At 46.2% G+C, this 264,246-nt stretch overlaps 2 protein-coding genes across 2 annotated transcripts; both read right to left on the bottom strand.

The window, feature by feature from the left end:
- Positions 1–18,652: 18,652 nt before the first annotated feature.
- LOC119164659 (ATP-binding cassette sub-family C member 2) lies at positions 18,653–197,660 on the bottom strand. The gene is made up of 28 exons (XM_075874522.1): positions 197,587–197,660; positions 166,661–166,833; positions 147,494–147,628; positions 144,975–145,115; positions 124,636–124,770; positions 122,641–122,702; positions 121,573–121,689; positions 117,289–117,420; positions 111,536–111,698; positions 109,708–109,965; positions 106,386–106,589; positions 103,590–103,736; positions 94,471–94,567; positions 91,872–92,074; positions 87,435–87,611; positions 82,527–82,694; positions 80,102–80,280; positions 75,237–75,312; positions 73,662–73,869; positions 67,120–67,153; positions 65,397–65,739; positions 48,349–48,675; positions 46,610–46,711; positions 45,301–45,471; positions 41,346–41,504; positions 31,528–31,694; positions 30,514–30,708; positions 18,653–19,212 (listed from the first exon to the last, which is right to left on the bottom strand). Exons 2-28 carry the CDS (start codon positions 166,817–166,819, stop codon positions 19,062–19,064), a joined length of 4,410 nt encoding a protein of 1,469 aa, XP_075730637.1. The 5' UTR covers positions 166,820–166,833; positions 197,587–197,660; the 3' UTR covers positions 18,653–19,061.
- An 11,201-nt stretch (positions 197,661–208,861) lies between these two features.
- Positions 208,862–211,179, bottom strand: LOC142772088 (uncharacterized). Its single transcript, XM_075874215.1, has one exon. The coding sequence runs from the start codon at positions 211,090–211,092 to the stop codon at positions 210,205–210,207; it is 888 nt and encodes a 295-aa protein (XP_075730330.1). The 5' UTR covers positions 211,093–211,179; the 3' UTR covers positions 208,862–210,204.
- Positions 211,180–264,246: the final 53,067 nt, after the last annotated feature.

The following is a 264,246-nucleotide window of genomic DNA, read 5'->3' on the forward strand; positions in this document are numbered from 1 at the left end:
AGCTATCGTTTCGCGCACTTGACAGCGCTTACAATTCGGGCTGTCCGCACGGCGGATTAGGTGGGTGTAGTGGCGAGTGAAGGCGACGCCCAGGCGAATTCGGTGCAGTATATTAGCATGTCTTCGGCTGATTTCATCTGGAAGACGAAAAGTCATACCGGGGTCTGTTTCTCGCAGGCGCTTGTTCCGGTGATCTGGTAGCGACCAGTAGGTGGCAGCACATTCGCGCATGAGCGATCTCAACAATGTGTTGACGTCACTTAGCGAATATGGTACTTTGACATACATAGAAGCGTTGTATACTGCCGCTCTTGCTTCGTTATCGGCTGTTTCGTTGCCAACCAGGCCGCAGTGTCCAGGCATCCATTGGAGTGTAATCAAGTGACCGCTCCTGTGTGTTAGGTCAAATGCTCGGACGATTCCTAACGCTAACTCGTGAAATTGACCTCTTTTTGAGCAAGAATGGATAGCTTGAAGCGCTGATTTTGCACCAGACAGAATCGTCCATTTACGCGGTGCTTGGTCGTGCACACATTTTATGGCTTCTTGTATAGCAACAAGTTCTGCAGCTGTCGAAGATGACCGGTGGTCTAATTTGTACTGTCGGGAAATATCGAGTTGAGGGATCATGAAGGCTGCAGCTGAGGTGGATGAGGTTACGGATTAATCGGTGTAAATCTGCACAGAGTCGCTGTATTGGTCATCCAAATGTGCCAAGGTGAGTTGCTTGAGGGCAATATAAGAAACACGCGACTTATACGGAATTCCACGTATGTGAAGGCACACCAGCGGTTTAGTCAATGTCCATGGAGGCACTGCAGGGATTACGGCAGGTGCAAAGTCTGAAGGGATCATGTGCCTATGCGTATTGAGGCATCGCGAATAGGTACAGCCTGGTCAGTCCACTTGTAGCGAAGACAACGGGTGCTGTGCATGTCGGGTCAGCAGACGAAGGTGCACTCGAAGAGGCTCACAGGACGTGTAAACCTGTATAGGGTAGGTGCGGGACTGCTCTATAGTACCAGAGGTTGACGTGCACCGTGGCAGGCCAAGGCATATTCTCAGTGCTCGTGCCTGAAGGCCCTCTAAAGTACAAAGGCACGTTGCCCGCATGCTGGAAAGTACAGGTGAGCTGTACCGCATATAGCCCACAAACAATGCCTTGTATAACTGCAGAAGACTTTTCTCTAAAGGGTCCCATCTCAGTCATGCTATAACACGAAGAACATACACAAAATTGATTAGTTTGTTTTGCAGCACAGTCACATGCTTTGACCAGGACAAGTTGCGATAAGATCAACGGATATCTGGCTCAAGAGAAAAACTTCTTGACACGGGAGTTGGAGGAATAACAAATCCTTCTGGGCTCATAATTACGTCAGCGGCGATCTCGTGGAGTAACTATTAGGTTTTTGGTCGTTGTTGATCCATCTAGGCTCATAATTACGTCAGCAGCGATACCATGGAGAAACTAGGGGCTAAGTTCTTTGTCATTGTTGCAGTATGTTATGCATAATAAGCCGCGGAACACGTGGCGGCTGCGTCTAGTTATCCGTAAAAGTAGTGATAAGGCAAGTATAATCAATCGCCGTTCTTGCACCCTGCACCACACTTTCGTGTCGCCATTTAGTAGAACTGCAACTTACCGATGACTTCATCGTGTATTTCGCGCGCGTGGTTTGCTCGTAAAGGTTAATCGCGTATAAGTTAAACAATGATTTATTTATCTTGCCGTCGATGTGCAGGTCCATCACTCATACACATTCATGAAAAGGCCGCTGCGGCCCTGGTGACTGAGTAAGGCCGACGAAGCTGTGTGCGCCCATCGCAAGTGCGTGGCTGACCTCGGTTAGGCGTGCTCACACGTTCGAGCAGGCCACCCCGCAAATGTGGTAACGGGAGGCCAATTAGTCTACGTCTTCGCAGGACAACCTAGTTTGACTTTCGGCACGAAATGCAAATATACACAAAATTCTCGTTCGGTGAACTTTTTTTTTCGTGCTGCTGTAGCACCCGTAAGCCTCTCAGTAGACCAAATTTGATTTTATTCAACTCGACGTACAACAACGCGTAGGACGCTTTTACAAGTCCGCACGGCACGCAGAAGTTAGAGGTAACTTTCGCAGTATTATGAACGTAGCACACCACAATAACGATGTCCAGGAAACACTACACACCGCCCATTACGTACACACAGCACACACAGTGTACTGGGTCGTCTACTGGGCGTCATTCTCAAGTGGCCCGACCAGAGCAGTGGCAGAATCTCAGCAAGTACTCCACCCCAATATTGACGAACAACCATCCTATAATGCAAAGTTCATTGAGATAACAGGTGTAGGAGCGTCGTGCATTGACGTGTGCGGGGCAGACACCTGTACTGAGAACAGGGCCTCTCGATTTGCCACTGGAACGCGATACCGCTTTCGAAGAGTAGGGAAGAGGCTGACGAGCGGGGAGAAATACGCCATGGATGGATGGATGGATGGATGGATGGATGGATGGATGGATGGATGGATGAAAAACTTTTTTGGAGTCCTGAAGGATTCCACCCGCCGTTATATAGAGGTAGGATCGCGGGCCGCTCCCACGTTGGGACGGGGAGGCCGAACCTCTCCGCCACATCGTGGGCCTTCTGGACAGGTTTGAGTTGTTGTATGAGAACCGGACTCGTGCGCATTAAATGAAAGGAGCTTTCAGAAAATTCTTCATTTTTTCTTTGTAAAAATGGGCACCTCCAGAGCATGTGGTTAAAATCACTGCGATTCTGGCAGTCCGGACAAAGTTCTGAAATATCGGAGTAATGGCTATAGGTTAAGAGGCTAGGGTATGTTTCCGTCTGAAGCATGCGAAGAGAGATTGCCTGTGGCCTAGACAACTTTTCGTGTGGCAATGGAAAAGACCTATGGACTAATTGATAATGCTTTGTGATCCCTTTGAAGGTAGTCAAAATGTCCCTAAAATGAAGGCTGGGGGCTGGCTCTTCTGCCTGAGAAGCACAAGTCCCGGCGTGGTAAGTAAGGCCTCGCGCCTTGGAGTGGGCTAGCTCGTTGACATTGGGAAGGCCACTAACCCTCAAGCCAAAATGAGCAGGGAACCAAATAATAGTGTGGTGGGTGAGTTCCTTTTGAGCGAGAGTTCTCAAAACTTCCTTGCACACGGAACCAGAAGCGAAGGCCCTAGCAGCGGATTTAGAGTCCGTATAAATATCAGTCTTTTGTGGATCAAGGAGTGCTAGTGCAATGGCCATCTGTTCTGCTTTGTAAGAAGAAGTGGTTCGAACCGATGCCGAAGATAAAATCTGACCCTTAGTATCTACGGATGCTACTGCAAAGCGAGCGGAAACGCCGAACTGGGCGGCATCAACAAAGCATGAAACAGATGAGTGTTTGTGAGCTTGGGCTAAAAGAGAGGAGGCTCCTTGATATATGCATATATCAAGCTAAATTTGCAAATATGCAGGCTTATTATGCAAATATGCAAGCTAAATTTGCTAAATATGCATATTTCGTGGAAGGGGGAACACTTTGATTCGAGAGCGTACGTATATAATCATCGAGCGGCGTATTTTGCACTTCGAGCGTCAGGGGGTTGACTCCAGTGTCAACCAGAATCTTTCTCCCCATGAGACCAAATAATTCGAAGCCTCGATATTTTCTGCGGGGCAGCAGCAAAATATGTATGAAATTTGTCAGTCGCGTTTGTTTGCCTTTTTCGCCATTCACGGTTTCGCAGTGCGTTTGAGCAGTGGCGCATACACTTCGCACACTGCGTAGTCGTGATCTTCACCATCTTCAAACCCCAAATGGTTGCTGGGTGGCTCGACGGCTGAAAAAAAAGTTCAAATACGTACAATGTGACGTCTGAAAGTTATAACGTCACTCGTAGTACGTCGCCTCATCCGCTTTTCAGATGAGAGCACTACGAACTGCTTTTGCCTGCTCAAGAAGCGGCAAAAGCCCTCTCGCTCTACGAGTGGTTGGCCGTGCTCCTACACCTGTTCTACCCGTACAACACGCCGGCTCCGATATCTCTTCTGTCGTCGCTCGCTGTCCTTGCGCATCTCTCTCCCTCTCTCTCCCTCTCCCCCCTCCCTCCCTCTGTCCCTACCTCCCTCCCTCCCTCTCTCTCTCTCCATATATATATATATATATATATATATATATATATATATATATATATATATATATATATATATATATATATATATATATATATATATATATATATATATATACACCTTTAATCCTATCCTTTTAATTCCTCTTCACCCTCACCCCCATCCGTCGCACGCTGATGCAGACAGTTACGGGGCTCACTTTTCTCTTCTTTTCCCTCTTATAACCACATTCTCCGAGGAGAGCTCTTTCAGCGCACTTCTGAATCTTCCTGTTCTCTCAGTGAAATTCACCATGATTGGAAACGGCGAAGGAATGGAGCGAGAAGAAGTGACAAAATATACACGAGCACCTCACCTCGTGATTGTACTGCCAGTGTAACTTGTCGGTGCTATGGGGATCAATACGAGCTCAAACACGCGAGCACGTGGCAAATAGCCTCGAACACTACGCATGATTTATCGGCCTATTCGAAGCTGTAGATGTCGGAAACTTATAATAGAGAAAAGGGCGCTGAGCTAACGCCTGCTGTCCACACTTCCGCCTAGATATCGTTGCTGCAAAACGGTAGCTTGTAGCGCATCAGTAGCGGCTAGTGGTGATGTGAATTCACAGCGACGCGCACATTACACCCATTCACTTATACGGCTTTGTAGCTGCTAAGGCAGTGGCTGTGCAGCAGCCTGTCATTACGCATAGGCCTTGCTTGAATTATATTTATTATTTTTTATTTAAATGTGATAGCAAATATATGGACACTCTCGTCGCCGTCACTCACCGCGTATGTACACTTATATAACTATATATATATATATATATATATATATATATATATATATATATATATATATATATATATATATATATATATATATATATATATATATATATATATATGGAAACACAATAAAGAAAAAAAAATATTACAGGAAAAGACTCCAGCGCGCCGAATTGAACGTCCGACCTTCCGTTCGTGAGCGCGCGGCGTAAGCCACTGAGCCACGAAGGAGCACCTCCTTCCCCGTTGAAACGGCAAGCTATTCATATGTACCACATGGCAAAATAGCGTATTTTTAGCATTACCATTGAGATGGCGCGGTGCTCATCACAAGGGACGGCGCCCAGCTCTTCGCGATGTGCCGATGCGCCTTCATCTTCCATGCGTGCCTTGCTCCGCGGAGGGAAGGGGCCTTATCCGCGCACTTATCATCTGGTGGGGGAGAATCGTGTGCCTTCGGTTGATGGGAACGATTTTATTTAGTTGTCAGGCGCATAAATATCACTTCGCTCACTGGACAGGCCCTGTTTGCGAAAAGAGCACGCTTTCCAAACACAGCGAAGTGACAACTGCACACTTACTGGTTCGCACTAATATCTGTACCTGTGATTACGGTTCGCGCATTGCTTTGTTTAAACCGCGCGTTGAATGTCAAGCTGTAAACGTTGTTAGTAGGCTTTCGTCCTATGTTTGTTCTTTTTTGTGCGTCATTTGTACGTTAGCAGCGCGCTTCACGTTTCGATCTGCTTGTTGGCGAAGAAAAGCACTTTTGAAGTGAGAGTTGGGGCCATCTAAAACGAACAAGCTTTAGGTTCACTGGAAAGGGCCCGCTAAAGTAATATCGAAGCTTTCCGGTACCAACTATGAAGAGAAATTAGAAAGGCACTAGAATAAAATTTACGACAACAACTTGATGAAACCATACGTTGAACGTCCAGTGGTCCTCATTCTGCTTTCAAATGCTTCAGAGAAAGAAGGGGACGAAATTTTTACTTTTAGTGATGTAACCTAAAGAGGATCAGAGGTAATACTGGAGCAGTTGAACCTGGAGCGAAGGTTAGGTGAAGTCCAGAAAATTAGATAAGGAGGATTGTTTCCGAGTTTAAAGACGTGTTACTGGGCCGACTTGGAAAAACGAGTGTAATCAAACACGACATCGAGCTAACCCATGAGGAACCAATCTGTAGCAAGTCGTATCAATGTTCCCCTGGAGATTGATAGAATGATTAGGTTAGCAGTCATAGTACCGGGCGACAGTGTCTATACATCTCCTCTAATATTGGTTGAAGTACAGAGAAAGGATCCTAGGCCATGCATCGATTATCGGATTATGCATCCTTAATGCCATAACTCGAGACCAGACTTACCCAATACCAAATGCAGAGGAGAGGGTTGATGCTGTGTCACAAACTAATTACATTTCCACGTTAGAGCACGTGTGAGGGTATTGGCGAGTCCACCCTTACAGAACGTACTGACCGATATGCCCCGTTTGTTTCTCCCTTCAGAACGTACCGCCCAATTACGACAATTTGGGGCTTAAAATGCAACTTACTGTTTTTCAGGCTTATTAAACCGGATTCTTAATGGCCTGTCCCGAGTTCACCCTACCTTATCTCGACGATGTCGCCATCTTCTCAAACAACTGGGAAGAACATGTGGAGCATTTACGAGTCACGCTGAAAAGGTTGAAAGAAGTGGGTCTTACCGCGAAACCTGGAAATGGTCACCTAGGGTGCAGCGAGGTGTCTTACTTCGAACACGTTGTGAGCGTAGCAGGTGTAGACATTCGGAAATTAAAATAGTGGCCATCGGGAACTACACCCGACGAAGCACAAGATCGGAGATAAGGACTTTCCTCGAATTGGCTGGATACTATCCGCATTACGTGCAAAACTGCTGTACCATTGCCTGCCCTCTAACTGGCGCACATCGAAAATCTGAGGCGGTTAAAGTGGCGGAGAACTGAAAAAACAAACAAATGCGTTTTGGAAGCGGAAACAAGCCTTAAGTGAAAAGCCCATTCCTATGACACCAGACTTTATAAGAGCTTTGTCATTCAGTTCGGTGCGAGTGATCGCGGCATGGGAGCCATATTGTGCCAGGAAGACAGCGATGGTAGGGAAAGGCCACGAGTGGGCCGTTCAAAAGCTGGCCTGTTATGCCTCCGGTTCGAAGTTTGTAATCGAAACGAACCACTGTCCTCTAACCTGGTTGAATAACATGTCGTCTAAAAGTGGCTGGTTAGTGAGGTGAAGTGTGATACGCCAACAGCACAACGCTAACGCAGACGCATTGAGCCACGTGTTTCAGTCAGTCCTTTCTTTAACTATCCTTTCGGTCTTTCGCTGGTGAATCGGGGCAAAATTTTGTCAGCTGAGCGCTCCTTTGCTGAGTGATCCCCGAGTGAGCTTATTGTGTACTCTATTTTATTTTGTTTTTTGCACGTGTAAAACCTTGAGTTTTGATTTTAAGAGAATTGTGCCCCACATGTGCCTCTCGACGCAGAGGGAACGAAATTTGGATAGACACGTGCCTAGGAATATATTATGCTATACTGTATCTGGTGTTCTGTCGGATGACCGGGGGCACTTGCTTCTGTTGTTGGTCGTCAAATTGTTCTTGAGAAGTTTCAGAACAATTAGGAAGTGCTAGGACCAAAGATAATTGTCAGAAGAGACTAGGGAAGACTCCACCAATCTTGGCAACAAGCCAATAGAGCTGAGATCCTTCTTCAAAAAAGGGATCTGTTTACGGCCAGATTTTATCCATGGCACTGGAGGCGAACTTAGAGGAACCTGACAGACGAGCGGGCCCGGCATCTAAGCCAGGTAGAAGCAGCAGGTCTTTACGACTAATTGTTTGGCGTCGGGGGTGCTGTTATGCCTGGAAGTGCAACCGCAACTGCATTGCTTCGGAAAAGTATTGAAGTTGGTATCGCCTGATGCAAGTGGCGTGGACCTCGATAAACTTGCTGATGCAACGGGCGTCAATACCAGCGAGCTGTCTGATGCAACGACGTGAACCAAGGCGGCAGTCTCATGCAATTCACGGCAACAATTGTGGTGCACCTGTCGTGACCGACGGCAGATCCTCAAGGAACGTGCGGCAAGCCCCCACACAGACGGGTCCGGTTACAGCCAGCGACTGTTCCTGATTAGAGGTCTTGAACAACTGGCTGATGCAAGGGATTTCCAAGGGCTACAGAAGAACCAAGCGCGCGAAGACTAGAGAGCGACCGAAGAAGTTCCCCATCCTCGTTGCACATCGGTGCGAGCCCAACAAGGTGTCGGCCCTAGTGCCGAATATGTAACGCTTCTGTATATACTGTGCATAAGTGTTGCCTTAACTTACCTTCGCCTTGTCCGCTCTGTCTGTCAGCTCTGCGCACATGCAGCCACGAGATGAGACACCCGATACCCAACAAGGGCTAATTGGTGCTTTCATACGGAAGGTAGTCGTCGAGTTCCGCACCGGGGTGGCCAATCTTTCCCTGGTGAGGGGAGTGCATCAGAGGGCCCGGTCTCGGGCATGATGTCGCACCCTAAGTATGCTTACAAAATTCCTTCAACCCACACAATTTTCTTTTAAATCCAATGCGAAGCTTCACGACACTGTGGTTCGAACCTCGGACTTCGTGCATGTGAGGCTGCTTTATCGCTGCCTTTATTCGCATTATTAGTTAAGTGCATCCATTGCTGTAGGCCGTCCAGTGTTGTACGGAATGATGCTCCAATGAACGTTGCTCTATGACATAGTTAATTTCGGGAGGAACAAAGGAACGCCAGCGTTCGATTCGGAATCGGTGGAACTGTAACAGCAAATCGTTAGGCTGACAAAATAAAGGTGGAGAGAACGGTGTTCCCTCGTTAAGCAGGTTCACAGCTTTGAACAGATGCAGCACATTATGCAGAACAGGGTGAATAGCCGATCTCATGAAGCACAAAAATGTACCGCTTGCCTGTCCCATGGCTATGATGCATCCCGCCTTTCACTTCGAGGCGCGAGCCCTGGGCGCAGACAAGAGAAGGACGTCGAGAAGGACCGCATCCGGGAAAAAAGACGAATTTTTAAAGCAAAGGTAATACGCTCATGATTTGCCGTGTGTCGTTGAAAGAAAATTATCATCACATTGAACCCCCACACGCTCTCTTCATCCTCGTCCTCTTCTCTTTCACTCCAAGAACGCGTGCCCTGATTTGTCCGGCATGGCATGCAATAACTCATGGGCGGGATGAAGATTGCAGGGAGAGAGAAATAAATACATATGAAGAAAGAGTGAGATAGAAAGGCTTTACGAAAAAAAAAAAGAAATGGTGATGTGAGATCCAAAGCTACGATCTTAAGGCCAGCATTACTACCACTCGGCTATCCTGCTTTAGGCGCGAAGCTCCTTGAGGCGTGGGTCTGTACATCCTCTGAGGTATGTAGTAGTAGCAGGTAGACACCTCTGGTTTAGTTCTGGCAGTGTTCACTAGATGGCGGTAATCGATTCGAGATGTTTAGGAGGGCCCAGAGCTTTGAGGCCAACAGTGTAGCCGAAGACGGTTCTAAAGGGGCACAAATATTCAATCCACGTGGACTTTGTGGTTCAAGGAATCGACGTCAGCACAAGGGCCGAGCTAAGTCAGACGTAGGCTATATTAACATGCAGGGTGGCAGGAATAGGTTAAAGTGGGAAGAGATAGAAGAGCAGGTGAGGCAGGAGGAACTGATGGTATAGGGGGTTGTGGAGACACATCTTCGGGACATGAAGCAACCACCTTGCAATCCGGACTACGTATGGGAATATTGTAATAGAACAGAAGGCAGCAGAAAAAGGGGGTGGTACTGGGGCATTCATTCATAAAAGTACAGACTGGCAAAGGGTCAAGCAGAAGTGCAAGGAACATTTGTGGCTGAAAGGGAAAGTGGCAGGGCAATTGACACTCCTTGATTTGGTGTACTTGCGGACGGGAGCAAAGGCCAGAGAGGAAAACCAGGCAATGGTAGAGTGTATATCAAAAGACATTGAAGAGTTAGGAGGAGAGTGCGAGATAATTATACTAGAAGATATGAATGCGCACATAGAAGATATAGATGAATATACCGACCCAACAGGCGAAATGATCATGGATATGTGTGAAAGGCGTGATTTGAGAATTTGCAACAGTACCGAGAATTGTGAAGGGCAAATAACATAGAAGGTAGGAAGGCTGTATTTGACGATATATTACGCACTGATGTCACATAGGATGCATGATTAAACTCAGGGTAGTAATCACACATAGTAAGCACATAGATGAAGGTGGCTCCAGAAGTCTGGGTAGTAATCACAAACGTATCAAGCTAAGTTTTGGAAAAGCAGTGAAAGTGGGAAGGAGACAAGATGAGCAACTACAGGAAAATTTATTTCAGAAAGGCAAATAGAAATAGCTACTAAACAAATTGAGAAAGTAATCATTGAAGATAATAAAACAGTGTGGACGTACACGAATCTAGTTATACTGTTTGAGCTAGAGCTTGCTAAGGCACGTGACAAGTCACCCCGGAAAAGAAGACACAAGCCCAAGAGTTGGTGGGATGAGGAAGTTAAGAGAGCCATAGCAAAACTTCAGGAGGCCTCTAGGGAACACAGACATGCTAAGCAGCGGGGTGAACCGACAGACGATGTTGAAAGAAAATGGGACATCTTTCTAAGCTCTAGAAGGGAAGCATCCCTTCTGATAAATGAAAAGATTAGAAGAAAACAAGCTCAGTGGCTGGCAGAAGTACATAAAAAAGATAGAAAGGCAGCTGGGAAATTTGGGAACCAAATAAACTCCCTAAGAAATGAGACGAGCCTAGAGCACAGATTTATAACTACAGCTCAATGTGCTAGGCTAGAAGGGGACGAAGCTATTGAATATATAAGAACAAGGGTGACAGAAAAATTTCAACAAAGAAGTGCCTTATGCACCAGAATAGACAAGGATGGATGAAGTGGCACAATGGCTCCATTTTCACAACGAGAGTGGGAAAGGGCTGAGAAGAAGATTCCAAGTAGTACATCAACAGGCTCCGATGGCATTCCTATTAGGCTGATAAAGACATTGGGTCCGAAGTCTAAAGAGACTTTGAGAGAGGCAGTAAGCAGAACAATAATCGATGGTGAAGTCCCCGATGGATGGAAGCTTAGCAGGATGAGCATGATCTATAGAGGAAAGGGGGACAAAGCTGACATAAGCAACTACCGTCCTATAACAGTGACATCAGTGGTCTACAGGTTGGTGAAGCATATTATATAGGAAAGACTGCAGGCATGAATAGAGGATGAGGGGGTGCTGGTGGAACTGCAGAATGGGTTTTGGAAACACAGGTGGTTGGAAGACAATCTGTTCTCACTGACGCAGTGCATAGTAATAGCAGAAAAGGAACACAGGCACCTGGGGCTAGCATTTTTGGATATCAAGGGAGCGTACGACAGCGTGGTTCAAGAGGACTTGTGGGGAATACTGGACACACTAGGTGTGAAAGATGGAGTCACTAATCTTTAAAGGAAATCTATAAAACTAACAAGGTAGTTATAAAGTGGGAAAAAGAGGTATCCAAGCCCACAGAGGTGAAACGGGGGCTTAGGATGGGGTGTCCTTTGTTACCCTTGTTATTCATGACGTACCTACAAAGACTAGATGACAAATTAGAGGGAAGTGGACTTGGCTTCAACCTCTCTTTCGTCAAACAAGGAAAACTCATTGATCAGGCACTAGCAGCATTAATGTACGCAGATGATATAGTGCTAATGGCCGACAACAAAGATTTCCAGAGATTGATGGACATCTGCGGTAATAAGAGATACAGGTTAGGTTTCAGATTCAGTAAAGAAAACTCAGCAGTCATGATTTTTAATGATAATGAAGGTTGTGAGCTTAGGATACAGGAAGTCACGCTAGAGATAACAGATAAATACAAATATCTGGGCGTATGGATAAGCAATGGGACCGAGTACCTAAGGGAACACGAAATATACGTTAACACTAAAGGTACCAGAAATGCAGCAGGGATAAAAAATAGGACACTGTGGAATTACAATAGATATGATGTTGAGAGAGGAATATGGAAAGTGGTCATGGTTCCTTGTCTAACGTTCGGCAATGTGGTCTTGTGCATGAGATCAGAAGTTCAAGCAAGATTAGAAATTAAGCAACGTGGAATAAGTATATAGGCGTGCTTTTGAAGCTCAAGGGAATACACCAAATCAGGGAGTACAAGGTGATATGGGATGGACATGGTTTGGGGGCAGGGAAGCTAGCAGCAAGATAAAATTTGAGAAGCGATTGAGAGAAATCGGGGAGGAGCGTTGGGCTAGGAAGGTTTTCAGCTACTTGTACATGAAGAATGTCGATACAAAATGGAGGAAGCGAACCAGAAAATTGACTGGTAAATACTTGAAAAACAGCAGGGGGCCAAACCAAAAAGAATTATCGGTTAAGAAGAAGCTGAAGGAAGCTGAGACCGACATGTGGAGAATTGGCGTGATTAAGAAGTCCGCACTAGAGATCTATCGAACTTTTAAGCAGGAAATTGCCAAGGAAAGAATTTATAATAATACTCGGGATAGTTCTCTACTGTTTGGGGCCAGGACGGCAGTATTGCGAACCAAGACATATCGGGCCAAATACGAAGGGTACACACGGTATGCAGTGCGTGTGGAGAGGAGGAGGGAACTACCAAACACTTCATAATGTTCTGTAAAGGGCTTCACCCTATAGTTCAGGATGATGGCGCAGACTTTTTCAAAGCACTGGGGTTTAGGGACAGGGAGGGCAAAATAGACTTTGAACGGGTCGAATGAACTAGAAGGAGGTTATCTGATTGGTGGCTGAAGTCAAGGCACGAAAGAAAATTAAACTCTTCACTGCAAAGTACCAGTCCTCAACTTCACTATTTAAAGGAAAAAAAAGAAAAAAATCTAGCGGTTAGTTCACTTGGTATACGGCTAGGTGACGTTAGCCGCCGCCTGATCTAAAGGGTACAGCCACATCCATCCATCCATCCATGTTATAAAACTAGATGGCGGTACTTGTAGTTGATAATGAAAGATGCGAGATGTTATAATAGGAATGATGTCACATATGGCGCGTGTCATTGGTGGATGGCAATCGTTAGATTTAGCGCGGCGACGTACGCTAAGTGGAGCGTTGTAATAAAATTCTTTCACTGTTGGCTCGCCATGAAGCTGCGCGACACCGCTACCAAGATCCTGCCGTACGAGAGCAGGAGGCCCAAGCGGCATGGCATACACATCTGCACACAGTGTTTCTCACGTCTTCAAATGATGACCGACTCGGTGAATTACACGGAAGATTCATGGTGTACCCATGATTCTCTCCGGAGCTTCACCCACTCATCAGCATTCAAACGGTGTATATGCTGTGATTTCTTTCAGCGCAGAGCTTTTCTTAGTCGCACGATGTCACGCTTCGGCGTCGCCGGTGGCGCCGTTCACCCCGCCGCTGCGCATACTCCTTGCTCATGCCGGCCCAGGAATTGGATTGGATTGGAGGAACTTGCATTTGGTCCTCCAAAATGCAGATCACTGTGTTGCGGGCAGCTCCCACGCGAGGACTCAGATGCCGAGCTCCTCAGCCGCCTCGCGGGCTTGGTGGACAGCCCAGAGCTGATCTGCCAAAGACGAGCTGCGGATTGCCGCCTCCCATCTGGCGGAGATGATGTTCGATAAATGAGCGAACTTGGTACACTGCCAAAGCATATGTTCTAATGAAGCGATTTGCCCACAATGTGGGCAAAGATTACAGGAGGACACCCACAAAACTGTTGCTCCCCTTTCCCTTTCTCACCTCACAAACCGACGCTCGCAGCGCCTGCTAGTAAAAAAAAGCGACTGCTTCGTCTGCACAGCTGTTCACTGGCCGCCCCTGTATAAGTAAGCTCTGAATCGCGCATGGGGAATTCAGTCAAGGGCGCCCTTACTTGCCGTTTTTCATGTTATTTAATTTAATTTAGGCATGACACTCTCAAGCAATAAATACATACGGAGAACTAATATGTTCATTCTTCTCGTACCAAGACCCCACGACGAACGCATAGCACTAAGCAGTTCACATTGATCTCTTGAACGAATACATCAAGTAACGTTCATGTGCAATTCTACACTTTAACAACATTAAAAGTAAATACATCACCAATGCAAATACCATTGCGGCCGCGCTTCTGTTTGCTATAGACACTAGACACCTAAAGACAAGAAAAAAGAGAAATGTATGAAGACATAAAAATATAGAGTAAGAAAGGAAGAAAACAGACCCGAAGATAGCAAGAGAAAAAAAAGCAGATCCCACGTACAGTGGGAATCGATGATATGCGAAGCAAGAATGAGGAAGGTTGATATGCCATTTTAAAATCAGCGAAACGTTACGAGGGGGAGGTTAATTATGTCGTACATGACTTCCATGTCACAATTATTATGTTTGGACGTGTCGATTACTCTCGTCATTTATTCACGTCACCTGATACCAAATTCGGTGTAAGGAGAAGCAAGCCAAAGGGCCGTGGGCGTGCTATGAGCGTCGCATGTAGTCAAGTTTTACATGACACGCGTGTAACGATTATCATGTTTGCAACAGTCACATACCTTCGTCGTTCATTCACGTCCCACAATACCAAATTTGGTATATGTGGAGCTAGTGGAATGGTGGCGAGCGCATCATGAAGGGCCCAATATACTCCGACGTAACGTTGACGCGCGCGCACGCGGATCGCAGCGACGCTATCCAAGCAAACCGCAAGTACCGGCGCGACAGGCGTCTGTCGGTGCAATCCGGCGGCAACCAGTGCGAAATGCGACATGCTGCATTTCGCGGCGACTACATTACCTAGTCAGCACCGCGTCTGCCTCTCTTCTTGACAGAGGGACGCCGGACATGCTCAAACGCGCATGCGTCAAAGCAACGCAGCGCGGCGCACGCCTGCGAGTATATGACAGGCACATCGGCGCCTGGAGTGGCATCTCTGACGTGACACGACGAAACGAAATCCGGCATGCGCACGCGCCGCATCGCGTCGAAGTGTAATTGGCGCTTTGAGTGTGGCGTGTAGTCATGTTATTACAGGACACGCATCTCACGATTACCATGTTTGCACCAGTCACACACCTTCATTATGCATTCACGTGACGTAATACCAAATTTGACATATGTGAAGTTAGCGAAACAGCCGCGAGCGCATTATGAGTGTGACATGTAGTCATGTTGATAGATGACACGCATGCCATGATTATCATGCCTGGACGTGTCATTTAGCTATATCGTGTGCTCGCGCCACATAATACCGAATTCGGTACATGTGAAGCTAGTGAAATGGCCGCGAGCGTATCATGAACGTAGCCTTGTCGTCACATGACACGCATGTCATGATTATCGTGTTTGCACCAGTCACATACCTTCGTCATCCATTCACGTCCCGTAATACCAAATATGGTATATGCGAATCTAGCGAACACGCATCATGAGTGTGGCATGTAGTCATGTCGTTACATGACACGCATGATATGATTTTCATGTTAGGGTCTGTCGTTTGTGTTTGCCATGTAGTTATGTTACACCACATCAGTTTTGCAACAAGTCATGTAAACGAAACCACTGCAAGAGCAACAGGACCGTGGAAAAGAATGTAAATCACGACATTCATGACATACATGTCATGATTTTCATGTTACGACTAGTGACTTGTGCTCGTCATACGGTCATGTCATGCCATACAAAGTTTGTTATTTTATACCATCACCGGACGGCTAGGAGAGCGAGACGTCGTAAGCGGCTAGATAGATAGATAGATAGATAGATAGATAGATAGATAGATAGATAGATAGATAGATAGATAGATAGATATATAGATAGATAGAGAGATACGCTCAAAGTCGCTGATGTTCACTAAGAAATGCTTTGCATTTAATATACAGAAATTCATTCGCTTAGTGCAAACGGGCAACCTCACAAAGCTGAAAATTACCCCCGTATTCAGAAACACTGCTTGACTTGAACCTGACTTGCCACCGACTTCAATGCTACACAAACGCGTTTCAAGCTCGATGTCTTTAGGTGGTGCCAAGGCAGCACAAACGCACAGACGCGGTTCAAACGCGCTGCATTGAAGGCAGTTAAGGTCACCTACTCGCGGCATGTTAGAGTTATTTAACGTCACTGCCAGATAAGAGGGAAACGCAACGCGTGTTGTGTCTTCCGCACAATAACCAGAGGGAGCTGCATGGCTCACCCTGTCCCCATCAAAGACTTTGACGATCGCCGCTAGGGCCATGCAGAAAACGGTCGAATGCTCGCATCCCTCATGTATCACGGCCACAATCCGCCGAAATATGCAAGGCGCGAGATGCGCGCGTCGCGTTCCACTTTCATGGATGCCGTCTGAAGGTTGCTTTTTTTATCCGCCAGGCTATTTATTCTGGCGCTGCAGTGAGACTGGAAAACTCAACTGAACGGTGCACATTATGAAAGCGAATAAGCGCTTCAGTTGTTACTTCGGTGTGTCTGGAAAGCGCGCCATTTTCGCAAACAGAGACTGTGCAATGATTGCAGCAACCTTTGTGCGCCCGGCAACTACAACAGAATTGTTCCAGTGAAAGCCCAACGCCAGCCAAGACGTACGATTCTCCTCACCACGATAAGGGCGCGCGAGAGAGCGTCCACTCTGTACGTCTGCGCGGGTGAAAGTAAAAGTGGGAGATAAGAGCGCGTGCTCATGGCGCCATTTTTCTGACAATGCTGAAAACACGATATTTTCCCCCTGAGATGACCGGCAACAGCAGTGGGCGTAGACCGACGCCTCTTAAATATTGGCAGATCCCACGTAGAGTGGGAATCGAAGAAAGGCGAAGCACGAATGATGAAGGTTGATATGTCACTTCAAGATCCCTCCAACAATACGAGGTGGAAGTAAATTATGCCGTACACGACTGCCATGTCATTATTATGATATTTGGATGTGTCGCTAACCTTCTTCATCTATGCACGTCACGTGATGCCAAATTTAGTATATGTGAACCTAGCGAAACGGCCGCATGCACTCTATGAACGTGGTATGTTGTCATGTTTATACATGACACATCTGTCATGATTATCATGTTTGCACTAGTCTTATACTTTCGTCATCCATTGACGTCACGCAAGACCAAATTTCGTATATGTTAAGTTAGCGAAATGGTAATGAGTGCATCATGAAGGGCCGAATATATTCCAACGTAGCGTTGACACGCGTGCGCGCTGGGCACAGTGACGCTATACGTTAGCAAAACGTGAAAAAACTATAGTCTGACGATAGGTGCCACCGGCGCGACCAGCGTCCGTCAGCGTGGACCGACGCCAGCCGGCGAGAAATGCGATAGGCTGCATTTCTCACCCACTACGTTAATCCAACAGCACTGCGTTTGCCTCTTTTCGAGACGGAGGAACGCCGGACGCACTGAAACGCGCATGCGTCAAAGCAACGCAGCGCGGCACGCGCCTGCGAGTATATGGCAGGACCGGCGACTGGCGCGGCAACGCCGGCGTGATGCAACGAAACGAACGCCGAGCACGCGCACCATGTCACGGCGAAGTGTATTGGCGCCTTCACTGAGACATGTAGTTATGTTGTCACGTGACACGCATCTCATGATTATTATGTTTGCACCATGCACATACCTTCGTCACCCATTGACGTCACCACGTAAAACCAAATTTGGCATATGTGAAGCTAGCAAAACGGCCGCGATCACATCATGAGTATGGCGTGTAGTCATGTTCTTACATGACTTGGATGTCGTGATTATCATGTTTGGGGGTGTAATTTACCTATGTCGTCCATTCACGTAACGTAATACCAAATTTCGTATATGTCACGCTAACGAAATGCCCGCGAGCGCATAATGAGCGTGGCATGTAGTCATATTGTTACATGACACGCATGCCATGTTAATAATGTTTGCACCAGTCTTATACTTTCGTCATCCATTCACGTCCTGGAATACCAAATTTGGTATAAGTGAAGCTAGCGAAACGGCCGCCAGCACATCATTAGCGTGACATGTAGTCATGTTGTTACATGATACGCATCTCATGATTATCATGTTTGCACCAGTCACATACCTTAGTGATTCATTCACGTACCGTAATACCAAATTTAGTATATGTGACGCCAGCGAAACAGCCGCGAGCGCATCATGAGCTTCGCATGTAGTCATGTGAATACATGACACGAATGACATAATTTTCATGTTAGGGTCTGTCGCTTGTGTTCGCCAAGCAATCATGCTATACCATACATGTTTTGCAACATGTCATGTGAAAGGAACCACCACAAAAGCTGCAGGACCACAAAATGTAAATCATGACATTCATGACACACATGTCATGATTTTCATGTTATGACTGGTTAAATATGTTCTTTATGGCGCGATGCTATTAAACAAGTACCTGGCGCACCATTCGATAAACAAACTGCTGTTTAGGTTCAATTCATCTCCATGCTGAACATTTACTCGTACACTCTGCCTACGAGAGGCATAGTTTAATCAATAGGGATAAAATATAATTTGCCCTGGTGGACTTAAAATCTAGAACCTCCCAGTATGCTATGCCTAACAATGAATTCTGGCAAGTACCTTTTTCAAGAAACAAATGCGGTGAGCAAAGCACTCGATATACCCTTCCTGTTTTGTTAATTATGTTCTTTCAACATAAAATTGTGATATTACACCACAAAAAAGTATCAAAACGATTGGTTTGCGATATGATAATGACAATGATTTATTACCAACGGGTTCAACACAAACAGAACATTTTATATCATACGAGGCACAATTTTCCGAATGGTTGTGTTTCAAAGCTACATTTATATTTACTTTATTTCTTGATGTATGTATCAATGTATCTGCTAGATGCATATAATTTGTATTTCATGTGATACTGAATACGCGATATGTACATGAGTGAATTATATGTCTGTTTGCTGTATGCCCTGTACAGGGGGCCCGAATCTTCGTCAAGTTTGTGTTGCTATTTCTTGTTCAGGCCTTTCTCTATTATTACGAAATATTAATGGAAATTGATATTGTCGCATGAGATCGTTCCAAGAAGGTCCTTGTCAAAATATGGTATATAAGTATTTCTTGAATATACAACAAATGTGTATCACAAATCGACGGAGATAAGGTCCAATTGTTTTGTTGGACTACGAATACCAGCTTCTACGGCCATGTTGTAGAAGGCAGATGATGTGTCGGAGAGCAGCTTAGACACTGAGTCGAATTCCTTGACCTTTCCTTGTTCCAGCACAAGTATCCTGTGGAAAGTAAAAAAAAAAATGTGTTATGCGGTTTTTTAAGGATGAATTGGAATGAAAGAATAATTCATGTAGCATTGCAAGCTTCGATTTCGCCTTCAATAATATTACATGGTAACCTACCTGGGACGCATTAACATCAACATCTCGATGGTTAGCCTCACTCGCCTCTTTACTGGGCATCGAAATCATTCCGCGAGAAAACGGGCGTTTGTGCGCATAACGGTGGTCCCGTCTCGAACTATTCTAGAACACCCAGCGCAAGTAAAGTTGTGAAGTGATCAGTACGTGGTAATTCTCGCTTTTAGGGGCGAAGATCCTTATGCCGTGGGTCGTGCGCACGCGATGTAGGGTGTAGTAGTACAAGTAGGGGTAGTCGTCGTAGTAGTAGTAGCAGGTAGCAACCTCCACGGCCGGACTATAGAGGAGCGGCACGCGCAAACTCATTTGAATTGAGGAGGAAACGCCTGCACGTTCATCATAATTCAAAAGATAGTTGTTTCTGATAAAACAACCTACAGAAACGAGTATCGCTAACTTAATCTCCAATAAAATTTGCCTTGAATTCGATGCTTAATAAAAAGAAAGTAGTAACAGAAGGACGAACTTTGAGCACTATTATGACCGAAAAAAGTTGCTGTGCACAAAACCAGAAGCCATCGTTGTCTTGAATCACGATCAACGGGACGACCATAGTCTTATTGCAATAAGTAGACGGTGTGAATTTTTAGGGACGGTGTTAAGCTCTCCCATAGTAGAGTACCCTGTGCTCTAAATTGTTACCCCCTTTTTCTAACCCCCCCCCAACGGGACGGCTTTAAGCTCTCCCATAGTGGAGTACCTGTAGTACTCTAAATCCTTACCTAGTTTTTTAAAACACACAACGACTAGTTTTTTTCCTAAACAGCTGATCTCTCATAGTAGAGTACTAGTTCTCAAAATCATTAACCACTTTGTCTAAACACAGCTGCATGTTCTTTCCACGTCATTTCATATTCATTTGAAGTGAATGAAGTCTGTTTTGCCATCATAGTTGATATATGTCTAAGAAAAAAATGGTTTGTTGAAATGTTATTGACGCCTATGACAATAATTTTTTTCTAATCACAGGTTTAGCGATGGTTGGGCCGTAGTGCCGAGAACTAGTGGCGGTGATGCGTGGGAGCAAGACACGAAGCGCAGGCCGCAAGAGTGTGCGAGTTCTACTCCTCTAGTTCGGCCGTGCCCTCGTTTAGTCCTTGGAATGTCCCCTAGATGGCGGTAATTCTATATGATGAATACTTGATGAAAAAATTCGAAATGGTGGTACATGGAGTGTTCACTAGATGGACGGACGAATGAACAGACGCACGGAAGGCCCCGCCGCGGTGGTCTAGTGGCTAAGGTGCTCGGCTGCTAACCCGCAGGTTGCGGGATCAAATCCCGGCTGCGGCGGCTGCATTTCCGATGGAGGCGGAATGTTGTAGGCCCGTGTGCCCAGATTTGGGTGCATGTTAATGAACCCCAGCTGGTCAAAATTTCCGGAGCCCTCCACTACGGTGTCTCTCATAATCATATGGTGGTTTTGGGACGTTAAACCTCACATATCAATCAATATCATCGACGCACGGAAGGACAGACAGACAGTAGCACGGCCAAACGAATGGATGGACGCACAGGCGGACGCATAAATTGACGGGTGCACGGATGGACGGACGCTTGGACGAACACAGGGACGAACGCACGGATGAACGGACAGACGCACGAATGGATTCACGCACGGACGATTGCACAGATGGACGAACGGAAGCAAGAACGCACGAACGGACTGAGTGATGTTTCACACCACTCATCATCATTCATTTCATGGATATGCTGTGATTTCTTTTAAGCTTCGCGAAGTACCCGCTACTCTTCCATAGGACAACACGTTCCACTACACAGCTGCACACTTTGTCGATGCCGTTGCTGTCGATGACGATTACTTATGCCTGAGTGCTTTGTAATGAGTGTACGTCTAAACCAACCACTGGTTGCACAATTCACATGTTCTGACTACTGTCGCGAGTCTTGCTTCTGCCAGGTAATATTACCGGCATTATGAATACTCCTCGCTTATAGATATGTTTTTTAAGCAGTTTTGAGCACTGGCGTGTTTCTGTGGTGCAACCGTTTGCTACGCAAAAAGCCTAGATTTGATTGCTACAGGAACTGAAGATTTTTATTTGCTACGCGTCGCTCAGCGACAACGTCCTTTTGTCGCCAAGAACCAAGGGCACTGCAATTTCGGCAAAATGAGATCTTTCATGCAGTCATGTTATAACCCGCAGTAGATCTACTGTGGCTGCTTCGAATATAAATGAAGGACTGCTGGTTCCCATCTGTGTATTTTACTCAAGATGCTCACGCCACGACATGATTTTTTGAACCTTTATCTATTGATATTCTTTAACGGTGACAAGACCACAGCCATAAATGTTTTACCGGGGGATGGGAATCTGTTAATGGTCCTCAAAAACACCTCTTTGTATTATTTGTCATCAGCAAAACACTTCACCATCCAAATTTCGAGAGAGGAATGCAGCGGCCCCTCAGCCCCCCCCCCCTTCCCCACTCCTCACCTTGTTTATGGGCCTGAATGGTGGCGTATAACGTCCCCGATACCAATCATTTCTGAATCTGCAACCGGAGCTGAATCGTAATAAGGGTTGATATCGCAGTTGAATAGAGAGAGTCGAAGTCAAAACCAAATGGTACTATATATCGAAAATAAGAATCAGAACTCATTTAGCAAGGTCAACAACGCTCAGACAACCCGCCACGGTGGTTTAGTGGCTAAGGCATTCGACTGCTGGCCCGGAAGTCCGGCGCTTGATGGAAGTGAGAATGCTTGAGGCTCACGTACTTGGATTTAGGTGCACAATAAAGCACCCCAGGTTGTCTAAATTTGCGGAGTCCTCTACTATGGTGCCTCTCATAATCATATCGTCGTTTTGGGATGTTGTTAACCCCACACAATGAATATTATTAACAACACTCACATGGGCTTAAAATGAAAGTTTCACTTCAAGGCCTAGTTCACTGCGGCATCAACCTTAGCTAATGGTGAAACAAGTCATCCACTGGAAGTACGACCCTCGCGCCAACAAGCCGCCGTTTCTGTATCAGTCGGCACACTCCACATTTGTGAAGGAGGGAATGGCGAAGATTTGCTTGCTCAGCGCCCAACGCCAGTTATGTCCTGGGCGCATAAGCGAAAGTTACCACGAACAAATTGTTGACCGTCTTCGGGCCGCAGGTTACCCTATGCACGCGCTTGTCAGCGTTTCTGAGGGCGCTGTGAATGCGAACTCGCCAAATATCACTCCCGCCAGTTCACTATAGCTGACATGAGGAAGGTCGAGGTGATTCTGTATATCCATGGGTTACCAATAAAAAATATAGGAGAACGCGCGAACGTTAAAGTATTGTTTCCGACTTGCAGGAAATTGCAAAGCTGATGAATACTAACCAGACCTGCCCCATCAGAGAAGCACGGGTACGAAAGGAGGCATAAAAACAGGTTTATGAAATTTAATCATGCATGCAGCAGTGTACAAGCTTAAGTTCACACGTGAGAAAAATTCTGTAAGTCAAAGTTGTCGCTGCGTCAACGAGCGTTTAAAGGAACGCCAATACAACGTGAACGAAAAACAAAAGTAGTGGGTTTCTCGATGCTCACGGCAGGCAGAGCAGCGATTCAGGTGGAAGTGATGACGTTCGTAGCACGTGGATGCCTATTTTTCAAGAATGTTTAATTATCGGTACCAAAAGAAGTCACCTACCCTGCAAAGTTACCGAAACTGAATTGATCGACAAACTGGTATATAAGTATACCTCCAAGCTGTCGATTGAACTTTCCTCCAAGAAGTTAGCCTGTCTACGCAGATACCTGAATTCGCTGAGTGCTTATAATAACAATGGTGAAAAGTTATGTTGCCTATAAATGTGGTTCCCTATTTCCGAAAGAAACACTGTTACAAGTTAGCACTTGTGTGTCACGTATTTCTCAGTGCATGTTTTTGTACGCTATAAGCCTTCAGCAATGCTTGGATCCGTTATCTGCTGGTTTTCATTAAACTTCATGGTAAAGTTTTTCGCCCCCCTTCCCTCTTTCAGTGCGCTTTTTCCAATCGTCACTTTGAATAAGCATGATATATTTCTGCGTAACGGGGTTCCCCAGGTCCCCAGGCGATCACACATCGGTAAAAGACACCTCCATGGCATAACAGGGGCTCCGAGTTGAAATTTTTCGGTACGTGTTTATAAAGAAAAGTTTTTTTTACGATTATGGGTGCTTCTGGCCACGGTGTCGCCAGACATGCCGAAGCAGAGGTTCTGGTGCTTTAAAATACATATATTGCAAGTGTAACGAGGGCAGTGGACATGGAGCTCGAGTAGAAAAAGAAGAAGACTTGCTGTGATCACAGGCAAGATATCGAAAATCAGCAATCTCCACTGATACGATAGAAAAAGCAACTACATGGACAGAATATAACCACCTCATACTTCCATGGCAACCCCACTGGAGCCAGTCCAGAAAGCTTGAATTCTTAATTACTAAATTTCGATGTCGTGTCCCCCCCCCCCCCCCCCCCTAAACCTGTATCTACACAGAGCTGGTCAGACAACATCACCCCTCTGCGCATTCTGCGGAGAAATGGAATCACTAGATCATTATTTTTTGTATTGTCGCCGCTACGCTATACTTCGAAAAAGGTTACTAGTTATGCCATTTCTGAAAATAGGCGTTAGATTGATGGCGGAAACGGCGCTAAGCTTTGGTGCCTCAGTTTTGGGACATTGCGACAGGGATGCTTTCAATGCCGTTTGCGGTTATATTCAGGCAACCAAGCGTATACCTTTGTGATCTTCAATCAAACGATTATTATTTTTTACTCCCCAGGGCAGAGTGAAGTAAACGCAGCTGAGTAGTAATCATAACACCTCAAATATCAAAATTGCTCAACTTGATTTTTTTTCGTTTGCTCTTTTTATGTTGTTTTTTTACATTAGTCTTATTATAATACCAATTCATTACACATAGTTGAAATGATCACAGAAAAACTGCACTACACTTTCTTGGCCAATCCCCCTGAGTGGGTATGAGCCATCATCCCAGGAAAACAAACAAACAAACAAATCGCAGGCTTGCGTTCAGTTAGCCCTTGCGCTAAATAAAGCTCTCGTTCGCCGAGTCAACTCCTGCTTGTTCAACAACCCGTTTCAAGTGGTGGAAGTGCTGGGATACATTTGGTCCTCACCCTGGAAATTCACAGCCGCACACTCCAACGACCTTCTACAATGACTGATCCGGGGCCGTCTCAGGCCGCTACTCCAGAACTCGCACCTGTGCCTGTCTTCTGCGCTGGTGCTCTCCGGATGCGCAACCCCCCCATATTTGGTGGCACAGAGGACCAAGATGTGGACAACTGGATTGCCGAGTATGAACTGGTGAGCGCATACAATAAGTGGAACGCAGCCGATAAGCTCACAAATGTGAGTTTTTACCTGACCGACGTGGCAAAACTTAATCATCAAAGTGATTTCAGTACCTGGTCGGAATTGGCAAAAACCCTCTCGGAAGTCTTTGGCCGTCCTGCTGTACGCCGCCTTCGTGCTGAACAGCGCTTGCGGGGTAGAGTACAGAGAGCAGATGAAACTTTCACGAGCTACATCGAAGATGTGCTCTTTCTCTGCAAGCTCGTCAAGCCGACTCTGGATGAGGCAGGCAAGATAAAAAAAAACATCACGAAAGGAATCGACGACGGTGCATTCCAAATGCTTGCTGCGAAGAGTGCCCAGATGGTCGCCGAGGTGACTAAGCTCTGCCAAAGCTATGATGAGCTGCGTAGGCAGCGCGCTTCTGCCCGTTGCGCCGCTCAAGACACCGCGGACATCTCATCCCTCGACTATCACCATGACACCGACGACCACTCTGCGTTGATACCACTCATAAAGCAATACAAACGCGAGGTGGTCGCCTGGCAGCTATCTATAATTACAAGAACTACCGAGCCGATGGCACCCTTGTCGCCTTCGCTTCGCCAGGTCATTCAATCGCAAGTTGCCGAAGCATTGCCTCCAGCTCAGGCTCTACCAACTATTACCGCACCACTAACGTATGCAGCCGCAGTTGCTCGGCCACGTGCGCCAGCATCTCCAGCCATCCACGAAGCTGCTCGCCACGTTTATTCGCCGACGCCACCTGCCCGCTCGCTGACCGTCTCGTCTCCGGCTGTATACGAAACAGCTCAGAACGTTTATATGACGCCGCCGCCTGCACGACCATTTACGGTACCTTATTCAGCGAACAGTGCCCCTACCGTCAGCCAAAGGTGCACTCCGGATAATCGGCCGATATGTTTTTCATGTGGCATCCCAGGCCACGTAGCTCGTCACTGCCGTCGTCGCAGCTTCCCTTCTCATGACATTGCAGGGGCATCACATTACATGCCCACCATGCCGACTCAGCCGCGATATCCCGTTCCTGCCAATCCACCTCTAGACGTACGTCCCGGTCGCCGACCATCCGGCTCAAGCCGTTCACCTTCTCCTCGTCGTCGATCCATTTCTCGAATGTTACGTCGCAACAGCCCACCGCGAGGGGAAAACTGACGGGCGCAGTTTCGGAGGCAAGAACTGCATTGGTAGCGAAAATTTCAAGACCTTATCTGTTGTACCCCGAACGAAATCGAACTCTATATTGATTTCATTAAGGTGCACGGACTTGTTGACACTGGAGCTGCCGTATCTGTAATTAGCAATAAACTGTGCCGAAACTTGAAGAAAGTGACCACTCAACTTACCGACCTATCTTTGCAGACCGCTACGTCCCATCATATTCAGCCTTCAGCTTTGTGCACTGCACGAGTCGTCATTCAAGGTGCGATGTACGTCGTCGCATTTGTAGTTTAATTCCGTTCTTCGAATGACGTTATCCTTGGGTGGGACTTTCTTTCGTCCAATTCTGCTTTGGTCGACTGTGCTCGTTCCGAACTCGCGTTATCTGTGCCGTGCTATGACCCCGATGATGGCGCTTCATGTAGTGTTTGCTGCCTCTCACGTTGACATTGCACCTTACTCAGCTGTTGTTGTTTCGGTGTCGTGTGCCTCCCCTCCGAAATCACCTGTGTTGTTTATGCCATCGGTCACATCTGCGTGCCGTCGAAATTTCATGCTTCCGTTTGCCGTCGTCGTTTTTCGCAACGGTCACGCTGCCATTTATGTGTGCAATACCTCGGACAGCCCGTCATCCCTACTACGTGGAGAATGCTTGGGAAGCTATGAACCTTACGAATGCATTCTTCCGGCTACTATACCCCATTCTATGGCTTCGCTCCCAGTTTGTGCTGTCACTCCTACCAAAGCGCCTAATGATGTTCTGGACGCATTCTGGGATGCCATCGACTCTGAGCTCGCACCAACTCAGCGCCAAGAGATTATAAATCTTCTACTCCGCTTTCGCTCTTCATTCGATCGTGACCAGTCAGGCTTAGGCCGAACCTCTGCGGTCGTTCACCGTATTGACACCGGTGAACAAGTTCCGCTAAGACAGCGTCCGTACCGTGTGTCATCTGCTGAACGCCGTGTCATCGACGAACAAGTGGACGACATGTTGAAACGTGGCATCATCGAGCCCTCCAAAAGTCCCTGGGCTTCACCAGTTGTTCTCGTCAAGAAAAAAGACGGATCCATCCCGTTCTGCGTTGACTACCGCCGACTCAACAAGATAACGCGCAAAGACGTATGCCCTCTGCCGCGCATCGATGATGCTTTGGACTGCCTACAAGGAGCAAAGTTCTTTTCTTCGTTAGATTTACGCTCCGGCTACTGGCAGGTGCCCATGGCAGAGGGTGACTGCCCGAAGACAGCCTTTGTAACACCGGATGGACTATATGAATTCACCGTTATGCCCTTTGGCCTCTGCAATCCGCCTGCCACTTTCGAAAGGATGATGGATATCATCTTGCGAGGTCTGAAATGGAAGACGTGCCTTTGTTATTTGGACGACATTGTGATATTTTCAAGCGACTTTGCGACCCACCTCAGCCGCCTCGAGCAAGTTCTTACGTGCCTTTCTACGGCGGGACTTCAACTTAACTTGAAGAAATGCCACTTCGGCGCTCGCAAGCTTGTAATCCTCGGCCATGTGGTTTTTAAGGACGGCATTCTCCCGGACCCTACAAAACTTAATGCAGTTGCGGCGTTCCCAAAACCAACCACCATCAAAGAGCTTCGAAGCTTCAATGGCCTATGTTCGTACTTCCGGCGCTACGTCCGCAATTTCGCCTCCATTGTCGCCCCCCTTGACCAATCTTGTTGCCGGAAGTTCTGATTTGTCAGCGTGGTCGCAGGCGTGTGATGATGCATTTCAGGAACTCCGACGGCTCCTCACCACGCCTCCCATACTCCGACATTTTGATCCGTCTGCTCCAACGGAGCTTCATACGGACGCTAGTGGTGTCGGGCTAGGGGCCATACTGACCCAACGCAAGGATGGCTTTGACGAGTACGTCGTTGCCTATGCCAGCCGCACCCTCAGTAAAGCCGAGAAGAATTACAGTGTAACTGAAAAGGAGTGCCTCGCCATTATTTGGGCAATCGGAAAATTTCGACCTTATTTATATGAACGTCCGTTTGATATTGTAACAGACCACCATGTGCTTTGCTGGTTATCTTCACTAAAAGATCTTAATGGTTGGCTCACTCGTTGGGCATTGCGGTTACAGGAGTTCGATATTCATGTTATCTACCGTTCTGGCCGGAAGCATTCCGAAGCCGATGCCCTGTCACGTTCGCCATTGGCTTCAGAGCCTATCGGCTCGCCTATCTCCACCAGTGCTGCCTTGGCCATCAGCATTTCGGACACGCCTTCCGAGCAACGCAAAGATGCTTGGATTTCTTCTCTTTTGGACTTTCTCTCAAACCAGACGCCCACCCCAGTTTCCAGAACAATTCGCCGTCAAGCAGGACACTTCGCTATTCGGGATAACCTGCTTTACCGCCGAAACTACAGCTCGATCGGCCGTAAGTGGTTGCTCGTCATTCCCCAACATCTGCGCTCTGACATCTGCGCCACGTTCCACGATGAACCGCAATGTGGCCACGCCGGTGTGTTGAAAACATACACTCGCTTGCAGCTGCGGTACTACTGGCGCGGTATGTACCGTTTCGTTCGCCGTTTCGTAAGGTCTTGCGTTACATGCCAGCGACGCAAAATGCCTGCTCAACATGCCACAGGTCCCTTGCAGCCATTGCCATGTCCAGCACAATCTTTCGATCGTGTCGGAATCGACCTTTACGGTACGCTTTCCGATACTTCGAGTAGAAACCGCTGGGTCAGTGTCGCTATCGACCACCTAACGCGGTACGGTGAAACAGCTGCGTTACCTTCTGCTACCGCAAAAGACGTTGCATGTTTTATACTGCAAAACCTGGTTTTAAGGCATGGAGCACCTCGGGAGTTACTAAGCGACCGCAGCCGCGTTTTTCTCTCCGATGCCATCAAAGCGTTGTTGAGCGAGTGTCGCATCATACGCCGCACTACCACAGCCTATCACCCGCAAACTAATGGGATGACAGAGCATTTTAATCGTACACTTGGGATATGCTGGCCATGTACGCTTCATCCGACCAGTCAAATTGGGATAGCATACTGCCTTTCATGACATATGCGTACAACACTGCAACGCAAAGCACCACTGGATTTTCGCCTTTCTTCCTTCTTTATGGACGCGAGCCATCATCAACAATGGATACCATTCTTCCTTATCAACCGGACCCTTCAGAGATGACTACCGTCTCTCGAACAGCAGAACACGCTGAAGAATGTCGGAAGCTTGCTCGTGCGTTCACGTCACATGACCAGACGCGCCAAAAACATCGCCACGACGCGTCAATCACGCCTGTGAACTTTGCTCCGAACTCACTGGTGTGGCTATGGATTCCTTCTACTCCTCCAGGACTCTCCCACAAGCTTTCGTCCAGGTACCATGGCCCTTATCGAGTTGCACGCCAAACATCTTCTATCAACTACCTTGTCGAGCCGCTGGATGCATCTCCGGACAAGCGCCGTCGGGGACAAGAAATCGTACACATCTCTCGGCTCAAGCCATACCATGACCCTTCTGTGTACACCTGTCCTTAGGTCGCCATGATGGCTCCCTCATTGCCCGGGGGTGATTGTAACGAAAGCAGTGGACATGGAGCTAGAGTAGAAAAAGAAGAAGACTTCCTGTGATCGCAGGCTTGCGTTCAGTTAGCCCTTGCGCTAAATAAAGCTCTCGTTCGTCGAGTCAACTCCTGCTTGTTCAACAACCCGTTTCACAAGATACGAATAAAACTAATATTTTGTGCTATGTCAGCAATGTTCTATTATCTTGCTGTGAAAATCTCGCCGACACATAGCGCCAACGAAAGAGCAAGATATTGCGAAAAGGACACTTACGTTTTGTTATATTTGTTTTGCTATGTTTTTCTTTCTACATATATCTCAAGAATACCTGGAGAAACAATTTGAAGGGGTGATGCCATAAAATTTCGAGCCTATATGAAGCCTGTTCTTCTGCATGCAAGGATCCTCCTCACGAATGGTCAAACACAGTAAACGTTTACAATATATTTTCATTCACTCCCAAAGCGTACCTAGATGCTCATTCTCTCGATTAAGACCCATAGCTAGCGCGTCCAACATGGCCGTAGCTCTACATTAAGGGAGGCGAATGTTGTAGGGACGTCACACCAGATCTGCTGTGACGTGAGTAACTTCAGGACCTCCGCCACCAAAGCAACGGCGAAGCATCGCGGCTGAAGCAGCTAGCCATGACAACTGTCAGCGCGCTTGTTTTGCAGGTGCTTGCGTGGCACGTGTGTGCAAGAGCAGGTGATACTCAGCACAATGTGCGTCACAGGTTTGTGTGGTCACGTAACCACCTACACTACTACATTACCCCCAACTCGCCGCCCAGTAACCGAAACCCAAAATTGTATACGTATAGGAGGCTTATTAAGCGAGAACAAATGAATTTTAGTGTGTGTGACATGCTTCCTGGACCTATAAGACACCCTTTCAGCAATGAACGTGCAAGCCACAAATATGGTGGCACCACCCCTTAATGTTTTTACGCTTATCATTCACAGCAACAACAGCAACAAACCCATGAAAACGCGGTTCTGTTAGATGCACAAGCAAGAGGCACAGAGTTTTTTTTTTATAGAACAGCCATGTATTTCCGCATATCGAACGTAATCACGCCGGTGGTTACCACCTCCTCAACTTACCTGTCGTAGTCCAAGACAGTGTGAATACGATGCGCAATGGTGAAGAGTGTGCAGTTGGCGAAGGCGTCTCTCAGTGTGGCCTGGATCAGGCGGTCAGTGTCACCGTCCATTTGTGACGTTGCCTCGTCCAGCAGGAGGATCTTGGATTTCCGCAGCAGAGCTCGTGCCAAGCAAACCAGCTGCCGTTGCCCAACACTGTGCAACATGACATTTGTGCCACCCGTATCAGTTCCTGTCTGTGATCGCGCAGCCGCAGGATTTAAATGTGTCACCTAACGTGCAGAAGGCGGTGTTCCTTCTTATCTCATCAGTACGAGCATGACGAGGCAAGCCAAACGAAAGTGAATGTTGTGCATAGTGCATGTGGGGAGTTCGGGCTATTTACGCAGCCTACTCTCCAGAGCTGTTACTAGGGCCAAAGCCCCAGACTTCTCTGTGACCCTAGCCCCATAAAGGTTTATGGCTGGAGGTCTAGGGCCATAGACGCCAATGAACACGTAAATGGGCTCTAGTCGTGAACATCGAAGCTTTAAAACTTTTTCGGTCTTATATTTTTGGTTCGTGTCTTCTGTATCACTCTCCTCAATCAGTAAATACGTTCTTCATTGTTCCCTTTTTCTTGTACGCGGGTATATTGCATTGCATATCACTTTGTTTGGGACGTTGAATTTCACAAAGTGGAATAACCAGTCAAGAAGGACAGGGCACTTTTTATTATATTATCGCACTAGTAAGCATACACAATCGTTACTGATAAAATACATTTGTAACAACCAGAATGAGTATTGTTGCTGTATTGGCAAGAAAAAGAGTGTTAGTGCTTCCACTGATTATTCGAAACTAATACTAGAATATTTCATCCCCCAACTGAATGCTACGAGATTGTTCACAAAATATATTACTCGTTATTCACAAGTAATACCGGAAATCTATCTCAAGTTTTCCTACCGGAGTCAGCCAATCGTGCACCTGATTTTTTCAAATCAAAGCCTCTTTCTCAAGTGCTTTACTCACCTGAGATTTGTGCCGCCATCGGTAGTCTCCAGAAGGAGCCCCTTTGCATCTGACGACACGACCTTGGACAGGTGTGAACGTTCCAATGCTTGCCAGATCTCCTCGTCATTGTGGCTGTCTGTAGGATCTAGGTTTCTTCGCAGAGTCCCTCTCACAAGGCTTGGGTCCTGCGGTGTCAGTATAAACACTTTGTAAACCACGCGGAAGACTAACTTAAAGCAGCATCCTCAACTTTATCAATAGAGTTGAATGATTTCTTGACACAAGTCAATCACGGGTAAGCACTGAGTCATCATTAAAGTTTGTGTGACTGTGGCATCGCAATTACGCTACTCGTATATGTTTTGAATGGGGGAAGTTCGCAGCTATATCGCTTTACTTTGAAATCAGTTATATATGTATTACTATGGATGAGAGACGTGCCGTGGCTTATATTTCCCGCACACTTCTTTCTTCTCGACTTCTCCTGCCATGGATTAATGCGTGACACAGTATAGAGGAACCCAAGAAGTTTGCCGTTGGTGCGGTGATCCATATAAAGTGGAAGTGCGATAACATCTCATACCAGCATGCACGTGGAACGTTGCTGTATGAACGAAAACACACACACACACACACACACACACACACACACACACACACACACACACACACACACACACACACACACACACACACACACACACACACACACACACACACACACACACACACACACACACACACACACACACACACCACACACACACACCACACACACACACACACACACACACACACACACACACACACATATATATATATATATATATATATATATATATATATATATATATATATATATATATATATATATATATATATATATATATATATACACGCTACGTCTAAACGGCCATGCCTCTCACCGCGATGACATCGGCAGCCCGAGTCACCACCATTAAGATGCAACGCCGGGTTCCCAGGCTAGAGCAAGACCTCCCAAATTTCCCAGCTTGAAATGGCAGGCTGTCCCTGCGGAGAAGGATCAGCACGGCTGCCGGAAAGAATGTGGGAAATGGTGGCATGAAGTTCGCCACATAGAGAGCATTCAGGGGAAGTGTCACAGCTGTGGGACAACACCTGAAGGGAAGAGATAGTACGAATCTGCGAGCGTTTCCCTCAGATTTATTGGGAGTGGGTAAGAGAGAAATCTCGAGGAGAGTAAGTCCGACTCTTCAAACGGGGTATTTCTGTGAGCTCTGCAAAAGTGTGAGCCCGATACTTCCAGAAGCCTGAATCGATGCTGCCCTGAGGCCTAGAAATCAACACTCGTGTTGATTTATGAGCCCCTGATTTCCGAGGTTCCTTGAATGAGCGCTTTACCATGCTCGGTAAAATATGCGTAGGGGTGTTCAACTGCCAGACAGGGGAGCGATGCCTGCCCCTGGTACACAGCAGCTTTTGAATGAGTGAGTATTGCGCGTCGAATCGAGAAAGGGTTAGGGCGGCGATGTTCTGCCTCCTCAGAGAGCCTGATGGGATACGGCGAATCAAGGGATGGGGCAGAGTAGGTTGGCAGGAAATTACAGCTTCTTGTGATACACAAAAAGTGCCTAGCCAAATGGAATTCGAAGCTCGTCCGTAACAATCGTGAAGGGCATATGCGTCAGCTACGTGGCGAGCAATTTGATGACGAGGATGCACATGGGGAGGTAGGTGTTTGATGGCTTGAGAGGCATGAATGTGTCGAGGCAGGGCCGTAATGCTTTGCTGATTAGTGGATGTGTTTATCCGAAAGGAGGTGGTAATATGGTTAGTAAAAAGGTAGCAACTGCAAGCGAATAGGTAGTAACTGCAGCAGTTACTACCTTTCTTTGAAGATTACTACCCTTTTGCTACCTATTTACTACCTACGTTAGTAAACAGTTACTAGCTGCTACCGTTACTAACATTTTGCGACATCTTTACTACCTACGTTAGTATGCAGTCAGAAACTGAAATGCAAGAGGTAGTAACTGCAGCCGTTACTACCTTTCTTGCCCCATTAATACCTCTTTGCTACCTGACTTTGGACTATCTAATCCAAAATAGCGTGTGAATGCGATTCTTATTATTTATGAGAAGAATCGTCTCAACGTATTATCAATAAACGGAAAAATGACGCAGAAGGTATACATAGATCAAGAAAATACATTTCGTTCTAAGTTACTCAACCGTGATATGTAAACTTCATTCTTATACTGTCTAAACGGAGGAGTACAAGTTAACGAACCATAATCAAGTGCTACACGTGCCGTAATAGACAATTACAACAAACTAAGTAAATTACAGAAAACATTAACAAGACCGGCAAATCAAAATAACCAGATGGTCATAATGAGCCTCGAGGACAGAACAGTTACTCCACTGCGGCGTGTCTCCAAATATCATCATTGTTTCAGTGCGTCAAACCCCAAAACTATTATTACCTTTTAAACGCTGATATATTAGTTGTTTGAAGCATTCAAACGCACTGACAATGAGTTCGGTACCTTGTTCCGGCCACTGTACACAATGCCTTTTTGTGGCCATTTTATAATAGATAAATATAACATATAATGTTGTATAAGTAAGGCTGATTCAAGGTCTTGTGCTACGTCACCAAACACACATAACCAAGTAGTACAGTGCTATAGGTTTGTATTTCTTATAATTTCTCCTGAAATACAAGTGCTCCTCTGTGCCAGACATGCCCTTGTGAAGTAGGGGCTATATATACCCCACGCTTACTTCTTACTGCATGTATACGTGAAAAAATAGCTTTTTTTGCTTTATTGTCTGTTTATAGGTGCGTACATCCAACCACAAGCACAACAAAAACGCAGTAACAGTCCAACAAATTAAAATTCCCTAAAAAATACGTGAAAAATAGTGAATCTGTTTGGTCTATATTCATGGCACACCACGCTTCTTATCCGACTTTGTCTGGTAATAGGGCATTGATTAGCGAACATTAGCAGCGGAGAAATATGCCCAAAGTAATGAATTAGGTAGCATCGGTTACTACTTTTTTTGAAACCTCTAAAAGTTACTACCCAGGGGTAGTAACGGCTAGTGTAGTAACAGTTACTAACTGCTGGTAGTAACAGCAGAGGTAGTAACTGTCACCACCCTTGCCGTTACTAACTGCGCTTACTACCAGGGTTGTAACATATGTGACAAACCATTACTACCCCAAAGTTAGCAAGTACTACCACTTTTTTTCTAAGAGTATAGTGGCACTTGCGGAGAGATAAATACTGCGTTTGAAGGTGTGCGTCCACTATTCAGTAAGGGTGTTGCGCATGCCCAGTTGAAAAACTTTTGCTGTGCTTAGGCTACAAGGAAGGTTCAGGGCTGCCTTAGTTTCGAGGCAGGTCATGACGTTCACGAGTTCAGTTTATGTGTATACTTCAGCTTGATATATGAGGTGGCAGATAGCATAGGCGGAAAAGCATTTACACCTTTCACGTCCGCTTCGTGTGAACCCTTGTACACGGTGTGTACCCGACGCAAAACTGCAGCACAGATTGCGTCAAGCCTTGAGTGTTTTGAGGACGTGGTCATTTCGTCCGGAATCTTTCAACTAGAAGCCAAGAATGCTTCTTGAAAAAGCGACATGCCGACAATTCGCGAAAGTAGGATCAACACGAGACATTGACCTCTGGTCTAAGGCCGATAAAGCAGTCTTCATGAAATGACGCGGAAAATAAATAGCCATTTAGTTATGTTACAGCACGGTGCAGAACATGCATGTTAGCGCACTGACAAACCAATGACGTGGTTAGAACGAGTGACCGCCTGGATTTGCACTGTAGGCAGTGCGGGCGTACGCCGAACCCAAGGGATAGACTAATCGAAGTATAAAGAAGAAATGGAAAGCGAGGTAGTGGAGGCCTACTTCATTGATTGAAGTGACAAATGCGTAAGATGACTTCGCTGACTTTACTGCCTAAGCAGCTGCAATTTTAGATGGTTTTGTGTGATCAAACCTAGTGGTTTTGTTGAACAGTTCATTTTTTACAGTTTGCAGCGTGTGCGCACGCCTTTGACGATCATTGTTAGATTTCATATTACTGTGAACTGTTTATTTGGCGTTTTCACTGTAGCTTTAAATACGACGGTATCTTTTTTGTACATTTTTGTTGTGATATATGAGCACGTAGCAAGCTGATGCCTATTCATGTTGAGCTGCTTTGGCTTTCCACTTTGCCGGTGAAGCTTGAGCTCGTACTGTGTACCCTCCTTCGCACGTGTTTTTTCGCGCAACCGAAACATATATTCTACGACCGAGGAGCAAGCTCCAGTGATGAAGCAAGAGAGCGAGGCCAGTGGCTTGTGAAATGGTGAAATGAAGAGACTCCGCATTCGCTCTCTTTCGTCTTCGTTTGCTCTACGAGTTATGCCAACGTCGATGACGCCGCTGGACGCAGAAACTGGCGCCAATGAGCTGTGCCGCGATGAATTGGACGTGACTCTATATTCCTCGACTTTTCTGGTAGTAGCACTCGTACGTGGGCATTCATTTGTCGTCGTGTATAATTTGCTTTAACTTGGTGTTTCATCACGCTGCCGAAACGTTTCTCAGAGCTATCCATATATTTATTGTTGCGCTAATGTTGTTCACAGCGGATAGGAAAACAGAGAATATGCGACGTTTTTTTTTTGCTTGTGTTTGGTGGCACTGAGAGTGCTAGACATCCAACATTATGTTCCTAGTTGGAGGATTAAAATTTAGATGTAATAAACTGCTTATGTGAATATTACGTCAACAATACGAAGCAAGTGTTTTCTCGTTCCCCAAGAATATACAACTTTCACGGCCTAATTAGGTAAGCATATTAATGACGCGATAAAGAGCCTTTGATCTTTCGTGCGTAATTTTGAGAGATATTTTAGTTCATTGGATGGTTCTTTCGGTCGACGCCCACGAACGAGGAGCTGCAGGAGTCATATGCAACTCTTCTGTTAAATATGCAATGGTTTAAATGTACCGGACTAGACAAGAGTGGTAAGGATATCATGTGATGGTGTCAGCCTGTCACGTCACGTTACGCGCCATCATAGTGACGTCATGTTGGCGTCATGATGAGCTTATATGGTTACGTCCTCCCATTAACATTTTTTACACCACTAGTGTACGCACCGCTAACGGAGACACCAGACGACTTCCGCATCTGATGAGACCATGTAAGGCTTTAGCCATAATAAGTGATGATGGTGAGTTTCGAAGCGGGTATATAAAAACTACTGGTTGGGTGCAGTAGAAAAAAATTACAGCATATCGACGGAGTGAATGATGATTAGTGGGGCGAAGCGTCCGTCCGTCCGTCCGTCCGTCCGTCCATCCATCCATCCATCCATCCATCCATCCATCCATCCATCCATCCATCCATCCATCCGCCCGCCCGCCCGCCCGCCCACTTGTCCGTCCGTCCGTCCGTCCGTCCGTCCGTCCGTCCGTCCGTCCGTCTGTCTGTCTGTCTGTCTGTCTGTCTGTCTGTCTGTCTGTCTGTCTGTCTGTCTGTCTGTCTGTCTGTCTGTCTGTCTGTCTGTATGGGACAGCGCCGTCTGTTGTATGAAATGGGAGACGCTACTGGTTACGCCGGAGAAACGAGAGATTGCCCTAAACCATAAAGAGAGGTTCGCCCCTAAACTACTGGCCTTTCCATTGGAAATCCCTCCACATACGATCTCCTTTTGTCCTGTCCTAAAGCTCGTCATAGCTACGCCATGCAGTAATGGTCCTTTTTTTAGGTGCGAACAGCGCTTCCAGGGGAGATCGCTGAAATCGGAACGGGGGTCAGTGGCCTCCGAAGTTGTCAGTAAGAAAAATCGGGGGCCATGTATTTTTCGTGATCATTTGAAATTGTGCTGGCCAGTGATCCTTAAAAATCATGGCGCGCGTGACGTCCCCACCGCTGCGCATGCGCAGGCTAGTCTCCTGAATAGAGCCCATTCCGGTCCTACCAGTATTTTTGTCGGTGCCGTCATCACACGATTCTCGGTACATGACCGAAGAGGAATGGAGCTCTGCGCTCAGGAGCTCAGAACTTGCACATCAACTCTGGGCTGTTCGGAGGCCCCACGACGCGGCGGTGAGGCTCGGCCTATCCGTTCCGACGTGGCAGCGGCCCGCTACTCTACCTCCTTGAGGTAGTGTTCCTCAGGACCTCAATAAAGTTCTGTGTCTGTCTGTGGTGCATGTTCGTAGATTGCAAGAAAAAAAGTGAATATACATATCGAGGTGAAAGTGAAACATTTCAATTTCAATTTTTTGAATACATTGCAATATTGAGATGGTGAAACTTGTGACTAGAAAAAGACAACGTCGATAAAATGGTAGAGAGCTTAAAAAGGTCGTCCACCACTTTTGAAGCACCAATTTATTGGGTGCTTTGCGTTAAGTCACCACTGGGATGAACTTTAGCTTAGGTCTAAGCGCCTATACCATATGATTTATACTTTAATCAAGCAATACGTTCACTACATCTCGGCCGACAGCATCAGCACGTAGCTGCGCTTGTCAGAACTATATGTGGGCGAAAATGACGGAGGATAGGGGCAAGCCTATGATCAATCGGATAAATGTAGCGTTAGAAGAGATTGTGGCGTGCCATCAGAACTACGATTACTAACGTGTTACATTTTTATTTCTAGTGCTTTTCATTAACTTCAGATAAACGCGGCCGCAAGAAAAAAGATCACTACGACTACGAAGCACCTAGGGGCGCTGGCTAACCTCCTGCCTTCGGAATGTTTGGTTGCGTTGCTTGTGTGCCCCCACAAAAGGCCTCTCTCACGCTTCCAATTTTTCGCTTATGTGCGGTTCTGAGCTGCCTCTTTCGCACGTCTGACACCTTTATGATTATTGTTGAAGGTGTGCTATCAAGGTGCGCAAGCATCGTGGAACAAGTACGTCGCTGTACCCTCGTAGTTCGTCGGGCGATTCACTGAACAACTCGTGAAGAGTCCACAATACCTCACCACCCTGGTAGTTCCACAAATTATTCTCCCAAGAATAAAAGGGAGGCGTGACATGGAACGTTGTAAACAGCAGAAAATACCTCGATTGGGAACAGTAACGCCTGCTCGTGTTCTGATGAATCAGGTGTCAGGCACGACGTTTGTTTATTATGCCAACGAGGTCTACAATATATTGAAAAGGGCCAGCAACATTGGTGTGCGAGGTTACCCGACGTAAGCGTTTACAGCTCGTTCCATTGGTGTGAGCTCGCCAACCATACCGGGTTATTCAGGGAGGGTGAAAACATGGACAGGTTATCGCGCGAAAATCAAGTTTAGGGTAGGCATTTTCTCCTTGTATTTTAAATTTTCTACATCAAATAACTTCGCACTGCGTCTCGTTATCGCCGCCATTATTGCTGCGATAATGTATCGGTACTTTAGTCTGCGCCAACCCCGAGTAGGGGCTAAATAGTGTAAGAGGGCCCTTTTAACGAGGTTTTACTCGGTATGCTAATCTACACGTGGAGAGAAGGGAATAGAAAGGTTGAAGCTACGTTGTCGACACTCACCATGCCGAAAGAGCTTTTGCGTGAAACATTTTGATCTGATGTTTGTGAAGCACTGGGAAGCATGAACCAACTGGGCGATGAGATGCGAAGTTCTAATTCTCTCTAGCTAGAAATGGCAACAATAGGGAGAATCACTTTGTGCTTAGTTGAGGGTATGTACGAAATTGATCATGATTTCCGAAAAAAATGTAAGCGCCTAGCCTCGCTTTCATGAAAAATGAGTTGTTCTTAGATGCGTTGAAATTTTAAGGGCGCATCGGTTTGGTGACCCGTGTTGTCATGTGCTGTCATCGCTTGGCCTAACGCGCGCCAGACCACGCATAGCGTAGTGATCTGTAGCATATTGGTTGGTTTGTTGTTCATTAATGTCCTGGCCCAACCCACCACGGGGGATCAGCCACGAAACGCACGCTGCCTTATCTTTTAAATGAAATTGTTTATACAGAAGAATATGTTTGATTGATATGCGGGGTTTGGCGACCAGAAACCGCCGTATAATTATGATAGACGCCGTTGTGGAGGGCTCCGGAATCGCGAATCAGCTGAATACGTTTAAATAGGGATGTTTGAAAGAACATATGGGTGAAACATGGATTAAAAATAGAATAAAAGAAGAAAAGGAAGAAAAAAACCCTAAAATCTAATTGGGTTAGAAACAAAGTGAATTTACGCTACGGCTTGACGTTGTATTCGTTTTGTTCCACTTAGAAAATCGCCCACGGCTTCGCAAACAAACCTGTAACTGATTATCTTTCCAGTTACTTCAAACGAAAGGACCTCTGGAAGAGACAAATTTAAAGCCAACCCACTGAATGGTTTTTCGGTCTTTTTCCTTGATTCGCAAGTACGCCCTGCACGTTAAGAGGAAGTAATACAGAGATTCACTCTCGTTGCAGTGGATGCATATAAGGATAATAAAGGGTGCTTACCAGCGCAACCGACAAGGCAGGAGGGGACAGGAGAAGAAACGAGACAGAGCGCTGACTTAGTTGAGAAACTAGACAGCGCTCTGTCTCGTTTCTTCTCCTGTCCCCTCCTGCCCTGTCGGTTGCGCTGGTAAGCAACCTTTATTATGTTATACCAACACGCCCAATCCCACTGTATCTTCATATAAGGATGGCTGTACGAGACCAAACCTGTGTAGGCAAAAATTCAATGGGGTCTCGGCATTGTAGTCTCGTAATAGATATTTCCGCCCTCCTAGAGGAGCACTATCAATTTCGCCAAAGGTACTGAAGATAAAACGCTTCAGATGTTGAGTGCGTGCTCGCTTCGAAGAGAAATCTCCCTGGTGTTCTTAGAGCGCCTTAGTGATGATACGAAGTGCGCAGCATTCCATGGACCAGAGCCGTCGTGTGCGGTCGTATGCCGTTGTCGCTTGGCCTAACGCAGCGAAACTCTATAGAAGAATGTGATATGGCACGTATGACAGATGTTTTATAATCTCGTATGATAATACGACAGCACAGCCGATTCATACGTTTTCATTCAAGACTATTGAATACGAGGCGTATGTGTCATATGAGAACCTTAAAAAAGGGAAAGTCAGAGAGAAATAAAAAAGGAAAGCAAGAAAAAAAATTGAAAACAAAATAAAACATTAAAAGTAAGGAAAAAAACAAAAAACTAGAGAATGAACAAGAAAACAGAAAATGAAAAAAAAAAATGCCAGGCGCGCACGTAACGCGCAGTATAGTCACAGCGAAAGCTGGAAGAGTGGCCTTTCCAAACATTTTTACGACATTCTTTAGGTAACTGCTACAGGCATGCTTGCACACCTACTGCACCATAAATCATAAAAAAGTGTTCTGTAGTTGGCAGAAATCCACTATGCCAGTATTCAGAGAAGCGTGGTACCCGCTACACACCCCAAGAAGTTATGTGCATTTTGTTAACGCTGTGGGTGACGACGATGAGTAATTATGCCTGAGGCTTTTGTCCGCGGCTGGAGAGTTGCACCACCCGCTTGATACACAATTATATTGTGTGACGCTCGCAATTCTAAAACGCTGTATTACACATAATAAAGCGATTCCTTAGCCGACACGAAGCCTGATATACAGGGTCACTTTGCAATTGTGTTTCAAGCATCAGTGTGATGGAATTCAGGTTTGGCGCGCAGACAACCCCGGGTTCGAATCCCAATCTATGCTCAATGCTTTTTTACTTATTTATTTAGGTTTGTTTCGTGCGATAGCGCTTACGGACTCCGGCGACGGCGACAAAAGCGACCCCTGTATCTTATAACCGCTTTTGTATATACAAATTTGATGTGGTTACCTGCGGGATAACTGTGATGCTTCTGCGCAGCTTCCGAAGTGGCACTTTGGCAATGTCGACGCCATCAATGAGGATCTGTCCTTCGGATGACCTGAGCATGCGCAGCAGGGCGAGAACCAGCGAAGATTTGCCAGCACCGGTGCGTCCCACCACTCCTACCTGGAACATTAGTTGTGAAAACTTCGGCTAGCTGTTCGTGTGTGAATGAGGTGCTGTGCATTGCACTTTCCTTTTAACGTGCCGTTGGTGAAAATGGGAGTAAGAATGGTCGAAGCTACCGTTTATTGAATTGAGGACGCGCCGTCGATAGTGCACCTCCGATTTTATTCGTAATAAATGATACCTCTATGTAATCGCGTTGTTTCTCCAGCCGTAACAATCAGCTCTGCTTTCTTCAGGTCAATTCATTATCGCAATTCAAGGCCGAACTAAACAAAACGCTATGAGGTGTTTAAAGAAAATGTCTATCACTAGGAAAAATTTTTCTGCTTGTGGCGCAAATGAAAAGATCGTTCATCACATTAGTGGCAAGGAGCATGCTATCGGGCCAGAAACAAGGAATTATATTTTTTACTTGATTTTGAAAGTCGATAAAAAGTGAATGCTAGCGTCACCCAACAGCGAATGTGGTCAACCTTAACGATCTATTGGTAGGACAAGAAATTCTTGCAGGTCAAGTTATTTCGCTTAAAAAGAAACAAATTTAACTTGAAATTGTATTTTATGCACTTGAGGCAGCGTTAGATTGCAACAAAGACCAATTTTTTTTTTTTCACGTGCTCAAATAGGCGCTCGGTGACGCTACCAGCAGTCGCGCCAAATACGAAGGGGTAGACACGATATGCAGTGCGTGTGGAGAGGAGGAGAAAACTGCCGAACGCTTGATAAAGGGCTTCACCTTGTAATTCAGGATGATGGCACGAAGTTTTTCAAAGCACTGGGGTTTAGGGACAGGCAGGGCAAAATAGACTTTAAGCGCGTAGAATTAACTGGATGGAGGTTATCTGATTGGTGGATAAAAGGAAGGCATGAGTGAAAATTAAGCCTTTCACTGCAAAGTACCAGTCCTCATCCTCGCTATTTAAAGGAGAAAAAAATAATCTAGTTTTTCGTTCACTAAGTATCATGGCTTGGGGGCGGGAGCCACCGCCCGATCTAAAGGGTACAGCCATATCAATCCATCAATCCATCCATCCAATCTTCTGCTTTACATTCGGATGCAAACAAGATTGGAGAAGTTGCCCAGTCAATATGGCCAACTTCCCCCTTCACCACGACTTCACAACGAGTGACGTCAGGGCCTCTCCTAAGTTTTTTCCTTCCTCCAAGACTTTAAGATGATTTGATGATAGTAAAGCGCGAGAACAGAACGATGAAAAAGAGACAAGAATGACATTCTCGTGCTATAACTATCGTCATGTCATACCAACTAGCCCAAACTGCCACTCTTCTAAGAAATACGACCACGGTAGCGTGCACTAGCCCCGGCGTCCGCCACTGCTCATGAGAACAACAAAAAAGTGTGTGTGACTAAAACGACCACTAAGATATTAGTTTTAATAATAACCAAACTTGATGAAGCCAGCAGAAACCACACCTGGTTTCAGTTTTTGACTTTCACCGGCACCGACCAGTGTTATGGGCATTCATCCCACCTCTGGAAGGAGACATAAACACAGAAAAATTCCGTTTTAAAAATTTTCGCGCGCTTTCCAGAGAAACCGCTTGAAGGTTAGACACTTCACATGGTACGCTTTTTATTGCGACAAAAAACAGGAGATCAATAAAGGACGGTAGACAGTCCCTTTAAAAGTACCAATAACCCACCCCCCACTAGAAGGGCTAACTTAGGGGCTAGTTGGTTGTACATAGTTTACACTTGAGACGTGCTGTTTGAACGCGAAGAAGAACACGGAAATGACAGGAAGGAAACCAGCGAGTTCTGTCTGTGCTCGTGTGTGTCCTTCCTGTCATTTTCGTGTTCTTCGTGTTCAAACAGCTCATCGCATTTTATAGTGTCAATAACCCCACCATGCACGTCAATGTTAAGTAGCCATGCATGTGAGGCATTTATAGAAGATTATGTTTTTTTGCACTGTTTTCTAACCCATCACCTTATATTAGTTTCTCGTCGCCCAATCTGCTTTCTTCATATACTGCGCATGACTCAAGCCGTCTTTCTTTGTAAGCTTTATGCACATTAGTTTGACGCCCTTTAGGCGAATATTCGCCACGTAGGTGGCCGAAATATGGTCGCAGTGCTAAAGCTTCGCCGAGCAATGTTGTCGCTAGTCTAGGCAAATTAAGCCCAAACTCCATAAGCGCGAAAATGCACGCGACAGCGACGAGCGACGCTATGAGCGACAAAACAGGGCGTTCGCACGACGTGTCGCGTGCTCGTTTTCGCGCGATCGCTCGGTTCTCCAGATTTGGAAACCGTCGCTCATCGCCCGGAAGTGCTGGGCTCAAGCAGCCAATAGCGAAAAACCGGAAAAGACGAAGACTACATAGGTGCACGTGACCCTGCCCGAGTCACGTATGCGCAACAAGAAATAACGCAATGTTTATTACGCATGCGCATATAAAAAATGCTGCAAGGCAATAATAAACACTTTCCGTTCCATTACACAACAATATATCTTATTTTTAAATTGGAAACCGCTCGCTACGCGGTTTTCTTGGTGCGAGTTGACGGCCTCATGCCAGCAACAGTGAAATTCGCTCGCCGAAGCCGTCGCGTGAATGAGGTTTGCCTGCGCTAGCGACTGATCGCGCGAAGCCGATCTACGTCGCGTCGCTCGTCGCTGTCGCGTGCATTTTCGCGCTTATGGAGTTTGGGCTTTAAACGTCAAGCGCGCGTCTCGCCCCTTTGATCCAGTCGGCAATGAAATTATACTCGCAGGCCGAATCGTCGAGCAGAATGGCAAAAAAAATATTGCCCCGCATCTGCATGTAATCTGCAAATGTCGTCGACAGACGATAGTCTTATGTGTGGAGAGAGTGAACAAGACATTTATTTGATGTTCTGCGCAAGAAAATCCGTTAATGGTATTCTGGAGGCGCTGCGTTAGAGTGCCTCGAGCGTGCAGCGGAGGTGAACGAGCGCATCAAGTCACGTCACACGTGAGACATAAGCGCCATCTGGCAGTCTTTTAGAAAACAAAGCGCGTGGCTCTGAGGTGGGTGTGCGCACCCACCTCAGAGGTGATAAGGTGCAGAACGCAAGGCGACGGATAGGTGCCACCACCGTCTTGTTTTAGCAAAGCGTTTGAAAGACTCGTCTTTCCGTGCAAGCGTTACATGGTCAGCGCAACGTGATAAGCGCTACGGTCCTTAAAGTTACTTATGTATGCCTTCTCTAGTAAAAGGCTCACACACAATATATACGTGTTGTTATGGTGCCCCAGACATGCGCAATGATTGGTTTTTAATTGACAATTGCACAAGCATGAACGCTCAAGCTTGAGCAACATAGGTGGGCGCTGTGGATGGGGTCGGCCGTTTCAAGTAGCCGATGCTGTTCAGAGTGGACAAACAGACAAATGTACAGACAGACAGACAGACAGACAGACAGACAGACAGACAGACAGACAGACAGACAGACAGACAGACAGACAGACAGACAGACAGACAGGCAGGCAGGCCAAAATTTTTGCGTCGAAGGTCCCCAAGAAAGACTATCGTCTTTATAAAGAGTCGAATAGAAGGTAGGGAGTTAATCGAGGTTGATAGAACAGCGGGAACAAGCGAATATTTTGGCCATAAATGATGTTTTGATAGAGTCAGTGTTGTTGCAAGTAAATTTAAGTTGTGAACTAATTACGTTTCTGCGCAGAACTGCTTGTGCGAAGCTTTTGTACAATACGCTAGTCTTATCGCAAACAACATGCGTTGAAGCAAACGACGAGATTACGCGGGGACACACAAAGGGAGCGTGTCTACGAGGTATACGCACCTTTTCCATCGGTTTGACGACGAGTGTGACGTCCTTGAGTACGTCGGGAAGCACACCTGGACGATAAGAAGCCGAGTAATTTTGGAACTCGATCATTCCCGAGCTGGGCCAGCCAGGTGGTAATTCGAGTGTTGGTACACCGCTGCCGTTGTCGTTTTCTGGGACGTCCACCTGACATAGAGAATATACAAGTAGCACTAGCTCTTACTAAGTTTTGGTGAATTCTGATTCCGGAACACTCGAAATGATGTGATAATATTTAAAATTTTTGAAGCGTTGCATAATATTACCAGTTTACTTCAATGAACGACAATGCAGTATTTCTCAAGATGTTAAACATGCAAACTAACCAGAACTAAGGAGAATACAATACGTTACTTGTAACGGACCAGACAGGTCGCAGATGGCCGACAATTTTAAACCTGTATATAATTGATAGAATACAAATGCTAACCATACGTTTTGTTTATGTTCAACATTAGGCCGGAATGACTTTAGAACTCTATATCTTTGTAATGATTTTATAATGACCCTGTTAGCACGCACGGTGCATATGTGTCTTCGACTTACCGTACGCAGCAGCTGTGCAACCATGCTCTAAAGTCGTTAATAATGCTGCTAGTAGAGCGTACGATTTGAGAAACATACTATTGAAGGAAACTTCAGTAGTAATAAACTGCTGTTGGAATATGAGCTAAAAGGTGTATAAACTTCTTGTCGTTTTCGGGAAGTACTGTTGAACAATGTTCTATATGTAGCAGACGTGACCCCTTGTCATTGCCGAAATTTTGGCACTGTCCAACAGTTTGCTTGAGCTTTGCATGTCAATTCTCTTAGCAAATAATTTAGTCTTTTTCGGAGTTATTGAAGTGGGACACTATATAAGCCAAATGGGAAAACTAATACAATTGTTTTTGTGGTGTAATGATTGAAATGATACTGGAGTCTTCTCTAAATCTTGTTTCTTCCAAGTTCGCAAGTTATTTATTGCGTGGCAGATTATACTTACGATGTCGTGTAAAATTAGCAAAGTTATTGTATAAAACTTGGAGGGTGCTTACGTGAGATGCGATAGAGACAAGTTAATTTTCTTTCTAAGTGATATAATGCTCGGTGAACCTGTGTTGCACTGAGCTTTAAATGTTTATTGAAAAAGAACAGACTTGATTCGCCATTAAGAAGTGCTAACGCATGCTTTGTTGAATTGCTAATAAAGCAAAGAGAGTGCTGGAAACTCCACACTGATACACACATGAACGGAACCAGTAACACATATTTTCAAGAGCCCCTCACGATCCGATTCACTTACCTCAGGAGGAAGTTCAGTGTACTCCACACAGCGTTCGAACGAAACAATCATTTGAAGAACGTTGAACAGCATGACGCACAGCGACATCAGTGACAGAGGAATCTGTTAAGGATTGAAAGTGAGGGATATCGGTCACCATAATGGCGGAGTGAAATGCTAATGCCTTTCTCGTTATTCCAGTATCAGCAAGCCTGCGTGTTTTATTAAGGGCTGTCTTTATCTAGAGCTACATAGGAAGCAACGCCTTCGCATAGCAATGGCTTTTTATTACAAGATTCAGTTACATATAAATCGTTATATGGCAACAGCCTCACACGACAGGAAAAGTCTGTAAAGTCCGAACCTACAGATACTGAGGATACAACCTTTGTATCTTGCGGATTCAAAGATTCAAGTCATATATTTTGCTCAATGATGGAATTGTGCATTTCATCGCATGTTCATGTCCCAATTCTAACACGAGCGTGCCGCAGTCAGTCGCCCGCAACCTGTATTAAAAACACGAGTCGTATATTTTGAATCCATGGCCGCTGCCATGGAGTCCAACATCGCCGCTGATCTCGGAGGCCACGGTGCAGCCCTCGAGTCAACCAGTGACATATTGAGGGACATTGTTAATATTAGTAAATATATCGTGAAACACTTCATCACCTTCGGTGCGCATTGCAGGTACGAACATGACTCCGCATCCACTGTTCATTCACCATGGGCCACTTTGTGTGACAAAAGGGTGCGTACCGTAGATGCCACAAATTTGAAGCAGCAATATAAGGTTATTTCTGTGTGCACAATTACCTACAAAGATTTCGCCTCAAATACCCGGTTTAATAAACGTACTCAAAACACAAATTCATTATCTTCCAGCCAAAACGGGAAATACTACTAATTGTACCTGGTGTTAACCCCGCATACAGCAAGCACACGTGGCGCAGTGATGTGAATACATCTGGTTATACTACATAAACACGCCCTTTGAGAAAGGCAAGTAAATGACAAATATATTTTGGCCTTAACAGAAGTGATAATTCGTCAACTATCCACAAACAGAAATTATGTCCAAGCTCACAGACATGTACCTCTACGATACGCATTACTTTTTTACTGTTTGAAAGAGAGCATCGAAAATTCATGTTCTAATTCTGCATTAGACTAGGTTTATTTCTTCTTGATGTCGAACGTACTTTTAAATTGAGCATACGTACCCACCAACATGGTTATTGTCATCGCTAACCAGAGCTGCGCGTTTCGCTACGTTACAGCTAATGACGAGCGAATGGTGATGCCAAACGAGATATAAGAACAGGCTACGGCGGCCCACAGCCCCCAGAAAAAGATGCGTGCCCCCTACAAGCGATGCAAATTAAGGTCTGTGCGATGCTTCAGAAATTGCATGGTCAAAAATAGAATATTTAGGAGATGCTCTTGATACTTTATGCATTGAAACCTCCGATGCAGATGGAACTTCATAAATTTTCGTTCTCTTCCTTCTCACATTTATGCGCACGAGTGTTTTTAGAAGTGGCAGTTTCCACCTCAAACTTTTTTTTTGCGATTGTACTGCACGTGTTCATCTGCAGAATGCGTTGTGTTGCTTTATCATATTTTCACACCTCCTCTGCTTGTTAATTTATGCCTGCCTTAATCAATAAAGAAGTGTTACATTCCATTTTCCAAAGAACGTAACGTGTCATTCGCTTTGGCAGGTGTTTCAACAGATGCAGTAATCAACGCTGACGCACCGAGGTAGCCGCACTGAGGGCGAGGCCCAAGCTGGCCGGGTCAGGCACACCGGCAAAGACGACGGTCGTCAGAAGAGTGCACACGACCACAACGAACCCGGCCGCCGACGTCAGCATGCGCACGAAGCCGTAGGTGGCGCCGAAGCAAATATAGCCCCGCATCACCGCGTCCGTCAGCCGGTAGAAGTGGCGGGCGAAGCGGTCCACCACGCCGTACGTTCTCACGCTGCTCAGCGCATCCACGGTCTCGGTGACGTGCTGCAGCAGCCGGGACAGGGCCAGGCTCTCGAAGTAGCGACAGCGGTGCGATGCTTTCACCGCAGCAAACTGTGCACGTGTTTAATACAAGGAATGTAAGGGCGAGATTCATTCAACGCTGGAATACTGTGTCACCAATGGACTGAATGATATTTACGTTTGACCTCCCTAAACCCCCATATGATTATGAGAGACGCCGTAGTGAGCGGCTCCGGAAGTTTCGACCACCTGGGGTTATTTAACGTGCACCCAAATCTCAGCACACAGGCCTCCATCACTTCCGCCTCAATTGAAAATACAGCTGCCGCAGCCGGGATTCGATCCCGCGTTCTGCGGGTCAGCAGCCGAGAACCTTAGCCACTTGACCAACGCGGCGGTACTACTGTGTCACCCACTACAAAGTGCTCGTAAGCATCGGCGTGAGGTTTGCTTCTTGATAGCAAAAAAAAAAAAAAGGCAGATCCCACGTACAGTAGGAATCGATGATATGCCAAGCACGAATGAGGAAAGGTTTATATGTCAGTTTAAAATTAGCACAACGTTACGAGGCCGAAGTAAATTATGCCATACATGAATTCCATGTCATACTTATCATGTCTTGGTGTGTCATTTACCTTCATCAACTATTCGCGCCACCTGATACCAAATTTGGTATAGGTTAAACTAGCGAAATTGTTGCGAGCGCGCTATGAGCATAGCATGTAGTCCAGTTTTACATGACACGCATTTCCTGATTATCATGTTTGGACGTGTTTTTTAGATTCGTCATTCATTCACATCCCGTAATACCAAAATCGGTAATGAGGAACTAGTGAAACGGCCGCGAGCAGGCTATGAGCGTAGCATGTAGTCATGATGATGGATATGTGGGGTTTAACGTCCCAAAACCACCATTTTAGCATGTAGTCATGTTTTACCTGACACGAACATCATGATTATCATGTTCAGACGTGTCACTTAACTTCGTCGCCTATTGACGTCATGCAATACTGCATTTAGTATACGTGAAGATAGAGAAACGACTACGAGCACATCATGAGCGTGGCATGTGGTCGTGTTGTTGTCATGTGGTCGTGTTGTCGGCGCGGCCCGGCGGCAACCGGCGCGAATCGTGACATGCTGCATTTCATGCCGACGACGTTACCCAGAATGCACGGCGTCTGCCTAGCTTCGTGACGGAGGGACGCGGGCGTGCTCAAACGCGCATGCGTCAAAGCAACGCAGTGCGGCGCGTGCCTGCGAATATCGCAGGAATATCGGCCCCTTGCGTGGCAACACCGGCATGACGCGACGAAACGAACGTTCGAGCACACGCGCGCCGGGTCACGTCTAATTGAATTCGCGCCTCGAGTGGGGCATGTAGTCATGCTCTTACATGACACGCATCTCATAAATATTATTTTCACACCAGTCACATACTTTCGTCATCCATTCACGTGACGTAATACCAAAGTTGGCATATGTGAATCTACGGAAACCGCCCAGAGCCCATCATGAGTGCAACATGTAGCGATGTTGTTACATGACACGGATGTCATGATTATCATGTTTGGACCTTCCATTTACATATGTCGTCCGTTCGCTTCACGTAATACTGAATTTGCTACATGTGATGCTAGCGAAACGGCCATGAGGGCATCATGAGTGTGGCATGTAGTCATGTTTTACATGACATGCATCTCATGATTATCATGTTTGCACCTGTCACATATCTTCATCATCCATTCGCGTCACGTAATGCCGAATTCGGTATATGTGAAGCTAGCGAGACGGCTGCAAGCGCATCAAGAGCGTGGCGTGTAGTCATTAAACATGATTTACATGTCAAGATTTCCACGTCTGTCACTTGTGTTCGCCATGCATTCATGTCATAGCATACTAGTTTTACAAGATATCATGTGAACGAAACCACCGCAAGAGCAACAAGACCATCAAATGTAAATCATGATATTAATGATACACATGCCCTGATATTCATGTTATGACTAGTCGGTTATGCTCGTCATACATTCGATTTTTTCCACACCAAATTTGGTATTGATAACATTAACAAAATGGCCGGGAAAACTAAAGGTTGTAGGCGACTAGATAGATAGATAGATAGATAGATAGATAGATAGATAGATAGATAGATAGACAGACAGACAGACAGACAGACAGACAGACAGACAGACAGACAGACAGACAGATAGATAGATAGATAGATAGATAGATAGGTAGATAGATAGATGGATAGATAGATAGATAGATAGATAGATAGATAGATAGATAGATAGATAGATAGATAGATAGATAGATACGCTCAAAGTTGATGATGCTGATATTTGATGTTTTGTGGCGCAAGGGTCATTTCACGGCCAAAGAGTGCCAGTTCATTTTACTAAAAATATGGACAATGATTGTGATAGGCGGCTGTATAAGGGCCATTAAATTCCTCGTGGTAAGGCGGGTAAAAACATACAAGTAATAAAATCATGAACATGCCGTGAAAGGTGTGTGTGCTGCGAATAGATGACAAAAGTTGGTGATAATAAAAACAATGGTGGACATGTATGGCATTAGCACAAGTGCCTCACTCGTTCCTACCCTTGCGTCCAAGGGCCGTGAGGCAAGTGCTTTGTTGTGTAGCCACCGCAGCGAAAATCTCTCTGGAGAGGTCGTGCTACGGAATGCCCGGGTATATGATATTGTCGCGAGCAAAAACAAGACCTGCAGCCAGGAGTTCACCCGAACCAGAGCAACGAAAACGTTCTCTTCTTCTTCGTAGCCCAGAACGGGTATGAGCCACAGCGGCTCGTTCATCAATGGTGGCATTACCCCCTCTCCCAAGAAGCATCGTCTCGATGCTGTACATGAAGGCAAAAAAAAAGAAAATGAGATGAAAATTACCATGCAAGCAAAATGAATGGCGTAAGGCGGAATAACATAGTTGGTTGTGGAGCCAAGAGTTAAATGAGAAATAAGAAAAATAGGAAAGAATGTAAGGGAGAGGCAAATAAAGTCAGTCACTCACTGGCGATTCACAACGCGAAAAGTATGGTTTCAGCCGTGAAACGTGAATGACTTCAGTTCGCGGGGTGAATCGGGAACGTCTCGAAGTGCCTTCTGGGAGAACCTCGTATGTGACGTCGCTGAGACGTCGTACGACCTTGTAAGGGCCGAAGTAGCGGCGAAGAAGCTTTTCCGAACGGCCACGTTGTCGGATAGGGGTCCACACCCAGACTTCATCACCGGGCTCGAAAATAACTTCACGGTGACGAAGATTGTAGCGGCGTGCGTCTGCGGTTTGGTGATGTTGAATACTGTGACGAGCAATCTGACGGGCTTCTTCTGCACACTGCGCGAATTTGGCGGCATCGGTGTGGTATATTCCTAAGTTGTTGGGCAGGAGCATGGCGCCGAGCATCGTCGTGACCTCGCGACCGTGGACTAAGCGAAAAGGTGTGAAACCGGTACTTTCTTGAACAGCAGTATTATACGCAAAAGTTACGTAGGAAAGTATGGCGTCCCAGTTCTTGTGATTGATGTCCACATACGTTGACAGCATGTCTGCAATTGTCTTATTGAGTCGTTCAGTCAGCCCGTTTGCTTGCGGGTGGTAAGCCGTTGTTTTACGATGTTCCGTGCCACTTAATCACAAGACTTCCTGCAGCATCTCTGCGGTGAAAGCTGTCCCACGATCAGTTATGACGACAGCTGGAGCACCGTGACGTAAGACGATGCTGTTCACGAAAAATTGGGCGACATCTGCGGCGGTTGCTTTTGGAAGCGCCTTCGTTTCACAGTAGCGTGTTAAGTAGTCGGTAGCGACCACAATCCACCGGTTTCCAGACGAAGACGTGGGGAATGACCCCAGCAAGTCCATGCCAATCTGATGAAAGGGCGCTTTTGGTGGGCCTATTGGTTGCAGTAGTCCCGCTGGTCGTAAAGGTGGAACCTTACGTCGCTGGCAGTCGCGACATGTGCGAACGTAATGCTTCACAGTCTTTGCGAGACGTGGCCAGTAGTAGGAACGTTGAATCCGTTGCAGCGTGCGCGTATAGCCGAGGTGTCCGGACGATGGCTCATCATGACACGCACGTAAAATGTCACCACGAAGCGTAGTTGGCGCAACAAGCAGATACATAGCTGGTGTAGAATGAAAGTTCTTTTTGTAAAGCACTCCATCGCGGAAACAAAAGGAGGATAGCGAGCGTGCAAAGCTTCGAGGAGGGTGGGAATTGCGTCCTTCCAGGTAGTCAATGAGCGGAGTGAGCTCCGAGTCGTGACGCTGTTGCTCAGCCAAGCGGGTTGCTGATACGGCAGAAAGAAAAGTGTCGTCGTCTTCAAGGTCACTGTTGGCATTTTCGACCGGTGCACGTGAGAGACAGTCGGCATCGGTGTGTTTCCGCCCAGATTTGTGGACGATGGTGACAATGAAATCTTGTAGCCGAAGGCTCCATCGTGCTAGACGACCTGAGGGATCTTTGAGATTTGCGAGCCAACAAAGGTGGTCGCTAACTACCCTGAATGGGCGGCCATACAAGTATGGACGGAACTTTGTTATGGACCAGACAACAGCGAGGCATTCCTTCTCGGTTGCAGAATAGTTTTTCTCCGCTGGGGATAACGTTCTGCTCGCATAAGCGATCACGCGCTCTACGCCATTATGCCACTGAACTAATACCGCTCCTAGTCCAACGTTGCTGGCGTCAGTGTGTAATTCCGTGTCAGCGCTTTCGTCAAAATGACCCAGTACAGGCGGAGCCTGGAGGAGGTTTCGGAGGGTGTCAAACGCATGACACTGATCGGGACCCCAAACAAACGAGACACCGTCTTTTGTAAGCTTGTTGAGGGGTTCAGCAATCTTCGAAAAGTTTTTGACAAAGCGCCTGTAATACGCACAGAGCCCCAGAAATCGGCGTAGGTCGCGCTTATTTGTGGGCACGGGAAAGGCGGCAACAGCACGGGTTTTCTTCGGATCTGGGCGGATGCCGGCATGGCTCACGACGTGACCAACGAACTTCAATTCTTCATATCCAAAATGACATTTCTCGGGTTTGAGAGAAAGCCCCGCTGTTCTGATTGCCTGAAGTACTGCATGAAGGCGTTGGACGTGTTGTTCAAACGTGTCTGCAAAGACCACGACGTCATCAAGGTAAACAAGACATGATTGCCATTTGAGCCCTGTGAGAACCGTATCCATCATTCTTTGGAAAGTAGCTGGCGCTGAGCATAGACTGAAAGGCAACACTTTAAACTCGTACAGGCCGTCGGGAGTAATAAACGCCGTCTTTTCGCGGTCGTGCTCATCCACTGCGATTTGCCAGTAGCCGCTACGTAAATTCATGGAAGAAAAATATTTAGCGTTGCGTATACGGTCCAACGAGTCATCTATCCGGGGTAGAGGATAAACGTCCTTTTTGGTGACCTTGTTCAGTTTACGGTAATCAACGCCAAAACGCAACAAACCATCCTTCTCCTTTACTAGCACAACTGGCGAAGCCCAGGGACTGGTTGATGGCTGGATGACGTCGTCCTGAAGCATCTGCAGAACTTGGTCACGTATAGCGTCTTGCTCTTTTTGCGACACCCTATAGGCGTGTTGTCGGATGGGTCTCTTGGTGGGTTCCGTGAGGATACGGTGCTGAGCAAGTGGTGTCTGTTTAACCTTTGACGTAGTGGCAAAGCAGTCTTGAAATGAGCCGAGTAAACGCAAAAGGCTTTCTCGTTGAGACGATGGTAGTCTCTCATTTACGTCGAGAGTGCTCGCGAAGGCCTCGTCAGGGTGGCCATTCGATGAAAATAAAGCTAACGTGGGCGAACCATCGCATCGGCAAGTTCTTCACAATATTCAATGACAGTGTGTCTCGTTAGGTGGCGATATTCGTCGCTGAAGTTCGTGACCAGCAGGTGAACATGCCTATTGCTAGGCTGAATGATTCCTCGGGCAACACAGATTTGTCGTGAAATAAGGAGAGACAAATTGGCCTCTGCAATTACCGCGTCAGACATGTCCTGTCCCAATTCTACTTCGACAAAGAGGCTGCTTCGAGGTGGGAGAGTCAGAGAATCGTCGGTAACACGAAGCGCTCTTTTCCGGAATAGTGTACTGTCAGTTGCAGCGCAAAAAGGACCTTCGAACGACACAAGTAATTCACGGAGGTCGATGACGGCACCGTATTCACGAAGGAAGTCCATTCCTAGACTGACTGGCCGAGAGCACACGCGCAATACGAGGAAAGAGCGCGCACATGTCGACGTACGTATACAAATGCGTGCCGTGCACATACCGGTGGGCATCACTAGATGGCCCCCTGCCGTGCGCAATTGGGGTCCTTGCCATGGTGTGGTAACCTTCCTCAGTTCAGATGCCAGTGCGGCGCTCATTATGGAATAGTCGGCGCCGGTGTCGACGAGGGCGTTGACAGCATGATTGTCGACGAAGACGGCGATTTCGGCAGAAACGATCTGTCTGCTGTCAGAGAACACTGCAAAACCGGAAAGGTCCTCGTGTGGTCGTTGCGTCGAATGAGGGTCTTTTACAGTTCGCCGGGCCGCGACTTCCCCCCCAGAAGTCGCCGTTCCTAGTTTCCCCTGCGGGGACTTGGTGACCGGCTTCTGAAAGGAGCGGAAGTCCATGAGGGCAAACTGGGTGACGTAGACCGGCGAGGCCATGGTGATCTCGACTGATGGTGCTGAATAGCCAAAGGAGTACGTTGGCCCGTGAGATAGGCTTCGATTTCGCGGGGGCGCTCACCGTAGCGCGGGCATCGAGCATCAGGATGGAAGCCGCGGAGACCTAGTTGCCGGTATTGACAGTTCCTGTATACATGACCCGCTTCACCGCAGTGATAGCAGAGCGGACAGTTATCCGAGGTGCGCCACGTGCTTGCCTTGCTACCACTTTGTCTTGAGGTAGACTGCAGATAGGTGGGTGTGCTCGGGAACCTTGAGCCGAGAGGCGGGCTCGAAGCAGTGGCGCGGAATGACTGCATAGCCTGGTACCTGGGCCGCATAGCAGGATCTGTAGCTGGTGGCGCAGGGGATCGCAATGCCGCTGCGTTTGTCAGGACTGGCGCCTCGGGAATCGGTGGTGTGATTGGGGTCAGGGGTGCGACGGCCTGGCGGACTTCTTGTCTGATTACATCCGCGAGGGCAGACACAGGTTGATGGGATCCCACGGCCTGAAGCTGTCGCAGTTCGTCCCGAACAATACTTCGAATGAAGTCGGAGGGGGCCTGTTTCTCGCTGTCAGAGCCGATAGAGCATGCGGTGGCCGGGATCTGGCGTTCGTATTGTGATGACCACTGCTGCAGCGTACGTTCCATATTGGTAACTTCACTGATGAACTGGGAGACTGTCGTTGGTGGATTGCGCACGAGTCCAGCGCAAAGCTGTTCTTTTACTCCACGCATCAAATGCCGCACCTTCTTTTCTTCGGGCATGGCAGGGTCCACGCGCTTGAAGAGCTGAAGCATGTCCTCGACAAACATGGATACTCGTTCGTTCGGCCGCTGGTTTCTGCAGAATATGGCTTGTTCAGCCCTCTCCTTCCTCTCGGTGTTCCGAAAGGCGTCACGGAGCTGACGGCTAAACTCTTGCCGGGTCGCAAAGAAGCCCTCGTGGTTCTCGTACCACGTCTTCGCAGAATTCTGCAGTAGAAGTTTGCGAACATCGTCCCATTCGTTGATACTGGCAACCCGATCAAAGTGGTCGAGCCAGTCATCAACATCCTCGAAGATATCTCCATGGAACGGCTTCGGTGTCTGTGGCGCATGAAAAACATGGGCGAAAAGAGAAGCATGGTCATCGCTGGTTTGGACCGCCTGGCTTGTCATCCGAGTTGCCATCTTTCTGGGTGTCGATGTCAAGGGACCAAATTCAGGGGGTAACCCACGCAGGCGGCGGCTGCTTCTTGCTCTGGGAGATGTAGCTGTCTCCACGATGGCCGACACAGTCGAAGTACACGTACCCAGCGTCTCCACCAGTAATGTCGCGAGCAAAAACAAGACCTGCAGCCAGGAGTTCACCCGAACCAGAGCAACGAAAATGTTCTCTTCTTCTTCGTAGCCCAAAACGGGTATGAGCCACAGCGGCTAGTTCATCAATGGTGGCAATATGAAAACTATGAATTTCTTTTAAAAACGCTAACAATGATTTATGACTAAAAAGCGGTTCCTACCGACGAACATTGCACGGTGTGAGGGTATATGTTGTCGGTAGGGTAATGGAAAGTGTTGTTTTCTTAGAGTGTCCAATTGTTTGCACTGAATTAAAATGTGAAGAACTGTTAGTGCTTCACCACATCTGTCACACAATGGTGGATCGCCACCAGACAAAAGATATGAGTGTGTCGTGTATGTGTGTCCTATCCTGTGCCTCGTTAATGTTACCTCTGTATGACGTGATTTTGATACTGGTGGCCAATGGCCAAGGTGTGGCTTGATAACGTGTAGTTTGTTTTGTATATGTCTACCCCACTTGCTCTGCCAGTAGTCCCTTTAGCTTTCGTTTGAGAGACGTCTTAAGATCAAGGGCCGGGATTGATATGGGTGTAGTGGCGGTGCTTTCGTGGACGGATGCAGCAAGCTGATCCGCCATCACGTTGCCTTGAATCTCACGGGGCCCTGGCACCCAGCACATTACATGTTTGTTGAGTGTGTAGAGTGTGCATAAAATGGAGTAAAGTGGGACGAGGACAGGGTTTTTTGTTTTTTAAGACTCTGCAGAGCCGTTACCACACTGAGGGATTCTGTATAAATTACTGCTTTTTGTATTTGTAATTGGTTGATGTGTTTAGCTGCCACAAGTATCGCGTAAGCTTCCGCTGTGAAGATACTTGTGCCTGGATGTAGAGGGCCAACATCCGAAAAGGAAGAGCCAACAGCAGCGTAGGACACAGAGGAGTTAGACTTGGAGGCATCTGTAAAGAACTCAGGAAGTGTGTATTTGTGTTGAAGTTCCAGGAAGTATGTTCGGATATGGGCAATTGGCGCATGTTTAGTAACTTCTAGGAAAGACACATCGCAATCTATAGTCTGCCACTGCCACAATGGCGGGTATGCTACAGGAGCCATTAAACTGTGTTCAAGTGATACTCCAGTGTCCTCAGCTAGACCCTTCAGGCGAACTGAGAAGGGCTGCCTCATCGAAGGCCTGTTTTGAAACAGAGTGGAGCTCGACAAATCTTTAATAGTAGAGTATGAGGGGTGCTTGTTGTCTGCTTTCACCTTAAGGAAATATACAAAGGACATGTAAGTTCTTTGCAGATGAAGCGACCACTCATTTGACTCAACGTAAAGGCTTTCTACAGGGCTGGTGCGAAAAGCATCCGTAGAAAGGCGGATGTGCAAATGGTGAACGGGATCCAGCATTTTCAAAGCACTTTGAGTCGCAGACTGATAAACAACGGCCCCATAATCTAAGCGGGTGCGAATGAGGCTTCTATACAGGTTTATGAGACATTGCCTGTCACTACCTCACGTAGTACGTGACAACACATTTATAACATTCATGGCTTTTAAACATTTTGTTTTTAAATACTTGATGTGTGGTACGAAGGTCAACTTGTTGTCCAAGATTAAGCCTAAGAATTCATGCTCCGCATTGACAGACAGACGTTGACCGTTCAGTTGAATGCCAGGTTCTGAGTGCCCGCCTGTCTTTCGGGAGAACAAGACACGCGCCTTTTCTGGGTTCAGCCGGAATCCGTTTTCCTCTGCCCATTTGGAGACCTTGTTTAAACCTAACTGAACCTGCCGCTCACACATCGCTAGGTTGTATGACTTAAAGCCAAGCTGGACGTCGTCGACATATGTGGAATAGAACATGTTGCGCGGGATGGATAGGTGCAAGGAATTCATTTTGATAATAAAAAGTGTACAACTTAGTACACCACCTTGCGGTACTCCCGTTTCTTGCACAAATGTTTGGGAGAGAATACTGCCCACACGGACACAGAATTTCCGATTGGACAAGTAACTCTCGATTATAAAAAGCATTCTACCGAACACACCCAGGTGAGACAAGTCCCTCATTATGCCAAAACGCCATGTTGTGTCGTAAACCTTCTCGATATCGAGAAACACTGAGAGGAATTATTGTTTGTGGATGAAAGCGTCTCGGATCTGTGGCTCGATACGCACCAGATGGCCGGTGGTGGATCTACCCTCTCGAAACCCACACTGGAACTGGTCAAGCAGATTGTGTGTTTCAAGGAAATGTAAAAGTCGGCGGTTTACCATTTTTTCAAAAAGTTTACAAAGGCAGCTGGTTAGTGCAATGGGCCTATAACTTGAAACTGAGGAAGGGTCCTTGCCCTGTTTCAAAATAGCGATAACAATAGCCTCTTTCCAGGAAGCAGGGATGGTGCCAGAAAGCCAGATAACATTGTATAGAGAGATCAAAAGTTTTTCGCGTTTTGAGCGGCAGCTTTTTCAACATTTCATACGTGACACGGTCGTAGCCTGGGGCAGAATTACTGCAAGAGTTTAGTGATGTTTGTAGCTCAGCTAAGTTGAAAGGTTGGTTGTATGCCTCAAGATTTGTGCACTTGTATTCTAGTTTCTGCTTTTCTATCCTTGGTTTATATCTTTGGAAAGCTTCAGTATAGTGTGACGAGCTAGACACCTGCTCGTAGTGTGCACCGAGGAAGTTCGCCTGATCTTCCAGGCTGTCACCCTGTGTGTTTACGAGTGGGAGTGAGTGTACTTGTCTTCCTGCTACCCTACCAACCATGTTCCAGACTTTAGCCTCTTGTGTATATGAATTTATTCCTGATAAAAACTTGTGCCAGCTTTCTCTTCTGGCCTGCCGACGCGTTCTCCTGCCTTGCGACTTCATTTTCTTAAAGCTGTCAAGATTTTCGGCTGTCGGTGAGTTCCGAAGCAACCTCCATGCCCGGTTCTGCTCCTCTCGCGCATTCTGACACTCAGTGTTCCACCATGGGACACGTCGCTTGCAAGGCATTCCAGATCTTTGTGGTATGCACTTGGCCGCTGCGTCAGTAAGAAAGGCTGTGAAGTACTGCACAGCTTCATCTATACTTAACCTTCACATGTCAGTCCAATCTGAACGAGTAGTGTTGCGAAACTGTTCCCAGTCCGCTTTGTCTATCAGCCATTTGGGAACATGTGGAGAACATTCATATGTTGTTGAACTCAACACAACAGGAAAATGGTGACTTCCTTATAGATTATTTATCACTTTCCATTTCAGTAGGGGTAGAAGTGAAGGTGATACGATGCTGATGTCAATAGACGAGTAAGTTTTGTTGGCGACATTATAGTATGTTGGCTCTTTCCTATTCCACCAACAGACACCGGAAGAGAAGAGAAATTGTTCAATGAGACGACCTCGTGCATCACAGCGAGAATCGCCCCACAGACCGCTATGTGCATTTAGGTCACCAAGGAGCAGATAAGGTTCAGGTAGTTCATCTATCAAAGACTGGAATTCACGTCTTTCAAGACGGTGGTGCGGAGGTATGTACAGAGAAAAGACGGTGACAAGTTTGTTTAGAAGTACTGCTCGAACAGCCACTGCCTCAAGGGATGTCTGGAGTAGTAAATGTGTACACGCTACTCCTTGATTAACCATAATGGCCACGCCACCGGATGACGCCACCGCATCATCTCAGTCCTTTCTGAATATGACGTAATCACGTAGAAAATTTGTATTCGAGGGTTTTAGGTGTGTTTCCTGCACACACAGCACTTTTGGAGAGTGTTTGTGTAAGAGTTCGTGGATGTCATCGAGGTTTTTAAGCAGTCCTCTGACGTTCCAATGTATAACGTGTGTTTCCATATTAGAAGTAAAGTAGTGCTGTGTGTACAAAATGGATGTGTGTGCTTTTTGAGCTGAACGTTAATACTCAGGTAACAGGGCCGTCATTGGGCCCCGTTATCGGCTTTTTATTTTTCTTGGCGCGCTCCAGAGAGCTACGCCGATCTTTTGGCACTAGGGGTACCGTGGTGTCCATAGCCTTCTTAGAGGCTCTGCGTGCCCGAATTAGCGAGCTGGTTTTTCTAGCTTAAGGCCTCGCCTGGGGAGCAGAGGCCTTTATATCTGCCGACCCTAGGGTGTGCTCCACCTTGGGAGGCGTAACTTTTCGTCCCATCGGGCCAGAGGTTGAGGGGACCTCCTTTGCTACTGGGTTACCCTGGCTGCTGCAAGAGCTTGCAGCAGCCGCTGGTGTGGCTGTGGGGATGAGCGGCAGGGCAGCTTTGGCTGTTCCGACCGTGCAAGGGGGCAACCGCCTGGGCACACTGTGCATGACATGGGCAGTTGCCGCAGGCCGTTTTAGTGCTGCCCCCTGTTGCACTACATCGGCGAAAGCTGGTTTGTTTGTGAAAAGATCAGATACTTGTTGTCGGGCTTCTCGGAAAGTGATGTTTTGTGTGATTTTGATTATCAAAATTTCTTTTTCCTTTTTCCATGTTGGACAGGTTCGGGGGGTATGCGGGATAGGCACCATCGCAGTTTGCGCAGCGGGCCCCATCCTCCACCTTACACTCGTCTGTGGCGTGTCTTGTGGCGGCACACTTTCCGCAGGTGAGTTGGCCGCGGCAACTCTGAGAGCCTTGACCAAAGCGCTGGCAGTTGAAGCAACGTCGTGGGTTGGGAATGTAGGGTCACACATTCAACTTCAAGTATCCTGTTTCGAGATGTTCAGGCAGGGTACTGGTGCAAAACGTCACAATTATGCGTTTTGTTGGGACTTCCTTCTTATCACGCCTAATTTTCATTCTTTGTACTTGTGTCACCTGCTGGTCCTTCCAGCGCTCGAGGAGCTCACCTTCAGTCAGGCCAAGCAAGTCTTGATCGAATACAACGCCTCGGGAAGTGTTGAGTGAGCGCTGTGGTGTAATTGAGATAGGAATGTTTCCAAACGATTCTAGTTTCGAGAGGTTTTCATACCGGCTCTCACTTTTTACCTCGAGGAGGAGATCCCCACTTGCCGTTCTTGTAGCCTGGTAACCTGGGCCAAGTGTAGTGGTGAGGCATTTGGAAACAACAAAAGGCGAAATTGTTCTGGCGTTCTTTTCAGCAGTTTCACAGTGGATGACATATTAGCGGGGAAAGGTTTCTTTCGGTTGTCTGAAATAGTTGCAAATGTCTTCGATGCGCCCTCTCTTCGAGAGAGGACGATCGTGCAATGAAGGGATAGAAGTAAAAGCCATAAAATAAATATGAGTTCGGCAGCCATGCCAGCCGCCCACCATGGAGCCCAACAAGGGGACGTGACAAGTCCTAAATTTATATGAGGCATGTCAACGTCAGCTGTACACAGCTGCTATAACCAAATATATTGTGCCCAAGACAGAGCACATACACAAGGTTAACCCTTGCCGTCAGGAAAATCGGAAGTAAATGGAAGAGAGAAGAAGAGAGGATAGATTTAAAGAGGAGAAAAGACTAAGATGTAGAGAGAGAGAGAGAAATAGGAAAAGGCGACAACCGATTTCCCCCTGGGTGGGTCAGGCCAGGGGTGCCGTCTACGTGAAGCCGGGGCCAAAGGGGTGTGTTGCCGCCGCTGGGGGGCCTTAAAGGTCCAATCACCCAGTATTGGCGCAACCCCCAGGATCCCCTTTTCCCCGGACACGGCAAAGCCACGCACGGCTAGGCGTGGGAGGGAGTCAGAACTCCTCCGTTAGCTCGGGTCCATGGTGTCGCTACACACCAAACGCCTATTTGCGCAGGCGCCCCTGCGGGGACGCTCAAAGTCGCCAAAGTTCGCCAAGAAATGCTTCGCATTTAAAACGAGGAGACACGTGTGTTAGTTCAGAGAAGCAACTGCTTAGTTGACTCGCTCTGTGTGTCTCCCCCTGAACAATGCATCAGATGAGTCAATCCACACAAGACAAGAATGTTCAAAATACGCCATTTCAACGTCTCGAGCTAATGTATTGTATTGTAGGAGTAGTTTGCCCATGTAGCGGTACATAGTGAACAGAGCCAACCCCCGGTACATCTCATGTGAATATGAAGCTGGGGCTATAAGTATAAGCTGTGCCTTGTCAGGGAGATGAGGGATACGAAGCCGTCTCTTCATGGCTTTTATTTCATCCTAGTATATTGCACATTCGAAAATTAAAATTCATTCATTCTTTAGTTCGTTCGTGGCCGGTTCATTACGTGAGTCCTGTCTAATGTGGACTATTCGGAGAGATTCCAAACGCACCCACGCTCAGCAAATTTTGCGAGTCCTTAACAAAGAGTATTTATTCCTGCAACACGCCTGCAGCTTCTCGAAAAAAGATTATTGTTAATTTGTACCACAAACAATAAATCACAAAGTAACCACGTGCTGGACGTATACATTCGATGCTAAAATAAGCTATGAGAAAAGAAGAAAATATTCCATTGATGCTGTGACATTTACACTATGACTACAGTCTCGTACTCATCTCGGCCGGCGGGCCGCCGTGACGCAATTCATCCCCAGAAGGGCCCAAAAAGCGGCGGACGGGGAAAAATGACACATAACTTTGCTTAATATTAAATGCGAAGCATTTCTTCGCGCAGTTCGGTGACATTGAGCGTATCTATCTATCTATCTATCTATCTATCTATCTATCTATCTATCTATCTATCTATCTATCTATCTATCTATCTATCTATCTATCTATCTATCTATCTATCTATCTATCTATCTATCTATCTATCTATCTATCTATCTATCTATCTATCTATCTATCTATCTATCTATCTATCTATCTATCTATCTATCTATCTATCTATCTATCTATCTATCTATCTATCTATCTATCTATCTATCTATCTATCTATCTATCTATCTATCTATCTATCTATCTATCTATCTATCTATCTATCTATCTATCTATCTATCTATCTATCTATCTATCTATCTATCTATCTATCTATCTATCTATCTATCTATCTATCTATCTATCTATCTATCTATCTATCTATCTATCTATCTATCTGGCCACCTACGACGTTTAGCTCTCCTGGCCATTTATTTAATGGTATTAATGCCAAAAGTGGTATGGTAAGACTCGACGGTATGTCGAACATAAGTGACTAATCTTAACATGAAAATCATGACATGTATTTCCTGATTTATATTTCATGGTCTTGCTCTTATTCTGCTGGTTTAGTTCACACGACATGTTGCAAAACTGGTATGGTATGACATGACTACATGTCGAACGCAAGCGAGAGACCCTAACATGAAAATCATGACATACGTGTCATGTAACAACATGACTACATGCCACATTCATGATGCGCTCGCGGCCGTTTCGCTAGCTTCGCATATACCAAACTTGGTATTACGGGACGTGAATAGATAACAAACGTATGTGACTGGTGCAAACATGATAATCGTGTATGAGATGCGTGTCATGTAACAACATGACTACATGCCATGCTCATGAGACATGGGCGGCCGTTTCAATAGCTTCACCTATACCAAATTTGGTATTACGGGTCATGAATGGATGACGCAGGTATGTGAGTGGTGCAAACATGATAAACATAGGATACGTGTCATGCAACAACATTACTATGTGCCACGCTCATGATGCGCTCGCGGCCGTTTCGCTAAGTCCACATACACAAACTTTTGTGACACGTGACGTGAATAGACGACGAAGGTAAATGACACGTCCAAACATGATAATCATGATATGGGTGTCATGTAAAACATAACTACATGCTACGCTCATAGCACACTCGCGGCCGTTTTACTAAGTAAACATATACTAAATTTCGTATTAGTTGACGCGAATGAATGACGAAGGTAAATGGCACCTCTAAACATGATAATCATGACATGGAAGACATGTACAGCTAATTTACCTCCGCCTCATAACGTTCTAGGTGATTTTAAAGTGACATCTTAACCTTCTTTATTCGGGCTTCACATACCACCGTTTCCACTGACGTGGGATCTGCCAATTTTTTGAAGGAGCGCCTTACCCGTGTCCCGTATATGGGACATTTCTGCGGCTGATTTGACGTAACGTTTCCAAAGACATATCCATACTGGTTTCTACCACTAAAACAAGCGTACATGAATGAAACACTTGTGTACAAATTTTGCTTGCTTCACTGCTTTTCAAAGCAGTGATTTTTGTTCTTAAATGTTAAGACCACCGCAGCGGGGCTGCACTGACAAAAATTAAGAACAGTTATAGTCTGAAAGCGCCCCTTTGAGGACACCAGACGTTACACGGACGCCATAGAACAATTTATTACATGTTGAGGGGTATATTTTGTTATATTTTATTGTAGCGCCATATTCGGCGTGATACAATGATATATCTGCCGTAGTTGTAGATCTTCTGATATATGCTACAATAAATACCTCTTTGTAGCCGTAATTACCTGCTATACTGAGCACGGCCCTCGAGAAGTTCTACCTAATAGAAATGCTCAAGGTGGGGTGGGCAACAGGGCTGACAACTTAAAAGAAATTTACAAAGATAACTTTGGAGTCGGCGTTAGAAAAATGGAGGTTTTGCCATTGACACACACAAAGTGTATGGTAGACTGGTAATGCATCACGAGCACAACACAGGCACAAAAAGGAACAGAAGGTAGGCCGAAACTAGAAAGAAAGAAAGAAAGAAAGAAAGAAAGAAAGAAAGAAAGAAAGAAAGAAAGAAAGAAAGAAAGAAAGAAAGAAAGAAAGAAAGAAAGAAAGAAAGACGATGTCTTGCTTTCCCTTGTTGTCATGCTCACAATGGGCAGTTTTTCCAGACGTGCCAAGCACTCACGACTATTGAGACATTAAGGGACATGGTGCCCTAACGATGCTTTCAAAAACATTTCCGGCTCACCAGTCCGTAGCACACTACGACGGCCAACACGAGCGTGACGCCGACGACAAGTGGCGCCTCCGTGCCGACGACGGCGATCTTGGCGAAGGTGAGGAGCGTGTACTGGACGCTCTGCTTGCCGCTGAGGAACGAGCGCGAGTCGGCGTAGTCGATGTCGCTCGAGAAGCGGTTCAGGATGCGGCCCCGCGGTTGCTCGTCGAAGAATGTCACGGGACTCCGCAGCACGTGACTCAGCATGTCGTTGCGCAGTGACCTCGAAAGACGCTGCGCCGACATGGCCAAAAGCACGCTTCCAGCAGCACGGAGCGCCACTGCAAAAGCGAAGTTCTCAATCCCGTGCTGTCTGTATTCGGCCCAAAAAATTGCACTAAGAGCACCTAAATGAGCCTCAAGTGACAATATCAAGCAGAGCTTGACTAACCAACCATATTGGAGGATATTAACGGGTCCAATGGCGCCTTAAAGAAATTGGGGGACCCTTAAGCTTCGCCTTTAAGAGTTGAACGTGATAGCTAAATCCCGCCCCTAGTGCACCCTTCAACCGCTAAGTGCATACTTGTTCATATGTTTTGTTACATACATACGCACGCACACAAATACGCACACTAGATTGGACCAGTGCGCGCTATTATGACCGAATGGGCTCGCTTTTGTCATGACACCTGTCGAACAAAATGCGTTAGAGGGGCCCTGAAACACTTTTTCAAGTAACCATGGAACGAATTCACTAGAAGAGCTTATTGCCTCACGAATTAAATGCCACATAAATTTTAAGAACCCGTCCAGTGCGAGTGGACGAGTGGAGTTACAAAGGTTTGTCCAATGCTGCAATTGCATTATCTCTTATCTCGTCCCGACAAAAGCGCTGGAAGCTAAGCAGAGAGGGGTGGCAGGGCAAAGAAAACACCGTGCCTCGTGACCTTGAGCTTTTTTTTTCCCTTCGAATGCACGGCTTTTGCAGTGTCACCGCGCGCGCACGCGAGGACATGTAGCGGCCTGCCATGGCTATCTCGGTAACTTGATTTTTCGGTCCCGGACGCACAGATGATTTTTCGCTCACAACCGACGGGGCCGATGCCGGCGGCAGGTTTTCTGCGACATGAGCTCGTTAACCCTATCGCGTTAATACCTTAAAGGCAGAGCAAAGCGAGACTGGAGCTTATGTATGCATGTCAAGTCTTTTGTGCTCTCTTTCTTTGATATCAGTTTGTTACTAATCTAGCCAGTGGTGATGTGGTACTTCAGCGTATTTGTGCAACTTCCAATCAAAGGAATTCGATCGCTCAATCGCACGCAGACAGCTTGGCTCAACAGGCGCAGCAGATCATTGCTAAGCCCGATTTCATGTAGCATGCTCATGCTACAAACATCGTACATATATGGCAGTGTTTCACGGGAATATGCAAGCTTGAACATACGAAAAAATCTTGGACGGGGATGTGACTGGAGTGAATATATCAAATAGCAGGCTTCTCGTCATTTTCCAGTGCCGCAAAACAAGATTGCTTGTCGAGAGGCCGGCACCAGCGACAACGCTGTTAATAAATCTTCAAACATCACAGATAAGTGAATATCCTGGTCAGATGGGAATAAATGCTCCGGCGAATTTTAGTGTTAAAAGCAGCTCTTGTGAGCTAGGAGGCTCTGATCCGCGCCGACCGTGCTCGACAAACACGTTGCAGCAGCCACGGTGGTACGATGACTGTAGTCATCGGCTGCTTACCCGAAGTAGTGGAATAGATTTGGGCAGACGCATTCTGCGAAGACGAAGGGCTAGAGGCTCGTGCACATAGATTCAGGTTTACATTAAACGGGCTTTTCAACTTTTTATAGTAACCTTCCAACGGTTTCACTGGCAGGGCTTACCCTCACGAACACAGCGTCGCAAACATTTTTACACTCCAAGGCAAAATTATCCGAAAAGGAGTAACGGAGCCCAAAAGGCGCGCGTGATCAACGGATAGACCGTTGAGGAGCAACCACAGAGGGAAGCGTGGCGCTTGAAACCAAGGGATGAACCGCCCAGGCATTGCAGCTAGCGCGAAAAGCAGATTTGGGTGCACGTTAAAAAACCCCAGGTGGTCAAAATTTCCGGAGCCCTCCTCTACGGCGTCTCTCATAATCATATGGTGGTTTTGGGACGTTAAACCCCACAAATCAATCAATTAGCGCGAAAAGCGTTGCCAAGGTGACCAGGCCTCCATCTCCTCCTCTGCTGGCTCAGTCTTTCCCCGTATTTTGCCGGCGACGGTTGGCGGGTTGCGTCGCGTTCGGAGTGCTCGACCACGGCCGCCTGGATTCGACGATCTAAGAATTACGACGTGGTGCTTGTGTGTACGCTTGGATGAGCGTGGGCGGCTGCTTTTGCGTTTCGCTGCACCCACGAAGTCTGGAGCAAGTCTCGACACGTCACCACGCCGCGCTGTATATCTCTGGCTTCAAGATAGTCACGACCAACACACGACAGCAACAGTTGGGAAGGCCAATGTGGTGGCCGAGAAAACAGGAAGCCTATCGGATATATACTTCAGTCCCGACTCAGGGCAGAAAGCAGTGCTAGATTCCAAGGCAAGTAGGTTATGGAATGGAATGAAAAAACTTTATTTGAATGAAAAAACTTTATTTAAGTAGGTTATCATTCTTTATTTTACTGTACTTGTCGCGTGTGCGATACGGATCGTGCTTGCCGGCAACGGTCTCGGTCGTCTTGTATATCGCACGCACGAAATGCATCGCGAAGGTCAGCTTCGGCGTCTGCAGTTCGTCTGTGCTTTGCGACTGCCGGGAAATCGGCCGCCATTGCCGTCGGCCTCCCGTACGCTCGCTCATCGAGTTCTCGCCTGTCTTCGCCGCCACGATGAACTCCGTGCTGACGATATTGGGCTGAGACCTCGTCGCTGTGTTGGGAGTCATCGAAAACACGTTGCGGGTTCTCGTAAAGAGCTTGGTTGTAGTATATCGCGCGCTGTAAGTGCACCAGCACAGGCGGGCGGGGCTTTCGCTAGCGTCGGAACTCACTGAAAATTGGTCGCCATTACAGTTGGCTTTCCATTCAGTCGGTCGCAAGCAGCTCGGCGCCATCCGTTGGCCGTGGTGGCGGACTTGCGTTTGCGCGATGCACTCGCTCGAGTTTGTGGAAAATGGTCGCATTACCGTAGATTTCTTCGGCGCTAGCTCCAAACCAGCTCGGCGCTGTTCGTGGCGGTGCCCAAGCGTACGCTCGCTCTCCTGTTCGAAGTTCGCTGGCTGCAGACACTTCGCGTGCAGCGGCGTGTTTGGTCTCGCGTTCGTTTGCTCGAGCTGAACGACGTCGCTTAGGACTCGCCGACTTGTTGGCGGCACGATGGTTCGCGTAGTTGTGGCTGCGGCCGCCGCTCCTAAGCTGTTGCGCTACGGGGATCGAAATGAGTCTTGAGTCTTTGACGATGTGTGACATCACGGTGAAATTATTAGCATGTCATATCTCACGTATGTTTTCATTTCACCTTGCACGTATTTCTCACATGCATTTGTAGTCATCCTCTGTCACGTGTGACTTACTATTTTACATACTTGTGGTGCAGCCGTGGGCACACACCGTGCTGAACACTGTGTCGCTGGCGTCTGCGATGACTGTCATCCATCTCTTTCGTCAGAGCAGCTTCAGAAGGACTGTGCGAGACGTGAAGGTAAAGTTATTGTGTGTCATATTTTAACACTTGTTTTGAGAAATGTTGTACGCCCGTGTGCTCAGATTTGGGTGCACGTTAAAGAACCCCAGGTGGTCAAAATTTCCGGAGCCCTCCACTACGGCGTCTCTCATAATCATATGGTGGTTTTGGGACGTTAAACACCACATATCAATAAACATTTGTTTTGATATTAACGTGCACGTCCTTGTCATATGCGCGTATCTTCATCTTCTGTCACGTGTGTTTAACTCTTTTTAATATATTCTACCTGTAGCCGTGAGAACACAACAGGCAGAAGGCTGCGCGCGCTGGCGTCTGCGATGCCTATCATCTATCGCTTCCGTCGGAGGAGCTCTTCAAGGAGTGAACAAGATTTGACAATGAGACTGGACTTGTACACTTCATAATGAATCCACTTAAAATAATGGAGAAACTTCATGTGTCTGTAAAAGTAAAAGATTTCGATGTCTCACTTTTGTCTTTCGTTGTTGCCGTGACTACAAAAGCAGTTACACACAAGTGGCTTACTTTTCGCATGTTCTTTTCTGCGTAATTTCTTGCTCACTGCGCAGAAAAACAGGCGAAAAAATTATTAGGTCTGACGGAAAATAAACAAAAACAGTGTGAACTGGGGACAAAAAGTTCATTCGATTGGAGTATTTGAGTGGATCAACCATTCATCCAACAAGGTGCAACTGTGAGGACTAACGATTGCCCGGTAAGGTGTAAATGTGGGGGTTAAGTTGCTCTATAATGTGCAAATGTGAGGACTAAATGTTAGTCCTTTGAGGTGAATTGTGGCACTATTGGTTACTCACTAAGGTGTAAATGTGAGGACTAAATGTTAGCCCCTTGAGTTTGTCTGTGTGGACTAACTGTCGGACCCGGTGCCGTAAGTCCTTAAAGGTATTAATGGTTTTGGCAGCCCCATTAATCCCCAAAGGGACGGACCACACACCCTTTTAACACCATTTTGCCTTAGAGTGTAGAATCCGTTCAGTATACGAATAGAATTACAAATATTCGTCGCAAGCTGCAATTGCATGTTCGGTTCTGTCTTCCAGATGAAAGCGCTAGAAGATAAGCATAAAGGTATTGAGCGAGGAAAGAAATACGTCACGCGCACGTCGTGACCTTGAGCATCCTCTTTTTTTACGAACGCGCGGCTTACCTTCAGTGTGATCGCGAGCACGCGATGGCTTTCAGTGGCGGCGGCAACTATGCAGCCCAGGATTCACATATCAGCTGATGGTATCAGCTAAATTTGGCTATATGGCGCCGTCATTTAGCTGTATGACATCCTTTAGAGAAAGAAGAGGGAAGGATCGCTAGCGGATTTGGAGAATTAATTGTGGATGCCTGGCCACGGGCTGCGCTATAAAATTCGGCTGGCATCTTTTCATGATCCGTAAGATGTTGGTCGGGTTGAATTGGTCCAAATAAATAGGAAGGCGCAGCCCGACTGAGACAATGGATGAAGAACACGCAACACATGCGAGCGGTTCTTGCCTTCTTGGTGCGAAATAAATCCGCTTGCTAGTCAGCACTCGGCCGCGTTTCATGTCCTCTGTCGTCTCAGTCGTGCTGTGCCTTTTAAAAGACGATAGTCTTTCTTGGGGACCTTCAACGCCGAAATTGCGGTCTGTCTGTACATTGATTGATGATTGATTGATTGATTTGCTGGGTTTAACGTCCCAAAACCACCTTTGATTATGAGAGACGCCGTAGTGGAGGGCTCCGGAAATTTTGACCACCTGGGGTTCTTTAATGTGCACCCAAATCTGAGTACACGGGACTACAACATTTCCGCCTCCATCGGAAATGCAGCAGCCACAGCCGGGAATCGAGCCCGCGACCTGCGGGTGTCTGTCTGTACATTGGTCTGTCCGCAGTAACGATACCCCAAATGGCACCAAACGATACCTCAAATGGCGAACGCCATCCGCAGCGCCCACCAATATTGCTCAAAATTCAGCGTTCACACTTGTGCGATTGTCAATTGAAAAGCAATTATTGCACATATCTGAGGCACCATAGCAACACGTTGATGTTTTGAATGTGTGTCTTTACACTAGAGAAGCTACACACAAGTGTAAGGACCGTAGCGTTTATTACGCTGTGCTGACAGTGCAACGCTATGCTCAAAAAGGCAAGTGTTTCCAACGCTTTCTAAGACGACACGGTGGTGGCACCTGCCCGTCGCTTTGCGTTCTACACCTTATTGCCCCTGAGACGGGCGTGCATCTTTCTCCGCGGGCGCGCACGCCTTCCTTCGTTTGCAAAGATAACTGCCAGATGGTGCTTGGGTCTAACGTGCCTCGATGCGCTCGTTCGCCTTCGCTGCAGGGATCAAGACTCTCTGACGCAGCGCTTCCAGAATACAATTCACCAATTTTTTCGCCAGAACACCAAATAACCGTTTTGTTCTTTATCTCCACACGCAAGACTATCTTCTTTCGACGATATTTGCAGTGAAACATGCAGATACGGGGCCAATATTTATTTCCCTGGTGCTTCGATATGGATCGGCGGCGTTTCCTTCCTGTGCTAAAGAAGTGTTACAGAGCCGCTTTAAAGAACCCCAGATGGTCGACGATTTCCGGAGCCCTACACTAAAGCATCATACTGTCATATCACCGCTTTGGCAAGCAAAATTCCAGAAATTATCTTTATTTTGAGCACGCACCGCATATAATGCTGCAATTCAAACCACAATAATGAAGCTCACTCCTCGCAATCCTGAAAAGCAGTGTTGGCCTCACCAACGGTGTTCGAATATGACAGTGCTCATACTGCTGACATGTGCTGGTAGACAGTGTGACCACTGCGGGACAGCGATTAAGCGCTTAAAAGAAAATCCGGGTGTATGAAATGGAATCGCTAAAAATAAATGCCAAACATAGGCTCGTAGCTTCCGCGTCGTTCAGAGTTATGACATGGAACGAGAAGGTTTTACTTGATACAAGGTGGATTTTCAAGCAAAACTCCTCCTGTGTGTAATATCCATAGAATCATATTGTTCTCAGAAAATGAATCTTGACTTGAAGCCTCATATAAGGTTTTAAGTTGGGAATAACTGCGTTGAAGTATAAGCAAAAGAATGACTTTCACTCAGTTCCAACAGTCCTAAATATTTCACTGATATGAGTATTTCAAACAAAGAAGCGTAGTCTCAGTTATATTTTACGCAAGAGAAGAAAAAAAGGTGGAGTTAAATAAAAGTAAGAGATGTTTAGCATACTGCTCCTATTTGGCAACTTCTCACTGGTATGTATTCTAAAAGGAATTGATGCGTGGCGAAAAATCTTACATTATGCACACACAAACTATACAGGCGCTCAATGTTGAATCATTTACATCCGTTGTAACAAAATAGGGCTAGTTGTAGTGAAAGTAACTAACCTATCTTCCAAGGCTCATATCCTTGAACATAGCCCTTGCTTACACATCAGGCGACATTCGCGGAGTTCCAGCAAAGTCGGAACGTTCCCACGGTCTTGCACACAATGACGTTGATATTTTCACAAGATTTGCCAGTGTTTTTGACCTTGCGACGACCTATTGAAAGAGGGTGTTCTAGCTAACCTGCACCAATTACAGCACTACGCATGTCAAAATTATATCCCAGTAATGTTGCTAGCCATATGAGGAAAATATGTTCTGATTTACGAACTTTAGTATTAAACCGAGATTAGGTAATTGCTTTTACTATAGTAACAGTAGTCGAAAATTTTCAGTGCGAAAGTTTTGTTTGCTTGTTCAGAAATATAGGTTTATTTATTGTATGCTGACAGCCCTGTGCAATCTTTTTCGCGGCTTTTCGTTAAATGTGCTTGAAATCAACAGACACTTGAAGCAAATTAGATGTGACACTGCACATATGTCATAAAGTGGTGTATAATTCCGCAAACTTACTTGATTCAGGCATCATATAAGGTGCAGTTTCTAGTTGTTTTTATTACACGGTCTTAGCTATAGATGCCTCAGCGCTTACCATTTTTTCTGTCTTTTCACAATTTGTGAAAAATCTTGATGCAGTGAAAATATACTCTCATTGAGCAGTACATCTGAGTTATTTCTCCTGCTAATTTTCTGAGTTGGCTTAATACACCAGGTCGATGGTGGCTCTTACAATGTTCGTCTTATTTAACCTGCGGTTGTAGATTAAATTTTTTTTCACGGGTATTCTAAGCCAAAGTGAATTGCGTCGACGTTTACGTGAGAAGCAGCGCATGGAGACAAGGCATAAAAGGAGCCAAATGTCAGAAGAATCGCTGCGTTTCATTCTTTTTGTGTTTAAATCCATGCGCTGCTTCTCACATCAATATAGACGATCATTACCTCACCCAACTTTCAACGTTACGGAGTGAAATATGTTTTAGCACGATAGGTTCCTTAAGAAGTTCGAGGAGTGTGCATCCCCTGAGACTGAGTAGGGCAGGCCAGCATCAAAGTAAGATGCAACGAAAGAAGCAAGATGCGCAAAAGCTGTTGAAGTAAACTAGAGACCACAAGTGCTGAACGAGTCGCGTGTGCTTCGAGTAAAGTCGGTAAGTGTATCTCGACAATACGGAACGTCATATTATGTTCTCACCGTCTGCTAAGCAGAGCACCACGAGGACTTCCACCCAGCTTAGCTGCTTGGTGGGATCACTGGTCGCGCCTTCGGCTAAATCCGTTCCTTTCTTGATCCACACTTGTAGTGTGCCGAAAGCACAGGCCGCTGCTAGAAACATGAGGACTCCTGCTATCGCCGGCCACCGTGTAAAGCATATGAGTTTGCAGAGCAGCTGCCATCCTGTCTGGCCAAAGGAAATGAAAAATGGTTGAAAGCGAGAGGTCTCACAGTTGTTACTGCTATTCGGGTAGTGTGTACGACTACTACACGCTTGAGAACAATATTGTTATATTGCGTCGTTGTGCAACATAGTTTCGTTTCTTACGCAATAATATGGCCACTGTGCTCTTACACTTCATGGGGCTCGATCACTTTCACTAGCAGCCAATTGACACGCGTGTAAACTACCTCTGATATGTTTTTGAATTGAAGTCAACACTTGCATTGGTTCAGGAAACACTCACGATCAACAATGGCCAAACGAACTAAGACTGCATTACTTAGCGCAGGCACGCCAAGAAAAAAAAGGACACACACGCACGCACACATTCACATACACAAACACAAACAAGCACATAAACACGCACACAAACTCGCGCATACACAAACACACATACGCACGCACATACAAACACGCACGCATGCAAACAAACACGCAACACACACAGACAAACATACGCACACGCACTATTCTGGGTTCTTCTCCGGGGGTTTCGATGACGCTGGAGTTGCTTGTGACGTGGCCAAAAAATCTTATCGTGCCAGCAATAGTGGAAAAGTCCTATAGTTTCGCCGCGAGCACGAAGCAATGAATGCAATAACAACAGAGTGGAATGTCACGCCAAGAGGGGCAACCACATTGAAACGTGCCGCGCACTATCAAACAAGAAAGATCGCACAGAAAGAACCCATACACGACGAGCGCGAGCTAAGAACGTTCGCAGCTGAGCACTCGATGCGCTGCTCAAACGCAAAGGACGTACGAAAAGTATACGGACAGGTATATAGACACCATGAGCGTGAACTAGTGTCACAGTTGCTACTTATCCTGCTTGAAAAGCGCGCTATTCACGGAAACGGTGAGGCTGCAACGAGTGAAGTGACCAACACAATCATTACGGTGAAAGTCCAAGATGTATGCGCTTCTGCGCCACCACGAGATAAGCTAACGCGCGCGACGCACGGGGGACCATGCACCATAAGGAAAAGTATCATAGCGGGCTGCCGAGCGCGTCCTTGACGCCATCTCACTGAAAAAGCTGATATCATAGTGATATGCTAGTTCACTATGCTACTATGCTAGTTAGGTATTCATAATGACGATAAATCATGAAAGGAAGAAAAAAGGATAAAGTATTTCTGAACTCGTAATACCATCAACATTCCGAAGGTACTTATACCCTATAAGTTTTAGTAACAAGGCCTAGAACTGATGATAACAATTACTGAGGTATCAAAAAAGAGAGAGATAGAGAGATAATGGGCGACACAGGAACATGAAACCTTTTAGGCAACTATTATCATGCAGGTGCGTGGGTCACAATCTCTCACCTTATTGGATTGCCCCAACTCTTCCTGGGTTATTCTTCCAGCTACTTCGTTGCCCTCAATTTGTTCACCACAAGTTCTGAAAAAAAAAGTAAGAAGCAAGCGTTTCACCAGACAGGCGAGGTATTAATAGAGGTTGCCAGTCGCTTCACATCGACAGAGGGCAAGCTTGTAAGTATAAAAGGAATTGGAGGAAATGTTCTCTTTGTGTATAATTTGAGACGCAGGTCGGTCGCTCAAACAGACCAACGTAGACACGGCCCTCCTGAGTGCGCAAATCGAGAACAACAAACGTTTCGCGTTTCAGTTTTCTGTCAAGGGTCTATGATAACGTGACCTCAGCGCTAGGCGCGCGTGTAAAAAGCGAGCAGCAAAACATAAGCCATCTCGGCTAGAATAGCCCTCAGTTCGGTGAGAGATTGGTTAATGGCGGGGTAAGCAAGCCACATCTCCACAGAAACATGATAACAGCAGAGCTGTTCCAGGGCCGCCGTACGGTAGACGAGGGACCGCGTCGAATCTCGCTCTCCGGTTTCCAGTTACAGTGATATGCTAGTTCACTATGCTACTATGCTAGTTAGCTTTAACGACGATAAATGATAAAAGTAAGAAAAAAAGGATAAGGGGTTTCTGAACTAGTAATACCACAACCATCAACATTCCGAAACCACTTATACCCTATAAACTTTAGTAACCACGCCTAGAACTGTTACACCTATATTTACACCTATAGTTACGCCCATGGCGGCACTATTGCCTCCGTGGCTGGAACGGGGAAAGTACCGCGTTTGTTTTCTCTCGCCGTCACGCGCTCTCGGTGCGCTGCGCCCCCTAAATAGTCCAGCTCGCTCACCTCGCTAGTGCCTCGGCGAACTCGCGGCCGTTTGATTAAATGGACATATATGCCAGAAGTTCTATGGCGAGATACATATCTGCATGACGGGTCTGAAGGAGTGGTGGTAACATGAAAATCATGTACTGCATTTTATGTCAAGCATGATTTACATGCTGCGCTCATAGTGGGCTCGTGGCTGGCTAGCTTGCTTGAATTTCACAAAAACTGGCACTTTGTGAAGTGACTGTATGACGAACATGAAGTAAAGGGGCAAACATGAAAATCAAAAGGCGATCTTTATGTACATTATTTACATGCCGTGATCATGGTGTGCTCGCCACCGGTTGGCTTGCTTGATGTTCACCAGAATTTGTCATGCGTGATGTGATTGATTGATGAACACAAAGGACGAGTGCAAGCATGAGAATGGTGACATGCGTGCCAGTGTTGGCGAGATTTACATGCCACAATCATGGAGGGCTTGCGGCCGGTTAGCTTGCTTGACATACACCTACATTGGTAATGCGTGGCGTAACTGTATGACGAGCATAAATAACATGTTGTAACGGGAAAATGTGGCATGCTTGTTATGCACGCCATCATTTACATACCATGCTTATGATGCACTCGTGGCCGGATCGCTTCCTTGACATCCACAATATTAGTAATGTAGGACTTTACTGAATGAAGAACATAAATGATAGGTTGTAAAAAGAGAATATGACGTTGCATGTGCCCACCTCTCATTCATGTACATTGTACAGCTACCTCCCGCAATACCAATCATTGTAATGCCAAGCTAGCGAAACGGCTGCGACAGTACCATGAGTGTGGCATGTAGGCCATGCAATAGATACCATTATTTTTGTGTTACCGCCGATCCTTCATGTTCGTCTTAAAGTGACGTGACACAATAATATTTTTGGTGTGTATCCCGATACCAAACAAGCAGCGAGCACGCCGTGAGCGTGGCATTTAAATCATACAGTACATGACATGCATGTTATAATTTTCATGTTCACGTCTGTTATTTGTTTCTGCCACACAGTCACGTCATGCATTATGAATTTTAGTGTATATCAAAAAAAAAAAAAGAAAAACGAACCTGCCACCAGCACTTCATGACCGTGGTGATTAGTAAGTCGATCACGCCAAACATGGCATGAAAGCCACGAATTTCATGTTACCACCTGTAATTTACAATTGTATACGTAATAACATTTTCGACATACATTCATTTTAATAAGCGGCCCTGACAAACTCAAGACCACGTCATATGAATTCTGTTGTACGTGACATGCGTGACATCATTTGCACGTTATGATCAGTCATTCAGGTTCGTCATGCACTCTTGTCACATCATACTAACTGTGTTATATGTAAAGTTAACGAAGCAGCCACAACAGAACCAAGACAATGACGTGGAATTGTTTGGTTCATCATATTAATGTTACTATTTTCATGTTATGACCTGCAGTTTATATTGGTCATTCAGTCATGTTGTGCGATACCAAGCTTGGTACAGATTCTATTAACCAAACCACCAGGAAAGCACGAACACGTAGGTGGCTAGATAGATAGATAGATAGATAGATAGATAGATAGATAGATAGATAGATAGATAGATAGATAGATAGATACGTAGGTAGGTAGGTAGGTAGGTAGGTAGGTAGGTAGGTAGGTAGGTAGGCAGCGTCGGTAGGTAGGTAGGTAAATCCTTCAAAGGCGCAGAAGTTCACGTTTAATATACTTCTCAATTGATCAATGCTGGCAGCCGAGCCCCTAAATGCTCGCAGTTAGCATTTCTTTATCTTGTTAATGTGTGCGCGTCCGTGTATGCAATTAAAATTGCTGCTATTTCTTTCTTAGTAAAACAGTGAACAATGACCTGCTTCATTTTAGTCTGCAGAAGCACACGCTATGTATAAAACATGCGTTACTCCGGGTGAAATCAACGCTTTTACACCGCAGCTTCGGCCACGCAGGACCATATATGGCGGCGAGCTGAAGGGTCGCGGTGCTTTCCCTGTTCCAGTGACTTCAGCTGGCTGTAAGTACCGTGAATTCATGGCCTGCCACCATATACGAAACGGCCGCGTCTTGAACGCCGAAACTGTCATCGCGATGCAGGTTTTCTGCCTGACCCATGTGGATGGTTTAGTCTTTGTTCGTTGAACGACAGGCTTTTCAACTTTTCCTCAATCCGAGCCAAGGTCTTATGCTGACCAATGTTACTATGCTTATGTTTTACCAGTCAGTAAACATCAACACATATTAAAAGCGAAGCATTTCTCAGCGAACTTCGGCGACATTGAGCGTATCTATCTATCTATCTATCTATCTATCTATCTATCTATCTATCTATCTATCTATCTATCTATCTATCTATCTATCTATCTATCTATCTATCTATCTATCTATCTATCTATCTATCTATCTATCTATCTATCTATCTATCTATCTATCTATCTATCTATCTATCTATCTATCTATCTATCTCTATCTATCTATCTATCTATCTATCTATCTATCTATCTATCTATCTATCTATCTATCTATCTATCTATCTATCTATCTATCTATCTATCTATCTATCTATCTATCTATCTATCTATCCGTCCACGACTTTTAGCTCTCCTGGCTCTTTCAATAATGGTATCGAGACCAAAATTGGTATGGCATAACATGACTGTATGAAGAACATATCTGTGTAGTAATTACATGTAAATTATGACAAGTATGTCATGAATGTCATGATTGACATCTCATTGTCCTGCAGGTCTTGCGGTGGTTTCATTCACATGGCATGTTGCAAAACTGGTATGGTATGACATGATTGCATGGCGAACAAAAGCGACAGACCGTAACATGAAAATCATGACATGCGTGTCATGTAACAACATGACTACATGTCATGCTCATGGCGTGCTCGTGGCCATTTCGCTAGGTTCACATGTACCGAACTCTGTATTGCGCGATGCGAACGGACGACATAGGTAAATGACACATCCAGCCATGATAATCACAGCATGCGTGTCATGTAACGACATGACTACATGAAACACTCATGATGCGCTCGCGGCCATATTGTTTTGGTGTTACGTGAGGTCAATGGATGACGAAGGTATGTGACTGTTGCAAACATGATAATCATGAGATGCGTGTCATGTGAGAACATCACTACTAGCCACAGTCAAGATGCCAATGCGTTTTGACGTGACGTGTTGCGCGTGCTCACCGGCGTTAATTTCGTCGCGTCACGCCGGCGTTGCCACGCCAGGCACCAGTCTTGTCATATACTCGCAGGCGCGCGCCGCGTTGCGTTGCTTTGACGCATGCGCGTTACAGTGCGTCCAGCGTATCTCCTTCACGAAAAGAGGGAGACGCAGTATTGTCTTGGTAACGCTTCAGCGCGAAATGTAGCATGTCACATTTCGTGCTGGTTGCCGTCAGGCCGCGCCTACGGACGCTGGTCGTGCCGGTCGCACCTGGCGTCAGACTATAGAGTGCTCGCGTTTTGCTAACGTATCGTCGCTGTGCCCAGTGTGCGCGCGCGTCAACGCTACATCGGAGTATATTGGGCCCTTCTTGATTCGCTCGCAGCCATTTTACTAGTTCCTCATACACCTAATTGGTGTTACGTGACGTCAATTGATGAGGAAAGATATGAGTGATGCGAACATGATAATGTTGACAGGCGTGAGATGTGAGAACATTTCTGAACAACATACCACGCTCATAGCATGGTCACGGCCGTTTCGCTATCTCCACATATACTAAATCTGGTATCACGTGACGTGAATAAATGATGAATGTAAACGACACATCCAAACATGATAATCATGACACGGAAGTCATGTACGGCATCGTTTGCCTCCATCCCGTAATGTTGTGCTGATTTTAGAGTGCCATATCAAGCTTTCCCATTCGTGCTTTGCATATCATCAGTTCCCACTGTACGTGGGATCTGCCCATTTTTATTGTGAATGTAGTTGATGTCGGACATGTGAAATGATTGAAAATATTTACGTACTCATTTTTTGTGGCAGGCCGCGTTTCATCTTGAAGAGCTTCACGAAAGTTTTGAGGTGACTTGGGGTCGTTCAATAGGTCTTGCAGCGTTTCGTACACCTTGATCCGCCTTTTGTCCACCAAGATGAGCTTGTCCATGTTGTGTAAAAACTTTGCTTGATTGCATACCATGATTCGCGTCTGAATGAAGGAGTGGCAAAGGAATCGTTATTAGGTTGATAGGGTGAACTCTTACTACTACAGACAAAATCACACTCGTCTGAATCACCCAGTCGGCCACTGCAGTCACTGTTTTCTGCAGAAATATGCAAAGGCCGATGGCGTAATGATACCAAAAATAGTCGTACGGCAACCAAGGCCCTAGTGCTATAACTAAAGCATGAACGGAAAATTGTAGCTAGCTTGAGGTGGAAGCTGCGGCCGGCAATAATTTATACAGCCGCATGCTCGTCAGTTTAACGAACGTTTAAAAAGTGTTTCAGAAAAACAAACTTACGAAAATCCCCTGTGGTATCTTTAGACGTTTTATCCAAAATATTTCAACTAAAGGAAATTTTGAGTAGTGATTATCATAGTAAAACGAATTTGATTGGCCTATCTTGACCATATCTGGGCTTATTTTCGAGACGCATTCAATGCAGTTTCGCGCTCTGCCGCAGTGGGGTAGCCGATGCGTGCCGCCTCCAAATCGCTCCTTCATCGGACCTCTGCCACATCGCTCGTGCTTACAGCACTGTCGAGACAGAGCGGCCGTGCGGAAGAGGAAAACAACGAACGTGCGCTTCAGTATACCTACGCGAAGCTATTGGAATAGAAAATAAACCTTTGGAGTGTTCATCCGAAACAGGGGGGGGGGGGGAGTGTTCATCCAACAATTGTATGCGTTCAAATGAACGGATGGGTGAAAGCACAGACGGACAGACAGAAGCACAGACGGATGGACGGAAGCATGAACAGACGGATGCACGCATAGACGGATGGACAGAAAGCATGTACGCACGCATAGACGGATGGACAAACGAATGAAAGCACGGATAGACGGACGGACAGACGGATGAAAGCACGGATAGACGGAAGCACAGACGGATAGGTGGACGCACGGACGGACGGATGTATGGTTGGGCAGACGGACGAACGGAAGCACGGGCGGAGAGACCGACAGACAGACACGCACGGAGAGACGGATGGACAGAAGCATGGACGCACGCACGGACGAATGAACGGATGGGCAAACGGACGGACGGACGCTTCGCTCCATTCGTCATTATTCAGTGCGTGGGTATGCTGTGAAAACCACTAACGCCATCTAGTTATATTATTCCCAAAGATATTTACACAAATAGCCGTCTATTGAGCAATTCATAAACTAAAGGTGGTACGTACTATACCACAGTGGAGGGAACGACCCACGGCATAAGGAGCTTCGCTGCCAAAAATAAGACTCTCTCGGTAGCTATGTCTCTTCTTGCGATTTAAGGGCGCCAATCCAAATAAGGATTGCAGAATTATTTTCTAAATGAATTCCATTTGACACGTTTGACTTGATTTCTGCTGTGCCCAATACTGTTCCATATCCTAGTGAATACTCAGTTTAGCGAACTTTCAGATAAGTAAGCTACTTCTTGGGTAACTTCTAGTTCACTGAAGTAAATATTCACTGTAGTTATGAAATAGGGGCAAAAACCCTACTTGTCGTGCTGTTAGTACGACAGCGAACGCATTGGCCCAATTTAGGAGGCATCGGATAATTCATGCTTACCATTACCTATTAGAGCATGTTAAAAACAAGCACGAACAGATGCCCGCACATTTAATTTCTCTTTATCTTTGTCCGATTATTTGTCTCTTTTGGGCTTGTCAGCTTGGGTCCCTATCAAAGCATCCAGTGCTTCCTCACCAAAACAGGTGTCCATTCAAATAAAGTCATGGTATGTACATTCCTCTTGTTTGGTTGTGTTAAACGGCCTGACTACTTTAACAAGGAAGCAGTTTTTTTTTGTGTTGCTTACAAAAAGTCTATTTAAACAAAAATATTCCCAAGCTGGATGTTAATTTCTGTTCAGCTGTGTTTTCGTGTGCCTTGCCATGCGAAATGGGTGTGTGGAGGTCCGTTTTGTTTGATCTTGAAAAGCTTTACGAAACTTTTGTGGCAAATTGGGGTCCTTCAATAAGTCTTCCAGTTTCTCGTACATTTGAATCCACTTTTTGCCAACCAAGATGAGATGGCGGACAAAAAGCGCACCACTAAGCGTATGTACAGTAAGTTTCCGGCTGTGCTTTCACCGGACACTACTAAATCGCTTACTTTGGATAACGCTACAGTTCTCACCTTCAACACCAATGCCACACTTTTTAACTCATTAAAAAAAAAGCTTTCGCCTCAGTAATTCACAGAGTGCAGGTGTATGCCTTTCTACGCTGCTTGCCTTATGCCTGAGTAGGCCTCTTTTGCCGATAACATCCCTGAAGACGTGGCTAGCCACGATGGGGTCCAAAGCACTGAGTGGGTCGTCCAGGAGGTACACGTCACTGTCGCTGTACACTGCTCTGGCGATGGATATGCGCTGCTTTTGGCCACCACTGAGATTGGTTCCCTGCGATGCAAGACGAATGACAATAAATATTTCATTATTTCACAACTCTTTGCAATAGACCATATAGAGAAGGAGGGTCATAGTTTTTCCCCCTTTAGAACCTTCTGCCATAATATTTCATCAGTGATTAATTTAGTGACCACCTATTCAAAAAATAAAATTCTTTTCAAGGGCACAATATTTGAAAATACTGTACCAGAACGTGCATGTTACACTATTGTTTCATAAATCTGCGCAAGGGTCTAGCCTGCAGTTAATATTTACCCCTTACAAACTCCACCAGAAATGTTACGGCTTACACTCGTGTTGTTGAGCAACAACGCATTATTTTTTCAGGCATTGTAAACCAATCTAATGTACTCCCGCCACTGACAAGCTATAGCACTTCTCAATTTTTATCCTTGTCATCGCATAGCGACATATGTCACAAGTAGAACTCTTTAGTGTCGCTTACATCTTTCTGTACATCGGCCACCTTGCTGCCCCCCTCTCTAAAGTTTACGAAACATCCGTGTTGCCAACTTGAATAGCAGGTGAGTACATGGGCCGGGAGCCCTATTAACGGTCTTCCCAAGTGACGAAAGGCCGCGGCCATGTTTGATCCCACGACCGTAACTGGCCTTTCCAGAGCCAGTTTGCGAAGGCAAGGAATTGGGACAGCGAAGCGGCCCAGGTCATGTAATACCAGCTGATTATAACATGGTGTAAGTATTGAACGAGCGAAAAAACGAACGAACAAATAAACGAACGAACGAACGAACGAACGAACGAACGAATCATTTATTCTGTAAGTGCTTCGTAAACTGGAAATTTCGCTAGAAGGCGTATTCAGATAATATCGGGCGCTCAGTCCAGGTTATAATTTCCGATTTTGATTAATTTTACTGTGGGTCTCAGCATTGGAGCCAGTACCATGGTTTTGAGGGTGGTTTTTGTGAGAAAAAGTGTGCCATAAAAACAAATATACATGCCAGCATACCCTTTGCCACTAATTTCGCTATTTATGAGTTTGAGCACACCTAAGTAAAAAGTTGTGGACTTCTTAATCACGGAATTTATTCCCATCAAAGAACAAGTGACATCTGATGCAATACTTTTTTGCAGACTATAGTTGGTTCATACTTGAAAAATTTTATTGCTGCACAAGCTTGAAGGAAAACAAAGGAAACAGGTAAGAGCGCTGACTACCAACTGTTTATTGTCGTTTCTTGAAGCCAGTATATACGCATGCTACGCTGCGCTTCCACGTTTCACACAAAACCAAAGATGCCGCAAACAAAGCCGTCCCAAAACAAATCAATTCAAAAGTGACTGCCACCACAATGACAAATGCGAAAAATGGCAAAATACAAGTGATACCCACCACAATCTAAACTGCGTATTCCCAAGGTGTGCGCTTTTATTTAACCTAAATCTTATCTTTTATTATTTATTGCACCAAGCGTCAACAAAGGCGTGAAAATATGAAAGTCAGCTTGTGCGGCAGCCCTCGACAAGTCTTGCCCTCATCTGATATTTGAAAGCTTCGAGAATCAGGTAGCTCGTCTGGGCGTGGCTGGATACCCGGCACAGATTTCAGCTAGTGCTTGCGAAAGCCTTCTTAAAAAATACAAGGGCGGGGGTCCAAGCGTCGAAGGAAGGGAGAGGAGGCCTATTTATGTTATGCCGCACTTACATAGCGTTTCCCACAATGTAAAAAAAAGGTGGCTAATAGGTACGCTGTTGATGTAGTGTTTTCAGTGCCTACAAAGTTAGGTCAGATCTGTTAAATAATGACTCAACAAAAGAAGGCAAAATGCACAAAAAGCATGCGAACGTGTTCATTAGGTGTGTATTTGCTGTTGTATATCTGATCAATTTCTCGTGTGGGAGGGTGTACATAGGGCAGACGGGGCGTTGCCTCAACGAACGCTTGCGGGAGTAGTCTGGCCGTAAAAGGAAAAAATGGTGGTCATTTAGATTTCCACTGTAGGACATGCGGTTACACCCCCCAGTTTGAGAATGTGTCAGTCATGACTAGGGCACGTGAAAAGACCGAAAGGGAAATTATCGAAGCATACTTTATCAGGCAATTTAACGACAAGTGCATAAGCATGCCTTCTATTTCACTTTCGGACAGGGAAATGGTCTTCCTACATGGTCATGTGTAATGTTGTGGGTAACGTGTTGCATTGTGTTCTCTTCCATTTTTCTTTTGTTTTGTTCATGAGTGTTCCTGTTTTATTTCCCATGTGACGCTACGTAATGTTCTGTAAGGTTTTATGTTTGTTATATTTTTTGGGCTCTCTCGGCGTACTGCTTCTTCGGGTTTGCTCACTTGGGGCTGCTTGGAGTAAATATAAAATTGTTATTTTATTGTTTTATTCGGTGCTAAGCGCTATTTGAAGGGTTTTTAAACAAAAGTCTCTAGAGTACGTTTTCGTATTTTCACGCCTTTGTTGATGCTTGGTGCAAGAAATAATAAAAGATAAGTTTTAGTATAAATAAAAGCGCACACCTTGGGAATGCGCAGTTTAGATTGTGGTGGGTATCACTTTTGTATTTTGCCATTTTTCGCATTTGTCGTTGTGGTTGCACATTTTTGAATTCATTTGTTTTGGGACGGCTTTGTTTGCGGCATCTTTGGTTTTGAGCGCATCGTGGAAGCGCAGCGTAGCAGGCGTATATATTGGCTTCGACAATAAACAGTCGGTAGTCTGCGCTCTTTCCTGTCCCCCTTGTTTTCCTTCAAGCTTGTGCAGCAAATCAATTTTTCAAGAATGACATCTGATCTTATGAAGAAATTCCTTCTCTCCCCTATTTAGAGAATGTGAAGGAAAATATTCCAACCACGGCGAACCGCACAAAATACCTGTACTTCAGGAATTTGTTGCTACAAGTACCTTCAAGTGAGAATAATGAAAATCGATACGCACAAATTTTCGCTTTCTCCTCAAATAACATTACCGGTTTTATACCACCGGCGGTCCTCAGAGCTCGGTGATTTCTGCGCGTTTTCTTGTCACCACTAGCAAGATGGCGCGAAAGTGGCACGGAGGACGCGCTCTAAAGGTCGTCGCCCCGCCCACTGCGATTCGCGCGCACCGTGCACCTCCACAGGGCGGGTTCGCTCCTTCACGCGCTTATCTCTTGACGGCGGCGCTTTGTACGTCTTGTGCTCTCACCGCAAGTTTGCTTTGAAGCTACAGTGGTTAAGGAGTGCTTCGCTCTTTGCAGAGGCCACGGTTACGAAAGGAGCGCACTGGTTACACACGAAGCGACTATTGCAACAGTTGTTCGCGCTCGTCCCGTGTGTACTTGTGCGTTCGTTTCGTGCGTCCTTCTGTTTGAGCAACGTGGTTTAAGTGCCAACCTGTGACAGTTGTTAGTTCGTGCTCGTCCTCTGTATGCTTATTTTATGCGTTATTCCAGCTTGAGCTGCGCGCTGCAAGTTTTGAGCTTCTTGCCACTTTTCACGTGGCATTACAGTTTTTTTGCTGTATCATTCATTATTTCGCTCTTGTGGCGAAACAATGCGCAATAAACGTCTAACTGCCTCTGTGAGGACACATTTCACTTTCGTGTTGCACAAATTATTGTGAGAGAGGGATTCCTTATGTTTTTTATACGTTTCGCCATCACAAAAACAAGATATGCAGGCAAACTTAGAACTACAAGCTGATGAAAAGAACTAATTTATCTACGCCCCCCCAAACTCCCAAAAGAAGACAGTGTTATTCCGGAAGCTTTCGACAGGCACACTCCCTCGCTATGCCCTTTCGCGTGCTATGTGCCCCGCATGTCACCGAAACGACGGTAAATTCTCACTGCACCGAATGAACTCTACTATATCATAGGGAATAGGTGTGCAAACAACCCTGCACTGCCATGTGTCACTGGACCAAACATCGAACAGTCCAGCTGACGACGTCAAGCCTTGTATACCAGCGACGTCTGGTGAACAGGACCAAACTGTCAGCTCAGAACTATGGCATCCTGGACTAGGAAAACCACTCGCCTTGGTCTACTAAATTTAGCATATTCGTGTGGCAAAACGCCAAGACAATATTCACATTAAAGGGCACCCAAACATGGACAAAAAAACGACAAGTCTATAGACCAGCAGTGTCCGGGCTTCTCTCCTACCTCTTCCACATGAAGTAAATTTCTACTCCTTCTTTCTGCGAGCTGGCTGCCACGCAGTAACACATAGCACAGAAACTCCTGTCATTAGGGAGCTCGTTTTTCAGGTTTAGTACCCTAAAATCAGTATGTATCAGCTTTGGAATTACTGTATTCAAGTTGAAGTGTTGAACTGTTGAACTTAAGAACTGTATTGAAGTTGCAGGCATGAGAAGGACGTGCAGTATTATAAAAGAAGGGGGAAATTAAAATAACTTTTATCGCCAGTAATGACACCTTCTTTGCGAAAAACTGCATGAACGAAGCAACAGCTGCTTCTGTGAGGCTGTAAAGTTGGGCGCGTAGGTTAGTGCGCCCCAAAACACACGGGAAAAAACTCCAACCACCTAATCAAAAAAGGGTAGAAAATGCTTGTTCAGAGAATAAAATTTCATAAATTTGGGCAAGCTGCGAATAAAACCTCCCTGAAATATATTGTGGACACGTTTGTCAAGTAATACTTGCTTACCAGCACTCAAAGGTATTGAATATATTCACTGAGCCCACGATCTATTTCCCAACTCTTCTGCTTTATCAGCTTCTATAAAACACAGGTATGATTAAACAGCCAAAGTGTACCTTTTCGCCAACTTCAGTCATATCCGCAGCAGCCAGGCTGTTGAAGTCATTTGTGAGCTGGCAGCTTCGGATAACACGGTGGTAGAAGTCCATGTCTAATGCGTTGCCGTAGAGAATATTGTCCCTGACGGTCATGTTGTGAATGGCAGGCAGCTGTGGAGCATATGCTATGCGGCCCTGAAGAGAAGAAAACGAAGTATTGTGAAGCGTGCTATTGTAAAGGTATAGCAAATATTGGTTAAGTGCTACAACAAGAACTTGGTAAAATTTAGATAATTTTCTGCAGATACATTTTATGCAAAATAAACTGTATGATAGTACGAAAGAACATGGTTATTTGTTAAATTAGCGTACGATACATGCTGCTGGACTTTACACAATGCTGCCGCAGGCGAGATATTGGAAGCATTCTTTCAGAAAATGCAAAGCGAAAAATTGCGCCAGTGTCAATTTACATGAGTCAGTCAATGAATATCAACCATTAACTTGTTAGGACGCGTGCATTGTGCTGTCTAAAGCTAAGTCAGCATACTTACTCCATGAACGTCATGCTTCATCTCTGTAGTTGAAATAAATAGTTGTACGAATCGGCCTCGTTTATGAGGCATTCTCTGCATTTGTTACCTTTTGCACTGAATAGCGTTCTTTATAAGCGAAGCACGTTATTGACATCGTAGTATATAAGATTTATGGCACACCGACCGTCATATACATATTTTACGGCCCATAGTGGAACAATTACTGCAACTACTTCACTTAGATCGGTGAATGCAGCAAATTTTACGAAGTATTTGGCAGACTGGTTGCATTTTAATTGCTGTCAGCAATCCACGCTTCTGGACTGAAACAAAGCCTGCAACACCATGCGACGATAATGGGCATAAGCAGATGGATCAGAACAATCTGCTAATAAGCATGGCTCTAACTTCCTTTTTATTAGGTAGTGTTAAAGGAGTGTGAGCGACCGTCCGTGTAAACCACAGTATTACCTACAATAAATATAAAATGTAATAGAATAGAAAAACGTCTATTAAAGGCAAAAATACAGAGCAGGAAGAAGGGTTAAAAGCTGGTGGGCGGGACCCAGTTTCCCACTGGCCTCAGCAGCCCACCACGCCTAGGGCTAGGAACTCCACTCCTTTTTTTTTTCGCTGACACTGTCCTACTGCTCCGTCTTGAATTTTCGAGCTGGAATCAGAGGCGTGTCGATTTTCGGTGGCCTAAATTCACATTCCCATGTAATGTGAGCAAGTGTTGGCAATCCTCTACACTACGGGCAAAAACCTCGTATATGGTTGGGTGGATGGCACGTTTTAAACGGAGGTGCGGATATGTATTCGTATGCAGGTGGTGCCACTAATAGGCTTCTTTTACACATTGCCGAGAGTGGGGCGGGAAGTATCCCCATCATTGTCGACGTTCGCGCTCCAAGATATCTCGAGGATTTTAGAGAGCCTATATGTAGCACAGTAGGGTTGAAAGCTGGGCTAGTTGGTGAGACATCATTTAACCATATGGTGTAGTAGCGCAATTTTCACGAGGACGAAGAGGACAAGAACACACGACACTCGCTACACTCGCAACTAATTTTATTTCAGAAGCAGCACATCATATATAACCCATAACCCTAGCGACACAGAAAAGAACTACGAACATTGAATCATTGCCAACAGAAGCTTTTGCGCAGACTCAAGCGATAGTACATGGCAGTTACGCTTACACTTTAAGATGACGTAACTAAAAACAGCCCTGGGTAACATCAAAAAAAAAATGCGGGAATTCACACGTGTTTGAAACAAAATTTTGAAACGACAAAAAGGAGAGTATGACACATGCAAACACTGATCTCAATTAAGTCCTTCGAGGTAGCTGGCTTCTCGGTCACTTAACGAAACCGATGACTGACTAATGCATCCTTCTTTTCTTTTTTTAATGTGGAAAGCTTCGACAATTTCTCTGGTTAGTTGGTTTCCATGACGGAAGACTACGGTCGTGTCACTGAACAGTGGTGAGCAGCCACACTGGGAACAGTGTCTCTTTATGTGAGAATGAATGTCAGTTCTTAATGATCGCTTGTGTTCTAAAAGTCGGGTGTTCAAACATCGACCCGTCTGGCCGATGTATACCTTTCCACACGTTAGCGGCAAGCAATACACGACTGATAGGCAACACTTAACAAACTTTGTTGTGTGATTTACCGTACAACTACCAGCATTAGTGTTTACTGCTATGGAAACTTTACGGTCTAGTTTGGAACTTATTTTACTAAGCTTGTTGGGTGCCGAAAAAACTAATTCTAGGCCAAAGCGATTACCTACGTTTTTTAAGTTATGAACAATCTTGTGCGCATAAGTGTAGCTTATCAGTCGTGTATTGCTTGCCGCTAACGTGTGGAAAGGTATACATCGGCGAGACGGGTCGTTGTTTGAACACCCGAGTTTTAGAACACAAGCGATCATTAGGAACTGACATTCATTCTCACATAAAGAGACACTGTTCCCAGTGTGGCTGCTCACCACTGTACAGTGACACAACCGTAGTCTTCCGTCATGAAAACCAACTAACCAGAGAAATTGTCGAAGCCTTTCACATTAAAAAAAGAAAAAAAGGATGCATTAGTCAGTCATCGGTTTCGTTAAATAACCGAGAAGCCAGCTACCTCGAAGGACTTAATTGAGATCAGTGTTTGCACGTGTCATACTCTCCTTCTTGTCATTTCAAAATTTTGTTTCAAACACGTGTGAATTCCCGCAAAATTTTTTTGTTTTTTGATGTTACCCAGGGCTGTTTTTAGTTACGTCATCTTAAAGTGTAAGCGTAACTGCCATGTACTATCGCTTGAGTCTGCGCAAAAGCTTCTGTTGGCAATGATTCAATGTTCGTAGTTCTTTTCTGTGTCGCTAGGGTTATGGGTTATATATGATGTGCTGCTTCTGAAATAAAATTAGTTGCGAGTGTAGCGAGTGTCGTGTGTTCTTGTCCTCTTCGTCCCTGTGAAAATTGCGCTACTACACCATATGGTTAAACTATATGTAGCAAACAGGTATCTGGACGAAGGACAGCCGCTCGGTGAGTAATAGCTCGAGCTGCACTGTTCGCTCTATCATTATCTCGTTCCTGCAGTACATCCGGCGCACAACATGAAGCAATGTTCCAGATCTAGTGCTGCAGTTAAGAGGCGGAATGGACACGCAGATACACGGCTGTTATTGAAATAATGACACTTTATTTGAGAGTCCGTGAGGTTGTGAGACCTCTTCTCAGCTTCATACGTTTTCGCGAATTGGGCAAGTTGGTAGAAGTTCATGGTAGAATAGTTAACAGCGCAACGGGTTAGATGCGGTCAGGGCTGTGTTCCTCCTTTGTCTGTATCTAACCCATCACGCTTGTTAAAGCCTATTGCGCTTATATGTTCTACGATGTTCATTGGTTATAATGGTGAGTGCAACCGTGAGGGCTTCCGCCATGTTCGACGAGCTCGTTGATTGTCCTGAAGAAAAGGACGTGTTCCAACCATGGCAATACAAGCCACATTATATAGTGTGCTCCTGACAACATTACTGCGTGGTCAGATATTTTCCGCAGACAACATCGGTTGCTCCGCAGGTAAAGTATAAGTTTTAATGGTGGTTGCACGCGTGCCCTTCAATTAAAAAAAATCGCCATAAAAACCACATTGTGTTGCCTTTCGTTACTCGCGTGCGGCAAAGATGATTGGGTGGCAACGTTTTTTCGTTTCTCAGCCCCTTTATGGCTGATTTGACCACAGGCGCGTGTTCGCAAATTGGCAGCACCTAATAAATGCACGCATTTCTTCGTCATTACACTTTATCTATTTTACTGATAAGACCTCAATACAAAGCGTATCGCGCCAGCTTCCTCGGCTGGGTGAGTAGTGTTTCCCTCTTCCTCTGTTACTTCTCTATCCTTAACACGGATGATGCCAGACATAAAAGGTAAACTCCGCCTTTCGGAACCACGCAATGTTCATGCTAACAGGCGGTGTTTCTGTGCCATGGTCATCTACATGCCCTAGAACGAGAGTTCATCTATGTATTCAAAGAAAAAGTACTTTGGCACATCAAACAATGATGATACGCACCAAACTGATAACGTCGTGCAATTAGAGCTTCATACTTCAATACCACCTAAGACAGGCTCCTTCCATGTAAGGCGCTACGCAGAGGTGCCCAGGGGTTGGGATTGAGTGCATTGTATAAAACCCTGGGTGGCAAAATTATTTCACAGTGTCTCGCTAAGGCATGTCTTAAAATGAGGTTGCTTCCATAACAAAGTCGCCTCACACTTCAGTCAGCAAAGTTTATTCAATTAAATGTCTCTATTGGTCTCTGCTAAGCTCATACACCTGCTCGAATTTCGTGCGACGGATTAGAATAGACTGGAGGAGGCCCCTCGCTGCACTACTTGCCGACTTACCGTGGATGTGACTCTGCCTTCTATGACGTGCATATCACCCAGTATAGCAGAGAGCAGCGAGGATTTGCCGCTACCTACGAATCCGACAACGCCGACCAAAGACCCGGGTTTTACTTCCAGGCTGACGTCTTCAAGTTGGGCTTCAGATGTACCACCGTCCGGAAGGGACCAAGAAAAGGAACATTTCTCCACGTTGACTGCCCCTGAATGCCATAACAAGTAAATATGAATGCTATGTTACGCATATCAACTGTATTTACATTTAGGGATTACACCATCAAGTGTATGGCGGGAATTGTTTGACGACGTGCGTGACAGGACTGTGACATTGTTCATGTCGTGACCACCAAATCTTATTCGTTAAACCATCTTACTCTCGTATACTAGTTTTGGTTTACCCCAAGTTGAGGTGTGATCACGAGAGCACTCAGACGTAGGTGGCTAGATAGATGAATACACGAAACGACGCCAATAGTGCATGCATGGAATGGAAAAGCTTTATTTTTGTCCTGCAGGACGCGCCTATAGCGCGTAGCAGGCGTGTCCCACGTAAGAACCGACAGGGAGTAAGTACGCCAGGAAATGAAGGAGGGGGAGGATTGAAAGAGGAAGGAAACAAAGGTTAGCCAGTTCTCAGACCGGCCAGGAAATGGTTCGCATCTAAAAACGCATCAAGCATAGTGCAAAAGCATGTCTCTCAGCGCAGGCCAGCAGCTGATTTATTGGCAGATTACGTTTAACTGACAAGTAATAGGCATTTTTTACTGTCTTCATGCATTATTGTAGAAATAACGAGCTTATATATCACCAGGAGGCTGGAGTCAATGCACTTCATTCGACAACAATCGACTCAAACCGCTCACAGCGAAGCGTCGCTTTGTAAAGCACTCGCAGATTCAAACGACGCATTTTTATTTAGTATGAAGACTGGGATGGGCAATGTCTCGAAATAATCGTGTCATTTAGCGAATCTGATCTACGCGTTGGAGTCAAAATTGCACCGGTATAGCTCAAACTGAAGGCGGTGGCAACTAAAGTGTGTGCGTTACTTAGCCCTACACTGCCCTGCTTATATCCGTGAATACTTTACTACTGCATACGTGCCGCCAGCCACCTACCCACAAAATGCGTCGATGGTGCGGCCACTTGTGGGCCTACTTCGCGGCAAAGAAAAAAATTTTATATTTGAGCATGTCAGGGTGAAAAGTTGAAACGTTAAGGTCGATCCTCGTAAATAAAAGTCAGGGAACTTCAGATATCTGTCTTGTGTGTAAGGCAGGAAAAATTGATTAGATTGCAAAGAACTTGCAGGCATCTCTTTTTCTTTTTAATTAAAACAGATGCGGTGCCCCTTTCTGCGCACAGCATCGGGGTGCCTCGCCCGTCTTCCCCGAAAACATGATTGATTGATATGTGTGGTTTCACGTCCCAAAACCACCATATGATTATGAGAGACGCCTTAGTGCAGGGCTTCAAAATGTTCGACCATTTGGGGTTCTTTAACGTGCACCTAAATCTGAGGACACGGGCCTACAGCATTTCTGCCTCCATCGGAAATTCAACGGTGCAGCCACGCCCGACTTCGCCTGATTGCAATGTACCACACGAGACATTATACACGATAGGTAACAGGTTGCGAAATCATGTACAGATCTGTGCTCAAATTTCACATTGAGGAACAAGAGAATCATTGGTTAATTTTAATTTGGTGCCTGTTTCTGAGTTCTGCCGCAGGCTCTTTCCAGTTGATGTACCCGATACGGTCTCTTGAGCCGTTGTCACAGAAATATTAAGCGGAAAGTCAATATTTCTTGGGCCGGCATATTTCAGTCAGGGTAAGTGCACACACAGTGTCATGCCGTGTGTAGGCAAAGGATGTGAAGTAGATGCCTTCAAAGCACCCCGCTTGCATATTCCGTGCATTGGATCTACTGTTCCACGGAAGTCTGTGCCGGAGTTTAGGCAATGCCTCAATATGTACTTTATTGCAGAACTTCGTGGAAGGCGTGCAGCAGCCTCGGTGACCGAAACTATCGAGCATTATTTCTGTTTTCACCACTATAGTTTAACCTCTGCAAGAACCTCACTGGCGTCACTACCATGTGTTCTAGGCCAACCTTCCATATCTATCTTCAATGCTGCTATCTGACCGGTTCTAGAATATGCATTTCTTTTTCGGATGCCTTATATCTCAAGCTAAATCAGTTCAGATGACTTGTAAATATCCCTGGCTGATGCTCAGAATTTGGCTAATATTAGTCCGATTCATTATTGAGCGTGCTGGTAACATGTGAGTCGATTTTGCGTTGGGAAACCTAGACGAGATGAAGGAGAATACACACCGAGGCACATATGCAACTCTCGACTAATGCACACGTAAGCAGTACAAGTGGCACTTGCAAGAAGCTTATCACAATGATTTGGCAACAGCTGAACAAATGGGGTTTTCGAGAGCTTACTGGCTAATAGATAATGTAAACTATTGAACACAAACGCGTGCTTGTGACTTACGAAAAGTGGCGCGACGTACCAGAGCACACTAGCAAGCTATTGCTTACAGTGAACCACCAGTCAATTCAATATCAGTCAAGAACATTACCTTTCTTGGCTGATACTGATATCTTGCCATCACGGGTTGAGTTGTCCTGTTCTTCGGCAGTACAAAACTCGGCAATTCTCTTGAGTGCTAGCGTTGCCTGAAAATGAAATACAGTGGCTAGCAGAGGCAGGTAAGCATATCGATACATTTGAATATCTTTTAGACCAGGTATTGCAAAAATACAACAACCGTAGCGAGGTACATACATACGTACATGTATGTACCTCGTGTGTGGTTCGTGTACCTCATGTATGTACCTCGTGTGTGACACGTGTGGTTCTTTTGGTTTACGAAGAAAGCCGCTATCACTTTCCAGTGAGACGCGCGCTCGTTGTGATTGTTTGCGGGGAGCATTGTTATCACATTCTGTTAAGCGCAACGCAGGCCGCGTTTATCTTGCATGCCACTCTGGAACCGTGTGGATCATTCTTGAAACTTTGCATGCTTGACGCGCACATTTTAGTAACTTCTGGAGCTCCAGAAATAAATCGAGAACGCGATATGACGCGTGTATAAAAAGCCGGCGCAGTGCGTCACTAGTCAGTCTTTTTCCGTCGACCGACGACTGTTCACGCCGCTGTTGCTGTGAGTTGTGTTTGGCCTTGTTTTGCTGGGCACAAGTTCGCCCAATAAACAGTTCGCCCGACATCGCCCTGACTCCTGTGTGCTTGCTCTCAAGTGCTGCGTGTGTCACAACCGCGTGACATCTGGTGGAGGTGCTTCTCGGTCCATGTACCGTACGCCCCCGTCCAGCCGTGAGCCAAGCCCAAGCCGCCAAGAGGACGACGCCGACCCGGTAGTTCGAGTGAGCCGAAGACAACAAGGACTACCGCCCAAATACCTGCCGCTTCCCGACAAGGACAAGAAAACAAAGGCTGCTACGAAGCCGGCATCCACGATGACGGAAGCAAGGTCTTCGGCAACCGTGGTCGTCAACCAGCCCAGAGAGCCGCCTACCTTCCGCGGATCGACCTACGAAGACCCGGAAAGCTGGCTTGACATTTACGACCGCGTCGCAGCCCTCAATAAGTGGGACCCGGACGACAAGCTGCGTCATGTGTATTTTTACGTGAAAGACGCCGCAGGGACTTGGTTCGAGAACCGCGAGTCAACGCTTCGAACCTGGGACGACTTCCGCGTTGCTTTCCTGCGCACCTTTGCAAGCGTCGTGCGGAAGGAAAGAGCCGCATCACTGCTTGAAACTCGGGTGCAGCTCCCCAACGAAAACGTAACGATCTTCACGGAGGAGATGACGCGACTTTTCCGCCACGCCGACGCCGACATGTCTGAGGACAAGAAGGTTCGCCTGCTTATGCGAGGAGTGAAGCAGGAGCTCTTCGCCGGACTGATTAGAAACCCGCCAAAGACAGTACAAGAATTCCTCTCCGAGGCTACCACCATCGAGAAGACTCTTGAAATGCGGACCCCCCAATACGATCGGCGCATGTCGCCAGACGTCGCAGAAGTCCGAGGACTCTGCCCCGACGACCTGCGCGAGACCATACGCGCAATTGTTCGTGAAGAACTGCGCCGCACGTTGCCATCGTCTCAGCCCCAAGTCGCCTCTCTCGAAGACGTAGTCCGCGAGGAACTACAGCGCTCCCTGAGCGTTCCTGAACGGCCACAGCCCCAACCAGAGGCGATGACCTACGCCGCTACTGCACCTGTCGCCGCTCCTCGCCAACGCCAGGACCCAACGTCTCCGCAGTTTCGTCGCCAACCACCGCCGCCACCCCCGACGCCTTCCCGCTCGCCAGTAATCCAGCGCTCGCCGAGGAAAACTGACGTTTGGCGCACCCCGAACCACCGCCCACTATGCTACCACTGCGGCGAAGCCGGGCACACCTACCGCTACTGCCAGTACCGTGAGATGGGACTGCGTGGCTTCGACGTGAACGCGCCGCGTCCGCGCCCAGGTGAGCGACCTCGCGACATCGCCGACTACATCGCCGGATCGCAGTGGCAACGACGACGACCATCCCGTTCACCTTCGCCTGGCCGCTACGCCTCTCCGGATCGCCGCCAGTACACCGGCCCTAACCGGGGCCGATCCCCAAGCCCCTACCCGGGAAACTAAAGGCAGCAACCGATGGAGGTACGGTTGCTGCACGACGCAATGCCGAAGATCCTCCTTCACCGCCGCCGCCGCTGCCGATGACGACGACCACGACGCACGAACTTTCCCGACGTAGTCGCAGTACGCCGCCTGAGCAGAGTCTTCACGACAGAGCCTCGCCGCCGACGCGACATAGCAGCGCCGGACCAAGCCGACGCAGCCGTGATCCAACGCCCCGACCTAACCGGAACGCCAGACGACGAACCACCGACCTCGACGTGATCATCGACGGCCACAGCGTCACCGCCCTAGTCGATACCGGCGCCGACTACTCTGTTATCAGTGGTCTCTTCGCCGCTAAGCTCAAGAAGGTAAAGACTGCATGGGAAGGACCGGATATCCGAACAGCAGAGGGCCACCTTATAACACCGACTGGAACCTGCACGGCAAGAGTCACGATTCACAGCCAGACGTATTCTGTGAGTTTTGTGGTCCTGCAGCAATGCTCGCGAGACGTCATTTTAGGCATGGATTTCCTGGACCAGCAAGGCGCAGTCATCGACCTAAGTTCCAGGTCAATCACGCTGTCCACGGATAATGCAACGGCGTCAGACTGCAACGTCGCTCACAATGCCTTGAATGTAACAGAAGAGCAGGTAACCATCCCGCCACTGTCGAGCGTCATCATTTCCGTCGGCACCAAAGCGTCTACCAACTTACAAGGTGTCATCGAAGGCGACCAGCACCTGCTCCTAGACCGTCAGATGTGCGTCGCAAGAGGCATAGCCAAGCTTCATAACGGCGAAGCCAAGGTAATGGTGACGAACTTCAGCAACGAATATAGGCACTTGAATAGGGGAACGACAGTGGCACATCTAAGCGAATTTGTGGAAACGAGCAATGCCTTCACCCTCACCGATTCTCAGGGAGCCGCAACGTCGACAGCAGTTTCCGCGCCCGCCTTCGACGTAAGTCAAGGCCTTTCCAGGCAGCAACAAAAGGAGCTCAAAGCCTTACTCCACCAATACAAGGACTGCTTCTCGTCGTCATCGAGGCTTCGTCAGACCCCTCTCGCGAAACATCGCATCACAACCGACGTATATGCCCGTCCGCTCCGTCAGAGCCCCTACCGAGTTTCTGCACGGGAACGCGAGGCCATCAAGCAACAAGTCGACGAAATGCTGCGTGACGACATCATTCAGCCGTCTACGAGCCCGTGGGCATCACCCGTGGTGTTAGTGAGGAAGAAGGACGGAACCCTACGTTTTTGCGTCGATTATCGTCGCCTGAACAAGATCACGAAGAAAGACGTGTATCCCCTCCCACGGGTAGACGATGCTCTGGACAGACTCTACAACGCCAAGTATTTTTCGTCGATGGACCTCAAAACCGGCTACTGGCAAATCGAAGTAGACGAGAGAGACCAAGAGAAGACTGCCTTCATAACACCAGACGGCCTGTTCGAGTTTAAGGTCATGCCCTTTGGTCTTTGCTCGGCGCCCGCGACGTTCCAACGGGTTATGGACACAGTACTCGCAGGCTTGAAGTGGCAGACTTGCCTCGTCTACTTGGACGACGTAGTCGTATTTTCTTCCAACTTCGACGAGCACCTCCGGCGCCTTGAAGCTGTTCTTCGGGTAATCAAAGCCTCGGGACTTACCCTGAAGCCAGAAAAGTGCCGCTTCGCCTACGAGGAGCTATTGTTCCTTGGCCACGTTATCAGCAAGTCGGGAGTGCTCCCTGATCCACAGAAAACAGCTGCGATCGCCGACTTTCCTGCACCCACCGACAAGAAAGCAATACGCCGATTTCTTGGCCTCTGCGCTTATTACAGGCGCTTCGTGAAGAACTTTTCGCGGATCGCCGAGCCGCTGACGTACCTCACGAAGGCCGACGTCGACTTCAAATGGGAAACGCCGCAAGTCGAGGCATTTCAAGAATTAAAGCGACGCCTGCAAACGCCGCCAATACTGGCGCACTTCGACGAAGAAGCCGACACCGAAATTCACACGGACGCAAGCAGCACAGGGCTCGGCGCCGTGCTCGTGCAGAGGACCGACGGACTTGAAAGGGTCATCAGTTACGCTAGCCGGTCACTTTCGAAGGCAGAAGCCAATTATTCCACGACAGAAAAGGAATGCCTTGCCATCATCTGGGCTACATCAAAGTTCCGCCCCTACCTGTACGGCAGGCCTTTCAAAGTCGTGAGTGACCACCACGCCTTGTGTTGGCTAGCTAACTTGAAGGATCCATCAGGGCGCCTCGCACGGTGGAGTCTCAGACTACAAGAATTTGACATCACCGTCGTCTACAAGAGCGGACGAAAGCACTCCGACGCCGACTGCTTGTCTCGCGCCCCTGTCGATCCGCCGCCCCAGGATGACCGGGACGACGACTCTTTCCTGGGACCCATAAGTACCGACGACTTCGCGGAACGCCAACGAGCTGACCCAGAGCTCAAGATCCTCATGGACTACCTGCAAGGCAAGACCGCCGACGTGCCGAAAGTATTCCGCCGAGGACTGGCTTCGTTTTTCCTGCGGAACAACGTCCTCCTGAAGAAGAACTTCTCGCCGCTCCGCGCCGACCACCTCCTCGTGGTGCCTTCAGCGTTACGTCCAGAGGTTCTGGAAGCATTACATGACGACCTGACAGCCGGACATCTTGGTGTTTCCCGCACGCTGTCACGAATACAAGAGAAGTACTATTGGCCTCGCCTCACTGCCGACGTCTCCCACTACGTAAAGACATGCAGAGACTGTCAGCGACGCAAGACGCCGACAACTAGGCCAGCCGGACTTCTGCAACCCATCGAACCACCTCGACGGCCATTCCAACAAATCGGCATGGACTTACTGGGGCCGTTCCCGACGTCAACTTCTGGCAACAAATGAATTGTCGTAGCGACTGACTACCTCACCCGCTATGCCGAAACAAGGGCCTTGCCCAAGGGCACTGCTGCCGAGGTCGCCAAGTTTTTCATTGAGAACATCGTCCTCCGCCACGGAGCCCCCGAGGTCCTCATCACCGACAGAGGTACGGCCTTTACGACTGACCTAACGGAGGCGATCTTGAGGTACAGTCAGACAAGCCACCGCAGAACCACCGCGTACCACCCACAGACGAATGGCCTCACCGAGCGTCTAAATAAGACCATTGCCGACATGCTGGCCATGTACGTGGATGTCGAACACAAGACGTGGGACGCCATACTCCCGTATGTAACTTTCGCGTACAACACGGCCGTGCAGGAAACGACGCAGTTTGCTCCATACAAGCTCGTCTACGGACGGAGCCCAACAACGACGCTCGACGCCATGCTACCGGTCGGCACCGACGAAGAAGACCTCGACGTCGCCAGCTACCTGGATCGCGCTGAAGAAGCTCGACAGCTAGCCCGCCTGCATATCAATAGCCAACAGACGGTCGACAGGCGCCACTACAACCTTCGACGACGCCACACCGAATACCAACCCGGCGACCTTGTCTGGGTCTGGACGCCGATACGACGACGGGGATTGTCTGAGAAGCTCTTGCGACGCTACTTTGGACCCTACAAGGTAGTCCGACGTCGTGGTGAACTGGACTATGAGGTCGTGCCCGATGGCTTAACGTCATCCCAACGACGCCGTGCACGACCCGAAGTCGTACACGTGGTGCGACGTAAACCTTATTATGCGCGTTGATTAGCTGTGACGCATTGTTAATGTAATTTATTGCATGTACTCTCTCTTATGTTCTGTCTTTAGCATCGGGACGATGTTTTTTTTTCAGGGGGGGTAGTGACACGTGTGGTTCTTTTGGTTTACGAAGAAAGCCGCTATCACTTTCCAGTGACACGCGCGCTCGTTGTGATTGTTTGCGGGGAGCATTGTTATCACATTCTGTTAAGCGCAACGCAGGCCGCGTTTATCTTGCATGCCACTCTGGAACCGTGTGGATCATTCTTGAAACTTTGCATGCTTGACGCGCACATTTTAGTAACTTCTGGAGCTCCAGAAATAAATCGAGAACGCGATATGACGCGTGTATAAAAAGCCGGCGCAGTGCGTCACTAGTCAGTCTTTTTCCGTCGACCGACGACTGTTCACGCCGCTGTTGCTGTGAGTTGTGTTTGGCCTTGTTTTGCTGGGCACAAGTTCGCCCAATAAACAGTTCGCCCGACATCGCCCTGACTCCTGTGTGCTTCCTCTCAAGTGCTGCGTGTGTCACAACCGCGTGACAATACATACATACATACATACATACATACATACATACATACATACATACATACATACGAGACTATAGCGTTGACTTCAACCTAAGTTTGATTATGGGAATCTATGCCTACTTAATAAACAACAAATACCAAGCACCGTATCATCATATAGAAAGAACGCATGTATACCGCACATCTGTCGCCAATCTGATCGCGTCAAAAAGGTGGGATCGCGTTATGATGGTAACAATGCTTTCACCGCGAAAAGCAACATGGGCTCCATCTGTGCAACACTACAGAGGTGCATGTGCAGTAATAAAGACCACACAAAGGCTAAGTATATTTTTAGGCATGGTATGTAAAGAAAGGAGGCATTGCATTACCTAGAAATTGCACGTGTCTTGCTTCTTGCTCCTGCAATGTTATTCGCAAGCCTTTTTCGTGCGGACGTGACTATATCGGCCCGGCGGGTAGATGTTTGAACAACAGGCTTAGAAGGCGTTTCAGCTCTCTCAAAGGTTCAGGATACCTACATCTTGTGATAGATTGTTGGCAGTGTGGTTGTGAACCGCTTTTAACTGAAACAACAGTGTTGTACCGGTAGCACAGTAAGCTGTCCTGAGACACCATCGAAGCTTTTTTTATTATTCAAAGGAACCGTCTCGTGTGTGGCAGACAGCCTTCCATGAGGCTATACCTCGGCGAGTTAGCTTCCGGCGTATCATGTGCATGTTCCGTGTGAATGACCACAATACTGCTCGCAGTGACAGTCGTTCCGCAACGGACTCGATCAACTGGACAACCAGATTTTTTCGGACAAAATAATCCTGCGCCACCAACAGGATATTACGAAGAAGGCTGTGCAGGTGCTCCTGTGCCTTCTGTGTTCAACCAGCCTCCGCAAGTGACTCTGATCAGAACGCCCTGTATGTGTGTGCATAGACACTATTTTTATTTTCCTTTGTCTCTCTCTCTCTCTCTCTCTCTCTATCCTCATTTCGACTCTTTTTCCCCACCCCCGTACAGAGTATCGAACCAGTTTTTCAACCAGGTAAACCTCCCTTTATCTTCATTTTATTTATTTCTCTATCTTCCTTACAGCTCTGAGGAACTGCTGAAGATATTTAAAAAAAAACGAACGTGGACAAGTGGCTGGGACAGTGATGTCACTTTCCACGCCAGGTTGATGAACTGGTACCGACTGTGTTCTTGTGTATGTGCTGTGTGATGTACTTTTTTCCTTTCTTTCCTCTCCGTCTTTCCATCTCCCCGTATGATTTCCACATGTAGGGTAGCAAACCGGTTATCCTGGGCTGGTTTACCTCCATACAATTTATTCTCACTTTATTCTTTTACAGCTAACTTGGTTACTTCGATTTCCGCGTTAATAAGTCTCGAGCTTTGGAATATGTTTTCTGTATATCTCTTGCTTTCAGTTTCTGGCATGTTTTGACTGCCTGTTGCATGTATCATTTTTTTTTGCAAGGGCTGATCAAGATGTTGTGACATGATACACTTCAAATTTGGACGAGTTGTTCGTGCTTAGATGACAATTTCGTTTTTTGATCTTTGCTGGTCGATAAATAGGCGTGAATTCTGATAATAAACTTGGAAATTAGCGCTCGCCTTGTGTTTGAATGTTTGTACTTGGCTACCGTCTTCGTATTTTTGCGCTGCCTGATGTCATATGAATTCTTAAAAGCTCACCCTGATTACAGTTTTGGTAAGCACTTGAATTAATCGCGCCTTCTTCAAGAGCGTGTTCAGCAAATGATATTTTCACAGAAATAATCCTACCCGAAAAAGGTAATAGCCGACCTGTTTCTTGGACGTCATATTTCTCTGTTACTACAGGTGATTATCCGATGTTACTGAGTGCTGCCTTTTGCTGCTTGACGAAAACTGCATTATATTGAAGCATGTTGCAGAAACACCTGGATTGGAGTTTACTGGAGCTTTTAGGTAAAACTGCGGTAACTAAGTAACGCATCATTTATGCGAGATACTTTTGCATCAAAAGAACAACGGGCAATTACGGGGTACTCATGCCTGTAGCCGTGTTTTGTTTCTCAACTTGTTCGCCGAGCCATGGGGGCTACGTGATGCCTTTCGTGATCGATCTCCGTCACGTCGCATACTGTGAGGTTATTTCGGCCACAACAAGGGCCTCCACAAACCGGACAGCTTCTATTTGCATCTACACTACAAACGCTCAGCCAATAAGATGAGTCGGACTCATGGCGTCCCAAAACAGTACACCGCTTCGAAACAAAGACAGGTGAAAACATGACGCCGCGCCACGCTGCAACCCGTAGCCACGGTATGATTTGACGTGTGTGTGATCTTTTTCTTATTGAAAGCGTCATGCACTGAAGTCAAAGTAATGTCGTTTCCATCTACATCGTTTGATTATGGATGGGTCATCTTATTTTTTAGCCTATACTTATCATTACTTCAGGACGAAGGCCTCTGTCAGGTATACCTATTTTACCCATCTTTTACATAATTATTTCAGACGCGACCAATAAAAAGATAAATAGGGCAATCTCCTACCTATGGCTTTCGCCTTTGTGTCTTAGGAGAATGCATAGGAGACACTAAAATTATTTTGTGTGAAAACACAAATATATTTTGACCCCTGGTCAGATGAGCCCATGGATATATGCGTGCGCAGACTTCTCCTTGAGGGGAGGCGAATGTTCTTCGCAGCGCCCCTCCTCCCTATTCTGTTAATGTATAAGGTAGATGTTGCCTCCCTTCATGTTGGGCGACCGGTGGCGGGAAGGGGGGGTGTCGCCACCCCTTTGCCACACTGCCATCCACACGCATGCATATGGGTGTGATATTATTCACTTTACTTACTTGACTGAGATTTCTCAGGGCCTGTCCGCAGGTGCTCATGGCGAGGTCTGTTGTGTACAGCAACGAGACACAAGTAAAAACCAATGCTGGTGTGAGAACGATGCCCGGTTCCAGTATCGGTAGAGTGGAGAACAAGATGATCATAAGCTGTCAAGTAAATTGTCATGACACAGCAGAAGGTTAATAATTAGTGTATTATTGTGTGAGAAAGCATACTCTCTACAACTTTTCTTATGTATGTACGTATTTATACAGAACTATTGCAACCAAAATAAAGCGGAAACATCATTGTTATTGAATGTTTATAGTTTAGGGGCGGTTGTGTGGATTTATGTTACATGCCGTCTGAAACAAGATATTCCCTCTGCTGAATTGTTAAAAGGAGCTTTCTACTGTAGTTGTGATCTCTATAAGTGATTTCGCCAAAGTAATATAGCTCACACAAAGCGACTTCATAATTCAAATCATATTGAGCTTTTGTTTTATTGCCAAATCTTTCAAAAATAGGAGATACAAAAACGACATACAATCCAATCGGCATCTACTAAAACAAAAGAATTACTAATGAACATTTTTTATGGTTTGGTTTGGTTTGCTTTATTCAAGGCAAAATTGAACAAGCTTGCCTTGGGGGACATGACTAAAGGCTAAGTAAATGCCTGACTTGGCAGGCATTTACTTAATGCCTGACTTGGCAGGAATTCGCCATATTAATGGCAAATTGTCGAAGAAAACAGAGAGCTAAAACTTCACGCACATATTTATTACCTGACGACCACGAAATGATAAGAAAACAACAAAATATGTTTTCATAAGATTTACATTGCTAATAAATTACGTATTTACTATTTACCATGTGTTGATTTTGAGAACCCCCAGAAGTGTTATCAGGGAATCATCCAAACTTCCCAAACGAAATAAACAATTGGTCATTTCACTCAATTCACAGGAAAGGAAAGTAATCTTAGTCCTTTTTTTCTTGCTCTTCTTCTGATTAGAATACATTGATCCTCCCTACAAAGTATTCCTGCACATCACTTAGTTTTTGCAGCGCTGCCTCAGAGAATGGCTTGCATTTCACTAAGTCGTGTGATTGCTCGTGTTAGGTGACGTTAACTGACGCCATAGTGACGTAAAGATGACGTCGTTGGAGCTAGAAAGCAGTCCCCCCCCCCCCCCCCCCCCCTGAAAAAAAATTAGAATCTTCAATTTAGCATGAAGGTATACTCGAACACATACACACACGCACACAAAAATGCGTGACGCACAAAATTTAGAGACAAGGGACGCCATATTTACGTCATGTACGTCATACAATGAATATTTTTCTCATCACGGCACAAGATACCGAAGGCTGATTTTCCTATCTAAGGCTTTCGCTTTGATAACGTTGATACTACGAAGACCTATTAAGGCGAAAGCGTGCGATGTTTTCGCCTTGCCTTTCTCGGCTTGTATAAAGGTGTCAGCTGAGAGTGCTGGCCTTTCCGTCATCAAATTGTGGGGTAAGTGGGCGCTGCAGCTCTTTTAAACAGAACGCCATTCATAAAGAGATAAAGGGCTCGTGTGTTGGTGAAAAACATTGCAACAGTGTCACTTTCGTTGATGTTAGTATGCCACGTTTTACACGAATCACGAAGAGATATTACGGATGTTGGAAGAGAGCGATTTTCATAAATAGAAATAATACTTTCATGTGGTCTACATCTACCCAAGAAAAATATGATTCTAAACGAACTGCTACGAGACGTCCTTGCTAGAATTATTAAAATTTGAATGTTTGGCAGCAGGTTACAATCTAAGACACTTGAATGAGAAAGCCTTACTGTGTCCTTGGTTGCTATTTTGCATCTCACACCAATTTTACTTTGAAGTATAGTATAACCATGATAAACGCCATGATATCACATGGCATTAATAACGCCATGTGATGTCTTTTGAAGGCATGATAATATCCCTTGACAGTGATGTCACGCTGATGCCACAGGTGTATGAAATTATTTGTGACTTGTTTGTCGACACTGCGACTTGACGTTATCGATGGCACGTATTTTTCGTATCGACTTCACTAGCCTGCGTATATCACTCACGGGACTGCCCAACAAGACAGTAAGGATTGTGCTTTAAATATGATCTATTCCACAACCCCGAGGAACATCGGACGGGAAATCAACAGGAGACGATTACAGTTCGTTGATGAAAGCTAACTGACAATGCAGACGAATACCTAACTTAGAAGAGGTTATTTGACTTGATGTTCTGTTATACCAGTAGGTCGCAAACCAGAGGAAAGCCAGAAACTTCAGAAGAATCGATGAACGCGACATTTCCTCGACACATCAGCTATGCAGTTAATGCGACATTGCGAACATGTTATAAACATGATTAACTAGAGAGCAGCAGAGGTTGTTCCACATTGTAGGGAAGCAAGCATGTGTATTCGCTTTTGTATCATGCCCTTCATGCGGCTGGACCATTTCAAATGTGGTAGAATAACTCCCCTAGTTGCTGATTTGTTCTTAAACGCTATGAGCTTGCGAAACAATAAACGCCAACACTTGAAAAGTAGATGCGACGGTAGTCTGCATTCAGCAATTTTTCTGTATTACAAAAGGTATTATTCACGTATGATTAAGCTTTCATCTGCGAGAGGACATTGTCATAGCACGTACTTTCGGCATGCATCAAATTCACCCTACTGACTCAGAGGAAGAATCGCCATTTTAGCCCTTTGTAAACCTATGACACAAGTAGCTAAAAAGAGAGAAGGTTATCTCTGCATCAGTCGACACACACCACAGAGCTTGTGGATGAGTAGATGCAGTCTAACACGGCGTCCAAGAGGTTGACTCGGAAAAGCCACTTCAGCTCCCTTTCGTTGAAGCCCGTGACATTCTCCTGGAGGGCGTCTTCCCAGGCGTACATCTTGACGACTCGGATTGTTGCCAGCATGTCCGAGATGACCTTCAGTCGCTCATCGCGAGCAGATACTACTTTTCCCTGCAGCAAGTGAACCCGAAAAGAGTTTTGACAGACGAGGTGTTATTATATTCATCAGTCCTTTTCGTGCAAAGAGAAAACTCAGCCAGGCTATGTCATCGGAGCATAAAGACGAAGTCAAGCTTTGTTGGGGCCTAGTCAAGTATATTTAAGCATGGTGGAGTATAATAAGCGAACTTGAGCATTATCCCTAAAAAATTAGCTATTTTCAGGCTAGGTAAGGCGAGTCTAATTAAGCCAATATGAGGATGGCCAAGTTAACCTTTGTTTAGAATGGTCGACAAGCTAAGCGTTATCAAGCCTAAATAAACGACACCTAATTGCGTTGTCCCTATTAGGACTAAATAATCAAACCGAATTACCAAGCTAATTCAGACAAGCAAATACGGGCCAAGCTTATCTGCATTGAGCCAAATTTTTCGAGGCACGCCAGGCTTAAAGCCTGTTGGGTTAGGCTATACCTTGGCTTAATTGGAAAATAAAACCTGACGATGCAGACCACCCGGCAAATTCTATTGGATATGTTTGGAGACATACTAATCCGGATAATATTATTTGAATGAAGCCAGACATGGTTTAAGAACTGAGGGAGCTCATTAAGCTTGTCTCGGTGACTCTGTGCTGAATTAAGCCTCGCTTGGTCTGGCCATGTCGGATTAAACTAATCCAAACTCTTAGCGAACTTCGGCGGCCTTAAGCGTATCTACGATCTATGCATAACATACTACGACTTTGGCGAAGTATGTGATGCAAAATCCGAAACATTTCTTTGAGAACTGCTGGTACTTCTATCTATCTATCTATCTATCTATCTATCTATCTATCTATCTATCTATCTATCTATCTATCTATCTATCTATCTATCTATCTATCTATCTATCTATCTATCTATCTATCTATCTATCTATCTATCTATCTATCTATCTATCTATCTATCTATCTATCTATCTATCTATCTATCTATCTATCTATCTGTCTGTCTGTCTGTCTGTCTGTCTGTCTGTCTGTCTGTCTGTCTGTCTGTCTGTCTGTCTGTCTGTCTGTCTGTCTGTCTGTCTGTCTGTCTGTCTGTCTGTCTGTCTGTCTGTCTGTCTGTCTGTCTGTCTGTCTGTCTGTCTGTCTGTCTGTCTGTCTGTCTGTCTGTCTAGCCACCTACGGCTTTTAAGTCTCCTGGCCGTTTCAATAATGGTATCGATACCAAATTTGATATGGCATAACATGACTGTATGAAGAAAATATTTGACTAGTCATAGCATGAAAATCATGACATGTATGTCATGAATGTCATGATTTACATTTCATGGTGCTGCAGCTCTTGCGACGGTTTCGTTCACATGGCATGTTGCAAAATTGGTAGGGTATGGCGTGATTGTATGGCGAACACAAGTGACAAACCCTAACATAAAAATCCCGACATTCGTGTCATGTAACAACATGTCTACATGCCACGCTCATTATACACTCACGTCCGTTTCGCCAGCATCACATATACCAAATTTAGTATTGCGGGACGTGAATGGATAACGAAGGTATGGTACTGGTGGAAACATGATAAACATGACATGCGTGCCATGTAACAACATGACTACATGCTACGCTCATGATGCGCTCGCGGCCGTTTTGCTAGCTTCGCTTGTACCAAACTCGGTATTAAGTGGCGCGAACGGACAACATATGTAAATGGCACATATAAATAAATATGATAATCACGACATGCGTGTCATGTAACAACATGACTATATGCCACACTGATAATGTGCTCGCGGCCGTTTCGTTAGGTTCACATATGCCAAATTCGGTATTACGTGACGCCAATGGATGACGAAGGTATGTGACTGATGCATTCATGATAATCACGAGATGCGTGCCATATGAGAACATGACTACATGCTACAGTCAAGGCGCCAATAGATTTCGACTTGACGCAGTGCGCGTGCTCGCCGGCGTTTGTTTTGTCGCGTCACGCCGGCTTAGCCACGCCAGGCACCGGTCCTGCTATATACTCACAGGCATGCGTCACGAAGAGAGGGAGAGGCAATGTCCAGGTAACGCACTGGCGCGAAATGCAGCATGTCACATTTCGCGCCGGTTGCCGTCGAGCCGCGTCGACGGAGGCTGGTCGCACCTGGCGTTAGACTATAGGGTGCTCGTGTTTTGCTAACGTAGCGTCGCTGTGCCAGCGTGCGCGCGCGTCAACGCTAACATTGGAGTATATTCTATACATTGGCTACATTGGAGTATATATATAGCTCCACATATACCAAATTGGGTGTTACGTGACGTTTATGGATGACAAAATATATGACTGGTCCAAACACGATAATCCTGACACGCGTGTCATGTAATAAAATTACAACATACCACGCTCATAGCGTGCTCGGGGCCGTTTCGCTAGCTCCACATATACTAAATTTTGTATCACGTGACATGAATAGATGACGAAGGTAAACGACACATTCAAACTTGATGATCATGAGGCGGAAGTCATGTACGGCATCATTTACGTCCACCTCGTAACTTTGTGCTGATTTTAAAGTGACATAAGATTTCTCATTCGTGCTTCGCATATCATCGATTCACACTGTACGTGGGATTTGCCATTTTAGGCGGTTACTTGGTCACGTAGTTTATTACTAGTTATGTCTGCGTGCCGATAATGATTCGTTTCTCTATTGCATGGTTTGGAAATCCTCCGGAAGGGTTAGCGTTATTTTTCAAATTTTTCAAATTATTTTTCGATGTCCGCTTAAATGTCTGAATTAGCATACAGCTTCTCACTGCTTGGTTTAATCTGAATTTCCATCGGTTGTTTTTTTTTCTCCAGACAAGGATGCTTGTTCCCCGCTCCTGATCTGTGTTACTTTGGGCTTGTTCCAATCTCGCATCTACTCATGAAAACTGACCGTGAATATTTGGCCATGAATGCTTACATAGCCGGTGTTGTACCGCAAGTCACCGCACACGAGAAGCCAAGTAATTGTGGACAGGGACCCGTAAGCTTACGGATGGTTCAGATGAATTCTGCACTGTGCAAGACGTTCACTACATAAGCGCAGTGAACAAAATGATTGGAAGTAGGCTAACAGAGGTTCACCTACATAAACGCACCTGAACTCACCCATATGAACTTCTGGTAGGAAGAGCAGAACAAGGGAAGGCAGAGCACAATGATGGTCCACGCAGCGCAGCAGAGAGAAGGGCCGACACCGGCACGCGTTGCGAGCATCCAGAAGACCAAAGGCAGCGACAAGGCTCCGAAAAGGGGCAGGGCAACAGTAAAGCAGCAGGTGCCGATCTGCCAACAGTCGACTGAAAGGATCGAACTGATGCGGCCGGCCGTGTAGCGTGCTCTGGTCAGAGTGGACATTGTTGTTACCTAAAATTACAAGACTGTTTCAGTGCTGGTGTCTGCACGTGCAGATACACTTGCTGAATGTTCCAAAGCGTTTCAAAAGCCCAATCAACACGGTCATGAGTTAACCAACCAAAAAACACATCCCGGTAAAACAGAAATGAATCGAAGAATGAATTAAATCCCTATTTCCAACATTTTTTTTTACAATTTGTTAATGAATCATTCAGGCTAAAAGCTGCAGCAATCAATTTGAGAGGGCGTGAATGCCATCTAAAGCAGCTATGCAAAGCGTACAACAAAATAAAGTAAATAAGTGTACATGAGTTGTATTATAACTTAATAATAAGAACATATAAACATGAGTTCGTGTAAAACAGTTGTCATTTCACACAGTTATTGAAAAGCGAAAAGCGGTGAAACAATGCAACTTCATGTGATAAATAAATCTACAGGTAAATAGCTTAAATATAAATACCACAGAAATGAATACCATAAAATGAAGAGAGCGATACTTTTAGCAAAGTCGTGTCAAAAGGTGCATTCAGATGGCGGACTGAATTCTGATTTGTTGCAGACGTGGACGGCGAATCCGCCTGCAGGGCGTTGCACATAATGGACGGGGTGCTTGTGGACGAGGGCAGAGCGAGATTACTCTTGACCGCAGTTAGAGGCTGACTACCAGCAGACCGGTTAGAGTCGATAGCATGGGTGGAGGCATACAGAAAACGACGCCGCATTCTGGTGCACTGTGACGACACTCACTTTGCCAAGCGCCGAGCACTAACGATGACTGTAATTTGTTTCGCTAAAAACAGCGTTACTGGTGGAAGCGCTATATGACAAGAACAAAACTGCGTACAGAGAGCAACTGAAGAGTAACCTCACTGCGGTCGCTTGTGGGGTCGTGTCCCGCATATGACAGAAGGGTAGAGTGATGACACTGATGAGACAACCTATACCGGTAGTCTTTTTTCTGCACACACCAGGTACCGGCCATGCACACTGCATTACTGCTCATCGTGTTTTCATCTCTTGGTTCGCAGCAGCGTTGAAACGAGGGCAGTGTTTTGATGCAACTGCTCTCCACCACCGCACCACTTTTCCTGTCGTAGGATTTTTGCATGTGCAATAGTAAATTCAGAAATTTCCCCGCTGTTGGCCAACCGGCCAATCACCACGCGTTCCAATTGATACATCTTTCGGAGGTGATAGAATTGTAATACCGCCGGCGAGATTAACTGAACCATGCAGCAGCATGGGATGAACTAACGTCGAGGTGAGGACAGCCGTACGGCTACAACAGACGAAAAGCGCGATAGTTGCCGTGGACACTGTTGGTTTTCCCACTGAAGCTACAGCTTCCAGCCTCCAGAATCCCGATGCGAAAAGGATGCTAGGGTTATTCGTCCGCGAGCTGTGTAGATCATACGCGGAGAAGAATCGCTATTGCAAGGTCACGTGACGAACAGTCCGCACTTCTAAATCCGGATTCAGGTGGCTGTCTCAGTGCACCATAAATGACTGTGTTTGTTTTATTCATGTGTATCTATTCAAGACCTAGGTGCGATTAACAGTACCAAAAACCACTGACCTTCTTGAATACGTAGCCAGTAAGCATGGTACGTCCTCGGCAGCCGAACATGTTCATTATATCCATTTGAAGGCTCGTCATGAGAAATTCACAGGCAGTGGTAACAGCAAACAGTAGTGTTGCAGTCGCCGTGCCAATAGCGGTGCTGCTGCTGATAAGTAATCTAGATATAATAGAACATAAATTGGGAGCGCAAAGTTTAGATCAATCATTTCGACATAGTTGCCAGTAAAGGATGCTCGCAATACTTTGCTGCACGATAACACAAGTAGTGATGCGCTCTACGCTCTAATCGATTTGCATAGACAAAGAAGACAAACAATATGAACTGATAGGCACTACGAATGATTAAGAGATGCCAGATGACGGCATGGGAGAAAACTTTAGTGAGCGAGCTTCGATCACTTGATTCCCCCTGCCCTCCTCCAAGGCCCTCTCATTTCACCGTGCATGTGGCCAGGTAATGGTGGTGGTGGTTGTGATGTTGCAACTGGCCGAATCAGCTTGTGGTATGTGTCGTTGCGCATACAATCGGACGAGCACAGGAAGTGAAGAAGCGCAAACGGAAAGAGCTTAGCTTAAACGACCGACAATTATTCCGCCTGAGAAGCTCCTGAACAATGGAGTTCTGTCACTACGATTTCAACAGCTCAGAGTATTGCAGAAAAGCAATGAAAAATCGTTACATTCACGTGTTAGTTGCTGCGGGCCCATGAAAAAAACGGAAATATTCAAATACCAGGTGCCTATGACCACCTATTTGTGGGCTACGGAGATCTCTGTTATTAACACATGAAACGGCAGGCAAAACCGAAAAAAATGTTGAATGTTACTGATGTAAACACAGGAGATACAATACGGGAAGCACATCACCCACTTTTGAATGCCTAAGCTGAGGTAGAGTGTATTAGAACTAGTACCTTCAAGGCAAGGTGAGTGCGAAGTCACATCTTAGGCGGTACAACGGCGCCGCTTTTTTTTTTTCGAGAAAATGTGTGGCCTCTACATTCTTAATGTGGATACTTGTTGGTCATTCTGAAGTGATGGCGTGTTACCTCGCTGTCATTCTCGTAACTATTAGGAGCTCTTACGTTTAGAACACCAGACCACGCTACATGTTCAAGGGCATCAGCCTTATTATTGCCTTCAATTCAAGAGTGGAATGAGATCCACTGAAGATTCATATTAAAGCTCTTGCCGACGAGGTATTTAACGACCACCCAGTGAGATTTTTTTAAAGGTAAGCCTCGATGTAGTCATTGTAACACCAAAATATGTCAGCACGTTCTTCAGCAGTACAGCTCAGGAAGAAAAGGAAGACAATTTTCGCAAAACCATGCTAATTGGAGTGATTTCTACGATTTGGGGGAACAACATTATCTAGGTGGCTAGACCATGGCACACTGAGACAGCGTATGAATAAAGCGGCCGCATATTTCGGGTAGGCCATGGTGTAGTCGTTGTGACGCCAAATTTGAGTCAGCGCTGTACTCAATATCGAGGAGAAAACACAGGCAGAGCAATTACTCTGGAATTCTTGTAAATGTTGCGAACTCACTTGTCTGGACTCCACGAAGCAAGGAGTGCATCTTATCATTTTTTGTCTGTCTACATGACAGGCTGCCTTGCAATGCGGGGGAGAAAGGGGGACTTCCAGTGTATCCGAAGACAATGTGGTAAAAAGGGACTCCACTTGGAGGGCACTTTGACGAGGCGGGCAGAAAATAAATATGAGCTAGGGAATGGGAAAACCATTGGATCTGCAGTCACCTCTCGGTAAGTGGGATATATTATTAGAATATAATGTTGGAATATATTTTTAGTGTTTTCGAGGCCCAAAATCACTATTCGAGAAAGACTGGAGCATGTCTACTAGGGACTTTTCAACGGGCATCCAAATTTAAGTGTAGAGCTTTCTAGCATGTTCCTTTAATCGAAATTCAACAAGCGCGCCCGGGATTCAATTGCGCGACCATTGGATCAGCAGTCGCACCCTTTGAACACTAACACCCAGCCTACATGAGTAAAGTCTTGAATTATCTTGTAAAGAAGTAGCCTTCAACGCATTTTTGTTAAGCTGCTTGCTTTCAACACGATTTCATAGCAATCTCAATGCACCATCTGGTCATACTAAGCCATGGTGTGTGCCAAATGTAATTCCGGGGTTGCAGGATACCCAAGCGTGGCCTGTGACATGTCAGAATGGTGACATGTCCACCCGCGATATACTGTGCTCACCGTACACGATGGTAACTGTCTTGCGATCGAGCTGGACATAACTATGGCATATGGATGATAATGGTGTGGAAAGTAGATATCAATGGTTCATTGGCACAATGATTGTCGAATAATAAAAAAAAAGCATCCACACTTTTGTGCCATATCAGATGCAAGAATTATGTTCCTTGCAAGGCCTAACGAGTATACTTTTATGGAACAGCTCCAACAGGTCTTGAAGAGCTTTCTGGTGGTAGAATGACCAAAATCAGCGATTATCATTTCACGGCAGTATATGAAGGCCGCTGGCCACAGTTTTGGAGCATTTTATAGGTGCATATTGTGAATGTTAGGAATCCCAGAAAGAATTGCCACTTCATGCTTGTCAGTTGAAGGACACGCACTTGTAGGGACACGTACCTTGTCACCGGCGGAAATTCCTTCGGCTTCTATCGGACCACCTGCAGGCTTCACTTGTTGAACCAACAAGCCACACTTATGAATACTAATGCGTAGTTGAACTTAAGCACATATTTTCAGCTAAGCTCTACAGGTGAGGTGAATGTTTCTCACTGAAAACTTCAGTGTCCCCACAGATGAGTGTGTCAGCATTTCCTTGAAGCGGAGGCTGTAGGTGCTTTCGAAATGTCTAATGTGCTACCAGTTCTTCAAACGGTCATCCAATGGCACTGTATATTCATCCAGTGCTATTAAAGTGATCCCTTCTGAAGTTATCAATCTCGATTCAGCCGAGTAGCTTGGTTAGGTCAAAGCTTCTGCCCAACTGTCCTCCACGTATTCCTCTCAGGCCCACCTCGAGGGGTGATTGAGAGTACGAGCACAATTTAGTCGCCAAGTTCATGGTGAACGGTACTTTCCGCGAATGAAGAGGCTTTGATTTATCTTTTTCTTTTTACTACGAAGAGCGGCGGGGCCCTGCAGGTAGATAGTGTGTGTGCCAAATGACACGACAATAATGTTTATTGAGGTTCCTCTTGGCATGCTGCAGGGCAAGCTGCGTAGCCAACGGAAACTCATAAGCCACGTGTTGACCTCTTTCGGCGTTCGCGCCGAGGTCCGCTAGTCGTTTGTAATGTACATAAATTTCATTTGAGATCACCTCGTACTCATGCAGCTGCTGAATCAGCTTGTGTAGCACGATCCAGCTTTGATTCGCTACCTGATTGATGGCTCAGATTGCAATTTCGCAAGCTTCGAACCAATTTTTTTGACGAAAGGCTGGATTTAGTGCCTTCCACACTCGCGAGAGACAGATTAGCTATACTGTCGTTGTATGCAACTTCTGATATATGAAGGTGTTCTCGCCGAAAAGGGCTCAGTCATTTTTTTCCACCAGTTGTCGTAGTTCCTTGTAGATAAGCAGGTTGGGGGTGCATAGGTGAGTTGACCGTGGTCTTCGGTTCCGTGCGTGCGCTGACGGCACTGTGTAAGTGGCGCGTCACGGTCAGTGCTGGTGTAATGTTCTGCGTGTCTACTTCAGCTTTTTTTCGGCGTAGTTGCGCATTATTGTCGCAAAGGTAGAAATTTTATCCGTTCCTTCGTGATACGGGCCTTCTTAAAGTGGCGCCCGTTTGTCATAAATTAGACGCGTCTGCTTCACGCTTGTGTCACTGGTGACTAACGGCTGACCGTGATGCCAGCAATGTTATCACTGCTATCTGTTTGCTGCGACAGAGTTGCGGCGATCTTGATAAGTCGCCGGTTCATCCGATTCCATGGTTTTGTTTCTTTCTCACTCTTTTTAGGCGATGCTGTACGCACGAAGAACAATGCATTAGGCTTTTGTGAGCGTCAGCTTATTTTCAAAAACAATGTGTTGCCAGTGGTTATTCCTTAGTCCATGCATGAATCGGTCGCAGAACGTAACATCAAAAAGAGGCGTTGCGTCAACAAGGAATGCTGTTTGAGTTTTTCACTGCACGGGGGCTGTTGGCGTCTATTAAACGCTTCTTTATTAAAACCAATATCGCTCGCCTTGAGAACAAGCCGATCACGCTAGTAACTATTTTCCAATGCCATCCCAAAAGTCATCGAGAGTTCAAGCAATCAAGCCATGACTGAAGTTTCCAAGGACAACAAAGTTACACGAGCAGCTATAGAATGAAGATCATGCCGTATATCGCACAATATACCGTACATCATGAGTGTGTATGTGTGTGTGGGGGGGGGCTGTGTGCGTGTGTGTGTGTTTGCGTGCGTATGTGTTTCTTAAGGTAGGCCACAATGCAGTCGTTGTAACGCCAAAATATGCAAGCAGGTTTGTCAGCACTACTACCTCCCTTCCTCTTTCTTTCCCTTTCCTTCCCCTTCTTTCAATCTCTCTCATCTTGTTCCCCTGTGCAGGGTAGCATACCGATTATGCTCAACAGGTTAACATTCCTACCTTTCCTGTCTCTCTTGTTCCTTTTTCTTTTGCCTGCATGCTTTTATAGGTTTGCGAAACCACTTGAAAAAGCCTTGGCAACCACCTTGAAAATAGTACAAGGTCGCGTAAAGCTAACATGCAACCAACACTATTTAAAGCGTTAAGCGTTTTTTTTGGGGAACCTGCAAACCATCAAATGACATTGGACGCCAGGGTTGCTGAGTTGTATAGACAAAAATATCCAAGCAAAGTGAAGGAAAAGCATTCAGAAGTAGCCAGGTAACTTAAAACGAGTGTGAGGTTTTTGTTTAAATGAGAAAACGCAAAAGGTATTTTCAGAAAAATGTGAATAAGTAGCATGCACTCCTCCTTCAAATGCATATTTGCTGAGATTCAAGCATAGGTTGTTCGCCTTATCAAGCGTGACATGTGATATGGCGAAGTTTCTTAAAATGAGTAAATGTAATGGCCGTGTGGCAATAAAACTGAGTATCCCGTAAGTGTGCTCAAAATCACGGTTGCTGAGATTGACGCATATATTGTATTCAACTTTATCGTCATTTCTTGTTTGGTGATGAAGTCTCAGAGCTTAATATTCTTCAGTCGCAGTTCGTTTTTTATGCTAAGAAATGACACAGGAATTTGGTCGTGCATCAAACCACTAATGCCAATAAGTGCAGGACTCCATGGTTAAGGAGTGATTTTTATTGTGCCGTTAAATCCTAACTATGATTTAAAATGGCATTCTGGTATGTGAAGTGAGGTGCAATGCAAATGTTTTGCCTGAGATACAGCCACGAATCTCGAAGCCATTGCTTTTTTGTAATGCAGGTTCCAAAGTCAATTTTGAGAGTTTTAAGCACGCACAGGAACGCCAGAGGCAGTGATACCACGAGGTGTTTATTATTTGGTTAAAATCGAGGAAACAAGAAACCAGCCAAAAACTAGCTACGTCACGAAGTCACTTTTTTTGTCGCCACCAGCCTAGAAAAGTTGCCAAATTGGCGCAAAGTAGAAAAACAAGGCAACCCTGTGCGTGGCCGTCCTTATTTTCAGCTGTCGTTATGCTACGCGACTCGTGTGTGTACATAGTAGTCTCATATTGAAGAAATTGTTGCCGCCTTTTATAGTAAAACAAAAAAAAACTTACTCCAAAGCTGGGATTCTTGCAAATATGCAGGCATAGTAGCCGACGGTTGCCAAGAGAACTCGAAGAACGTCCACCCATAATACCTTGAAAAGGTTGATATAAAATTCACATCTCTGCTCAGGCGCCTTATTGCTGAAAAAGATTAGATGCAATACAGTCATTTGACACACACATGGCAATCACAGCAGGGCTTGATAAACCGTAGCTGTCATGAGTAACCAGTCTAAATGGCCGGACGATTGATCTTAGATATAAGACTCAACACATGGGAGTTCTTGCAACTAATGTTCCTCCCCACTGCAATCTTTTCGCTTTCCGGCGTCGACGCCTGAAAGCTCTAAGTAAGCTCGGACGTAGTGAGTACGCATTCCTACATCGATCCTTTTAGCAAACCACGGTAGGCTTCATTATCATTATACTGTTCGGTGAAATGGCGCACTTTGGACGTAGAAGAAAGGAGACAGGATGGAGACGACACTCGCTCATTTCCTTTGTCTCCTTTTAAATTGCGCTATGTCGCCGTACGTTATAATGATCAATCACCAACTAGCTCAGCTCTCAACCTTAATGAACACGGTAGGCTTCGTTGTATACAAGATTATAAGTCTCCGGCACTTCCCCTCAAAGCAAGTCTTCCCCAAGGCTGCAACTATGAAAGCGTGCACCAGAGTGACGTCATAAACAGTACGGCCGGTGACCCCGCCTTTGGAGAACGTTGCCTAGAGGAACAGCGGGATTATTTCTTTAGTCGTGGAGCCCATCAATCGCCGTGCTTTGGCCGTCCGGGTGGAAACTTTTGAAACTTTTAAAGACGATAGTCTTTCTTGGGGACCTTCGACGCAAAAACTTTTGTCTGTCTGTCTGTCTGTCTGTCTGTCTGTCTGTCTGTCTGTCTGTCTGTCTGTCTGTCTGTCTGTCTGTCTGTACGTTTGTCTGTTTGTCCATTGGTACCATGAACCGGGTACTCTAAACAGCACCAGCTAATACCCCGAATGGCCGACCCCATCCGCAGGGCCCACCATGTTGCTCAAGGATCAGCGTTCATACGTGTGTGATTGTCTATTAAAAAGCAATTGCGCATATCTAAGGCACCATAACAACACGTACATATTCTGCAAGTTCGTCTTTTACTAGAAAGGCATACATAAGTAATTCTAAGGACCGTAGCGCTTATCACGCTGCGCTGACCATGCAACGCTTGCACGGAAAGGCGAGTGTTTCCAACTCTTTGCTAAGAAGACACGGTGGTGGCCCCTACCCGTCGCCTTGCGTTTTACACTTTATCACGTCTGATTCAGGCGCACACGCCTGTCTCAGGGCCACGCGCTTTGCTTTCCAAAAAAATACTGCCAGATGGCACTCATGTCTCACGTGTGACGTGACTTGATGCGCTCGTTCGCCTCCGCTGCACGCTCGAGGCACTCTTACGCAGCGCCCCCGGAATACCATTCACCGATTTTCTTGCGCAGAACATGAAATAAATGTTTTGTTCACTCTCTCCACACGCAAGACTATCGTCTTTCGACGACATTTGCAGATTACATGCAGACACGGGGCCAATTTTTAAAAAGGTATCCAATTGTACGTGTATATCGAGAGGCGAGGTCATAACGGGCCGACCAAAAAGGGTGGGTACTTTTAACAGTTGAGAAGATGACAACGCAAGCATCGCATTCTGCGTCAAAGACACAACAAACGAGATGATAGACTTACGAGTTATGAAATTAAGGAGAATGGCTCGTTCACAGAACTGAAAGGAGGGGGCTGCTCACAAGAGTGTGAACTTCTCGAGCAGAGCTTTATAATGAAACTAGGGGCGTTTTCTCACGGGACTCCTTTCTTCGTTTCTTTCCGCTAATTGAATCGAACAGGCTCTTCACAAGAGCAAAATATGGAGGCATCATTGGTTTTTTGGCGTAGTGTCATAACTATGAAGTAATTTAATAGAATTTAGGTGACCAAAAAATTACCCTTCTTTTGGTGGCATGCGAACCCAAAAACTTCGAAGTGTATTGACCTTCATTTCTGCAGACATTTTGCGAAACATAGCTTGTGATCTATTGACGTTCATTTCTGCAGACCTTTTGAAAAAAACAATTGTTATAGAAAAATTCGAGCATCTTAACCACGACCAAGAGCATGGCATATCAGAGGAACGTTGTCAGCCGCCAAATCAGAGGACTTCACACAGTGGAAGCGCGCTCCAAAATACGTGTTTGTCGGGCGCCTAACACTGAAAATATGCAGTCTTGACACTGTGTTCCCCTTTTATGAAGGTAATATAGCTCGTGTGAATGTGCTGAACTCGTTTGGAATTTCGTTAGATCGCTGCGCAGTGCAGGGCCCACGCGCACTTGACCTACGGCGGGTGGATGGACGAGCAGCCAGCTCTTAAAAGTAGATCGGGACAAAGCAAAAGTAACAGAACGAGAAGCGGACTCCTCCTCTCAGCTGCATCTTGGATCTATCACAGTCCAGACGACGGCGCGCAGTCAATAGAACTGGTGCAAACTTCCCTCACATGTAGTACACACGTTGCTGGCGCCACATTTTAAAACATACGCGACCATCCACTGATTTTGCATTTGTGAACAGTACTCTGAGACGAGTGCCTAAATGTCTTGCGTTTTGCTTTTAAAGTGGTTAGCGTCTTGTTTCAATTGCTTTCATGCCTGTTGCGGACGATGTGGGTTTTCGTTCAACTGTTGATTTCGGCAAATGCCTCTCCCATGTTTCACCAATTAAACCAGTCCTGTGCTTGCTGCTGCCACGTTGTACCCGCAACCTTCTTAAAATCACATGCCCACCTAATTTCTCGTCTCCCCCTGACGCGTTTGGCTTCTCTCGCAAATCAAATATGTTACTCTGAAAGACCAGCTGTAATCCTGCCTACGAGCTACGTGCCCTGCCCATGTTCATTAATAGAGCGATTGTCTTTGTCTGCTTGCCGTGCATGTTTTCTACCGCGCAATATACATCGATCAGAAATGAATAGCAGGCCCTATAGTCCACATGTCCATTTCATCTGCATGATTTCAACTATGATGTCCTTAACACCCACCTGTTCCCTGACTTACGTTGCTCTCTTCCTGTCTTTAAGGTTACACCTATAATTTTCCTTTCAGTCCCTCACTGCGTTGTCTTCAGTTTATGAATAATAATAATATCTGAGATTTGACACCCCCAAAATCACGATGTGATTATTAGAGTTTATTTCAAACATCTCGTGATCTTTGACGTAGACTGACATCGTACAGCACACATGCTTTTAGTTTTTTGCCTCCATTGAAATGCAACCGCTTCGGCCAGAATCGAACCCACGACCTTCACAACAGCAGACGAGCAGCGCGCAGCCGCTACATTTCTGCGGCGGAGTTCCGTCTTGTCAAAGAAATATGCGAGAGCCTCAAAGCTTTCTGCACAGCATCGTGTGACATGCCCTAAATTTGAAGGGACCCGAGAGAGCGAAACAATTTTTATAACGTATTAGTAACGTACAATTTCATCACCCCAAAAAACACTATACTATCCGAGACACAACACCTAGTAAGTGACAAAACGCGCGAGAAGAAAAGACGTGTGAAGACGCCACCTTGAAACTCTTGCACCGAACTCCATGACTTCGTAGATTTTGAAAGCGTCTACGCGGTGCTACGTAGCTTCTAGTCAATAAAAATGAGATACATTGTCAGTTGTGGGCGTCATAGGCCTAGAATACGAAGTTTCAGAAAGAGCGACAGTGAAATGGAGAGCAAAGACAGGGAGGTTAACCAACAAAGCTTCCGAAAATTTATTAGAGCCAATGTCGCGAAAATACGAAATATACACTTTGAAATTTTTGACGTGAAGTGTGTAGATTTCAGGCAAAGTATGAAAATGAAGCTTCAAGCTTGAATTAGTAGGCTAATAATGAACCCATGATAGCGAAACATGTGGGGTTTGAGTTCGCAGGGTACATTTTGTCCATTCAAATCGAATTGTTTTTCTCTTGAGAGCCTTTCTAACGAAAACCGAAATGGTATAACAAAGCGGCACAAGTGCTGGAGCTATGTAGGAAAATGTGCAAGGAAAAGTAAGGAACACTGTTTCCGTGTTAGGCGTCAGCGCTAGTGGTCGAAATAATACATATAATTTTCTCAAAAAACTGCAATATTCTCAACTTATTTTGGTGTCGCATTCACAAGCTTCCAACTCGAGTAGGGAAGAAGTAAGCATGCTGCAATTGTTACTGATCACGTCAACCCGTGAAGTTGCTATACCAATTTTCGTCCACAATGTCCTCACCTGGCTCTCATTCGGGACGCAAAGGCGCCTACAAGCGTTTCGCAAACCAGCCCTCTCCGGAGCATTGGAATTTCCTTCATCGCTGTTTTTCCTTTCTGTAACATGTCCTTGAAGATACTGCAGTTAGAAAAGGAGAAAAATAGATGTAGTTTTTAAGACATCTGATTCGGAATACGAAGATTGACGCTTATCGGCTACAGCATCGCGACAAATATGAAGAGACAAGCGTTCGGTTAGTAACACACGCATCAAGCTTCTTTTGTCCACCTTCCCTCGGTAGGAAAAACAGTCCGGAATTTTCCGGTATGAGCCAGAGGCCCTTTAGATAACTCATGCTTCAATGCATATCGCCTTGCCGTTGTAATTGTTACTATTCTGTTGTAATAGTTCATGTAGTTGTGTTATGGCAGGAAATGTTATTTTTCTGGTAATTTATTGCGACAAAGTGGGGCCTTTTACGCATTGTCTTCTACGCACTCTTTCACGTGAACTCAAAGAGCACCCTATGGTTTCATCACACTGCTCTATCACCGTCGCTTTTGAATACCTGCCGCCATAAATTATACAAGTGGCTACAGGGTTTAGGTAAGATAGGGGACATAGGCCGATTCTTTATTGATCTGGGTTCTTGTCCTATGTAATAAAACTACAACTCCGCCCCTAACTGATGCTAAACAAATTCTAAATAATAATGTATCAATAGATAAGAGGAAGTTGCTTCTATAAGACAATAAAAAATGAGGAAAATTTGCGCTAAGTCACACGAAGCTTGGCCCCGAAAAGCGAGGGCCCGTCACCTCTTGTCCTCCCCTTCGACCAACGCGTCCAACTTCAACATGTGTGGCATGCTTCTTGGCTGTAAGCACTTTCTTAGGACACCCCCAAAAGAGGGATACAGACAGCGTCTTCTCTTTCCTATATCTCTTTATTCGTTATTTCAGCCATCGGGTTTATTACAGGGTGGGATTTGGCAAGACTCGGAGGACGTTCACCGTTTGTGATGATGATAATTTTTTCGCGTGTTTTACCATCTTTACTGCCAAAAATATCTTGTACACTTATTCTCACCTGTACAAAACTGTACACGTCTGTCGTCCAAATACAGACTGCGTATCTTGGTCAATTCGTTTCTGGAAGTGAAAGTCACAACATTTAACGTTATAGGCGCAGTCTGTTCGACTTCTCCAGCAGACGGTTTCCGTCACAGTACGAGAGAAATTCTGCATGGACATTTTAGAACAGCTGGTAATCATGCATGCGGTGTCACTGCCGTGAGGATAAAAAGCAACCATATACTTGTGACCACTTGCCTCTTCGTTGACGTACTGGTCTCTTTGCTGCAAAACTGCCCGTAAATACATACAAAACGTCTCTTCGCACACTGCCGACAGACGGCGTATGCTTACCTACAATGGCCGGTATTGAGTAGTGAATGCTTGATTTTGAACTTATATTTTTGTAGCTCTGGTAACTATACCATTTCGATACGTACACCTTATTGGAAGCGGTCTTGACTCAAGAGAAAAGTTGCGCGATCATTACACAATATTGTAGATTTCCATCTGGTTCAGGTACGTGGGTACACGCAATGTTTGGCGGGGTGGTCAATGCCATCATCCAATGCAGATTTGGCTCCCACCTTCTTTACTGACAAAGAAATGCGGGCGCAGTTTCATTGTGCTATATGGCAGCAGGCCGTGCTATCACCGGGACGACGATATTCAAGTTGCTTGTAATAAAACACTTGTAATATATATATATATATATATATATATATATATATATATATATATATATATATATATATATATATATATATATATATATATATATATATATATATATATATATATATTAGGAAGAACAGTACTAAAATAACCAGTAAAATTTATTTTCACATTTTGTATAAAGCAGCATGCCACTTAGTGGGAATTTATCAATATTCACAGCGGAGGCCCATCTACATGTTCATCTTATGTACTAAATACACACAAAACACACATCGTCAGAAAAAAAAACTGGTGCTGTTTCCGGTTTTCCTGTTTTTGTCTCACTACGTTATTCTCAAGATAACGTATCTGTTCTAACTATGCCCGTGACTGTAGGCCTGTGTCGAGATTCCGAACGAAAAATAATCAGTTAAAGTAGTTCTTGCCAATATGTAAGAAGGTTAATTTCAGAACTAGTGATGGCCAGCGCATGAGAAGGCAGGACAAAAGAAAGAATGAATGGTACAGGCGATGTTGTCTATATTTTGTATTGATTGCGCTGGCCTTCACGAGCATACTCCAAGCAGTGCACTTTCCTACATGAATGTATGTCCCAAAACAGTTTTTATTGAACATTGAAGTAGCGTCATGGCATTCTCATGTGATGTGTCATTTTCTGCTGATTACAAAGCGAACGCAGAGGGGAAGCCACCAAACTAGTGTCCCATGAAACATTTTTGAATGGACCCGTATCAAGCCGTATTTCTCCGGCGTCCATATGACGTGCACCATTTAGCAAAGTACGATAGCATGGTAACTTTGGCTCACTCGTCAGACAGGCTGGAGGTGACCAAGTTGGTTGTTAGGGTAGTGATGTGTTCGCGTGGTATACCTAATGTTTGACTGGTTCTGATTGCATCGAACAATCTCAAGCCTCAATTTTCATTATTCGGGTGCTTCTATATGCATTCACCTTTTCTTTTTGTACATGCTTGTGATCTGAGACGAGTGTATATGTGCTCTAATTTCTTGTAATATTCAAGCGAGCTCTGGTTGTTTCTCTTTCGCATTTCTTAAGAACAGCTCGTCACTGTTTCTCTTTTATTAACGTTTTCTTCTTCTTTCAGGCTCCAGCAAAGTTGCTTCATGTAACTATGAAATTTAAATCTGCTTTCACATAAAGCTTCGTGTGAACTCACGTTCAAATAAACGAATGCGACAACTATTATTATTAGGCAGGTTAACTTACAGTAACCTTTCAGGAGCGCCATTATTTCTTACGTGCTTATAGAAAAACCACTGAAAAAAACATTTTCTTTGCATGCCTAATAGTGGTACAGTGGCTGATACATACCCCTGAATATTTTCGTCTAGAAATTACTAAGTCTTGCACCTCTGAGAGTACGAAATTCCCAGCCATTGCGGCTGCCATGACGAACAGAACAATAACAGGCTTGTCTCTTAGGTCATACGTGGACAGCGTAATTTCCTGCAACAAAATAAACGAAATACATAAACTGAACAATCATTTCTCGCTTCGGCACTTAAACAACCAAGCAAATAACACATCTGAATCTACATCCAACACCAATATTAAGCTGGAGCGCAGGGGCGTCTGCGTAAGCAGGTGTTTGGTGTGTAGCGACACCACGGACCCGAGCTAACGGGGGGGGGGGGGTTCTCACCGGAGAAGGATTGGCCCCCCTGGTGCAGTATCTGGCCACTATCTCCCTCACTGCCCTCAGTCCCCAGCAGCTGCGAAGCAACTGACAACGGCGGCGGTCAGACCTGCAACGCAGCAGAGGGTGCTAAGAATCTCTGTATCCGGACAGGCCGTCTTTGGAACCTGAACTTGGCAACATTTAACGCTAGAACCTTATCTGGTGAGGCAAGTCTAGCTGTACTATTCGAGGAGCTAGAGGGTGTTAAATGGGATATAATAGGGCTCAGTGTGGTTATGAGGACAGATGGGGCCTATACGGTGCTACAGAAGGGGCACGTCCTTTGCTATCGGGGCTTGGCTGACAGAAGAGAAGTGAGAGTGGGGTTCCTAATTCACAGAAACACAGCTGGCAACATGCAGGACTACTAAAGCATTAGCTAAAAGGTGGTAGGTATTGTAATTAAACTCAATAAGAGATACAAGATGAAGGTGGTACAGGCTTACGCACCCACATCCAGACATGATGATGCGTCAGTTGAAAGCTTCCATGAAGAAGTGAAATCGGCAATGAATAAGGTAAAATCACAGTATACTATACTGATGAGAGACTTCAATGCAAATGTAGGACAAAAGGAGGCTGGAGACCAGGCAGTATGAAATTACGGCATCGGTACTAGAAATGCCAGAGGAGAGCTACTTGTAGAATTTGCAGAACGCATCATTTACGGATTTTGAATACCTTCTACCGAAAACGAGGAAACCCTAAGTGGACATGGAGGAGCCCTAATGGCGAAAATAAGAACAAAATAGGCTTTATAATGAGTGCACACCCAGGCGTCGTGCAGGATGTAGAAGTGGTTGGCAAGGTACGATGCAGTGACCATAGAATGGCACGTTGTCAAATTCGCCTAGACTTGAAGAAGGAACGACAGAAACTGATACGCAAAAAGCCAATCAATGAGCTAGCACTGAGATGGAAAGTACTGGAATTCAGAGTCTCACTTCAGAACAGGTACTCGGCTCTTAGTGAGGAAACCAACCTTAGCGTAGATAAAATGATTGATAATCTGACGAGTATTATTACGGAGTGTGCAGTGGAAGTTGGAGGCAGGGTAGCTAGACAGGACACTGGCAAACATTCCCAGGAAACGAACAATCTCATTAAGAAGCGTCAAAGCGTGAAAGTCTCAAGTACGACAGACAAAATAGAACTGCCAGAGCTTTCAAAATTGATTAATAAGCTTAAAATATACGATGTTGGAAGGTATAACATGGAGAGAATTGAACACGCTCTGAAAAACGGATGAAGCGTCAAAGCAGAGAAGAGAAAACTTGGGATAGGCAAAAATTGGATGTATGCACTAAGAGACAAAGAAGGCAAAATAACTACCAATATGGATAGGATAGTTAAAATAGCAGAGGAGTTTTACAGAGATCTGTACAGTAGCCGTGACAACCACGGCCTTAATACTATAAGAACTAGCAGTAACCCAGATTACACCCCACCAGTAATGATAGAAGAAGTCAGGAGAGCTTTGGAGAGCATGCAAAGGGGCAAAACTGCTGGTGAGGATCAGGTAACATCAGATCTGCTGAAAGATGGAGGACAGATTGTGTTAGAAAAACTAGCCACCCTGTTTACGAGGTGTCTCCTGACGGGAAGAGTACCAGAGTCTCGGAAGGACGCTAACATCATCTTAATACATAAGAAAGGAGATGACAAGGACTTGAAGAATTACAGGCCAATCAGCTTGCTCTCTGTAGTATACAAGCTATTTACAAAGGTAATTGCTAACAGAGTAAAGAAAACATTAGAATTCAATCAACCAAAGGAACAAGCAGGATTTCGAACAGGCTACTCAACAATTGACCACATTCATACTATCAATCAGGTAATAGAGAAATGCTCCAAATATAACCGACCACTATACATAGATTTCATATATTACGAGAAGACGTTTGATTTTGTAGAAATATCAGCTGTCATGCAGACACTGCGGAATGAGGATGTCGATAAAGCATATATAAACATCCTAGAAGAAATCTACAAGGGATCAACTGCTACTAAAGTGCTTCATAAAGAAAGCAACAGAATACCAATCAAGAAGGGTGTAAGGCAAGGCAGGGGGATACAAGCTCCCCAATGCTGTTTAGCGCGTGCTTACAGGAGGTTTTCAGAGACCTAGAATGGGAACAGTTAGGGATAAGAGTGAATGAACAGTACCTTAGTAGCCTGCGCTTCGCTGGTGACAATGCATTGCTGAATAACTCAGGTGACGAATCGCAAATCATAATTACGGAGTTAGACAAGCAGAACAGAAATGTGGGTCTTAAAATTATTCTGCAGAAAACGAAAGTAATGTACAACAACCTCGGAAGAGAGCAGCACTTTGAGATAGGTAATAGTTCACTTGAAGTTGTAAAAGACTATGTCTACTTAGGGTAGGTAATAACCGCGGAGGCGAACCACGAGATTGAAGTAGCTAGAAAAGTAAGAATGGGGTGGAGTACATTTGACAAGCACTCTCCAATTATGACCGGTAGATTGCCACTATCCCTCAAGAGGAAGGTATATAACAGCTGTATCTTGCCGGTACTTAGCTGCGGAGCACAAGCATGGAGACTTACAAAGAGGGTTCAGCTTAAACTTAGGACGATGCAGCGAGCAATGGAAAAAAATGGTAGGTGTAACCTTAAATGACAAGAAGAGAGCAGAGTGGATTAGCGAACGAATTGAGGTTAAGGATATAATAGTTGAAATCAAGAAGAGGAAATGGACATGAGCCGGGCCTGTAGCGCGTAGACTGGACAATCACTGGTCATTAAGGGTAACTAATTGGATTCCCAAAGAAGGCAAGAGGGTTAGGGGGATACAGAAGGTTAGGTGGGCAGATAAGATTAAGAAGTTTGCGGGTATAAATTATCAGCAGCAGGCACAGGACCAAGTTCACTGGCGGAACATGGAAGAGGCCTTTATCCTACAGTGGACATAGTCAGGCTGATGATGAGGATGATCATGACGATGACGATGATGATGATGATGTTAACTGAGTTCTTCCGAAATTCACTAACCAGGGTCACTAGTGCCATTTATCTGAATGTCTCACAGCAGGATGGATAAAATAGGTTGAACCATTCTAGAGGTAGATTTCCTTGTTAGACAGAACCAATTGAATCTTGTAGACAAGTAAGCCAGAAAAAAAATGCAGTAGACATTTTTGTTGCTATTAGCTGTGCTGTATTGATTACGACCTAGACTGAAAAAAACCAATGCGAAAGAAAAAAGCCACCTCCATCACTGTGGTCAGAATCTACAACTTTCGAAAAACGCTTCTCATGATCTGCCAATTCATATGGGTCGACAGAGGTTATCCGCGCATAAAGTGTTTTTATGTAGCTTTAACAGTGCTTATCCTCCGATGTGGATCAGTGGCTAATGTGCTCGACTGCCATTCCGAAGGTCGCGGGTTTGACTCCAGCCGTGGTGGTCGCATTTTTATGGAAACGAAGTGGCAGAGGTCCGCGTCCTGTGTGATATCCGTGCACATGAAAAAAATACCAGAGGGTCAAAAGTTCTGGAGCGTTCTACTACGGCACCTCTCATAATTTTACCCTGGTTTTAGGACGTAAAACCCGAGATAATATTATTTTCGGTGGTGACATTTCACTACGTTTTGCACTATCAGCAATTACGCCGCGAGAAATCGCAGCGCACGTAAATGTAGTTTGTGCAACAAATATTCAGCAGTAGGAAACAACGAAGTTCACGGAGAAAGTGGAATGAGGTGATGCTTTCGCGCATTTTTAATACAAATGGGCTTCATGCCATGGTTCACCACAGCTCCGCTAACGTATTTCCGTCATGAATATGACGTATTAAAATACATATACTAAGAGATTGTAAAGAAACACAATCAGAAGAAAATTTTCATCACCGGGCGTCGATCCTACGATCTCTCGTTTCGCAGTGCCTGGCACGAAACCACCAATGCACAGTGCGTACTTTGTTCAGCTTGCTAACGGCGAGCTATTTATTTGCATTATATGCAGTTGGTGGTCCTCAAAACTCGGCGACTGCAGCGGGTTTCTGTCATCGGTAGCGAGATGGTGCGAGAGACGTGCGTTGGACACGCTCCAAAGGGCGGCGCCCCACGCGCTGTGATGCACGCACGCTTCCACAGCGCGTTCTTCTTCTTGATTCGGGCATTTTGTACCTCATGTGCTTCCACCACCTACCGACAGAAAGACAGAGAGGAAAGCTTTATTAGAAAGTGTGTTCGGACCCCGCGGGGTCCCTGGACCAACGCGCAGTCCCACACCACGTCAACAACGGCCATGCCTCTCACCGCGACGACATTAATTGCACCGCATTTGTTTTGAAGCAACAGTTTTTAAAAAGAGCCCGATGGTCATTTCGCTCGCAGCCGCGGCAAAGTTCACGAAGGGAGCGGGCTACTCACATGAGAACAAGTAAGAATTGTGACCGTTGTTCACACTCGTCTTGGGTATACTTGTGCGTTTGTTTCGTACGTCTTGCTTCATGTTTAAGCAGCACGCTTTTAGTGTCGAGCTGTGACAGTTATTAGGATGCGCTCGTTCTGTGTGTGCTCATTTCATATAAGTTTTCTACTTGAGATGCACCCTGCAAGTTTCCAGGTGCTTGTAATGCTTTTCATGTGTTTACAATTTGTTGCTGAAGTATTTATGCCTTTGGCTTTGTGGCGGAACAATACACAATAAACACTCAATTGTGTCTGTGACGACCTGTTTCAATTACGTGTTATACAAATTCCTAGAGAAAAATATCAGCCACGTTTCCTTCCCCTCGGTCCTGACTGCAATCAGTATATGTGTATACGTTATTCAATGCTTTTTTTTTTGCTCATATAAACAACAGATAGGCGACTTCAAGTCAATATTCCTTTTAGTAGAGCGAAATTTCCTTCGTTTTAGATGCAGCTTAAGGTGGAGGCTTTGTCCATCCCTCCCACGGTGTTCACACCCCCGCTGCGTCCCCTTTCTCTCTTGTCCTACTCTCCCCTTTTCTCTCCTCTATGACTCCTCTACTCTGCAGCTGCATACTCCGCTGGAAGTGCCACAACAGTTCCACGGTATGAAATGACGAAGCGCGCCAACCTCATTCTCTTCTGCGTAACACCGCAGTGAGCCATTAGTGTCAGCGATAGCTTAGCACAATCGTCAGCGCAAGTGAACCATCTCCACGCTGCTTCGCATCCACACATTGTTCCCTTTAGCGGAAGGTGGTGTAATTGTTTACTCCCAGACTGTGTACGTAAGTGCAACGTCACTTTCATGCTGAGAAGGGGGAACTGACTGTAAATAGAAAGTACAGAGCTAAAAATTAAAAAGTATATATACTGCGGCTCCCACAGTCCTCTTCCAGGTGCAAAACTACTCATTAACCTAAAACGTCTTGGGTTGACTATCCTACGGTCGAATAATGGTCGTGTTGAATATTTATTCAAGAATTAGGAGAAAGAAGTGTGGACCCCAGAAAAGAGCTCATGCATGATGAGCCGGAACGAAAGTTGCCTGACATGAATGCGCTTTTTCTTTCTTTGAGCCAATAAACCTTCGTTTTGTTGTACCCAACCGGCGAATGCACCTTTATTCTACATTCTATGGTGCCGAGAAACTTGTGACTCTGTGATCCAAGCAACCGACGAAAGGACTTCGTCCGCCACGAAAGTGAAGTGCAGAAAAGGCGAGTGACCGATTCAGCGAGCCATGCATGCGCTTTTTCGAAATGAAGCACGGCAACTCATTGACTACAAGTATTTAATTATTCAACCTCATCAGTCCTTCGTGTGGTGCACGACAGTCTAAATGCGTGCAATGAAGGCCTGCGGGCACTCAACTTCGAGGTTTAACCATACCTCACGGATGATCAAGTTGCAGAAGATTACGCCTCCGAAGGAGAATATGAAGACAACGCTGCAGCTGTGCTGTCGTTGCTTTGTCAAAACATGGAGCTCAACACATCAGCGATAGGGTCCCCGATAGTGCTGGAACCAACAACACCGCAAATGAAGGTATCGAGACTGCAGAAAGTCATGCCCTTGGAAATCGGATGAGACACAGGCTCATCGGCTCTACTCTCTCTAAACTTGAGATCATTCACTTAAACGGAATCCCAATGCTCTGGCAGCCTTTCCGGGACATGTTCAAGCACGCTGTTCACGAACTCTGGAGTCTGACAAATATCGAACATTTCCACTATTTGAAGAACTTAGTAATTGAACAGCATCAAAGGCCGTGCATCGATGTCATTGAAGCCACGGAGGGGTGCTACGCAGACGTAATCACCCTTCTGAGAAACCGAATGGGGAACAAGAAAATAATCTCACCGCAATACTGGGCGAACCGGCTAATGCTCAAGCCTTTAAAGTCATCCAGCGACGTGGCATCGTTTTGCGACGTTGGACACCATCTACACCAACATTGTTGAAGTCGGACGAGAGAGTAAGCAGGAGACTGAGTTACGTGGACGCAAGTTTATTCCAGAACCGCGTTCTAGCCTAGGAGCCCAGCCACGGACCACGTCCACCTACAGCACACGCGGTCACCGGCTTCGCCTGGCTTGTCCTAGATGGCACCATCTACAACATCTCCCAGCGCATTCGAGCGATGTTCGCTGCAGCAGGCGGCTTCACGCACCTGCCACTTTTGTTATGCCCGTGGGAAGTGTCCTGGCAATGCGAGCGAGTGTCTATAGCACAATTACAGGTACTGGAGTTATCTGCGTTGTTGTCACTTCAGGAATATGGGACTAGCTCCGTCTGGTTTCTATGCACAGCACCAGTGTCGGTGTTGACCCAATAAGATCGAGGCTCATCGGCTGGGGCTTGTACTGTCCCTTAGCTTTTGAGGTCTGTCAGCCACACGGCATCTCCATAAGGAAGTTCCGGCAGGTCGCGGACTCCGTGACGTCGGTCGAAGTCTTTCCTTTGACGTTGTCTCTATCTTTCCTCGAAATTCCGAAGAGTGTCTTGATCTGGCAATTGGTGTGTCAGCTTGGTGAAACACAGAGGAATCCTGGATCTCAGCCGACGACCCATGAGCAGTTCGGCAAGGCTATATTCATTTTTCAAAGGAGTCGACCTGTAAGCTGCAAGTGTCAGGTGTGGGTCCTTGGTCTTCGTCATGGATGTCTTGATAATTTTCACTGAAGCCTCTTACTCTGCTGATAGTGAGGGCTAGATGTAATGTGTATAAAACCATAGTCTTGGGCGAAAAGTGAAAACTCAGTCGACGAAAACTGCGGGCCATTGTCGAAAACCACGTTCTCGGGAACACCATGGCGTGCAAAAAGTGGCTTGCGGTGGTTTCTTACGGCTGCGGAAGCGCGCTTTTCAAGTGGAACCAGTTCGGAGTGTCTTGAATAATAGTCGGTAGCTATCAACCACCACTAGTTCTTGAAGTAAAACAAATCCATCGCAATGCGTTTCCAAGGCCTCTTAGGAAATTCAGAGCTTATTAGTGGTATTTCCCTGTTTACTCTTGTTTCAATGCATTGCTGACATCGCTTCACCAAGGACGAGACGTCAGATGCTATTGCCACGTTCCATTTCCCAAGTTTTTGTTATCGTCCCAAAACACCACACGATTCTCAGCGCAAACCGCGCCTGCAGTTTTCGAGAAGGTTCCGGACTGTAGTAGATCATTTCGATATGATCACGCCCACTGTGCGAACGGTACAGATTGTTCTGGAACCTACGCCACCGCCAGCAATAACGCTAGAACATTCGACGGCAAGAGTACAAATGCCGACGAATGGTGGGCCGCCAGACACAGTCTCTGGCATGAGCCAATGTCTTTGTTATGCCAAAGTGTCCTTCGTGCCAGAGTCGTAGGATTTCTTTTCCGCATGAGCCGGGGACGACAACTCGCGATGCGTAGAGGAGTAAATCATTCTCGACACTGACATAGCGTCGGTGGTCGTAGAATAGATTTAGCTTAAGTACCAAGTATTTCCTGGATGGCCATTCTTTCTCGCACAGCAGACGAAGTTGTGTGCAAATAGGGTCTGCTTGTTGGGATGTCTTTAACCATTGTAAACAATGTTGCTTTATCGGAATAGAGGTTGTCAGGAAAACTTCAACGCTTTCTTCGAGCTCGCTGTCTCCTGTCTCTCGCAGAGGCGCTCTCGAAAGTGTATCTGCGGCTTGAAGTTCCTTGACTGGTATGTATGCAACATCATATCAATATCGCATCATTCTCGTCTTTTGCCACTGTAATCTAGGCGTCAAGTCGTCAAGACTCTTCGAAAAGAAGATTGGAACCAACGGCTTGTGATCCGTCTCTAGCTTGAACAGCTTGCCAACGTGGTAATCGTTGAATTAATTGCACGCCCAGACTAAAGCAAGAGCTTTTTCAATCTGAGCATAGCGCTTCTCAATTTCTTAGAGTAACGTCGAGGCGTAAGCGATGACAGAAAACTTTCCATTAGTTTGCTTCTGGCGCAATTATGCTCCCAGTCCCAATGACGATGCGTCGGTGGTGACAACTGTTTTTTTTTTGATGGGTCGTACACTCCAAGGACAGGACGAAATGAGAGCACCACCTTCCACTTGTTGTATGCCTGCTCTTGTGGAGAACCCCAAACAAATTCTTGCTTTTTTGACAGCAGAAGTGTGAGTGGCTGCAGAATATCTGAGAGATGGGGAAAGAATCTCGCGAGGTATGTTGCCATTGCGAGAAATCTCTGCAGCTCGGTCCTCTTTTTGGGACTATCCATTTTCATTATGGCTTGAACCTTCTTTTCGTCGGGTCTTATTTCGTCTTCATCGAGCCAGTGTCCTAGGAATGTAAGGCGCTGAACATTAATCGCGCACTTGCTGTCGTCACGCACTTGAAGCAATTTCGGAGTGTCGAATTGCGCTCCTGGCTGTTGGAATCCCAGATGAGGATGTCGTCTATGTGACAGACAACTCGACCGATGCGTTATAATATGCAGGCCATCTGCTTCTGGAAGTGTTCAGGAACTGATGCAATGCCAAATGGTAGTCGGTTGAAGTAGAAGCGCCCAAATGGAGAGATGAAGGTGGTGGGTTTCCTTGATTCTTCACAAAGTGGAATTCGCCAAAATCTAGAGTTGGCATCGAGTTTGGAGTACTTCTTAGCTTCACGAAGAAGTACGACAGTGTGCTCTATGGAAGGAATAGGATGCCATTCTTTGAGAACGCGGTGGTTCAGCTCTGTAAAGTTGACGCATATTCTCACGTCTCCGGAGCACTTTGGGACGACTACTATTGGTGTACACCACTCAGTCGGCTCTTCAACAATATGACTCCGCGTTTCTGCATCCTTTGAAGTTCCAACTTTGTTTTCTCGTACAATGGAACTAGAATGCGCTTCGGGGAGCTCAGTGCGAAAGGTTTTGCTCCTGGTTGAAGCTGAATCCCGTGTAATTTGAGCTGCTTGCCGAGTCCTTCGCAAGGATGATGACTAGAAGCCATTGTCCACTGGTAGCACCTGTTCTTCTGATACCATGTTGAAGTCGTCAGGAGCGAGCGAGAAGGCAGGAGGCTGGGTTACGTGGACACATGTTTATTCCAGAACCGCGTTCTAGCCTAGAAGACCAGCCACGCACCATGCGCACCTAGAGCACACCCGGTCACCGGCTTCGCCTGGCTTGTCCTAGATGGCAGCATCTACAATAAACATCAAAGGACTAAAAGAGCTCGGATGCCCGAAGCTCTCCTATGCCACCATGCTCTAAGAGCAACAGAGCTGCCAAACGAACGCTGAGGCACCCACATCATCGGATACGGAATTGCAGGAGCTACTCGATTACGACCGAGTAGAGGTGGACGCTCGTGAGATAATTGTCTTTTGTGGACGCGTGGTCGTGGTGCCCGAGATCACCGACAAGGCACGCTTAATGAGGCTCAACCTGCAGCTTCTACTTTGAACAGCTACGTAAGGACTGAAAAAGATGCTTGCTTTTCTTGCCTTTCTTTAGCACACACTGCAAAGCTATGCACATCTGGCATTAGCTTGCATGAAAAGAAGAACTACGTATCAAAGGCCGGTAGGTGCTTCAAGTGCACAGTCGAAGGGCATTGCTCTGAAGACTGCCATCGTCGTGCAACTTATTCGAACTGTAAAGGAAGGCACACAACCATCGTTTTCAACGCAGACTGCATTCCGAAGCAGCAATCAAGCCAAGCAGAGAGCCCTAGAATAGGTATTGCTGTGATGGATTTAACCCATAATTTTGAAACCATGGTTTTAGTGCACACATTACGGCCATGGTCAATAAACGAAAGTTACTCATGCTCTATGAGAGGTGTAATTGATAGTGTCAGCCAAAGAAACTTCGTTAGAAAGGATATATTTATTAGATTGAGCTTGTCCGCAGTGCACGCCATCAAAATGAATGAAACTGCATTTGGAGAAGCGAGTGGAGCACCGGAAAGACGACGAAACATCGTCAACGCGACGTTGATGACTCAGTTCGACCATGCCAAGCATGGTGTAGAAGCTACGGGAGTACCATTAATCTGTTGGGAACTCATTGAGACGGCAGCAACAAACATGTTCTTATGCAAACTCTCAGACGAAAAAAAATTCATTGCTGATACGGTGTACATCCCAGGACTAGAAACTGAAGACGGCATATGCTTGCTCGTTAGAGCGGACCGAATGTGGTAATTTTCATCGTACAATATTTTCCCGCGTGAGAGTGGTCAGGTTAAGCCTGACCGTCCCCAAGTGGGCCTAACCAGGTGACGCTGAGTTAATTCGCGTCTATTGTGGACTTGAAGTTACTTCACTCACTCACGAGAACCAGCAAGGCCTTATTGCTATCGACATGAAGCTTGGATGGACGTTTCAAGCATCTATACAGTTTGAAGGACAGCATTTTAAGCGTGCTGCTACTGCTACCATCTGTGTACTTCGCACGAGCTGCGTCGACCTAGACATGTCTATCTCTCTGCAACAGTTTTCGCATCTCAACAGCATTGATATCTGTGATCTGTGTATCAACAAAGACTACGAGAACGAGATAGCCTCGCCATTCAACTAGGAATTGCAGAATTTCGGCACCATGAAATGTAGAAGAAAGGAAGCCTCCTCGTGGAAAGGTAGGACACCTTGGACATGATGCAGGGCAGCAGCGCACCCACTCGCTCCTGCATGTAGAAGAGACAGCGTTGAGCCCCTACTTCTGGATATCTTCAATCGCACTTTTCGACGACTGGAGCCCCCCCCCCCCCCCCAGCACCCTACACAACCAGGCACCGACCGCAGTACACAGAAGATTTTTGGTGATATAGCTTTTCCCGACCAAGGTGATAGAGACGCTAATCCTAACGATGAGCTCGCACTGCTCGTGCCACCCGACGCTGGCGCGGTGGCTACGACAACAGTCGTTCCTCGCCACGACGCCTGTGCCACCCAACTCCATCTGACTCACCCACGTTGAGCCATACCTTCAGAAATTGCTGCCGTCTTAACAATGAACGTGTTTGCAGTCGAATGTCGAAGGAACTAAGATCACACCTGAAGACCGGATGGATCCGGATAGATCTCTAGCCACCGAAACAAGAAACGAAAGTGCTTCGGCATCGCCAACTGGCCAGGGAAGCGCATCCCATATCCCAATGCCGGACGGATCTGCTCAGCGTCTCTCTCGCAAACCCAGGCAATTGCTTCTGCAAGATGATCACGTCAGAGTTGTGAGTCGCCAGAAGAAACGACCTCAACATCTAGAAAGTGGGGGAAGCACAACTGCGAGGTGCTATTCTATGCGATGTGGATCTGCATGAAACGCTGCAGATCCACATCAAAATTTACCCCACATGCGTTGAAGCAAATCTCATGGTAGTAAGCACACCTCATCTCTCCAAGGCGGAAATCTACAGTCATGTCTCTAAACTACAGGTGGAAACTGAAACGTATGGCATTCGAGCCCACGTTACTTCCCCTAAGAATACAGCAAAGGGAGTGATCCACAATATTTCCCCCTACGGCTCTCCTGAAGACATCTCGGCAAGGCTTGTTAATGACCCCAATCGCACGATACTACAAGTTCGCCGAATGGGAAAGATAAACACGGTACTCATTCCAATCGATGGTGACTAAGTCCCTTTCCATGTCTATTGTCGAGGAGTCGAATACGAATGTTACCTACATAAGAAGCGCACCGAAGTATGCGGCAAAATTGAGGCAGTCCGCCACCGTTCGGATATCTGCCCCAAACCAAATGCCATAGTCTGCACGCTGTGCAGCACAGCCAACCCTGCTACCGCTCATCCAAGCACATTAAGTGTCTTCTGTGCGGTGAAGCCCACCAGACAAGTGACAAATCTTGTTCTCAACGCTACATGACACCTCACCTTCTCATTTATCGTCTTCCAACAACAACAGTACCTCTCAACCACGATCTCAACGCATGCAAGATGCTCATACGGAATGCCAGGAGATGAAGCCTAGCGACCCACGCTCCCGAAGTCCTAGTCCAACCTGGAAACGTCATCGCTCACGCAGCCGATCAAAGCAGTGGTGCAAGAATCAACCCCAGGTGGGTGCTCCTATTCGTATCTACGGCGTCCAAGGCTTCGGATGGTTCTCCCTTCAGCAGCGGCACCCGGTCTCACCCTCGTCACCCCTATGGTAAGCTGGGATAGCATTGCCTCTCAACGTGCTCCTATACATAATACAGCGCCCACAGCACACTCACGACCACACCTAATATGAAAACCATGTTAAGTACTGTGACACAGGAGAGCTGCGTTCACTCCGTACGTTCGCACAAGAAGTCCGCGTTGAAAACACCGCTCTTCGAAAATAACTTGCCCAACAACCTCCGTCCTCTTCTGCGCTTCACTCTGCTGACCTCCGCACCAATTCCGCCCCCCTCCCCTGAACGAAAGGCTCCAGACACAGAATAACCAGCCACACCATCGTCGCAACCGTCTACCACTTCGGCGCCCATTTTGCGAGTAGAGTCTGTACCGCAGCAACAACTCCGCGAGACGATTCAAGCCGTACTTATACGGCAGTTACCGCTAACGCTTGAAGAAACCATCGCAAAAACACTAGAGCGATCTCTCGATTCAATCCTAACAGCATAGTTAGAGACCCACCTCACCTTAATGCTCGATGGGAAGCTGGAAGCCCGAGTGGCAATTATCGAAAACAACCTTGAAGCCACACTTTCGAGTCTTCTCGCCAACTATAGCAGCAGAGTTACGGAGCTTGAGCGGTGTACACATCACTCTCGCTCACACTCGTATCAGAAGCCTTATGGTCGCATTAACTAAGATGGCCATGAGTGATCCGCACACTCCGTACTGCATCTGGCAGTGAAACTGCCATGGCTACCACCATAGGAGGGGCGTGCTGCAACAATTTCTATCGACACTCGATGAAACAGACACGCCCGGTATTATCACTTTACAGGAATCGGGCAGGCAGGCTAAGCTGGTCGGATACGCCTCTTTTATGGTTTCTCAAGCCCCCGACAGTCGCAAAGTCCTTATCACTCCCGTGAAACGAAATATCCTTGTTCTTCAACACCCCTCGCTCTCTGATACAGCATCGCACATTATATCGAAAATCCTCACTTCATCTCGACGAACGACCACTGTTCTGCTTTTGGTCAATATTTACAGCAGCCCACGACAACGAAATTGCTTCCACAAGCTCCTCTCTTATGTCAAGAAGTTGGCAATAATTCCCCCCCCCCTCCTCGTGATAGGAGATTTTAACGCTCCCTCAGCCCCTTGGGGTACATCCACGACACCAGAAAATGACGACTGCTGTGGCAAGACACCCACAATCTCGGCCACACCCTTATCACAGAAAACGACCTATCATACGCGGTTGGTCCACAGCGTTGTCAGAGACATCACTCCTGACCTCACTTTCACTACAAACATTACGCATGCAGAGTGATCTAACCTTCATGAACATATGGGCAGTGACCACTATATAATACCAACGATCGTCAAGGCTGGCCCGCAGCGCAGGAAAGCCAAACAGCCTGAACTAGTTTACTGGGATGTGTTCCGCGAATTGCAGGCATCGGCTTCTCCAGAATATGCAACCTCGATCGACCAATGGGCAGCTTCCTTACTACGAGACGTTAAGCTTGCCACCAAGCCTCCCCCAGAAGAAGCCGTAGGTGACACGGTAGACACCATGCTGCTGCACATGTGGGAGGCTCTCTCTGGTCTGCGCAAGCGCTATAACTCCAACAAATGGAACCACTCATTACGCAAACGCATTGCTACATTAACGCGTAAAATTGAAGATTACGGTCTTCAACTCTCCCGCCAGAACTGGCTTCAGCATTGAAATGTTATAAAACGCTTACCTAACGTGCCCAAAACGTGGAATATTCTTCGTCATATGATAGAACCAACATCGACGATAACTGCTCAGTGCCACTCCCTAATCACTGCTCTGCACACTATCGAGGTACCAATGAAGACCTTATCCAGGACCTATCTAGTCGATACAATTTCTTTGCTACTTCGGTTGATCTCCCATGCTACACGGGGGTGGATAATCTAGCCCGCGACTCCCAGATTACAAAAGCGGGAGTAAGATCCGCAGTTTTACGACACCACTCAGCGCCTGGCCCGGATAATATTACAAATAAAATCTTACGAAACCTTGACGAAAAGTCACTTGATATGCTCACATCTTATCTGCAAGTGGTTTGGGAGTCGAGAGAAATACTAACACTATGGAAAACTGCCACAGCCATTCTGATACCTGAACCAGCAAAACCACTCACTATCGAGAATCATCGGCCGATATCTCGGACATCTTGAGTCGGCAAGGTACTCGAGCACGTTATTCACATTCGAATATAGAGGTACATGGAAGAGCATGCCCTCTACCCACACACAATGTTCGGATTACACCCTAAACTTTCGACACAAGACGTAATGCTGGAAATGAAGAGTCACATTATCGACGGTAAAGACGGCTCTCAGTACGGGACACGTGCTATTCTGGGGCTAGACCTCACCAAGGCATTTGACAATGTGCTACATACATACATCATTGACGCCCTCGCCACGCTCAACGTAGGCTCCCATACCTACCGCTACATCCGCAACTTTTTGACGGACAGTATAGCCACACTCTCGGTCAACGATCTACCTGCACCTTCCGTCAATCTAGGTGGGAAAGCGACACCACAGGGGTCAGTCCTTTCTCCATTTCTTTCAACCGGGGCATGCTTCACCTTCCACCACTTCCAGAAGATATCCCCGACCTCTACCGTAGAATATACGCGGACGATATCACATGGTGGATTTCCAGGTGTAGCGACGGAGAGATACAGGATGCACTTCAATTGGCTATTGATAGAATCACAACTCAAGCAGAACAACGAGGACGGTCCTGCTCGCCCCAAAAGTCAGAGTTACTCCTGTATCGACCTAGATCTCCCTGCAACAGAGACTTTCTCACGATAAATCTGCATCTGCAACATCACCCTATACAAACAGTCTCTACCATTCGCGTATTGGGTTTCCGCATTCAGCAGAGCGGTGGCAATTCTGAAACAATGCGACTAATACACCTTCGTGCCTATCAGACTACTAGGCTCATCTCCCGCATCGCCAATAAACAGGATGACATGAAAGAGGCCAATCTTATACGACTGGTGACCGCCTTCTTCATAAGCAGAATCTTTTACGTTGCTTCATTTATAAAACTTACGCTTACCGAAAAGAAGAAACTAAACCTAATGATCAGGCGCTGCCACAACTGCATGCTGCATCTTTCCATGCCTACGCCTAATACGAAACTCAATGACCTAGGAGACAAATTCATTGAAGCCGAACGTATATCGCACTACGAACGATTAGGCCAAACTCCCACAGGACGTGGTCTCATGTGCACACTCGGCATACCTTACGTCTCCCAGTTCCGCTGAAAACTCCCAATTCCGCCGGACATTAGCGATACCTTCGCGATTCCCCCAATGCCATGCAAAATGCATCCTAAATATGACCCAAAAAGAAGAGTTGACCACGCCAAGCAACTAGGTAAGCGCTACGCACAAGCCACGCACGTGGCGTATGTAGACGCAACGAAATATCCTACGTATCGGGCCATGGCCCTCACTGTCGCCGCTGGGCCGCAGCACATAATTACCGCAACTGGCACCATTCGACCACACAAACCCGAAGAAGGTGAAGAAGCAGTGATTGCTCTAGCCTACGCCTCAACCCAAGCATCGTGCATCACCATCGACTCCAAGACTGCCATCCGCCACTTTACCAAAGGTTTGATCTCCCAACCAGCGCTCCGCATTTTCACAAATACACCTCAGTTACATCACCGCCGCGTTGAGATCATCTGGACTCCGGGTCACTCGGGGTTCGCGGAAAACGAACACGCTCATGACGCCGCCCGAGCTCTCGCCGACCGAGCGCGTCATCCAACAGAGCACCACCCCTCGCGACTTGACGCGGCTGAGCGAGAGATGATGGTCTTTCTGTTCGCGACAATTCGAAAGACAGAATGGTTTACTTTGGAGAAATTCTAATGTATTACCGCAAGGCCAGACTTAAATACCCACCACCAGACAGGTGCCTTAGTAAGCAGCAGTTCACTACCTGGCGTCTATTACAGTCACGCACTTTCCCCTGTCCGTCAATGTACAGAAGTATTTACCGCGCTATTCACACACCACAATGCGAAACGTGCGGTGCACCTAACGCTGAGCTCGACCATATTATATGGGCCTGCCCCGAAGCTACTCACTCAGTTAAACACAGCACGAACCCTACATTTACAATCACCATGGCCGAGCAGTGGGAGGTTATGCTGCTCAGCACGTGCACGGAGTACCAGCTCTGGGCTGTCCGGCTGGCCGAGGACGCCACGAGGATTCAAGGCCTGGCCATTACCTGAAAAAAGTGGTTACAGAGGGGACCATCTCCCAGCCCGCCGCCACCTTTGACCCCAGCAGGGGCAGTTTATTAAAGTTTCTTCTCTCTCTTTCGTGGGAAAGACAAAACTCAGGCGACTTTATTGCCCACAGCACCGTTGGAACGCGTTCATTGCTGGCCGTTCTAAATCAGCCCAGTTCGAGACACGCGCTGTACGATCCGCGCGCTATTCCCATCATCGTTGCCCCGTTGCTGTGGTCTTGTGGCTAAGGTACTCGACTGCTGACCCGCAGGTCGCGGGACCGAATCCCGGCTGCGCCGGCTGCTTTTTCGATGGAGGCGGGAATGTTGTAGGCCCGTGTGCTCAGACTTTGGTGCACATTAAAGAACACCAGGTGGTCGAAATTTCCGTAGACCTTCACTACAGCGTCTCTCATAATCATATGGTGGTTTTGGGACGTTAAATCCCACATATTATCAATATCCCGTCATCGTTCTTTTCTTCTAATATTTACCAGTTTGCTCGAATGAAACAATCAAAGAGAGAGTGGTGAGATAAAACTTGTTGTAGCTCCGCGGCTGATGCCCAAAAGAAGGTGAAAGCCGCGTGGCTCGTTAGGCGCGAGCCACGTGGTGGAGAGAACGCTCTGGCTCTTGGTCCCGCTGAACACGTCAGCCGCAACCGCGTCGGTCTTCCTCTTTGCCCACGCCCCAATACAAAGCTGCGACCATGACATGGCGCCGTTGAATGATGACATGGCCCCATCCGCCGCTGACTCGTCTTCTTCCTCTACATTGTTATTTATGCCCGAGCGTAAGGGAGAAGGCCGTATAAGCAAACGCGTTCGCACGTGTCAGTCGTTCTCAAAAAGCAATAAGTTGCCTTATCGGCCGACTAGCGGCGAGAAAAGCGTTCTGGCTGCACCTAAGAGATGAGCGTCCAATCACCCAGTCGTCGTATAGCGTTATACGTCTTTCTAAACAAAATTGAAGACAGTCGAGGAACAGGTGCTCAATTTTTCCTTTGTTTCGCAAGTATTGTATGTAGTACAGTCCATCACTTCTACTAGCGCAGTTCAAGTACGAGTGGTTGCAAATGATTCAGCAGGTGTATTCCGATGCGAACCGTAAAAGTGGGACGTTACACGAGGTAGCGTTTGTTCATTACTCAAGGAGCAGTTCTTGAATGGCGTAACAAGCTGTAAATCACAATCTTCTATCATGTACACTGCATGTTGGCATCTTTACTATGTTGTTTCTAGATTCATGCCCACTCCTGCAATAACTCCACAATTAGGCTTCAGCTTGTAAAAAAAAACTAAATATACATTTGGGATGTTTCATTTCACCACAAAGATGTTTTTCGAAAGATGATGACGCTGTTTTGCAGCATCTATCACAAAAAAGGAAATGCAATGCTGTACTCTTCTAATCTACCATATTTATCTGCGTATAATTGATACAGTTCCTGCAATGACTGCGCAACCGCTGTAAGTGAACATCGTAGCTTTTTTAGTCGTGATGGGGAAGTTTAAGCCCACAATACGTCAGGTATTCGTAAGAATATGCTTGAGCAATCCAGGAGCTTACTTGTGAAAGCATAAGAGAATCATTTGGAGTAAATTATGCGATTAAGATGAGCCATTTGCTAAAAATGTGATAATTGCACAAAGACGACTCAGAAGCTATGCAAGGTAATGAAGGAAGGTGAAAGTATTATTTCTGTGCGTCACAGAACTCACAGTAGAGCCACTCTTCTTTGGCAGTTAAGGAAAAAGACTAGGATCATATCACTCACCCCAAAACATAAATTTTTATGGTCTCTTCACATACCAAGGTGTTCCATGTTCCTACCGTAAAGGGAAGTGAATGAATGAATGAATGAAGGAATGCAGGTCTGTTTCAAATAAATATTTCTGGCGAAGGTGCAGCCCTTAGTATAGGACTTCTACATGAGGGCTTTGCCATCTTGCAAGCCCTGTTGATCAGCTCGACTTGTTCTTCTGGCTTCCAGCAGAACAGCGCAGCCTCCCACTACCCCGTTATTGGTGTGCAGTTTCTTGACACCACCTGTGAGTGGTGGCGGGCCCATGCCACGTGATATAATATTGGCTGTTCTCCGCATAGCACCAATTTGTTGGTATATATTGCCGGATAGATTTTGCTGCATATATTGAGATTGGGGTACGTACTAGTATGCAGCTGTCTCCAGGCAACCGACTGCTCTCTGCTGAGGTCTTTGTGAGGAGGGGGTATATCCTCCTCTGGGCTCTCTGATGTTCTGAAATCGCTCCATAGCGTCTAGAAACTGTGGCTGGTTCCTCGTCACTGTGCGCCCCCCGGTCGGCGTATTCTCGAGCAATGGCGTCGGCACGCTGGTTCCCTGTCACAGTTTCATGGCCTGGTGTCCACGTAGTGGAGCAGCCCGAGAAGGGGATTTTTCTTCCCCTGTGTACGCGGATGGCAGTGGATATACGGCTGCTGATGTACTGTCTACACGCTTTTTGCTAGTCAGTGACTGTTTCTGCAATAGACTCGCAGCTCTGGTGCCTGATGGCGAGAGCGATAGCTACTTCGTCAGCCTCGAGGATGTTGTTACTTCTAATCGAAGCGCTGTTGAATTGGCTAAGCTCCACAACGCTTACAACTGCCCCGGAGTGTTCTCGTTATGTGATCGCGTATACATACAATACATCGGTTCTCGCCTTAAAATTTTTTTCCGTGTTCTTTTTGTCTGGCTTTTTTTTGGGGCCTTATGTAATTTCGGATGCACGTTTATAGGTATTCGTCTGATTTCAATTATCGGGCGAATCTCCTTCGGTATGCGTTCCTTACTGTTGATTTCTCCGCAAGCATCCCTCATGCCCAAATTCTGCAACGTGTGCCTGTCCGTTGATGTCAGCATTAGTCCATTTTCTGGGAAAAAGATGCGTCTTGATATGTTTTTTCACTGTGTGGTTTATCCCCACTTTCTGAATTGTCTCTTCCATGTTTGAAAAACCGTCCATGGGTTCTGAAAAACCCGTCCCTGTTTTAGCCACGGTCTAAAAAACATGGACGGGTTGACAACGAAAGGCTCTTTTTGACATGTTTGTCTTTTTACGCAAACAATACGAAAAAGTACATTGGCATGGGAGAACCAACCTGGTCACTGAATGCAGTGTTGAACTTGAGGAAGGCGTCAAGCGCGCAGCCCGTGAACATCACTCCCAACAAAGTGACTGCGAACGCCGATGGCGGAAGACATCGCCGATGCCGCTTCCATAAAATCCACACGAGAACAACCTGTCGAGTCAATCAAAGACAGAAAAAAGACCACAACCTATTGTATATTTTAAAAGAACGGTTTTATCTACTATATGATTAATTTTTTTCCTACAGCACATGGCGTAAAACGAAGAACGCACGACGAAAAAGACGAGTGGATCTTTAGCTGATCCGCCACAGTATTGTAAAGGCTATTGTGCTCGATTGGTGACACGATAGTCACACAATTGAATCATGGCCCCGGGTGCCGCATTTTTGCGAAAATGGGATGCTAGAGGTCTGTGCGTTTAGATTTAGGTGCATGGCAAACAACCCAAGCTATAAATAGTCGCAATTTTGGAAGCCCTCCTCTACAGCATCTCTCATAATCATATGTGGTTTTTGAGGTGTAAAGCCCGAAGAACTATGATTAAACCTGTGTTACAGTCGTGAGTAAGTGTAAAAATGATAAATCATCAGGCTACTCTAATGCGGACCACCTGATCCCTAATTGCAATTACGGTATGATTCATCTGCGACAATCGCTTTTATTAAACCAAGGAAAGCTCTATAAAAATAAAAGGAGTTCCGCTATCTTTCAAGAGTAGCATAAACAAACAATTCTCCGTGACGATAATATTCTCAACTCCCGTCCTGTTCACATTGTTGGCCATATTAAATGCCTCAGTTTTGTATACAATGCATACGCGCTTAGGTCTAAGAATGTCATACGAAATGACTATTAACAAAGCTAGCTGGAATAACTCGGATACTCGGTCATCCCTGATACGTCCTCTTTAGGAGAATAAAAATAAATTTATAAGCATCTCTGTCGCTCACTTTTTACTCCTTCCAGCTTGTCTGGAGCACACGTGCATTAACTTATCTATAACTATGAAAGTTGACGCTTTGTCGAAGCGACAATTACACTCTATAAAAATAACGACTAGAAAGGAAGTTTTTTTCTGCAAAGATAATCCTACAGTGTATTGAAAGACTTTCCTTGAAATATCCCCGCAAGCCTGGAATCGTCTTGTTACAAAGAATGGAGTTTCCTGTGAAATTTTCTGCATGAAACTGTGGTACTGCGATCGATAAGCCATTCTGGGGATGGTGGTAGTTCATGAATTTGGTTATTTTCGTGACTGCCACTTCGAAGGCACTTGTGGCATTGTATATTACTGTGTGCTTGTTTTGTTTCAGATACAAGAATGATTGTTGAACCTAAAAAGACAAAAGGTGAAGGTTTCGAAGTGAAGCTGATGAACGTTTGCTGCAGTTCGTACTGCGACAAATCAGTTGCAGATTACATGGAGCTAAAGGGAGACGAAAAAAGGAAGCTCAGGTGAATCCATGTATTACCTATCATTCCCAAGATGAAGGAAGCACCACGCCTTAGTGCTCCCATAAACACTATCGTTGTATTTGCCTAGAGCGCATTGTTAGGAAACCCTATGTACTGAATGGCAAGCGCGTTATCAGTGTATAACGTAGCACTCCTGAGAGAAAAGTGGCGAGTGCCAGTTTTCAAGATAAGGAAACGCAAGTATCGCCTATTATACTCGACCTTCTTCTCAAATGAATGTAGTAAGAGCTTTTTAAGAAGTCTCTGCAGTTCAAAAAACAAATTTGCGATCCTAGAACTAAAAGCCACAAGACATAATTGCTACCACGATGGTACACAACTTAAGGCAAATAATCACACATGTTAAAAAATATTCAAAAAAGCCCAAGAAATGCTGCGTCAGTTTTATTGATAATGACAAAGGGGGAAGTAAAAGTTTCGCCGCAAAGGTGATGCAATCAATATAACAGCAAAAGAATAGAATGTTGTATGAAGCAAGGCCAACAACTAACTTTTTTTTTTCTTCAATCCCATCTCTCAAACTGTGCGGGACGCTAGTTTAAGTGAGTTTGGTCGCTCCAGAGAGCGAAGTGGGTGTCGTGCTGTCTGTCACATCGGTTAGAAGCGCTGAGAGCACTTTGAGAGCCATCAACTTTAGGCCTCGAACGAGGGTGATCTAATCGCATGAGCTCATCGTGTGACGGAGATGACCGACTAGATTTATTTCTGCTTCAGCCATACTCACCTCCAGCGCTTGCCTCTTTTTACTCTAATGAAGAGCACACGTTGTTTCGGGGAAATGTTATGAATTTGGCTTTCATAAGAAGCATGATGGCTATGCAGTCAGTACAAATGCGCCTAAAGTGTCCGTAAAATTGCAATCGAAAAAAAATTGCGGATTTTGAAGTCCTGCTGGCTCTGTCATAATGTGGTAGTATGCGTCATCGTAATGACGCGCCCATTTTTGCTATCGATGTTAAAAGAGCGAATTTCTCAATTGTAAAGAAGTCTGCGCGGATATATACCAAAACGTTCACGCTCAAGATACACGCTGCTACACTCTGCGACTTACCAGTGACAGCGCCATAGCGTAATCTGGCACCGCTTTGCGGAGGGCGTAAATGGTTACGCACTGGCTCTCCCTGAAGTTTCCCAACGCATAGTAGCCTTTGGTGAGGCAAAGACCCGTAGAAATCAAAAGCAGCACCTGCATAACAAAGTCGAGATCTTTTATGAAAGAGAGCCTTTCGCTATTGTGGACACGTCAGTTCAAACGATACTGCACGTTCAGATCGAATTAAGCGTAAAATCGGCTTTGCCGAATCTTCTTTATGCAGAGAAGTTCTCGCTTTATATGTTCACTCAACTTGGTGGAAATCTGAAAAAAAATTTAAAGAACTAGTACTTAAATGACCACAGACCATAACTGCCTTGTAAGCATTTATTTATTTATTTATTCATTTATAAACGTATGTAAATATTGGATTTATTCATGAATGCTACAACCCTCACTAAAGGTTTCAACATGGCTAATGTACATTAGCTGAATTTACAAAATGGCAAACAAAGAGGAATAAATTAGGTAAAGTATGTGCATGCTTTCATAAGAAAGAACAAAAACAGTGCGTCAAAATAAACATGTAAAGGCCATATAATGAAATCCGCACTACATTCAAGATTACCAATAATGGAGAAGAGGTGCTACAGTGACCGAAAGAAACATGCACAAGCACATGTAATGAAAGTCACACAGAGAGAGAGAGAAAAAAAAAAACTTCATTGAATTATCCGGTGGATGACTATTCTAGCCCTACGACTCACTGCGGGAATCTATTCATTATCTAAGACTAAAACATTACTTAAGATTAAAACAAATTTTTAGATGCAATGCTAGAGGCACTTCTCTTGTGATCTCATAACAGTTTCGCTGTAGAACACCTCAATCCACTTCACTATGAGTGTATCGAAAGGACAATATTTACGGGCTTGTTTGTCTTTATTATACACTGTATTTTTACAACTAACAAACAAGAACACTAAGGAAAGTATCAGGGATGTTATTTGTGATATTTGTGGTGTAAATGGGACCAAAGTAAACTGATATTGCTTTAGTGCAGCTCAGTTTAAGCGCGAAGAAAAGATACTATGCAGTCAAGAAGGGGAAAAAACAGACGACAGTGTGAGTGCTAACTTCCAACTTTTGTTTATTGCGTTCCTTTACAACACATTATATAGCTCATTCCACGCGACATCATACACATGACAAAACCGTACACGTGTGGCACAACACACTATCAAAAACATAGTTGTGATCTGATTACAAATTGACAATTTTATACGAATGCTTCACAGCACGCGCTCCAGAAAAATTGAGCTATTTTGGAGATAAGGCCACAGACGGCGTACTCACTCAGAGACTCGCACATTTTGTGATAGCGTTCGCCTCAATAATTTTTCTTGTCAACTTGTTACGACCGCGGCCCGAAATGACACACTGATCAAAGAATGGAGTGCATCCACACGTCTTACAATGCATAGCCAGGAAACCACTGCAGGAAAGGTTGTTTTTTACATTACAAGAGTGCTCGCGCAAGCGGTCATTAACACACCTACCAGTCTCTCCTATGTAAACCGCGCCACACGACAGCAAGAACATGCACACAACAGATATAGGGCGCATTCAACAAACTTAGTTACATGCTTCTTTGCACAGGTGGGTTGCACCTCCTTCTTGGGGTTCGTAAGCTTACATAGACGGCTTAGTTTGTCTGGAGCGCAGAACACCACGCAGACATTTCCTCTCAGGGCTATTTTTTTTTCAAATGATGTGAAATCTGATGTACGTACGGAATCACACTGGTTTTCTCAGAATCGGGCTCACCATTGGTCGGCGGTCGTCCCCGCATACGTGGACCATTCAACAGGCAATCAGCTACCGACACCTGCACGAACCCTTGGTAGCCTGCCAAGGATAGTCGCTTGCTTTGTCTTGCAAAACTAGCGGCCATTGTGTGACGGCATGAATTCAACAGGGCATTTCTAAAACATAACCTGACAATCTTTCGCTTTATTAGCTTTAAATGCGCTGAATTGTACTGCAGAAAAGGATTTTTAGACCGCGGTTCATAGCACCAGCAAGTGTGTTCAAACGAACAACAGAGACGAAGGTCAAGAAAGCGGATGGTGCCTTCTTGCGACATTTCGTACTTTACTTCAAGTAGCACAAGACACTTCTTAATTATTGGCAAAATTTCTGCAGCCTGTGGCTCAATCTCAACTGAAGAACACTCAAGAAAGAACAAAAAATCGTCCACACACCGAAAAACCTTTCGCAACTTCTTCTGAGCGAGCTTATCAGGCAGCAAAATATCAAGATGGGTTAGAAAAAGATCGCTCAGTATGGGTGCAATGCACGATTCTATGCATACCCCCGTTTTCTATAGATAAACAGCGTAATCCTGTTTGATAAAAGTTGGCACGAGATAAAGATGTAAAAGCGGTAAAAATGACCACTAGATATCAAGGCGTCATTCTGGAACCTTATGGTACCATATTTATTATTCAATGAACTGTTCCCCTACTTCGAGCAGTTCTCTATAAGCAATCGTGTAAAAAAAGATCTTTGATGCCAATGGAAAATGCTTGGTAACCATTGCCAGCATTAGTTAAAAAAATATTATTTCCTCCTAGTTTCTTATCAGGAAGGGGTCTTTTATTCACAAACAGTTAAGCTTGGCTTGTAAAAACAGTGCTACTGGCTTCTGCCAGGAGTTGTATTCTGACACAATAACCCGTAGGGTAACGTCAACTTGATGGGTTTTTGCGTTAAATTGAACTAACAGGTGGTTCCTTTTGCTGTTTGACAATGACTTCTCTGATTTACCAAGGCTGAAGTTCTTGCATAGCTTAATAGCTGAGGACTTTACCCTGCTTAGTGATCGCACCGCTTGAAGACTGTGGCAACGGCACTGCTAGCTTTTTCATAAAACACCCCAGTAGGAAGCACACAGAAGCCACATTCCTTATTGGCTGGTAGCACACTCAGAGAATTGTGCGTCAGGTAGTCAGCGACGCACTTAACCGAGAGTTTCAGACCTGATACCTTAAGGTGGGCCACCATGTGAACACCCTCAGAAATAAAAAGTGGAACTGCTTCCTCTGCTGCATACCTTGGCACCTGCCTCACGAAAGTGAACAGTTCTTCGGGTCTTCTCTTGGTTTCCACAGCGAACTTGGGACCCAATGAAAAAGCGTCATGAATGTAGCCCGGAAGATTAACCTGCTCCGTCACGTGCACATGGTCTCGGCATTCGAGAACGTTTTAGAAAGACGGCTCCTGAGCTGTCTCAAGCAGACCTGCCACTCAACTTCTGTCTTCTGGGCGATCAGGCGTGAAAATGTGCGCAGGTTTATGTCCAACGATGAGGGATTCGTTTCTATGCGTAACCACGTGAAGAGAAGTTGCCGATATAGTCTCGCGTGTCTGCGAAGCTTCGATTTCAGGATTTTGCACACCTTTGCGATGTGCTCCGCAGCAGGTGCAAAGCCACAAAAGAGCACGCCCACTTCGTAACGAACAATTTTTCACAAAAGCCCAGTGAACGAGCTCTGCAAACTAAAGCGGCGATGAGCAACACGATGCAGTAAGGGTCTTGACGGTAGGTAGGAAAAGGGCCCGTTGAACTGGAAATGAAATAGACAAGTATTGTTGACTGGAAGAATTGGTGAATGATAACATATTGCTTTAGCGCAGCTCAGTTTGAGCGTGAAGGAAAGACACTATGCAGTAAAAAAGGGGTAAAACAGACGACAGTGCTCTAAGAACACCACAACATGACAAAATCGTTAATTTGTAATCAGATCACAACTAGGTTTTCTTGATGGTGTGCTGTGTTACACGTGTAGGGGGTTCGTCAAGCTATATAATGTGCTGTAAGGGCACGCAACAAACAAAAGTTGGAAGTTAGCGCTTACACTGTCGTCTTTTTTTCCCTTCTTTACTGCATAGCATCTTTCCTTCACGCTCAGACTGACCTGCGCTAAAACAATATCACCTTATCATGCACCAAGTCACCCAGTCAGCAGTACTTGTGGAAAGTAAACTGTGCGAAAAAACTTTTTGCCGCAACTTGGAAACGACCCAGCGATTTTCGATCTATGCGTCCAAGCTACAGTTGCGGTCACGTCACAATCCACTTTATAGGGTATACCATCATCGTTTTCACCATCATCAGTATCATCAGCATGACTACGCCCAATGCAGTACAAAGGCCTCTCTCATGTTCCACCAGTGAACTCGGTCGTGTGCTTGGTGCTGCCACTTTCTACTCGCGGTCTTCCTAATCTCATTTTCCCACCTAACTTTATGTCTCCCTTTCACCCGCTTACCTTCTCTTGGAATCCAATCTGTAATTTTTAATGGCCAGCGGTTATCTTACCTTCATGCTACGTGCCTTGCCCATGACAATTTCTTCATCTTGATGTCGATTATAACGTCCTTACCACCAGTTTGTTCCCTGACCTACTGTGCTCTCTTTTCTCTTAGGGTTACATGCATCATTCATAAATGCCGGTTGTTATGAAGAGCCAAATGACATTGACCGTGATACTAATATCCCGGATACACCTATGATAGAACACACAATATTCTTACAACCAACATCTCCTGCTGAAGTGGAGGCATCAATAAGGCTACTGAAAAGTAATGTCGCACCAGGCATTGATGAGATTGGTGCGAAAGAATTAAAACAAGTATCCCACCTTATTTCGGAGGCAGTTGCTCATATTGTTAATCTCATGTTGTCAACTGGTGTTTTTCCACAAAAACTCAAAGTAGCACGGGTGACAGCTATATTTAAAGGTGGCCTTAGAAATAATTTATCAAATTACCGACCGATATCGGTCCTCCCCATTATGTCGAAAATATTTGAAAGTGTGATTAACCAAAGACTGGTTTCTTTCTTTGACAAACACAAAATTCTTTCTAATAGCCAATATGGTTTTCGGAAAAACAGATCAACTGAAAAAGCATTGTGCTACATCAAAGATAGTATACTTACGAACATAGATAGCAAAAATTTCACACTTGGTTTATTTCTAGATTTGAAGAAAGCTTTCGATTCCATAAAATATAATATTTTATACGACAAACTATCTAGGTATGGGGTGCGGGGAGTAGCATTAGAGCTCATTAAAAACTATCTGAGTCACCGTTCTCAAATTGTGCAAATACAAAACGCAAAATCATCGAAACTAAAGCTAACACAAGGAGTTCCTCAGGGGTCCATACTGGGGCCATTTTTATTTCTTGTTTATATTAACGATATTGTAACTATAGCAAACTCTCCTGAAATTATTATGTATGCCGATGACACTAATGTTTTTTTTAAATCCACAGACTTAACTGATTTGGAAACTAAGGCCAACGAGTACCTTGCGTTGCTCTCGACTTGGCTAGGCCAAAATAGACTGCAGCTTAATATAGCAAAGACAAACTATGTCATATTTCGTGCTCTGAACAAACAACTTAGCCGGGAAATAGTTCTAACTTTCCAAGGGCATGAGTTAACCAGGGTTAAAGAGCAAAAGTTTCTTGGTGTCTGGTTCCAAGAGCATCTTTCGTGGAACGTTCATGTTAATAATTTAGTCGTTGAACTCTCCCGAGCTGTTGGCTGCTTGTATAAAATTGCACCCTTGATACCTATCTGGTTGAAGCAAAACCTATATAATTCATTGTTCTACTCTAGACTATGCTACGGAATACTGGTCTGGGGTACCACTACAAAAACCAACTACAATAGGATTATTCGTCTACAAAAAATGATACTGCGCATTTATGAAAGTTATCAGGGGCCATGGTACCAATTAAGCACGTCACCGTTATTTTTAAAATATCAAATGCTTCAAGCAAACAAAGTTTATGACTTCAAACTACTGCAGTATATACATTCCAATGCACTATATCTAGACGACAGCAGCAGTAATGAAGTCCCATACGACATGAGACTGAAGAGAAGACGAACATTAAAAACCAGGACTAACTATGGTACACAAACAACCAGCCACCAAGTACTAATGATCCTGAATAAGCTAGAAGGTCATATTGAATTCTTCACGACTAGAAATGCATTTAAAAATAAGGTGAAGGAACTGTTACTTGCACAGGCTTTGAGAGAATGACTATTGCAACACATGTGTGTGTGGGTATATGTGTGTGTATGTGTGTATATATGTGTATGTGTATATATGTGTATGTATATGTGTGTATATATATGTGTGTATATATGTGTATGTAGGTGTATATATGTGTGTATATATGTGTGTGTATGTGTGTGTGTATGTATATATATGTGTGTATGTATATATGTGTGTATGTGTATATATATGTGTACGTATATATGTATGTATATATATATATATGTATATATATATGGATCTATGTGTATGTATCTATGTATACTATTGCATTCCATGCGTTTGATTGAGCTTGATTGTGTGCTGATATCAATACTCCTTTTGTTATCTTATGCCTCTGTCTATTAAAAAAAAAAAAAAAAAAATAGCACAGTAACTATGTGGACGTACGAATGCGAAAGACTTTGTATTCCTAACGCATTGTATATCAAATGTGTAACGATTTTTTTATATTTTTGTTTACTGCCAATGAACTACTATTATGCCATGTAATATGATGTTGTAACATGTTACGGGTACCGGGGCCCCTGTCAGGCGTTGTTCGCCTTTAGCTCCTGTACCTTTCTTGAAGTTGTCAAGATCAAATAAATCTTATTCTTATTCTTATTCTTATTTTCCTTTACATTGCTCTCTGCGTCGTCCTCAGCTTACTTTCAACCCTCTTTGTAATCATATACGTTTCTGCTCCGTAGGTAAGTACCGGTAAGATGCAGCAGTTATATGCTTTCCTCTTGAGGAATAGTGGCAATCTAGCAGTCAAGAACTAAGAAAGCTTGCCAAATGTGCTCCACCTCATTTTTCTAGTTACTTCAATCTCATGAATCAACTCCGCGGCGGCCACTTGTTCTAAGTAGACGTACTCTTTTGCAACTTCAAGTGCACTGCTACCTATCTTGAAGCGCTGTTCTCTCTCGAGGTTGTCGTACATTACTTTTGTTTTCGGTTGACTAATTTTAGGACCTACCTTTCTGCTCTCCTTGTCTAACTCTGTAATCATGAGTTGCAATTCGTCCCCTGAGTTACTCAGCAATGCAATGTCATCGGCGAAGCGCAGGTTACTAAGGTATTCTCCATTAACTCTTATCCCTAACTGTTCCCATTCTAGGCTTCTGAAAACCTCCTGTAAGCACGCGGTAAATAGCATTGGGGAGATTGCGTCCCCCTGCCTTACACCCTTTTTTATTGATATTCTGTCGCTTTCTTTATGGAGCACTACAGTGGCATTGATCCAGCGTAGATTTCTTCCAGGATGTTCACATGTGCTTCGTCGACGCCCTGATTCTGCATGTCTGCATGACTGCTGATATCTCTGTTGAATCAAATGCCTTTTCCTAATCTATGAAGGCAATAGTGGTTGGGTGTATTCTGAGGATTTCTTTATTACCCGATTGATAGGATGAATGTGGTCGATTGTTCAGCAGCCTGTACGAAATCCAATAGGAAGGTATATAACGTCTGCATCATTCAAGAGGAAGGTATAAAACATCTGCATCTTGCCGGTACTTACCCACAGAGCAGAAACCTGGAGGCTTACAAAGAGGGCTTCGGTTAAAGTGAGGACGACGCAGAGAGTGGTGGAAAGGAACATGATAGGTGTAACCTTAAGATACAAGAAGAGAGCAGAGTGGATCAGGGAATAAAGTGGTCTTAGGGATATCATACTTGAAATTACGAAAAATAAATGGGCATGAGCCGAGCGTGTACCGCGTTGGCACGATAACAACTGGTCATAAGGGTAACTGAGTGGATTCCCAGAGAGGGCAAGCGGATTAGGGGGAGACAGAAAGTTAGCTGAGCAGATGAGATGAGGAAGTTGGGTGCAAAGTGGCAGCAGCACGCACAGGACAGAGTTGACTGGCGAAACATGGGCGTGGCCTTTTTCCTGCAATGAACGTAGTCAGGCTCATAATGATCTACACCTTCAAGAAGAGAACGTAATGCCATAATTCGGTTTTCTGTGCGTTTCTCAACCATGCCATAAGAAACTGAATGATTGTGCTCCAAAAATTTTCCGCCTCATTTTATCATAGAATTCCTCTTGCAAGTTGGTCGGTTGGTTGGGCCTCAGGACATTCAAGTACTCACTACGCCATAATTGTTCCTTCTGCGATTCCACGCGGGGCCCTTTGCACATCCGTAAAGCAACAAGCAAAGTTACGCAGCTGCTCACTTTGTTCATCCTTTCTCACCCGATGTCTCAGTGCTTTGTAATGGGTGAGCCTTTAAAACATCCACTCATTGCGCGATTCCCGTTTTGACGCCTGACGCCATTGTATATGCTTCTGCCACACAATATTACACGGGTTGAGACAAATCCTTCCATGACATGACATTCATATACTGTTTTGTTTTCCGAAGCATCGTCGGTGCTAGTGCGGTGACCTATTGAAGTAATTAGAGCCATTATGGGGGCTAAAAGACTCCCACAAATTGCACACTTTGCATGTGTATTTGCACGAACACGCTAAAAACGCACGGGAAAACATGAAATAGGTGTGATCAATCCCCTCTCTCCCTAAAAAAATATGTCTGGCGACACCCCTGTCGCCTACTTACCATAGTAACGACAAAACTACGCGACGAAAATATTTTGTCTTCTCGCTTCACAGTGAAGTTGAATTCAATGACAGATGGTCGCCTGTAAAGCATGGCACGCCCGGCCAGCTGTGAAAGCACGCGCTTTCGCAACATTGCACCGGGTATCAGTCGAATGGCTTCGTTAAAATTCCTTATTGAATCTGAAGCAATTTTTTTTTTTGCGTACTGCAAACACTTTTGATTTCTTATGTATATATCTGTCATCTAGCCTGCTACGCCTGAATGCTGTCGTGATCACCCCTTTAACTTAGGGTAAAAGAAAATTAGTACAGAAGATTGAGGTGTTCTGACAAATACGACACGCTGGTCATGACAGGAATAATGTTGCAGTACCATCGCATACGTCGTCAAATATTTTCAGCCAGACAGTGCCACATATCCGCAGATGGGTATGTGCCACATGTTTTTTATACTACATATCTACCCAGGAACTGCGAGAACACACGCGCGTAATTTGAACGCGTTAGCGTTAAAAAAAAAAGCTGAGATCGGCATTGTTGACCCGACTAATGTAGAAAAAAAATTCGGCAGATCCCAACGTACATGAGAATCGACGTTATGCGAAGCATGCGGAGGGAAGGTGACCGTGTTGCATTTTTTTATTGAGCGACACGTCATGAAATGACGCTAAATATATGCACAAGTGTTGCACGCACGGACATATGCTCAAGAGTTGCAGATGTTTATATTGCCCCGCCGTGGTGGTCTAGTGGCTAAGGTACTCGGCTGCTGACCCGCAGGTCGCGGGATCGAATCCCCGCTGCGGCGGCTGAATTTCCGATGGAGGCGGAAATGTCGTAGGCCCGTGTGCTCAGATTTGGGTGCACGTTAAAGAACCCCAGGTGTCCAAACTTCCGGAGCCCTGCACTACGGCGTCTCTCATAATCATATGGTGGTTTTGGGACGTTAAATCCCACATATCAATCAATCAAATCAGCAGATGTTTATATGACCAGTTGTTTGCACTTGCGCGACGATGTCAACTGGAAGATGCATGTTAGCAACACCAGAAGCTGACATGAAGCGCTGATTCTCGCGAAGATGGTGGCCCTGGACAGTGCTACCTAAAACAACCTCAGCGCATGGCACCTAACCACAATGGACGTTAATCCGATGTGATGGCTGTATCAAATGAGTACATATGTAATGTTTATGAAATCGGGTAGGCAACTCTGTAACCACTATCACGTTTCACGAAGATTAACATCTATATGAAAATCAGTTCTGAGACTTAGCGCAGCTCTGTGGTAAAATGCTTCATTGCCACGCAAATTGTTTGGGTTCAATTCCAGCCGGGACCCTGACATTTATTCTTTGCATTCGTCGGGGGCTCAACGCTGCCTAGGTCAGATTTTTCAGAACACTGACATTTATTCTATGCCTTCGTTGGGTCGACGCTATTGATGTTCGGGTATTGCTTAGCGCTCACGCGTTAAACTTGGCCATGTGTGTTATCGTCGTTCCTGGGTAGATACTAAGTGTCAATCAGCTGTGGCATATACCCGCATACCAGCAGCACATACCCGCCCGTGGGTATGTGCTACTGTCTGGCGAAAAGTGTTTGACGACGTACGCAACGGGATTGTGACATTATTCATGTCTTGACCAGCGCGTCATATTTGTCAAACTATCGTACCCTCCCTTGCTTATTATGGATCACGCCAAGTTAAGGGGGTAATCACGAAAGCACCCTAATGCAAGCGAATAGATAGATAGATAGATAGATAGATAGATAGATAGATAGATAGATAGATAGATAGATAGATAGATAGATAGATAGATAGATAGATAGATAGATAGATAGATAGATACGCCCAAAGTCGCTGAAGTTTGCTAAGAAATGCTTCGCATTTAAAACGTCAGGGTGCCAGTAGAAATCAAACCCAACCATTCTATGTGGCAATGGAGTAAACTACCGCAGAGCTACGCCAGGTCTCGCAACTTCTTTTTAAATGGACCGTATTCGTGAAGCTTCGATTGGGGGTGCAGTGGTGGCTATCCAGTTTTATAAACATCATAAATGAACTCGCACGATCCAGCCGTTACGTCGGGTTAAGTTCAGCTCTACTTAAGCGCATTGCAGTAAAGCTGAGTCACAGTTTATACCAATCAAGGAACGGCATGAACTGACATTCGTAATTTTAATTCGAAGGCGTTATGAAAAATCCGTGCACCTCTACAAGATGAATGATGACGAGTGGGCGGAGCTATAGGCCCTAAGGTCCACAATTTTTACGTTGAAGTCGCCGACTAGTATAAAGCCAGACAGATGAACGGATAGACGCATGGATAGGTGAATATATGCACGGACGGACGAACAGGTGGAGGTATGCATGAATGCACAGACGGTAGAACGGACGGACTGATGGGTGGATGTACAGATGCATGGTTGTATATATAGACGTGTGGATGGATAGACAGATGACCACATGAATTGGTGGACGAACAGACATACGGCGCGGGAGGTATGCACGGATGGACGGACAGGTGGATGAACGAACGAAAGGATGGACGGACAGATGCGATAGCGGACGGACAGACGGATTGGTGTGGGACTCATGCACAAACGGACGGACAGATGGACGCATGCATGGAAGGACGCACGAATAAACGGACAGACAGCGATGACGGACGGACATGTGGACGCGTGCATTGAAGGACAGACAGACGCACGTATAGACGGACGCACAAATTCAAGAATGGATGGATGGATAGATGGATGGATGGATGAATAGACGCATGGCGCGGTTGATCACGTATTATGCCATGGTATCGTATAGTTTATTGCGCATCAAGTCGGTTGCTTACACACACGTTTTCATTGTTTGTATGGCAGGTGTGCAGTTTTGATTGGTTTTTTTAGGGCATGATGGACGCCAACTAGGTCAGCCCTGATGATATTCGCCTCTAGAAGCTAGCTTCGGCAACGTATACCCGATGAACGCGTAGAAAAATTCTTTTAATGTGTATGCACAGCGATACCATGGTCCCAGCAGGAATTGAACCCCAGCATTCTGCGTGTGAGTCAAACCTTCTACCTCAAGGCCATGCCAGGTCTGAGAAGTTCTCTTCAAGAAGACCCTAATATTCGTGAAATGTGCATTGCGGTTGCAGTGCTGGCTATCCAATCTTATAAGCAGTACATGCGTACTGTCATACGGCCGTGACGTCGGGTTAATGACAATAGTAGTGAAGCGCCACCCATGAAGCTCATTTATGTAGCAGAATCCAAGGCCACCATCATCACTGGCACAAGCGCTACAAATGAGTCTACCGCTTCTCGCGTTGCTAATACCCATGCTGCTGTTGGCAGCGTCGCACAGCAGTTAACATGCGACTGTTTAACATATGCTGTGCGTACACCATTTGTTCATATCTTTAGCACATTTTGTAACGTTTTTCTCAATGAAAGGTTACAGCGCAGTCACCTTCCCTCCGAATTCTTCGCATAACATCGAATCTCGAGGCACGGGAGATCTACCGAGTTTTTTATTCATGAAACAACTGCCTCGATTTTTTTTTATGATCTGTCAAGTATGATCTGTGCTACAGGCATTTCTCGCATCATTCAAGCGCTTTCTACCTTTTTTTTTATCAGCGAGTGCGAACAAATTTACGCTGGAACGCAATGACAAAGCAGCAAAAGGATGCATTCATTATCCAGCGTGTGCCATGAGCACGAGCGTTTTCTTTTCTTTCGAACGCGTGGCTTCTTCCATAGAGTTGAATACAGACTCTTCTCAGTGTGCTTGTCAGCGCTAAGGTGCCTTGATGCCCGTGCGCTCCGCTCATGACGTGGACAGCCGCATCGTCTGCTTTGACGGCCGCCATTGTGCCTCCTGGCACTGCTGGCTAGCATGTTACAGAACACGCTTGCGCTGCGCCGATACGTTCGGTAACAAGTGTACGCTAGCGAGCTTTTCTATTTTTTCAAGCTTGGACAGCTCCTAGTGCTGTTGTTGCCTAAATTCTTATCAAGAAAATCATGTACGTCAATAAAACTAATGTGTGTGCATGTGTTAATTTAAAACGAATCTTTTTCATCGGTCACAACCGTGGGTTTCAATAAACCGAAACACTTTTTTTTCTTCTTGAATTCTGCTCTCTACCTATGCCAAGAGTTCTTCAAGCAGTGATATACAAGTCAGCAGCAGCGGTATACGTATACCAACGCGCGAAGTTTTTGTGTGTGTGTGTGAAGCTACCCAAGCGTGGTGGTAGGTTTCCCTACCAATCATAATAGATACATTTTGTGCTTTTTAAAAATTACAGGGATTACCGAATGTTTGCTTGGAGTCATATATATATATATATATATATATATATATATATATATATATATATATATATATATATATATATATATATATATATATATATATATATATATATATATATATATAAGGGAAGTAGTGTATATATAAGGGCTCGTTTTTCCGTGTTCTCACACAATTTTGATAAGATCTAACAGACACAAATGCCAAGGAATGTATAGGGGAAGTTATTAGACCACATTGTAAAGTAAATATGAAGAAAGAAAAGAGGGTGAAAAGACAACTTGCCGTTTTGTCATGGGTAGAGCCCCAACCTGCGACCTTCGAATATATATATATATATATATATAGAAGAACTTGAAGGGAAGGCACGACAGGTCCGGGTATTTTCTATATTGAATTAACTTGAAGATAGCACATAAGAAAAGGATCGTATTTACTAACGTTTCGGCCGTGCCACGGCCGAAACGTTAGTAAATACGATCCTTTTCTTATGTGCTATCTTCAAGTTAATTCAATATATATATATATATATATATATATATATATATATATATATATATATATATTTACTTATTTATTTATTTATTTGTTGTACCCTCAGGGCATACAGCATTATAGAGGGGAGTGGGTTTAGAAGACAAAAAATACAATTGAAACGTGGAAAACAAATCACATTCAGTACATGCGTACAACACTCGATAACAACGTGTAAATGACAACGGTTACACAATATCTAATATATATATATATATATATATATATATATATATATATATATATATATATATATATATTATTTTTTCACCAACTTCCCTTTCTTCTTATTTACTTTACATTGTTTCTAATAACTTCCCCTATACATTCATTGGCATTATTGTCTGTTAGATTTCATTGTGTAATATATATATATATATATATATATATATATATATATATATATATATATATATAACGAAAAATATTACGCGGACTCCAATTGAATAAAAGCAGGGAATAAATAAAAACTTTGGTTTGTTTGGCCCACCACATGAAACGTTAGTGAAAATATACAGTGTACCAATACCAAATATGACAAGAGAAGAAAACAATTCATGGCGGACTTTTCTGGGGACCGCCACTGGTTGCTTCACGGTGATCGTGAACCAGAAAAAAGAAAACCAACTGCGTAATGTATTGAAAGTGGATGGGAAAGCAACGACGAAACACCGAAACAGTGAAAGATATCACAGTATTTACTAACTGCTAACGTGCATACATGAACATCAGATAATCAAAGAAAGCAAACTTTGCTGTAAGTTGAGGGCACGAAGTTTCACTGTGCTCATTTCTCACGAAAGGTTGACGCCGGCACAAGTTTTGCTAGCTTTTCCATTCAAACTTTTACCTGGACACTGTCGAAGGTGTATGCGCAGCCTTATACTTGCGTACATCTGAATGAACATTCTGTATATATCGTCCTTGTGCTCCATTCATACGCACAGGCTTTGTCGTTGTACCTTGCTTAGGTATGCCGATAGTGAACGAAGTGGTGACTTTATTGCGAGTGTTTTATCCGAGCACTAAGCGTTCATAGCCGCAAAATGTTCTTCATAATCTTCCAGGGGTTTCATCACCCCGCTGCTAGGATAGATGTTTTTTCCGTCCAAGACATACCGTTTCAGTGCTGTGAGTGACGTATGCTCATCGCTCGCAGTGCCAAGGAGAGCATCTTTGCATTTCGTACACTTCGCGGATGTAATTATTCCTTTCAATATAAATACTCTAAACTAGAACAGAGCACTGCATTCTCTTCGCGATAATTCTTCAATTAACATAACCTCAGTTTAGTTGATCTCTTCAAGATCATTTCCGACACACGCCTTCTTCAATTGAGATAAAAGGTTCACAAGGTAATCTTGGTCATCAAGTTCGTAACTTTCCATTTGCGGCGAATGTAAAAATTTACTCACTTACTCACGCTCACGAGTCTCAAAGCGCACTTCATATCGTTAGCACTGGAAACCTGCTTTATAAGCCGCACCACGGAAAAAAGGTTCTCCAAGCAGTCTTGCAGCAGCCTACTTCTGAAAAGAAACTCATATTCTTCGTCATTCAAGAGCAGTTTCTGGAGGCGAAGAACAGCCATGATATGAGCAAGCCTGATTGAAACGGTTTTCAATGCGATGTTTATTTTCGTAGTTCTGATTGTTTCCATTGCAATGTGCATAGTATATTGGGCTTCGAAATACGTCGCTTTGTTTCTGCGACTTTAGGCCATTGCTGGATGCCGCGAGGAGATCAGTGCATACCACTTTTAAATGAGCGCCATGAACGAAGCTGTTGTTTCCGCTTCCCGTTTCAAAAGTCCTTCCTTTACAAGGAAGTGAATAGCTGGGGGAGTTTCCCGAAAAAGCTGTACAGCTACACAAACCTTAATTTTAGCGAGGTGGCCTGTGTTGATGTGAACTTCAGACAAGTTTGGCACTACCTTCAACTCTCTCGTGGAATCGTGTTCAAGTACCGCCTCAACATAATCTATGGTAAACTCCGAAGATGGCAGGCCATTTTCTTTCACTATGGCCTCACTCACTGTGAAAACTTTAGAGTTTAATAGTTGACCACTGAGGTTTTTCAGCACGTGAGCTGGATCAGCCATTAAAAATAATTCTTTGCCGTTCATGCAAGGGTTACGTAAGGAACATACCATGGAAGAATCTCTGTGACTTGAAAAGCCAAATTCATTCCACATTTCGTGGTTTGCAGGGCCCATGTCACAGATGACTATGCGAACATTCAGAGATATTTCGCTACACAGCTGCACAAGCTTTAGTACGTAGTTTTTCAGCAAACAACTGTCGATTACTCTTACAGTCAATCCGTGCGCGATGACTTGCTTCCACCTTTTATTCAGGCCGCCTAACATAAATACAAGAGCGTGATTCGCAGGCTCTTGAGGCTTCGGGGGAAATTTACTCCACCAAGAAGTGTGTCTTCAGCACGCTCCAGCTCGAACCCCGGCACTATTTCCATTTCGTCCAAAACAAGAACACAGTCCTTTTCGACATGCTCCATAGTCCCAGCTTTGAATTTCATAACATTGATGACTTCTTGAAGAATGCCTGAGAAGAGCTTCAAATTTTGAATCCTTCACGCAAAAGCCTGGTTGGATAGGAGAGGATATCGTATTTTTCTTAGCATCTCATTTCCCGTTGTTCCGCAAGCGAACTTAATTTGAAGGCCTCGCTTAATAGTTTGTCGACACCAAGAGTTTCTCAAGCTGCTGCTTCTTGATAGAGCGCTAACTTGATCGTCGTTACGAAATTTCCACTTTTTTGAAAGATTCATCGCGTCACTTTTGAGTTTTTCGCACTTTTCTCTTGAGACCATGAACTGTGGTTTTGGCAGTGGTATGATTTTGCTAAGGTTCTGTATACTTTAGTGTAAAATCTTTCGTGTCAGGTCTGTACTTTAGAATCAGTGCTGCTGATTTTATAGTACCGTTTGATGTTTCACCAGCCGAAACTTTGGCTTCTCTTGCATCTGCATTCATAGAGTTTGCTGACAGTTTGCAAACTGCGACGCCGACTTCCATGGTGTCGTGTTCGTAAAGCATCGTTTCTTGCCGTGAAGATTCAATAACTGCACGACTTTGTAGGGCCTCTCGGGGTGTTTCAACTGTAGCTGGAGATTGACGCATCCCCAAACCAGTCTTGACGGCCTCTTTAATGGAGGGCGCGGACACCATTCTTTTTCTTTGGTGGTCTTCGTTCTTTAGGCAGTGCTGCAAGAAGAAGCGTATGCCTTTATCAACTTATTCAAGTGATGGCAATTTATGTCAAGCCTGTGATTAGTTTTATAATGTGACAAATGCAGCTGGTAGCGACATCGTCATTATCGGTAAGGTACAGCTCGTGTGGCTGGTCAGAAATGCCTACGAACGTTGAAATGAGCTTGTAAATTTTGGATTTTGCAAAATTTCATTTGTTTTAACTTTATAGAAGTTTCAGATTCATACATTGCCTGCAATGGATACTGATTTATGACATCCAAAAAAAAATAAGTTCAATACTTACGTCTGAAGGTGAACAAAATTGCGACTGCATTCGGTTTGAACTTTTTCCGGCCGCCTGCACGGTTTTGCTCCCAGTTGTTTGGTTTAAAATGAGCCTGCAAAGAACATTAGAATGGTATGTTGACAGTCTGGTATGACAAAAACGACTACCTCTCATTGTGACTAAACCTGCACTATAGTGTGCGCAGTATGGTTCATGGCAAGAGCTAGCAGTGGCTTGGACTACAGGTATGGAAGGAGCTGAGCTCGCGTCAGGCCGAAAGTTAGGAATTTTTTCAAGCGGGAGGGGGCTTTTGCTGAAGGCAGTCACTATTTTAGAAAGAACACCTTTCTTGTTATTTATTTTTGGTAAAACGCCCCTCCATCAAAATATCGGTTGAGGGACAAAGAACCAAGGCTTTTAGCACGTCCCCCCTTTCCCGTTTGCGGGCTTGGCTCCTGTGTGCTTTTACGAGGTAATAGACCTTACCTGCTGCTAGAGTAACACCTCAAAGTTTTGCAATAAAAATTTGTACAAATCAAATATATCATACGAAGGACTTCGCTTATCAAAGGGGAATATAAAGTGGCAGTTGCAGATTTTTTCCATCTAAAGCTTCGTAGCCAAGCTCCAAAATTTTAGTTAGGTAGACTTTATAGGTCGTGTAAGAACATGGCATAGCGCTTCCTTTGTTAGCCAGGTAAAAGCCCTTGCTGCACAAGTGTTCTGACGGCGACACACTAACAGCGGGCGTGGTCTCACAATATTAAGCATTTCTCATTTTTCAAAGGAACAAATAAATTTTGTATCATATCGCAGTGATTTCGGTAGAGACTTCCAAATGTCAGCCCATTCGGGGAACATGTGCACGAATAAGTAATCCCAGCAGCCAGGGTAAAACATTTCCACCCAACGACACTGCTCTGTAACACGTAGCAGTACATCGTAATGTATAACTCTACTTAAACTCTTTGACTAACCCGAAATGTCGTTGTTGGTGCTCTATATTCTATATATACACCAGCCTTATATGTTCCATAATTTCTTTCGGCGGAGTTACTCCAACGAATGGCTCATGTACTCTAAAAAGGCTGTGGACAGTACGCTGTATGATGTTTGGCTACCCGAATTTTACCTACGCTCACAACAAAGAAAAAATAAGGCGCCAGATAATGTTGGCTCACCGAATTATCATGCATTCTTACGAAAAACAGCAACAAATATTTACTTACGCTGCAAATGTATGAGGCGTTTGTCGGATGCAACTTTCCTCGCTTGACTTGTACCGTCCAAAGAAGTCGTGTTGTAGGGTCTCTTGGAAATCAGTACAATTTCCAGCCGTTCCTAGAATGGTTGCTGCGCTGCTGCACGCAACACCCGGGCATGGTGACGGCAGCGAGCGCATATAACTGAAGAAACACGAGCACTGACAGAAAAAAACCGCACATGCGTCACGCAGGAGTGACCGGTCTGAGGAGTCAACATGACGGCCACGCTGTCTCCAAGCCAGGAAAGGCGGCACCTGCTCTTTTAAAATGTGACACCACTCTAGCGGGGGCACGTGCATCGATGCACTGTAGTCAGCGCGAGAATGGGGCGGCATCCAGCGGCGGCCGCAATGGCTAGTTATGCAGCTCGCAGTGCTCAAGTTAGCCGCTCTTTGTGGACTTGGGGTTTATCTCGTGTCCATGTGGGTTTATAGCGTACCAGTAGGGAGAACAGGGAACAATTCCTGGCTGATTTTGGCGATCGGTTTAGAATAGGGGTGTGGGAATATTCGAAAGCTCGAAGAAGGAATAGATGCGACACGTGATTGATGACCTGAAAGCCGCGTGTTGGAACCCGGCTTCGGCAGTCACATTTCGATTAAGGCGAAGGGATAAAGGCCCATATAGTTATATTCGGCGTGCGTTAAGGAAGCTCAGACTGCCGAAATTATCGGAGCCTTTCACGACGGTGTGCTTTGTTGTCACATGATGATTTGTGCATGTGAAAATTCCAGGTAATGTTGTTAGCAAAAAAATAGGTCTACCTTCTATTCAGGTATATGCTACGTTAAATATAGAAATAATGAATTTCGGTTTATGTCTCACAAAGGCTTTTAAAAGGGTAGAAAGGGGCTTGAATGCATAGACTCACCGTTTGAGTGGCGTCAAGTAGCGTCCAGTACGGCCCATCTGGTACAGGCGGATAATTGTTGCGTGCTGTTTGCGCCGCCCCGAAGAAAACGAGCACTCCAAGGGGAAAACACTTGAGAAGGATGGCCGCTGTCTCGGCAGACCTCAGTTCGTCTTCCATTTCCACGAGACGTTCTAAAGTAAAACAAATTATGCCATGAATTCACTGATGCTTGTTATTATTGTCCATGCGCATAGCAAAACATTATATGTGTGGTTCTCTATAAGCGGAGAGGAGGAGGGGGCAAGGAAAGTCACCGCAGCGCCACCCATTCGCGGCTACTCGCATTGGTAGAGTCTGAAGTGGTACGTGCTCCGCAACGGATGGGACAATTTAAGTGAAGTGGTGACGTGGTTCTCACGAATAGAGCCCTGCCCAGGCCCGGTCCTGCCCAAAAGCCTGGTCGGGCAGTCTGAAGCGCTTTCCGGTGGGCCCGGGCCGGGATACGGCTTCAAATTTCGAGTCTAGGGCAGTCCCAGGCTTGATGCTACGGGCCTGGGCCAGGCTCGCGCTTGAGTCTGCGGGCCGGGCCGGACCCAGGGCCGCTTATTTAGAGGCCAAAGCTGAACCTTTGAGCCCACTTGAACGGGATGTACTGCATCTTTTAAGGAATTATATGTCATGCTGCAGTGACACGTGCTAAGATTTGGTGCAATTCGAAACTCTCTATTATGTAGTCCGTGCTAACTCAGTATGATACAATAGAGAACCTCCTGGATTCAAGGGAAAATCTACTTTTGGAAGACGTCAATACGGCCATCTTGATAAAGATCGTCGAGTTCTCGAAGCCCTTCAACGAGGCCAGCGAAAAGCTTGCGCAGGACAAAGTAGTACGCTGCCCCTTCTATTGATGTACTACGCGAAACTGAATAAGCACGTTAGTGCTGCTTCGAGACACACCAGCAGTATTCAAGCTCATTTCGAAGACGCTAGAGCTTCCTCAAATGAAACGATCTACCGAAGAGCTTCATAATGGCAACGTTCTTTTGGCAGCCTTTCCGCCATCGCGTTCTTGATGAGCAGGAGAGGAAAACTGTTCACGACGGTGTACGCCAATTGTCAATTGACGTATACTTGCGTTTACCACAGACATAAACGAGCACAGACAAGCCGGATAATTAATCCCCAGCGAAGCAAAAGTTCCTGGATGAATTTAGGGAGTGATGCGATGCTGCTAAATCAACCAGCTGACAGTGAGATGAACGGTTACCTTCGGAACAGTGACTGGTGTGAGGACATTGAGAAATTGCTTTAATGTTGGGAAGTTCATTGAAGTAAATGCCACGGGCTTTTGTTTCTTGCAAAACAAAGTACTTTGCATCCCATGTACAAGCGCAAGCAGCGAACAATATTTTAGTGCAGCTGCGTATGTAGTCCAAGACAAGGCTACCTTTTCTTCTATACTAGATCATGAAGATTTTTGCCTCTCACTGGGCTTTTCACATTCCTATTTCTGTAGTATCATTTTCGGGTGTGGTCTTTTATGTGCCTTTTGATGTTACTTCAAGCGCATTCTATGCGTTTTATTTATGAAGAATGACGAAACCTTTTATCTGGAATAGCATCATGTCTGATTTGTAGCAGCTTGGTTATACAAATACATTTTACAGGACTACTACGTTTGCGTGATGACTTTAAAATATGAAATATTTATATTTCATCTGCATTTGGTGGCTGTTCACAATATAAAACGGTAGCGTTTCTTATATTGCCGCAGCAAATATATAACCAGGAGCCTCCTCAAAAAAATTGTGTAATGATTCTTTTCAAAGTGAGTGTGGAAAAGAAAATTAGCGAAAATGGCTCGGGTTTGCTTCTATTTGCTTTTTAGCGGTAGTTGTACACCTCTCTTGAATAAATGGTTTGCTATGTTTTGTCTTTTTCCTAATGTTATTGTAATCAATTGCCATGTGCCATATAGGTGACATTTGATTTACATTCCTTGATATTACTTGCGAAAACCACCATATATTATGAGGCACGTAGTAGTGGCGACCGCATTAATATATACCATTTGGAGCTCTTTAACGTGCACCCAAAGATAAGTACACGGGTGTTCTTGCGTGAAAGAAATGAGAGATCATTACGTCACACAAGTGAAACCTACCATGCCACGCAAGTGAAGCCCACCGTGTCGCCTCAGGGCGTGATGAAAATGTTAGAGGGTGTGGTAGGTTTTAGTAATCTCGACCATGTGTCGTTTTTGAACCTCTTACGTGAGCCATTGCCGCCTGTCTGCGCTGAACTAGCGCGTTTTTACTAAAAGCTACCGGACGCCATATGCTCCGAAGTATCGGCAAGTCTCGTTGCTGACGTGATATTGCGCAAAACGTGACGTGTTGGACCAACACTGCTTGCTTTAAAACGTCTTGGCTTACCAAGGCTGGCTGCATGACGTCATGCCCCCTCTTTTTTTTTCTCCATGTTTCACCCCCATCAAAATGAGGCCGCCGTGTCCGCAGCAGTCGCACCACGTCCTAAGACTTAACAACGAAGCAGCTCAATCGCTGAGCTACCCCCGCGACCAAAGCAACGTTTCGACGCATGTAGACACCGGATTTTCCGGCCTATCACCCGCTACAAAGCGCAGACCATCATTGATAACAATCATCAACTAATAACCCTTAGTAGGCAATGGCCGGGCCTGGTAATAAACCCGCGTGCCCTGGAAAAGTTTAGCAATGAACGCCCGGGCCGTCCTCGGGCTTGGAACCACTGGCCCGGGCCAGGCTCGGACTACGTTTGGTCATGTACGTTCGGGCTTGAAACCGTGGGCCAGCGCCTGGCTCGGGCTTCATAATGCGAACCCGGGCCAGGCACGAGACGAAAAAAAATCGCGTCATATCTACGGAGTGAATGATGATGAGTGGGGTGAAGTGTCCGTCGGTCTGTGCGTGCTTCCGTCCGTCCGTGCGTCCATCCATCCGTGCGTCCGTCCATGCGTCTGTCACTCTGTCTGTCTGTCTGTCTGTCTGTCTGTCTGTCTGTCTGTCTGTCTGTCTGTCTGTCTGTCTGTCTGTCTGTCTGTCTGTCTGTCTGTCTGTCTGTCTGTCTGTCTGTCTGTGCGTCCACTAATGCATACGTCCGTCTATGTCTCCATCCATCCATCCATGCGTCTGTCTGTCCATCTGTCTTTCTGTGCGTCCATGTGTCCGTCCATCTAGCGAACACTCCAAGTACCGCCATCGCGCATCTGTTCATCATATATTCATGATATACAAGTACCGCCATCCAGCGGACATTCCAAGGACTAAACGAGAGGTAGCAACCAACTACTACTACTGCTACTGCAACTTATACTACTACTGCTGCTACTACTACTACGGGTACTACTATTACTGCTACTACTACCCTATTGAAAATCCTGGGTTAGTGGATGCTGGAATCGTTAGTGAATATGGTGGAAAGAATAGTGGATAACGTGGAAATATTATACGATATAGTGGAAACCGTAGTGGGAATAATGGCTGACGATGGCGAGAGTGAAAAAAAACTATGGCAGATAGTGGTGGTGGTGGGAAGCCAATGGTAGTGACGAAGAAAAATGACGGCTGATGACGGTTAGAGTGGTAAAAATTATGGCAGATGGTGGTTGTGGTGGTGAGTCACGGTGGTGACGGTGGAAAATGTCGGCTGATGGAGGCGAGGCAAAACGTGTTTGGTGGAAGGCTTGGTGACCAAGGTGGGTGACGGTGGCGTGATGGAAGCTTGGCGGATGATTGTGGCATGATGAAAAAGCGCATGGCAGTAAGTTAAATCACTTATTCGTAGTGTTTCATTATTTAATGCACTGAGATACATGTTTACTCTAAAAAAAAAACCAACGCTGTTCATCACGATATTTAGCACGTTAATTTTTTTTCCTGTGGTGTCAACAACGCTTTAAATTTTTTTGAAGCGTAGAATATGCAGCCGGGTATATGTTTACATTTCGCACACGTACTTACATCAGTTTGACATCCACAATGTGTTGCTTCGTTGTGATGTTTAGAAGACTATAGGTGTCAATGTGAACAGTGACAATAGATGTTTGACATCGGCGCGCAGTTATCGACAAATAAATGATCTCTGATTCGCAATGGCCTCTTTAAATGCTAGAGCAGAACACAGCGGTCACTTGATGTCGCCACGCTAGAAACGCCACTCTGGTAATTCTTGCACGCTCTATTGCTTGAGACGTACTTTTAAGTTAACAAAGTGCGTGTGAACATGCATAAACTTTCACTTTCGGCATGCGTCAAGACGAGCCCCAGCGAATTGGACTTTCACCCTTCTGTTCTACCACCATGATATCCACGAAAGGTTAGTCATACCGACCGAGCCCGTACAAGTGTTATCGGCGCTTCTGGGTTTCACAATACAAAATTTTGACGAGTAAAAATGGCAATACAGCACAGCTGTGGCATCATTTAACCTGAATGAAACCTTTTTTATTGTGTGTGGTGTCCGCACAAGAAGCGAAAAACATCGATGCGACGCACTTGCAGCACTTCCACCAAAGTTTCTCCTCGCCTCACCGACAGCCGCCGGTGGCACTCACCGGCACGTTACTGGCTCTTATGCGAGAACATAGACTCGTCTATTCATATGCTTACGGAACCAATATAATAGCATAATGTTTCTGGCGCACTGCATTCGTTTTGGTCAAGCCGTTATGTAGTTGTTATTAACGATAGAGCCACAATGGTGCACTGGCACGACTGCGCTGTGCGTTGCGCGAAAAACATCACAATCAATTGTGTGGGCGCATCTATCAAAGTAGCATAGAAGCATCATAAAGCCTGAACAGATATCGCCCTTTGGAAAGAACGAGAAACGGATATTAAACTTGGCAGTAACCACCGATAAACTCTACCTGCTGCTTGCCCCGCCGTGGTGGTCTAGGGGCTAAGGTACTCGGCTGCTGACCCACAGGTCGCGGGATCGAATCCCGGCTGCGGCGGCTGCATTTCCGATGGAGGCGGAAATGTAGTAGGCCCGTGTATTCAGACTTGGGTGCACGTTAAAGAACGCCAGGTGGTCAAAATTTTCGGAGCCCTCTGCTACGGCGTCTCTCATAATTTTATCATGGTTTCGGGACGTTAAACCCTACAAATCAAACTCTACCTGCTCCTCAGTCCACTGTGTTGTGGACTGAGGAGCAGGTAGAGTTTGATTTAGCGGTGGGATGGCCACCGCTATTGCAAAAGAGTTCTGCGGAACACCGCAAGGTGTCGAAGGAGATAAGAAAGGAAAAGAAGACAAACACCCACTTGTAGCACGAATCCACAAGGAAATTCATACGGATTTCTCAGAAAGAAAAGCCAATTAGTTTCCCAAAAATTCGTGATGGTCCGGGGTTCAAACCCTGAACCAAGGCCTTCCCGGGGTAGTCGCTCTGCCAATGAAGCTAACCAGGAAGCTAGCAATTGACAGCGTGAGGGCGAATTCATCGACAACTCGTAGCACATGAGTTCTGCGGAAACCCGTGAAGGATATATCTCAGTTGGCAGAGCATCGGCCGCATTATTTAAATGTCGCAGCTGTGGTCCCCGCCAGAGGCAAGTTACCTTTTTGTCGATTCAGCTACATCATATAACTACAAATAGCGCCCCCGATACTTTCCTTCGTTTTCTTGTCTGTTAGTTCTAATTGAGGTAGCAGTAGGGTACTGTTACGGGTTCATTTGTTTGTTTGACGCAACCTTAAAGCCAACAGAAAATAAATCCAAGCGAAGAATAGACTTCCGTGTCTGTAGTTTTCCAGCGAACGCTATAAAACCATCCAGCAGTGGTGTCATGAGTGGTCTTCCTTGGCCATGTTATTAGTTACGTCATTCTCAGCGTCGTACCCTAGCAGCGCGCCATTGGCTGCGTTGTGAGTTAGCTCGCGATCGTTTGCGGCGTCAATGTGATGAGCGTGGCAGCGCGTTTGCCGGGCGAACGGTTCTTTGAGCTATATAGCGGTTCCAGCGGTTCTTTGAGCTATATAGGGTGTGTTGTTTTTGTTGTCTACCTTTTATTATTCTTTTTCTTTTTTCACCTCCCTTATAAACTTTGACATTTTGAATAAACGTTTAGTTGAACTTAAGCGCTTGTGTTGTGTGTTCTTTGTAATAGTGGCAGCGCTTCCTAGCAAGATGGATCCTTACCAACTGGCCCGATACAATTGTTTATTGTGTTCTAATACACACCGTAGACGGCTAAATAGACAGCTTAATGAATGGCGGCCATCTTAAGTCTCATTTCAACTCTCACGTAGCCGGCAACATAGACAGCTCCGAGAAGACCGTATCGTAAACAAATTGCGATACAGGCTAATTTGATGTCTAAACAAGATGGCAGCTCAGTGATTCGCTCAGATAGATCAGATTTCGCCGGAATGGTCGTCTGCCCACAAGCAGACGCTTGTCCAGACGCTCAATGTACGTAACGTTTATTTTTTTTTAGATTTTAACACGAAATAAGCCAGAAAATACAGCTTTTACGTTTGTTTATTTTGGCTTTTTCTTTTCGATGCGAGGTACCGCATGATCGCGTAAAAGCCGGTTAGATGTGTTCCAATACTCGGGCAGCATGCATGGGCTCTGTGCTGTCTTTTAAGCACTCTGCTTAGACTGTTTACGTGCTGTTTAAGAATTTGGACACAGCTACAGATTAACACGCGAGAGCAAAATCCCGCTGCTCCGCGGACCGAATAGTGACGTGATTAGTTTAATCCGGCGCAGCAGTAGACACGTCGCATGCACACAGCCAGAGCTACGATCACGCAATCCTCGGGCATACTTTCGACTTCGGTGCTTATTCAGCGCGCTTGTTCCGCCTTTATTTTCTACGTGGAGCTATTTGAGGCAGGATGCAGCTGACACTAGTAAGATATTCGTAGTTCTTTTAATTTATTTGTTGTGACTCCACGTTCTTGAACGCGTGAGAAAGTCCCGCTTTTTTACGTGCACCTCAAACACTAAGCGGTGTCTGCGTATACATGAAACACTGATGGTGCGACCCCGTCAGTTTCCACATCGTTACGAGACGCGCGCCGAAATCGACTACTTCGCGTAGGCTGCCCGCTTTCAAGACACGGACCAATGTTGACAAATTTTACGTTGAATCCTCTCGATCGAGAGCAGACGACCGCCAAATGGAGGGACCGAAACAGCGGTGACACATTTCCATCCGTGCCGCGAGCGGAGAGGAGCGGATGAAGCGAGGGCGGCACGTTTCGATGACGCGCATGTCACGTGATACGCCGTCCGCTGCGAAAATTCTACCTCCGTTACCTCGTGTGAATCGTGCACCTTTAGCTTCGGCTGCGACGTCTGTGACCGCCAGTGGTTGGCGAGCAATCACTGTGATTAATGCATTGCGAAACATATTTAACCACTCATCACACTCTTCCATACCGTGATCATGCGAGGCACAATGCGCCGCATGTGAAGTAAACACTGTGGTAAATCCAAGCGAAACGTATGTCTAACATCATTGAGAAGCACGAACATGCAAGCGATAATTGTAAAAGGCTATAGTTAAGCGTTGGGTCGAACTCGTTCATGAACACCGGGGCTGACGGCTTGAGCTAAGGCTGTTTAATCGTTTGTACGGAGTGCTTAGGCGGTTGTTTTATTTTCATTAAAAATGACTGGTCGTAACATGAGAATCATGATATGCGTGTTATGTACGACATATGATTTAGTAGTCGTAGAGCGAGTGCTTTCGCGGGCGTTTTGGTAATATAGCATGCGTAGAAACTGGTATGGCGTGACAAGAGTGTATGACGAACATAGAAGGGTGGTAGATTGGGCTAGTTGGTACTCTGACTCTGTGATATAAGACGTTATAGCACACTACAAAGCCACAAGAAACTCACGTGAGAATTAAGGACGAGGACAAGCGCTTGCTTCTCTTGTGTGCTTCTTGTGGTTTTGCAGAGTGCTATACCGTCTTATAATGAACATAAATTACATGTCGAAACAATAAGGGCCACACCATGACGCTGTCATGGTTGTGGTCGCGTCGGTTTTATGAACGTAATACGTGTCGAAATTCACTTGCACTAACATGAGCGAATGACGAACATTAACGATCAGTCATGCATTGCGTATACCAGTACTTTCGATAGTAAATCATACATCATGACAAGAAGGCCGAATTTGCGCCAGACCCATACAATGCGGTGTATGCAGCGTTGTAGCTGAGTGCTTCGAACTATAATGACTCGCCTTTCACGCACTGAATCGGCTAGATATTTCAATGAACGATCTAGAGTGGTTACCCAAATCTTAAATGTGCATCTGTGTGCCAAATATGTTGCCGTTTGATGTTTTAATGTTTTCTAGTTTTCTTTTTCTTTTCTACCCCGGTGAAACACTTGTTCGTTTATTGCTTTTGTTCCATTATTGTTGCTGCGGTTGCTTTGTATTGTACATTTTTCTCTTTCTTTTTCTATTCCGTATATAAAGTCTTATTTCCTTTGTACGCTCTCTGTCTAAACCTGTAAAGGCCCACAGTATTGAATAAATATAATAATAAATTATTACCAATAAGCACTTGGATTGCACCAAGTTCTAATCGCCAGCAACACGGCAAAGCAGCGCCTGAGACAGCCCTAGGAGTTCTTCATAGCCCATTATCATGCAGTTAATCTGGATTTAACCGTATCACCCCTTGACATGTGTAACATGTTGAAATGTAACAAGTTTGAACTGAACAATATTGTATTATATTACTTTTCATTCTATTTCGAATGGAAACTGTTCATTCCTTAAACATTTTTATGGCGGTGAGAAAGCGACTGTTATTCGGCGTGGAGCGAGTTGTTCGGAAACGACCTATGGGCGAATCCAGTTTAGAATCTCGCTTAAGTTTGGTTGAAGGACTATACTGAACTATAATTTGGACTGGACTATAATTTGGTTGAAGGACTATACTGAACCACCTAGTGTTCCGAAGAGTCAAGGCTGCTGCCCAGCAACATGAATACCAGTCTCTGTCAACACTATAGAGTGAAATTTCAGCGCAAATAGCGTTGATATAGGTACATATTTTATTATAGGCATTTATAACTACTCTTAGGCATTTAAGCCCAACCGCCAAAATTTGGCATGTATATAAAAACACTATGAAACCCGTCTTATGTCCTAACTTAGGTTCACATATTGATAGAAACGAAAGGAACAAAATAAGTATTTGCCTAAAAATCGGTTCATACTATTAACTTATACCTTAGTATCTGTCCCTTATGTCTGTAATGCCCAACTGACATGCCGTAACAAGTTATTAAAGCGGCCACAAAAGCACGAAGACCGTGGCATGTATATTGTTACGGGAAGAAACCAGGCCCACGGTTGCAGAGTTGGTGTATTCACAGTAATCGTAGAGGTTTTTCAGGTGGAGAAAATCCTGTCGTCTTCCTCTAATAGGAGTGAACTTCCTCGTTCTCTTTACCGCAACATCACCCTCCTGGCTGGCGTAGCTCCGTCCCGGTGCACATTATGGAGCACCAGTTGAGGCGGAGATATACGGCCTGAGCCTGTTGACGTGAGGTAGCAAATACGCGTCAGCTGCATGGTGTAATCCCGTACGTCACGTCAGACAATGAGCGTAAAATCTTGTACGGACCAGAGTAGCGACGGAGGAGTTTTTCAGCCAAGCCAACACGGCGTGAGGCCGTCCAAAGGAGGGCAAGAGAACCTGGAGGAAACTGTGTGCCTCGGTGCTGGCGACCATAGCGTTGCTTTTGAGAAGCTTGCGATGTTGTGAGGCGTTGACGAGCAACCTCTCGGGCATGGGTGATTGCATCGCGGGCGTAATTGGTCGTGGAGAATTAGACACCACATTGTAGAAACGTGTCGAACGAAAAGACACGGTCACGGCCATACATAAGGTAAAATAGCGAAAATCCAGTGGTTTCGTGACGGGACGAATTGTAAGCAAAAGGTATGTATAGTAAAGCGGCGTACAAGTCATGGTGATCGTCGGAAACGTGCATGGCAATCATGTCAGTTAGAGTGCGATTCCGTCGCTCGGTGAGCCCATTCGTTTGAGGATGGTACGCGGTTGCGATCTTATGTTCGGCATCACAGGAGCGGAGCAGGTCATCGACGACCTTCGACAAAAAGTAACGGCCCCGATCCGTTAGTAACTGTCAAAGGGTGCCGTGGTGCGGGATGACATCGTGGAGTAGAATGTCTGCAACATTTGTAGCGCAGCTAGTCGGTATCACACGTGCAATGACGTATTTTGTGCCATAATCTGTCGCGACGACAATCCACTTGTTCCTTTTGGTAGAAATGAGAAATGAGCCAAGTAGATCGAGGCCCACACGAGAAAATGGCTCTCTTGGGACCTCGATTCGCTGAAGCAAACCAGCAGGAGGCAAGCAGGCGTTTTCCGCCACTGGCACAGGTCACAAAAAGCAATAGAGACTAGGCCAGAAGAAGCGGTGCCTTACGTGGTCGTAAGTCCGACTGACGCCCATTAGTCCAGCAGCAGGAGCGTCATGGAACTCTTGGAGCACGGTGAGCCGAAGGTGCTTGGGAACGACTAGTAAGAGCTCAGGACCGTAAGACTGAATGTTGCAGCGGCACAAAATGCCATCACGCAATGTGAACATCCGGAAAGAGGCGCTTTGCTTGTCGTCACTCGCTGCCTATGTGGAGAAAGCCGGATGTGGAAAGAGCGTAGATGTTCATGTCACTTTCAGTGTTGTCTGGTTGATCCACAGATTTGAGAGAAAGGCCACCAGCATCGTTGTGCATGCGTCCATATTTGTGCAGTATTGTGAAGTTATACTCTTGTAGACATAATGCCCAACGCGCAAGTCGGTTAGTTGGGTCCTTCGAAGAGGAGAGCCAACAGAGGGCGTGGTGATCCGTGACGACGCGGAAAGGACGACCGAACAAGTACGGTCGAAATTTTGCGACAGTCCAAACGAGTGCAAGGCATTCTCACTCAGTTATCGAGTAATTGCGTTCGGGCGTGGAGAGAGGCAACTCGCATAGGCGATGACAGGGTCGTGGTCCTCTTGATGCTGAGCGAGAACAGCGCCAATACCATGAGCACTCACGTCACTGAGGTCTTCAGTGGGCGCGGAAGGGTCGAAGTGCGAGAAAATCAGTGGACTGGTAAGCCGCTCAATAAGGGTACAGAATTCTCGCCCTTGATGCGGTCCCCAAAGAAAAAAAGATATCCTTTTTAAGAAGGTCAGTTCGATGACGAGTGATGTCAACAATTTTTTTCTACAAAGCGACGGAAGTATAAGCCTAAACCCATAAAACTGCGGACATCTCTCATTGATGAAGAAATAGAAAAATTTCACACGGCGCGAACTATTTCTGTGTCAGGTTGAATTCCTGCTGCATCTACGAGATGCCTGAGAACGATGTTATCGTGGCGACTGATGTGGAACTTAGAGGAATTCAGCTGAGGGCCAGCAGAGCGAAACACTAAAATGATAGTTCTGGGCCGCTGCAGGTGACTTTCGAAAGTCTCCGCAAACACGATAACGTCGTCTAGGTTACAGAGGCACGTTGACCACTTTAAGCCACACAAGAGGAAGTCCATCATGCACTCGAATGTTGCTGGCGCATTGTACAGTCCAAAAGGCGTGACTTTGAACTGGTATAAGCCATAAGCTGTTACGAAGGTGGTTTTTCCGCGGTTCATCTCATCAACGCTGATCTGCCGAAAGCCTGAACGGAGATCGATTGAAGAAAATTGGTTCGATCCGTGAAGGCAGTCAAGGGCGTCATCTATTATGGGCAGTGGGTACACATCTTTTTTGGTTATGCGGTTCGGGTGACAGCAATCGACGCAGAAGCGCCACGAGTTGTGCTTTTTCTTTACCAGAACCACTCGGGATGTCCATGGGCTACTCGATGGTTCAATGATGTGCTTGTCCACCTCTCTTTGTATGATGGTCTCTGCAGCGGATACGCGATATGGCCTCCTAAGATTGGGGCTCTTGCCACCGGTGTTGATTCGATGGATGACAGCAGACGTCAGTCCCAGAGGCCGCTAGTTCAAGTCAAAGACGTCCCGATAAGACGACAGCATGTGACGAAGAGATGTTGTGTGTTCCTCCGGAAGGTCACGGGCAATCATCTTAAAAATGTTGTCCGCAGTTGACGATTACGATGCAATCGGCGACAAAGGTGTGTGGCTATCGGAGAGAGATGCAGTGACCAACCAAGTAATATTCTATTCTTCCAGAGGAGAGAGATGCGCCATGGGATACCCTGGGGATGCACGTGCATGTATAATCCAAAATTGACGACTGGTATGCAAGCCTGATTCTCCTGTATTTGGACTACGGTGCTTGGCAGGGCCATATTTCTCGTCAGCACCACGTCAGCGAGCGGCGACACGAGATAGTCGCCGTCTGGGATGGGAGAAAAGGGCGTCAGGATCACAGCTGTCGCAACCTGTGGGGACAGACGAGCGAACTCCGCGGAACATTAACAGGATGGGGCACAAGTCGGCGTTAGCAGGGAAGGAACAATCAAGCTGTACAACTGCATCGGAGCAATCAATCTGGGCTGCGTGCTGTGCAAGAAAGTCTATGCTCAGAATGAGGTCGTGTCAACACGGTTAGAGTACAATAAATATAACTATAGCATAGCAGTTGGCGACGGTGACACGAGCTGTACAATTTCTCACCACAGATGCAGAGCTACCATCAGCGACTCGTACTGTACTCGTTGAGGCGGGTGTGAGGACCTTTCGGAGCTTTCGGCGGGGAGCAGTGCTCATAACCATAGCTGCGCCCCCGTGTCCACAAGAGATCGGACATAAACACCTTCGACTTCCAAAAGGACTTGTTTTTGGGCTAGCTGGTGTATACTGCAGAAGACTCAGGCGCAAAAAAGATATCGTGAAGCAGGAAGCGCAGAAGGCGCTGTTCTGTTTTCTCCCCTGCTCTTCCTGCTTCACGATATGTTTTTTGCGCCTCAGTCTTCTGCACCTACAACTTCCACGCCCAGTAGGTTTCCACATGATGGCAGGGTCGATAGATGGTTTGAAGGCCAGGTCGAAGTTGCAGCGTCACCTCCGAGAGCTGCGGCGCCTAGCTTCCCGGAGGGAAGTGGCCGGTTTGAGGTGGGGACGACGAGTGGTGCATGATCGGTGAACGTGCCCGACAACCTTGTGGTGACGGGGAGCGGCTATATCTTGGCTGGAAATTTTCGGTGAGGGGGCTCTGGTTCGGCGTGTAGGGCAAGAAGGGAGGACCATCCGGCAGCTGTTGGTTGTGACTTGGAGACGACTACCGGGAAGGTGGCGCAAAGCGACTGTGGTTATGACGGGCAATGTGTCCAATACGAGAGCAATCGAAGCATATTAAACGATCGTCTACGGTGCGTCACTCGGCTGAATTGCAGCGGGGCAAAAGATAGTTCTGCGTCTGGCTACGAGGTGTTTAGGGGACCCGATAAGTGTTCGTTTGCCGGACCGAGCTGAGTGATGGCATGCCCAAACTTGTGATTTCTTCCCGAACGACTGCTTAAATGAGAAAAATGGATGGCCTGTTATCCCTGAAGTCGGAACGAATAGGTGGAACTGGAGACATGGCCTTAAGCTCACGGCGGATAAGGCGCATGATGTCTTCAGTTGCCGTGGGTCGGATAGGCCGTGGTGGATCTTCACATGACGAAGTCGCGACAGTATTTGCTGGATTCCTGTTGTGTTGACCGGTTGCTCCCTCGTGATCTCCGACGACAGCGCTGCTCTGGCCGACTGGATTGGTCCTACGCCACCTCCTGCCACCGGTCCCCTACGATGACGATTGCGCAGCTCTGGCCGACTGGATTAGCCCTACGCCATCTCCTATCGCCGACAAGAGCTCTCGCAAGTAGTGCCCCGTCCTCGGGCTCCTGTGACCGTGTTTCATCTTTCCTATCTCTCTTATGTCGTCGCTCGCTGTCCTAGCGCATCTCTCTCTCTATACCTTTTATCCTATCCTCTTTATCCCTCCTCACCCCCATCCCTTGTGAGCTACTGTTGAGGTGTCGCACGCTGATGCAGACAGTTACGTGGCTCATTTTTTTCTCTGTGACCGTGTTTCATCTTTCCTATATCTCTTATGTCGTCGCTCGCTGTCCTAGCGCATCTCTCTCTCTATACCTTTTATCCTATCCTTTTTATCCCTCCTCACCCCCATCCCTTGTGAGCTACTGTTGAGGTGTCGCACGCTGATGCAGACAGTTACGTGGCTCATTTTTTTCTTCTTTTCTCTCTTATAACCACAATCTTTGGCAATCTGTCATACGCTTGAGCGACTCGGCGGCATTTTGCCTGTCCGAAACACCGACACTCTTTGATGATTTCATCCACCGTAGTACTATTCCTGCACATAACGAGGTTGAAGGTATCATTGGCAATTCCTTTTAAAATGTTCCCAATCTTGTCAGCCTCGGTTATGCTGTCGTCAGCTTTACGACAGAGAGATAGCAGATCTTGTTTGTAGACGACATATGACTCTGTTGACGTATGAGCGCGGCCCACAAGTTTTTTTTTTTGCGTCCAGCCTACGACCGGCCAGTATGCAAAAAAAGATTTCGCATTTCCTGTTTACAGGCGTCGCAGCTCGTGAGGTCAGCTCCATGTGTCTCGTACCATTAACGTGCAGTTCTTTTAAGATGGAAGAGGAGGTTCGCTATAAGGGTCGGGTCTAACCTGTAGCTTTGGCTCCCTCTCTCGTACAGTTTTAGCCACTCCTTGACGGCAGTCTTATCTGTCACCCGTGCCACAATAGGGCCCAAAGTCCCGCGGATGAGTCAGGAAGACCGCTGGCATGGCCGTTGACGTTTGGTTTACCACCGTTGCTGGCTCAGACATTGGCTGTTGGTTTTTACTTGTGGCGGCAGGCAGATGACGTCCGCTGCGAAGTTCCACCCTGGTACCCAGCACCTCCACCACATGTTACGGGAAGAAATCAGACTCACGGTTGCGGAGTTAGTGTGTTCACGGCGATCGTAGAGGTTTTCAGGGCGGAAATAAGTCCCGTCGTCTTCCTGCAATCCTAGTGAACTACCTCGTTCTCTTTACCGCAACAATATTATGTCTTTTATTACCTGTGTATAGTGATTTCCACGTTATTAACTGTTATTTACGTTCTTCATAACGTCATGTCACAGAAATTTTAGTATACATTTCCTTAATGAAACAACCAGGGGCACACAGTCATTCGAAGTTAGATGGATCCAAATTGATAGAACTGTGGTGTTGCTTCACTAAGAAATAATTGTCATTTAAAAAGAAAGGGTTCATGACCATGCTACGCGTTGAGGAATGACCGTAGCTTCTTCCCTCTTTTCAACCCCTTTATTGTGCAGCTATCAGCACTCTCGCTTGTACCAAACAAGAGAGAAAGCGCTTTGAAAGTGCGTCAAATCTCTGAAACTCCACTCTGACTTGACGGATTTTTTCTTCTTTATTTTTTGTGGCTGTCGATTTGTGATGCAATGAACTCCTTTAATGAAGTTTAACACGGCCTGTGTAATGGGTTTCTCTGCTGTGCCAAAATCTGTTCGGCATCCTCCCGCTCTCTACACAGTCTCCCCCTCTGAGCGAGCCTTCTATCACCGCAACGAGTGAGGTGCGTTCCATTCCCTCCCTCTCCGCCGCCACCGAGCGTCACTATTGCTTCGCGTGACCAGTGAACGTGAACGCCGGCACAGGGTTGAGTAAGGCAGTTTCGTTGTTTTGATCAACATTTGCGATGAAGCCCAGTTGTTACAAGATAAACATGATGAAACTGCGTGTCGACCTTTTTGCGTGTAATTCGCGCAGCTGGCGACCCAAACCGGCTGCAGCAAAATACAAAGGGCCGAATGACACATCGGTAAAAGCAATCAGGCTCTGCTGTACTTGTGCCAGACAGCCCGCACAAGCGAGATATATATATATATATATATGGGGGCTTCACAAAAGAGTCGTCATGCGACATTTGCACGCGTGCCCTTTGTAACCGACAGACTCCAAATAAAAAAACACCCGTGTACTTAAATTTACGGGCACGTTAGCCCTTTCAGCCCCAGATCCCTATAGAAGAGGACACGAACAAACGTGCTGCAGAGAGTTACACAAGTAACAAAGAAATAGAAGCGATTCTGATATACCTTCTGTACAGCTGTACACGCAATCATGATAAAGACGATGATGTAGATGACATACATTAGAGACTCTCATTAAAAGCCCTAGCGAAATGATTTAGAAACGAACACATTTCTTCAAAAAGATGCATCATCAGAATGGTATGGCTATTCAGGAAGTGTTGATGGTCGGGCAAGTTAGTGGGGGTTGATTTCGAAATGTTAACAGCGCAAAGGACGATTAGAAAAAAAAACGCCTCTTTGCCTCAGTTGTCTCGTTTTTTCTTAATAGCTCTATGCGCTGTTATCATTTTGAATTACTATTGAGAAAATTTGGAATATTCAATATGAATTCACAAAGAAACTTTGTGCGTTTCGATTCGAACCGCACTGAATCAACTAAGCATACAACCAGGAATGACGTTGTGGGAGACCGCTTGATGTAACGTAGGGAAACCTTCAGGCAAGATTCGGATATATTAGCATGGCCTTCTTTGTTTTTCTTTTAATTTATGAGATGTAAGGAGACGTTGGCGCACCAATAGGGCGCCGGCTATTTCTTATCCCTTAGAAGTGTCTAATAACAAAGTTCACACAAGGTCCAAGTATCTAAGCGAAGCAAGACCAAAGAGCATACAAAATACCATTTAACATAACAACGTATTCAACAATTGCATATATGTGTATATACAGTTATGTTCACAAATTGAAGAAAAACCACTGCATATAGTCGAATAGTAACATTATTATCAACATAACAGTCGCATATTTGTCCACATAACACTTAACAGTCCCATAAATATTCGCTGTCACGTAAAAAAAAGACAGAAAGCCCTATTTGCACTAATACCAGCCAAGAATGTCACTGTCTTTATGAAAAACTTTCAAATCTTTTATAGCACACATCAGTAAACCTCTTGTTGGCCACGGGCCCAAATCTTTCTTAAACTGAAGGGTCTGCGATCTAAAGTCATTAAGTATGGTCTAATTCGGCGTCTTTGTGTTTCGTGTTGTGGGCACTCTAGAATGAGGTGATATAGGTCTTAATTAACAAATTCACAATCGCATTCTGAGGTTTCAGCGTGGCCAATATTGTGTAAAAAATGCTTGGTGAACGCAGCGCCTAATCTTAATCGATGGTTAAGGGTTTCCACACTTTGGTCTAGGGATAACAAAATTTCAAATTCATTTAGTACATCTAAATTATATAAATCAGAGTTTTAGGAGTTTTGGTCATACAACGTATTTTTAAACATATTGTAGATTGTGTCTATAAATGGCAGCGCAATTCCTTTTTCGATATTGGAATAGAAACCAAAGCATCTTTGTGATGAGCTTGCCGTGTTGCTTCATCAGCTGATGTGTTTTCAGCCATGTTGCAGCATTCCGGTATCCAATGAAACATTTCGTGTCGCTTTCGATTTGCCTTTGTGGGCTCTTTAAGTGTCTCGTAAATCACGCTGTCATTTAATGTTTTCTTTTTTGGGCTGCGGTGTGACGTTCGTGTCGCTTGTGAATCACTAAAAACTACCCATTTTCCGACATCTCTTAAAGATTTCATAAATTTTAAAGCACTTAGGATAGCGAATACTTAAACCGTCGCATACGATGTCACGCGAGATAACTGAAATGAATCTTGTACATTCAGGTGTGGTATGCAATGAAGGCTGAAGTTGAAGGTGTTGATACACTGTACCCATCTGTATATTGTAACGGGGTCGTGACGTGGACGAAGGGAGCCGGCTGCAGGTCGAATAATAAACTGCTTGTTTGGGCCGAACTTTTTGCCACGTAAAATGATAAGTCAGATCACACCAAGGCACTTGCACTGATAGCGGTGAGCAGAACGTGAGCCGGAACGTGAGTGGCGAAAAGTCTGCATCTCACGTGCCGCTCATGCGAACGCGACGAAATAAGTTTTGAATTTTTTCGTAAAAAAACAATAGATTTTACGCTTGCGCAGCTTATACCTAATACTGTGTTCTCAACTGTCTCAATTTTTTCACTCGTAATCCTCGATTCACTTCACCCAACCACTTGCACACGTGAAATACGGGTTCGCAGCCACCTCCCCCGCGCCCTTCCCGTGCTGTAGTGCGAGACAATAAGTTGGCAACGTGTTTCCGCCAACCACATTTACAGAAATAACTAAGGACCCTCTGATTGCAACGCGTAGAGAGGCTGCGGAGCGCTAACCTATTACTTAATCATTTCCTAGTGGTCGCATGAAGCGCATCCTAGATTACTGCGCGATATGAGTGAGGCCGTAGAGATTACGAAGGTACGCTTATATGGTCTAGGCGTACATCCTATTTCTTTGTCTGAAAAAGAAAGTCTCGTTTCTTTTTTCCTGGTGTAGTATCGACACTTGTCGTGTAGACTCTTACATTGCGTATTGCTTTTTTGCTATATTCGTTGCTCTCGAATTTCACCGTTCTCTTACATTCTGCAGTGTTGTTGCGATGCCCTTCAGTTGTTATGGTGCACGAGGTAGACAATGTGTATTTTAATTTATTGTTTATTGTAAACGAATTGATTGATTGATCGATTGATCGATTGATTGATTGATTGATTGATCGATTGTGCTGACTTTTCTCTGTGCTGTCCTGCGCCATTGCCAACTTTTTTACCGCGATACGTCATAGGTGATTAATTTTTAAACTCTGAATGCTGCATAAAAGACGAAGTTCAGTCAAATTTCAAGGCTCCCTATTATCCTCACGCTGAATGGTCGGGCTGCTGTACTCGAAGCTCCCGCAAACGCCATCATTCCAGGGTTATCTCAGTTAATGTCTCTGTTTATTGCTGTGGTAGCTTGGTACGTAAGGTGCAGTGCGTTGCTATGTTAGCAGGCTAGTGATTGATTCTTCACGGAAAAACAAAATCAGCTGTCCAGCCAGTTCTAGTACAAAGTTTCTAATGTCAAAGTTAAAAACTAAAAACTGACTTCACGTTTCGGGACCAATTTGGTTCCTTCTTTAGGTGTGACTGTTCGGACGACTCTAGAGCTAGCGACTTTTTTTAGCGGTGTCCTCCTCTCCATCGTCCTTCTTTCCGCCATTCTTGTTGCTGCGGTGTTTTCTTCCCTGGTTTAGCAGAACATCGACGTATTCACCCGGCAAGATCCAAGTTGAGCGGTTAATGTTTCCAAGTATTAAGATATGTCACTCCTCACTGCTACCGCCAAACACGCACGTGTACAATCTGCAAGTCCCCAGTTGAGCAGTTAGTGTTTCTTAGAGTTGTTTGGATAGCATATTCAAACACCTGGAAACATTAGCCACTCAACCGGGACCTTGCCGAGTTATCCAGTCCGGTCTCCACTAAGAAGTGTGCAAGGGAGGCGTTCGCGTTTTTTCTGACGTTGGTTGTGTACCTCTTCATAGAGAGCTTTTCTTTCGTCTACAGTGTGTACCAAGAAGCACAAATTTCAAATGTTGCTACACTCCATGGGGTCCACATTCGCCACAATATGAACGCCAACATTGGCTGCAGATGTTACGAATGGCTGCGCTCCAAAGCAAAAGCTGCAAGAATACCTATATAATGATCTATATGTAATTTTGCAGGCGATTATCTATGTGATACTTGGAGTAAGACGGTAAGTTGGGCCAGTTGGCTAGGATCCATCGTGAACTTATTTACAGCGCAACACCAGAAAAAAAAAAACACAGGACAGGGAAGAAGCAAAACAGAAAGAAAAGACGGCGCGATGTGATACTTGGTTGACATAGTAGTGAAAGACACCGCTAGACAGAGTTCAAGATGCACCAAATAATTTCAGATAATCATATCTGAAACTATTTGGCGAATATATGACACCTAGTCTTCAAGACTTCGCGTCAGATAACAGAAAATTTTGAAGTACGTTGCGCGCGTTTGTCTCACGCTTCCTCTGGGTTTTGTTAATTTTATATGATAAGCCGCGTTTTTATAGAATTATGTCCGCAATCCCCCAAGATCTTGAAAATTAGATATATTCTCACTGCTTTCAGAACGACATTTTCTGTAGGGGCAGGTATCTTAAGGTGGTTAAATATATCATCACCAAGTGCAAGCACAATGGACAACTTTCACCTTTTTAATTTGCATAGATTTCATTGTGCCACAGTATTTACTAGGTGTCATTTTTTTGTATCTCAAAGCTGTGATGGGTTCTTCGCATGAGGAACTTGAATTCTGCAATTTGAATAACTGCCTAACTCCACTTATTAAAACGTTCACCTATATAATCTATAACAGAAAAGGCAATTTGAAGACAGCTAGCACATATAGCATTTCTCCTGATTTTAATGAAGGCGGACACAAAGGTTTGAGTTACCCGGTATATGTCTCGCCTTGAATGGAATTGTAATTCTGAGGTTAGTGTCTGTTCAGGCATGTTTCACCTTTCCGTCACAACGTTTTGTGCTTGACAGCGTTCAGGTATAGAATGCCAACTAGCTTTTATCCACACGTTGTTGGACAATCGCATGAAAGAAGTGAATCACAAAATCATACAGACCGGGAGTAGCTGCGCAGTTTTTGTAACAGCGTTATAAAGGTAAACAAGGTACAGGTATGCCGTGCACAAACAGCTAGAGATAAAATTGCAGTAGATGAGACCCCACAATGACAAAGTTTATCTAACTATGCCACATCATGCATAATGTCGAAAACGAGGGGACCGCCTACACATTGATCTTGACCATGCTTTCGTATTTTATAAGCTTCTATTCCTTCTGTTCTATAATTTATGGTTAGCCCCCTACTTACCTACCCACTACTGTGGTCGTAACATGTAACGTGTAAACGTGTAATAATTTTCTACCATGGCTTTCAATTTTTTTGCTTTGATTGTGTATCTTTATGTATGTAGCGTACATTTACCTGTACTCGCGGTTTTTTATTCTATGTTTGTTTTATTTTTCTCCAGCTTAGTATTCTCAGCGACGCTCATAATCAATTTATCATTATCGCTTTTTTTGTGACTATTTATTCGCTGCTGCCTGTAAGGCCACTCAGGTCCATTCGAAAGGTTTTGACAGCTTTTTGCCTGAGGGCACCCCCAACACTGTGTGTTGGAAAACAAAGTTCAAAGTTCAAAGTCTAGTGGTTACGATGCCCTATTTATCAGCACGTTAAAAAACCCCTGGCGGTCAAGGTGTCCGAAGCCTTCGTAATAACATAGTGGTTTTGCAACGTGACACTCGCCTATTTTTTTTTTCTACTCACAATGTGAATGCCGTTAAAAATAGATCACTCGTCAATTGGCAGTCACATTTGCCCCTCCTGCTGACGTCGTAGACGTTTAATGTCCCTGTAAAGCAATATTAGCACAACATAGACGGCTGGTATTCCATATTCCAGAAACTTGTGCGAAAAACGTGAACGGGGAGAAAAGAACAACTCGAATGGATACTAACAACTGAACTTTTTATTGAGAACACGAAGAACGTAAAAGAAGTGAAAACACAAAACCACATGCCCTGTGGGCTTTTCAAATGCAAGAAAACCCTTATATTTGCGCATCAAGATAACAAATCTCTTCTTGGTGTGATGCCACAGACTCTCACAACAGGGGCCGAACCTTTCGGTTCGTATTTAAAGCTGCACACAATGATTTCCCGATAAAAAGAGATCCCGATGAGAAGGCACTCGTCAGTCAGCATTCCCTACGAGTATGGTGTGTCGAAGCATGCCAATGAGGTTGGCGCAAAGTATGGTATTCGCGTGGCCTTTCCTGTGAGGGACAAGTTAATCCGAATAGGCGGGGCTGTCCAAATGAAGAGAATTGCACGGATGCAGTTTGAGTGAGAAGTGAAACATATGGATGGCCTATCATGTTACGGTAAAAAATTGCATACGATGTTCCTCTTTTTTTGTGACAAACACTATATCTGCCAGAAAGACTTCCGTCTCAACAAAACGTAGAACGCTCATAGATAATCTAAGATAGGACAACCTTCGAATAACTTGGCATAGCATTCTCATCGGTGTAATCCCATCTTTGATTTTCTTGGAGGCAGAGGCATTGCGTGGCACAGAGAACGTTTGACTCGTCAGTTTGTCAAAGCTTATATTATTTTAAAAGACAGAGATAGTTGTGTCGCGAAGTCCTCTGTGGCATTACACCAAGCAGAGATCTGTTATCTCTATGCGCAAAAGTAACGGCTTTCTGCTCTTCAAGCGCTTTGTGTTTTTGCTTTTCTCGTACTATTAGTGTTCTCAATAAAAATTTCAACTGGTAGTATACGCTCCTTTCGTTCACATTTTTCACGCAAGTTCCTTAATTATGTTGTGCCAGCAGTCCACGTTGTGTAATATTTGTATGCAGAAACATGAAACATGTGCGACGTCAGGAGAAGGACCGATTGGGACTATACTCATGGCGGGGTGGGTGGAGGTTGACCTGTTTTTAATGATACTGACGTTTGAAGTAGGAACAAATATTTATCAGGGTTTTCGGGTTCCAAAACCAGGATGTGATTAGCAGGGCTTCAGAAACCTTGACCACCTGGGGTTCTTTGACGTGCCCTTAAATGTAACCGCGCGGGCCTCAAGCGTTGTTGCTTTCATCTCAGAGAGAATGTGGCCATCAAGACAGGGATTCAATCCTGTGAGCTGTGTGTCAGTAGCAGAGCACCATGACTACGAGTCAAACGTGTCGGGTTGGTTTGAGGTAGAGGAACCGTAAATTATGGCGAGAGAAAGGATCGAAACTTATAGGACAACTGGGTCATGAACGCTGTGTAAGCAGCCCTCCCTTTTGCAATCACCCAAGAGATGGCCTAGTTATATAAACTTTGCTATTAGAGTGTATCATGCTCTGCAGATTTATATGTATACCTGTTCATGTGTACACCATACGTGTATTTCGTTTTTCTATATCACGCTGTGGTTTCATAAAACTGCGCAGCCTGTCCCAGTGTGTGTGTTTTTGCAATTCATTCTTTTTGTGTAGACGTCATTCAACTACGTGAGGGTAAGAGACAGCTGGAATTCCAAACCTGAAAGCTGTAAAGCGCAGAATGTCCTAACCAGTGTCCGAAGATACATGAACAGGCACTACTTTCGAAATTCAAATTTATTTCGAGGCGAGGCATATACCAGGTGTTTCAACAATTTTGTTTCAACTCATTGAAATTAGGATTATGCGGTAATTTTTAGCTGCTTCTCGAAGTGCTTTTTTCTGTAGCGGTACGCATTTCAAAATGGTCAAGGACATTGTCCATGACAGTAACAGATAAAGTTAAATAATCAACTTTTCAATAAGTTAAGTTAGGTGATTATGTCTAATGAAAGAATTGAAGTCATTGCTCTGCACAAAGAACGTACGACTCGTGAGCTTCTTAAAGCTTTTTTTTTTCAAGGCCAAAGATAGTTGAGTCGCTGAGCCCTCTGGGACATTAGATCAAGCAAAGATTCGTTATCTTGATGCGCAAATGAAGTGCTTTCTGGTTTTCAGCACTTATATGGTAATTTTGTGTTTTTACTCGCTTCATTGTCCTCAGGCACGTAGCGCGTAGGCAAGATGTGCTCAGTAAGGGGGCTTACTCAACGGGCCCAGGTCATCGGGGATGCACTCAACACAACCTGATAACACGAAGACATTCTTTATATCAGACGAGGACAAGAACACACACAAAGAAATCTCAAAATGATACAAAAAAGTTTTTAATAATGTTCCTTCCACGAGAGAAGAAAGTCTACGTCGTCACGGTCAGCGTGTTTCACTACCACGACTTCAAGCCTACATGACCACATTCACGCGCACCGTCGTTGCGGTGACCGTAGCACCGAGCAACGTGGTGTCGAGTAAGATAAGTTCTATAGGGAGAGTTTCGCAGAGAGTAGCCGCAAGACAGAACACGCAAACCGGCCACTGAAAGGTCAACCCCAATTATTATCATGTAATAAGACGGGGCACCGTGCATCTCAGTGCTGGTCGCGAAAAAGAGCATCTTTCCCCGCGCATGGTCATAACATTGGGAAGTTTCTGCCCATGGAGGGGAGAAATGCGAAGCATCTTGTGTTGTATTAGGAGAAAGAAATGATACGAAGTTTGTAGAAAAAGTAGAGGACGTTATTCTACAAGAGGGAAAAAACATACCCGTTGTCAACACCGCGGTCAGCCAAAGTTCTTTATTGGGAAACAATGAGAATATGCCCATTGTGAAAGGGTTCATGAATAAACTCCCTGTTAGCGTACTACGCGATGCTGGCTGCGATACGGTCGTTGTGCGAGAGGCATTTGTGCCAAAAGAAAGATTGGTTGGAAAGTATCAGCCGGTACTCTTCCTCGACCGTATACGGTGTGATACGAGCCAGAAGCGGCAATCTTAGACACGCCAATTCTTAAAGGAGAAGTTCGTGTTCACTGCTTGCGAGGCTTACTTCATGATGTGGTCCTGGGAAATATCAAAGGAGTCATATCACTGGATGCCACAGCAGTGATGCAAAACCGGTTTATCAAACCAATTGGCACCTTGGTCATCGAGGAAGTGATGCCAATGACGTCTACTATTCATCATGGTAAGCAACACCGGGTCGGTGTCAGTCGCGTCGTCAACCAACCCCTGTATATTGACGCACACCAAGTGACAGCAGTTCATCTGCAACAAGCTATAATACCCAGAAGGCATATGTACACAGGGAGAAAACAACATCACATCCTTCTGGACCTGCAGGACTATCGACAACGTCACGGCCCAATTCACGACAAGACGCGCCACCTTCCAGCTATACGCACATCTCTTAAGATGAGACATGGTTGCCTTTGGACGCGACGACCAGAGTACCACCGCGTTGAGGAGCCAGGCAAAACTAATACTCCGAGAGACGCAATACCAGTGGCTTCATTGAATCACGTGCGGGGCTTCTTAAGTTTCATTGTGATGGCGCGGACAGCGTGGGAGTACCGATGCACAAGGTGCCATTGTCGCCTCAGCCGTCGTTTCAGCCACCACGTTTTTTAATGTCACTTTACCTCCACAGTGCATGGACGTACAAACAACGTGCCCAAGGAATCCCTAACTGACGACGACTACATGGAACATGATGTGGTGTTGTCACTCCGCAAAACACCGAGTGACAACGAGGCATCTGTGTTATTAGTGCATTGCGTGTGCTGCGTATCGGCTTGTGTTCAATCACGAAAGCCGAGAGTGTGCGCGCGCCTCATCGTGACGTATACGCGGCATGCGAGGGTGTGAGACCGTATGTGCCACCGCTGACCAAAACGTGTGATGAATGTGTTGTAGTCTTGTGTCAAAGTGTGTATCGAATGGGCTGTACAGCGTTTGTATAGTGACAAGGCAATTCCATTATATTCAGTCATTACATTTGCTCGCGCCTTGTCTTTGTTATTACTGTGTTGCGTTGTTTCGCGTCTAGTTTATTGCTATTCGTGGCACGACGTACTGGAAGTTGGGGTGGGGGGGGGGGGTAAGAGACTATTTACCACAACCAAAAAAGCCGACTGGGAAAAGACGATGGTGCGCGAGGGGATCGAGCGAAACTCTCGAGCGACGGAGATCTTTTGGCGAGCGGCAGAGAAACGAATCGGGCGGTCGAGCAGCAGGCCACGTCCCGACGTCTCGATCCGACAGTGCTGGTCCGGGGCCCATCCTGGCTTCCACAATTCCGAGGACTACTAGGCTGGGCATCGCCCATCCTGTTCCCGGCTGCGGTTCCCCAGCGACGTTCCTGGCGAGCGGCTGGCGTTGTCCCTCGCACTGGTCTGTCGATGTCTGATGTGCCGTTTTTGGCTAGTACCATTGCCCCGCCGCGGTGGTCTAGTGGCTAAGGCACTCGGTTGCTGACCCGTCGGTCGCGGGATCAAATCCCCGCTGCGGCGGCTGCATTTTCGATAAAGGCGAAAATGCTGTAGGCCCGTATGCTCAGATTTGGGTGCACGTTAAAGAACCCCAAGTGATCGAAATTTCCGGAGTCCTCCACTATGGCGTCTCTCATAATCATATGTTGGTTTTGGAACGTTAAACGTCACATATCATCTGGTACCGTTCAAGCCACCCTTCGTGGCACTGTTCCTGTTGACGTCCCCGGTGCTGTACTAGGCGCTGACACTGCTGTGCTGGGTTTCTCCTTGGCCTTTATCAGCTGAATCGGGCCATGCACCGGTCCTGACCCAGAGGAGGCAACTTACCCACGTCCGGGCACCGAGTCCTCGAGGCCCTCTTCCGGTCCTTTGAGATCTCGGCCACATGGCGTGCACCGTCGACTTAGCTGCGTGCACCATTGCAACCCGCCCCTTGTTCGGGGTACGCCGGACGAGAGCTCGGAGCTTCGCTCTTCAACAACTCCACGACTGAAGCACTGAGATTAACTGCAGAGGTTTCAGTGTGGAACCTGTTCATGTTAGTTACTTGTGTGTGCATGTGTATATGTCGTGTAGTGTAGCCCCGTGTCTGTGGCGATATGTATATAAAGTGGTGCCTCTTCGTTTATGGGTGTTTCCTGTGCCCGTCTGACTAGCCTGCGCCCACATTTGCCCACACAGAATGACTGCTGGTCCCTAATGGTAACTGACTGCATTTCAAGAGCCGAGTGAGAAGGAGACATAAAATATGTGGGCAGATGAAAATAAGAAGTTAGCGGGTATAACGTGGAAGTAGAAAGCACAAGACCGGTTTGATTGGCGGAACAGGAGAGTGGCCTTTCCTCTGGGCGGGGGGGGGGGGGGGGGGCATAGTCATGCTGTTGAGGATTATGATATTTTCATGATTTCAGTAAAAATTTTAGTTAATAGCATGCGCTTGTGCTTTTTTTTACTTTAGTCCACGTTCTTGGTGCATTTTTCTTGATGTTATCACAACGCCCCATCGATACCATGTGCATTCTACCACAAGACAATGGCACGCAATATACAATACTTGAGATGGAACCGAGGAATTCAGTGGCATACCGTGTGATAGACATGCTTCGAGATTTCCGGTTTTCGGTCCATGCGCAAAAGTTTGACAACCAGCAAGGCGCTGGCAACTCGACTCATGCGCCATGTCTAGTGATAACTATTTCCATATTTTGGGAAACGTCGCGTATACATGGAACGACTTCCACTCGCCTGTGGTCATAATTTTCCCGGGTGTGTGACATGCCATCTGTTTTTTTCATCAACTTCTTCAATTTTGTTGCGGCTCACACATTTAGAGCATTGTCAGGGAAGTCAGCCGCCGTTGGACGCTTCATCTGCTCATTAAAGCTTTGCTCAGTGAAATGTTGGCAGCTTTTTTTGAAGACGTTCCTACTACACCAGTCCACAATTGCGCACATCACTATTTTTGAGTGCGACCGCTCTATTGAAAAAAGGTGTTTTTTTTTTTATTTTGGGGCGCGTCCATCTAGCAAACGTGACCAGTTTGAGAAGTGCTTGTTTGAACTCTTAAGACTTTATTGCAATACTTTGATGCAATAAAAGCACCTTAAAGATTTTCTACAACAATAGAATCAGCAAATATGTAACATGGTCTAGGTTCGCTGCGTTATTCCGGCTCAATAAAAGGAAAATATCATCGACATTACCTAAGCACCTTGACTTTCTTATTTTGAACCAATGAGTAACAAATTGCACTGTGAAACTCTAAAAGAGAAATATGTCGCACAATCGATGTCATCTTGGCTTAATAAAGAACACTGCTGTTTCGTGAAACTTTGTTGCCAGTGCCTGCATGTGTTCGTTCAATTCCTTCTCCTTGCGTGAACGCCCTTCAAGGCTGGATGTTATCGTTGTTTTAAACAATGCACCAACAGGCCGAGCACCAGACCCGTCTACCGTAAAAGAATCCAGTAATTTGCAGCGGTACAAAATTATTGCTTGTTTCCTTTAGACTAAGTAAGAGCTTAAACAGACAGGAGTTCCAAAATACATAAAGCCTGACTGATCAATGCCAGTGTTCCCCTGAGGTCAAGTAAGATCTTAGAGGAAGAGTAGTTCCAAAAGACATCAAGCCTGACTGAACAATGCCAGTTTTGACCCAATAAAATCCAGAGGTTTAAACAACTCCGGTGGCATAGTGATATATTTGAGCTCATTGTGAAAGCATCTGAGCGAGATTGTAGTGCTGCGGGTACCAAGCTCTATAATGTTAAGACAGGGACTTACGTAAAGTACTATGAGAATCAATACAGCAATTTGAACCATTTGGCGTAAAATGGTTATGAATTGCTCACATTTACTTCAATATTATAACCTCTTCGTTCAAGCAATGTTCACAAGGCCTGCAGCTGTGAACGGGCAGCTAGAGTAGGCGAGATTGGAGTCTTGAATCCGAGAATGGCACACACCCGCACTGAAAGATTGGCCAACAACCGGGTAGGCAGAGCGCGCGCACACACGATGGTGATGACACTCGGCGATAAAGAGGACGGATAGACGAATCAATCATGACGATTTGAGTACTGCACAGATGAAAGAGAAGCGCACATCAACGTTCAAACTGTTTTCTCCTCGCAGAAGCTGCCATTTTGGCCACTGCACGTCAGTGACGAGGAACTTCGCGTGCAGGGCTTCATGCCAGCAACGTGCACAAGCTGGGTGCTGCGGTAACGATGGTCTGTTGGGACGAAAAGTAGTGTCGCAGAATAAATGAAGGGTGAAGTCTGCTCCATAACTATGTGAGGTGGGATGGAGCGTAGCTGGAGTTTGTCGCAGAGACGAGGTGTGTGAATAGATGCCAAAATCAGCACCTCGTACACACATTGGAAGAATGAGACACGTTGGGGCCTGTCGTAAATAATCAACAAGAGCTTAATTTGGGCGGGTCGGTTCATCGTGATTGTGTTCTAGTTTAGCGCGACAACTTCAAGAAGAGACAAAAAAGACAGGAAAGAGCGCTGACTGTCTGCTTAATTTTATTGAAGTTGCTACGACCGCTTTTATACAGAGTAGAATGAACACAGTGCTCATGCGTGATGAATAATGTGTGACCATGATAATATAATCTTAACTGAGAAACGAATACTCTCTTTCGGAAAGTGAAGGTCTACTGATGTATTGATCATTGGCCTTTTTGATAAAAAATGCTTCTAAAATCTCTCTTTCGTTAGCTGTTCTTGCTTTTTTTTCAAAAAACGTTTTTTTATGAAACATAGGACTGCACTTAGGTTATTTACAGTGTGCGGCCATCAGACTACCATAGCCATTCCTAACATTTAACGCATGCTGTCTTGCTCAATCATTGAAGCATTGCCCCATTTCTCCTATGTGTACTTGTGGCATTCAGTAAACCTATTCATTTAGTAAACCTATTCTCGTGATGGATGGTGCAAGATTGACTATTCCTGTTGCTGTTGAGTACACACACTTTTGAAAGCTTGCAAGGGGTGAAAAACAACAAGTTACTTTCATATCTGCTCGCTATTTCCTTTAAATTGTGAGACGCCTTATGTACGTGCGGTACAACAACCAAATCTCTTTGGTCATTCTATTTTTTTCTTGGTCATGTTTTTTATCCTAACGTTTTGCCGGAGGGTTTCGCAAACGGGTGTGATGATGCTGTTGGGGTACCCAGCACCTTTTTGTCTTTTAATATGGTTTTTATGGCTGACCTTACCCTTGTGCTCACATGACTTCTGAAGGGTGACCTGAATACACGTCGTGGCGATTCTTCTTTTTACTTATTCTGAATGCGCAGTATCAAAAGGCAAAACATTCTTAGCATTCCTGGGTTGATAGCACCAGCAAGTATGGACATTATCAGAAAAAAAAAAGGTGAATGTCTAAGAACTGGATGTCATTGTCTTTTGGCAATTCAAATGTGAATTTGAGCCTCCAGGAGAAGACGTTGAGCACGGCTTCAACGTTGTCTGTAAAACACATTTGTGCAGTGCTGAGAATGCCCTGCCTTTTGATGTAAAAGCCACGCAGCAGGAGCGGCGGGGCTTAATCGATGTTCAGACTGTCTAAATTGAGGTAATTCAGTCCAACGTTGAAAAGTAAGCATCAGGAGTCCATGCGTGCTTCTTTTTCTTTCTTTTTTCACGTGGCAAGCAGCTGTTGCGTCAGTGAAGCTTTCAAGTCATTGTGGATCAAAGTGGAGGAATGAGCATGCTCACAAGTGGGGGTTAGAGAGAGGGGGGCTTCGGAGGTGACAGCTTGAAGTCTTACTGTAGCACTCCACGACACGCTGTATATCACGATATATTCACACCAGGAGTGAAGCCTGTATAGCACGCACACTTGCTAACCTGGCATATACGCACACCACGTGTCCACTTCGAGAAATTCACTACAAAGAGAAACTGCAAGTTCTATATTCCAGCCTAACGACAGCCTTCCTCCCAGCAAACATTGCATTGAATCCCGCCAATGAGTGGCGACCGAAAATGCACATCTGAGAGAGCAGGTATTCACGAGAGTAAAATATTCTTGAAGCCTTCGTTCATAGAGGCTTCCAAGATAAAGTGGGGCTTTCTTGGTCAATAAATGCATTCCCTTGTCACGTCCGGAATGACCGACAGCATCGATAAGTATGTTAAACTGTATGACGACCCAAAAAATGCCAGGTGGTTCTTCACACAGTGCCCTGTATATGACAAATAGACGACAGAAGTGAACGTCTGTGCCGGTGTATTTTATTTTCCGGCAAAATGTCCTCTGATGCGGCTGCGTCCGATTGTCAAATTACTTAGCTTTCCCTAATAACTTGTGCAGCTGTGACGGTTACTATTAGGACTGTGCAATTTGAAATACGGGAGTCCTAACCATTTGGCCATTACCAACTAGGGCAGGATCATCACGTCGTGTGTAGAGTACTTGATTGTTTCGTGATGCAGTGGAGAAGTTTAAGAACTAGAAAATTAGCGCATGGTTTTCTCTTACCTGTACAGCAGATATCCCCACAGCTTCTGAGCGGCCAGTGTCGGAATCGGCGTTTCACTTAACTGCATGACACTGCGGCAGATACCGGCAACCTTGAGGCCAGCGAAAAAACAGCTGCTGAAAGTTTAAATGAAACGAACCTGTGGGGGGCCGGACATGAAACACTTGGCGGAAACGATGTCACTAGGTAATGCATACGAATCACCATTTATCGATAGTGTTCTTTGTTCTCTGTAATGCCGCCAGTTTTGGATGGATAGCAAAGCTCTAATTAGGTCCATTAGGTCACGTTAGTTTCCCTGCCCAAAGTGTGCCCCTCACTATGTACACATTTTTTGAGCCGTCGCATATGAAAAGTAGACTACTAAATGATCGTTAAAGTAGTTACTCAAATCAATATAATCAAGCCGCCCGAGACTTCAAATTACGCAACGTCAGACTAGCCCACGTCACGAAGTTGAATTACTGTTATGAAGTTACGCTTTGGTGAGTAAAATCGAATGCACAGTTTGTGGAGGCCACTGGGATAAAAATTGTTGAAGCTAGACAGTTTTGTAAAACTTGCTAAAGCATTCGGTTGCTGGCCCATAGGTCGTGGGTTCGAATGACAAGGCGCGACAGCAGCATTCCCGATGGAGGCGAGAAATGTTTGATGCCTGTGCGTTTATATTTAGGTGGACGACAAAGAACCCCAGTTGGTTTAAATTTCAGAAACCCTCCACTGCGGCGTCTTTCATAATTATAGGGTGCTCTTGGGACGTTAAACCCCAATCATTATTATTATTTAGTTTAGTAAAAAATGATGCATATGCGTTTTGAGAGGCAGGAGTGCCACTAATTAGCGTGTGTAAGATCCAGCACTGTGAAACCGGAGAATGTGCGTAGCAAGGACACGCTGCCATTTCCGTTCCTGGAGTTCCTACTGTACCGTTTACCATAGCGTACATGACACCAATGTTTCAGATAAGCGTGCGGGGTTACCACGGCATGAGTATAGAACCTTGTTAGGGAGATTCGCAAGCGTGGTGTGCGACATGTGCTGTATTTTCGCTGCGATAGTTGTTATATGGAAACTCTCGGCTGGTTTTGTTGTCGGTGTGTTAGCCTCACTCACCGTATATATATATATATATATATATATATATATATATATATATATATATATATATATATATATATATATGAAAATGCAAGAAATAAAAACAAAAAAACACTCTGACGCGCGGAGTCGAACGTGGGACCTCTGAGTCGTGATAGCAAGGCGTTAATCATTTAGCTACGCCAGAGCACATACTTCACGGTTCAAATGGCAAGCTATTTATATCTACCACTTACCGCTGCTCACGAGCATCTCGGAGGGAATTATGTTTTCAGCATTACTAGCAACATGGTGCAATGAGCGCGCATCGCCATCGCGCTGCGGCACCCGCTCTAATGTACGCACACTTTGCCCGGCTTAGAGAACGGGAGCGACGCTCCCTCGCGCCCCCTAATCTCGCGGTGGTGAGGAGGAGGGGTGTACGCCCTGGTCAGCCTCGGGATTTACCTGGAACGATTCTGCTGTAGTTACCGGGTGCACAAAGGTCACTGCAACCAAATGCAGTCTCTGTTTGCGAAAAACACGCGCTTTTCATACACAGTAAAGTAATACATGCGATGCTTATTCGCGTGCATCCGTACCTGTGAGCACGTTTCATGCGTCATTTGTGCGTAAGAAAGACGGGGCATGTTTCGATCTGCTTCCCATTCTGCGCCTGACCTATCAATTTTTTTGCTATCGAGTTCAGTGCTTCGCCTTTGCGGCAAAGCTGTGACTTTTTTACTTTGCTTTATCCACTTTCCCGTTATTACGGCAGAGGAGACACGCGTCGCCTGCAGAGAGTAGTCTCGCCATGTTGCAGTGCTATCCAAACGTAAAGAAAGGAACATTCACTCGCGCGTGGAGGCGTGGCTCCCTCTCTTGCATCACCCCGGAGACATACGCAGGTTTGCCAAGCACTTTTAGTGGCTTCTAGTAATATTTGCGATTACTCCTTTGTTGTTTGTGTTAATTATAATATGATAGATATTCTTCGTTCACTTTCATCCGGTTTTGAGCACTGCTAGCCTCGTAATGACCTGAATTGGCTGCTTTACTTTAATCAGAATCATGCTGCATCAGATGCACGAATGAACGACTAGTGGGGTCCCTAAAGCGTCCCGAACTTAGAGCTCTTCTAATGAGTCGACACCTAAGCATCTCCTTTTTTCACAAGATTAAGCTCTGCGGCGGAACGAAGCGTCATCCACCACGCATGTGGACAACACAGTCGTGGTCGGCCGTCTTGGTATATTGCGTATAAGCTGTTTCCGTGGTATGGTGAGGGCTCATACTGATCTATTACGGCAGTGTGATAACGAATACAAAGGGCAAAATCAAGGTAGGATAGTGCATATGTCTTTTCTTCATCAGCCACGTCCCTACGTGCACTGTGTGCGGGGCATATGAAACCATCGAGCAGCTGTTGTGTGCTTGCCCATTGAGCACCTCAGTTCAGTTTATTTACCTCAAGGGTCTTCCGAGAGAGACATTACGTAAGGGGTGGGTTGATTGATAAACCTTTCACGTGATTTATACATTAAAAAGTTTCATATTGATTAGTTACACGTTGTTGGAACAAGGACGGGCAGGTAATGGCGGCAATGTCAGCAGGAAGGCCGTTCCAGTCTTTGGCAGTTGTGTGTTTGCCCAGTAGGTGGCTGGCAGGCATAATCTGCAAGACTATCACCCCTTTCTAGATCACTTTAGAGTCAATGAAAGCTTCTTTCGTTTTTTTAGTGGTGAAGCTCCAGAGGAGATAGCCTTGTGCGGTGATGTACCGGCGTCCACGCTCATATCACAACACCTGCTACACAGCTGTGAAATAAGCCCCTGCGCCCCCTCCCCCTCCGTCCGTCCACCTATTCATTCATTCGTCCATCCGTTTGTCCGCCCTTTATATTAGTCAGTGACTTCAACGTACACACCATGGACGTTAGAGACTAGCTTCGCTGTAACAAGTTTTGCTTTTTACTCCGTAAATGCGCAGATAAGTTTTATGAACATCTTGCCTTCACCGAACATGTAAAACGTTGTACATTTCGGAAGAATATTTCAATGAAGAATGATTGAATTATGGAGGGTTGAGAAAGATTACTGGAAAGGCCGGGAGGCTAACTATGGAAGGTTTATATATACCTGCCTTGCTTGCCCTGTTAACTAGTGAAAGATCCTCTGGGGGGCGGTGATTATGCAGTGAGACGTAAGTACCTTCTTAATCAGCAAAAGAGGTGTTTGAAGTTCAGCCTTATAGAAATCTTTCACTATAGTAAAAACTTAGCGACGACCAACGCGAGTGCATTGCCACACAATGAGCTTGCGGTGCCTCTGATTGTAGTGCCACCGCCACGGGGTCGCTAGTGGGGACCAGGTTTGGGACGCCGCTCGTTAAACGTCCAATCTATATCCGCCCAAGCCGTACTACGGATTGCCTCGATATTCTCCATGCAGAAAAGTAAAAGAACATCCTTTGAAAATTCTCGCCTTGTGCAGTCATATCTAAAATTTTCTGATTTTCCTTGCTTTTTTTTAAAGCCTCGACATCAACTGAAGCGCCACCAGCGAATCTCAAAGGACAACGCTCGTTTGCGGTAGCCATGGTCTTGCAAACATTTTTCCAGCAGCTGCTGAAACGCGTTTCCAGCGCGCTAACGACGGCGGACTGGCGGGAGTGGAAAGGCGCATCACGTAAGTATATTCTTTACTGAAACATTTGCCGCTAATGTTCTTGAACGTACGTGACTTTGTAAACATTTCAAGTTAGGCAGAAAATGGCGGTGGATTCCGGCTACGCGTAAGAAAGGGCCGTGAGAGAAGCAAGTTATCAGTACTTAAGTGAAAGTGAAAAATCTAGTGATTTCAGTCGAATAATGCTTGCAACGCACAACCATTCCAAAGCCAAGACTCGACTGACGTGGCGAAACTAGCACGAAATACGAATCAAGTCATTGAAACTGTCTGCGGCTGACTTGGTGTTGCGCTGTCTGAGAGATCACCCTACGTTCAACCGAAATCGATAGATATCTACCTGTCTGAAAAGAATGTGGCGTCACTGTGAGTGTCCCGATCACAAGCCCCGCCCTTGCAGAAAGTGCTGGTTTGAAAAAAGTTCTGCCGGTAGGATCACTGTGCGCAGCAGAGCTGTGCATCTCTGCATTCCTTTGGTTGAATTTTCTGTAAATTGTGGTTTTATGAATTCACAGCTTCTAAAAAAAGAGCCCCTTGCTATGTACGATTATTTTAGGTCAACATATCAATCGACATATGGTTCATCGTACATGGTAGCCATAAAAAGATTAACGTTTTCTCCGAAAGCGAGCGTAGTACTTTTCCGCGATGGCTGGAGTTCATTTATTTGCATGACACAGATGTGAACGTACTGAATTTCCGTCGCGGCATCTGCGCTGCATTCTTACAGCTTTGGCAAGAGCTACTGTGCTTAGGTCATCTGTTATATTATACCCCCTGGCAGAAAATTCTGATTGAATATGAATTAAAACAAATTAAAAGAAAATTCTTGCTGCCATACGTCTGGTTAATAATGAACAAATCCCCGAAAAACTAAAGTGAAGCTCTCCACTACGGATTTCCTCATAACCCGTTTAGCACTCAAAAAAGACGAGGACAGAGGGAGGTGCGATGACAGGGTCATGCCTCCCTCTGTCTTAGACTTTGTTTGTGTGGTCAAAACTCGAACAGTAAGCACCAACTAGGCCAAACTCCCGTTCTCCGGCCCCAATGAACTGTCTTTCAACGTTAGACACGATAATATAATTACACACATGGTCTATGAGTGATTATTTCGCGTACCTGATGACACATTGAGTTTTCATACTTTGCTGTTTTAGAATTTGATGCACAAACTTGGAACAGGTACTGTCACTTCACAAAGATCTAGCTGTGAAGGTAAGGTATGAAGGATATTACGAACAAAAACCTTCACTGTTTCCAATAAGCAATTAGGGATCCCCGATGGAACGCAATACTTTTAATGGAGTTTGCAAATTTGACGTAGGGAAGCGTATACGCAGCTTCGGCAATGCTGAAACATTATGGCGACTTATGCGTTGTCATGCCTGTTAGACATGACGCGACCTGCTAGACGTAAACTGCCTTGTCAGGGTAGGTATGATCACTCTAGAGGCAAAAACGAGCGCGACACGTCGATCACGGCAGGCGCGCTTGCGGCAACCGCGTCCGCTTCTATTCCAACTCGTATTTCACGTGACGCGGCCGCGTTGCTTCGAGCCTTAGACAACTCGACACAACAATAGCGAGTTTTAGAATAGCGCACCGTGAGCCCTTGCGGTGCGGTCGCTGCCACTGCGCATGCATCGTAACGTGAGCCGCCGTTCACGTTCACGGCCCACACAGAGAAAATCCGAAATTGCGTGTGGCGATCGCGGCCCGCATGTGGCCTGCAAGCGCTGGTTTCGAGGTTATACGGTGTCGCTGCGACCGTGTGTTGCGGTTTTTTTTTCATTTCACTTTATTTTCAATTCCAACATGATAGATCAAAAAACTGTTTGGACCCATAGCTAAAGGCTAGAATAGGGTCCAATGATGCGATACAAAATGGCACAGTATCCAAACGAAAGCACAAGGCAGCAATAGCACATGTAGCAAAACAATAGAACAAGGCATTGAACCAGGATACAAGAAGCTAAACATTGCGGATATAGCAACGAAGGTTAGGCATTGTACAGACATATATATTCAGCTACTCGAACTTGGGTAAGATAACAGAAACCTGTAATTTTTATACACAAACAAAAGAAAGGCAATGAGTAATACCAACTACGCAGTAAACTTTCACTCGATTTAGTGATACTCATATACAAGGATTGAACGATTTTGTTACTATTAAGGGGGTTACGGAGACACATTAAGGATTGCATGGAAGTGTTTTTTTTTTATTTTCAGAGGAAGGTTAACGGCCGATTTTATATCCTGGGGCAATATATTCCAGATTTTTGTACCGACGAACTGCAGCGCTTCTGTAGTTTTCGTAAAGGCTCCAGGTATGTAGTGTAAGTCCAACCCCATGAATCAATGCAGTAGGACAGATGACAGTGGATGTGAGAAAAGTACAAGATCCGTAATATTGCAAGGTCGAAATAATTTCTCGCTTGCAACAATGCATGACAGCCCGAAGATAACCTCGAGCACACTGATTTTGTATTGAGTTGCCAGTGGAAATGGTTGTCGATAACTACACCTAGGTATTTAAATGAATTGATGCGTTCAAGTGCATAATTATTTATCTTTATTTGAATGCTGTAGCAGTGCAAACGCAATTCTAAAACTCATATGGCGCCCGCAACGCTCACAGCACTTGCAAACGGCATTCTAAAACTCACTAATAATGCCTGTTTCACGTGAAACGCTAATGGGAACACGAACGCACGCGCGTGTCACGCGAGGCGTGTAGCCCGCGTTTTTGCCGCTAGTGATCATACCCTTAGACACAACACGCGCTTATATTTTGACATAGACAAACTCATCGTTATCACACAGTACACCTCATAAAATTTTGCCAGTTTCATAGTCTGTCAAGGAAGACGCTATTATTGCTGCCTTTCAACGAGCACAATTCGCCACGACAAACGAGCCAACATTTCGAAAACAATCCCACTGTTCTTCGCACAAAACGCAAATGGGTTTCATTTTTCCGAGTTGAATGGGTGGCGCACCAAATTTCTGGCTTGCGTGGTCTTTGCTGCAAGCGTTTGTCATGCTCATGCTCCAAGAAGCATGATACACGCACCAAGCAGGATTCATGTATTTTCCATATATATTTTAGTATCACCTAACTTAGGTGGACAACTTTCGGTTTCGGTTTCTAGGCGACGAGTTTGGCAGTATGGTAGCAGCGTACGTGGCTTGGTCACGTAACCACACAAGGCTGTGACGCACGTCGTGCTGAGTACCGCCTGCCTTCGCACACACGTGCCATGCAAGCACCAACAAAACAAATGTGCCGGCAGTTACCAGGGCTAGCTGCCGCAGCCGGAAGCGATGCAGGGACTGATGCTATGCCGGTACGTACGTTGTGGAGGTGGCGGAGGTCCGGAGCTCCCTCACGTCCCTACAAATCTGGTGTGACATCACTGCAACTTTCATTGCCCCTCCTATAGAGCTATACGTCAGGGCTGGTGCGCTAACGTTGGGTCTCGATCAGGAGAATGGGCATTCAGGTACATTTTGTAGGTGAAATAAAATATGCTCTCATTGTTTGTGGTGTCCGACCCTCCGTGTGTAGTTCCCTTAAATACAGAGGAAACTCCTCATGGGCTTTTATATAGCCTCGAAATTTGATAGCACCTTTTCTTTAAACACACTACCAGCGTGGCTAGTTTTTCTACACGCATTTTACCACTCGCACACCTTGACACATACGACAACTAATTTGCCACGGTAAGATGACGTTAGAGACTCAAAAAATAAAAACAGTAAAACATCGGCCAAGAGGCGTGCTTTTGGGTGACGCTCTTCTAGCAGCGAGGGTGTTTTGCGGATTGTCAGCGCGTTGGGGTTGAGCGCGTTCGCGTGGGACGTTCCCTAAAGGCCTGACCACACGCACCCATTGCAGCGCGTTAGCCCTGGGCTTTTCGACGCGACGTCATGCCCTTTACCTATAGAGAGAGAGAGAGAGGCTGCGTGGGCAGGTGAAATTGCGCACCGACTCTCTCCATAGGGTATGATGACGCGTCATAAAACCCCGCGCTGACGCTCTGCACAGGGTGCGTGTGGTGAGGCCTTGGGCTCGACTGCAGCTTTGCAGTTGCTTTATCAATTGTCATGTGATCATAGAAGGCAGTGGCAAGTTTTGAGCTTAGCGGAGCCTACGCGCCGCCACGTTCCTACAAGCGCCCCAGTACGTCGACGGCGCTTGCCCCTCTTTACAAACATGCAATATGTTAATATTAAAACCACTGTCGATCAGTGGTAAAGGCTCGCTAGAACACATGTGCTAAGTATCATCACAACATACACCTCAAGTAATATACCATTTCAAGTTTTCTGGGTGTTTTTGCTTCTGGGTTCACGTTAAAGAACCCCAGGTGGTCAAAATTTCCGGAGCCCACCACTATGGCGTCTCTCATAATCATATGGTGGTTTTAGGACGTTAAACCCCACATATTAATCAATGGGTATTTTTGTTTTTGTTTTGAATAGAAGGCGTCCTTTCGGGCATACACAGGAAAATGATGAGAGCTTCATACGAGAAAAAGAAAAAAAGAAGAAAAAGCTGAAGTAAAAAGTAACCATAACAGCGACAGCAACAAAAGAGCAATAAGCAAACTCGGCAATTAAATATTTCAATGAATGTGTGTATAGCTGGCATACATAACCAACACGAATAACAATGCAGCAATAAAAAGGTTGTGCCCTATGAACCAGATAAAATGAAAGGCACATTAAAGAAAAACGCTTGAACACATGTAACAATATGCAAGCATACATGCCCGATACATTACTTTTGCTATTAGTTGCGAACCGGTACCAATAAACCTGTTGCACTGCTTTCAAATGAGATTCCAGCAGCTACAAAAATGAATGAACTGACGAGACACCGATGACGCCATCTCACGTGTCATTCTTTATCTCTATAACTGTGGCAGAGAGAGAGTGCGTAGACATGTTACGACGTTGCCAGAATGAGCGTATGTGAACTAATAAGCGTCATTCAAATGAGCGTTTATTCTGCTGGCGCGACGGCTCGAGGTTATTAGATATTCATCTATGACTATGTTGGCTAAATTGCACGAAAGAAGGAAAATACACTACCGACAATTGGGAGAGCTCCCATTGATTCATGACTTTTTGCCCAACACACTCACTCACACACACACACACACACACACACACACACACACACACGCACACGCACACACACACACACACACACACACACACACACACACACACACACACACACACACACACACACACACACACACACACACACACACTACGTGGCTTGCTAGAAAGGTCTCAACTCCGACATCGCTTCACCTTTACCGAATTTCATTCGCTTCAAAATGCGCTATCTATTTCAATCTGCTATCTGCTAGCAACGCTGACGCACGAAAAAGCAAAGGCGCACCAGGTACTCGGGGAACTACGGAGCGTTCAGATACACTGGGACGCGCGCTGGTTGCCTCATTGGAGGTGTGCAAGCATTCTCGCTTTAAAAAATGGCAGCATATCCACGGGGTGAATGATGCAGAGTGGGGCGAAGCATCCGTCCGTCCATTCGTTCTTGCTTCCACCTGTGCATGCGTCCGTCTGTGACCGTCCACGCGTGTGTCTGCTCGTGCGTCCACACGTCCATCCATGCGTCCGTCCCTGCGTTCGTCCATGCTTCCGCCCCTGCGTCCTCCATGCGTCCATCCAACCAGGCTGCCATCCGTGCATGCATCTGTCTGTGTGTCCGTTCGTCCATCTAAACACTCCAAGTACCCCCATCTCGCATCTTTTCATCATATATTCGGCATGTAGAAGCACCACCATTCAGCGGACATTCCAAGGGCTAAACGAGAGGTGGCACTCGCACACTTCAGTTCAGTTCAGTTCAGTTCAGTTTTATTTCCTTAAAGGCCCCCATTCAGGGGGTGTTACATAAGGGGTGGGATTACAATTCAAAACAGCGGAGATTCAATTAACATTGCAAACAAAAAATTGAATTAACATGGCAGATGATCGGTGAGGCGTTCCAGGAAGGTAGATGATGAGGCAATTGTGACAATGTCGTAGGGCAGGCCGTTCCAGTCTGAAGCTGCTCTGAGGAAAAACGATGCAGCAAACGTAGTGGTGCGTGATGGCGGGCGGGCAACTTGAAGTGAATGACTGGTGCGGTGGGAAATGCGTGAGGCGGCTGTTATATAAGGAGCTTGATTGAGTGAAGAATAAAAAAACTTATGATAAAGAGTTAGGCTAGCAATGCGGCGACGATAAGAAAGGAGTGATAGGCCAGATTCATGTTTCAATGGTGAAATGCTGATGTCATATGAATATGAGGAATGGATGAAACGGGTGGCCCGATTTTGAACACCTTCCAAGGCAGTGATTAGGTATGCTTGATGGGGGCTCCAGATGGCAGATGCGTATTCTAATTTTGGTCTTATAAGCGATTTATACGCGAGTAATCTAACATGTGGTGGGGAAAGGCGAAGGTGGCGTTTAAGAAAACCCAGTGTTTTGTTCGATGCTGAAATGATGTTTGTAATATGGGCGCGCCATGATAAATTAGAACAAAGGGTGACTCCTAGATATTTATACGATTCTACTAATTCGATACATGATTTAGAAATAGAATACTGAAAGCGAGAGGGATTGTGACGACGAGAGAAGGACAAGAGTTTGCATTTAGTGGGGTTGAGAGTCATTAGCCAAATATTACACCAGTTTATTATATTGTTAAGGTTGCTCTGAAGGATGTGATGGTCATGACAATTAGTAATAGTATGATAGATTACGCAATCGTCAGCGAACATGCGAATGTTACAGGAAACATGCAATGGTAAGTCATTAATATATATTAGGAATAGGAGAGGACCGAGAACAGACCCTTGTGGCACGCCTGAGGTGACTGGGAGTAATTTAGACAGGTGGCCGTTAAGATAGACAGATTGCGAGCGGTTAGTTAGAAACTCCTCAAGCCACCTGAAGATGTTAGGATGCAAGTTTAGTTTTGAAAGTTTCAGTAACAGACGCTGGTGAGGAACCTTGTCGAAAGCTTTTGCAAAATCAAGGAATATTGAGTCGGTTTGGATATTACAGTCGAGATTAGTCTGTAGGTCATGAACGAATTGTGCTAATTGGGTTTCGCAAGAAAGGCCCTTTCGAAATCCGTGCTGGGAAGGATGAAAAAATTCGTTGGAGTCCAAAAAATTGAAGATTTGTGAGTAGATGACGTGTTTCATGATCTTACAAGGCACGCTGGTTAATGAAATGGGGCGGTAGTTCAAGGGTGAGTTTCTGTTACCTGATTTGTAGACTGGAACGACCTTGCCCGTTTTCCAATCATCCGGCATGATTCCTGAGGTGAGTGACTGTGAGAAGATAAGACATAAGTATGCTGCGCAAGTCGATTTCACATTCTTGAGGAGTTTCGAGTTGATGGAATCCATACCAGCTGATGAAGAAAGTTTTAATTTGTGGATTATAGATGAAATGCCTTCTTCGAAGAAGGTGACAGCAGGCATGAAAGTTTCTACGCTAAATGATGGCGACTGTGAGGGCATGTCAAGTTCAGTAGTGAAGACAGATGCAAATGCTTCGTTGAATATTTCTGCGCAATCATGGTCAGTCACTGTCTCGTGTGAATCATTCGTTAGTTTAATATCGGAAGGATGTGTGGGGTTTAGAACTTGCCAGAATTGCTTGGGGTTCCTGATTAAGAGATTAGGTAAGTCTATATGGTAAAACGTGTATTTAGCTTTACGAACAGATAGCAAATATGATTTTTCAGCTTCGATGTATTTTTGCCATGCAGTAGGCTTGCCGTTGCGTTTGGCGGTACGAAAAAGTCGTTTCTTTTTGTTTTCAAGTTTTTTTAAATGCCGAGAAAACCATGGTTTATTGCGGTTAGTTTGAAAAGTAATCTTCGGGATAAACATATCAGAGAGGTGATTTACTTTGTCCTTAAAGATCAACCAGTTGTCATGAACTGAGCGCGTGTGAAATGTAGATTCATACTGATTAAAAGAGTTACTGAGATCTTCAGATATTGCACTATAGTTACCCTTATCATAAAGAACAATTGTTTTATTAGTCGTCTGTTTTTTGGTCGAGGTAAATGAAAATAAAGCATGTATGACCTTGTGGTTGCTGATCTCAGGAAGGTAAGTAATAGATAATAGGTTCTCGGGGCTATTGGTTAATATCAGGTCGAGAATATTTGCTGATCCTCGTGTGACACGGGTTGGTTGGGCGACTAATTGTGTAAGGTTAAAGTTGAGACATACATCGAGGAAGTTTTTCGCCTCTGCGTGACATGATAATGTAGAAGTAACTATGTTTTGCCAGTCAATATTAGGGTAGTTAAAATCACCGAACAGAAGAATGCGAGCCTTTGGGTAAGCGGAAGTAAGTTTTTGAATGGAATTGTTCAGATGACATGGAAAATTTGGATCCGTTTGCGGGGGCCTGTAGCAGACGCCAAGTAGGACAGTTACGGTGTTAGTACGACAAATTAGCCACAGGGATTCGGTATCGGAATCGACGTTAACAACGGAGCAAGATATGCCCCGATGAACTGCGATAAGTACTCCGCCCCCCCGTGAGCCATTTCGGTCATTTCGGTACACGTGGAAGTCCTGTAAGTCAGTTAATATTTCCGCATCCGTTATATCGCTGGTAAGCCACGTTTCTGTTAATACGAGTATGTTGCTTTTTGATGACGAGATAATGTTGGATATGAGTTCACGTTTTGGAAGAAGGCTACGTATGTTAGTGAATATTACGGAAAACGAGAGAACATGACATGGGGAAGCCGTTTGGCGTTTTATTGCTCTTTGTTGGCGGGGTAACCGCTATGCAATTTCCTTAACCATGTGTGATGATGCGTCAAATATATAGCGCTTCGACCCGACGTGCAGTGTTTTGAACCGCAAGGAGAACTTGTCCGAACGTGCTTTTGCAAATGCAAGTAATTGCTTGCGCGCATATTGAACGGGGCGGCAAAAGTCCTCCCCGATGCTGTAGTTAGTGTTCTTCAGTTTCCTGCCGTTTGATAAAAGTGCATCTCTGGTTTTGTATGATAAAAATTTCACAATTATGGGACGATTTCGGTTTAGTGAATGAATACCGAGACGATGTGCGCGTTCTATGTCGTTAGGCTGCACTGTTAGTCCAAGGTTATTGTTGCAGATATCGATTATCATTTTTTCAGATTCAGCCCACGTTTCATTCCTAGTGGGGTCAGGGATGCCGTAGAATAGAAGGTTATTCCGGCGCGACCTGTTTTCAGCGTCATCCAGGGAAGTTTCTAGCTCTTGAATTTTTTTAGTCATGTTGATTACGTTAGCCTGTGTTTTTTCGATATCATTTCTGAGGGGAAGAAGAGTTTGGTAATGTGTTTCGAGATCGCCCATTCGTTTGTTTAAGTCTGTTATTCTTTTATCCGTTGTGCTTAGTTGAGATTTCAAACTCTGAACTTCGGCAATCAGCTGGGCCTGGCCGGCACTTAGCTTTTGTAGCTCAGTAAGAATAGCAGCGTTTCCGTTAGGGCCAGGATTAGTTTCGACGTCACCCGATAAGATCAGCAACGAGTGAATCATATGAGCACACTCAACAGCAATAGCAATACAGCAGTGGGGGCTCGGGAACTGCACCAGGAAGTAATTACTCGACTTTTTAGCGAAGAGGACATACGATTTACTAACCTGCATTGCAAAGGTAAGTGGATTAGATGGCTGCATTGTGGTGCAGTCACCGAGCCCACGAAGTGGCGTCAGCGGGTGATGTTCCTTTATACTTGATGATGCTGTGGTTGATGACGATGCGGCCTTCCATAGTACGGTGATTTCCGGTGATAGTAGTTCCTCCGACGTAATATCCGGTGGGGACGAGCAGTTGGTGAGTAGTAGGCGGCAGGAGCCTGGCTCGCTTTCTTACGGCTTGCGCTTCGTGTCTACTTCCCACCTTTAACCATTCGAGTTCATGGTATATACTAGTTCACTGTATTCATGGCACTGCGGCCCAACACTCGCTAAACCTTTCTAAAACCAAGGAGGTTACGTCCAGCGAGTAGCAACCCTTTCTTGTCAGATAGTGCCCAATGTACATGCCAATGGCTGCTAATTGGGAATGAGCGACACGAGAATTCGGCTTTTAGTTAACGCGCACGCAGCGATTTTTTTATTGTTCAACAACGCACAGGAGAAATCTCCCACCGGCACCACCTTGCAGGTCAAAGCGTAAGACTGGTTACGCACTAGGACTACAACGAAAGACGAACGGGTGCCGCTTTAAGGAGCTTCGCCCCTAAAAGGATTGACATTGCTGAGCGTTGTGACACGCTGACATGCCTTTTGAGCCTTTCCAATGCCCCAATTTATAACGCGTCTCTCTGCGTTGGAGCAAAAAAATTGCCCTCAGCTTCCCTCGGGGGAACACTGAGGAGGATGCGGAGCATATAATTGGTTAACGGGGTGTTAAAGTGCGACTTACTTGGGTCGATGGCTAAATTGGTTAACGTGGTTGTGAAATGGGGTGTTAAATTGCGACTTACTTGGGTCGATGGCTAAATTGGTTAACGTGGTTGTAGGAGGGGGTGTTAAATGAGTGAACACGTACACACGTATGCGAAAGGGCGGCGCTGGTCGAAGGGACGTCGATCATTGTGTTTGTGGATTCGTTGGAATTCATTTCACCGCGACCTTGGACGTCGACGCGCCGTACAAACCAACCGACGAGCGGCAACTGAGCGAGCGAGCGCCGACCTTGAGTATATATACAGCACGACGGCGCATGCACTGTCAGCTGTTGAATGTTCTCGAAGCGCGACGCCACATGCGCGTCCACTGGAGAATCAGGAGAATTGTAGATGTCGAACGCGGTGTGTAGAGGAGGAAGGGTGCACAGATGGTGGAGGAGTGAAGCGCGCGCGGTGTGTAGAGGAGGAAGGGATGCACAGATGGTGGAAGAGTGGGCGACGGCGCGACGGCGCATGCGCGCGCGTCAGCTGTCGAATGTTCGAGAAGCGGTGCGGACGGCGCACTACAAGGCGCGAGTATAAGATGCTTCCGCATCTAAAATGAAGTTTGAGCAATCTGAGTAATTGAGATGCTGGCAAGCACCAGCACTACCCCCTGGCGAACACAGATTAAGTTTGTTTTTCATAGTCTTTTTTATTTCTCTCACACTTCTTTTTATTTCTTTCTATGCCTAAGATCGAAATGAAAAAAAAAACTTCATTTTAGTCCTGCAGGACTCGCTTAGCGCGTAGCGGGCGTCTCCCACGTAGGGACCAACAGGGAGTACCTGGCGGTCGCTTCGTGGGCCTGCTGGACGGCCCATTGCTGGTCAACGAGAAGTGAGCTCCTGAGGGACCTCTTCCGCTTGTTTGAGGTAGAGTAAGAAGGAATGTTTATACACTCCCAGAGCATGTGTACGAGTGTCGCCGTGCGTCCACACGAGGGGCATATGTCGCTTGGGTATGCATTGGGATAATAAACGTGAAGCGTGGCAAGGTTTGGGTATATGTGTCTCTAACAGGTGTAGGGTTAATGCCTGCGGTCTGTTAAGTTTCGAATGTGGGGTGGAAAATGCGGCGGGGTAAAAGTGCTTTGTTATGTCATTGTACGTAATTGGTGCTATGATTGGTCTCTAACTCAGCAAGATGGGGTTGCCCTGTGGCGGTGGAGTCGGTAAGTGCGTGCCTGCATCATGGGCAATCTCGTTGCGGTTGGATGGAGCATCCTGCACCTGACCGAGATAGGCGGAGAACCAGATGACAGTGTGGTGCTTCAGGGCACTCGGGTCCGCTCTGCGCAGGATACGAAACGCCTGGTCGGAGATGACTCTACGTTCAAAGGCCTTGATGGTCGGTCTGGAGTCGTTAGACGACTCCAGACCGACCATCAAAGCCGGCTAAAGATACTTCTTCCCGAAGTCAAGGCATTGTTTGGTGGCCTCACTCCCTCGGTTGGCCATGGTTTAAGAGTATCCAAGATTCTACGCTCAGAATGGCTTCGGCAGGCTAGACTGTACCGTCAAGCCCTGCAACTACAAATTCTAGGAAACGAACGCACAGCAGCTAAACAGAAGAAGTGTCGTGAACTCTCAAGCCTCGTAGACCGAAACGTCGAGTTCATGTGGCGTCAGTCGCTCAGTTACCTGCGGGCCATCACACCAAGGAAGTCTCCAGCTGCTAAGGACTGTGTGCATGTTCTCGGGGATGCTTCTCTTCCCGACAACGTTAAGCACACCCTATGCCTCGGACCAAAGTACGCGGTGGCACCTTCAAGAACACCGCACGAGCTCCTCACTCTGGTCAGGCAAGTCGCCCGTCGTGCTCCTGACTCTGAATGTGATAGATGTGTTGCTCAAGGCGTGCAGGTGCTCTCGAGATGTAAGCCTTCGAACAAAGTTGTCAATACAGGAAGCACTGTCGCGTACCTAAAGGCACATTCCTTGTCACTTCTGCCGGCTGACAAGGAAGGTGGTTTTGCGGTTCTTCCTCGTTCAATGTTTAAGGTGAAAGCTATGCAAGCAATGCAGTCTCTTTTCAACGAGAATGATGAGATAGGTCTGGATAAGCTTAAGAAGCGTGCAAAAACTCTTACCGGGGCCCTGGGGTTTCAAAAGCTTGCGAAGGCGATAGATAGTTGCAAAAAGCTTAGCCTTGACCTGTTCTTTTCTGCGAAAACTCACAAAATTGACTGCCCATTGAGGGTCATTGTAACAGAAAGGGGGACCTGGCAAAAGTCTGTAGCGCTTTTCTTGCAGGAAAAGCTAAAACATATAACAATAGACGATCCTTTTTTGGTCAAGAACTCTGACGCTGTTATTGACATCATTGGACGAACTAACACAGGACTCCAGGCAATGTCTGTGGATATTAAGGACTTGTATTACTCTTTGCCACATGACCAACTACTTAAATGTGTAGAGGAATCCATAGACAGGTTAGGATCATCAGCGTTTCAAACGCGTACTGGAATTCACAACAGCAACTTATTAGAATTACTCAGTTTTTATTTGAAGGCCACTTTTGTATCATGGGAGGACAAAAACTACTTACAAAAAAGTGGAACATGCATTGGTTCATGTTTGGCACCCATTCTTAGTGACATACTTCTAGCACATCATGATCGTGTCTTGTCAAACAAGCTTGACGACTCTGTAGTTTTTAAAGTTTGCCGTTTTGTTGATGATTACTTAGTGTTGTTGAAATGTGATAGTCAAAATTTTCAGACCATTTCCTCTGACGTGTTGACTGTTTTCCGAGAGTGCCTGAAACCACTAGTTCTAACCCATGAATCACCCACTGATAACAACCTGAAGTTTCTAGATTTGAAGCTTTTGTTAGACTCCCGACATGTTTGCTGGATGTATGAACCAAGAAGCGGCAAGCCTCTTCTGCCTTTCAGCTCGGCTCACTCTAAATTGGTCAAACGGGGCATCGCTAACCTCTGCCTTGTCAATGCCTTAAAGAAGTCATGCCCCCACATGGTACACCACAGCTTTGCTCTACAAGTAGAGCGGCTCACCAAAGCTGGGTACCCCGCGCATGTTCTCGTTTCGGTGGCGGAAAAGCTGGTCACTGTCTTGAAGCGAGGCGACAAACCGGATAAGCGAAACAGTGTCCGAAAGAGCCGGCCTGTCGTACTGCCTTACGTGCACGACGTATCACACAGGCTAAAAAAGATTGCTCGAGACGCCAACGTTTTTGTGGTTTTTTCTGCCCCGGAAAAATTGCAGAGGCTTTGCAAACGGGTCAATGCACCTCGTGCAAATTCTGCCTCGTGCTCTGTCGCGCACAGGACACGCTACATCCCATGCGCAGTGGGAGTCGTTTACTTGATTTCACTCACGTGTGGGTGCATCTATGTCGGGCAAACCGGCAGGTGCATAAATGACCGCCTCCGAGAACACCGAAACAATGTGCACAATGTGGTACAAGGGCACCTTGGCATTCATTGCCGAGATTGTGGGTGCACCCCTCTCTTTGATCTGTGCTCAATATTGGCAAGGCACAGGGATCAGCTTACCCGAGAAATTATTGAAGCCGAAAAAATACACTTGCTAGGAGATAAATGTGTAAGCACATCATCGATTGCTTTATCACAGGCTGAACGTGATTACCTAGCTGGGCTTTGAGGCAATAGAGGACCTGTCACACGTGTTTGTTACTGATGTGTAGATTAGGCGTGCCTTTACCTTCATGCTCTGTTATCATCCTTTTTAGCAGTATATATTCTTGGCACTCTGTCAAATAAAGTTAGTTGGAAGTCAGCGCTCTTTCTGTCTACCCTGTCCTTTTTCCTTTGTTCGCGCGCTGAAACATCTTGCAATATGACTACGCACCAACTAGCCCAAGTTTCCACTCTTGTCGTTAGACGAGTTCCCGTTTGCTGTCAAGCATAGCTGTAGCTATAGCTACTTGCTCCACTACTTCAGGGTTTCGGGTGAAGATTGTGGCCGAGTTAAGAATCGGCTACGCGGATACCGCGACCGCGGCGAAGGCTCGGTTGTCGTGATAGACAGCGCCGTCCACGAACAAGACCTTGCCCGCTTCCATGTCTATGGGCTTGAGGGTGGTGGTCGCCCGCGCAAGTGCCTGCCTCTGTTGTATTCGGAGTGTATATTTCGCGGAATAGGAGTGATCGTGATAAGGTCGTGGATTTCACGGGGAATGATAGTCAACTCTGGGGGGTCCCTGGCCGTCGAGGAGAAGAAGCTGAGCTCGCGCCGAATATGGCGGCCCGCCTCGGTGGTGGTGAGTCGGGTCAATTGCACGCGTTGCTGCGCTTCGACGATCTCTTCTAGCATGTTATGTACGCCAATCTCGAGGAGTTTGTGCGTAGGAGTGGTGATAGGGAGGCCAAGGGCTCTTTGTACCACCTTGTAAATAACCGCATTGAGTTGATCGCGCTCAGCACGTAGCCATTTGTGCATAGCGGCAACGTAGGTAAAATGGCACAAAACAAACGCGTGTACAAGACGCAGCAGGTCGTCTTCTTTGAGGCCATGGTACCGGTTGCATTGTATACGTACGAGTCGTATGACACTCTGAGTGTTAGTCCTGAGCGTGTGCACTGTTTGGGTGTTGGTTCCACGGGACTCAATCATCATGCCGAGGACCTTGACTGTGTCTACCCTGGGTACTGTACGACCATCTATGGTGTGGAGGGTGATATTGCGTTTCGCCAGAGGTTTCCACCCTTTGGACTTGGCCCCCGGCGTTTGGGCAAATATATCAACAGCTCCGACTTCGCGGGTGAGCACCTGAGACCGGTGTGCTCGAGGTAGGACTCGGCGGTGTCGAAGCCTCTTGCAGGGCGGACTCATGAAGCCATCCGGCCCTGTGATGCACCATATGGTTACATCGTCCGCATAGATATTGTGGTTCAGCCTGTCGATTTTCGAAAGTCCATCGGAAAGCCTGATCATCACAAGGTTGAAGAGCATGGGCGAGAGGAGGGATCCCTGAGGAGTGCCCAAATGTCTCAGCTACACTTCTTCTGACACTAGGTCTCCTACACGGAGGACGGCTCTGCGTCGGGAGAAGAAAAAAGTGGATGAAGTAGTAAAATCGATGACCTAGGCCGAAGGCTGCAATCGCTTTCAATATTGACGAGTGCATTATGGTATCGAATGCCTTTTCTAAATCGAGACCGAGTATTGCACGAGTGTACAGAGTGCTTCCGCCATCTAGAATTTGATGCTTTAGAAGTAACGTGGCGTGTCGAGTGGATAACTCTGGTCGGAAGCCAATCATGTGGCGCGGGAGGGCGTCGTTATCTTCGAGGTGTCGACCAACCCTGTTGAGAACGACGTGCTCAGCCACCTTGCCCACGCAGGACGTGAGAGATATGGGACGTAGGTGGTCTACGCTTGGCGCCTTTCTCGGTTTGGGTATGAGAACCGTGTGAGCTAGTTTCCAGGCATCGGGTACCTCACCCTTTTTCCATATTTCGTTGATAGTGTCGGTGAGGTGAGTGACGGAGGGATCGTCCAGGTTGCGTAGGAGCTTGTTGTTGATGCCGTCGGGGTCAGGGGCTGAGCGACCATTGAGCTCATAGAGAGCTCGGCACACATCTACAATAGAAAAGTCGGCGTCTAAGTTGGTGTTGTCGCTACCAGAGTAATTGGGTTGAGGGTTCACCGGGCTTGCGGGAAGCGGTAGATATTTCTCCACGAGGTTCTTGACAAAATCCTGTGGTGATACTGGCCGTTTAGCTTGATGAAGTATCTTCACGATCGAATGACGCTGATTTGTGCGGGTGTTAGTTTCATTAAGGAGACGTTTGAGTAAAGTCTACGTTTTACCATTACGAACCTGACCATCAATCGAGTAACAAACTTCGTCCCACTGCTGTTTTGAAAGAATGCAATAGTAATCCGTTATGGTCTTGTTCAGCTGAGATATGTGCAAGGGTAACCACCGAATAAGGCGCTGGCCCTTTCACCGGGCCAATAGAGACTGCTTGGCCTCGACTAGGTGGGCGAGATGATTGTCCATCTTTTCTGTTGGAAGGTCCGTACAGGTAGTTTTGGTGTCCCTGTTGACGTCAGCTTTGAGCTGGGCAGCCCACGTCTCGAGGCTCGGTGGGGCATCGGGAGGAAGTCCTTCTGTGCGGGTGTTACGAAGGAGGTACCAGTCGACCCACGTGTACGATGTTTCAAAGACGCTTCGTCGACGAGGTAACGAAGGGCGTTACGAAACTCGCCGCTTCAAAGGACACCGGGCACGCCGACTGCGAAGGAGCTCGAAGCAACGAGAGGCTACTCTGACACATAGGTCTACTGCTGGCGACGCGCCTCAGGGCTTTTTTATAGGCACCGGTGGGTCCTTTGAGTAACCAAATGTCCAACCAGAAGCGCCGCTGGCCGTAATGTCGGAATCCTCCAATGGGGCCCGCCGCTGCACGTGGTTGCACCAAGGACGAGGGATGTTGCCACGCATTGCTTAAGACTCACCAGACTGGAAGGCGCCGATTGCTGCGCGTTGTTGCAGCCAATGACGAGTGACGTTCCCATGCATTGCGTAAGACTCGCCAGACTGGAAGGCGCTGATTGCTTCAACGGGCTCGCGGGCTGAGGGAGCTCACCGTGCGTTGCATGACAGAATGGCGCCGCCGCTTGGTGACGTCGTTGCGTTTATCGCGTCAGGTGGACTCGCGCACTGGCTTTGACGCAGATTGCCTTTGCAAAGGCATTGAAGTTCGGTGTGGACTCGCAGGCGTAATGGCACCCCCGCCGCCAGACAATGCACCGGAAAGACGAGCTGCTTCCGCGTGGCTGGGATGTCGGGCGCGCTCGTTCGCCAGGTCCCTCTAGGTTCGCCTCCAGGGCCATGGGGAGAATGCAGCTCCAGACTCCGTTCCGTGAACACATCCCATTCTTGAGGACGGATCCCAGCTCTACTGGCTTGTCGCCATAACTTGCCGGCCAGCTTCGCTCGTCTCTTCTGACGATTTTTAGTCTCAGCACTTGCCGTGGTTCTGCAACTCGCAAGAACGGTTCGACAACACAACACACACGACACACGCAAGTGCCCTCGGTCAACCGACAGAACACCAGACAAAGTATGGTACAACATATACCTAGATACGTGTCTCGGAATTTCGTTCCCTCTACAAAATCAAGATGCACATGTTGGACACAAGACTTTTAAAATGAGAACTCATATTTTGACACGTACAACAACATATCGAAATACAATACAACATAAAGTTGGCCCCTTGAGATCACTCTGGACGACAGCGCTCAGCTAAGGCCGTGATGAGGACAAAATTTTGCCCCGAATCGCCAGCGAGAAACCGAAAGGTGGAGAAGGTACCAACTAAAACGCATGGGTCAATGCGTCTGCATTAGCGCTTAGTTTTCCTTTTTTGTAGCGAATGTCAGAGTTGTGCTGTTGGAGTATCATGCTCCACCTCAGTAACCGGCCACTTTTAGGCGACATGTTATTTACCCAGGTTAGAGGACAGTGGTCCGTTTCGACCACAAACCTCGAACCGGAGACATAACAAGCTAGCTTTTGAACGGCCCACACGAGGCAAGCGCATTCCTTTTCAGAGGCATTATATGTCACGAGGTTGTGATACACGCAGCACTTGAGAGGAAGCACGCAGGAGTCAGGGCGGTGTCAGACGAACTGTTTATTGGGTGAACTTGTGCCCAGCAAAACAAGGTTAAACACAACTCACAGCAACAGCGGCGTGAACAGTCGTCGGCCGACGGAAAAAGACTGACCAGTGGCGCACTGCGCCGGCTTTTATACACGCGTCGTAACGCCTTCCAGAGTGGCATACAAGATAAACGCGGCCTGCGTTGCGCTTAACAGAAAGTGATAGCGGCTTCCTTCGTAAACCAAAAGAACCGCACGTGTCAGTCTTTTATACACGCGTCATAACGCGTTCCAGAGTGGCATACAAGATAAACGCGGCCTGCGTTGCGCTTAACAGAAAGTGATAGCGGCTTTCTTCGTAGACCAAAAGAACCGCACGTGTCACTACCCCCCTCTGAAAAAGCATCGTCCCGATGCTAAAGACAGAACATAAGAGAGAGTACATGCAATAGATTACATTAACAATGCGTCACAGCTAATCAGCGCGCGTAATAAGGTTTAAGTCGCACCACGTGTACGACTTCGGGTCGTGCACGGCGTCGTTGGGATGACGTTAAGCCATCGGGCACGACCTCATAGTCCAGTTCACCACGACGTCGGACTACCTTGTAGGGTCCAAAGTAGCGTCGCAGGAGCTTCTCAGACAATCCCCGTCGTCGTATCGGCGTCCAGACCCAGACAAGGTCGCCGGGTTGGTATTCGGTGTGGTGTCGTCGAAGGTTGTAGTGGCGCCTGTCGACCGTCTGTTGGCTATTGATATGCAGGCGGGCTAGCTGTCGAGCTTCTTCAGCGCGATCCAGGTAGCTGGCGACGTCGAGGTCTTCTTCGTCGGTGCCGACCGGTAGCATGGCGTCAAGCGTCGTTGTTGGGCTCCGTCCGTAGACGAGCTTGTATGGAGCAAACTGCGTCGTTTCCTGCACGGCCGTGTTGTACGCGAAGGTTACATACGGGAGTATGGCGTCCCACGTCTTGTGTTCGACGTCCACGTACATGGCCAGCATGTCGGCGATGGTCTTATTTAGACGCTCGGTGAGGCCATTCGTCTGTGGGTGGTACGCGGTGGTTCGGCGGTGGCTTGTCTGACTGTACCTCAAGATCGCCTGCGTTAGGTCAGCCGTAAAGGCCGTACCTCTGTCGGTGATGAGGACCTCGGGGGCTCCGTGGCGGAGGACGATGTTCTCCGCCACGGAGAACATCGGAGGACGATGAAGAACTTGGCGACCTCGGCGGCAGTGCCCTTGGGGAAGGCCCTTGTTTCGGCATAGCGGGTGAGGTAGTCAGTCGCTACGACAATCCATTTGTTGCCAGACGTTGACGTCGGGAACGGCCCCAGTAAGTCCATGCCGATTTGTTGGAATGGCCGTTGAGGTGGTTCGACGGGTTGCAGAAGTCCGGCTGGCCTAGTTGTCGGCGTCTTGCGTCGCTGACAGTCTCTGCATGTTTTTTACGTAGTGGGCGACGTCGGCAGTGAGGGGAGGCCAATAGTAGTTCTCTTGTATTCGTGACAGTGTGCGGGAAACACCAAGATGTCCGGCTGTCGGGTCGTCGTGTAATGCTTCCAGAACCTCTGGACGTAACGCTGAAGGCACCACGAGGAGGTGGTCGGCGCGGAGCGGCGAGAAGTTCTTCTTCAGGAGGACGTTGTTTCGCAGGAAAAACGAAGCCAGTCCTCGGCGGAATACTTTCGGCACGTCGGCGGTCTTGCCTTGCAGGTAGTCCATGAGGATCTTGAGCTCTGGGTCAGCTCGTTGGCGTTCCGCGAAGTCGTCGGTACTTATGGGTCCCAGGAAAGAGTCGTCGTCCTGGTAATCCTGGGGCGGCGGATCGACAGGGGCGCGAGACAAGCAGTCGGCGTCGGAGTGCTTTCGTCCGCTCTTGTAGACGACGGTGATGTCAAATTCTTGTAGTCTGAGACTCCACCGTGCGAGGCGCCCTGATGGATCCTTCAGGTTAGCTAGCCAACACAAGGCGTGGTGGTCACTCACGACTTTGAAAGGCCTGCCGTACAGGTAGGGGCGGAACTTTGATGTAGCCCAGATGATGGCAAGGCATTCCTTTTCTGTCGTGGAATAATTGGCTTCTGCCTTCGAAAGTGACCGGCTAGCGTAACTGATGACCCTTTCAAGTCCGTCGGTCCTCTGCACGATCACGGCACCGAGCCCTGTGCTGCTTGCGTCCGTGTGAATTTCGGTGTCAGCTTCTTCGTCAAAGTGCGCCAGTATTGGCGGCGTTTGCAGGCGTATAATGCCTCTAAGAACAGCTTCAAGGCACCGGAGGTGCTCGTCGAAGTTGGAAGAAAATACGACTACGTCGTCCAAGTAGACGAGGCAAGTCTGCCACTTCAAGCCTGCGAGTACTGTGTCCATAACCCGTTGGAACGTCGCAGGCGCCGAGCAAAGACCAAAGGGCATGACCTTAAACTCGAATAGGCCGTCTGGTGTTATGAAGGCAGTCTTCTCTCGGTCTCTCTCGTCTACTTCGATTTGCCAGTAGCCGGTTTTGAGATCCATCGACGAAAAATACTTGGCGTTGTAGAGTCTGTCCAGAGCATCGTCTATCCGTGGGAGGGGATACACGTCTTTCTTCGTGATCTTGTTCAGGCGACGATAATCGACGCAAAAACGTAGGGTTCCGTCCTTCTTCTTCACCAACACCACGGGTGATGCCCACGGACTCGTAGACGGCTGAATGATGTCGTCACGCAGCATTTCGTCGACTTGTTGCTTGATGGCCTCGCGTTCCCGTGCAGAAACTCGGTAGGGGCTCTGACGGAGCGGACGGGCATATTCGTCGGTTATGATGCGATGTTTCGCGAGAGGGGTCTGACGAAGCCTCGATGACGACGAGAAGCAGTCCTTGTACTTGTGTAGTAAGGCTTTGAGCTCCTTTTGTTGCTGCCTGGAAAGGCTTTGATTGACGTCGAAGGCGGGCGCGGACACTGCTGTCGACGTTGCGGCTCCCTGAGAATCGGTGAGGGCGAAGGCATTGCTCGCTTCCACAAATTCGCTTAGATGTGCTACCGTCGTGCCCCTATTCAAGTGCCTATATTCGTTGCTGAAGTTCGTCACCATTACCTTGGCTTCGCCGTTATGAAGCTTGGCTGTGCCTCTTGCGACGCACATCTGACGGTCTAGGAGCAGGTGCTGGTCGCCTTCGATGACACCTTGTAAGTTGGTAGACGCTTTGGTGCCGACGGAAATGATGACGCTCGACAGTGGCGGGATGGTTACCTGCTCTTCTGTCACATTCAAGGCATTGTGAGCGACGTTGCAGTCTGACGCCGTTGCATTATCCGTGGACAGCGTGATTGACCTGGATCTTAGGTCGATGACTGTGCCTTGCTGGTCCAGGAAATCCATGCCTAAAATGACGTCTCGCGAGCATTGCTGCAGGACCACAAAATTCACAGAATACGTCTGGCTGTGAATCGTGACTCTTGCCGTGCAGGTTCCAGTCGGTGTTATAAGGTGGCCCCCTGCTGTTCGGATATCCGGTCCTTCCCATGCAGTCTTTACCTTCTTGAGCTTAGCGGCGAAGAGACCACTGATGATAGAGTAGTCGGCGCCGGTATCGACTAGGGCGGTGACGCTGTGGCCGTCGATGATCACGTCGAGGTCGGTGGTTCGTCGTCTGGCGTTCCGGTTAGGTCGGGGCGTCGGATCACGGCTGCGTCGGCTTGGTCCGGTGCTGCTATGTCGCGTCGGCGGCGAGGCTTTGTCGTAAAGACTCTGCTCAGGCGGCGTACTGCGACTACGTCGGGAAAGTTAATGCGTCGTGGTCGTCGTCATCGGCAGCGGCGGCGGCGGCGGAGGAGGATCTTCGGCATTGCGTCGTGCAGCAACCGCACCTCCATCGGTTGCTGCCTTTAGTTTCCCGGGTAGGGGCTTGGGGATCGGCCCCGGTTAGGGCCGGTGTACTGGCGGCGATCCGGGGAGAGGTAGCGGCCAGGCGAAGGTGAACGGGATGGTCGTCGTTGTTGCCACTGCGATCCGGCGATGTAGTCGGCGATGTCGCGAGGTCGCTCACCTGGGCGCGGACGCGGCGCGTTCACGTCGAAGCCACGCAGTCCCATCTCACGGTACTGGCAGTAGCGGTAGGTGTGCCCGGCTTCGCCGCAGTGGTAGCATAGTGGGCGGTGGTTCGGGGTGCGCCAAACGTCAGTTTTCCTCGGCGAGCGCTGGATTACTGGCGAGCGGGAAGGCATCGGGGGTGGCGGCGGTGGCTGGCGACGAAACTGCGGAGACGTTGGGTCCTGGTGTTGGCGAGGAGCGGCGACAGGTCGTCGTGCAGTAGCGGCGTAGGTCATCGCCTCCGGTTGGGGCTGTGGCTGTTCAGGAACGCTCAGTGAGCGCTGTAGCTCCTCGCGGACTACGTCTTCGAGAGAGGCGACTTGGGGCTGAGACGATGGCAACATGCGGCGCAGTTCTTCACGAACAATAGCGCGTATGGTCTCGCGCAGGTCGTCGGGGCAGAGTCCTCGGACTTCTGCGACGTCTGGCGACATGCGCCGATCGTATTGGCGGGTCCGCATTTCAAGAGTCTTCTCGATGGTGGTAGCCTCGGAGAGGAACTCTTGTACCGTCTTTGGCGGGTTTCTGATCAGTCCGGCGAAGAGCTCCTGCTTCACTCCTCGCATAAGCAGGCGAACCTTCTTGTCCTCAGACATGTCGGCGTCGGCGTGGCGGAAAAGTCGCGTCATCTCCTCCGTGAAGATCGTTAGGTTTTCGTTGGGGAGCTGCACCCGAGTTTCAAGCAGTGATGCGGCTCTTTCCTTCCGCACGACGCTTGCAAAGGTGCGCAGGAAAGCAACGCGGAAGTCGTCCCAGGTTCGAAGCGTTGACTCGCGGTTCTCGAACCAAGTCCTTGCGGCGTCTTCCAGGTAAAAATACACATGACGCAGCTTGTCGTCCGGGTCCCACTTATTGAGGGCTGCGACGCGGTCGTAAATGTCAAGCCAGCTTTCCGGGTCTTCGTAGGTCGATCCGCGGAAGGTAGGCGGCTCTTTGGGCTGGTTGACGACCACGGTTGCCGAAGACCTTGCTTCCGTCATCGTGGATGCCGGCTTCGTAGCAGCCTTTGTTTTCTTGTCCTTGTCGGGGAGCGGCAGGTATTCGGGCGGTAGTCCTTGTTGTCTTCGGCTCACTCGAACGACCGGGTCGGCGTCGTCCTCTTGGCGGCTTGGGCTTGGCTCACGGCTGGACGGGGGCGTACGGTACATGGACCGAGAAGCACCTCCACCAGATGTCACGAGGTTGTGATACACGCAGCACTTGAGAGGAAGCACGCAGGAGTCAGGGCGGTGTCAGGTGAACTGTTTATTGGGTGAACTTGTGCCAAGCAAAACAAGGTTAAACACAACTCACAGCAACAGCGGCGTGAACAGTCGTCGGCCGACGGAAAAAGACTGACCAGTGGCGCACTGCGCCGGCTTTTATACACGCGTCGTAACGCCTTCCAGAGTGGCATACAAGATAAACGCGGCCTGCGTTGCGCTTAACAGAAAGTGACAGCGGCTTCCTTCGTAAACCAAAAGAACCACACGTGTCAGTCTTTTATACACGCGTCATAACGCGTTCCAGAGTGGCATACAAGATAAACGCGGCCTGCGTTTCGCTTAACAGAAAGTGATAGCGGCTTTCTTCGTAAACCAAAAGAACCGCTCGTGTCAATATGTCTCTTCCCTGCCACTGAGTTTTCGACCTAAATACAAAACTGGCCTTCCGTTACCAGCAGTGTCTTCCTAGCACAATATAGCTACCATGCCACGATCACTCGCGTCGCATTGAATCACAAATCTCTTAGAGAAATCGGGTGTCATGAGAACGGGCTTTCCGCTTAAAGCCTGTTCCAGCTGGCAAAGCGCATCCTCCTTTTCTGAGTCCCATACTACTTTAACCAGCTCGGACTTTCGAAGTGCGGAAGTTAGAGGGCTGGCAATGCTAAAGTAGTTTTGCACGTAATGCTGATGGTATCCAGCTAGGCCCAAGAATGCCCTTATGTCTGATTTTGTGGTTGGTCGTGGATAGTTCACGATGGCGGCTACCTTAATTTCTGAATGTCTACGCCGGCCACGCCCCACAACGTGTCCCAATTAAGACACCTCGCCGCACCCAAGGTGACATTTAGTAGGTTTCACGGTAAGGCCAGCTTCTTTCAACCTGTTCAAGACGACGCGTAAATGCTCGACATGTTCTTCCCAGTTGTTTGAGAAGATTGCGACATCGTCAAGATATGGCAGAGCGAACTAAGACAGGCCTTTGAGAACGCGGTCAATTAAGCCTGAAAAACAAAGGGCGCATTTTTCAATCCAAAGCTCAGCTTAAGTGGACGATGCGTTCCAAATGGAGAAACGAATGCGGCATAGCGGCTAGCACGCTTTGTAAGGGGGACTACCCAAAATCCTCGCACGAGGTCTAACGTGAAAATATAGCTGGACTGTGACACAGTTTCTACCCTCTATTCTTGGTTTCGTATCGGGTAAGTTTGGTCCCGAGTTATGGCGTTAAGACGCCGATAATCGATGCATGGCCTCGGATCTTTTCTCGGTACATGAACCAATATTAGAGGCGATGTATAGTCACTCTCGCCCGGTACTATGACTCTCAACTCCAGCATTTTATCGCTCTCCTCTTTCATGATCTGCTTTTACACAGGGGAACAACGATACGGCTTGCTACGAATTGGCTCCTCACAAGTTAGCTTGATATCGTCTCCTATCACCGTCGTGTTTCCGGGACGGTCTGAAAACACGTCTTCAAACTCGGAAACAATCCTTTTCAGGTCCCCCTTCTGGGCTTCACTTAACCTAGACTCTAGGTTCAACTGCTCTAAGATTACCTCTGATCCCCTTTCTATTACATCACTAGAACTCAAAATTTCTGCTCCCTCTTCCTCTGAAGCATTCAACGGCAGATTTACGACCGCTTGACGTTGAACGTATGGTTTCATCAAGTTACTGTGGTAAATTTTGTTCGGCTGCCTTCCTAATTTCACTTCATAATTGGTATCAGAAAGCTTCGATATTACTTTGGCGGGTCCTTCCCAATGAACCTCAAGCTTGCTCTATTTGGACGGCCGCAGCAGGATTACCTGACTACCTACTTCAAAAGCGTGCTTCTTCGCCGATTTGTCGTAGTATCCCTTCGACAACAGTTGTGCAGCCTTCATGTGGCTTTCCACAAGATCTTCCGTTTTTCCGAGCCTCTGAAGGAGGTCTAGAACATGCGCAACTACATTAGGGTCCTCATCAAATCCCTCCCAGGACTCACGTAGCATTCGCAATGGTGTTCTCAAACCGCTGCTGTAGGACCGCGGTAAGAATTGGTAGCGCGGCAATTTTTGTTTGCTTTTATTTGCTTTGCGGCGTAAGCTTGGGAAGGCATGTCAGCCGCGGGCAGCTAGCGTTGCTTGAGTGACAAGCGGTTGAAGCGCGACCGACCGGTTTTGCCGTGAGCGCAGACACACGGCGCCAGCCTAGTACCCTGCTTTGTTCAACGCTAGAGACGGTCGAGCGTTTCGAGTTACTATGAACTCAAGGAAAAGGGAACCAACCGGGGCAACAAAACGGGCGAGATTATAAACGTCATTGTGACGGCCCCCTAATTGCCTCTCGCACTGGCAGTCGGCGCATCAACGGGCCTCTTCCGAGACGCCGCGCACCGCGGCGACTCCTCGCATCGGTTCTGAACCGAGCTTGCGGTGTTAGGCACCATCGGCTCCGCCGAACCCCGTAGGGTCGCCCTACAGAAGTCGGTTCATTTCCAAGTTGTTTTTCTTTTCTCTTTTTTTTTGTAACATTGATGTCCATTGTTTTGTAAAATCTGTAGATACAAGTTTTTCTCAGCCATCTAGAACTTCTTCAGCGTTGCTTCTGCTTCATCGTCAAACGACCAGCAGGCCAATAGCCGCTATTGGGATAGCGGCGTACGTTTCTTCTCCCACTTTGCTATACCACCGCGGGTGGCGCGCCTCGGGTGCCGAGTGGGGAGAAGTGGTTTCTTCTACATCGAGAAGAAAACCTGGTTTTACTTCTGCCATACACAAACTCTGCAGGGCTAAAAACAGTGCTTTCATGAGGAGCTGATCTCAAAGTGAACATAGCGGGAGGAATACACGCTTCCCAGTCGCATTTGTGCTCGTAGCAAAGAGCTCTCAGTATCCGTTTCAGAACGGAATGCATGCGCTCTACCGGATTAGATTGCGGGTGATGGATCGAGCTGTGCGCTACTTTTATTCCAAATCTATCCAAAAAGGTAGAAATAAAGCAGCTGGTGAAGACACTACCATTGGCGCATTGGACTTCGAAGGAAATTCGACACGTGCAAATATAGATAGCAGTGCATCCACGACATTAGGGGAATCGAGCTCCTTAAGTGGTATCGCTTCCGGAAATTTTGTGGATACACAGAGGGCCGTTAGGATGTACCGACAACCTTGCCTTGACTCTGGAAATGGCCCGACTATATCAATTACTAGGCGCCGAAAAGGTTCTAAGATAATTGGCACAACTTTCATAGGTGCCTTCCACTTGTCCGTAGATTTGCCCGCTCTCTGACAAGTGTCGCACGAGCGTACAAAGTTTTCAATATCCTTCCAGCATTTCGGCCAATAAAACTCAAGGGAAACTCTAGCCTTGGTCTTTTTTATGCCGAGATGCCCTGCCCACGCGTTTTCATGCGCCAGTTACAATAGTTGGCGACGATACTTTTGTGCCACCAAGAGCTGCTCATACTTGCAACCTTGCGCATTCTTGTAGCTCCGATACAGAAGCCCTGCTTTCTCAAAAAAGGTAACATTCTTTTTCCGTTTCCCAAGTTTACGCTTTCCATTAGCGCTTTAATCGAGAGGTGCTCACGCTGCTTTCGAATGAGCGTTTCTCGATCAACCCTCTACAGCTTACTCCAACTTTCCGCTACAGGCCAGAGTGTTGCACCCCTCTCGCTCTGACTCAATTGCGCCATGTCATCTCCTCCGCCGACACAGACCGCGCCAGTCGCTTCGGCGACGGGCCACTCGAGTGACTGCTCTAATGACTCCCACGGAGAATTTCCTGTCTGAGGTCCCATCGACTCGCCGCCAAGGTCACACAGATGAGCAGCTTTTGAACTTGGTGCTTCACCACATTGAACAAGATAAAGCTTCTGCGAAAGCTTCCACGCTTGCGATCGCGTGAGGGCCATGTACGCTAAGTTGGAGAAGAACTATTTCCCTGCTTTTTGAGACGCTGCTCTGAGTTATTAGAAAATACATAAGGAAAACGATCGGGAAGCGCGGCAGACACAGCCGCTTCGGTGCGAAGCTTACCGAACGGGCCTTCAATGACGACCGCAGCGATTGGTGAGCAAGCACTCTGCTCCTCGGCGACTTGTCTGATCCACGCACATTCTCCTGTAAAGTCATCCGGAGACACCAACGAAGGATGAACAACGTCCATGGTTGCCGCTGAGTCTCGAAGTGCTCGACACGTTTTCCCATTCACACTAATTTCTTAGAGATACGGCTCTAACAACCGCATGTTCTTGTGTCCGTGTGGCCTAATGGATAAGGCGTCTGACTTCGGATCAGAAGACCGCATGTTCTTTTCCGATTCTCGGATTGTTACGAAAGCAAACTTTTGCTTACAGTTTATCGCGATGTGCCCTTCCTTCTTGCAGTTGGAGCAGATTAGCGGCATCCGTGATTCAAACACCCGCGTGGTATCAGTGCGTTGTTTAGGAACCGCACTCGATTTCTCCGCTTCCGTTTGCCCTTCCCCTACAGTGTCCTTCATAAGAGACGGGTCCTTCCTGAAATAACGGTGCGGAGTGGGTTTCCGGTGTTCAGATTTTTTTGAAAAGCCCTCTTTCCTTTCAGTCTTTTCAACATGCACTGCCCTGCTATGCAACTTTCGGCAAGTGTAATACTCTTCAGCTAACTGTGCCGCCTTGTTTAGCTGTACTTCACCAAGTTTGTTCTGTAGCCAAAGCTTGACATCCTCCTCGTTGCAGCGGCAGAATTGCTCCAACGCAATGCATTCTACCACTTTGTTGCGATCGTCATAAATGCCTTTTACCTTGAGCCATTCAATTAAATCGGCTTTAAGATGAAAGGCGAAGTCAACGTGTGACTCATTCCCCTTTTCAGCATACCGGAACATTTGCCTGAAAGCCTCGGGTGACAACTTATAACGTCTCAAGAGCACTTCCTTCACCTCGTCACAGCTCTCAAACGCTTCCCTCGAGAAGCACGTTATCGCGTCGGACACTTCGCCGGGAAGAATAGCTAACAGGTTCTGTGCCCAAAGAGACCACTCCAAAGCATTTCGCTCACAGACGTGTTCAAACTTGACGAGATACTTTGCCATGTCCTAGCCTACTACAAACGGTGGCAGTTAGTTGCGAATTCTCTGACCGCTGACCTGAACTGTCGCAGAAGCTACGCTAGGCGCCTGCGAACACTGTAGGATTACCAATTCTATTCGTTTCAACTCAAGGTGCTCCTGTCTCTCAGCCTTCTCACGGCGTTTTCGCCTTTCAGCTTCTTCACGTTCGCGAAGTTCTCGCCTCTGAGCTTCTTCACGTTCGCGAGCTTCTCGCCTTTCAGCTTTTTCGCTTTCACGAGCTTCTCACCTTTCAGCTTCTTCGCGTTCGCGAACTTCTACTTCTCGTCTTTCAGCCTCCTCGCGGCGTGCTTTGATATCCGCCCAGGCCTCATCGACTTCCTCAGTCTTCACTCCTGCATCTTTCATGATCTCAAGTATCGCTTGCTTTTGTTTTACATGGCCCAAAATAAGGCCAAGTTCCCCACAAATTTCGATGAGTTCCTTCACTTTAAGGTTCTCCATCGATCACACTAGCCTCTTGCTGTTTGCCCCTGTTAAAAATCATACTGCCGCACCCACTATAAGTCTAATAGCAAGAGGCGCAAGCAATTTTTAATACCACCGTGTTTACACCCTCCGCATTAGCTTTGGATTCAAAGCACTTCAACTTTGCTTGAAACGATCAAAGCTCACTCGTATGCTTCACACAGCCCTTCTCTAAACTACTATAACCTGAGCTAGAGTAGTCTGATGAACTGAGGGGAAAACATCAGGCACTCTCCGCATCGATGTCCCTGACGCCGGCCGATCCCGCAGCTGCCAACCACTGTTACGAGCGCACACCGTCGACGAGGTTACGAAGGGCGCTACGAAACTCGCCGGTTCTAAGGACACCGGGCGCGCCGACTGCGAAGGGGCTCGAAGCAACGAGAGGCTGCTCTGACACATAGGTTAACTGCTGGCGACGCACCCCGGGGCTTTTTTTATAGGCACCGGGTGGATTCTTCAAGTAACCAAATGTCCAACCAGAAGCGCCGCTGGTCGTGATGTCAGAGTCCTCCAATGGGGTCCGCCGCTGCACGTGGCTGCACCAAGGACGAGGGATGTTGCCACGCATTGCGTAAGACTCACCAGACTGGAAGGCGTCGATTGCTGCGCGTAGTTGCAGCCAAGGACGAGTGACGTTCCCACGCATTGCGTAAGACTCAACAGACTGGAATGCGCCGACTGCTTCAACGGGCTCGCAGGCTGAGGGAGCTCGCGGTGCGTTGTGTGACAGAGCGGCGCCGCCACTTGATCTTCCTGCTGCCTCAGTCTTCCTGCTGACTGTGGGGAGGTGTACAGCCAACATGAAGTGGTCGCTACCGAGATCTACCGCGAGGTTGGACCAGCGGGCGTCGGCGATATTCTTGAGGAAGCAGAGATCCAGCTGTGAGGATTCGAGAAAAAACGACAACGACGAAGGTGTAAGACAAGGCACGTGCGATTTCGAGGCAACTGTGCGCCAATCAGCTGATGTCTTGCGGTGGCCCATAGAAGTGGCATGCCACGATTGGGCAACGTGTGATCATTACGTGTTGGTAGACTTTGTGGCTGGGGACGAGCCGAAGCAGCTGCAGACGGGAGACAGCGGGCCGAAGCGTCGGACGCAGGCGATCCAGGTTCCGGCCAGGGAACGCGGCTGTCCACGCTACTGCCGTCCAACTACCAGCTGGAGTGACGTTGCCGGCACGAGTACTGCATCTCGGGGCGCGGCCTGGCCTGCTGTTCTCTTTCTTGCCGAGGGCATCGCGGATCTCGGCGAGGCGTTTCCGACGTACGTGGCCTGGCTAATGGTCACGGTTGTGCCGAGAATCGCGTCTCGACGCAAGCTGTTCGCTGGACGGGCTGGCCATTTACACACATGGAGCATCGCGCCTCCGATGCGGGTTGACTGCTCTGTAGTCGCACCCATGCCATCAAGCGCCGGTGTCACCAGAGCGTCGCACATTGGCAAGGGACGAGCGAGACGTTCTGCCGGGTGAGACGCGGGCGTGTGCACGGAGGACCACGGAGCCGGGCGAGGTCCAGGGTGGCCGAGGATCCAGGTGACAGGGGAGTTGCTGGCTGCATCGAGAATCGCCGAGCGGTGCCGAGCCGTACCGAGCGACGCGCCAGACTCGGACGTGGGCCACGAGCTCATGAGCTGCAGTGTGCACCCGAGGGTACCTGGCAGTGCCCTGGCGAAGGCAGACGAAGCGGTGCGCCGCTCGAGAGGACAAGTTCCTGGCAGCGTTCCTGGGCCGGACGTGGGACCCGTACGTGTCGGTCAGGTCGAGCTCCGGTGTGTCTGTTCGGGGTCGAGTCCGTCGGCCTGTACAAGGTCCAAAGACGGGGCCTGCTGAACGGCTCCTGCCTGGATGCAGTGACCGGGAGCAGGTTCGTGGGCGAGACCTACCGGGTGTGGTCCTCGTGAGCCGTGGCCTGAACCTGGACCTTAGGAGTTGCGACCCTGACTGCTGGGTTGGCCGCGACGTCCGACTCAACAGCACTGCACACGGTAGCGCATCCGTGTGCCGTCAGCCGTTCCAGCCGTGCCACCTTTGCCCTCGCGCACGTCGACGACCGCATCATGTCGGGACGACGGGGACCCAAACTGTGAGACAGCGGTTTCTTCTTACGAACCGAGAACTATACGCGCTGGACACTGAGTTAGCGTAGCCGCGAACTCTGCGCCTATTAATGGCGGTCTGACTCTTGTGCATGTTGCGTGATGCTTGGCGTATAGGGTTGGACATATAGTTTTATTTCCTCCTGTCACTTCCTTCTCTAGTGTACAATATAAAGCTTCTTTTATTCGCTTAAATTGTTCATGTTAATCCTTTCTCGTCCGCTATAGGCAAACATAGTGATGAACGTTCTTAACCATTACACCAGCGTAGTGTGTCTTTGCGTGGACGTACCGGTGCGAGTGGGGAACGTCCCTTCCGTTATGAGAGTAAGGTCTATGTCATTCGCATTTTCCAAAGCTCGTTACCATTCGGTGTGTCGTACACGTAGCCCCAAGCGCTATGCGCGCGCGGCAGTAAAGTCACCCGCAATCACTAGCGAGTTAGTCCCCGCGCGATGGACGGCTTTCTGGAACAAGCGTGTGAAGCTTTGTCTATGATGGTGGGGACTACTGTATACATTGAAGATGTACACGGTTTGTTGTGATGTGTTGCCAGGGAGAATTTTGATCATAACATGTTCAATGTCGGGCACATTGAGACTGTGTGCTGTGCAGGTAATCTTGTTCGCGACCAGGGTAGCGGTACCGCGTCCTCCTGCGGGGCTGGCCACCATTGGTATCCGGAAAACGGGGCGGTTGGTACTACCGTCTCTTGTAACAGCATGATGTGAGGTTTGACTTCATGGCTACGGAGGTACTGCTGCAGGAAGGCTTTCTTGCGGGCGAAGCTCCTGCAGTTCCATTGCTGGATTCGCAACTCGTCATTTGGCCTGGCCATCTTGAAGCACGTAGGAGTCGGCCTGAGCACCCGACAGGTGCATAAGGGCCGCGTGAAGTGGTGGACTGGGCACGGCTGTACGTTGCGACAATAGCTTACCCGCGGCAACGGCAAGGGCGACGACGTGATCGAGGTATTACTCCACTTGACCCAACCGATTACCATGGGCCACAAGGATAGACAGCACGAGAGCCATGCTTTCGCCAAGAAAGCGAAGGCTTTCCTTATTCGCCGATAGCGTGCTCTTGATGTCATCTAAATCTGCCTTTGAAGCTGGCTGGTCGTGGGCGACCGCGCGTTTCTTGAGTGTGCTCTCGCCGTCGTCGTTACAGGCACCTACACGTTGCGTCTGCGACGAGGGGACTGCATTGTCGTCGTTGTTGGTGGTGGGCGTAGCAGAGCGTGTGTTTCTGTCAGTCAGTTCGGCAATTGCGACTGTGAGTTGGCGTATTGTTTCTTTCATCAACGTATTTTAGTGCTTTAAAATCGCTATCTCAGATGTGGTGTGTGTATCATGTTCTGGGAGTGAACCCTATCTTACCTGTGATGTAGTGTTTCCTTTTCCCCTGACGGCGTCCGCCCAAGTGAGAGTTCCCCGCTTATTCTAGCGCCAAGTTAGCGCCAAGTTCAAGGAACCGTGGGCCTCGTCAAGCCGTTTTGTGGCTTTCAGCTCACAGCCTTCAACATCTGTATTCTTCCTGAGTCTTACGTTGAAATACAAGCTTTTTCTGATTCTGATACTCTTGTTGGCATTGCCTGGCTATGGTGTTGCCGATCGGCTCAGCGATCGTTGACAGGAAACCCCGGTGAGACTGGGGTGAGGCCTGGAACCAGCGTGAGGCTCGAAACAGGAGTGGGAGCCGGAGCGGGATCCGGGCCGAAAACCTCGATGGGAACCGTGACAGGAACCGGAATGGGACATAGATCCGCGATATAGATCTGGTTGGGGTCCCACTTCGCGCGTTGAGGGAATGGGTCCGAGGGTGGCTCCGGGACCTCGATGTACGCATGGTGCGACTCTTGGGACGACTCCGGGATCGGCTGCCATCGGATCGAGCATCTGTAGAAAGCTTCGAGGCTTGGTCGTCGTCAGCGGTTGCGTTGAACTCGTTCATTGCTTCGTGACCATTGTTGTATCACGTCGAGTGTGCTCGCTCCCATCGTCGTCGTCGCACCACGTATGGAACGTGGTAGCGTTCTTTACATTCCTTGTCTGCAATGAGGTGGGCTCCTCCGCAAAGCTTGCATGTTGATGTGCAGCGGTGTATTTTTCGGGGTTCGGCACGCTGCAGCCCCGGCACATAACGTCTCCAGGGTTCCGGCAAACAGCCGCTCGATGGCCGAGCCAACCTTAGGCGTAGCAAATATCTATCGGTTTATGGTATAGTGTACATTGAAGTAGCACCGATCCGTATCACACAAAATTAGGCACGTGATGTCCATCGAAGGCCACGATCACTGCGGTGGTACTTCCAATGCGCTTGGCAGCCAGGGCTAGTGAATTGCGGTCGTTAACAATCTTCGCATTAATGTCCGCCGAACCGTCTTGCACGGCAATCCCTCCATTGACGTCTTTGCATGTAGAATTTGGTGCAGCTTCGTAGGCACTAACTTCATAGGTCTTGTCAGCGATTTGGATTTCTTTAACGCGCACGTAGCGATTAGCATTTTCTCTCTTCGACGTGCTTGCCACTAAGATGATCTGTTTAATGTTGGGGCAGAGCGTGTCTGCTTGCTGTTCCATTGGGCTGATACCTGTCGAAGTCGAAATGGCTTCAGCGATTGTCGTTAGGCCAACCCTAGCGATGTTAAGACCCCCTCTAGCTGAGTCTAATGATGATGATGTCGTCCTTTGGTAGTTGAGGCGTTCGGCTTGCTCAAATAATTCCGTTCTTCGCATTTTCTCTGTTGCGGGGCTTGTGCTCGTTGCGTTTCGAAGCGCTTTATGACGGCGCACGTTTAGAGCTTTCATTTTGGGCTAGCGCTCAGCGACACGGGTGCATACTTGCGATGGTAAAGAGAGGCGCATACTTGCGATCGTAAAGTGCGTGGAATGACCAGTAGCCACCAGCAGCCATCGGGAGCTAAGTTGCGTCGATGAAGAAGTTGATCGCAGGTGGCAAAATGAAAAGCTTGACGTCGGAGGGATCGAGATATCGGAAGGTTGGGCGTTTCGGTTAGATATTCGAGAAGAGATGCGATCCACGGGTCACGACGTTGTTCAGTGGCAATCGAGTCAAGATTTAGCGATCACAAGGTCTTGAGGCAAGTGTTTCCGCACGTCGGATCTGGTGGCAAAGGTGAGCGGGACAGGGCGTCAGCGTCAGAGTGTTTGCGTTCGCAGCGGTATACGACGCGAATGTCGTGCTCCTGGATGCGCAGTGCCCATCGCACAAGGCGGCCAGAAGGGTCTTTCAGCGTGGAGAGCCAGCAAAGCGCGTGGTGATCAGTTACTAGATCGAACGGGCGGCCGTATAAGTATGGCCGGAACTTTCCAAGCGCCCACACCAGAGCCAAACACTCTTTTTCTGTCACGCAGTAATTAGCTCCGGCTTTCGTCAGAGTGCGGCTAGAGTAAGCTACAACGTATTCTGAATAGCCGGGCTTTTGTTGAACGAGGACAGCGCCTAGCCCAACGCCACTGGCGTCGGTGTGCACTTCGGTAGGAGCCGTCGGGTCGAAGTGGCGAATAATAGGTAGGCAGGCGAGCAGACGGCGCAGAGTAGTAAAGGCAACGTCACACGCAGGGGATCCGGAAGAGAGGTTCACGCCACCACGAAGAAGCTGGGTTAATGGTGACAATGGTGATGGATGCAAAATTTCGAACAAAGCGCCGGAAATAAGAGCATTGGTCTACAAAACTGTGAAGTTCCTTCATGGTCGTTCGCTTGGGAAATTCTGCGACTGCTCGAAGTTTTGCTGGGTCAGGTAATACGCCATGCTTGGACACGATGTGGCCTAGGATGACGAGCTCACGTGCAGCGAAGCGGCATTTTTTCAGGTTAAGCTGCAGGCTAGCGTTGGTCAGACAAGTCAAAACGTGCCTGAGGCGAAGGAGGTGCGTGGGAAAGTCGTGCGAGAAAACCACGACATCGTCAAGGTAGCAGAGGCACATATTCCACTTGAGGCCACGTAGCGTATTATCCATAAGTCGTTCAAACGTGGCAGGCGCGTTACAAAGCCCAAAGGGCATGACAGTAAACTTGTATAGTCCGTCAGGTGTAATAAATGCAATTTTTTGGCGATCGACTTCAGCCATTGGAACTTGCCAGTAGCCAGACCGCAAATCTAGCGACGAGAAGAATTCCGCTCCGTGAAGGGTGTCAATAGCGTCATCAATGCGCGGCTAAGGCTATACGTCCTTGCAGGTTATCTTATTCAAACAACGATAGTCCACGCAAAATCAGGTATATCCGTCTTTCTTACGCACCAGGACGACAGGAGACGCCCAGGGACTGTAAGATGGTCGAATGACATCTCTACGGAGCATATCTTCGACTTGATCGTTGATGACGCGGCGCTCTTCAGTGGAGACACTGTATGGTCTTTGACGCAGTGGCTGGTGTAGGCCGGTGTCAACATGGTGTTTGACTTGCGACGTGCGGCCTAGTTGAGGTTGCGACACATCGAAAGAATTCTGGAACTCATGCAGAAGATCAAGCAGGTCGGCATGTTCGGTGGGAGTGAGGTTGTCGGCGATGGCGCTGGAAAGCATATCCTTGGACGACTTCTCGAGTGCCGACAGTGATTTTGGGTTGTCGCAGTAGTCATCCGGGACATCAACCAAAGACGAAGGGTAGAGATCCTGCACGCGGCTGAGACATTCCCCTGCAAGCAAAGTGACAGGTGTGAAAAGCGGATTCAGTATGAACATATTGCTTCTTCCGGCGGCAAGGTCAATCGTTGTGAAAGGCCTGCAGCGGCAGAGCTCGACGACTCGTGAAGATATCGGAAGGCATAAAAAAGACCGTAGTGTCAGTGTAGGCGTTGCATGAGACGGGAACAAGTGCGAAATTTTCAGGTGGAATATCGGTATCTTCATGCACGAACAACTTCGGTGGATGATGAAGAGCGTCAAGTTATGGCACATAACAAAAGGGTGAAAACTCAACTTCAGCGCGTGTGCAGTCGATGACGGCATTATGGCGGGATAGGAAGCCCCACCCAAGGATGACGTGATGCGAACAGACAGCGAGGACTATAAACTCCACGATGTAAAGAATGCCTTCGATGGACACTTGCAGTGCAGGCCGCGAGAGGCATTACTTGCTGTGCGCTTGCGGTGTGGAGCGACAGTCCCGAAAGTGGCGTCGTGAGTTTACGTAATAAACTGCAGACATTAGCGGCAACAACAGAAACAGAGGCGCCGGTGTCCACAAGGGCGAAAGTACAATAACCTTCAACAGTTATTGCGACCACGTTAGCAGGAGAGGGGCGAGGGCTTAAGACAGTTCGAAAATGGCGCAGTTCTTGCCTCTTGACTGCGGTGCTTAGTTTTCCTGGTCAGAGGGTCCGGGCCGGCGACGCATGGGGAGGGCGATCGCCGACGAGGAGAGGATGCGCGTGGCGTCACGAAGCTGGGGTCGTTAGGAGGCGCATAGCGAGGTGGCGAGACCGGCCCGTATTGGGCGAAGGGTTGGCTGCCGGGTTGCGACGATCGGGCATAGTTGCCGAACGTCTGAGATCGACGGCGGTAGTAGCGGGCAACGTGTCCGGGAGTGAAGCAGGCGTAGCATATCGGTCGGTTATCGGGCGTCCTCCAAGGATTGGCGACTGGTGCTGCCGCCCAAGGTGCAGTATAAGCAGCCGGGTGTGCGGGCTGTGAGCACGTGGTGTAGGGTGGTTGCGGAAGCCTACGCACAGCGTCTGCATATGTGAACGGTGCTGCTACAGGCTGCATCTGTTGCGAAAAGGCGACAGGAGGAGCCACAGGCTGCGCTGCATACGTTAGGGGCGCGGCCGCAGGCTGGCGGATAAGCGACAGGAGCGCCTACCGGCTGCGCGACACGCTGGTAGTTAATACGGCTAGATAGAGACGGCTCGTGGTGCGAAAGGGGAACAGCTTGGGCAACCTCTTCCGAAATAGCAGTGCGAAGCGGGGCAGGTAGACGGGTGGTGGTCTCGTGAGTGAAGGGCACTAGAGAAAGTTGGCGGGTGACTTCCTCACGGACGAAGGCTCGGAGTTGCTGAAGCAACGGTGAATTGTCAGGCAGGGTGTCGAAACTGGACAGTGACTCACCACCACGCTGAGGCTGCCGAGTCAGAGTGCGTTGCTTCTTCAACACGTCGTAGCTCTGACACAAGCTGACGACTTCGGAAACTGTGCTCGGATTCCTAGCCAGGAGCATTTGAAATGCGCCGTCGTCGATGCCCTTGAGGATGTGTTTGACCTTGTCAGATTCGGGCATGGTCCCAAGTAGCACAAATACCTTATAATAATGTTACTTTTACGTTCAGCTTTAATGATGAAACAATATTGTTAATGTCATCGAAACTAAATGTTCTGCTAACGTTCTGAATAAACGTTGAAATAACGTTATCTTAAACATAATGCAAACATTAATAAAACGTTATGATAACGTTTGCATAACGTTAAGCAAAACGTAAGAGTGACGTTACAAGTTACACTCCCGTAACATTTATAAAACATTAAAAATTATTGTAAATTATGCTCATGCAACGCTGAAAACAGGCCCAATGTCAGAAGTCTTTTTAACTGAAAAGACAAACTTGCGAATCATAGCTGGAGCACATGTTCAACATGCAGTAGGGTATTCTAAAGTATACTAAATTATTCATGGAACGCATGTGTGTTAGCGGCTTGTATATATATACGCATGGACCAAACCAGACTGATTCGAAGCACTCTAATCAGCAGTTTCAACGACTTTCTACATTTTGCAGCTGTTTGGCAGCATTAACTCATCTCAACTGCATGTCTTGATTGCAAATATACTTTATTGCATGATGCCCTTATATACTTTATTCCTCGATGCTCACACGAGGCTTGGCTGTAGCCACGGCACTTTCTTCTGCAAAAACAAGAAATATTCTTGAATTACTGCAGATAATAAACAAACAAAATAGCTTTAGTAGCAGCATAAACATTACAGATGCTTTTTATAGGACAATGAAAACCATTCACCCCCACTGCACAATTAATGCACGTAGATAGATAGATATGTAGGGCTTGACGTCCCAAAACCACTATATGATTATGAGAGACGCCGTAGTGGAAGGCTTCGGAAATTTCGACCACCTGGGGTTTTTCAACGTGCACGCAAATCTGAGCACACGGGTCTACAACATTTCCGCCTCCACCGGAAATGCAGCCGCTGCAGCCGGGATGCGAACCCCCGACCTGCGGGTCAGCAGCCGAGTACCTTAGTCACTTGACCACCGCGGTGGGGCAAAATAATTGCACGTAGCCTTGTAAGTGCTCTGTAAAGTACTTGTTCGCAGCAGCTGTTTAAAAACTCGAATTTCGTCCAACCGCCAATAATGTTCACTGTCAGCACTGCCTTGCAATAGTGCTACCTTCCTGGTCTACATCACCCCTCACATTTGATAGTGCCATGGTGGTCCCTCGATGGTATATGCTGTCACTTGCTGCCTGCTTGCACTTGACCGCACTTCCAAATTTAAAGCTTTTGACTTATTTATACTGAATCACTGAATGAAAGCAGATACCTTGCAGCGCTGCCGGAGCTACGCGGAATACACTGGCAGTAGACTTGTGCAGTATATACAATATAGTTCCGGGCAAAGCTGTTTCATTAAGAATATACAAGGGTTTTAGCTGTGCTTCTTGCATGAGATGCTACAGCTATAAGAAGTACGTTTGGCATGTACTTGGCAAACCCTGAATTACTGTAGCCATTACCAGCTGGTAATCGCAATAGCCTCCCTAACCAAGATGACCTACAGCAGCATGGCAGCCCCCATACAACCCAGACCATCTGCTTTAATCCAAATTTGTGCTTTTTACGGGCACTCTACCCAGACAGAAAAAAATAACCGGTATAACCTGTCATCACTTAGTGTAATCTAAACCTGAAGACAAGACATCAGGTATCTTTGGCGGGGGAAAAATACTGTAATCTCACAACCCAGAGATACAGCTGTACGCAATAAATAAAGCTGGTGTAGCCAACGTGCTTAGTAAGAACCTATGTGCACATAACTACTGCACTGACCAAAACACATGTATCAACCTTGTATGTTTAACTTAAAGCAAAAAATTGCAGCACAACCACTCGTAGACTGCTTCCCATAAAACTGATTACCACAAGCTGTTGTTATGTGCTGCGTTTTTTCTTCTTTTGATTCAGAAATAGAACATAACTGAGCTTGTAATATATATATATATATATATATATATATATATATATATATATATATATATATATATATATATATATATATATATATATATATATATATATATATATATTACATTGTAAGTAAGATTAACTATAAAACAAACGTAGGTATAAACATTACCACTTTCTCTTTCTTACAAAAGAACACAGGAAGGCCTGTAAAAAAGTTATGCCATAAACCTAAAGGTGGCAAGGACAAAAAAGAGTGATAGCTCGGCTGAATGATAAAATAATAAACGTTAAGTTTTTGCTTGCCTTGGACGCAGTAAGCCTTGCATTGGCAAAGCGTAACCAATCACCAATCACGTGGCTGATCTCAGCATCTGTTGCCTTGCATGTTGTACGTACAGCAGCTGGAAATAATATGCATAGCAACCAGGACCATCATTTTTTTTTTCGCGAACAGTAATAAGTACACGAGGACATAAAAAATTTGCGTCCCCTTACCAAATACAAGACGAACAATGTTGAGCTTCGCTGCCCGTCGTTTGCCTTTTCTTCCAGTATAGCTGTACAGTACCGCTACACTGTCATGAAGAAGCCTCTTCATTACTCTTTTTGTGGTCGTGCTTATGTCACAACCTCCAATTTGGCCCAGTTCTCTCACCTTGAATGAAAACATGTTGAAAAAGATTCACACAACACTCTTGTAGTCCTGGAATTTTGAAGCAACACATTATGTTATTGTTGAACCAGCTTGCAGCACCTGCAATGAACAGCAACACTTACCAGTGCAGCAAAAATGACGCTGTTTCCGAGACTAGCTTCAAGTGTCCTCAATTCTTCCTCAGTTGTAGCAGGGTAGAGGGGTATTTCATTTAAATCCATGGCGTTTTCAACTGTGGTGTCTTTATTTAGGCGATGCTCAATTCTTGTCAAAACTGCACTTTGTGCAGCTAGCTGCATTTTTAAATGCTCAACCTGCGTGAGCACTTTTCCAAGAACTGATGGAAAGAAAAAAAATGTACCATATGATTGCACTGTCATGTCGATTTTTGAACAAAAGAAAGGCACAGCATATTACCACAGAAAAAGAAAGAAAATAAAGTTTGACAGATCGGCTGTTGATGCTTGCACTTGAATAAACGGCGAATTATACAATTGGCTCTTGATAAGACTGGATTAATGCAAACTATTACACAAAACAAAAGAATGAGTGAAATTAACTGCTATACTAAGCAACAACTTTTCTTGGCACTGCACGGAAAGCTACGGAGGTGGAGTTTCTGCACATGTAGCACTACGCGAAGTAGTCCGTTTTGGTGTGCGTCTCTTAACGCTATAAAAAGTGACGGGGGCGCACCATCAGTGGTTCATGTATAGACACAAATGTCGCTTAGCGTTTGAGGTGCACGTAAATAGGTGGGACGTACAGGGTTGGTCAAAAGTTCTTAGGCCCCTATCTCATGTATTTCTATGGCAGCGGGGCCTGGGAACTGTTGACCGCTCCTGTACTTTTGTGTCAGCCACGGCGCGGTTCCGCGTGACGATGGTATTACATGCATGCAGTAGTTTCACTTCATCGAGAGCAGCAGCTTTAAAGTGCAATGAAGTCATTTATGCTTACCGTCATATACTATTTTCACAAGCGTGAACGAAAAGCGCGCCGGTCTCGTCGTCACGATCGTCTACGCTCGCCAAGAAAACAGAAAGACGCCTTCATGGTTTCCAACTTGAGCCAAAACATAGAAAAATTAAGCGCTGCACCTGATCAAACCTGCTAGTGCTGCAACAAAAAACATTTTTGCAAAACAAAGCAGATTGTAATTCAATATAGGAAGTTTTTGTTAACTAAATAAAATATGTGTTTTAAACATCAGTAAAATTTCACTAGCGCTACCTTCTCAGTTGAGCAAAAACAGAGGTAAAAACGGGGCTGCACCCTTAAAGTGGCTTAAATTGTAAAAAACTAGGTTCTGTGGTTAAGTGGTTACAGTCAACACCTTGTTACACTAAGTAGAGCCGTAAAGCAAGCTGCGCTAGAGCTGCAATGACCCATTGGTGAAATTAGCGTCGTAAAAGATCGTAATGGTAACAAATTTTGATGTGGGGCATCGTCTCGAAACGTGTGGAGTGTGTGTGCATCATCTGCAAAACTGTAGGGTTCGTTCGTGATTTGTTCGTGTTGCGACATGTATATACACTGGACGCTGACATTCGGCGCACAGTTTGGCCTTCACAAATCTTGAGACTCTCAGCGCTCGCCTACTGTGCTTTTGATTTGATCGTGGAAGGTGGTTGGTGCGTTGATCAGTGCCAACCTGTCCCACCTTACGGCATGTTGCCTGGAATGTGCTTACTGTGTTCAGCGTGTTACCAATTAGGTTCAGTTCGTGGTGCGGCCCAGCAAGGGTAGCTAGCCCAGCTGCACACTGTCTTTGCGCGCTGTCTTCACGCCTTGCATTCATGATTCACCGAAGCGGCGAAGACGAGAATGTGCCCGTTGACCATATTTTGTTGGTTGCGATGTCATGTCTGTGCACGGATTGACTTTCGGCAGGACATTTTCTGACTAGTGTTCAGCTATTTTGACCGAGTGGCCGACTGCATGCAGTTGTACAGCCTACGAGGTGTGTTACTGGCACACTTTCGTTACGTCTCATATATGTAGCTTCCCTGTTGCTGTTCTTGATAAGGAGTTACGTTAGCGTAATTCTTTTCATGGGACGTCTCATTTTCGGCCAGTTTCATTCGGGCTGTGCTCCAGATGAAATGTAGAAACTAACCTCATCCTATTAACGCAGTGCCTACAATCCTGACCGAGTTGCCATATCTCCATTAATTTAACACAATTTCAAGGTGCACATGACAGCAACGGTGTGAAATCTAGTATTGGCTCTTGTTGAAATATTTTTGCACAAGAGAAGACTGCACACAGAGAATGTATAACATGACTGCTCATGTTAAATGTTCCTACTGCTCTGTTTTCTTTTATGCACTGAAATTTAAACAGCCAGACTACTTTCACTGTCATGTCCTTATGTCTGGCTTTTTATAGTTTTAATAATAATATTATGGGGGCGTTTACATGCCAAAACCACAATATGAATATGAGCGCACTGTAGCAGAGAGCTTTAGGAATTTCAACTATTTGGTGTTCTTAAACGACATTGCACCGTACAATTGTCGGAAAGCTTAACTCGAACGCTCTGCAGCGTGTCTTGTACTGGCTTGACTGGGGCGATCCGCGAAACACTGGGCACTGTTGCCTAGATAATAGCTCGGTAAGCTTGGATTGTATGTTGGCATGCATGCGTAACACCTCGGCAACAAAACTGAAAGCTGCGTGGCGCTGGTGTCAACCAAACTGCTTCAAGACATGTTGTGGAGCATTCGAGCTAAGCTTACTGACGACTGTAGATGGGCCTCTGGCATGTTGCCTGTAGCTTTGGCTGCTGATTGTTAGACAGTGAATGAAAACAAGCCAGAATGAGGAGCATTCTTTACATGCTCACGCTACCATACTTGTTAGGAACAGTAATTCTTACTGAGGTGAGAATGTTTTAACATGTTATTTATAAAAGCCCCTTAAATTATCTCAGATTCTGGTGGATGCGGAAACTATACACAATATTTATATCGCTTCTAATGCAGTGACGTACAAGAATTGGCAAAACTTGTACTAGGCCGCTCAAGGCTTGAAACAGCAAAACTGGACGATTGTGAAGACTTATATGGTTGCTTCTAGGCTTTAGCTAGGAGATGCTAGGTTGTTTTTACGTTGATTCTTAGATCAAAGAAGTTCATAGACAGTCACAGGCACGACACGGTTATTCAAATTCCAGAGACAAAAACTCGCCCTGAAACTGAGCGTCCACACCTCTTATAGATTGATAGGCACGTCTTTAGCACAGGCCTTCCATTGCTTCGGGGTCTTCTCGCCGCTGCTGTTGCCTTTCTCATTTCCCAGTATTTTCTTATAGGGGCTCAGGGGTCTTCGGTTCGCTGTTGCTTTAAAGCGATTTGTTGGGCTAACTGTTGCCTTCATCATTATTAGTGAACCAGGGGCGAGTAGTGAGATTTTTCCAATTTCTGTCACACATACCCATTTATGATGATGATAGTTTTCTGGTAGGCTGCATAGAGTCACATACCTCTTACAATGATAGTTTTTTCCACCGACTCGCGATTTCCTAAACAGCTTCGCTGATAGAAGTCTAAAGGATCGCAAAAGCCCTGGTGAGGTCACGCTACGATGTAGTCTTTCGCTACAGATTCCGTAATCGAATTGTCTTCATAGCGATCACCGCCCGCTTCCAGGCCTCACCATAAACCTGCTCAGCCTCTTCTAAGTTCACCTAGTAAACCATCTTATCATATTATGGCACTCATGCTAACAAACATTCGCAGCTACTTACCAAAAAAGGATGCCATAGAAGCCATCCTTAAAGATAACTGCTCCGACATTTCGATCTTCACCGAATCATGGCTTACCGCAGACATTCACGACAACGCACTCATCGAGAACAGTAGACTGTTTACTGTCTATAGATTTAACAGAGATGGCTGAAGAGGCGGCGGTGTCCTTGTTCTCGTTAAAGCTACAGTAGCCTCACATTCAGTACCCATGAATTGTATAGCCTTGAACTAGTGTGCATTAATCTGTCCCTTCCTTTCGGCAAAGCTATACTTGTCGCATACCGCCCGCCAGATTCCGATAGTTCTTTTGTTGATGAGTTGTATTCCGTCCTTTTAAATCTACAGTCCCGATATCGCCGTGCCAAGTTCGTGCTTTGTGGAGATTTTAATTATCCTGACATCGATTGGGAGGAGCTGTCAGCAGGCTCTCGTCAGTCAAAACGATTTCTTGATCTAATCCTTACCTTCAATTTGATTCAGTGTGTTAAAACTCCAACGCGTGGTAGCAGCATTCTCGATTTCGTATTTGTCTCACAACCAGAGTTATGTCAGTCTTTATCGTGTACCAGTGGCCTTAGCGATCATCACTTGCTTTTCTTTAATCTGGCCATCCCGATTCCTACCCGTAGGCAATCATTAAAATATATTCGCGACTACAACAAAGCCGACTATGAGAAAATCCACCAGGCTCTGGAACAGTTTCTTCATCAATTCATAATGAGTGTTCATACTCAAACAGTTAACACTAACTGCAGCTGCTTTACAAAAAAAAAATACTGTCGCTTATGAAATCATATGTGCCACTTATCTGTATTCGTGGTGATGCTGATAAGCACTGGTTTTCAAATGCCCTACGACGGCTGTTAAATAGGAAAAAACGTCTTTTTCGAGTCGCCAAAAAATCAGACTGTCAATCCAAATGGGACAGGTACTTTGAATGTCTCCGTGCTTACACATATCTTTTAAAGCGCTCAAAAAACAAATTCTTCCATACGGACTTGCAAAATATGATTCGAAATAACCCGAAAAAATTCTGGAAGGTTCTGTTACCCAACCATAACTCTTCACAAAATATAAGTTTGCATGACCAAGATGGCACAAACATTCCTCCTGATTGTTGTGCTGATGTTATTAATGACTACTTTACCTCTGTATTTACTCGCGAGACTGTGGGCAATATACCCCACTTTCCCAGCCTTAATTTTAGCCAGATGCCTCCAATTTTCATATCTGCTGAAGGCATAGCTAAATTTAGCAACAGCTTGAAGCCATCCAGTGCTCAGGGCCTGACGACATAACTACAAAGATCCTAAAAAGTACTAGGGAAATTTCATGCCAGATATTAGAAACAATTTTCAGTCAGTCAGTATGCACTTCTTCAATTCCAGATGATTGGAAATTAGGCAAAGTCACTCCAGTTTTCAAAGCAGGCGATCGTTCTGATCCATCGAACTATAGACCAATCTCATTAACGTGTATTGTTTGTAAAATGCTAGAACATATCATTTACTCACAAGTCGCTTCTCACCTGGACAAAAATTCTTTCTTTTTTTTTTCAAGCAACATGGATTCCGCTCTGGATTTTCTTGCGATACCCAGCTTTATGAGTTCACGACTGACCTTAACTTAAATTTAGATTCTTTATTGCAGACTGATATTATCTACTTAGATTTTTCTAAAGCATTTGACCGAGTCCCACATCAACGCCTGTTGACTAAACTTTCCTTCCTATCTATAGATCCCTTAGTACTGTCCTGGATTTCATCGTTCCTTTCAGACCACACTCAGTTTACTGTTATTGGTAAACACCGCTCCAATATATCTCAAGTTATTTCAGGCGTGCCTCAAGGCTCTGTCCTCGGACCACTTTTATTTTTAGTCTTCATTAATGACCTTCCTAGTGGTATTTCGTCCACGATTCGTCTGTTTGCGGACGATTGCGTTCTTTATCGTCGCATAACTTCCACCACTGATCAGCAACTTCTGCAAAGAGACCTTGATGTAATAGAAACCTGGTGCGCCCACTGGCTGATGAAGCTCAATGTATCAAAATGCAAGAGCATGCAAGTGTCACGGAAGCATTCCACCCTAGATTATTCATACGCATTAAACTCTACGGCTCTTTCATGTGTAAATTTGTATCGTTATCTAGGTGTCCTTATCACTGACAAGCTCAATTGGACCGAACACATCACGAAATTAGTTGCAGATACATCGAAAACTCTTGGCTTCATTAAACGCTCCCTTTCTTTGTCTCCGAGTAACATCCGAAAACTTGCCTATGAGGTATACGTCAGACCTAAACTCGAGTATGCCTGCGCTTAATGGAGTCCACATCAAAACTACTTAATTGAATTATTAGAAAGCGTCCAGAATAGGGCCGCTCGCTTCATCAGTTCTGAGTGTAGTAGCTGGGTCAGCATTAGTGACATCAAATCATCCATCAGTCGCGACTCCTTAGCCCAACGAAGAAAGACACTGAGTCTGGCACTGTTTCACAACCTGTATCATAATCTTCCTGACCTTCGAACCTCCACTTTAATAGCACCTGTGCGAACATCATGTCGACTTTTCAATTCCATGAGTGTGCAGCGTATAACTGGCTCTACAACCGCATTCAACAAGTCTTTCTTGCTGTCACGGACGGCTATTTTCGGCGACACCGCGTCACGGCAATTAACGGGCGCCGTACTCCCGACTGACCGTGAGAAACGGCGGCACATGAAAGAGAACCGATAAGTGCAAAAGGGGGTGCTCTCCTTAGAACGTCGCCGCCGACAGTTAATCCTTTTGTAACTGTGGCGGCATCTGCAAGGTCGTAGAAGGCCGCGGTATACCCCGAAAAAGGATTAGACTACGAGACACACCGGCTGCGAGCTAAATGGTTTGACCGTTCCCACGGAGAAAAGCGTGGGAAACGCTCTGGTGGCCAAGCCGTATGACAACAACCCGACAGGTTGTCACTCTCGCTAGTTGCGGGCCCTCTCCCAATTAAAAAGGGGTGGGGTCAAAATATTTTTGGGGCGGAGTTTCCCATCAATTAAACGCGCATGATTGGACCCAGGTAGAGGTCTCTTGTCCCCAAGGAAGAGAGCGAGGAGACACGAGGGGGATTTAAGCGCAGGATTTTGCCCTGCTAGGCAGACTAGTCGCTGACCAAGATGGTGTAGAAATAGACCAACAAGCATCTCTTCTAGAAGTTTTTAGTGTGGCTCTGTATCGGCTGGCCACCTAAACTTGGCCGTTCGTCTAGTTGTGACGCGATATTAACGTCTGCAACGTAGACATCGGGACTTCGCCTCGAGTTAGCTCAACCTGCTCGAAGTCACCTGCAAGCACTAGCCTCCCGGAGCCACCAGCGTTGCAACACCGCCGACATCGCAGTCGTGCCAGAACTCTCTTCGACTTCTCGCATCCGATCGTCGGGGACACAACGCTGCCGGTCATCACACGTATGCCTTCACCTGTTTATATCTTGGAACTTTCTCCTCTGTAGTTCTGTTGTGTTAGTTGTGTAGTTTGTAATAGTTCTCTCTCGTAAGCTGATTTATTGTTTCTGTTATATATTTCTTTAGTTGTATCAAGTGTCGATGTATTTTGTTAGTTGTATTGAAGTGTTGTATTAGTTCCCGTGTGCTGCAATATCACTAGAGTAAAGTTGTTTTGTTTCTCACGTCTCTGATCTCTTCACTGTCTCTGCTTGCGTGCGGAACGAACCAACCTGCTGTCATTCCCGTCGCCGACTTCGCGCTGGCGACGCTTGAGTGGCAGCTTGTAACACTTGCCTTTGGCCATAGAGGAATGGAACTCGCTTCCGAATCAATAGTACATCAACGTGACAATTCGAAATTCAGGCAGTTGGTATCAGCCCATTTAGCAAAATGAATTTGACCGACAACAGACACCTGTACTCCACCGACTCACACAAGAAAGTGGAAGCTTACTTCTTTCAAGTGTATATTAAACATTTTGTACTGTACCTTTTTTATTCTTTATTCTTTCGTAAATATTGTACCGCTAAAGTTCTATAATACCACTGTTCCCGACTCCGTAACAATGTATAACGAAACCACTCCTTATTGTAGATTCTGCTTACAAAATCAGTCCATCTATCATTTTGTAAACACGTACTATGATGTTTGTTTGTTTATTTGTTTCCTATTAGTTTTCTTTTTTTTTTCCTTTGTTTTGTGCATGTCAAACCGCAATGCAAATACTTTGCAAACGCATGCGGAAACGCGTAGCATCTGTCATTTTTGTTTTTATTTTCAGTTTCGTAGCAGTGCACAGAGCTAACATGCCTTTTTCCTTTGTAAATGTGACCTTGTATGCATATTTCGATGCTCCCCTCCCCCCTTATGTAATGCCCAACACAGGGCCCTTAAGGGACAATAAATAATGATGAATTATCTTAAGTGTCTTGTCTTTTAAAAATTACCAGAATCTAAACGTCTTCTGTAGTAAGATAGTTAACAATACTTACAAATCTTCTGGCTATTTTCATTACAACTTGCATTTTGCCCCTCCATGAGCTTACAAAACATGAATTGGCCAAAAATTAATCATCTGCAGTTTGAACGCAGCCCAAATGAAGTCTATGGAGCTTGACCTAAACCATGAAGTTATATTAATCTGTTCCAATTACCCTAATGTTACTCGTACTGTTCCAGCTAGTGTTGCTTAGATAAGGACAAACCCAGGCGTACATAATGTATACATGCAATGCACAATCACTAGCATGTACTTGTAGTACCGAATGCATACATTTCAATATAACTTCCAAACTGCTCATCATACTTCAGCCCACACACATTACCACAAGGCTGTCGACCTACTTCTTGTTTGCACCGTGACCCACTGTCGTTCCTTTGCTAGACCACCCAAGACTGGAACGGTCTTTCTAAGAGCATCACCATCATTCAAACTTGGATAGCCTTAGCGAAGCCTTAGAATCTTTGTTTTATTTACAATAATTGTTTGGCTCACTCCCGCATGTAAAGCATTGGGGCCTCAATAAAAAAATTGCATTACTGTTTTGCCAACCTTTTGTGAGTCACCAGCGTTCTTGGGTATCAGCAGGGGCATGCACATTTAAAGCATCATTTGCCCAAGCCAGACCAGCACTCCCCCACCGCAATGCAACCCCCCCCCCCCCCCACCAAGACTTAACTCATTCATGCCAACGTCCATGGTAGTTTGGTACATATGTACATATGTACTTTAAAGTACATATGTACATATCTTTCTCACACATCACTGTAATATATACCACAGTGATGTGTGAGAAACTTGAAAGCTACTAGAAATACATGACCAAATTACAGCTGTGCATGACATTTCAAGCAGTAAAAACAGTTCATAAGCGTGCATAGAATAGTTGCAATATCAATTGAAGAATAGCCACAGATTGACTGCACTACATGTTATTGTAACTAATATTATCTGGTGTCACTTAGCAAAAACCAATTTCATTTCTTAAATGAAATTTAATGTTTTCCCTGTACATCATGAAGTATTTCCCTGCAGCTATAAGTTAATAAATTCCTTGCTTAATGGGCATTTTCGGCAAATAATGATGGTAAAATATTACATGAACATTACTGTAATCTTTACCTGTTATGTTAATTCTTTGTGCAATTTCAAATTTTTTTAATGTTTGAAATATCAGATTCAACGTTCAATGTTTTATTTGGATGTTGCACTAATGTTCCACATTCAACGTTGTTTTAACAGTGTATTTCTAATATATATGTAACGTTTTACATACAACAAAAAACGTTACATGTTTCATGTAAAAGGTTTAGACAACGTTGTTGGAAAACATAAAACGTTTCTTCAACATTTGCAACAAAAATACAACGTTACTTTAATGTTTTGTGCTACCTGGGGTGTCATTTGCACGTCGACAAAGGTCGACGACGTCCTCAATGTAGCTGGTAAAGTTTTCGCCAGTCTGCTGAGAGCGGACGCGCAAGCGCTGTTCTGCCCGCTGCTTGCGGACAGCCGGCCGACCAAACCCTTCGGCACATGACGTCTTGAAGACGCTCCATGTGGGGATGTTGTGTATGTGGTTGTTAAACCACAATTCGGTGACGCCAGTGAGATAGAATATGACGTGACCCAGCTTGTCGGCTTCATCCCATTTATTATTGGCGCTCACAAGTTCGTAGTGCTCGAGCCAGTCTTCGACGTCGGTCCCATCCGCACCACTGAAGACTGGGTCTCGTAGCCTAGGATGGCCAGGGCAGTTGAACTGGGGCGAAGGCGCCGATGGAGTGGCGTTGTCTGTCATGACGGGCGGTAGCGTGCGGCTTTGCAGCTCCAGGGTGTAGCGACGGAGATAAACAGCACCTCCACCAAATGTGAAGATATTTGTTAGCCGTTAAGGCCAACGACCAGATAGCGTGAAGAACCGTCCAGCGATCGGCACAGCAACGAACCGAAGCACGAGCCGATATATATATATATATATATATATATATATATATATATAATGAGATCTAACAGACAGTAATGCCAAGGAATGTACAGGGAAGTTATTAGAACCAATGAAATGTAAATAAGAAGAAAGAAAAGTGTATGAAAAAATAACCAGCCGGGGGCAGGAATCGAACCTGCTCAGTGGTTAGAGCATCGAACGCGTTATTCGAAGGTCATAGGTTCGATTCCTGCCCATGGCTGGTTATTTTTTCATCCACTTTTCTTTCTTCTTATTTACATTCCATTGGTTCTAATAACTACTCCTATACATTCCTTGGCATTACTGTCTGTTAGATCTCATTACTATTCTGTTAAAACACGGAAAAACGAGCCCTTAGGTATACACTTCTTTCCCCTATTTCATTGAACGAGGGTCTCGTACTGGCAGACTTGGTGTGTTTAGGTTGTATAAGAGGGACAATTAATCAGCTGCCCGCTCATAATAAGTTCACGTCCTACGTGACGCCAAACATGCGCATAAGAGTGTTTTCACACTCGTCGTTTGGCTTATAGATTGCGCTGACTGTCACTCCTACTTCTAAACTCACATATAAACCAAAAAAGTGGATGGAGGGAAGGCCGCTGTGGTAGCTCAGTGGTTAGAGCATCGAACGCGTTATTCGAAGATCGTAGGTTCGATTCCTGCCCACGGCTGGTTATTTTTCCTCCACTTTTCTTTCTTCTTATTTACATTCCATTGGTTCTAATAACTTCCCCTGTACATTCCTTGGCATTACTGCCTGTTAGATCTCATTACTATTGTGTTAAAACACGGAAAAACGAGCCCTTAGGTATACACTTCTTTCCCTTATATATATATATATATATATATATATATATATATATATATATATATATATATATATATATCTTAACTCATACCAACCAATTTATGCAACTAGTGACATGATGCACGACAAGTAATGCACAGAATGAAGAAACATGAGTGGGCATGTTATTTCGTAAAATTACGAGCAATATACATAGTAACCATAATTTTTTACAAGAAATGAAAGAAACTCTGTGCAAGCAATGTCTCACATCGCAAACAGACACATTACATAGTGGAATACCGTTGATTATCTTTTTTTTTCATTTGACACGAAGGTTATCCTGCGCATTGCATGTCACATTATATGCCCCATATGTTGCCCGAAATTTGCTAGAATTGCCACATGCAAATTAAATTTGGGTTGCTGCATTGTCGTTCACACCTTTCGTATCCGCTAACCATGCACGTCTGCAAGTAAAAGGTGTTACTGAAAACCAAGAAGTAGGCAACGAGAGGGAACGGAATCACTCTGCCACGCTGTCAAAGTGATTTTCAGGTGTCTCATACAGTTGAACTTGCTTCCTTACTTACAGCTGGACGAAAAGTAGCGCATATTTATTTTAACAAAACCATCTTTTATACTACCAGCCAGGTGATCCACTGGTTTTGGTGCTCTGTTGCTGACAAGCAGGGCCTCAAGCGCATGCTTGAGGCCCATGCACTTTGATTGAGGAGCGTGTTAAAGAACCAACGTGGCGAAATTTCTGGAGCGCCCCACTACGGCGTCTCTCGTAATCATATCGTGGTTTTAGGATGTTACATCCCATCAATTGATCATTAACAACTATGTTCGTATTCTTGTTTAGAAAACCTTAATCCATGAATAATTTCAGTTAACTTCCTTCTTTGATTTTTAGCAGGTGCCTATGTCGATATTACACACACATTCAGCTGAAGCCTCCTAAGTTCCCGGTAAAGAACAGAGAGAATGTCTACCAGGCCGACTTGCATTTCACGGTGGATGTTCAGAGAGCGATGCCAAACAATCTTTCATTTGTTGTTATATACCTCTCAGGTACAACTTTATGCGTCGCAGCGATGAAAAAGAGCGTTCTGCTTCAGCTGTGCTCACTGGCAGAGTTGCCAAAATCTTTAGAAGATAGTGCTCGTTTAGGAAGAATACCTCTGGGCAATTAGAAAGCACTTGCATCGCAGACATGCTCAGCGTTTCTCGCTTCTCTCCCTTTCATTTCACAGCCTATACTGCTAACAACCCTTGCAGTGCTGAAGTAGAGATAATGTTCGAGTACACCTCAATAAACTTCTCGGCAGTGGGAAGAGTGGCAGAAGCGAATAAAGTATCTTCACGGTGTGCCAATGCCTTTTAAAGCACTCAATGAAGTGGTCTAATAAATAGTCCTGAAAAGGCCAGAAATACCGGAAGCCTAAAGTGCTCTTCGACGCCAGCCACTGGTATGTAATTCGATGAAGCTGCCTGCATTCATCATGTGACAAGTGGCATTCTCATTTTCGCCAGTTGTCAAGTGTGTACCGGGAGTAGTGTTGCCTTTCAGGAAATAATCATCAAGCGTTATACCGCACGGCGTTTCAGCGCAACCATCAAGTCTCATAGAAGGGCCCTGATCGACCCAGGACACGAACTACCAAGCCATACATGCGGACAGTGTATTTCAAGGGGGTGACTTCGCATTGCTAGGAAGCAAAGATTCGAAAGTGACCCTGAATGCGAGAATAAACGAGAACTGTAGCGACGATACATGTCGGCTGGTAAAGTTCCGCCTTAAACACTAGCACTCGCTTCTGGCCTGGCGGAAAGATTCACGGGTATACATTTCACCCGCTTCCCTTGAGGTGCCGGTGAGGTCGCGCTCGCCCAGTATCTTACTCTGCGCGAGATGACTCACGTTTGTGATTGCGCCCATACGGAAGGCTGGTACTTTCTGTCGCGTTGTGATGAAATACCAGAAACGTGAAAGAATGCGAAGGAGGAGATGGCAATAGTGAAACTTCAACGACTCGCATCAGAATGCCCGAAACAGACAACCAACAGGCATGGATGGTGGACAGTAGAGCGTAAGTAAACTCGGGTTGCATGCGCTGGCTGCTCTCATCGGAATTCACGCGTCCTGAGAAATGGATTAAGGTGTACTGTGCTCTGAGCAACTCTGGAGCTCATTCCTTATCTCTAGTGAACCGATCACTGAAGATTTTGTGTGGTTGGAGGCTGGTGCTGTTCACGCTGGTGTAAGTGCTGGAAACCTGAATACACGTATGCTGCGCGGTGACATATTTTGTACAGTTTTAAATCTGTTGAGAAAAGAGATATATCGGCTGCACGCTTGCAAACAACGGAAGACACCTTGCCGCAACGCTATCGTTTCAGGGAGCCGAGTGATGTAAGGTACGAAAAAAAAAAAACGAGAAAATTCTGCATTTTTCGCACGTATTTAGGGGTTTTAGCGCATATACGCAACGGATAAAATAGTTTATGTGAGTAAGTATAGTCCGGTCGCACGTGCACCTTCAATTGATACCAATTGAAAATTTCTCATCAATGATTGCCTTGTCCTCGCAGATTGCACGGCAAAACCTCTACAATTGGAGTACTTTATTTTCATCAAAAGTGACAGTGCAACTGAAAGTCTGCCCGAAAAATAACGTGTGCAAAATTGTGTTGCCAAAGTGCAGCGTATCTTACAAACAAAAATTTCCTATTGCGTTTCATAGCACGCTTGGATGCACGAGGTAAAGTAAAAAAAAAAAGTTCACCTAAAGCAACCCCCGCATATAGAGGCATGTAGAGACATATAGAGATTAACATAAAGATAATTCCCATATACATGCAGTCACAGACATCGACTGTAAGAAATTCGCTCAGCAGAGCAAGACCAAAATCTAATTATGAATGAACAAAAACATGCTGCCGCATACCCCTCAATCCTCGTCTTAGGCCAAACCGCCCTTGACGTGTGAAAACCACTTCGCCCCGAAGAGGATTATGCCATCTACGCCTAACAGAAGTTAACGATATCTTCTTCGATTGGGTGGGTCATCGCAATAATGAGTTTTCGAAGACTAGTCCATTCAATGGTGCGACGAGGCGCCGTTGCTCCAAACGATCTCTGTAACTCTCGTTTACTGTTTTTTACAGTACTTAGTTTTAAAGTACTGCCCCATGGCTGTGGTCTAGTGGCTATAGTTACCCGGCTGCTGACCTGCAGGTCTCTGGATAGAATCCCGGCTGTGGCTGCTGCACTTTCGATGGAGGCGAAAACGCTGCAGGCCACTGTTCTCAGATTTGGGTGCACGTTCAAGAACCCCTGGTGGCCTAAATTTCCGGAGCCCTCCACTACGGCGTCTCCCATAATCATGTGGTGGTTTCGGGAACTTCAACCTCACATATAAATCAAACATTCTTACAGTACCTTTACTTATTTTCTTCACAAGCATACGCATGGAGAGAGGGGGGGGGGGGAATCTCATTACTTGGTATACATGTGCACTATCTGTTTAAACTACAGCCGATGGTGTAGTCACAAAGGAAAGCTAGTGCCCCCCCCCCCCCCCACCCCATCGGGTCGGTGTGAAACCCTCCTCGAAAAATATCTGGCTACACCCTTGCTCTCGTGTCATGTTACTCTATGCCCGTGTTCCAATTGACAGTGTACAAAGACTATCCAGGGGTGCTTAGCAGGATGGCCCGAGCTTGACGGAACTTGTGATCTTTCCGAGCTCTGGCCACACCTCCGTTTGAGTGAGCCAACAGTACGAAAAGGCCAAATACACCACTCGGTGCGCTGCGTTTTATTGGTTACAACGGAAGTTGGCATCGCGTCAAGGACGATCAATGAAGTTGGGCAGTGTTTTCAAACCAGAGGCAGCTTCTTTCAATTGTCGTTCCACAGAGTGCAGAAGTGCACCAATGCAACGAAAGTTTCAAATCTGATGATTTAAAAGTGCGGGTTGTTTCAATTCATTTTAAACACTTAAACGTTTCCTGTATTTGACCCTCAATAGAGAGTTGACAGTATATCTAAATAATTAAATAAATAATAAATAAATATGATAAATAAATAAATAATTGAACAATTCATCGGAACAGAGAAAAACATTGACTCATTCTTACCCACAGCGGTGGTCTAGTGGCTAAGGTACTCGGCTGCTGACCCGCAGGTCGCGGGATCGAGTCCCGGCTGCAGCGGCTGTATTTCCGATGGAGGCGAAAATAGGCCCGTGTGCTTATATTTAGGTACAGATTAAACAACCCCAGGTGGTCGAAGTTTCTGGAACCCTCCAATACGGTGTCCCTCATAATCATATGGCGATTTTTGGGACGTTACACCCCAACAATTATTACATTATATTAGTCTGGCTCACTCCAGGCCACCAACATTCATTTGGCCGCATCGTCATTGAGTGTGTCAGTATATTTCAAAAGTCCGGCTAGAAATAGCCGGGGCACCCTGTATACACGTGGCACATGCGCGCAAACATTATAGAAGCCGACAGCACAAACTATCGAGACATACTTTTTTTTGTCTTTCGTTGTTTGATCTTACAGGCCTGAGCCGATAACATAAATTCAACCAGGAAACAAAGAAAGCGAAGGTGCGCCTACAAAGCAGCGCGCATTCTTTTATATAAAAAACGCATCTAACACTTCCCGTGCTGTCTTTCTTATGCTTCTGCTTAGAACCTTTGTCTTGGAGAATCATGCGTCGCAGCCACACAATATAGCCCACGCCACAAGGTGCGCATACTTATCGTCCCTTTCAGTTAATTTTTGGGCATGTTGCCTTAACCGGTCAATGCATCTTTCGGTTTCACTGATCAACAGCCACCCATTTTTTTTTTAACCTGAACGCGCGAGCGCATTGATCGGTCCGTAACTTTCCACCGAGCTGCGCGGCATGGTGAGATCGAGTCCAGATGAAGTAGGCCCCCCAATGACATAACGCACTACAGCTAGACGCACTAAGCATCCCCCCCCCCCCCCCACCGTTCTCGCGAAAGGAAGATGTGGCACTCGATGACTGTTGGCACTACCGCATGATTGCTCCTTTGAAACGGCAGCTGATCGCGTGTCATGGGCCGCCAGCAATAATAACACTAAAAGAAAATGCTCTGAAAACAAAAGTAAAGGATGCGCATCCAAATGCTCAGCAAATTAACACCATCTGGATGCAATAAAAACATGACCTGTGCTCCACGGCAGGCTATATCTTTGTAGCTGCATAGCCTGATTGGTTGTGGCTGTGCGCGTCGATGTGAGGTTATGTCACCGCTAGTAGCGAGAAACATGCTATAAGCTACATTTTTCAGCAACAATATCGAGGCGAGTGTCAACAGCAAAGGGAAGTGCGCCGCCCTTTTCACTTTGTTTCTGAAAGCAAACGCTGCGAATCGGCCGATGTAGGCTTCGTGCTTCGCGCGCGTGTTCGAGATCATATTGCTCACGCAAGTACGTACTGTTGCGCCGCGTTTTGTCAAACATTCTTCGCGAGGAATTACATGCACATCGAACATGGTTTCTGCCGCAATTTTTATTGTAATGCATCACATGCCAAAGCCACGTGATTGAGCATGCCGTGGTGGTTTTCTTGCACTGATTATTAATTGTATCGGCGTAGCCAAGAAAGCTGCTACCCCCGCCCCCCCTTCTCAGGAATTTTCCAGTATGCTTGTAAACGGATTGATGAAATGTGGAGCATGTAAACTGATGCACGAACATAAAGTATGGTAGAACTAAAGCGAAATAAATTTCTCGCTACGTTCCTGGTTCTTTAGGTAGTTCCAGAATAAGTTGCACGAAGCTTTGCGTTAACGTTTGCTGTTGCGGTGCATACATCGTACGCTATCCACATCGATACGCTAAGTGACATACGGAACAAAATGCTACATTTTGAGTACCCTGTTCTAAACTGCATATTTGACGTTCGAAGTTACGCCGGGTATGGAACGCGAAGCCGCCGTAATAAAATGGGCAATAAAGACGAAAATGAACGCATAAGGAATATCTTACGCTTTATTTAGCAAACAACTGCAGCTTGTTGTTACCCGAGGAAAGAAAAAAAAAAAGCAGGGACGCCGAACGCGCCTATAGGCTTTCACTTGCCTAGACGTCCAACGTCGGACTCAAATGCCACGCTGTACCCGTAGCCAGTTGGTGTTGAATCCTGGTGAACTGCTCGCGTACCATAGTGACCATGTCCCGTAGCTTGGCGCCCTCTTCCGGTCCAGCCGATGCCACAGCCGTCTCGAACTTCTCGCACGCGGTGCTCAAATTGTCAAGCGCGGAACGAGCGTCCGTGGAGCGAAGAAACACTCCCTGTCTACCAGCGCACGTGGGATAATGAATCCGCATGTCCTTGTGGGCAAGCGTGTCTCCGCACTTATGGCACACCGTCGAGTACAGGGCGCAGCTCTCCCGCAGGTGTTCGTCCAACTGTTTCAGAGGTCCAAGAAAGTCGCAGCCACTGTCAGCGTACACGCAACGTACGCGCTTGTCGCCAGGGCCACGTGCTCCTATAGGAGTGAAGTGTCGTAGAAGTTCGCAACATTTAACATATTCTCCACACTTATTACAAATTAAATACCGGAATCTGCACACGTCACATAAAATGTGCCGACAAGACAGTCGATACATTTGTGAATTCACTAGGCCACACCTGCAGCACACCTGCCAGCACTCGAGCTTGTCCACAAATTCCACCACCTTCATTTGAACATGGCTTCCGAATCCACGTACCATGTGCGTCCACCGCTCTATCGAACCAGCCATCTTTGCCGAACAGCAAGCCGCTTCGCCGGGATTGAGCTGAACGCGTACACTGCTCCAAAGGTCCAACACGCGCGCGGCAGCCCGCAACAACTGTTTTACGATATTTTTGACTCACAATAATCCAACGAATTCAACTGGTTCGGTCTGCGCTGAGGTGATGCAGGGCTGGTATACCACAGAACACCTGTATCGGAGACAATGGCGGCGGGCACCGACTACAACACGACTGCCTACACCACTATAGCTAGCACGGCGCATGCGCCATCCCTTGGCTTTAGCTGTGACTCAGTGGATTCCAAAAGATGGCCCCCTCGCATGCAGAAACGAGGCGATACTTAGCTCGGCTGCCGTCAATGTTGACAGCAGTTATGTACGAAAAATCGAGGCGCCGGCCGCAGGTGAAGGCGATGACAGATAAATCAGCCCTGACGCGCCGATCGAACGCTGATATCTTCAAAAAAAGAACCACTCGTCGGGCTTTTCTTTCTGGTAAAGGCTTTTTTGTAACACTTGCTGCTCATCGCGACTCCCTCCGAATCACGCTTTGGATCCAGCTCAAAACCACGTGAATCCATGGCGCAGCGGGAAACGGACGACAAGTGCTAGAGATTCATGTACCGTGTGTGTTGCTTCGGCGCGCACACGGAGTGGAAGACTGTCGAGTTTCTTGAGAAACTCGACGCTGTGCAAGTGTGCAGCTGGTGCGGCGTGGCTTCAGCAAGGACAGGTGTTCTGTCGTGCTCACACATGGTCTGCGAGGAGTGCCATTTTATTGCTTGCAAAGAAGCCGTTCCTGTGTGCTTGATTGACAAAAAAACTCTTAATTCTCAAACAATCTTTGACACCGGATTGAACGAAGCGTTGCAACACTGGAAAGTTCGCTGTGTGAACGTCGACAGCGGCTGTGACTTCACCGGACGAATCGGCCAACTTGACGGCCACTTAAGCATGAGCTGTGCTTTCTACCTCAAGGAGTGTTCAAAATGCAAAGAGGCTGTAGTCTATAAGGACTTACTCAGCCACTATGAAGGGTGTGCAGGCGTGGCTGTAGTCTTTGTTGATGCCAAGGACAGCCAGTCACTCCTGGACGACATTGAAAACGTCCGTCGAGAGCTTGAACAGGCGTTGGACCTGACAAGTTCGGACGTTCGGGACGCCGTCGGTTTGCTCACGGATCAGCTTGAAATGCTTCGAAGTCAGCTGACTACGCGTTCAGAACGTCGAGAAGACAGCGTGATATTGGCCGACAGCAAGCAGTCACGTGTAAAGCCTACCCGCTTCAAACCGATGCCCGCTGCTTCCTTGTGTTTCTTTCCAGAGAAGTTAAGAACATTCACATCCTACTTTTGTTTTTTTCTTTATGTACCTACGTGTCGAAGAAAGACAGCCGAATTGCTGTACATTCTCAGTTACAAATTCCGTGTCTTCTGATAGGAATTGCGTGTTGTCGAGCTGTTCATGATATGTGGGATTCACAATTGAAATAAAGAATGTTACGAGCCTACCCACCATGGTGATCGAGTGCCAGCCCGAAGGTCGCGGGGTCGAATCGCGGCCGCGGCGACCTCATTTCGATGGAGGCGCAGTGCTGTCCGGCGACCTCAGTGCGATGGAGGCACGTACACTGTCTCTCATATCCGGTATTGGGGCATAATACACCAACAATTATTTTAAAATATTGTTGCGAGCCATTTGACGTTTCTACAGTAGCAATTCAGCACTTTTCTCATGTGGCCAGGACAGCCAGACGTGTCGAGCTCATTCACCCGCTCACAGTGTCCATTGCAATGAAGTGTCACTTTGGTTAAATTATTTATGATATCCAAGCAATTTTGGCAAAGCTCTACAGTGTTGATGATTAATATGCATACACTGAAACATGTACGCCCCATAAAGTTGGCAAAACTTGCAACTAAGCCGCATGCAACTTCAAACAGCTAAACTGGATGGTTCTGAAGACTAATTTGCTCCAAGGCTTTATTTATTCATTTATTCACAAAGCCCCCCCAGACTCCGGCTGGAGTATTGTGTTAGAGGAGGGATTATACGGTGCATAATCACATTAGTTGAAGCATCAAAACACAATTATATGTGTTACAATTAGATTGTTTCTAGGTTGATTCTCAGCACAGAGAAGTTTGAGTTAAACCACAGGCAGTCGCAGACACGACACAGTTGTCGAAACTTTAGAGACTGCCACTCGCGCTGATACTGCATGCACACCTCTCATACAGATCTACGAGCTCATTGTTGTTCGTGTGGCCTTACCATTGGAAGCAGTATTCATGCAGCCCCAGTTGCCTTTTATGTTCCCTAGTATTCTCTTGTTGCACTACAGACTTGGTGTCTTCAACTTGCCGATATTCCTTCACAACTATTTCTTGGACTGACTGTTGCCTTTTTCATTTCTAGTGGACAAGGGGTGACAGTGGGATTTTCCCCATTTTAGTGGCGCACATACATTTATGATGATTATATTTTCTCACACCTGTCATTGCCTTTCTTGTTTTCTAGTGTTGGGCTAACTGTGTGATCTATGAGATCCTGTAAATCTCTGGGAGGTACGAATGCTTGGTTTCAGCGTGATTTCGTCTCTGATTGGACACTAATGTTGTGTGTCTGACTCTATGACAGGGGTAAAAGCTTGGTTTCAGCGCAAGTTTCTGTCTCTGGAGTTCGGACATCTGTGCTGTGCATGTGACTGTTAGTGGTTTCACTCGAACCTCTCTGCCGTGATAATCAACATAAACAAAAATTTATGTCAAGTAACTAAAGCCGAGGAATGACCTGGAAACAACCTAAAAGCAACCACATTAGTCTTCAGAGTCATCCAGTTTTGCTATTTCAATGTTTGCACAGCGTAGTGAGAGCTTCAATTTTTTCTCACTACATTTGAGTGGGCTGATATAGCGTTAAGAATCTGTTTCACAGACAGCACCAGTAAGTATGGGAAACCTTCAACTGAAGGTTAAGGTCGAGAAGTTGCGGGACGTTGTGCTTTGTAACCTCGCTTCTAAACACCGCCAACAGATTGAAAACAGTTTCAGGCAATGCAACATATTTCACAACCATTACATAGTCATCCACATGTTCGAATTCACAGTTCCATTGAGGATTCTATCCACAATGAAATCAATTTCAGCTATAAATATTTGATACAAGACAGGTGCCACGCACGAGCCTACACAAACTTGTGATTGCTGGAATAGACTCTGTCCTTGTCAACCGGCAAAGATGCAGTGTAGGTAAAAAGCCCGTGATCCAGTAAATGATTCCACAGTAATGTCACTACGACTCCTGAAACCAGGCTTACCATTACATTCCTTCATACATTCTCAGACGCACTCAAGAAACTTTCCATTAGAAATAGAAAAAAAGAAACATTAATACTGAACATCAGAGAGGAGCTTCGGTCACACTTTCTAAGAAATTGAAACATCAAGTATGTTTTTTACTCTAAAGGGATCATCCATGGACCGCTGCTTCAAGTGGCTTCCTAAATGGCTGGAAATATTTTTTGCCACGTATCTCTTTCTGCAATATCTTTATGTTCACACAGCGCATGGAACGAGGACGACAATGAAGGGCACACACAGCACTGAACTTGCGACTGGCTTTATTTTTCTGCTTAGAGCAATATAAGTGCACTTTTTACAGGAAGAAAGGCAAAAACACAGTAGACGAAGCATACGAAATTGCGGTCAAAGGAAACAGCAATTGATCATCAATATCCCATATTTAGCGATAAAAATTCACTTTCCTTGCTCAGAAGAACAATCGAAGCTACACTGATGCACTTTTTCCAATGTTTCGAAATTTCTCGGGCTTCTCTAATTTTGCGGGCTATCCCATCTTTGTTTCTTGAGAGTACATGAGTGTGATTAAAAAGCAACAATTGTCTGACGAGGCATTTCGAGCTCGTGGGTCTCCATTGCGAAGAATGGGGTCAGCTTCAAAACCTGGCTCTAAGCAACAGAAAATGACTATTGTTGAAGGTTTAAGTCCAGCAAAAGTGTAACTGCCTGATCAGTGACCTTGGACAATGTCATAAAGGCAGATTCAAAATATTTTTTTTATTGCTTTACATGCCTTGCATGTGTTGCTTCGCACATATTTCAGAAAATTTTCATTAATATTATTGGGCATCGAACACCTTACACAAACATCCTTTCTAATTATGGACACAAAATTGGGTACTGAAACAACAAACAGCACTCTCAGAATATATTTGCAAACATTACATGTTACTTTACGAAATTTATAATGCTTCTGAATATTACAAAAATATTTTATCTCCAAATTAGTACAGTAATTGAGTTTTTTTCATTTCTCAGATGAGTAATGACATGGTTGCCAAAACGACTGGGGTGTCTGTCATGGAAAGGCTGCACTCTTATCTTTAGCCTTCCAAGGAAAACACCATGAAGAGGATAGCACAAGTCGCAGAAATTACTACTACAATATCAACTTGTTGATACCCTAATTTTGCCTTTCCCTAGAATGCTTGCCTTACCTTGGAATCCAGTCTGTCACTCGTAGTCAACAGTGTCTAATGACACGACCACTTTATATCAACAGAAGACATGGCCTCCATAATTGTAAAGGATGAGAATACTGATGCTGTTTGTGATTTATGCATAAGTGAGCCATCCCCCGTGTTGACGCCTGAAGTGTTAGATTTTATTTGCAAGCGGTGATAATGCATTATGTCCCGGAATTCCGACCTGATGAATGCGGGTTCGATCCCACGTCCTTTGAGTCAGCAATCCTGCATTACAATGGAAGTGACATATAGTGCGAGGCCTGTGTATTCAGAGCTAGATAACTCTGAAAAATCTCCAGGTTGTCAAAATTTCAAGGGCCATCCACTGCTGCGTGTCTTATAACCATATTGTGGTTTAGGTACGGAAGACGCCACTAATAATTGCTATATTGCATTACAATTGTGGCTAGTATTTCTGTTTTCTAACTCATATTTATTGTTATATCATTTACATAGCCACTCAGTGTGCATTTTTGTAGACAAGGTCATATTCCTTAAATAAAGCCTAAATCAATAACATTATTTCGCTTGTCCTATATCCAAGGGAAGGCGAACAAGTGTAGGGCAATGTCTAGCAAAGATGAAACATGCTCCCCATCTGTATCACGCAGTATCTTAAGGGGATGCTCGCGGCAGAAAATGCGCGC

The sequence above is a fragment of the Rhipicephalus microplus genome, chromosome 9 (assembly GCF_043290135.1).
Source record: "Rhipicephalus microplus isolate Deutch F79 chromosome 9, USDA_Rmic, whole genome shotgun sequence".
NCBI classification, from domain to species: Eukaryota; Metazoa; Arthropoda; class Arachnida; order Ixodida; family Ixodidae; genus Rhipicephalus; species Rhipicephalus microplus.

Coding starts and splice junctions, on each gene's coding strand:
- LOC119164659 (XM_075874522.1), bottom strand. CDS start 166,819: ATGGAAGACGAACTGAGGTCTGCCGAGACAGCGGCCATCCTTCTCAAG. Junction 111,699..117,288: donor GCAAGAATCCCAGCTTTGGA/GTAAGTTTTTTT, acceptor TATTATATCTAG/ATTACTTATCAGCAGCAGCA. Junction 82,695..87,434: donor TGACTGAAGTTGGCGAAAAG/GTACACTTTGGC, acceptor CTTGCATCGCAG/GGAACCAATCTCAGTGGTGG.
- LOC142772088 (XM_075874215.1), bottom strand. CDS start 211,092: ATGCAGCCATCTAATCCACTTACCTTTGCAATGCAGGTTAGTAAATCG.